This window comes from Bombus vancouverensis, chromosome 5, assembly GCF_051014615.1.
Source record: "Bombus vancouverensis nearcticus chromosome 5, iyBomVanc1_principal, whole genome shotgun sequence".
NCBI lineage: Eukaryota > Metazoa > Arthropoda > Insecta > Hymenoptera > Apidae > Bombus > Bombus vancouverensis.
In genome coordinates this window covers 13,372,809-13,661,166 of record NC_134915.1, presented here as the reverse complement: position 1 = coordinate 13,661,166, position 288,358 = coordinate 13,372,809, and the positions used below count along the sequence as shown (strand labels likewise).

General features: G+C 35.9%; 2 protein-coding genes across 8 annotated transcripts; one reads left to right on the top strand and one right to left on the bottom strand.

Annotated features, from left to right (window-relative positions):
- The first annotated feature begins 126,164 nt into the window (after window positions 1-126,164).
- On the top strand, window positions 126,165-128,818 carry Tip60 (Histone acetyltransferase Tip60). The gene is made up of 5 exons (XM_033332939.2): window positions 126,165-126,290; window positions 126,395-126,452; window positions 126,864-126,932; window positions 127,014-128,094; window positions 128,232-128,818. Exons 1-5 carry the CDS (start codon window positions 126,246-126,248, stop codon window positions 128,338-128,340), a joined length of 1,362 nt encoding a protein of 453 aa, XP_033188830.1. The 5' UTR covers window positions 126,165-126,245; the 3' UTR covers window positions 128,341-128,818.
- Window positions 128,819-129,567: 749 nt separating this feature from the next.
- rsh (Rap GTPase activating protein radish) lies at window positions 129,568-285,459 on the bottom strand. 7 transcript variants are annotated; one of them, XM_076618472.1, is made up of 23 exons: window positions 285,399-285,434; window positions 183,558-183,615; window positions 180,308-180,444; window positions 179,518-179,955; window positions 177,820-178,042; window positions 176,721-177,123; window positions 175,836-175,977; window positions 174,722-174,899; window positions 174,074-174,278; window positions 173,830-173,941; window positions 154,738-154,840; window positions 152,834-153,006; window positions 147,617-148,049; window positions 145,135-145,531; window positions 143,792-144,026; window positions 143,227-143,398; window positions 142,872-143,111; window positions 142,481-142,636; window positions 140,450-140,607; window positions 139,683-139,792; window positions 137,577-138,101; window positions 137,266-137,382; window positions 129,568-136,744 (listed from the first exon to the last, which is right to left on the bottom strand). In XM_076618472.1, exons 2-23 carry the CDS (start codon window positions 183,590-183,592, stop codon window positions 136,733-136,735), a joined length of 4,704 nt encoding a protein of 1,567 aa, XP_076474587.1. In that variant the 5' UTR covers window positions 183,593-183,615; window positions 285,399-285,434; the 3' UTR covers window positions 129,568-136,732. The 7 variants fall into 7 exon arrangements, with proteins under 7 accessions (XP_076474587.1, XP_076474588.1, XP_033188822.1 ...); XM_076618473.1 differs by having other exon boundaries at window positions 129,568-130,578; XM_033332931.2 differs by lacking the exon at window positions 183,558-183,615 and adding an exon at window positions 236,020-236,104 and having other exon boundaries at window positions 129,568-137,382; window positions 285,399-285,454.
- Window positions 285,460-288,358: the final 2,899 nt, after the last annotated feature.

The following is a 288,358-nucleotide window of genomic DNA, read 5'->3' as shown; positions in this document are numbered from 1 at the left end:
ATTGTGGCCACACTTGCCCGGCGTGGAAGTCGACTATACCTTTGCATATTATTAAAATGACGATGATTGTCATTTTTCTCCCCTTGTCCCTCCGCGACCTCCCATTCCATCACCACCACCTCCTCCACCTTCTCCTTCTCCTCTTCGAGTCTTTTCTTCCACCTTGGTCCCGGTCTTGTCTCGTCCTTTCCCCGCTGACTCGACCACCAACACTCGTACCACGGAACGCCCGTTCGTTCTCCACGTTTTCTAGTCGAAAACAGAGACCAACAGACGCATCCGTACTTTGCTTACTTCCTCTGGTCAATTCCCTTGCAAAGTATTAGACGTGCATAAGTATGTATAGCATGTATAGTAAATAAATTTGTGGACAAGGCAGATAAATTTAAGATGTTTGGATGGAAATAAGTTGATGTCTCTCTCAACTTGAGGATCTCAAAATGACGTCTCAGGGAGGATTTAATTTTGATTTTGTGGTAGAGCTATTAATGGAATCTAATCAATTGACGGGAAATTAATTTTTTAAATATTGTGTTTGTGTTTAGATGTTCCATTTGCGATTAGGTATTTTATTTTAAGTATTTGCGATTGGAGAATTATTTGGTACGCAGTTCTGTTTATTCCAAATATGTTTATCAATTTTTTGTAAAAAGAATTATCGGAAGATTATTCTATTACGTTTTGTAATTATTATTATCTCTACTCAAACAATAGAATCATTTTATACAATGTTTATAATCACAGTTATCAATTCAGACGTAGCTTAACATTCAAAAAACTCTATAATATGAAGTTTCCCAAGAAGCTCTCCATTTGCCCGCTCTTAATTCCCTTCGAATTACAATCACGATTGTAACACCATATCGAAGTGATCCCAGCTACGTGCCACAGATTCACACCCACCAAGTGGAATGCTAGGCAAAAGGCGGTAGAATCGAGCGTCTCGTACGTCAAGTTTATCGCGTTTGGAAAATCGTGCTACGGTATTTCCCGTACGGAATTTCCCTGCGTGATCCTGCTCACGTGTTACGCATCGATAGTCTCCTAAGTACTCTGTGTCTCCTCTCTACATCCTAGTTTCGTGAAAATCGTGCGTCTTGAGGATCGTTTTAAAATTCGCCATCACCCTTTTCTAACGGCGAGCCCAGGATATTATTGGGATCTGGACTGTGGTTCGTGGCACGATCGAAACCGCGAGAAGAGGCTCTACGTTCCGGGTAACGTACGAGGTGATCTTTCACGATCGATCTTCACGAACACACACGTATGTGTAGCGGGGCACACGGTGTGCCCCGGTCGACACGGTGCTCCCTCTTTCTCTCTTTCTTTTTCCATCCCTTTCTCTCTATCTCGTCTTATGTACGCTCTGATATTCAAATCGCAGCAGAGCGCGCTAAGCCTGCTCTCAACTGTACGAGATCCGGAGACGTGGCTCTTCCAAAATCGTATAGGGAGATAAAAATTTGTCATCGTCGCGATTCGTTGGCTACTACGTCTGGGAATGGTAAGCAAAAGTCTCTGGACAGAAGATAGACTTTTTATTTTATATTTTGAAAATCATAGCTTAAAGAATCTGTGACGAATATATCTTGTAGGATCTGATTGCTTCACAATCGGACAAAAGAATGTTTAAAACGATTTTTGCATCGTTGAATTTTGCACAAACGTATAAAGATTCTCAGTTTCATGATGGTTCAAAATCTGTAATCTTCCGGAAAATCTTGGAAAATCCTGAAGTAATTCCAAGATTAGCGGCTTAAATAACGTACTCGGAAGTACAGAAAACGTTAGTATTGCCTTTAGATAAACGATTGAAATTTCCTGAAAGTATCCATTTGCGACTATCAGCGCTTCAGAGATTGCATTAAAATAAGCCAGGTTTAAAGTATATGGTTGAAACGTTTCGAACTGACCTATTGCAGAAGCTGGCCATTAAGCTGTGTCTATTGCAAAAGCTATATATAGTGATCGATAAAAACTACCAAGGAAGCCATATGCCATCATCTTTTTTATAATGCGAGATTAAGATTCCAGAGTGAGCCGATCGTCAGCTTTCTAAAGATTGTATTAAAACGAGGCAGATTTAAAGATTTCAAGCCGAACCAGCTCCACATTGTCATCCTGTCGCAACGTGTGATTAAAATTTCTGTGACACACTTATTCTGTTAATGATTTGGACATTGTATTAAAATGAGACGAATTTTAAATTCGTCGCACGTTTCTGACTGGTCCAGTCCAAAAGTCGCATATTATTATCTCTTTTATAATGTGTAATTAATGTTCTATTTATATAATTCTCAAGAAAGGAAAATTGTAGTTCGCTCTAACCAATTGTGCTTCTTTAGTATAAAACTAATTTAGTAGCTCACTTGATATAAAATCATTTATGTAGTTTCCCTAGTTGAAATCTAACTCTTGCAATATCCTTACGCTTTAAACTAAAATTTTTCCTACATATAGATCTCATTTCATTTTCCTTGTTATCAACTCCTTCTCGATAAAACATTAAACCACTCCACCTTATTTAAAAGACCATCGTCAAACAGCTGTCAGCATCGATATTAGATTTCTACCTGCCTAACACGTCGAGATTTCCCTTGCTCGTTGAAAACCACGTACAAACACCTTCGTGCACCTCGAGAACTAAATCGTCCTCGAGACGAAGGGGGCGGTTTTCTTCTCGTACGCGCGCATAAATTTGCATCTTTCACGAAACAGGTAAAAACTTCGTGTCTAACCTACGAGCAGGCAAGGGTGTTTTGAAAGAAAAAAAAAAAAAAGAAAAAGAAAGGAAGGTAGTTAGTCCAGGCGAGAAATGTCGGTCAACCGGGGCGCGACGTTTCGTCGTCGTCGAGTGAGGCTGCTTAAAAATTCGGACAATACTTCCCCGGGCTGTGGGCTCCATTTAAATGTATGTATTCATACGCTCTCGTGTATTGCTTTGACGAGAGGTGTGGTCAAAATTATTCAAACTGACCCGGACTCTTTTTTCCTTTCGGTCTGGGACACTTTCTAGCGGAGCGGTGTGCTCGCTGCACCCACGTATACTCCTCCCCCCTCCGCCCTCTGTTCCCTTCTCCATCGGGTGGTTTCACCGTCCCCGTCTCGATCGTTTCGTTCTTTCGTCGTCGATTCTCTTCCTCTTCTCTTTTACTTTTGTCCCTGCCTCGTCGCTTTTGCTTCGCGTTGCCTCGATTCTCTCTTCTAGCCATTGTCCCATCACGCGGTGTCGAATTTGAGATAGCGATTGCTCTTCGATTATTTTCCCGGCCGATGATCTCATCACTTTGCGATCCACGTGGTGGAATAGCGATTTTGAGGACACCGTGTGTGGTACTTAGTTGGTTATTAGATTAGACAGATAAGCGGAGCAGAGAAGGTAACGCGTTGATTAAGCTTTCGACCAGGTTGCTTTTTCAACAGCAGTTTTCACAATCGTTAGAATATTAGGATTTATATAATATAGCTTTAAACAATCTGGTTATGTATCATTTTTTTCTTACGTATACTCAGAATATACAGACAAAACTCGATTCGGATAATTTGAGACACCTTATACATTCTATATATTTTTTCACATTTACATTTGCCGAAGATGCATACACACCCACGGTGTACGCTTTAATATTACAATTATATTACACCCTACCACGAATTAAAGATTGTCTAAATACTATTGAGCAGTCTATTGTACACAGTTTTAGTAAAATTCAATATCTACATAAAATTCTAGCGTACTAAACATAGATTCAAAAAATTCTGGTATATTAAATATAAAAATTGTAATATTACTTTAATTTGTCATAAAAATAACGTTTAGTTAAGTATATGTATCTTCCGCTAATTGTCAGCCATCTATAATTATCTATATCAAAATTTCAAAGAAAATCCATGTTATTCTCGGTCATAGATGGTCAACTTCGACACTTTTGTTCCAAGATCCTAAGAGACTTCCACTACGATTCTCCCTATCGGTTACCTAAAAAATTCAGTGTCAGAGGTTCCTGGCGGCGTTTAAGAAGGAAACTTCGCGGTAAACATCGGCGTGTTTGTCCTGGCCGGCGGACAAAGGTAGAGAGGGGATCTTGAATACGATGGAAAAAGAGGGAAACGTCGGGGTGGTTGGTTAGCGTGGCCAATCGATCAGCATTGGTGGTTTTTGCGCTACCCATATGTCATAGTCGTCCGGGTCAGGAACATGCCGCAGCATCGTGAGGCCAGCTTGGTTCGTGTCCATTCATGATATGTGGCTGGAAATTTCGTTCAGTGGCCGAAAATCACATTCATCGTGGCTTTCCAGCTTCCACCCTCCGTTGAGACTCGTTTAAGATTCAAATCAGGAGAGGTATCTCTTCCACCGTCATCCAGAGTAATTGAATTCTGAGAAAACGTTGCGATTCTTTGAGAAAGTATCGTTTACGAGTTCTGCTAAAATACGGGTCAATAAAAAGTGTTAAAATTTATTTTTGATACGATGGTCTATAGATTAATTAATAATCATTAGAATAAAGCTTATCAACGAACACTATCAAACTTTGTTCCAGTGATAATGTATCTATCACAAGTACAGCAGTCTTTACCTACTTAAAACATATTCAAACAAATTCAAAATAACTACATATTAATATTGTGTTACTATATCTTATGCCAGATCAGATAATTAATAATACACCAACTCTTTAACGTTGTCAATGTATAAATATCAATATAAACATCAATAATGTTACTCCTCGTAAATCAAACGAAACGAAATAAAGCAAAAAAGCCGCTCTCACAAAACAATCCCTGAAGAAACTACATAAAATCATCATACAATCGTTTAAAACAATTCCAAAACAAATTTCACAATCATCTCATCAGCATACACCTCCCACCGCCTCCAAACTCGCCTCACCGACTCTCCAACCGTTACGCCGATCCCCGTCGCGTCGTTATATCGTGAGATTGCCAACGCTTAGAAGGCGCGTACCCAGAAATTTACAGCCGATCGTCGGCGTCGTTCCACCGATTAACGCCGATTTCCAGTTACCAAGTGAGAAATTCAGGTAGTAAATAATGTAAGTGCCAGAAGAATAGAAACGCAACTATTTTTTTATCGGCATTTTTTTTACAGGAACGAAATAGTGTAAGGGATTTCGTCCGTGACATTTCAGATCTTTAGTTATCATATTCGTTACCACTTGTAAAGCTGACTTTAGTTTAATACCATTATTTACAAAGCGATTGTCTTTAACAGCGAAACTTCTCTGAATTACTTTATTATACGCGAATTTTCATCAAGATTCATACTTTTGTGGAAATAATTAAGAAAATAGGACCTAAAACAAAGGTGTGTTTCACCTATTAAATATTATAACAGGTATTATATTTTGGATATTTTGTACATTTTCGTGTATCATGTACAATCTATGAATTTTTGCATCTTTAAATTCTCCATAAATTCAAAAAAATTTGCAGACTGGAAATAAGGAATATTGACGAGCTTCTATTCTGCAAACTGCAATTGTATAAACTGCTTGTACCCCGTCAAGTTCAGATCAATCTGATGTACATAACATTACTTAAAATTACAAGGTTATCAAAAGGAATATCAAGATGGAGAACAAAGTCAAATGAAACAGAAGTCCGACTGGTCCAGACCGAAAGTTCCTCGCTTCCCTCGAAAGCAACTCCGTGGCCGATCGATCGGCAATCGTGTCCGATATATCGAGTCCTACAAACGACGTCTATAAAAGGTCCCCCCTTTTCCATCCGTCACGGCCCCTCGTTCCTTCTCTTCTCCTCTGTAACTCTTTCTCTGGATCTGTTCACCGTTCCGCGGGCCTCTTAGGCCGCATTCGCACGATCCTCGATGCCGGGCCACCTTCGGCACGACCTCTCTCTCTCTCGATGCACCTACGGTGAAGGTTTTTCGCTTGTGTCGTAGGTGGTCGGGCACGACGTTGGTGCCGAGCTGCCTTCGTCGGGAATCGTCGGTGCATTAGAGCTATCGTTGGATATGTATACGCGCGAGAGAGACCTAACATATACGCGGCCGACCGCTGGACGACGGTCACTACTCATCGCCGTGCGCCGGGAGCCGAAAGTTCATCGGAACGGTTAACCGGCACAGCACGGTACGGCTAGGCACTAGGCACGCTTTAGATTTGCGATTTTCAACCAGTGTGCGACGCAGCGGCACACTAGCGTGCTGTAAGTATTTTTCAGATATGCAATACCTGAATATTTACTAAGGAACACCTATCTCATTTTCCCTAAATTTTCAAGTAAAGATGATTGTCCGGCGTAAGTGTCCTGTCTGAGATGAACCAAAGACAGTAGATTTTCTAGCGTGTGGCAAAATCTTAGTAATCAATTTATGTGTGTTAATTTCGTGCGCCACAGAATTTTTGTAATCAGTTTATGATACAGAAAAGATTAAATCTTATTCTTCTTTGCGATATTCTCGTTCCTCTTCTTCTATCCTTTCGGTTTCTGTACTCTTGCTACGTGTCACAGTATCCTGTTTCCTAGTTAGAGGAAGATTAAGACGGAACTAAAATTAGAATGGTCACAACAGTATATAGCACTAATATTTCCGGAAAACACAAATCGGATGAAGAATATAAGCAATAGGTAGAATCAAGAATAGCCGATTAAAATGACCCCTAACGGGTGTTTAAATGGGATTGAATTCTCAGAGTTTATGGACAAAGTTTGTCATCGATTCAATTGGATACATTCCATTTGGGTAAATTGCGTGTACAATTTCAAACATTGTAATCTCTTCGCTTAATCTTCGATAAATATACCTCGACGTAACCACTTCAGTTACATTTTTATCATACAGGTAGGAACAAGAAATCGTGACAGTACTTACACCACATCGCGCAAACCGATTCAGATATCCGCATAAATACATGCATTCAATGGCAACAGCTTGCTGTAATTATGGTTCGCCTTGAGAACCTGTTTTAACTAATCTTCTCCAACCTGTTAAATTCTTCAAACGCATAAATTCCAGATCAAATCACCAATGTTCTACCAATGTCTTGTTCAACATCCAAATAGTTGGAGTATCCCAAAGTTCAAAGTCTTTCTAATAAAGTCTACAGAAGAATTTTATCCAGAATTGGATATTTGGCTGATATAGAGAAACTATCATTATTTTTTAAATGTAGTTATATAATTTTTTAAACACATATAAATTATTATTTCTCTGACTGTCAAATAAAACTTCAATTCTAACAAAACCTTATATATAACGCGTAAAACATGCTTGAAGACGTCTGCTTGAAGAATCTTAAAATTTGTCAACTGGATGTCGCGTAAACGCAACATTGAACCTGAGTATGTTAAATTTCGCCAGAAATTTAACGATCTACCATTACCACAATATAATCACAGTCTCCTCAACCTATAACTCTCTCCCGTTCTTCTTCTCGATCTCTTGCGGCACTGCTCTCCTCTTATCCTCGTTCTTAGAGGAACCGACCAGCTCAGCTGGGTGACTCTTTGACTCCTGAACGACCAACTGTATAGGTCGGCCGAGTTCTAGTTTTAAAGGACATGCACGTAAGTACATACATCTATACATACATAAACTTGTGTATGTATATAGATATCTGAGCCCTGTGAACTAAGTGGCACGAGGATATTTGTAGGTGAAAACACGTTTCTGGTTCAGAGACGTTTTAACCCTTCGTCGTGAGCGCGTTCTGCTCGTCCCTCTCGATGTCAGCTCGAGCGAGATCAAGCGTGCGTGGGACGACCATGGAAGCTGATCCGAAATGCTCGTAGTACGCGAGTCTTGGAAATGACTTACGACTGACTGACGTGCCCCTTGTTCCGATGCGTTCGATGGTAGGTGTCAATGGGCGAATTGTAACGCGATTTCGCATCAACGATACATGGCCTTCTATCTTCGCCTTAAGCGCTTTTTCAACTTGCGAGTTATTGCCTCTGTCTTTGATTGTATGTACTCCTTGGAATTCTTGTGCACTTTTAAGATACGTCGAGATATTTATCTGTTAGAATTGTTCTTGATATTATATGAAATGTTCACTTTATTTTAGATTTTTCACTTGGATCGTATACAGGTTGTACGAGATGTTGCGTAGAATTGTTGAAAATGTTGATTCATACACTGGTTTTGTGTATTTTCTAGTTGAAATAATATTAGACTTCTGTGATATCGTGTTTATAATTATCGATATTTATGGAATTAGAATCGTTTAATAAATTAGTTTAAAATATTTACGGTGCGAAAATCATGTTCAGTTAGAATGTTTGAACATTGTGGTAAACAGGATACAATTTGCTTACTTGATTGGAGCAATCTAATTAGATGTGATCGTAATGACATGTGGTTGATTACTTTTCGTTTGTCTAAACTGTATACTCGTTATTGAGTGCTCAAATTATACAGATGTAATAATATTTGCTACACATAATATGATATTATAATATCACGAGAATTAGTTCAAAAACAAAATAAAAACATAAATTTATTAATTGGCGGAATCTTATTGTCTTATCTTAATTGTCTAACAAATGATTTGTTATTAAACTATGAAGCTATAAAATAAATCTCCAAAGAATTTCTGATTATTGAAAACATTTCTATGTCTATAATAACAAAATTAATCAAGTACTGTAAAGAGTGCCAAAATAACACAAAAATCATTTTCATCGATGTCTATATAATGTTATAATAATACGTGGAAGAACCACATTTTGAAGAAATCACAAATATTCAAAATTCCATTCAAGCAAATAGCGGTGCATATGCTAACCAAATACTACTTTGCCATACAGTATCCATAGCATCGAAGCAGGTCAATTAAACCCGCCGCGATACGGCAACAGGCTCGTCAATTAGTCACGTGTGACCACGAGTCGAATCGAGCAAATTTCCCATTCGACGGATCGCCGTTCGAACAACATTTAATAAGGAAGCATCCCGTGAAAGCAACGGGTGCTAGTTCACGAGGCATTAGTCAATTAAATCTACCGATGGACTGATTAGCCGGCGTGCACGCGGAATAGACCAGAGGGTCATTATAGCCGCACGGTGTCCCGATGCCAGAAGCCAAAAGTTCATGACACGGCGCTTCCATGGACGATCTATGCGACAGTATGTATATACACATACAGGGTGTCCCGTAACTGACAGTATAATATGGAAATATATGATTTGCGAAATATGAAAAAATAAGTCAGAGACACGAAATAAAATTATTATTATCTATTTTTAAGAATGTTGATTTTGTATATCTGAACTTAACTAACATCTCTACATACATATGTATATACATATGTATATTGACGAATTGAAGACAGACAATTAGAAAGAAATTAGCAAAGATAAATTTATACATGATATGCACATACACGATCGTATTCATTACGCGTTTACATACCAATTAATTAGGTTCAAGTATATTGAATCTCAAGTATATTGAATCTCGCATCACTGTAGTATCTTCAGACGACTATAAAAGGTTGCTACTACAAAAATGAGATATGGAATCTGACAGAAAAAACGTTGCACTGCAAAAGAATGTGATGTAAGTGCGAATACTTTGTGCAGTCGCTTTAAAGTGTCAAAATGCCGGGAAAACTTTCAAATTTAAAACGAATTTACAATCCAGTGCAAAGATGCCAAATTAATTCTACGCCTAACGGAATCACCCTTGCCCTGATTGTGTCACCACTTGCAAGACACCTTGTATAGCGCAAGCGAGTCAACACAGCCACATAGTGTATCTCTCTACCGTTCTCCAGGCCGGATCGTTTCTTCAACGTCCGTGGTCTTTCGCGCGCGCATCCAGAGAGCCGGTGGCTCTTCGCCTCTCGGCGACGTCGTCGTACAGACCGACCGAGTTCGAGTTTTAAAAGACGGGCGACACAACACACGAGAGTCGTGAGTCGAGCACAAACGCTCTGGCACCGCGCGAGTTCTCCACGAGCTCCCCGATATATAGGGCAACCGTAGAGTCTCACGGTTTCTGCGAGCTATTCATCTGCATACTCTCCTCCGCTGCCACCGTCGCCGCTCCCTTCGTCCTCCACCTCCGCGCCCGGCACATGCTTTTTCTTCCTTCTCCGCTCTCCTTCCTATTGCCAAGCGCCTACCCTATCTCCACGCGAAATTTATCGGATTAATTGTTACCGCGACATGCGTCACGTTCCATGGTCCTTCTTTTTCCTTCTCTTACCTCATTCGCGGTTCTAACGTGCCCTCTTGGCGAGCGTCGAGAGTAACACGGCTGCTGGAAGTGGAGACTAGAGGAATTTCGCTGATTGGTTGATTGGTTGGTTTTCTGTGCTTCTTTTTTTATATATGTTAGGGGTGTGATATTTGTGGATGGTTCGAGGAAGGATGGAAATTCATAGGTGCTTCATATTGGGGTAGGTGAGCATTTCAATCGAATATTGAACATAAAGATTTTTTGAAGTTATCTATTTGCTTTTTAAGAGTTTGGCGAATTAGAAGGTCGAGAGATTGCTTCGGTTGTTTTCGGAGAACAATTCTTTTTAATTTCCTTGTGCACAGTCTGGAAGAAGAAGAGCCGAGCTTATGGTTTGGTAATGAGAGAAGGTTTTTAAAGGGGTGAATGATTTTTCAAATTGTTGAAGTGTTACTATGTCATAGTATATGACACGATGAGAAGGTTGTTGAAAATTTATGTCACCAATATGCATCTCAACTACCATCACTTTCCATCCCCATATAAAACAGCATACTCCTTCAAAAATCAAAAAGCAAATCCAAAACCAATCTCGAAGACCACAAACAGAAATCATCAAAATACCGAAAGATTCTCTCTTTCTCATCTTTTCTTCTAATTCGCAATCGTTGGCAATCGGCGTTATCGCAACGAAAGAGAGAGCCGCGAGGCAGAATTCGTTGTCGGCGAGGCGTGCAGAGAGGAAGAGGAGAGGATCGGTGGCGGTGTAGAAGGCTTAACCGACGGAATAATAGAAGTAGGAAGCGAAACGTAAAGGCGGCGGCGGCGGTGACGGCAGTGCCGGGAAAAATCGGCAAAGCACATTACACGAAATCACAATGTTTAATGAAAATTGCGGGGGACGCGTTACACGAGGTCGATTCATTGTCCTGGCCGATAGCCGTGCGACGATCGAGAAGAGTCACCGCCTCGTGTAGCCACGGCTGTCGGCCGAATCGTGACGCGGCGCAGCGGTATTCAGATTGCGCTCTTAGCGGTTTTGCCGATTTTTTTCGCCGCGACAAAAGAGGGATTTCTGTAACCACTGGTCAGGCGACCACCGCTTCTGAGACGACAACCAGTGGATCTTTGTAAAAATTCGTGCAATTGTCTTTCTGGACTATCTTCAGAGACGACTACTCGTGGTCCCCTGTTCATGTTCTCATCTTCTCTGTCTCGTTGCTTTGAAAGTGTGGCTGTTTGCTGTTTGTTTAAAATATATAAAAATTCCAAAACATTTCATCAATCAGAGAAATATCATACAATAATAATCGATATATCGAAAATGAAAATGAAACGAATGATATCTAAATCTAAGATTTCACTTCTTAATTTACTCCACTAACAAATCTATGATTAAATCATAAAACAATTAACATCTTTATCTTCCGGAATCTGTTGAATCTTACTCATGGATTCCGTAAATATGATTACAGTTTACAATAGGATTGTTCCTCGAAATAAATCATAAAATAATAAACATCTTCATCTTTTTCACATAAAATAATTATAATCTTGAACAATGTTACCCATTCCTAGCTCTTAAGGACGATACATAACAACGACGTAATAATATCAATGAAAAATAAAGCAGGAAAACGAGAAGGAAGAGGAGACAAGGAAGGAGGTGACAAGTGCAGGTTAAGATTCACGAATCGCGAGTGAGTCACGCATTCCGCACGATCGACAATGGCCGTTCGGTTTTGGAATGTCTATCTCGCATTCTCTCCATCAATTCTCGAAGCACATCTCTAACCCAAGCATTCGAGTATCGACAATTGGTGTAATGTCGGTCATTTGTAAACCATCACCCAAACACGCTACCGATACTCTCTATCGCTCTCTCCCCTCTTACAAATATTCACTGAAAAGTTAATAGAAAATCGTCGAACCGTTCTGTTCTTCGTCGAAAGAACCGTTTCATTTCGTCCGGCTTCTGTTCCACTTGGCCATAAAAGATTCTACAGCCAAGTTACTATGGCTCTCACATGTGAGAAGCCGCGATGCCTATCGAAGACGGTGCACTGTATCCTCGCAGCGAGTTTCGATCGTTACCGAAACGAGATCGTTATCGCGACACGGATGCGCGATACATCAACGCGGAGTCGGTGATTTCTGCGCCACGTTCAAGGATGCGACTCGTAGCAAATTCTACGCCGAATACACCGGCTGCTGGCCGCTTATCGCCGCTGATATCGTTACAATTTTTCACGCCTTTATCGCGGCCTGATTAGTCCCTGTGACCGCCCCACAAGCGAGATATATGGTGGCTCGAAAATTTGCTTTCGCACGTTGAAAATCATCTTCTTCCTATTTCTTTTAGCATTCAGTCACTTTCCACTATTTCTTTAAAGGTATAGTCATCGATATTTAAAACCTTCTATTGCCAGACAGAGTCATAAATTCTTGTATTCTCTATAATAATTCTCAAACATCATCGAACGACGTTTAATCAAACGTTCGGATCTTTACTTTTTCAAATACTTCCCGTTTGACGAAATACCCATCGTCGCCTAAAACATTTCTTAAGAAATTAGAATAATTCTCCAACATCATCGACCAACACCCAACGAGAGCTTCGCGTCTTTACATCCTCCAAATTCTTTCATCTTAGGAAATTCTTATCGACGCTTAAAAAATTCATCGAATATCATCGACCAACGATCAATCGAAGCTCCCCTGAATCTCGCACCTTCTTCTACTTCGTGAAATTTCTATCCTTGGCAAAACAATTCTACGAAAGCGACGTCAGTTCCTTAGTCGGACGTCGGACGAGGCGCAGTCGGTTCGGTTACAGCGGTCGGACATATCTCGCGGAATTGCGACGGCGGATCGAGGCAGCGGCGCGCGGACTGGCTGCTGCCCGATCCCTAAGCGAAGTGAAAGTTAGATGTGTGGGCACGGGATGCGCACGAATTCATTTTTTCGGCCTCACCGTGTGCACTTTTTTCCAGCGTCGCGGCATCAGTTCCCATGTATACCGACCTAGCCTATATGGCCGGCGCGCGATATCTTCCCGCACAAACACATACATATTAAGACACACGGACGATCGTGTTGGCCACTCTCTCTTTCTTTCTCTTTCTCTATCCTCCGGTACCGATCCTCTCGCGTCTTCTCTTCCTCTTCTTCTTCGCGCTTATACACGTATATATGTTGAGCGTATCGACGCGTCTCTCCTCTCTCGCATACCGCCTTCCATTTCTAGCCGGCGACGTAGAAGAGCAACTTGTACAGCTAGTACTCCCGTGGCCTGGCTCTAGCCGTGACTTATCGGCTCTGTGCACCTTAGACGTGTCCCTAGGCCGGAGTATCGATTCCGCGTCGTCCGGAATCGACCGGCGCTACCTAGCTCTCGTGGGATCCGCGGATGCGATCTTGGGCGGCACGCGGCTTCTTTGACTTTCTCGATGAGAATTATCGTTTCAATTTGGATCACATCTTTTATTTTCGATACCTTTCTTCGAATACTTTACTTTGCATTAGTAACGAGAGATCTCGGAGACTTCGAGTATACCAAATTTGCTACAAATCTGACGATCTCCTTACGTATAGGTCAGCCGTATTGGATTTGTTATTCCATTTTCAATAATTTTAATGTTTTTTAAAGAGTTTGAGGTATAATTACTGTGGTATTACGACTGAAATAAATTTAATTTATATGAATTATGAATTATGAAGAATTTTACGTTTCTAAACGTAAATCTTTCAAATTCTTTCACGAATTATTGTGTACTGACACGTACATTTTATTATCAGAAAAATAAAAAACAATGATCTTCGTTCTGCTTCCATAAATTCATCTCTAAGAACGTTTATTGAAAGATGTTTCCTGTGGTCAGTATACCGCACATCGAGTTTGAATCGAAATGGATCATAGTAGCAGCAGTATTCCATCGAACTATTGTTCGATCGTGTCGTCCCAGTGTATTCTGGGTGACGCGAAATCGTGGCTCGTTATCGAGCGTGCGATCGAGATCGCTCGTTGGAAATCTTTGGGACCGAAATTTCTTGCTCCAGATCGCAGCGTCTAGCGTACGATGTATACCAGCGAATCCTGGTCAGAAGAATGCACGACCTTTCTAATCGATGTAGGCAATCCGTCTTTTCCCCTTTCGTGTATGCCTAGTATATCTTCTCTCGGTGTTTTTTCGGTTGCTTCTCTCCCGGTTCGCACAGAGATCTCAGCCGATTCCTGCGCGATTAAAATCTTCTAATACCATCGTTTCGTTGTTGCCTTGAATCGCGCTTGCTTTCTTTTTCCGTTAATATGATCAAGGAACGGTTAACCGAGATCTATGGGGTCAGCTGGCTTCTTAAGATGGAAAGTTCTGCTTTATATGTAATATATTACTGCCCATCGATTGTTGGTGACTCTATGAAAAGACTTGATTTCCTAATTTGTCATATTTTGTGACGAATAAGAGCATGTACCCCATTGTACGTTTCTTATAATTAATTATTCTCGTTATTTCAGATTAATAAGAATTCAGAATATTGAGAAGAAAAGGAAGAATTAAAGAATTCTTCAAATAGAACTGTTACAGAACCTGCATTCGTAATTAACATCCATTTTAAGTTTTTAAAATTGTCTAGACTGAACGATGTCTTCAACCTTCTCTGAATGTTTCATTTGTGTTCCCAGAAACTTTCATAATGCTTTTTCCAAAATTGAACTCATATAAGAAATCACACGAATATTCTGATTATTTATGATGGATATTTTTGTTATTAATCTTCTCGATATTGAACACATAATTTATAAAAAATTTCTATTCTTCAATGTGATTGACATTTAACAATTTTATTTGCACCTAACCAAATACAACAGAGAATACCTACCATTACAAAATATTAGAAAACAGATGCAAAGTTGACTTAAAGTCAGACTGAGATCCTGCTGAGTTAGACTCGACACCATTTTCATGGTGAGACAGCATACTTGGTACGATATGGTTATTCAAAAACGTAAGAGGAAACTAGTTTTCAAACACGAATCTGTCGTCCGTAATCAACATTGTGATACAGCCGAGCAAATTACGCGATCACCGTATCCAATATTGCGTTTCTAACTCACAGTTATCAGTTGCTTGCACTTAAAGGCTGTAACCACACGGCCGTTGAATCTGACTGGTGGCGACGCGAAATCGATGAACGTCGACAGCCTCGTGGGATCGAGATCGCGTGAATCGAAATTTTCTACGGTGCCTTCGACGAACGAACTGACTTTTAGTTCACATTTCACACATTCATCGCTAAGATAAATCTAGACATGCTTGCTTAAGTGTACGATATACGTTGAACCTTTTTTAAGGAAATATTACGAAACAGATTGATTACAATGATATAAGTATACCTGGACACTCGTAAAACTTTTTATAGATTATACATTTATATTAATATCATGAAATTTTATTAACACTTGTTTCTTATAAAGCATTGCGAACTTCTATAAACAATTACAATTTCCAAGTTCATGTAACTACGTGAGGAAAAATAGGAAGGAATCGTGTGTAGATATAATAAAGGTCGAAATATAAAAATGGACAAGTGTTAGTTCGTCAAAAATAGTGCCAAAATAGCAATTTTTGTGGATGGAAGCTGACCATGACAATGTTCATCCTTCCTCAGATAAGAAGACGATCATTTGTTACGTTTCAGGCGAGGCCATTGTTTCGGTTCGCGGATCGATAGGTTTCTCATCCCTTTGTACATTATTGTTTTCGTCAATCCCGGCCGTGTGAAAGAACGCTGCGACACATCTCGATTTCTCGGCATATAACCTCTTTTCATGGCGCGTTGTTGCGTCCCAAAACTGCTTATCTATCCTGATACTCCGCGCACCAACCTCAGGGTGAATGACATGTGTTGGTTGAAGAAGAAAGATGTCGTAAAAAGTGCAATTTCTGGAAGTAGATGTCAAATACATCGAACTGACAACTCGAGATCTCGTAAAGTACATGGGAAATTACCAATGAAGATATAATTACAGTAGAATTTCATTTATCTGACTTTATTGAAAGGAAATTTTATTTAATGTTTAACGATTAACTGAATTTTTTAGTTGAATTCAGTTATCTGAATGTGACTTTCTGTTACATGAACGAAGAATAATACGTAGTAAGGAAAATTGGTCAGTTCTTGTTATATAAACTATTTGTCCCCCGACGATATATACATATACATATATTTATAGCCTAATGAAACAAAAGAGCGTAGTGTAAAAGGAAGATAATGGAGATCAGCAACATCTTTATATTTGCACATTATATTTGCTATATCATTTACATAGCATTGAATTAGATTCGAGTACAATAAATTTTGCATCGTTTGATAGTACTTCCATATGGTTATGAAAATTTGTCACTTTAAAAATGAAATGCACAGAACCTGATAAAAATACGCTTGGAAATTAACAGTATGTGCAAATATTTTTTGCAGCTATTGTATTTAATAAAAAAGTAATTATTAGTTTTTGATAATTACTAAAATTTTTTTATAATTGTAAAAGTTTTTCTAAACTAAACTAATAAGTAATTCTAAAAGTTTTTAATAATTACTGTAATTATTAAAAGTAATTATTACTGTGTAAATATTACTGTGTCTCATGCCGCATTGTCCTCGATTTTAACATCCATCCTCGTGTGTTCCTCTACTCAACTCTCCTCCTGATATCAAGACAAACTACATCAAAAAAGAAAAGAAAAAGAGTCATTGTTCCTAGCCTGTTACCATTCTTCCCTTCTACTCCCTTCTACTCCCTTCTACTATCAGTCTCCACATTTACCTTATTATCCGGCGATCGCGAACCTTTCTGTTGCTCGTTATCACGGGCCTATTAAATTTTTCTACCTGCTCGTCGAGGACGGTTTCGCCGAATAATAAAGTACTTATTCGTTTCGATCCGTGTATCGAGAGGGCTGTAATACGTTATCATAGGACGACGAAGAGGATCCTCTTGGTGAAGGCGCGCGTGCACACGCGTATACGTCGTCGAATAAGCGGCTCGACTCGAAGCCAATCAGTCCGCGTAATGGAGATCGATAGCCGTAAGTCGTTTCCTCGCGATATACGCGGCTGGTCTGTCGAATAATGCTCGACACGAGTACAAACTCACAAGACGTGCCTTCGTCTTCCGTTGCTTTCGCTTTTTTCCTTTTTTTTTTTTTTTTGTTTCAAGGCTTTTTTCGTATGTTATTTCTCGTATATAGATGATTGGTGAAATGATATTCCAGAGAAATATCAGAATGTTAGATTGTGGAGATATGGGTTACGAGGCGAGGATCATGGTGTTCTATTGTGGTAGTTTGGGGTTTGGGAAAGTGTAAGCGATGTTATTTTTTGGTTTGGTATTTTCATGGGCAGTTTAGTTGGTGGAGGGTTGAGAGAAATTTTGTGGTTTGTTGGAGATGGGAAGATTCGCGTATGAGGGGAATAGGTTTTTTTTAGCCCTGTTATGGTACTTCGAGTACTTTTGATTCGATTTGATTGATTGTGTTTTTCTTTTGTTAGGATAAAAATCTTTTAAGATGAGAAAAATATAAGGAATTAAGTGATGGAATTAATTATGTACGAATTATAATTAATATTTTCATATTATATAAACAAATATATTAGAGAATTTTGTTTCGTTTTTCTCTAATTACAAGTTATTTTGTAGTGAAATAAAAGTACTAGTAAACAATATTCTAAACAAATGGGGCATAAATAATTTTCAAAATTTTACGAATCAAAGAAGAACTAGTTAATAGTTATAACTTCAAATAAAATTTCAAATTTCTATGGAAGAGTTTCACGGTGCACGTGCAAGGATGTGATGACGGTATCACAAGGACAGAGAGACCACGTTCCCCTGGCCGTTGTCCCGTTGACGTCCACGTTATCGTTGGGTAAACTGAAACTAAAAGACGGACGAACGAACGGACGTTGCGGAGATGAAATGCTGGCACTGTCCACTGTGCCCCACCTGTGCCCTTATCTGTACAAACAGCTCGTATCCCGTCGGCTCTAAAGAGACACACGGGTCACTCGACTGTTTCTCTCCTTTTTTCCGGTGTCGTCATGTAGCCGGGACACATTCAACTGAAATATCAAGCAGATATGAAAAAGGCCAAGTCCTTTTTTTACCTCTTTACAAAACGAGATTAAATTGTTTTAATTGCGTTTGAAAGCACGTTGTAAGTAGATATGAATTTTATTTGTGGTAGTCAAATAGCTAATGGAGATAATAAAAAATAGAAATGATTTTTAGAGCGAATAAATGTTTGTAAAAAGGAATTGCGCGAAATTTAGAAAATTATAAAACTTAGAACACACACATTCACACACCCATACGCATGAGATACAGAAAATTTTATTATTTAAGAATTTTACTATTATTTATATATAGATATTATTAGTTATAATAAAATAAAAAAAATAAAAAATGTATAAAAATATATATCTATCTTTGTTATACACATGTATGTTATTGTCTTTCATTGGCTGTATATTTCACCTGTTTCTCTGAATTATTATCTTACATTATTTTATTCTATCTTTTAATTTATTTTTCGACGATTATGTTTCATGCATTCTCTATTGTAATATTACAAAAATTAATTTAAATAAGCAAAATCAAATTTCTATTAAGCTACCAGTATCGAATCTGTAAGACTGATGATAGTGATATTTAAATATTGGTTTCACGAAGGCTAAGGAATCAGTTGCTGAAAAGAAATGACACTGCGATGCAAACTAGTGGCTTAATTTAAAAGGCAACGTGTTGGTTTGTTTGAAATATTCTTCAAACATGTCATTCGTGATATTGCCAAGCATTATATCGTTGCTTTGAATGGAAAATAGAGTCGGACGGGGATGTACCGAGGTTGTAACATGTTACATGTTTGATTTAAGATAGTTTTGCAATGTCTACATGTATGGTTGGAGCTCGTGTTTGCTTACGATATTTTCTTTGCGTCAGACGCTAAGGTCAGCTCTATGGAAAATGTTGGGGCGGTTTGTCCATACACAGTGTATGTTAAACTGTGGAAAAATCGAAATTAATTATGCAGCCTCTCAATAGTTTTCAGGCATCCAAGATTATTTGTTATGTTTGACATGTAACAATTCACGAAGAAATTATTTCCATAGACCAACAGATGTAATAGAATTAGACATAGCTTTAATTACTCATTAGAAAACGATTATAGAAATTACTCTTACGCTTACTTTAATCGACCACTTATTACAATGCAATATTTTATGCGTCCACTCGATAAAATACAAAATTTGTAACACCATTTTTATTAACACTTTACATAACGTTTCATGACAAATTCAATTGATTTGACAATTTTTAAATATATTACATACGTACCTAAACTATGCGATACGCCTCTTTCTATATTTTAAAAAATAGATATACAAAATATATACGTTTCCCGAAAATGCAAAATAAAAAACGCATTGTCCTAATCAAACGGAACAAACAAACCACCCAAAGGAAAAATTCCACGTATCTAAGTTTCATTCCGCTACTTGTATTTTGAAAAAACATGCATTTGCATGAACATGCGTGTTACAAACCATAACATTAAATGTATCCAGAGCTATTAAACTCGCTTAAAAAAATGCGTCATTTTCACATTCTTCGTCTGTCTGTCTGTTTCACAAAGGATCGCATGTGCGGATGATTAGAAATCGTTTTCACAGATGCGTTTTCGTGTCGCGATGCTTGAGTTCGTGTTACGTGTAAAAGCGAGCCGAGCTGCATAATAGAATGACGGACTCACAATGTGCCTCGTCTACGATTTACAAGGGCTGGCGAGGAGAGTGTTAAGTGAAAGTCAAGTAAAATCGCTGACCACGATGCTCTCCGACCCTCCATTTGTCTCGACGCAACGCTGAAAGCCCCGCGTATCGCGCAACGAAATTTACGAAATGTATTATACCTGTGCACGCGGGTAACGCCCGACATCAATGTTACGTACCTACCTATTTCTCACTGAGTTTTTAGTCGATTTATGAAAGTGGGAACAACGAACAGTATCTTTGATACAGCCATGGAATTTTCTTTACGATTTACACGTGTTTGATAAATTAGATGAGGGCGAGTGGGTGGAATAAACAAATATTAGGGATTTCTTGATATTCAGGTTATGTTTTAGAGATGGAAAAATGTTTTATGATTGGCACATCAAATGTTAGTTTGCTTCAATATGAAATTTCACTTGTAATACTTTTGAGCAATTTATAGCATCATCTTTTGTTTTTCAACATTGTTCATGGATTTGGTTGATACTTTCTTTGTCGTTGTTCTTTCCACGTACATTTTACGATTTTATGAAATTTGAAGAAATTGAAATACTTATAATATTACAATGAAACATTGCGCTTGATCTTTAATAGATTAATTTTAGTGGTTCGAGTTACATTTAGTTATACATTAAAAATTTCTATATAATACTGATATTAATACAGACGAAATTTATAACTTAAACTATACTGTGTGTACTAAAAAAATAGTAAGAAGAAATTAATGAGAATGAAAAGAGATAATAACTATTTACAGAATAATTATAACAAAATCGAATTATAAATCCAAATAATTATTTCAAGCTATCTAATATTTATCAATTTAATGTAATAAAATACAGTGATATGTCAAAATATCGTTTTATCTAATTATCAAACATTTCTTAAATTTTACGAAGTAGGTATCATAAATTAAATTTTACTTCCTCAAACGTAACACTTCGTCCCTAAAGCTTATTCTCTTCCTTCCTCTTACTCTTACCACTAAAACTCCATATAAAAATAATTAGAAAGTCAAAGAGACAAAATGACCAGGTCCACCAAATCCACGATCTCACGTATCCTCGACGAACATTGTACTGACTTCAGCCAGTTTCTCACGTGGATGTTTGGCAAGAGATCGTTTTTCTCGTTCATCCCTTTGAGGAAAGAAACTAATCCGCGGGATCGCACGCGCGATTTCCCACTTCCTCCATCGTCTGCCTTGATTTCTTTCTTCCGCTGGGTGGTCCACTCTTTTACGATTCTAATCCCGAAAGGCATTATCCGCGCCACGACTGTCCCCGGGACTTAAAGGCCCGTATTGTCCTGGACCCAATGTAAAAATCCACCCTCGGACGCCTCTTCTTACTATGGCCTAGACCCGACACGTCGAGGTTTTCCTGCGCGTGAGCAGGCACGTTACAACCGTGAAACGATCCGTGATTTGTCATGGATAGCCTTGTCCACGACTGTCTTGTCACGTGTCCTAGGAAATTGTTAAAATGTATTTCTAGGATCGATGGATCGTTTCGTAGATACGTATGGACACCATATTACCGCTTCTTTTCGACGTACAATTGGAAATCTCCGCGCGTCTGATGGATTTGTTTGAGTGTCTTTGTTGAAGTTGTATGAGTGCAATTGACAAATATGTCCATCGTCGATTGAATCCTTTGGATTTACATGTACAGAATTAAAAAATTGTCTAAGGATCATTATCACATAAATATTCTATTAGAAATTCCATTATTACTAAAATAATGTTAGAAAATCATATTCATGAAGAATATAGACACGAGGATTAACGATATTATATAGCCAATAGTAATTTTCATAAAACAAACGCACAAAATACTTAATCAATTTTAACTTTATTCGTTAGTAAAGATATGCTAAAATATAATAGTTTCAATAAAAGATACACTTGAAGAATATATTAAACATGGCAATTTTATGGACCATTTCCGCTATACCATATATATATAACTACTTCTACAGGACTTCTTCACCTAATCATAAATCGATCACGAGGAAATCCATTATCAGAATCGATATCGATTCAGGAATTTCCGGTAGCGTGTTTCATATTCTCTCTGGTTAATCGACTGTGGACACGTTGGCCTGTCAAAAAAGAAAAGAAAAAAAAAGAAAAAATCAGACGAAGCCAGAAGAATCGTGAAGTTCCCATGAACCTAACTGTTCCATAGCCCTAATATTTGAGCAGATCTCTGGTTTCAATCGAAAATCAACAACGCTAGCAGCAACAAGAGAACCGAAGAAAAAAGGAGACAGAGAAGTCTCGTTTCGATCGACGATTTTCAGTTTCACCCTGAAAAGAGACGACAAGAAAAGAAAGGGAGAAAGAAAATGAAGAAAAAAAATCATGCGCCCTAACGGTTCCAGTGTGAAAGACGATCGAACAACGGAGGGGCGAAGGTAAAATGGCCGATCTGGTCCACACAGAGAGAACGAACGCCGGTTAATAACGGAATTATTGATGAATGAAAAATAATTAAATTAAAATTTAAAATATACATATAGAAGAATATAGAGATTCATATGACGTTCGGACACTTACACATGATAGAAATCTTTAAAAACATTTATATTGTGTGTATTTTGCAAGACATTTTGAAATTTCAATTGATGCAGCTATCATGACCATCGGATTGTGGATTTCTATGTATTTATGGAAAATTGGAAGATGCAAAATTGCACAAAATACGTATGTAATAACATTCAAAAAGATATAAAATATCCAGTACTCGTTATAATATTGAATAGAGAACAAGTATCTCTATCTGAATTATATTTCTTTAGTTGTGTTCCAAATGAGTATAAAAATATAAGTTTACGTAAAAATCCGCAGCATAATGATAAATATACAATACTTTTACAAATCATTATACTCATTATTACAGCAAAGAAAGTCTTTATTTACGTATCTCGTATTAAATTCGTAAAATCTTCATGTGAAAAATTACGAATTGATTACTTCGACTACTCTTGCGGTCCTAACATTGGAGAAAAAACTCTTTCATCTTTTCTTGTTTCGATACATCTTCTGGTGCCCATTCTCTTTCCTCTCGTACTTATTTCCGCTTATCTTTACGATATTTGCGTGCATTATCTGGCGGCGTGTACACACGACCCAGGATTCCAGTCTGCTTAGAGGGCGAAGCCGCGGTTTCGTTTGCCAACGACGAGAGAAGTTCGTTAGGGGCCTCTTTTTCTTTCTGTTTATCCATGTCAGAGGAATTAGTTCGGTCAGCAAAGAAATTGCCTCCTCTGCATAGAGAAGCTCCTCTTCGAACCAGGAACAGTCTTTGACCCCCTTCTTCGTTCTTCTTCCGGCAAAGAGAGAAGAGCAGAGGGTGTCGAGGTGAAAAATAACGTCTTCTTCACCCTCCTGCTTCAACCACCCCTCGACTCGCGCCGATTCCTCGCTGTTACGAGGACGTTACGTCGGTAATTAGCATAGTCATCCACAGGTGGTTGATCGTGAAATATATCGTCGAGGTGTATCTATGTATACAGACAGGAAGAGAAAGAAGCTGGTTACGATGAAACGAAAGTTGAAAGAGAGACAAAAAGTCTGACGCGCAGGGTGAATCTGCCGTGGAATAATAAGGACTAAGGGGATCCCGTGGTGGATAATCGACGCTAAGGACGCTGGCTTAAAGACGTCTTCGCCGAATAATTCGCTGTCTAGTTCACTTTTATGAATATTCCGCTGGATTTTATTCCGTTTCATCTGTTTCTTTTTTGTCCCTTTAGAAGTAATACGATGAGTTACAGAGAATTTTGAGAATGACTTATTCGTGTTTTCTACTTCGTAAAAATGTCATCTTTTTAATTCTATGAGCCAGTGAAGCTTCGATAAATTTATTTCTTCCTCTGACACGGTTTTATAATTTCAAAAAATACGTATTCGATAAAACAGACTTCGCAATCTTCACTATGATTCTTCTTTTCATTTCGTCGATATGAACGAAAGATCCGTATCAAATATTTTTAAAAGAACTACATTGTAACAAAATTGTATTAAAGTCAGCAATCGATATATTGATATAATGCCTTACAAGTTCTTTCGAATGATATTCTGCCCAGGAGTGCTGGATTCAAAAAATTCGCGCACGTTGACCTCACGTTGACTCGTCCTGATAAGATAAACGATGAACCGTCGGCACGAAAGGAGTAAACCGTAAGTAATCAGAAAAGGAGAGAGTAACGGGTGTAGGGTACGAGGGAAAAACGCTGTTTTTTTCGGGAATAAAGAACGGGAATAAAGTCTGGACGATGCGCGCACTTCGTTTGAAGTTAATCGGGACGTGGGATCAGTCTGCACTGGACAGCCCTCATGCGTCTCTCTCGCTCTCTTCCTATTGAAAAACCGTTATCTGATAGGATGCTTTGTTTTAAAGTGGACCCGTTCATTGTCGAAGGCACGGACTTGCCTCCGCTTCGACGAACGGAGACGCGTTTCCCTCTATAAAATTTCCTTTATATTTCTTTTTTTTTTTGTCTTTAATTTCACCGGATATCGGAGTTGAATATGCGGCTGTTACGTCGAGTACTTTCAGAATGGAGCGACAATGTAATTTATTGAACGAGGCTTAATGATAAGTGGGTTTACTTTGTTTGTGGCGTGAATATTTTCGGCTCGCAATTTTATTCACTTCTGAGATTGTGGTTTTTCGTTTATGGAGGTTGGAGCCAGGTATTTTGAGTTTTTAAGTATATGTTGTAATATTAATATTATGTTTTATATTGTTAATTATATGTTGTAGTATGTCGAAAGAGATAAATCAGACGCTAGTGATGATCATTATATAAATGAAACAAACTTCATATAATAATTTGATCTACATCAAGTATTAGATTTTATGTTCATTTTTGGTCATTTTCGCGTTCATTCGCTATGTAAAACGTTAAACAACATTATCAAATATCGAGAACAAAGTCTCACTTTTTCTCAACAGCTTCCAAAAAACAACGAAGTCTTCAAACGCACTAAAAGCAATTCTCGCAAGGCAAGAACTTCTTGAGCTCATTCCCATTCGCTACAACCATTCCCCTACATTCCTGTGTACGTCTAAACTTTGTGACCCTAATTTCCCATACTACTAACAAACATCCTTCGTAACTATCAATCTACATGTCGGAATCTACACAAATAAAGGGAAAAGAGACGAAAATCCTTCACAAAACTCATCGTTTACTAAAAATCCAAATCTAAGTACCCTTGAAACATGACTAACCGTAATTAAAAAAATAATTAACATTAAAAACACATCTTGCAATCAAGACGTGCGAAGACACCAACTAATAGTAAAAAAAACTAGGAAAATATACCTGAATCAGAATAAAAGAACAAAAGTTTACAAAATTCGCCACTCGTTCAACCATCCTCGAGAAGTGATTTGAGTCAGACCTACTTAATTAAGCGTTAAACGTAAGTAATTAATAGCAAAAACACATTCCGCAAACAAGGACGCAAAAACGTCAACTATGGTAGAAAATGGCTTATGCACGACGAATCGAACAGCGATACGCGGGATCTATGGCGCGTAAATCAACGAAAATCCCAGGTCTGGGCTGTTAGACGGACGTTTTTGCGTGCAACGGTAACGAGGCGGTGTCAGGAGGAGGCACGCGGCGGCCAAGCCGGGCCAGTTTCTCACAGACCCATCGGGGACTTTCTCTGTATAGACGAGAGCTGGATTTTTCTGCCGAGTATTCGTATAGGTCGTGGCACGGGGTCAGGAATGCCCTTAATAAAGTAATCACACCGCGAGTATCCGCGAGACGAGGCGCTCGTTACGCAGAATAATACCACTTTCCACGAAGGTGGGAGCTCGGACCTTTGCTTGCGCGTTTACCAATCTATGCGCGTCCTTCTTCCGTTTTAATTTTCTTTCTTTGTAACTTTTTGCAGAGAAAGGACATGCTTACAGGATAATGTTGTTTGGTAATAATATTTTACGAGTTTTGTATTTTTTATCGTGAATCTTTTATTATCTTTTACGAACGTTAAAAAGAGTCATAATGTATGCAGCGGTCGTAAACGAGGATTATATCACTATTGTGGGATTCTGGCGTTCGTGGAGGTTATGTTCCATTGGAATTACTTTTGATAATGCTACATTACATATTATTGGTTCATTTTTATCTTGAAAAGAGGACTTTTTTGTATTAGGAAAATAATAAGAAACTGAGAAGAAATTAATATTTGTAAATTTCGGATCAAAGCTTTATGTATTTATATATTTACAAAAAAGACGATATTGTATCTTCAAAAGAAAATTGTTCAGTTTCCCATTTAACAGTCAAAGATCATTGTATCGCCCATCTGCAAAGCTCGATAAATCCATCGTCTATTGGAAATACATCGCGTATGACCACGTGTCACCCATCTCCATTACGTGCAGCAGTAACCAGCATCTCAATAAGAAGATCACGAACGTTACGCCCTAAAGAAGTGAAAAGAACAAAATGATACACGTTGTTCACAAGTAGTTGGTTAATTAGGAAAATAAAGAATATAGCTGGTACACCTTGATAGGTGTCATTGAAAGCGTTGAAGTGACGTTCAAGTCTGTTGACTATTAACATTAATGAAACGAAGTGTGTATAGCCTTATACCGAGCCTTCTTGGTGGCTGAAGACGGAACGAGCGAAGATCTACGATAAGAGACGCGCTAAAGCGGCACACGTTGTTGCTACCTGTGCGCGCGATGGTAAAGAAGGAGAATTGTGTTCCGGTCACTCACGGCCTTTTCGAAACTGTTAGGTTTCCCAGCTGCTTTCTCGCTTATAATACGCTCGCCGATTGGATAACTCGCGCGCTCCATCAGCCGGCCTCCGCTCTTTTTTCGTCGCGCATCGGGCTAGAAAATGTCAATGTTGTCGCACACAATCAAACAACTCGACGTTGCGTCGTGAACGCGGCGATCACGCGATTCTGATAATAGCGCTTGTTAGCGAGTAATTAAATCGATATCCTATCTATTCTCTGTCGTGGCTGGCGATTCAACGCGTAAATTGGTTTGGGATTCTAAGAAAAATTTTATTGGAAATTTGCCATTTTTGGTATTGGAGTGAATAAGGTGTTCTTACTGTAATAATTTTTGTTGAATTTGTTGAATTTAATAATCTTTTTAGTAATAATTATTCTGCTTGAAGGTATTTGAAATTTGGAAGATACGTGTGTTATTTGGCAGAGGTAGTTTTGAGAACAAAGATAAAATTAGGAAGATAACTATGTGATTACCATTTGTCATTAAGAATTAATTTCTGTTTTTAAATAAAGCGAAGTTTTCGTAAAAAATATTTAGAGTAATTACCTTTATCTGATCTTGGTAAAATTTCTTCGTGAAAAAGTAGTATTCTTACTGAATATTTTTCAACATTTGTTATAGATAAAAGTATTAATAAGAATAAGAAGAAGAATCATAATCATAAAGAGATATTTTTAAAAACTGTAAAATAATAGTTTAGAATTCTTGAAAGTTTATCTTAAAATTTTATTTGGTAGCCTTATTATTTACCATGTGGGAAAGAATTATTTGGACGTTCAGTATGTTAACAGAAAGACTAGATTTACTACTTAACTAATTTGACATGATTTCCTCCTTTTCACCACTGGTTGATTTCAATACAATTTTTTAACGAAGCATTCCTGATCACCGACATATGGGAACATCTCTGCTTCCATTGATTCAAACAACACGCTCTTCAGACATTGCCCCATTAAAATTCATACGGCCCGAGTAATTACATAATTATATCTTAAGGTTACATTATATTTCCTTCAGACATGTGAATCTTTGAAAGCTGCAATAATCAGGCAAAACATCTCTCTATCTCGAGAACATCAAAACACAAACGCTGTAAGTTATATTTTACAGCAGTATTGTTAAGAAAATAAAAAGAAGAACCATTGAATACAACAAAATACATATTTCTTTTTCAAATCATTTTCTTTTCCTCTATGTCAAATATTCAAATTTATTGCACAATTTACCGTTAGTATTTAATCGAAACTCATAATTATACTCTAACGCAGTGCTTTATTCAAGTTTGAAAAACTTGTTGAAATGTGTGTTCTAAGTTCTATTTTCTTCCATTTTTTAAAATTATTCGTGTCATTACTTCCTTAATTCGAAACACTAGAAATTTTCCAAATCCTAATTTATGAAAAATCTATGCGGAAATTACGAAACATTTAGTGCAAGTATATATCTCGCAGAAATCATAGAAGTATTTAAATAGTCAATTATATATTAATAAGCCACAGCATTCAGTGGGATCATAGTTAACGCTTATTATATGTTCCAGATAGTTATTCATACTGTATAACAGTATTTTTCCAAATATATGTTCGCAGCAAAAATTTTCAACTTCTATATACATTTTTAAATTGATTTCGAACTTTATCGATATAATCGCGACAATCGCGTCTCATTACTTAAAAGCAGGTTATATCCCGTATCTGGTAAAAAATACACGTCGTCAATTTTCCTTAGACTCTTGGTGGATTAATTGCGTTCGTTTCATCCTCTCTAGAAACTGTGATTAAAATATTCAAATTATTCGTATCCCCGCCACCGTATTGTCTTTTATCCTTTATCATACGAACATAAAGGAGGCCAATGTAGCTTTGTTTCGCAACAAAGTCGCAGGATCTCGCGCGGGCAGCTCGCGACGTCTTCGCTGGTGCCTGGGGCTCTCTCGTCGATCGGAAAGGTTTTCACGGTGGTCCCCGCGCGGTCGTTCGCGTGGAATCGGTCGGTGGCGCGCTCAGAGGTCGCCTGGTGAAATGGCCGCGGACGGTTGGTCTCCTCCGCACTCTTCGGGTCCTCCTCGGTCGCGGAGGCACACAGGAGGCGGCAGGAGGATGTGAGGGCGTGAGACTCCTTGAGTGTGGGAGAGTACAAGGCGCATTGTGGAAGTCGGAACGCCGACACCGCCGTCTAGCTGCCGTATAACGCGAGTCCTCGTTGCAAAGAAGACCCCTCTCTCTCTCTCTCTCTCTCTCTTTCTCTCTTCCTCTTTTACTCTAACTAAACTCTACATCAACATGAGAGGCCGTGTGTACCGGGATATACCCGTGTTCGAGGAGCACAGAGTCTTCGTTTCTCGTGTGAACTGACCACCATGGGTCACGTACCTATTATCATTTCCCGCTGCCTAAGCGGAGGAAAGAATGAAATCTAGATCGCCGGAAGCCGCTCATAATTAACGCGCCGCGAACGAGACGAAAGAGGTAACGTGGAACTATGGCGTGCGCAGTCCACGCTGGTTGCACGTCCACGAGGAGTACAGGTCGCGGAGATAGGAGGAAATAGAGTAAGAGCTATGGTTGTTTTGATAGAGTAAGAAAGGTAGAGGAGGGAGGAGAGGTTGGGAAGGAGGCAAGAGGAAGAAGATATTCGCACGTGGACCCTGGCTGGCTTCCTCCTCGTCGTTCAAGCCAGCCCGTTAACGCCGCTCTTAATGAACGCTCAATAACCAGAATCTTCTCTTAGGTCGCGCTCGAAGTTCGACTACAAAGCCGTTTAATTATAGCCTGGATAATCAGCAGGATTTTTATTTCCGGCTATTCGGGTAAAATACTTGGGAAAAGGATTTTGAAATTTTTGGTGGTCAAGTGGTAATACGGAAGGGAATTTTTGCTTGAAAAATTTTGACTTGTAAGTGTTTCTTCTACGCGACGAAGGGGAACTTTCTTTTGCACGACATACATGTTGCAAGAATTGAAAGTTTTAGCGTAGGTTTCAGTCTATTTATGAATACATTTTATGTGTTATTGAGAATATGGCTGGTATTTCTATTATATTATAGTAACAAAAGATGCATAATTATATGTTGAAATACACTCAACAGTGTGTTGGAACATTCAACATATACCAAAGAAATTTTTGATTAAAAAATATATAAAAATAAGATACTCTTTCAAATCCTATTTACAATTTCATATCCATATAAGTGTCAAACCGAGTCCAACACACCTCAGATCGCAAATCCATTGGCAAATCAAGAAAGAATCCCAAAATGTAACCGTTCATAGTATGTAAAGGGTTACGTGGTCATAGATTCGACGGGTATTTTGACGAATTCGGTGTCGTCGAGTCGTGCAGCTGTTGTTTTGTTGCGCAAGTAAGCGGACGGACAGAGCTGCCTGCAGGGGATTGTCATGGGGGTGTCGGACGACGCGTCGTCGGTCCGTCTGTCCGTCTCCTCCGTTTGCTGAAAGGGTTCCTGTTATGCTTCGGATTCACGCATGTGGAACTGAAAGCCGTCCATGCTGCATTCCCATTATATCACCTACCACCTTGGTCCACCCCCTCGAATACATATGGCCTTTCGGGCTGCATGGGGGCACGTCATCTTGCAGCTTGCGCAATGATTGGGAGGATATTCCCTTCTTTCGTCTGTTTCTCTCTGTTTTGCTCGTTTGGGACACACGTTCACGCGTTTGAAATCCATTAAGTCATGGAACGAGAGTCGTCGCTCTTTCTGGTTATGGAGATTTAAGGGTGGATTAAGAATGACGATTCAGTTTTGGTGATTCTGAACTACATACGTGATGAGAATGTTGGTTAGAAGATAGTGGAGATTCGTTTGTTTCTTTGGTTTTTAATACCTCGTGCGAAGGAGAAATGATTCTTGGTGTTGGTTTAGGAAGAAAAGGGGCGGATTGTGTAATTGGATAAGTAATATAATTGAATTTTGTGCGTGTGTGTTACATGTTTGATTTATGGTTAAGTGTGATTTGAATGTGTAAATGATCGGGAAGGAACTAAAGTTCATACATATATTGGTTGGTCTTATCAGAATTATTTAAATATCGTAATTTCAGATAAAAATAAAGCCAGAAGTAAAAGACTTCACTACCAACAAAAAGTTCAAATTGCCAGTAAATTCTTCAAAATTGTAACTTCTATACACAGAAAAATATACTTTTACCCAACACAGCTGCTCATACCCGATAAAATAATTCTCGTAAGAAATCAATGTCCAACCATCCCCAAAAATACGATCGCATCACTAATCGATCAGTGTACGGTATTGAGCGCGTGGTTTTTCGCGATTCAGCGGAAAAAATACATTTGTCAGAGCGTTCACAGAAACCGGAGGATCTTTATCTCCCGTGAGATTAATTACTTCGCGAGTCGTGGGCGAATAATTAATTAATGTCGGGAATAATGAAATGGACCGTCTTTGTTTTTCCGCTGACCCGGCGTCGGAACACGAGTAACCAAAGGGCTTATGTTGACCCTCGAGCTGACCGTCGAGCTGCGAGGATTAAAGCGAATTTACATTTTCACGCTGTGAATATGCGTGTAACGAATGTAAAAGTTTCAACTATTTGAATTTTCTAGATTTCTTTCTTCTGGATTTTAAATCTATATAAGAATTTTTTAATTTGAACTATCGAAATTTTGAACTTTAAAAGCTTTATAAATTGTTAGAATCTTTGAAGCTCATATTCATAGCTAAATATTATATATTTAGCAGACGTATTCAGTATCAATATATATCAATATATTATCAATTATTCTTATTTATTTGTTATATATTAGGTTTGAAATCATGCACAATAAATGGGAAAATGAAAGCTGCAATATAATATTTATACCAATTCAGTAGTTGAATTCATTTCGCTAGATTTCAAAACGTCAGTGACTGAGTTAGTAAGTTTTAGCCCTAAGCGATTTTATTTTACATAGAAGATGATTTAGTTTCTTTATTTGAAGTTCAAATTGTATAGCTATCTCTGCTAAACTTACAGACTAGAAAACTTCAAGAAATTTGTACTTGACAAAACTAATCAAACGATCAGTACAACTTCCACTGTGAATGAACACAAATATTTCTATCGAGTGTCAAAAGCCACTTCCATAAATTTACTTTTACGCTTAAAGTACTACGACATCCACCTGTTCTTCTCGACACCCTGCAACATCGTTACTATTTCTTTTCTTCTCCTTTTTTCAAACACCATTGTCGTTATTTTTTTCTTTCCACACGAACATCATACGGCACGTTGATTCTATTGTCGCGTTCGTTCGAACGAAGAATTCTCGGTATCGAATTCGACAAAAACGTTGCACCGTGAGAGACACGAGATCTTTCATCCCGTAGGAGCATCCTGTGCCTATCGTAGTCGGTTACCAGAGTCGGCCGTTTTTTTCTCATGCTGTTTGCAAAGGGTTACGTTACGTTAGTGGGGCATCTCGGGTCCTATGCTAAACAGGGGCGAGAAAAAAATATTAATAGCCATCCAGCCTCCGGGTTTTTTTCCCTGCGCCCATCCATGGCACCCATGGTCCTTTCTTCGTGCTGCTGGCCTAGAGTTACCCCTATAAGCGGCCCTTGTGCGGTAAGATATAGCCGTGATAGCGAGCCAGAGGCTTTTCGCCCCGAGGGATAACGAATTTCTACTGTCTGTCTGTGGGACTGACTTACAAATGAACAATCATGCGAAATATCGTAATTTTGCGTGGTTACGGATGAAAGAATCTTAATTTGAACGATGGAGGTTGGAAGATTGCGAAAGGGTTTGTGTTGTTAAATTGTTTCACGTTTTTGAAGAAGCGTATAGACATATTTATTGATTTGGAATGAGATGGAAATTTGACTTATTTTTGTTCAGTTGGGCATCCATCGAGGGCTAATTGATGTAACTTTTATTTTATTAAATAACATTATATTATTTGTTTAAATGGATCGAAATTAAATTACGTTATTAAGTAATATAATTTACGTAGAGTATCGTATAATTTGATTTGATCCAAAAAAAGAGAAGCCTTGTCGTGGACATTATTATCCATCGTTTATGGTTATTGCTCGTTGTTATAATCTAAACGTAGGCTTTAAAGCGCTTGTTTTAGTCATCAAATCACTTATTTTATAAAGAGTTCTATTACTCATACTTTGCATAAAATGTAATTTCTGATCGTTAAATTGAATAACGAACCACTGTGTCCACATCCTGAAATCTGCATGGACCACAGATTTTCCGTTCTTTCATAGACCCGCAGGGTGAGCTTAACGTATCATTACAACGAAGGTCAACGCCACCACCGCGTGGTAATTTGACTAAGCCAAACGAGCCGGGCATTCACGATCGCACACGTTTTCACGAGGGTTTTCCTGTCTCTTTTATTGCGTAAAATCAATCGATCGCTATGACTAGAATCGTCCTAGCCTTCACATATGGTCAAACGGTCAAAAAAGAGGGTGGCCCGGAAAAATGACCAAATAGACGTGACTGTGCTGCGTGAAAAAGTCACCACTCTCAATGGGATATTTGCACCCATTGCGTACACTCTGTTGTCAAAATCGTGAGTTTTTTCTGTGGAAATTGTATATCCTCTGATTAGATAAAAAAAAGGAGGAGGAGTAGAAAGTGGGGGAAAAAGATGAATGAGAAATGGGATTGGAAATATTGGTGAATATGTTCTTTGACGCTTTGATATTAATTTATGCTAATAAAAGTGTTTTTTTTTTTGTGAAATAAGTTATTGAAAATAAATGTTACTAATACAATAGATCACAAATTTCAATTTTTATGAATGTAATTAAAGTAACGAAACCTAAATAGAGATTTACGTTCTAAATTTTCAATAAACAATATTTTATTGTAACAAAGATATTTTAGAATTTCTCGAGTATCCATACTGAGTTAGTCTGTGAATTTTTATGCATTGAAATGAGACAAAAGAACGTACGTAATATGCAAAGATATGCGTGTAAAATATCCAAAGTACAGTACTCGCTATAATGTTTGATAGATTAAACAAATCTCCGCTTATGTTTCATTTATTTGTTCGTATTCATAAAAATACGAATTTGGACGAATATTTACGATCTAATAATCAATTATATGTACATTAGATGCTTGTCGATCTGCCCACAAATTTTGATACCAAATCAAGCCTTTAATTTCAACGTAGCTGGCACTTTAAAAAAGACGGTGCAAAAATTGAAAATTTAGACTATCGACGATCTTTGTCCGTGTAATCCATTTCAACGAATAAAGAAAATGTCAGAAAAGATTTCATGAAAATTTCAGAGTTCCAGAAAATTCCAGAGCGGCGAACGATCTCGCACGAACAACTCGGTTGTAACGAGAACTCTTTGCATCGATTCTGCAAGCTTCATTCTTCCAGGGCGTCTCTTTGAGAAGGGCGCGTATAAATCTTGCCAGCAAACACAGCTACAGCCACGGTCTCGAATTTCACGTGAGTAATTTTATAACCGTAAATCGACCTTTCAACGATCTTTCGCGAAGCGAGACAACGAGGCAAGAAGCATGAAAGCTGCGAGCTTAGAAAAACGAAAGAAATCCTCCAGGAAAAAACGAAGAACTAAAACTGAGAAAACACTTCCTCTTTCTGTCTCATCTCTCTTATATCTTCTCCTTTTTATGCATACAAAATTGGTATAAAAACTCGTGTGTATAAATCGTGCGCAAAAACGAGGTTAGAAGCGGTCGGGCCCTTAATTTAGTTAATTTAGATTTTATCCGTTAGACGACAGAAGAAAAAAGAACACCGTACGATTCTTTATTCCGAAAGAAGGAAAAAAAATAGAAAGGAAAAGAAGAGAATAAGAGAAGAGCTGGTTGCGTCGTATGAAACTCACGAAGGGGTTAAAAACACCCCAATGGACCAGTATTATTATATACTTATTTAAGACCCTGCCTCTACGGTCCCCGAACGGGACGCTTTTTTCCACGATGGCCCGCATTATTTTTTTCTCTCCTCCCGTTGTCTCTATCTTCATCCCTCCGCTTCGGTTACTACCCCTTGCCCTGTTTCGTATCTCCCCACCCTTCTTCTCTATCGCACCCAGGTTTTCTAATCTTTTTTTATATACCACCGCTTTATTATAATCAGTGTGAAATGATAACCGATCGAGATACATCACGGTTATGGTGTCTTCTGCGTTGTTTTTCTTATTGCAAAAACTAAGTTTTCATGGTATGTATGTATGCGTAGATACGTAAGGTTGTATATGTGTATGCATTAGTTTGGTGTAAGAAAAAAAGTCGCAGAGGCTGGCGGTGGTTAAAGGGTAAAAAATTTACGGTTTTAAAATCACGCGAGAAATTATTATGCCCGGCACCACTATCCCCCTTTTTCACGCAAGATTCGTTAACTTTTTACCACCACTCACCCTTATCGTTAATCGTACCTTCTTCATTTTTTATTTTCAAACATTACATTCGTCTCCGCTCTTCTTAATCTTCCTTCATTTTTCAAAATTTTCCCTCTACTGCCAAACCGTTTCAGCTTTCTGAACAGAGAGAATAATCCCTCTCTTTAAGTTGTCCCGCAAATTCTCACGTCGAAAAAACTTAACCCAAACTGAAAAGGAGGAGATAGAAAAAAAAACAAGAAAGTATGACGCGACAGAATCTGCAGAAAATCCTCTTCCTCGTATCTTTTTTACAAAACCTTGGTATATACGTGACTTAACGCAACGGAAGAGGGGTAGCGTGCCGGGGGGTGACTTTCGGTGGACATGTGCAATTTGACCTGTTGACCTCCGTGGCGCGGCGCTAGGGGCGAAATGTATTTGGGGTAAAAATAATACAATTTACACATAATAGGGGAGAAACGGGGCAGCGTATTCAAATGACGCGCGCACGTGGACCAGTGGGAGAAGATGCACCGTTAAGAAGAGCGGGGATCACCAGGGGGTTGATGAACAATGGACATCGTTCGATCGATCGATACCAGTTCGACTTCGATCGCTCATAAATACGAAACAAACGCAATTTCGTCTCGTCCACTGTGTTTTCCCTCTCGTAGTTGTTTTTTCTGTGGTTTCTACGTCGTCAAAGTGCTTCTCTAGTTAAGGGTGAAAAAAAAAAAAAAAGAAGAGACGTCGACGGATTTCTCACGATATTCTCTCAGCTGGCCCCGCGTAAAAAATCGCCGACTGAAATCTGTGGATTCTCGGGGAATTTTTCAGCGGGAAAAAATGCCCGAGTCCGCGATTTCCCACGGGCAAGCAGTTTTTTCTCCGCAAAATTCCTTGACACTCTGCTTCGCGATCAACGGAGCAGGATGACGGATGGCGTCGATACCTCGATGATCGAGAGGTTCGTTTTTTCTTTCCTCTTGGAGATAATTGGGAAATTGGTATGGTGAATCATTCTTATTGAAGCAATTGGAATTTCCATACAGACATTGTTTTGTAGCACGTCGAACATTATACAATGACAAGCAAATTGTAGTTGTAACAAATTTTCATTTTTGTTGATTTCGTGACTGAAATAAAGTATTTTAATACGTTAAAAAAGCGTATAACTTGATAAATTCCGAAATACAAGCGTTTTATTTTCTAAATATAACGATAACATTTTTAATCAAGTCATGACAAATTTTAATCGTTGTCAACAGAAAGCTTCAAAGGGACGATTGACCTAACTAACCTAGTAATAAAATAGGTAATTGTAAAAAGAATAGAACATAATGTTTTGATCCCTGCAGCAGAGAGTTAAGGTTAATTAGCATAAACAGATATTGCGCTACATCGAAGATAAAAGTGCGTAGCACGAGCTGCGACCTGACATCGTAATTTCTGGCTACAGGGAAAAGGTTGTACGATCGCCACTTGCCATATCGAAAGACCTGTAATTTCCAACGCGAAATATTCGTGCACGTACGTCTGCGTGAGGTTCCATGAAATAATTGGCCGTAAGCAGGGTTAAAAATCATAGTTTTTGATGTACTTGTGAAAACGGGCACACGATGAGTTTGACTGACTGGTGTATATAATTTTAAGTCACTTCGTGTCCAAATGATTGTTGTAGAAGAAATTGTTTAGAATATTAATTTATAACGGTTAATCGAACTTTCTAGTGATAATTATTAGTAAAACTTGTGTACAATTTTCTACGAAAATAAACAACATAATTAATAAGATACAGATATTACATGATAACAAAAAGTGATATAAAGTAAAGGGTATAGTCAAATGATCGTTATACTACTTACATACGTGTAAAAGTTTTTGACATATGTAAAACACGTTTGAAATCATCAAAAAACCACAAACGTTAAAAATAACCAAGGAACGAGATTACATTACAATTGAAAAACGACAAAAAGTTTTTCGAAACTCCTGCATAGTCTACATCTACTTGATCATAAAATACACCGATATTATACAGAAGATGTATTTACTACAGTAGAGATTCATTTATTCGTACCACGTTTATTTGATTGAACTTCTATTACGTAAAGTGATAATTAAGTAGAAGCAAAAACCTTATGAATGTAGTTCCACTCTTTATTCAATACGTAGATAATCCTTGAACAAAGCAAATTTTCAATGAACTTCCTAAAACATCTACACACGTCCAAACTACGTTATGTAACAAGTAAAATTGTACAAAATAGCTCTCTACTCGGCACTATTCTTGAAGCGAGGATAAATCGGTTCTCCAAAAGCCAAGAATCTCGAAAAGCAGCCGTTCTTCGCGCCATAGATCCACCGTGTAATGGCTCGTGCTGCCGAGTACGTTGCTATTTCTGTCCCCCTAGGTCCTAGGGCCTAGAGAAAGGGGGGTATCCGCGTCTAACGTTGGAAAATCCTAACATCCCTCAAGACTTACCCCTCTTCCCCCTTTTGCTCGCTCCTTATCGAGTGCTTACCCCCGGCGTCGTGTTGCTCACAAGGCGAATCCGCCCATTCGTTCTGACTCATCTGCCGTGTTCGTGGGCGTGAAAGAGACAGCAAAACACATCCGTGCCGCTAAATCCTAGCGGCGACGAAGATGTTACGTCGAACCGTTAGCCTTCTCCGGTGAAATTGTCGCGCCTACGCTGCCTTCCGTTTCCTTCGACGGCTGCATCGTGTTTGAGGAATCGGCCGGCTCTTCCTATTGTTCCACTCGCGTCAACCACAAGCTACGTAGTTACTGGGTTTTGGATCTTTTAACCCATTATTTACATGCTTCCCATTTGGAAGGTTTACAAGGAGTTTGTATTTTTGGTAACATTGTGTTTGGTTATTTATAATAATATATTCGTTTAACTGGAAACGGTGGAGTATCTCGAGAAGGATTTAAGTTATCAAAAAATTGTTCTTGTTCGATTGTTTCGAAGATCATATCTTTCCACGTCATTGTTTTATTTTATTAGAAGGAAGCAGAAAAGACAATCCTAGATCCAGAGTTTTAATGGAATAGAGATGTTAGGATCAATGAAAGGTAAACGCTAATGAAGGAAATTACGAGAAAGGAGGAAAAAAGAAAAAATATTCAATTTTTGAACGAGAAAACCATGATTATGTTAACAGCAACGAGCTAATATAGTTAATTCGATATTGTAAAGAATGAAGAAATAACGGAATATATTAATTAGAAGGAGGAAAATGGCTAATTAAAGAAGAGGAAGTAAAAGTGATCGTGGTGAAATAAAAGGAAGATAGGAAGAAGAGTAGTTAATTAATTGCAGATCAGGGAAATGGAAAATAAAAGAAACGATGGACTGTAGAGAATAAGCGAAGACAAGAGAGGAGTAATTGTGGTGAAGATAGACTAAAAAGAAAATAATTAACTGACAGCGTGGAAGGAGGACATATCGATTAAAGAAAAACGGAAAAGAAAAAAGTGAGAGTCAAACGTGAAACGAAAGGAACAACGATCGATGAATATTGATAATGTAGATTATTTCATACAACCACTGTATTATTAAAGTAAACTCATATAAATATTATTTTACTTATATTATATTTACAAATTAACTATTCTTCTAAATTTTCATTTCTCTATTATCTTCGAACAATTTCTATTTTACATCTAATGATAACACATTTCTTAAGCTATTAATAAAATTAATAAGGATTAATTAATTCAAGATTTATTTACGTTCAAAGATTCTTAATGTTTTTGATATTGTTGGAAATAACAGACAATCCAAATATTGATTATGACAGATTTTATATAAGTAATTCTCAAATCTATCTATAATTTTAGCGATTTAATCAGACAAGTAAGTGATATAAAATATTCAAATTACATTATTAAAACAATTCGTCTGCACAGATTTGACTATCCTTAGTGAATAATAGTTACATTAACTACCTAAATAATTAACAAAAATGTGTCAATATTTAAAGGAATTCAATTTCATAGACCGATCTGTTTCTACTGTATCTGTTCTACTTCTACTTTAGATGAAATAAGATGGGATTAATATTTGATACTTAATATTTAAATTAATTTTTAATATTTAACAATTCTAGCAGTCACATATACGTATATCAGTTCTATAATCATACATATATCAGTTCTATAATACCTAGACCACTAACTGAACTATTAACTGAACCAGCTTTATTTCTATCCCAAATGAAATGCCAATCTTCTGCGTTCTCTAGCTATTTAAAGGATGCACCATAGCATTCTTCGATTACTTTGCTTGCTTAAATCGTTCTGTTAATAATTAGATATCTATTCGTTACTAACAAGTAAAACTTTGTTCCTTAATTTTATCCGTTATCTGTTATCAGAATAAAATTTTGCTCAATACTGCCCCCAAGCAACAGACAAACTACGTCTAAATAAATCAAGAAATTTACCATGCACTAAACAACCCCCTTTCACCTATAACAATCAACTTGATCGTCTAACATCAGCGGTTGCATCGGGACACCCGTTATCACGGTTACGTGCGCACACGTGCTTAGGTGTATCGCACGCGAATCCGATCTTCGATAATAAGCGAACCGTTTGCCAACGATAGAAAGCTGCATCGTTACGTGTATCGGCCCCCATGCATGCATGACTCTAAATACACACGAGAACCAGGGATGTAGCGCGTACGTAGCATCGTCGTCGCGCACGTAGGAACGATATTTATTGCCTCAGGCCTGGAAACAATTCATTATTCCCCGGTCGATGGTAATTAGTATAGTGGAAAGGGCGCTCGAAAGTCACGTCTGTCTACGTTTTCGACTGTCTTGCGTTCCGGGGGTAATTTCCAAAGAGAGAACTACTAAAGGGTGAGGGAAAAAGGGATTTCCCTGAAATCTGGCGAAGAAACACAGGCACATAGTTCTGATTTCAAGTATGGTTCAGTACTTTCACATTTGTTTCGAGTGAATTATTATTGAAACGAGCCTCTGTTCGAATGAATTTTTATTCCGATAAGGGATTGTTCGAATGAACCTTTGTTCCAATAAAATATTGTTCAAACGTATCTTTATTCGAATAAAGCAGCGTTTCATTTTCGTCGAATAATTCCATTTATTTGAAATTTTATTCGAATAATTCATTTAATTCTAGTTGCATGACATGGATGTTCTAGTAAATAATAATACGCGATGCGATGAAACGATATGGATGGATGATAAATGCTCAATTGAGGTTTTGCGGCCAATATATTATTATTATTACGGTCGTACGTAATTAGAATAAATCCTTGTCGAAAGCTTGCTTGATGGTATATGGTCGGTTTAGTGGAGAATGAATATCTTTACATGAGCTTGAGGAGTTGTTGCAGTGATAAAATAGTTGCGCATTTATTATATTAAAATATAAGCTACTAAAGAGATAATGTACTAGGGATTAAAGACTAAACCTAAACCATACTTTTTTTATAAAAAAAGAATACCTAATTACAAAAGTCAGGACATACCGTAAAAATGTTTTGGTATTTCCACTGTTAAACATCCCGATCCATTAAATCTCACTCATCCATTTATCCAGAAATCTTCATCGTTGTCAAACGAAGTATCATCGAAGTTCCTCGTGATCCGTGATCGCATGCTATTTAGTCCACGATTCGGTACCATGCACGAGGCTCGATTTCGACCAAAGACCAAGCTTAGCTGGCATTCTCTGCTTACGTTTTTCGCGTTGTTCCGAAGGTCTGGAGGTATTGACCGGTGGCCCTCTTGGTACAGCTCGGTACCAAGGCCCCTGTAAGGCGTACCAGGTATATGGCCATCCGTGCTGGCTGGCACCAACTATCGAACAAACTGACCAGTAGTCACGATATCCTGACGAAAGTTAAGCCCTTACACCACCTGTTCTCGATTGTCTTTCAGTCGTTGGGATTTTTAATACCCGTCACTGGCCGATAATCGTTTGTCACCATTTAGCTTGTCAAGCCGATTTCGAATAGAATTTTCCACCAGTAAATCCAATAATTCTTTCAACTTTGACACTTTCATTGTGAAATGGAATAACTGTGAAGTACGCATCGATGTTGATTTAGTTATGCATTTTAGTGCGTTCGTAATTATAATTGTTCAACTTTTTAATGCTATAATTATACGAGATAAATTTAAATGAACGAGATGGTAATGTGGTTTGCGATGTTAAGAGAGTTTTTGTACACCCTATAAAAAGGCAATTTTTACTGTAAAATTAACGCGATCTGTTCTAAGAAAAGAAAGAACGGTTGCGTTATTTCTGTACATTTTAAAAAATAAATACGTATGTACGTCATTCTATTTGGTTTATATTTATGGATATACGTATTTGCAATGAACCGATAATTGTTGACGACAAGATATACAATCTTAATGTTTTAATATAATTTCTTTATTTCTGTCCCCAAAACATTAATCGTTAAACAGATAACGTCTCGCAAAAATATATATACTTCTTTATACCCTTGAAATTGAAACAAAATATTCATCGCAGATTGTATTCTATTTCTTGTTCTTTCGTGTAATATATTTAATAATACTACAATAATATTTTTAATGTATGCCATAACTGTCTAAAGCTCTAACAAAATCGATTAAAAACCACGAGAAATTCAAAGAGAAATAAACCAACCTCTAAACATCCTCCATCCTCGAAGAACAATTTTTCCATTCTCAAAATCGCAGCACAATTCACGCGTACGTGTTGCGCGTGATCTGACCCACGAGAGATCTTCCTCGATCTGACCCATTCATCCCGAACGAACCTTAACAGAGACAGAAACCATTAAAGAAAGGAGAGAGCGTAGAGACAAGAAGGCGACAGTTGCGCGAGAAGGGGCGCAACGCTCCTTCTCCGATGGCATCGTTGGTAAAAGGGTTCGTAAAAAAATGATCGGCCAGGATCTAAGATATAAAAAAAGATTTGTCCCCCCATAGAGAGACGGTATCCTTTCCTGAGGGTAAGAGAACGCACGGTGATCATCGACGACGGGGGACGACGGTTTTTGCAGCTGGGCCCCGTCCTGAATTACCAACGAAAAGGATTCGGGGGTCCATTCTTCTGACCTGGACGAATAAACTCGAAAGGACCTGCGTCCATGCAGGAGATGCATCTGACCTGCTTTTGCTTCTTCTTCCTGCGCCACTCTTGCCCTCGATTCACGCGACCCAGACCCTTTTTCGTTCCTCCACTTATCGCTTCTTCCACCCATCGAATCCGCTGCCCTTTACGAACAGATTCTCTTCGTCCTTCTTTCGCTTTCTCGACATGTATCCCTTTGTGTATGTGAATCTTTTTTCTTCCGGGGACATTATTGGGCCTATGATGTACTTCTGATCTGGTCTACGCTTCTTCTTTATTGGGACGATGGTTGATGATACTTACGTGATTGATGGATGGTCAGGTTTTGGAATTAATTTCTGGGGGTTTTTTTTATTGTCGATTTTTAACAGGTTAGGGCGGAGGTTATACCATTTATCGTGTAGCGAAATTTTTGATGCTTGCTATAAAAGTGTGCTTTTTAGGGTGTTAGGTTGTAATATGTGAAATGAAGTACTTTTAATAGTTGATTCTTGATTGAATTCTAATTCAAATTGGAAAAGGTGCTGTCAGTTTTCCTCTATTAAAGAACAAAAATACAAAGTCGGAATTCTTTTCTTCCTTACATCTGATGCATTGTTTTATGAAGCTTATAATAAAAGATACGTAATCGTAATATATTTTGAAGTATCTTTCTTCAACTGAGGCATAGTTTTCTCCGGCTTGTTTCCAGTATCTAGTTATTCAATAGGACTTTGAAAAGTCTGCAGCTAATTGCGATATTAAATCACAATATTAAAACATTCATCCATCAAATTAAAATATTAAATTGCATAGACGATAAACAATATGACTATTACATCGGGACATATTCATCTACCTAACGCATATGACTGCTAAATCAAAACATGACCATTCGATTAATGCATACAGCTATTACACCAAAATTGGCAACGATCGAGATTTCTATCAAAAACAAGTACATAAATCTATATTAACAACGCTTGTGCCTAACAAAACCTAAGCAAAGATATTTCTTGCAAAAAGCCACCAGCTCGACAATACTATCGTCCCATGCAAAATTTACCTCGTCGAAAATCCTTCATTTCCAAACAATCTCTCAAGCATTATCACACGCTACCCCATTCATTGCCACGGCAAAATCAGCGGCAAACAAGCAGCCTCGCTTTATCACGCACCACTTTACGTTCCTCCGAGCTCTCGTTTCTGCCCGCTTCGAACGACGAATGTTTAACCGCCTTATCAGCTAGGCACCGTGAAGCTCCTGGAACCAGATCAATCCGGTAACCAGAGAAAATCATAAGTTCCTTTCCAACAAGCTATCGAGAGGCTGACAAGAATCTTTTAATCAAATGCGGATAAAAGGCACGGATACTCGTTCAAATCGACAAGGAAGGGGAATACGAACGTGCCTGGTCATAAATATTCGGCTACTTTCGTATATTCATAGTAACTACGTATATGGGAATTTTTGTCGAATTGTGAACTTCAAAAAATTTAATGGCAAATTGATAACTCAATTGAAAGTAGTACCTGCTATGTTCTTGTAAAATTATCGCTATAAATTAAAATTAGTTATTATGAAATATAAATGTCTTATCGACATTTGTTTCTTCACATCGATTCGTCGTATCAAATATTTTTTTTAGTAACTTTTTATACGCGAGAATTATCGTGATGCTTACGCTTCTTATTAGATTACAATATTAAATTGTTACGAAAAATAAATAAATGCTCAGGTACTTCGGAATAGTTTCGTACTTTCTTATTGCATTCTTTGTATCATTATTATACCGTATACACATTAAAGATCAATTTTACTGTATCAAATATTTTTTGTTATTTCTTTATAGTACTTTACGCATACGCAATGATTTTATATTCATGCGTAATAAGAGATTTTTGATACGATAAAATTCTATTTTTTATGACGTTACAGATATTCTTTTAACAACAATAATACGTAAATACAAATTTCTAGCACATCCCTAGTTTTTCTTTTCTAGTATAAGTTTGCTTTTTGGTATTTATGGGAACGGTTAACGTCCTCCCTCGGGATCCGTGTCCTAACGCGCGCGATCAGCCGGCGGGACAAAGCGTCCGACAGGATTATGTCACACGGTCTGGCACGTTGGTCTATGTCTGGAAACAGGATTCGTTTTTCGTGCCTCGACGAAGATCGTGAATGATCGCAAATTGCTCGGACAATTTTCTACGGAGGATGATCGATCTGCTGTTCGAAGGCATACGCGGCCACATCGGATGGGATTACGCGAAAGGAACACAGATTTCGTGGGTCCCTTCCAGCACGTTGCCACGGAAAACGTGGCTTTTACGTCTCGTGATACTCTTTGAAATATATGATACTCCTTATAAAATTCCGCCTAGTATGAAAAAGGTAGATCAAACGTTGGACATTTCACGTTGCGACGTAATAATTTAAAATAAATAACTAATAATTCAAAATAAGTGGCTTATTAAACAAAGTACAGTTGTTTACAGTAAAATTGCCTTCAGAAATAGAATTGACATATCTGAACGTGAGCTGCTATTATGTGAACGAATTAATTATATGGACAAATTAAATGGAGATCTACTGTATCATAGTAGCATGTATCATAGTATGGTAGTGTAGTATCAGGATGATTTAAAATTCTATTTAAAATTAGACCATCGTGAAGCATGGAATCTCCCAAAATCGAGTCAGAAGTCTGAGTTGGAAGCCAAACCGAAGCAGGCTAATTGCACACCGTCGTTACGATTACGCCGACGAGTCTAATCAGCCGTCTTAGCGTCAAAGATCCTATTCTTATCTTCGTCTCGAGGTTGTCACGGCGATTCGGGTCTCGCCACAGCGACACCGAACTGTCAGCTTGCAAACACCTGGCTCAAACACGTGAATCACACATCTCTTTACGCCTTATATTGTCGTCATCGACTGTAATCGACTCGTAACACGAATATCATACGAAATTCGTTCGAACGATTCGGCGAATTCTAAACCTTGGTCCGGAATTTTTTCGTCCGTGGTCATGCAGAAGGTGGCGTCGCCGCGGCGAGAGGGAGCAAACAATTGTACAAATACCGCCGTATTTCATGATAACACATGTACAAACAGCCTTACGTAAAGCTGGCAATTACGATAAAACTGGACGGACGAGAAAAAACACGGAGCGAGCGCACTTTTCGTGTACACAAGACCGCGGATCGGTGTTCTTAAGTCGGTGGCGGCGGGACAAGGGCGAACTGCGGCGACGCACGTGCGTCTCCGCTTTTGGGTCATCGCTTGCGGGATAACGAGAATTTTCCTCTGTTAACCGATTTTTATTGGGAAAAAAAGAATTTTATCCCTGTTACGTTTTTTCGGTCATTTCTGACTCGACTTTTCTGACATCAGAAATATCTTCAGCTTGGGTGACGTACTAGAAACGGTTATGCATTAGTATATCATAATTTCTCGTGTGAATTTTATGTTAAGTTCATCTTCTGAAAACATTGCAGATACTTTTTGTTTGCTAACTGTGATGCAAGATCGAAATATTAAAATTCAAGAATTTTAGCAGGATTAAATAGGATTAAATAGATCGCGGATGTTTATGCATTTATGGGAAACGAAAAAATTATATATTTGTAGAATGCGCATGATGTACAAGAATACGTCGAATATCTAGTAAAGGACTCGTAATTATAATATTTAGTGGGTGAAGGAAACTTTTATTTGCGTTTCATTTGTTTAATGACGCTCGTAAATGGTATATGACAAACATCCGCAATCTAATAATGAAAAAAATTAGAGGAAAAGGAATAATAAATGAGAAATAGATAGATAAAGACGATCCCTGTTAGACTATCTGTTTCGGTAGTGTAGAAGAGTTCATACACGAGGTTGCCTACGTACAGGTGCTAACGGAAGCTTCCAAATAAATCGAATAAATTCGATCGACGTAAAGTAACTATGAACTCATTCTTATAGTATTACATTCGAATCTATTAAATCGATCAATTCTGTCATAGTTATTATTCGAATATTTTAATAGAAATTCATTGATTCACTAAATTTTGATTCTCCCTTTCTCCAGAAAATCAAAATTACGTTCTTAAAGATGAAGTCATTGGAAAACACACATAATACAGCTACCATTAAATAGTAAAATTCTTCTTCCCAAGATCGGGTAAAGTACTTAGTAATTTTCCGAAAACTCATCTACTTGCCTTAAGTCGTCCATAAAATTAAAAAGCTAAAATCACTATTACACCAAATTGCCAAATATAATTGTCGTTGCTCATCTAAAACCTTTCCTAAGACCGTCGAGCAATTATATTATAAAACCAGCCACTACGACCTTCCCTCGACAGAACAAAACGAACAAATCGTCGTTCTCATCGCACTCACTCCTTATAAAGTTCTTTAGCCCAGCAAGACTCCGGAAACGTAGCCGTGCGCGCTCTAGCGGTGGCCGCGGTAAGCTTGACTACGATACGGTCGAAGGGCATGCGCCGCAGCCGTACGTCAGGGAACTGCCGTATCGATCGTGGCGAAGGGCGGCGAAGGGCGAAGGAAACTAAAACGGGCGTGCGTGTCCCGGGTTTGCACATGTGTGAACGGGCCCCGGGAGCCAAGGATCCTGTGGCTAGGCAACCCAACTTACACGAGATTACGCGGAGCCAATAGCGTCGCAGGAGCGGCCGTCAAAGGCATATCGCAATGCGTGGTATGAGCCGAGTCTCTAAAAGGGGATTAGAGCTCCTCGTATTCCAGGATATGCGCGTATACACACACATATATATATGTATTAGAGGCTGGTTGCTTCTCTTCTTCTCACACACAGTTATACGTGATCCCCGGTTGCACGCATATGTACGCGGCTGGATATCGTGGCCCAGGTACATATGCGGACGAGGAGTAAATATATAAAACGTGGGTGTGGAGGTAACATCCGCGTAAGCGGTGCAGGAAGTCTTTGCCGCTACGGGGAATGGATTCTCGAAGACGCGATCGCGGTGCAAGAAGGACGGACTCCCCCGACGAAAGATACGTTTTTCCGAGGACATAAAGCGAGGATCTGTAATGTCGCTCCAGCTACACGATACGACTATTAAGATCCCGGTGTGCTTTCCTTTGGGAGAGGTATTAATGCCATGTCGACGGATCTTTCAACGTATTTGGTGCATCTAAACCAGGGTGCAAGGGTGAGCCGCTTTCTTCACGGAGTCGCTATTTAGGCGAATCGTAACTCTGATTTTGACGATATCGAAAGATCTTGTTGAGGGAAAAACTGGACGAACAAGTGAAAAGCGAATTTTGTCGGACTTTGTAGCTTTATTAACTTCAGTTTCGATATATGATAAAGATATGTGTCGTCTCTTACGATGACCGTCGTCATTTATATCTTGACAAGTACTTTATTGAATTGTTTCAAATAATTTTCATAAGCCCTTAAAGTGTTCAATTTTATTCAATATGTAGTAGAATATAGCGCAGAGTATATGAATTGTTAAAATTGTCATACTTTTCATCTTTTCAGTAAAACATATTTATATGATATATTCCGAATTACAAAAGTGAATATTCTATATATATGATATCAATTCGTTAGCCAGGAATTATACATGCTCCCTTCATAACAAGCTTCCTTCGAACAATCTCCTATCTCACATCGCAAGAACTCATCTCTGTCAGTAAAAACGATAAAACCGATTACTCTGCCACCGATTATCGGAAAACTGGCGGTATGCTGATGAGGTGGGGCGGTACGAACGTCAGCTGGGAATTTATCGTGGGGCTACGGGGGCTGAGTTTCTTTAAATAAGCATCCGGTGTCGGTGGGCGATCGCGGGAAAACTTGGCCGGCGAAGTTCGGCCGCGCGAAAGTTCGCTCGTCGAACGAAACTCCGCGGCGTGAAATAGGGGCGGTTTTCAAAGTCGTCGACTTTCACCGTCGCCAATTATCCCGGCACTTTCGATTTTTCCGCCGGTTCGTAAACTCCCCGGGCCGCTTAATTTGAATAAATTTCTAAGCGAACAAGCTGCTGCCCCTACCCTCTCGTCTGCCTCGTCCTACTTCCGCTTACCGCTACCTCTTACCCCCTCTACACAGTCTGCCTGTACCCCTTTCTCACCCCTTACCCCTCCCTCTTTCTCTTTCTTCATCCTACGAAGCATTTCTCTCTCGGCGTGCCGCCGTAAATCGCGAGTTCACTTTCCACACTTTTCACCTAGTTGGCGCGACGCCAGCTCGCTGAAAGAGGACGCGAAAAAAAGAGGGAGAAGGAGGAACAGGAAGAAGCTGGCCCGAGGAACTTTGCTTTCGCGAAACTTCCCCTTTAAGACGGTGACGAGATTTCGCTCGCGGAGACTGGCTTACCCTCCAATTATTCCTGATTTCTCCTTTATTCTTAGCCCGGAACCGCAAAGACAAATTCCACAGGAATACGATAAATAAACGTCGCCCGATGGAAAATTAATTTTCGCGGGACACGGAGGTGAGTAATTTGCTAGTTTTGTTTGAAGCGCAGTTGGCAGAATAAATATGGCTGTAGAATGATCGTGGATGATGCTGGCGACTGTTATTTGAAATATTCAGAAACAAGATTAAACAGCTTCATTTTTTTTTAATTTAAGTTTCCTCTTTTATTTTAAATTTCTCAATGTTAGCATCAAATTAATTTGATTTCCTTTCTTAATTTTAATATCAAAGCACATGATTAGTATTTATTATTTTGAATCCCTCGGAAATTAATCAATGGGTGGAATCAATTTAACAATGGTTGTTTTATTTCATCGATAGCTAATTTTCAAATATTTAAAACGATACAAATAGCAATTACCTCGGTATTCCTCGTTCTGATAATTCTGTTACTAATTTCTATAATCGCCCAGTATTTCATCTAGGTATTTGCGTTTAACGACTTGAAGATAATACGAGATATAAGGAAGAATATTCTTCGAAACAGCTTCATCAGAAGTTTGGCCCCTTGCTAAAACTTTCCGAAACAAGATACACTCGTTAGTTCGTTGAAGAAAGAGAAGTAGGCTACCTACTAGCTACCTGGACATCAAAATTATCGAGGACACGTGCGGACAAAGGTGAAAGGGGGTAGGTCAGCGTGATGTCCAGTTCGTCGAGTGCAGGACCTGCGCGTTTGCTTCGTACTCGGATCATATGGCAGAGAGTGGAAGCCGATTGGAGCAGCCAGTTTCGTCGGGGCGGGTTCTAAGCCGGTTTAGGGGCAGTTTACGCGCGGAACCACCCTCCTTCTTCTGACCATGGAGGTCTGACCCAGGGTCAGGTGTCTTCTTCGAATCCGATTTCGTCGTAACGCGTTTGACGCGTGGCACACGCGTGCTGTCAGGTGACAGCGGTTGTCTTCTTCATGAAGATGATTTGGTTTGAATTTTAGGCGAAGTTCCGTGGAGCAGGTTTAGGTTACTATATTAGTAGAAAATAGGAACTCGTTGAAGATCAGATTCTCGTTTAGAAATAGGGTCGTTTGTTAAAATTTTACAACTATTTATTGTAACTTAAAAAATTGTCGAGTAGATTTAGGTAGAATAATAAGATAAGCTGAAATTTGTTGTGGAATACGCTTTGATTTAGAAGTAGATTCGTCTGATCTAATTTTAGTTCCTGTGGGGTAGCTTTAAGGTAAAATAGCAAGATATTAAAATGAGGGAACTTGCGTGTGGTTGTGGAATCGATTTCCATTTAGAAGTAGAATGAATTTTTTAAATTATAGTATCATTATGCACATTAACTACAGATTTTGGATTCTACGTAGATGTTAATCTTGCCCGCAACGAAGAAACAGTCGAATCTTATTAAGCAGATATATTCTTTCCTCTTTCAATTAAGAGCTTAATGTTGCATCGACTCCACGATCATTAGTTTCATTACGTACCTTTTTTTCTTTTTTGCTTCTACTTTCAGCAGTTTTATTTTACGAGGTAAGTATGAAAAGTTAATGTAGTAGAAATGAAAGAACTACTTATCAGTTGAACGTCATAGAAGACGATATGTATCGTTACGAGTAATCCTTCTAGCAGTTAGAAGCACGCAATAAATATACTTCGACTTGGGAATCAAGCTAATGTGTTTCTCATTTCCGAGCGTGAGAATTAAGAGAATTAATTTCCTTACCTGAGCAGAACTTTAAACAAAAGTCTAAAGCGTAAGACTAGACTGATCTATTATGCAGCTTAGTTTCCAGAACACAGCTTTAAAAGACTAACTACCCTTCGTCATAAACTTTCACCCCGTTTCTTCTTTCACTGTGTTTTACTCTGCTAGAAACAGTCTCCATAATTTATTGACCCCTTCACCTAGACGTATTCTTACCTCTTTTACCTCCTTCTATACCCTCGTTCATAAGTATCAGGGTACTTATAAAGAATTAGGTAAACTTCAGTAGATGATCATTTCAGATAATCATTAAGAAATTATTCAGATCACATAAGGATTATTATTTCATTTGAAATATTGTTTCTACTATACGAACTCAGACAATAAAAAATTTATTAAAATGGGCTGTTTCATTTGAAATAAACTTGCCAAACTAAGTAGAATTAAATAAAATTTCTTTTTCGTCTACAACGTTCGCCACGTTTCTCCGTAACTGGCTAATCCAATATCAACATTGATGTCATTCAGTTTTCTACAGTTTGCTTATTGCGCTTTCGAAGTAATTAATAGTTAACAATGCTTGTATATAGGACTATATTAGTAATTATCGATATTTCTCCACTTTTGTGAATTAAACATTACTTAAAGTTAAACATGGTCACTTCTTTCAATCCAAAATTCAAAATTTACAAACGAACCAAAAGATACATGAAAAATATCGATGCAGAACGGGGAAATGAGTGGAATTGTTTCGTCGTAGCGTGGAGGCAGATGATGAAGGCTCACGCATCCCGGAAAAACGACAACGATTTTCCCAGGCGGAGAGCAGGGCAGGCCGGGCGAAGAGGGTGGTCGTGTGACACACGAGCCACCCCTGCGAATGGCCGAGCGGAGCCCGGCCGCCAAACAATCGATATATGCGTTCAAAATGGCCGCCAGAAACGCCACCCACCCTACTATATCCCTCTACATCCCAACCCACGTAACCACCACGTCCTCACCCCACCACCTTACCCACACCCTCATGCTCTTTCTACATCCCTCTCACGTATGCCCCCGAAGCTCTTTAACTTCAGGACCCAGCCACTGACTGCCAACCAGGCAATACCACTCTTGCTCACCCTCTTTGTCTTTCCACCCTCTTTTACCTCCTCCTCGTTTTTACCACTTTTCCTCTTCTTCTCCTTCTTCTTTTCTTTATTTCATTGTCCTCTGTCGTTTAGTCTTTGGTCATCGCATTAGGATCGTGCAAAATTCCCAGGCTTTTTTTGTTTTTAGCAAAATTGAGAGACGTAATGGAATTTTATGTACGTATTACCATTGCTCAGTCTCTTCGTCTTTCGCCATCTTCTGTCTCCTCCTCGTTCGACCACTCTTTTTCCTCTCTGTTTCTTTTCTGTTTTTCTTTGCTGTCTGTCGTATAGTCCATGGACATCGAATTAAAACTTTCAAACTTTCTTAAGTCTTTAAAAAATTGCTAAAGACGTATGAATGAATCGTATATATATAGATACTTAATAGAAAACTGTCGGGCCGTTACGCGCCTATTATTTTATTAATTTTATATCTATGTTCCTCTTGTTTAGATTATGGAGTTCGTACTACTTTGGCACAGATCGTATGATAAGTAAGTTACAGGGATAAAAGGTGATAAGTAGATTGCGAATTTGAATACATTTGTGGAAAATTTGAGACTATCAAAGTGCATGCACGTACTATATAAAATTACATAAAATATCTGAATTAAGTTATACAAAATTGTTGAATACTTCAAAGACTTCTGAAACAACGTTTCTATGGAAACTTCGAAGAAACTGTAGATAATATCTTGGTTGAAAAATAACACCAACTTTCTACCATCTATCCCGTCGAAACCGCGAAATTTATTGGCACGCTGTGTGCATCGTGTTCGCGAGGGATGCAATGCCAAGGGTAAACACGCGCGAGCGATAATTTTCTTTTCTCGCTGAGAGTCGAGAATGGTGGTCGTAGAGTGGTGGCGTGTGCACGCGGGTCTGAAATCGAGGGTGCGTTTCGTATATGGGGGAACGTATGGGAGATCCCCGCGCGCGAAAATTCACCGGAAATCGGACTAAAGCGCATCCCACACAAACGCTGCCGGATCGAGAGATTACTGGCGCAAGTTGATCACGAGAACTGCTGCGGAATGCCAATCTGAATGAGTATGTTTCTCGAATATAGGAAGAGATGCGGCATTTTTAAAAAAACCAAGTGTAGGTGGTATTATAAATGATCTTCGCGTTTTATATTGTTGCGATCTTTAAAATAACAAATACGAAGGCTATGAGGATGGAGGATGTAGATGAATTACATTTTCCGTGTTTTATAGAATACTAGAATTTTTTAATTAAATACGCTGTTCAATATGAAATATTAAAATTGTCTTTTTATTAGTTATCCCCTTGAACATTTTAAAAATATTGATTGGCGTAACGTCACGTATGTATCTGACGTATTGGTTGCGTTCTAGGAACACAGTAATTTCTATGAGATCTACCGATTGGCACGTAACATGGGCGAGAGACAATGAATATGTTAATCACCTATAAATCAATCCCAAACGACCTAAATCTCACTAAAGCATTTCAAACCTTCCACCAAAAGAAACCACCAGAATTTCACCCCCTCCCCTTCTAAATAGAACCTGGTCCAAAAATAACTCGAACCAATCATCCTAATGGATTTTTCGGGGTTCATGACCGCGAAGGGAAGAAATCATAAAAAGCTGAATCCCGTTTCCCGGTTACCAGCGCGAAAACTGTTCTCCCAGAATCCTACTCATCGCGATTCTCTAGAGCGGAAGAAGAAATAGTAGAAGAAGAAGAGGAAGAAGAAAAAGGAGACGACGAAACGATGAACCATTACACAGGAACGAAAGAGAACGAAGACTACGACAAACAGACGAGAAACGAGTTGGTATAGGAGCGAGGAAGACGGCACGCGACGGGTTTATTAAAATATAATGGCGTTATCAGGCGGGAGAACGAAGGGAGAGGCGTCAGCTTTAAGAGGGAAGTTTTCTTAAGTGTTCTTAATTAGAAGGGACCTGTTGCTTCGGAAAAAACCGGGTCACGGCCGTAGACACGCTGACGACGCCCCTCCACCCCCTTTTCTGTTCCTCCTACGCGACGCCCCCTCAGACGCTCGCAGACTCGGCCGCCGCTCCAGACTCGTAAGAGTCATTATTTTCTTCTTATTCTCCTTCCTGTTCGCGCCTCAACCCACCCCCTTACTCGTTTCCGTGGCCCCGTTTTCTTCGCGGTTTCACTAGGTTCAATCCCTAGTCGGTCGCTTCCGCTCTTCCTTTTTCTTCTTTCTCTTCTTCTACCACTGTTGCTGGCTTTATTCCGGTGCTCGTCTACTTGTTATCCCTCAGGTACTAGGAATACTTCGTGGAATATTTAGCAAGTTACACTTCTTTGCGTCGCGGCTCAGCGTCGTTGTTTCAAGGAGTGCAATCGGTGGTAAGGGCGCTTTTGATATACGACGGAGATATCGAATTAAATTAATGTCGAGAATTAACGTGGTCTTAAAATTAGTGTAACTTCATAAAAATAAAACCATGACTATGTACAGTCAGCCACAGAAATCTTCGTATGCAGTCAGACGTAACGATAACCACCATCTGAACCATCTCGCGTCTTATTGTATCAATACCTTTCATCATAAACCTTTTATCAAGATACAAAGCGAAACATCGAGACGTTAAACCATTCTAATTCCTTGTCCCTCGATGTTTCACCCGGAGACTATCCGTCGAAGAAGCTTTTCTCAAGATCAAGGGGGACGTATCGCAGTGAATACACAGTAAAATCTGTCAGAGGGGGCGAAAACGCGGATCGAAGGTTTCCGTGCATCTGCCAGTGTCGTTTCCGCTCTAGTTTCGCGAGTATCGAAGACGAAACGATATCACACACATACACGCACACACGAAATAAAAGGAAGAAAAAAAAAAGAAAACAGAATGCAAATTCCTTTCCATTCTTTCGTTTTCCTCTTGTCGACCCCAATGGCAACGCGGCGACGGTTATTCGTCGCTGAGAGGGCGCGAAACGTGTCCTCGACCGGCTGAGAAGAAGGGTGGGAAGAACGTGAACCTTCCGTCGAATATAAATTTGAATATCGATGCCCATTGAATCCGATCGAAGGGTTCGGCAGAAGTCTCCTTTCACGGTCGAAAGGGTTGCGATTTGAATATTCTTCGTAAGGGGTAACTAGATGGGGTTTATGTCCTTCGAAGGGTTGACAGCAGCTCTCACTCTCCCCTCTTTCCTTCCTCCTCTTTTTTTTCTTTTCTCTTCCATTTTTTTCTATTTGTATACTTCGCGAGCTGCATTGTGCACGCGAGTAAAAACCCAACACCCAGCCACCAGCCCCGGGGCCATTCCGTTCCATTATTAAAGTAATCAGCGGCATTGTGACGGGTGTTCGGTTTTGACTAATACATTAGTGAGGCGGGACACGATCGACACAGGTAACCGTTTTCCAAGCGAAATCGAACGTCGAACGAACGGTTTTCACGTTCCATAGGGGATTCAGCTCCTACCTGACCCAATTTTTACTGTTGGATTTTTTCAGCATGCAGTAGCGGATTTGATGCTGTTGGTATCGCTATTTAAACATTGTCTTCGTTGATTTTTCTTCTTCCCAGAGATTCCTCTTCAGTATTTTTGCCGTGGAGTATCGCGATTGTTTGAGGATTTTCTGAATGAGGCAGCTTCGAGAGATTGGAAATGGTGAGCATTTGTTTTAGGCATTGTTTGATTGAAGTGGTTCAGAAAAATAAGAATTTTTAGGAAACTATAGAAAGTAAATACAGATACAGGTAGAAAATAAATTTCTATAACATCAGAATTTACAATTCGTCAACGAAATTACATCAAATAAACGTAGAATATTAACAAGCATTTCACTCAAACAAACACAAACACACACATAAATATAAAATAGGAACTGAAGTAAAACCAAAAATTGTAAATATACAACTTTAACATTTACAATAATACGCACAATCAGTGAACGATAAAAATCCCAAACTCAAAATCACTCCATCACATTCCATTCTAGCGTCAAATCGAGTCAGACTTGCACGCAACCCCAAGCAGCAAAAGCGCAACCACGGAATCCCTCCATCACCATCATCAACTACACTTCGCCACTCGAACATAGACTGCGAAAAATTCCAACCATTGAACAAAACTACCCAACTCTCTCTCGATGAAATCACCATCAGGGTCTGTGACGCGATTCGAATCACTCGATTCCAGGTTCGTCGCGCATGCAAATGAAACGACCTCTACTTGGCTTATCTGTCAATAAGATCGCAGCTCGAGGTACCCCGTTAAAGAGGACTTTAAACCGTGGCAATCGTATTAACTCGTTTCGAGGGACACTTCTTTTGATTCTCGCCGTCCATCCTCGCGACAGATGTGGAAAATCGCGACCTCCTGACCGGTGGAACCCGGTACACCTATTGGAAACCAGGTCGACCCTTGTTCCTGTCTTTTTTCATCAAACGTTCATCGTTTTTCTATGCTTTTTTCACACTATTCTATACACGTGTAGGACTTAGTTAAGACGTCAGAGAAACGAACAATACGGCCAGCCATGCGTGGCTGGGCTTCGCACCTTTGGCTCCGCGCGTACAATTTGATTTTTATCTTGGAGAGCACTCGATGGGTGCCGCGATTTCGAGATAGCCTGCATCGTTTCGAGAGCTCTTCGGGACACTCGTTCCTTTTCAATTTGGGCCCCGACGATGTTCGTCACACTCCACGAATGCGCAGTTCGCTGAAACTTGTAATATCGGGACTGTATCCGCGGGTTTTAGGCGCCCAGGTAGAGCTCGGTTGGGTCACGTTGGGAAACATTTGATTAGCACGAGTTTGACGAGACTGAGGTTTAATAAAGTTACTCGGTCAAATCTTTTTTGGGATATCGTTGTCCGTATCTGCTGGTTGACGAAGATTTTGTTTAATTTTGGAATTATCGAGCTCGAAGGAAGTTTTGCTAATATTAAGACTGTCAATCAGACTTGATTGATGACTGTCAAACTGATGGTTCTTGGAATTTTGTTGTTGCATTAATCAAGACATACAGGTGCCTTCGGTAAAATTAAAGTTGAGTTTTGTTAAGATAAAATTATGATTACTTGCAATCAGCAACCAAAAACATCATACATACTGTAAAAAGAATTGTTTTATTAAAGTAAAATTAATATAAAATACTAGAAAATTTCCCTGCAACATTAGCACGTGAGTGTATATTAGAGGCTGATAGTTCTACCGCTAAATTCTAGTGTAAAATGCATAGTAAATAGTAAAATACATTACTGCCATGTGTCTTTTAATATATAATTTACGTTGATGGTCTGTTGATTGTACAAAGCTGTAGCAAGTACTGTTTCCAATTACTAATTCATCGTTAATTTCAACACCGTGAACAAATAAATAAATCCATCAAAGTATCCTGATACCTACATACTACTATAATAATCGATGTTAAATGACAGAATATAATAAGTACGATAGAAATACAAGATACTCTCGCTTTTCAACTCCAAACACGAATACAAACGAAATATCAGAAAATCAATTTCCAAACGTTAATTTCAATCATCTGTCCCTGATTGTTTCAAGCCTGTCTCAAGCCAATCGACGAGTCAATCTGCAGTCCCGATCTAACGTCGTGAAAAGCCGATTCGATCCGCGCTATTACAAAAACCTATCGAACGCATCAGCTCCAGCCGTGTCCTCGAAACCTTGAAATCCTCCAAACCCAATTCTATTCGTCACCGTGTTCGCAAACCGTGTCCCCTCTCTATAACATTCTCTCGTTAATCCTCGATAATTACCCATCGATCGAACCATCTCGATTCCACCTCCCATTCACGATTTTCTTCAGGGCGGTTTCATTCCATGAAAGCAACGCAAGAGCAGAGAATCGAATCAGATATTTTGCGCTCGGTAACTAGAAAGTTCTCTTTTGGTTTTCGTTCGATCATTAATAATCGTCGAACGAACCGTCAGATTCGCCGTATGAAAATCACATCACGATAAGCAATAGTTGTCACACGGAGACTGCCTGAAGGTATTTCAACCTTTTGCCCATTCATAATGACGCGATCGTGAAATCGAGGATTCAGGTAGCCACGATGCTTCGTGCGTACACGTTCTCCATGCGTTTATTGGAGGGCCCCACCTGGGCCCTGTGCATGTGCACGCATACAACGATACGCTAGTATCAGGGTAGGAGACGCACATGGGACCCCATAGAATATGCATGTGTTTTGTATTCAGGAATATGTTAACCCTTTCGCTTAGTCTTTCGATTGGCACCACCGAGGCAACACCTCGCTGCCAACCAAGATGCCTCTTATTTCATTTTGAGTTCTGGTTCTTCGTCGGTTTCGTAATTTTCTTCTTGTTTCTTGGAGATTTTTGTGACGATTATTTTTGTGGCGATAGTAGTAGTGCAGGTGGATGGTGGCTCTGCAGCTTCTTCTGCGGAGGGTTGTTCGAGGTAGGTGAATTATTGATTGTTTTTAACGTGTTCTATGTTAACCATCGTTTCTTGTGATTTACGTCGTGATTAATCGATCAGTTGATTTTCGGAAGAGGTGGGAATTCTTGGGAACGAATAGTGCAATGAAGTATTGTGGTATGAGAGTTACAAAGATTTAGCAACGAATAATTATTAAAAATAGATGGTGATATGTTAATAAGATATAATTCCACAGAATAAATGTGGGATTATCGTTAAAATGATCAAAAATTAAAATTGACTCTGGAAACTAATTAACTGAAGGTTTAATTAATTATCTTGAGAAATGAATAAACTTTAAAGTGAATGTTAAGGACGATACTTAAACTCAAGAGAAATTGTTGATAAACGTAGAAGAATTTGGTACATATTTTAGCAAATATTTTACAGAATTAATTTTAAACGATATCAAAACTATTTTTATCAGTATATAATAGTAAAATCATCGAATTTTATAGATGTATCCAATATTGCAAGAAACTTCATTTTGTTATACGAGGTGTTTACGTGCTTCAAATAGAAATGAGGAAAATTACAGTCTCGTTTTTGAACAAAGTAAAAAGGTGAATTTAAAAACAATCTTGAGAAAACTTTAAACTAAACAAAAAAGAAGAGATTAAAGTTTTCTGACAGGGTGAACGTTCCTGTTTTCGAAGTAATCTTTAAACCCTGCCGCCGAATCTGGCGATGCACAAAATAGATCAATTTTCCAACTACAAAATACAACTGTTTGCAGACACTTGCACAGAACTTGTCGTTAATAATAATTAAGCTCGTACCATACACAGATAGTAATTCGTATCCTTTTATTTATTTGATTTATCCATTCGAGTTGTTGAACGGAGCAATGTATATGATAATTTGAAACAATAGTACATATCTCTAAACTTCTAAATTTAAATTATTTCATCTATAAAAAGTAATATCTACATACCCTTATTTTACAACGAAGCGCCCTTTTATAGGTTCTACATTTTATTTTCGCAGTATCAAATCTTTATCGTCATATGAGAGTATCACTAAAGGATAAATTTTATATACTTGAACTTAATTAATTAATACGTACATAAACGTTATAATAACTACAACGATGTCATCAAACATTAACAACACATAAGACCACAGAGGATTAATGAAATATTTTCCTATCTATCCTACTGTTTCATAAAATCCAATCGTTGCGTCCAATTTTGATTTTTATTATAATCACAGTACCATAAAAAAAAGCTTCTTCCTTTTTTCTCCTTCTTCTTTGTGGCTTTTTTCTTTCCATTTTAACACGATATATTTCCGACGGGAAACATTTCCACGGCGGACATTCGGATCGCTTTTATACGCGCCGAAGAATCGGAATAATGCAAAAGTAATATCAGGCTCGAAGCATCATGTAATGGCTGCCTTAAAATATGATCGACAGGAAAAATGGAGCGATAAACTTCTCATTGAGTCATCCGTCGTTAAGGAATGCTCGAATGCTCTAGTTTCGCCTGTTTTATCCCGTCATGCAGGCGACGGGAATAAAACTATTTGTCGCTCATTCGCAGCCATATAAGATCCTTCATCGGAAGATGAAGTTTATCGCTGTTCGAATATCGGCTCGGTCTATCTTTTTATCAAATTGTTTATCATACGTGGAAAAATATTTTCGTGGAAGAATTTTCGGTGGTTCGTCCCATAAATCAAAGCGTATCTCGTAACTTAAATTCTGTTTTTTGACACGTTGTGTAAGGAGATAGGTGTTCGACCGTGTCACGGGGAGACACGTTCGCGGTATAACGCGTCAATATAGTTTATGGTAGAGTCACAGCATGTAACAATAGGATATATAGTCAATTGTTCGTTCTATTACTCGCGAGTATTTTTTATTTTCAATAAAATTTGTAAATTTAGGTATTGATTTCATCTTTACATTGATTTTTTACCATTGCAGCAATTTGTTACCGAAGGATAAATTAAATTGAGAAAATGTGAGACGGATGAAGGTTAATTCGCGGTAATTGAAGTAATGAGATTGTCGAGTATTTAGATAATCGTGAAATAAATATAAAAATACGAAGAAAATTATATGATACATTGAATTTTCATCTTATAATTCGTAAAAACTACGTTTATATTTATGTCAAAGTAAAAAAAAAAAAAAAAAAGAATAAAACAGCCTTTGATAAACGTAAGCTTATTCTATGAGAAAGTTTTTAATTTTACAATGATAAAAGAAATATGATGCAGAATAAACTAGCAAAAGAAATATTTGACAAATAAATCCCAAAGTGGAAAACAATGAATGCAAGGTTTTGCATTTTGCTGATCTTTCATCAAAACATATAAAGTGAAAAAATATAATTGGAAACGAACTTTATACGCTATGGTTACAAATAAATATATAAAATACCGGTATACAAATCTTTTACGAATATCTTTTCTTTTAAGAGAATAAATTTTTCTCAACAAAAGAGGAACGAGAAAGGGAAACGCCGTTCAAAAAAGAATGGAATATTGTTTCACCCTCGACATTCAGGAATATGTAAGGTTAGTCGTTTTCTGCGATGTGAAAATGGCTCGCAGCCATTTTGTAAAGGTCACCCTTCGATACCACCCCTGCAGCAGGCCAGCCACCAACCCCTGAACTGGAATCGGTTCAATTACCCCGAAATGGCGTGGTTCACTGACTTCTTCGACGACTTCCCGCTGCGAAACGGTTGACCGCTGGTCACTCTTTGCTTGACCGTGAATAATTCGATTCTACACCGGATGTAGTAGCCATTGAAGAGGAATGGAGCGTGTGCGATATTGAATTTGACGTTAAACACGCGCCTCCCTTGAAAACTTACTTTCACCTGTCACATTTTTTTTTTTTTTTTTTTGGTAAAAGTCAAGAATTTTTACGCAGGACAGTTGTAGATTTTTTTAAAAATCTGTTTCGATATGTTTTATTCAAATGCTTCGTTTTGATTAGTTTTATTTGGAAATTAGTAAATTAACAGTTTAACAATTTATTTATATTTTTATATCATAACGAGGAATTGTAATTGTAATTTAATTGTCTAATAGAGAAGTGTATCTTTTGAAACGAGGGTGATCTTAATTATTCAAATATTTTACAAATTCCCAAATCATTATAAACATAATTAAAGAAACAGAATCTAACCAGAAACCCTTCATTTACTGTTTATTTTTACTTTTTATTTAATTATGCACATACTAAATTTTCAAGAAACCTCTGAACATCAATTTTTATCAACAAAGATCAAAGAAACTCATAGACACCTCATCGTTAAATAACCTTCGTCACATTGAAATTACGCAATATTACAAACTCAAACAAGCTTCCAAAAAAATTCCAAGCAATTGCAACCCTCCCGAAAAGGGTAGGCCAGTGCACGCAATATTTACTAATACCTGCGGCAATGAAGAGGGTAGGAAAGTGGAAAATAAACGATTAAAAATCGACAGTGAAGCAATCGTGGTCCTGTGCGACCCGTCGATAAATCATCGCCTAATACTCTCTCCAGGGCGCGTGCCGTAGAAAAGGAGTGACCGGACATTATCGTTCAGGTCAATTCGCCGAGGAAAACGGAGGAGAAGTGGAATTTCCGGTTTTGCGTCTGGTGGCCAATCCGGCGGAGGTCAGCGGGTCCCCTGACCCAGGTCGAGGGTCAGCCCAAACAATCTTTCCTCGGGGTCAGCCCACCGCGTTTACGCCACTGATTTATGGCCTGCCTTCATTCTACATATTTTTCTGGTGGTTTTCGCGGTCGAAAAACGACCGTATTCCATCAACTTTCGCGACGGAGACTAATTGTCAGTGACTGATTTGTTAGGAGTGTGATTCTTCCCGCATATTTTTTGGTTGAAAGAGTTTTCTAGTGATTTTTCTACACAGGAATTGTAATGCAGTTTTAATTGGAAACAAAGTGTGGTGAAGCGTAGAAGGAAGTGCTGTAGTTGATAAGTTGATAGTTAGGATTTTTCGTCCCTTGACGTTTCACAAATTGGTGGAGTGTTTTTAGAAGTTTTGTATTTTCACTGATACTTAAAGATATTTAAAGGGAGTATTTTTAAATTATGTGTTTTCCAGAACTTATAAAGCAGGAATATTAATTTGTTGCTACGATTTCAAAGTTAGAAATCAATAATTATTATAAATAAATTACTTATCGAAATAATAATATAGTTGTAGCAATATCGATACAGTCGATACAATAATACAATTGCAAAATACAGTAATATTGTGATTCGCGAATAAAACAAAATTCAAGAGACATCCATATTTAAACAAAAAGATAAAGAACACAAATTTCTAATAACTTTCAAATGTCATCTTCTAGAATACGTAAGTAATAACGATATGAAAAATCATTGAAATACAATCTGAACTTAACATAACGAATAAATCACTCTATGATTAATATTCCTTCGCCTTTTCTTGCTACTAAACAATTCGACATTTCCAACACTCTTGTCTTAATAAAAACCAAACGAAATCAAACAATCTTCATGCACCTCAATCGAAAGAAAACTTAAAAAAGCAGAAAATCCAGCGTTTCTACGTGTCTCTGAAACTCTTGTCCCGGAAAGCCGCGAGAGTATTCGCCAGTGGCAAAGAAGAGAGCGGAAAACAGCGGCGGGCAGAGAGTGCCAGCGGCGGTGGGAAAGAGAGATAGAGATTTCCAAGGAGCGGCGATGGTAAACGCAAATTGGCGCAAATTGGCGCAGGACGTAAAGCTGCATAAGACGGTAAGCCAGTGGCAAGCAATCGTGAGGACGAGTCAGCCAGGATCCAAGAGAACCGGAAGAAGACCGAGAGAAGAGATACATTCAGAAAGAGAAAGAGAAAGGCAAATAGGTAGAACAGCGTGTTAGAGCAAAGAGAAAGGAGAATAGAGGAGCGAAGGGATGGAGAATTGTGGAGAAAGCGGGCTAGAGAGGCAGGATTCGACAAAAGGGTACGGTGCTGAGGAGGCAAGAGGAAACTGGAGGATAGGAAGAGGTGGTATAGAGGAGAGGGAAGAGATCGTTAGGCATGTTACGTCTTGCATCCTGCCAGGACGATGGAACAGCCGGCAGACTCTATCGTGTACCGTTGCACGTACACCGTGCCCCTTCTGTTCGTTTCGTTGCATGTACGCGCGAGGACGCGCGAGTACGCCGGGACTGCTTTTGGCAAGCCCATCCCACGAGCCCGTCTTTCGAAAACCACCCCCTCGTGGATAGCGAGGGCGACGAACTGACGCTACGCCCGTGCAACATGGCTCGCCATCGTCCGTGAAATGGCTACGTAGACGTCAACTTTATTTGGATTAAAACCAGCTGCTTTTAACCTGTTGACTAGGTCATTTGATAATTAAGAAGTTTCATCATTGAAGAATTTGTCCGGAATGAAGAGACAGTTTTAATGTCTGGATTTATTTATTGGAAGGAAAAGAAAGGTGCAGGCTCTATATTTCATTTAAAATTTTCGCATCAAGTAACGCAGGTTACGGTTGTAAATATTATAGCTGATCACGAATTTATAGCACTTTCGAAAAAATACTTGATTTTTAGTAAGTTTTTATAATTTATATTTCAGTTCGTTATTATCATCGAGGGACAGAGGTGTTTCTTTATCGCGGCCCCTGAAATTATAGAATGAAAAGTTAATAGAGACAAATCAATTCTAGTTAGGTCGATTCTAGTCCTTGAAAATATGAATATGCCATCATTTATTTCTAATGGAAATGATAGGATTCGTTAAAAAATAGGAGATGCGCAGAGAAGGAAATGGTTATATCTGAAAGATTAGAAACTTGATCCTACTATGGTTCTTGAATTTTTATCCCTCAGTTTCAAATGTCTAACTTATTGGAAATTTAAAACAACAAATTCTTCAGGTCGTGAATAACGTGGTTTAATTTTCGACCAATTTTCTATCGAATTTTTAATAAAACCACACAGCTTTAATTAATTGCTTAACATGGATATATCTCGCAGAAGTCAGCAAAAGTAGAATCGACGTATAGGTCGATCCCTTTCCTAGATATTCTCGGGAAGGTAAGTTCGAAACTGCTTCGTCGGGTAGTCCTTATTGACTGGCAAGGAAGCGGGGGAAGGGGATTCTTGGGAGCGCGATGGGGTTGCTTAGGCAACTTCAAATTAATTTCAAACATAGGGAGAAACAATACTTAATGCCGTAGAGGGCGGTCGGGTCTCGAGTAGCGGAGCATCCCATAATAATTATTTTCCAATGAAAACTCAAATTGTCGGTGGGATTGGGGCTCAGTAGCTACCCCCATCGCGTCAGGGGAAAACTTTGCTTTGGGATGTCTGCTAGGGATGTCAAGATGACATCGAGACCATTGGATGCGACTCCGGAATGAATAAACGTTTCTGATACATATAATAAGAGACAAAATGTCTGGAAGTTTGACAACCCGAAGAACCTTCGAAACTATTCTCCATTAATTCAATTTGCTTTTAGTAAGATGACACGATAAGATTATTCTTCTCGACAGTTTTGCTCCGAGATATTATTTTGGGAGTTTGTTTTTTAACAATATGATTGTTGTATAGATGAATCGTTCTAATTTATACAATCTTCTCTCTTTCATAATAGAAACGACTAAAAAAAACGAATTAGAACACTAAAAACTTCCATATCAGTTTTTACGCGTAATTTGAAGAAAATTCTATTACATACTCGCAATATAATATTTCTATCTTACCAATCTCTGGAGAAATTTCTCTGTTTGAAGATGAACCTGCCATTCGACGATACATTTCCACAATAAATCTCATGTTACTAAAAATTTCTATAGCAGCTATAGCAAGTAGCTTGAAGAAGATTCCTCCACACATTTCTGATATAATATTCTCATCTTACCAAATCTTGAAGACACTTTTCTTTTTTGACAATAGGAAAAGCTTGATACATGTATTCACTATTAAATTATATATCCTACTGAAGGATTAATTTGCATAACAAACTTTATCCGAAAACTAATTGATACGATAAATCACATTTTGTAATAATTCGTTTTCGATAAATAATAAATCATTTTTATAATAAATCTAATCCTATTCTCCAACTTATAAACTCCAGAAAAGAGAATCTCCACCCTCAAAACTCTGCAACCGATCCATAGCCTCTTCGTTCTGAAAGTGAACAAGAAAGTCCCGAGCACCGTCTATAGATGCGCGAATTAAAAGCAACCTTGTCGCAAGATCCACTTAACGCCGAATTGCTCTCTCTTCCCGGTAACTTCCTCTACGAATCAGCGACCAAATCGTACAAACGTGTCCCAAAGAACGCGTCGGTCGTCGCACGGCAAAATGCGGAAATGTTGTCGACGGTTTTCGAAGGCGGAGACGAGCGATACGTTTCGCTCGCTCGCTCGCTCGCTCGCCGGAGCAAGGAGACACGGGCGGCGTTAATGGAATTCGATCCGGACCAGGCGGTTTTCGGGACCTCGTCTTACCACCCTGAATACGGAGAAACGCGAAACGCCTCGCGGAGAGATCGTGTAATTACGAGGAGAAGGCTCAAAGATGCTGCCGTTGCAGTCTGCTGCTCCGCCTCGCTGGTTGAAGCCGTTCTCGCGCCCTGAGGACACGTTACGTGCACGCTTAATCGCCCCGCTTTATTCGACGATGTACTCACGAGAAATAAGAGCGGAGAGATCGCGCTCTCAAGTTCATGAAGACACATTGAAACATTTGCCAGCCGCAGAATTTACGTCACTAAGCCTTGTTGATAAACCATATTTCGTGGCTACTTGAGAATTTAAAATATAACTCGAACTGATTGATTACTCACCTAATTCAATCAATCTATATCGATCTTCCTATAACAGGAACGTAACAATCTTTGGTTAAGAACTTCCTTCTGTTCTCACCCCCCTTTGTAGACCAAACCCCATCTGCTCATCAATCTTCAACAATTACAGAAACCTTACCTTCACCTACTGGACAGTCTTTAGCATCCGCCTTCCATCCATAGCTTCTCTATGGATTCTTTATGGATTCTCTCTAAAAAAACATGTGCCTTTCGAGCTTTAGACGCCCCGAACCTCCATCGCCTAGGCGATGCGTAACACTACGCGACAAGGCGCGGCAAAAGAAATCTCAGATGTAAAGTTCGTTAACATTTGGTAAAATAGACGATAGCCTATCTGTTGTGAAAATATTCTCAAGTATATACACAAGCTGAGAATATTCTCCGTACAATTTGAGTAATTATCGTAGAGAACTCTGTGTCAAATGGGCAGATATCTTGCCGCCTATTCGAGAGTAAAGATCTTGGAATCTACGCTGAAGCGGCTATGCGACCTGAAAATATTCTCGAGGATAACTGTCGTACAAAACTCTGAAATGGATATCTACCTGCAGCATTCGCTGCTCGCGAGTTGCAGTGTGGACGCAGCATTACGTATGCGTGAGGAGATCCCGTAGCCGTAGGATATCAGGATCCCTGGTCGTCTGGAGCGGCAACACGCCGCCGATCCCCTCTTGGCAAGCCCAGAAGGTTACCATGACGACGAAATGCGTGACGTAACCACCCACCAGCGGGCCCGCTGAAACAAATGAAGGCACGTCCTCCTTCGTATACCACCCCCTTTCCACCTGACTCCCTTCCAGAGGCTGTCCCGCTCTTTGCCTTCGCGATTCCCAGCCTCCACTTGCGGCATCACACCGCGAGCAAGTGGTCCAGAACGTGGGACGTAGTAGTATATAGAGGTAAAAGAGAGGAGGTGAAAGAGGAGGAGGTGGAGGAAAGAGGATGCGCGCTAAAGGAGAGGATGCTGGCAGGCAAAATTACAAGGACCCAGCCAGGTTCTCCGGGAAACTTGCCTATGAAGTCCTCGTTGCGGGGAATATGCAGCCAGTACCGGCGTCTGAGCAAGTTTCTATTTTACGAGATCTGTTTCTCCGGGGCACAAAGAGGATCCGTGGAATTTCGTTGTGCCACGAGGATCGAGGCTTTCTCGGGGCTCGATGCTGAGAAGGGAGAAACGAGCAAATGTTAGAACGAAAAATAGATTTGTAATTGTATGCATGTATGTTGATCCTTTTATTATCCGAGATTTGGATGTTTTTTTGGTAGATTATGATGGTCGTGGTTAATGATTAACGATCCATGTTGTGAATTTGTTACGTTTAATTGTTTGCTAAGAAACACTTCTGTTTCACGACGATGGAAACGAAATAGAAAGAAAAATACGTAATACACGAGGAATTGGTGTGTATGAGATGACTATAATCGAAATAACAGGGTTAAACATGAACCAAAAACATCTTGCAAAGAACACCTGTATTCTTTATTTGTCTTTAGTAATTTCAAATACGAGAAGTCCGAAGTTTCTCAATTTTAGATCACGATTTTAGAATTATAAAATGTTTCACAAAATCTGATGATTTTCTCTACGTGTAATACTACGCGTGACAGCCACGCGGTTACAAATTTAGGGTTAGAAGAATGAAGAATTATAAGGATACTGCTCCCATCTGAATCTAATTATAGAATAACAAACAAATTCTATATTATTCGTACATATCCTTGACTTATTTTCCACATAACAATCACAATTAAACTCTCATCAGCATCAGCTTTTGATAGCCATATCCCATCTCAACACATTCCAATAAATTAGACCGGGAAACCTACAATCCTAAGGAAATCTATATGGAAAAAACGTTAAGAAAAAGGGAGGTTCGTCTTCATGCATGAACAGACCCCCTCGATAAATACGGTACAGTGTCCTATAAAACCAAGAACTTTCCAAAGCTAAGTCGAACCATAGAAGACGAGGGTGGTTCATAGATACAACGTTCCAGTTTCTTTGATAGAAGCCACCCCTTCGATAGCCAGGTTGTTCATCCCCGCGACGAGAGATTCAATTCGGTGCTCGCAACACGCCTCGATTCTCACGGCTTCTTTTTATGATTCCCGGCATTCTCTTTGCCGCTCGGCTTTTCCCACTTTCCTTCCGGCGGACTTCCATTCCGGTTCGCCGGGGAATACGTAACGAAAGGGCGCGTGGTCGAAATTCGAATCAGCGAGCCCCGGGCCACGGAAATGGCTGTCGCTATGGAAAGGTTTCTCTGATTTCCATGGGTCGAAACTTTTGCTTAAATCTTTTTCCCTTTTCGTCGAAGCTCGTTGCTCTTAGAACCAGCCGCCTCTAATGTTTCTACCCCTCTATTTTTCAAAAGCTTTAAGACACTTTCCTTATAAATTTCCACTCTTCCTTATAAATTTTAAATTGTATGCATTGTTTAACGAAATTATTTTTATATTCGTAGCGTATGTTTTTTCTATACAAGTAAGGTTCTCACGTTAATAAATAAGCCCCAAGACTTTTAAGACGGGAGGGATGTGGAGGAGGTTGCGAATCTCGTTCTGCAGATGAAGTTTAAGGGGAAAGATATTTTACGATGAATTTATCTTGGATAAATTATAGACGTTGCTTAAGATGGTTATACAAATTGCTACGAGCAAATTTTAATTATCCGATACATATTGATGTTAACGTTTATTAAAAGTGGGGAAGATACACGAGCAAAAGATACGTAAGAGTAAAAAGTTGACAAATGAAAATATTTTAAGGAAACATTATTATATAGTACTTGTAAAGAAATTGTTAAATTCTTTAACACAAATGGAATCATTTTTGGATACTTTTAATTTCACCTCATTATCTAAAAGTGAAGTGTAAATTAAGTTAAAAAATTATAGGTTATGGTCCTGATACGATTCCTCTACATGAATTCGTTACATTTTCTAAATGATTTCTCTTTCTCGACAAAGATTTAGTATTCCAAATATGTTCGAAATTTGCACGATTTCATTCTAGGAATTGTCGATTTTCTTCACATATAAAGGAACATAAAGAAGAATTGAAGAATTGAAGTTTTGTGGATGTATGGGGCTTAGTCAAGACTAATCTTAATCCTTCGTCGAGCTTATATTGCTGGGAAGATTGAATAGAAACAGCGGGGGTGGTACGCTCGTAAAGCATATTGAGAAACTTTTTTTTATCGTTGCCTGTATCACAAAACACTGGTTTTATTAAATTGTATATGGGAAGGGAAGGAATGTTAGGAAGGAGTGTTACATCACGGTGTCGCAAGTTGCCTTTTGACGTTGTAATTAGCGATGATTAATGAAGGCTAAAGATATTAAGGGTGGTTCGAAACAGATTCTGAGAAACTGGAAATAACATGACACTTCTATTTCTACTATATAAAATGTTATTTCAGTTTTGTGTATCGAGAAGAATTTGTTTGACAGTAGAGATAATTTTAATTGTTATCCGGTAATTATTTAAATTATACTACAGGTATAATTGTAATTATTACGCGAAAGAAAATGGTAATAAATTTTCTAACATCTTATGTATGATATTGTAAGAAAAATTAGTGATTAAAATTGTTATTTACAACCATACTATATCGTATCCTTACTATACGTGCGTGTCACGCTAGAAACTGAGATCCGAAGTCAACGAAGTCGTGGTCACCGTCGTCGTCGAGTGTCAAAAAGGGTTGGGGGAAGAACAGGTTCGTGGTCGATAGGTAGAATCGGATTACGTATCGAATCGAACCCTTTCAATTCCAATTAATTGTGAAATAATTAGCAGAGTCGAGCGTGCACGATGTAACACGATGGCAGAGGAAGAGAAAGAGAGAGAGAGTCGATGCACCGGAGGGTAGGAGCAACGAGAAGGGTGGAACAAAGGGTGACACGGAACGTTTGTCCCGGACGTCACCGGTTCGCCGGTATTATCCTCTCAAATTGGTTATTTTCGGTAAATACCGTTTTGAAAAGCCAATAACGCTGTTTCCCCATTGTGAGATCTCACCCCGCTAGCCTCGATATATTTACGATTTTACCCCCTTCGCGACTCTTCACAGGGGTGTTCCCAAAGGTGAAACCGACAAAAGTAATCCTGAAAACGGCACAGGTGATGCCGCTGCTTTTCACTGGGAAAAAAAATATCGACGACTCCCCGTGGAACGTAAGGTAGCAGGGAAAAATCGTGCCAGGTAGAAAACTACCCTTTTCGTGATTGATGGTGGTTTCGCAGATAAAGTAGATTTGCTGATATAGTAAAGTTACTTGTTTTAAGTCTTAAACTTCAACGTCTCAAAATTCGATCTTGAATTTTACGGGATAATTAAATTTGTTGCGTATTATGACGAGATATCAATTAGTTTTTAATATAATATCCAATGAACGAGAAAATATCTCTCATAAAACATTGCTTTTCTAGAAATATACGAAAAATGTTAAATCTTCTTTGGAATTTTCTTTCATAGATACGATGTTAAAAAACAGAATTTGATAATATAAGTTGATTGAAAAAATTGCAAGTAGAATGTTGTGTTAACGCAACGTTGGATCCTAAACAACCCCCGATTTTTTCGTGGCAATCGAATGAGTTCGCGTTGTCAAATTCGATGTATATTGAGAAAAGAGAGAGAGAGAGAGAGAGAGAGAGGGAGATGCTGAAGAGCAGGTCGAAAGTGCGGAAGCCAATTTTTCGAGTGGAGGGTGCCGACGAGAACGAGACTGGGTACAGATAAAGGGATGCTCTTGCTGCGTTGACGAGCAGCGAAGTCAGGTTCTGTCGCTGACGGCGACTTTCTCATTGGGTGTTCACAAGTGGTTATAGCGTGTTTCAGGAACTGTTTTTGTATTCAGGGAAATTGGACTTGGGGTTGGGGAGGTGGAAAGTTGAAAATGTTTGCAGTTTCCGAGGGTCGATAGGTTGGAGGTTGGAAATATGTGTTTAATTGTGAGACAATGGCTGTTGTCAAATGTGGTGGATTGGTTAATTTTCCAAATTAAAAAATAAAAAAGATTATTTGAAGGAATTTGATAAATTATAAAAGTTGATTAAAATTATTTTATGAATTGCTAGGGGTGAGTTTTACTTATCTGACAGAAATTCGTACAAATTTTGTATAGGTATACGAACTATACAAAATTAAATTTTTAAATTCATTGTGTTTTTTTTTTTTACTTCAAAATATACTATCCAAATAATTTACGAATAAAGAAGATGCATTCTTCGAACAATCCTTTAAATTCTATGAATGACACAATCAGTTAAAGACTTCATCCATATGATCACCCTCTTTCAACAACCAAACTTGCAAACACTGACAAGATTAAATCCAGTGCAATCTTAATCCGCGTCCCACTAAACTCATTAAAATCTCACGACTCTCCCGCGAGACGTGGTCGGAAAGGAAGTCGACGGCCGTGGAAGAAAATGCAAGAAACGTCTAAAAGCGAGAAAGAGAAAGAAAGAGTGAGAACGAAAGAGTGGCACGTGAAATTGTGCACGCCGACGCGGCACGAAACGCGCGACGACGACGACGCCGAGATGGAAGAGGAGGTGACGCGGGGTGATGTGAAAGCAAACAGACGATAGACGTAGAAAGAGAGGAAGCGAGAGGGCGCGAGAAAAGTGAGAACGAAGAGAAAGAGGGCTCAAGGTAAACCTCCCCCGGGGCGTCGGCCTTGAACTACATTTTTAATTGCGACTTCCTCGCGCTCTTCGCCCTGCTGTTCCTCCAGACGATAAAAACAAAGGAGAAACAGTTTTCTGTCGGCGGTGCCGCGCCGCCAACCACCAGCCCACCCCCTTATTCCTTTCGCCCCGTTAACCCCCTCCAGAGGCAGCGTTACCAACGGGGGCCAACTTCCAACCACCCCCCTCTTTTCTCTCTTCCGTATCCGCCAGCACCCGCTCCACCTCTTCTCTAACTCCTACTCCTACAACTTCCTCTCCTCCGACTGCAACCTCCACCCCTTTTCTCCGTGCAACAAGTAGCGCGTTCATTTAAGACGTGTCGGCGTTCTTTTGTTCGTTTTAAAAAGGCAAAGCACCGACGAAGTTCCTCTTTAAGGGGGTTGGAACTGTCTCCAACCACCACGTTCGCGAAATCTGTCCGTGAGATGAAATTGCGAGGCAGAGACACGTTACGAGTTGTTCTGTCGCCTTCGCAAGATGGTTAGTTAGATAGGATGTGAACGAGGGGTTGACGGAAGTTTTCTGGATTTCCATTGAATTTTCCATTTGGTGGATTTGGGTAATTGGTGCTTTGCAGCTGGTAAGGATAATTCGTTGTTGATATTGCTAGTTTGGAGTGTTGTGGTCGTTGAGATTCGAGGGGTGGTTTGTTAGTTTCGTTCGAAACGATGGTGTACAGCGGTGGAACTAAGAGTGGATGATTGATTGTAAATGTTCAATTGGAGAAACGTCAAATGGGATAGTATGGTGGATAATAGATCGCAGTGCGGTTAAAGAAGCTGATTCTTGTAAAATAAAAAAATATAAAGAGATTATATAATCTTAAATTACGATGTATACAAGATATGTACGTATAGACGATTCGATACATTTCTTTAACTATTTAATAAAATTTTGCTTGAATAAATTGTTATCCTTTGCTCGTTCATTCGTTCATTAGTCAATTGAAATTCTTTCTTCTTTGATATTACTTACATATGGCATTCGTGAGTCGTTATTTGCATGAAATCCGTAATTCTTCTAACTCCTCAATATCCCCATCCTCTTCCCCTGCCAATAGACCAAACCTCTAATATACTATCTCTTCTCAAATTTCATTCACGAATGTATCAAAATTTACGGACTACCCTACCTATCCTAGAACTTTGATTTTACAATGCCTAAGCATTCAAGTCTTCCAAAAGGTATCTTTCACGCTCCAAAATAGGAAGCTTGGAAGACAGCAGCAGGCAACCTGACCTTTCTCATCGGATGACATATGGTTGCCTCGCTAGCTATATCCGCCTAGTTAGCGCACACACGGTGTTACGGAGACGCATATACAAACTTCGCGTGGAAAAGGATGCGAGGAAGGTCCCAGCATCCCATTCAGCCCCATTCAATGGACCATCTCGCTTCGTTAACCAGTCTGTCGCATTTTTTATCCATCACCTATACGCATATATATATACATAGATACGGAGCCAACCCTTTTTCTCGCAATTTGAATACATTGTACCCCCGGCCGACATACATATGTATATCCGACCGATACTTTCGGTTCTTCTGATTCACCCTCTCTCCCCTTCACAGGGTGCCCAGGAAATTATTGTACAGAATATACGTAATAAGTTGAAAATGTAGAACAAAATTTTGCCATACGACGCATGGCTTTCGAAGAAATCGAGTTTGAACATCTGTTAAGTATATTTGAACTTTTGTCGAATTCCAGACTCGAGAAGAGTGAATAATTAATTGGACGTTACTGTACGCGCGAAAATGAGTCGGCAATGTGGAATACATTTTTTTCATAGGACATTTTGTTTACGCGAAAATAATTTGAAAATAAAATAATAAATATAATAAATATAAAATAATAGTAATAAAATAATTTGAAAATTTATTATGCGCGGATTTTTTAAGTTCTTTAATTCTTAATTAACGCATTCGCTGCGAGATGTAATTGGTGAAATGGACAACTATTATAATTAAATGTAATTGCAGAGAATGTGTTAGGTACGTTGAAACTCTATTTTCTTAAAAGCCAGTCCTCAAGCGGACAAGTTTTGCCCTACATTTTTCACTTATTTTCGCATGTAAAATTATAATATTTCTTCAGAAGGAAAGAAAATAGATTTAGATTTCAAGTATACTTGAAGAACCTTTACCTCGATTTCCTCAGAGATGTAACGTTATATAAAAATAGTTATACTTTATGTAAATTTTCGACTTGCCTTTTACAGAGAAAGTATTACAGAATTGCTTCTTTGCCGATTACATGATGATTGTTGGGACACCCTGTATATTCCTAGGTACCCCTAGTTTCATCTCAGTCTGTTTCATTCGTTCTTCCACGTCGATTCCCTCGCACGCGTATCGCAGTTTCTACCTGGCTAACCCGACGGGGGGTTTTGTGTCGTAGCTTGACCGAGTTTCTCGTCTCTGCTTTCTCTGCTCCTTTCTTTCTACCTTCCTCCCCTACACACAACGTCCAATAAACGTGGTCCCCACGTACGGGCCGATTCTTCGACAATGCTTCTGATTTTGATTTATATGACACGAACGACAGCTTCGAATCACCGAAGGGTGCACTGCCACGGAAATTATAAATTCATGTCCCCCACCCCTTAAACGCGAGCTGGCGTTTCGCTTCGGGTGATTTGCGTTCCGCGATCCAACGCGTGTCTTCTTCATCCCCCTAACGTGATTCTGTACGTGAACTAGGTTCAACGTTCATTCACTCTGTTTTGCCTTTTACAAGCCTTTGTCCCATCTGTTGATCGATCGTGACGCTGCGTGGATTCGCAAAATGTGTGTATATGGTCCTTGAAATACGTGAATGGGAAATGCGAGGGTTCGATGCGCTGCTTTGGTTTGCTGGGAGAGCGAATAAAACCGATACGAGAGAATGTGCAGTTAGAGGATTTGGATTAGCCCGTTTTCGATTACGGTGACTTGTTGATGACTTGACTGTAGCTTTCGTTTTTAAAACCAAAACTCCCTCATTTTCTCAGGTGTTCTGGAAAAGCTCACATTTGTCGACCTAGCAGATTCTTGATTTCCGACTCTATCGTAATTTATAAATCCTATTTAATACAGGAAACTCCTTTACTAGCCCCTGTTACAAAGAAAAAAGATCCTTAATCCTCTCGCTGTCAATTCGAAAAATTCAAAAGCGCTTCTCCTTAACGATTCTCCAGCTGCAATTTATATTAATTAATAAATAATTCACCTGAAGGGTACAATTTTCTCCTTAGTTTGCATGTAGTAGCTTCATCGTTGATGATTCGGTGGTTAGTGGTGCAACATTCGGGGAGCTGGTTCGCGCCAAAGGGAGGCGACCCGACGGGGGCGTAAACGGAGGTGGGTTTCGCATGATCGGGAAACGGAACGCAGAAACGCGCTTCGAAATTAACCGCGTGCATAATTCTACACGTCGACTCGACGTCACTAGATCCGATTTGGCCTGATTTGTCCCTATAGACAGGGAACTTACGTGGATGTAATCCCAACTCGGAAGCCTGTCCTTCGTCTCATCTCGATACTTCGTGGGTCGCTGTCTCTCCGCGCGGATGCTACTCCATCAATAACTGATACTCGTCTCGTAGCTAAGGATCCTGAGTGCTTCATAGTACCCTCCTGACACACATAAGCGGAAACAGCCGCACCTAACCGTTCCAACGCGAGATTCTGCGCCCCGGATGCACTTTGTGCCGCTACTCTACTCCACTACGTGGGCTAATTTTCATGATAGTCGCTCTGGATAGAGAGGATTTGCGACGGGATCGAGATAGAACGATTTTCGTGTCGCGGTAGAGAACTTCGCAATGCGACTGATATTTTCGTTGCTCAAGTAATTAGTAGGTATTGCGTAATTTGTATATTTTTGAGGGGGGGGGGGGGAGGATTTTAATTTCGGAACTTTGTATTACGATTTCGTGGTACTTTTTCTTTTTCAGTTGCATCTTTTACTGATATATGTTTTGAAACTTTTTGGGATGAGTCGGTTTAATTCTTGAAGATTAATGGAATAATTAAGGATTCGAAAGCAAACGTAATTAAAAAAAAATAGGGTAAAGGATAGTTTAGATATTATAAAATATGATTGTAATATCATACAATGGCATACATATAGTGTAAATGTATAATACTATGTATTGTATTTAGTATAATAGTAATTATACGTAGGTATAAAATCATAGAATGTATATTGGATAAGACAAGTAAAATGTGCAGTTCGATTTATTCTACACATCCGACTTATTCAACCACTAGCTCCTTCCAATCATACGTTTAAAGATTTCACATGGACAACACACAATCCTGCCACGTGTCACCACGCATTTCAGTCTTCACGTGCATTCTTAGAAACCCTCCTCTCTTGCAGCCGATATTCTCACACAGATATTCCATCTTTTCCACTTTGCGCCCAAGCACTCGTCAGCCTTGCTACATCCACAAGTTACTCAATTACATATCACAGTATTTGTTTCTTGAGAAACGATCTGACATGACGAAATCACGATAATTTATACTCAAATTGCACGTTTGTTATTTATCGATAAGAGTGAAGAAATACAATTTAAATTATAATCTGCAAGCTTTATAAATTATAATTTCCGCTTCATGTAAAGAAACTCATCGTAGATTACATTTAACCTGACACAGACAGTTTAAGAATCATTTCACAATACATATTCTAATACACAGAACAGCAAACCATTTAAAAAGGTTTCAATCTTCTCCAATGCCTCTTCAATTCAATAATTCACGAAATCAATCGCACCGATTGATCGTATTCTTCCACTCGAAAAGAAATTTATTTCGAATGGTAATAATTGAAGTCTCGTTGAGGAACCGCGGCGGGTTCGATATTACACAAATATTTAATACACCTTCGAAAGCTGTATTAAGGAATTTCAGAAGCTTGTTCTCAAGAAGAACCATCCTGATTTCCAGACTGGTAACGTCACGTAACGAATCTCGAAATAGGAAAAGGGCCAGAGGATCCGTGGTTGAAGGGTGTCGCAGCTCTCACGGCTTTCCGACGGCTGTCGTAGCGAAAGGGTTACATGAAAACTCCTCGTCTCGACGACAAAGGGGGTCTTATCTCGAATTTCTAAAGTCCTACCTTCCTGTCTCTCGCAACGCTCGACGTTCCTTCACCCCTTAGCTACCTCGGCCCTTTTCATCCCCGCGCAAACCTTTCACGGGAGGATTCCTCGCTTGAGATATCGTTCGTTATTAGCGGTGTTTCATACGGTACAGCGGTGTATCCTGATATTTTTTTCTCTCCTTTCTCACAGAGGTATGCTGTCTTTTAAAGGATCGCAACGTGAAGAAGAACGGTAATGCGAAACGCCAGGGGAGTTCGCGATGCAAGAAAAAATCGCTTGGGGTGAAGATGCTGGTTAATGAGTTCGAATGTAAGTAATTTCAACATGATCTGTTCCTTTGTGAAGAAGGATATTAATTTCAGAGATTGAGTTGAGCAGAGTTGAGTGGATTATCTTATAATGATTTGAGTTATTTGATTAATTTATTATGGTCACATCTTGGGTGTAAATAGCTATGATGAATATACAGTGGCTAGAAAAAGTATGTACACATACTCCTCTTTCGCAATAAAGCACTTTTTACCATATTCTACATTTCATTTTCACAGTATCAAAATTTTATAGTTATATGAAGTTATATGATTTATAGAAGAATTACTTTACAAAAAAAATCACTTGTACTTTGAAATTATTCTATTCAAGTGTGAGATTGTATAAATAAATAGAATTTATTAGTTTCTACCATCGTCTAGAAAAAGATACAGCAAGACAGTGCCAAATGCATACCGAGGTACATACATTTTTATGTAAATTAATAATCCATATAGTATGTACTTTATATGGTTTGATATCATTCAGCGTCTCTGAATGAAATCTTAAAATCGTTTAACATACTTACAATTGATACAAAGTTTCTTGTAAACGAAAAAGTATTAAGTTTAGAAATTATTTTCTGGCATAAAATGTATCTAAAATAATTGAAATCAGGTTTTCTCTTCATTCTCTATTTTACTCAAAATATTTCATGATCCACCGCTAATATATCGCAGCATTAGATACAATCATCTCTAAACAACATCTACATATACAAACATCCCGATAACAGCGATGCTTACTTATCATTTGCACGAAGTATACGATAAACACTCCCTTCCCACCAAGAATTTAAAGACAGCCGCAAGATGGAAATAGGGGAAAAGGAGAATCACGTCTCGCGTGAAATTCAGTGCACGTAATAAATTCACGGAGAAAGTTGTCGCAGTAAAAGTAAAAGAGCGGAATGGGGTAGGAGGGGCTTGGAAGGAGTAACCACGTGCTAAGAGTCGCTGAACGAACGAACGGGTCCGCTTAAATAACGCGTCGTGGCGCACTGGATCCCGGTGAATAGCGCGAAGTAGTTAGAAAAATGTCTTACTTAAGAGAGAAAGTTCGTCGACCGGGGATCGTTGCGACGACGACGACGACGACGACGACGACGACCCTGGCCCAGAAACAAAGGCGGGAAGAAGAAGCTTGTGAATAATTCAAGTGCGCGCGAAATGAGGAAAGAGTTCGCCGTTGAAAAGTTTTCTCGAGGAATTTTACGCGGCCTGCTTTTCTTTGATCGCCGTGCGCGCCCTTGAAAACTCTTCGCAGGAAGCCGTCTCTTAATTGAACTGCCGCCCCCTCGAAGGCCTTTAAAGACGTTCCCTCGTTACCTATCTCGAATCGATTCTCATCGACGTCGCACAAGTAATTTGTACCTTTGAAACACGATAAAAAACGTTTTAATTTTCTTCGCCGTATAATTTGATACGCACAGTGAACCTTAAGATTCGACTACCACTGTTCAAGAGATTATTATTGCTTTATACATTCGTTTATAATAACGTGACTCGATCGATTGTTTTTTTAATTCTATTCCAGTTGGTATATGTATTCTAGTTAGTAGAAATTTATTCATACAATGTGGTATAAGCGATAAAGTACATAATAGCGAAATATGTTTATTAAATTAAAAGAAATTAAAAATAGTAAAAAGATTCCACTGCTTTCGTTGTATTCATAAAAACATCAATTTCCATGAATAGCCTCAGTCTGGTAATAAACACTTACAAATAATCTATATATGAATCATCTAAACCAAAATACTTGACATTAAATACCAATAATATTTAATACTTACAATAAATTTCTATGCTCCATTTTCTTAGTCATGTGTCGTCTACAAAAATATAAAACTGCATAAAAATTCGTGATCTACTTATCATTTCTATGATAACTAGTAATAACTTCTAGTGAAACTATTTCACTTCAACTAAATCAACACCGAACTTCTCTCTTTCTTACGCGACACTACATCAAACACGAGAAGCAGAGCATTCGCCAAGACCTACCTCAAGAACTCGCTCGAAAGGGAGGAAAGGGTTTAGAGCTCGACGACGTCGGCGTAACCGTAAAATTCACGGTTCACAGGGGGGAGGGGACTCGTGTCTGGTTATGTTAGTCGAAGGGAAAGGTAACGGCCGAGAAAAGGCCCGGTGGAGAGGAGAGGGACAACACGGGGTCCCTAAAAACAAAAGGCAACGCGGGGGCAAATTATGGATTCAAACGGCCGTCTTTTGTCTTTTCATGTTTATTTCTTTGTTTTACCGTCGTCGGCATTGTTTCAGCGGAGCGACAGAAAGCCAAAGGGGTTGCATTGGGGGGGTGGAAGGTCAGGCTTTGCCTTTGTGGGAACTACGGGTAGCTTTGTTATTCCTCCAGCTTTTTTCTCTGTCCGCGAGCCTCTCCTCTCTTTCTTCCTCTTGTTTCACCGGCTGACCCGTGCCGCTGTTTTTCCTTTCCCTTCTTTCTTTTCTCATGTTTCTCCCTTTTTCTTCACCCTTTTGTATTCTTGAAACGCGCGTCGTGCGTCGTGGCAACTGACAGCAGCGGCGGAGTTCGATCGCTCGTTCATGGACCTCGGGAGGTCGTACCGGCTGCTCTCCGTGAAACGTTTCGCTATTATTCGCTGCAATTGCGATCGCTTCTCGTTAGTCCAATGAGACCGTTTTTTGGAACCGCTGCAAGCCCGTTCTGTTCGATGTCTTCTTTGCTTTTGTACGAATCATGATGGGTTGTTACCTATTGGTTTATTACGTTTACTACACATTGAATTTGTGTCACGTATGCTGCATGCTGGTTTCACATAACCTTTGTAGAAGATCTTGTTATTTCTATAGTGGAAATATTTCTATATCGATTTTAATTTTATCGAACATGTGCACTTTAGAGACACATAGGCCTTTTATCATATAAAATGATACAATTTTTGTCCCTGTTAGTTTCACGTCAAAGAGCAAGTATAATGATGCGATGAATGATAAATTAGGCAACTAGAAAATTATTTAATACAATTATTTAGTCTTATAATGTAGCATCAAGTAGTCTTGCAAAAGTAGTGGTACCATTTATTGAGCGCGTATATGATATATTATACTAATACATAATTTAAGTATAATGTATCTTTAATATTGCAAATTACCGAGATCTATTACAGACCTCTCATTCTCCCTTACAATTTACTACACACCTAAAATATATTCTTACTTGAAAGAATAAATTTTCACATACGAATTTCTCTACTTCTCTTACAGTTTACCATACGCTTGAAAACTGATTTAAAACCCACGACTCTTTTCATTTCTGTTATATTCAATCTCTGCGAATCCCGTCATATATTTCAAACTACTACGAGAAATTCCTCAATGTACACACAATATGCTCATCCTCTCGATCAAGTCGCAAGTAGGCCAACTAAAATTCCACGTAAATCGAGACGATCGAAACCGAATGAATTTTGCATGGATTCTCGACTACTTCGAGGATGCTGAACGATCGTCCGCGAAAACGATAGCTGGACGGTTATTTCGAGTCGATTAAATGACTCGATTACTCGACGGACTGTCGTCCTCTATGCCCTTAGGTTGCAAGCATGAATCTTTTACTGGAACAGAACGTGGAACGTCGAAACGAAAGGGATGGAAAGGAAACATCTTACTGTGCACGAAATTTGCACGCGCAAACGACCCACCTCATAGTGGTAAACTGACAACGAACGTGACGTCGTTTAAAGATTCACGAGAATCGACGAACCTTTGGACCGGAAGAATCGGGAAAATTCTCGGGATTTTCGACAGGGAAGAAATGTCATTTTCGGCCACCGCCAGGACGAAGACCTTTATCGAGACGAAGATTAATTTTCGATCGTCCAAAGATCCTCAGATAGCCACGTAAAATTTGTTAGACGTTATAAAGGAGTCATTAGTTTGTGAAATTTATGGACAGTTTTAAAAAGGTCACAAATTTGTCAAATTTGTGGGTAGACATAAGTTATTAAGGAGTCAGCGATTTATGAAATTTCTCAAATTTATTGGAGAATAATGTGAAATTTACGAAGAGGTTGGGAATTTGTGAAATATATGAGAAGATTATGAAGAAATCATAAAACTTGTTAACAATTGTTATAAATTTCATGCTTCTTATATCGAAAATAACTGACATAATAAGTCCAGTACGTCGTTACAATGCACAAGGGAGTCATCAAAGTTTTGAAGCTATTTCTCTTTCTTTTTTTTTTTTTTAATTTTCGGGTAAAATTACTCTCGCCCAAGTCACATAATAATTTAACAAGAACGATCATTAAAACAGCTTTAAAGTTTCGTCCGAAGGAGATTCCCTAATTCACTTTAAACTTCAAAAATATCGACAGCAACTCGTTCCCTGTTCGACAAGAATTCTGAAGAAGAGAAAGCAGCTTTCCAGTGAAATTACATCGATTAATCTCCCAGAAAATCTCACTCCTTATTTACCAAGGCGAGCGCGACATAATAGACAGCAGGAGCGAAGAATGCGGAACGAGCTGGTTACTTGATCCAAGAACCTTTGAATTAATCGAGGGAGGCTCAAATAGAGCAATAATTGAATGTTCATAGCACTATTAAGCCGCCAACTAGAATCTCAATTACCATATATCCTTCCCCCCCCCCATCCCACAAAAAACACATTATACATCAATCAAATAATTATACATCACAATAAAATAATAACTATACATCATATCTATAAAAATACCCAAAATTTATCAATTTCTATGTATAATAGTTCATCTGGCATGGCATATTATTAAGGAACAATGTGTTTCTCTAAACAATATATATTCATTGCAGAAAAGAAAACAGTAGGAACATAGTATACTCCTGTTTTATAAATATAGAGCCAGCATATTTAATATGTAGAGAATGTAAAGAATATTTGATCATTAGAAATTTCGCTTCTATAATTGCAAGTGGAATGTGTCATACGTTGTCAGACAAATAGCAAATTGTCTTTGGCTGTACAAACCATAGGCGTTCGAGTGTGTATAGCCATTATTTAACTAATTTAATTTATTACTACACCATATCATAGAATAACCTCGTATTTTCATACACAGATAATTCATTCGACTAGAATATCATTGAAAATGATATTGAAATGACATTGACGATAATGATTTAGGATTACCTATTGATTACCTATGTATTCATTCTAAATTTTGGAGTACTATATCATCCAATTTGCGGATAAACAGTTTATCGAAATAACGAAGACGCAAAGACAGAATATCGAGGCCTACTAATATAATAAATAATCGATTGTTTGATTACTTTTATGATCGCTGCGGAATATATACTTGCACCAAATATTTTGTAGCTTCTATGTACATTTACAGAATTGTCTTAAACTTTACTTACATAATCACTACGGTGCTCGTGAAATTCCAAAATGTTTCATTAATAGATTATCTTCATAAAAAATTTCTACTGGTATTCGAATACTTTTTTAAGCAACTCTATTTTTCACTGATAGCGTACATCAAACAATTAATCAGTCCCATTCCTCTTTTCTCATCCTCGCCAAACAGCTACCTTGTGTCTCGACCGGAGTCGTTCCATCGCTCGAACAATCTCTATTCCGCGCGACTCAACGCGGTAACGCCGTCGGAAACGAGACGTCTCTGTGCTCCTCGTTCTACCGCCTCTCGCCAACCCACCCCCGTTGGTGAAACGAGGTCCGTGAAAAACCAGACGCCGCCGCTTACTTTCGAAATTTCCTTGCACGCTGGTCAGGCACACGACCTTCTCTCTCTCGGTCGTCGAGGGATCGTCGACGAGGGTTGAAGGGACACGTTCGGGGGTAGGGACGCGGTACATAGAAAAGGACACTCTCAGTTGAACGAACAGTGGATAAAAAGAGATAGACTGGGAGGTAGAACAGGAATGGGTGATGCGAAGGGTGGCAGAGCGGGTTGGCGCGGCGCGGCGGTCGGCAAGGACCACGAGATCAATATGTATGTTGGGGGATGTGGACCACGTGGGTCGGGGGTGGCCAGCAACTGCCGGCTGCTGATTGGCCAACGGCCACCCCATGGCCACGCCCACTCCCACACACGCTGTCTTAAAGCCTCGACGAAGCGGCAGCCACCCTATATACCTTGGTGAACAGCCACCGCAAAAGCAGAGGGACGCTGGGGGTGGCTGGATGCACGATGCCAACACTCTCTACCCCGCTAACACTGTTACCGAATTCGGTGGAATCATCGAAAATTGAAAACCGGCTTGGCTTGTCCTTTCCTTTTCTCTTTCTAGTTATCGACAAATTTTCTGGGAAACTACCCTCCTCCCACGCTTCCCCTTTTTGAGTCTATAGCGGTGTAATCTGATTAAACGGATACTGAAGTGTAGGTAGAATGGTTGAAATTTTGGAGAGTAGTAGGGAACAGGTTTTTAGAGGATAACAGGTGAACGAGAGACCAATGGATAGTATGAAATACTGGTTTCGCGAGCGGCCAAGCTTGTTTCATCGTGGCAGCTTTCTCGTCTGATTTACATTCGCGCTGACTCGGGCGTCATGATCGAGTCGAGGGGTGTACGGGAGAACAGGTTACGGAATGATGGATAACTTTATATGTATACGTGATAATGAGGAGAAAGTTTGTAGAGATTTGTGGGTGCATTTTGAAGTTTTACTTGTCGTGATTTTTTGTGTCTCCTATGTAAAATTCTTTTAAATAATACTGAAAGAACAAATGAAAGTTTAAAAGCCAGTTTTATAAATCACAAGTTATTTAACCGTTCTACTTATTGTCAAATTGTGAACGAGATAATTATATTTTTCAAATTGTAACTTTTACACTTGTAACTTTAATATCATTAGATGGTAAATTATTGTGTAAAAAGAATGGGTATCTATCTTTTTGGATTATATTTATCTTGTGCATACGCTATGCGATATATAAAGATTCCTTTTATCATACAGCTCATGAAACCGCTAGGAAACAATATCCATATATAAGAATGTTAGTCGCGAGATATATATAAGTGATAGCTACAAGTATAATACACACGATACAATACATAATGATAAGTACGATACATAAGACCCAAGTTTTAAAAATTATGGGATGAGACACTCATTGAAACTTAGAATCTTCTATAACAAATTATCATATACAGCACAAATTTGAAAACGACAACGAAATATTTAAATAAAAAAAATTAACTCTAAAGTTACATACTCACCTTTCAATCGAATCGTACAATAATGGAAGTCGTGCAATAATGGATAAAATTATTTCATGAAATCGTTTAAACATGAGATAAGTCGTTCTCTCGCTTTGGAGAAGTCGAGAAAATTGAATATCATTTCCCATGGTGTAACCGCGAAATTAAAGAAGCGAAGTCTCATTACACCAATCAACATTCGATAAAACGATTTCATCGATCGATCGATCGATCGAGGTTCGTCAAGCGTGCACGACACACCAATGGATTTAATTAGCCGTATAGATCTGGAAACGCAAGCGGGACGAGAATGGCTAACGACGTTATCCGACCCTTCTGACGATCGTCGATAAACGGGAATCACCTCTGACTAATTCTCTTCTCGACCCCTCGTCTGCGTAGATTCGAAAAGAAATCGGAAATTGCGTGTTTGACGGATACGAAAAATACCTTTAAAAGTCAGATTCATCGAATGATCATTTTAAATGAATTTTAATCGATGGAACAGTTTCTTAAGACAGACTTTGTATTCGTTTTAGCTACATCGACACGTACAGAAATAAAACATTTAAAACAACATGAAAGTTAAACGTTTAAATAATTTGATGTAATAATTCTTCCCTTCAAAAACATATAGAAAATAATTCAACTCATTCGAAAATCTCAACTTTCCTCAATTTTGAAATGCCAGAAAATGTTCCACATATATTTACACAAGATGTCACAACGTTTTCATTTCACACATAATTAGAAATAACTATTTATTATCAAAATTAACACACATCCAACAAAACTCAAATGAAACTCATTCCTCAACCTTAACATTTTTAAATCTTGAAACTGTAAAGCACATTTTAGATAAAACATCACAAGCACACTTTGATTTTATAAACAATTATAAATTACGATTTATCATCAAACTCGCTAATTCCTATATTCTCTACACTTACTGATTCTCTAAATCCGAATAACATAACAAAATCAGAGAAAATTCCCAATTAATTCACCCCAGTGTCGCATGTTCCTCCATCTGCTACAACCCCTCCGTCAATTAATCCCCAAAATACTTCCATCTCGTCGATCCTCGACGTTCAACCACCTCAAAATACCATTACGAGGACACCAAGAGTTCTACTACCCTGCTGAAATTTTGAAAATTCTATGTTTCTTCTCGCGAAAGGAAACAGAAACGGCCCGATTAAATCCGCAGGTACCGAGTTGCTGAGCAACAAGACGGCTGAAAGTTTCATCCGTTGTTTCCGCCCAATTCTGTCTCCGATTCGTTCTCCCCCTTGTTCCAGCGGCCGACGCTCGTAAAATATTCAAGCCCCATGGACGTCGCGCGAGATTTCAGCGCGACGCGACGCGGCTCACGCCGCAATAACAGCCCAGGGATCACGGTCTGCCGCGAACGGTTGTCCGTGTTCTATTAAAATGGCACCGATAGCTTCGCTAATTAGTCGATGAGGTGCCACTTAAACACGACGTAGTAATTACAGCAAGTCGCGGGGCGATGTCGACGCGAATGCGGCGGATAAATCGTTCATCCGGCGCGGCGGATAAATTGTTCATCCGTCGCGGCGTCCCGACGCCGATCGCTTCTTTACCCCCTCGAACGCTAGCCGTTTTGTCGAATATTCGTTGTATCCTGATCGAATATTTTGATCGAAGATTCGTTAATTGGATTGTACTATGAAATTGAATTTTTTTTATTTTTTATTTACGTATTGACCTATTCAAACTCTGTTCTCTTATTTTTCTGTTTCTTTTTATTAAGTTCTTCTTCATACATGTAATTTTCTTAAGTGATTGTTGTCTGTATCGTCATTGAACGTTTTGATCGAGGACTGGTTGAGATATCAGGTAGTGAAATTAATTTTTTTATTTATGTATCCGTCTCGCATGCTCATCTTTCTTCTCTGTTTCCTATTAATTTCTTCTTTTATCTGTATGATTTCTTCAAATATTCATCGAAGTATTTTTATCGGGGATTCGTTGATGGCTTGGTTGTGAAATTACTCTTTTTTCTTTGTTTTTATTCACAATCACACATACACATATGTGTATATCGATCCATTTCTTTTCTACTTGTACTACTTCTTTGGACGAATATTTATTCCACTTTGATTAAACGTCTTGGCCTCGTCTTCCCTAGTTAGCAGGTTAGCGGATGAGATGAAAACAAACCCCATAGGCATGCCTTGGCTTATGCCCTTATAATGGAAAATGGGGCCCTGGCGATTCTCGATTATCGCGGGTACTTGCGGCAATGATAGCCGTTTCATAATTAAACGCACTATTCCCGTGAATATATAATGTGTGTGTCATGTCCCATGAAACATATTAATTGATAGAATCACGTTGAAACTGAAGCGATGCGCTTGCTTCTAATAAGCCGCTTACGATCTTGCGTTTGATTCGTGTCTTGTAACTTGCTTCAATATTTTTCTGGAAGAATAATCTATTAATTGGAGCCTTTCTCGGACGAAGAATGTGTTTCGAACAAGAAAAAAGATTTAGAATTTGGTAGTTTCTATTTTCTCGTTTGCTTAAAGAAGAAACGAGTATTACTGCTTGTTCGATTTTTTAAGATTGCGGATGTTGGATGCCGTAATTTAATTGATGTATTAGTTGTCTAACAATGAGATTAGTAGAAGAGAATTATTAGATTGTTGTGATAAAACAGCTGAGAGAAAATATGATTAAATGTGATGTACCTCGTACGTAAATGTGATTGATATCATTGTAAATTCTCCTGTTCTCTCGTTCACATATAGCTCAAAAAATATTTGATATAAGAAGACTGTACCATAATCATACTATTACCAGAATATAAATGCATATCGATCAATACACGCTTCTCATACGTATACTAAAACATTTTGAAGTTGTCAGTATTTATTATACACGTAAACATATGTATTTATCAATATATTTCATGCGATTAACATTCTTACTAGAATAAAATAAAACAAATGTGTAAAAAATGAAGGAATGCCAAACTTAAACTTCTTCGAGTCCCAATTTCTTGCAAGAATCATCCTACCAGAATCGGATGAATAAATTTGCTATGAGATATTTTTCGCGGCGTGTACGCTTTTGTTTTAGGTCCGTGGGCGCTTTATCCTGCGGAATAAAACGAGTACAAACTGTCAGCGGCAAAACGGCGCGCGACAGGGAACGTCAAACTTTACGATAATGCGGTTTTCCCGTGGAAAGCGAGTTTTCCGGACGTGAGAGGAGGAGAAAGAGGAGAAGGGGCGGGTGGAAAGGTTAGGGAGGAAAACTAAAAGTACCCACTAGCCGAGTCGGCGCGACGAAAGAAGAGTTCGCGTGTTTCCCTCTCCACTTCTTCCACTCACCCCCTCCCCCTTTTTTACTCCTCCAACCCCTCTGCGCGACACTTGCCGAAGTTTTCATTCATAATTAGAGGGAAAAAAGGGGTAAAAGTGGGTCAGCTGGCGCGCGACAACGGAACCACCACTTGTAGCGACGATAAGAAAACAAAGCCATCCGCGAAATCGTTCGCTCAACTTCCCCTGTTACGATTAAGCACCCATTTCATTCGTATTTCTTATTATTTTTTCTTTCCTTCCACGAATATTATTCGTAATTTTTACTCATTTCTTTATATGTTTCGTATTATTTTATTAAGATTTCTTCTATTTTGCTTTCGTTTATTTTATTAAGATTTCGTTTTCTGACTATTTCCTTTGGGTTTATCGTCGATTTAATTGCGGGAAAATCAACCCCGTCACATCTGTAAGATTAATTAATGTTTATAGTAGTTTCTTTCCTTTCGTAGCTTTTTATCTTCGTTCTTTGCTCTCTTCCTTCCTTTGCCAATTTTACGTTGCTCTTCTGCACCCTTTTCCCCTCCCCTATCGTTCCTTTTCTTCCTTTAATGTGTTAAATGTGCACCATCAATGCAAAGTAATCGTTAATTTACTACTCTGTTATTAAGTAGATCACAGTCTTTAACCTAATACTGACTGCAATTACGTCCCAATAGATAATTAATATTATGAATAACTTCGTATAGCCGAAACCATTTGATCCATTTGTAACGCAAGAAAATGATAAAACGCTGCAAGCAAATAACATGACATCTCACGAAGAAGAAACTCCGACACATCTTTTGCCGCTTGAAAACCGACTGTTTCATCCACTTATCCCTCAAAGCGTCCAAAACACACAGTTCCAAAGAAGCAATCACTTCAAAACCATCGCACGAGCAATCCAAAAACAACAGCAACTATTAAACAAAGCGCCTAACACAGGAGAACAAGTCAATCCAGTAAAAGGCACTCTAGCAAAAACGGTCCAAGACGACCCAGAAAACAATGCAATTTAGCATCTGGTAACGGGGCCAGCGAGGCTGAAGAGTTGGCCGTGGAGAAGCCGTCCCAAGGAAGGTAGGAAAAAGGCGGTCGCGGAGGAAGTCGTTCCGTGAACTTAAAGCATCGTGGAAAGAGCAAGAGCTTGCTCGAAGGAGGGCCAAGATGGTTGAAGAGATGTTCAGCGGAGCGGCGGCGTTTTCATTCATAATTAGAGAAAAAACAGAGGTGGCAGGCGTGCAAAAGGGAAGGCACGCCTCGAAATAAGACGGTGAAACAAGGGAGAGAGACAAAGGTTGAACGAAGAAGGAGAACCAACTCTCGTAGTACGCTCTCTCGTAGTAGAAAGAAAGAGTCAATGAAGAAAGTGGCGAGCCACCGTTACTGGTAGTGGGGGTGCTCAATGAATAAGAGGGTAAGAGAGGAAGAATGGTGGCGAAGACGATGGTGGAACGAGGAAAAACGACAGAAGCTGAAGGAAGTTGGGGATGGAACGGGGTGAGTGGAGGCGCGCGCCGGAAGCTGGAACGGGGAAACCGAGTTGCGGGGAATCTTAAAGACTTTCGCCATTCTGTTAATTTTCTTCTTAAAGTGGGTTAAATTATTTTATGACTTCCGCCCTTCTCCGTCTCCTTTATGCTCCTTTTCTCTCTTCGGATGGGAGGGAGGGGGGTACTGCGAGGCACCCCTGAATCTAATCCAGCGCGCCTCTCCGGCGCGTTCGCGGCATCGTGAAAAGCGTAATTCTCTCTTTGTCTCGTTTTCTCCTCCAACCATCTACGCCTTTTCCTTCAACTTTGGTCGCGCTCTTTCTTCAGCGAACGACTTCAGCCACCCTTTTCTTTCCAGACTTCTCTATGCAACTGGAAGTATCAGCCACGTCTTTTCTTACGCTTTCCTAGCACCCTTTCTCGCTCGACTCTTCGCCAACTGTACAGAAAGTTTCCACGTCTTCCGTGCCCTGACCCGAACCTCTCGACCTCGACACTCTTACCGTCAGCTGATCATTTCATTTTCCACAACCGCCTTCGATAACGGCCCGCTCGTTAATTTCATTCAACCCAGCATTTTATCGTCGCTCTCAGACAATTGTGTAGTTCTCTTCGTTGGTTCTTTAGGGGAGATTTTGTGGATGCTGGATGATGTTAACGCGAGACGTGTGAGAATGTCTCAGGAATTTTTAAGAGGTACAATTCTCTTAGCAGATTTTATTTTTCCTTTGAGATTATTTGTGACTTGTTCGCTCTGAGAATGGAAAGAGATGAGATTCGCCAGATATGTATTTGACTTTTCTGATTCTTAGAAGACTTTATCGAAATTTTAAGAATTTTGTTGTCATCTAACGATAAGTATCTAAAAATACGATGAATGTAAAAATTCAGGTTCCAAACTATATAAAAAATGACTTTACTTCAAAATGTATAAGGCAAAAGGATGTAATAGATCACCTCATAAATTTTAAAAGAAATTTCTATTATGTACAGTAGAAATTCAGAAGTCTGTACAAAAATCAAATGTTAGTTACTTCTAATAAAACTTTACTAACATCGCATGAACACAAATAACACAGCAAAACATCCAAATTAATTACTTTCTTAAAATTTCACTAATTATTTACCTATTAATTCTTAGTAATATCAATATTGTCATATTGTTGAATACAATTCTACTAATATTGCATCAGCCTATATAATGACATTATAGCACAAATAAATAGCATCAAAATATTTGAATTATTTACTCTTTTTAAAAAACCTGAAAAACACATCAATTTTATATGTATTTTAATTGGAAGCGTAACGCGAAGATCCCTCGTTTCCGTTCTAAACGGGACGATCGTCGAAGGAGAGCTTCTGGTATTTCCGCCTCCGAGAAACTTACCCGATGTTGCAAACTTTATAAAGTTTCGCCATTTACTCGAGCAAAAACGAGGAAACTGGCGCGAGCAAACAAAATCATGGTTCGAAAAGTACTCTCCGACCTTCGACATCTTTCCAGAGTTTAACGGACGCGATTATTACTTTACACCGCAGCTCTTACTTTTCACTCTCAACGTTGTTCGTTTCCAAACAATTTTACACGGACGTCTCTACCTTAAATTCAACGTTTCGCACTGGAGCAACCTCTTTCTTCTCAATTTTCCTGAATCTCTACGTTTCCAGCACATTTAAGCTTCTTTCACAATTGTTTATTTAGTAAAATATTAGATCGAACAAAAAATTCTTTTAAATCTGGCAATATTTTTTGATTTAACATAGTTACACATTATCATCGCATTTAAATTAATAACTTAAATTTCTATTAATTGTTCTGGACATTTACATTTGTCATAGCTGCCTATTTAGTAAAATATGAAGTGAAAAACAAACTGAAGTCAAAATAAAAACTTTTGCATAAAATTTTACATAAAATTTGATTATGATTCCTCTCTTATATTTCGCTCATAATTACGTATTTAATAAAATGTAAAATTAGTGAAAAATTTTAAAAATGTGAATTAATGTGAATTATATGTGTACTATTCCAATATTGTATATTCCTATACTGATTCAATTTAACAATCCAGTTATTGTTATGATATTTTCAATGATTATCACGCGAATTCAATATTACAAAATAAGCAGAATCTAGAACATTTTAATTATCGATTTATTTCGACAAAACATAGAAAGATAGTGCTTTCCTGCAACCGTTGCCAAAATATATCAAGACATTCTTCCGTAGCTTCGACCGACGACAATCTTGACGGAAATAAAATTTACGGTCAAAGAACAGAACCATGGAAACCTGCTGGAACCCTGAAATCGCGGTACTCCTACTTCCGGCAAGTAATTATTCTTTCTCGACGCGTCGCCGGTGATAAACAAGCCACCTGTAAGTCGCGTCTCCGGATGCAGACGGGCGAACGCATCGGGGACGAGAATAAAACAAGACATTGGCCAAGAGGAGATTGTCGAGGAAGAATTATCGACCCCATCTCTCCATCTAAAAGTCAAATAGAAATCTAGAAAAACCGGAATCAATCAATAAAGTTTTTATTTCTCTCCTATTTACGTAAATTCGTTCAGTTTAAGCGTTCATTCGGTCGTTTTAAACCAGATCGTGTTTTTTTTTTATTATTATTAGAAGATTCATTAATCCTTTCGAGGTAAAAGTAAATTATAGAAAAACTGTCAGATCGTCGTAATTTTTCTGGTATTATTCGTTTTTATATTATATTACAGATATATACCATGTTATACTCTGCTTTGAAAATTATGCTTAACCTTCTCTTTCAAATTTACGATAGAATAGTTTTATCCTCGTTGTTTCAACAATGTGAAGAATAACAAAGAATACAGAGTTGCGTCAACGCACGCTGGCTAGAGAAAGTGAACGCTAGTTCACATTTTCCATTAAGAGAACCATCAAACAGCTATTAACCCTAATCCCTCTTTTCAAAAGTCAAACAAAACACCACAAAAATCGCGAATAATCAACGAACTTCTCAAGCGAATCTACATCTACGTAAATTCATCCAGCTTAACAACAACCATTAAAGTCTCCGCCAAAGAACAATCTCATCCCTATTGTCTGAACGTGAAGGGCAAACAAGAAAAAGAAAGAAGAGAAAACTAGAAAGCTCCATCGATGGACACTGGCTAGAGAAAGTGAGTGCTGGTTCACCCTTTTCTCTACGAGAAGAGGTCTACACGGCATACGTAGACGCCGATACAAAGACAGACACAGGGGTGGGCCACGATCGGTCGAGACCCTGCGCCGGCCAATGGCGTTTCACCCCCGTGGTGAGGGTGGGTTGCCATGGTAACCCCTCGCCATACACGTACGTGTACGTAAAGGCACACCGTATACGTGTACGCGTGACGCTCAACTCTCGGGCTTCGCCAGGCCGAGGGGGATGACTACAGGGGAGGGAGAGGGTGAGAGGCGAAACCAGGGGAGGCTGGGCCGGTTAGAGGAGGGTGGCGGTGTGGTGTGGTGGCGAAGGTGAGGTTGAGTGAACGGCGCGGGGGAAGCGAAGAAGAAGAGTAGGAGGAGGAGTAGGAGGAGGAGGAGAGACGGGATACCTCTTCCACCCTTGGACAAGCCCAATCGATCGAGGTGTGCTTCGGCCGGACGAAACTCACCCTCTGTCAGCCCGCCCTCCGATCTAGCTTGCCTCGTACCACCGTTACCATCGGCACCACCGCCACCATCGCCACCACACCACCATCTACCTCTCTCCTCTACCCTCGAAAGCAACGGTGCCTGTTATTTGAATGGGGAGAGAGCGAAGAGAGAGGCGAAGAGGGGTGGCGGACTGGCGACGGTGGTCGGGGGTTGAATGTGACAGAGTGCCACCCCCGAGGGCCTCTCCCGTTGAAAGTGCGGCGAGCAGAGTCTTCTCTCTGTCTCTCCGTGTCTCTCTAGTTATCTCTCTTCCACATTCTGTCCTTTGCTCTCTATTCTGCACGGCATTCTGTTCCTTCCCTTCCGTTCCTATCTCTCGCACACTGTCTCTCCTGTGTCCAACCCCCACACCTGCTCCGCTTGGCGCTGCCTCCTGGCTCGACTGCGTAGGGTGGCTCGCAGGGGCTGCGGAGGCACGGCGGGGGTGGCGTGGACAGAAATCAATATAAGACGGGCCTCCACGTATTCCTGCCCTCTCGCTCATACCCTCCCAGTCTCCCTTATGTTTGTCTCCCCAGCTGTACACCCGTCCTTTTCGCACCCTCCTCGAACTTCAACTGCGTTCCTCGTTCGTCGAACCGAGGGGACCCCTCGGTCTCGTCTCTGTCCCGCTCTCTATCTGGGTTTCACCGGCCGCCCTCACCCCTCCCCCTGCCCTCCATCCCTCATCCACTCTGCCACACCACCGTTCCCTCGAGGGTGGACTAACACACACACGCGCGAGCAGAAACATACATACGTGCACGTGCAAACACGTAGCGAGGAACGCGAGCGCACGCTCTGGCAAACCAAGCATTTCTGTACAGGGTGTGTTTCGACATGTAACGGGTGGCTCTACAATGCAGGAAGAATTCTTGAGAATTCACTTACCATTAAGAAATAAACGCGTGTGAGAAATGAAATCTTCTAGTTGAGAAACAAAAAGAGTGTAAGAATAAATGGATAAACGAATTTGAAAGAGGACGAGAATATGTTCGTTAGTTGGATACTTTTCAGATTGATCTATAAGACGTAAGAGTTGACCAATTATGTAGCGTGGCGTGCGACTTTCACCGGTTGCCGAGATACGCGGCAAGTTGTGGATGAAAAGTTCCCGCGTCGATGAAACTCTCTCCATAAATTCAGGAAAGAAAAAGGAGCAGCGAAGCCTCGGTAGAAAACGAAGAAGCGTAAGAATAAGGACAAGAATAAGACAGAAAGAGAGAGAGGGAGAGAGAGAGAGAGAGTTACGTGAAAGTAGGGGCAAAGGAGAAAGCGATCTGAAAAATCTGAATTACAAATCTCCCGTCTCGCTTCCGCTGCTGAATTAACTTTCGCTTTCCTTAACCTCGCAGAAAAGTGCTTAAGGATCTGTAGGATCGTGAGGACACGCGAACTTTCTGGACACCCGTTTCGTCGCGGTATATAGGATCGATAGAAGGACAGCAAACGTGTGGGGAGAGTGGAGTTCGTATCCTGCGGATAAGGGAACGGCATCCATAAATTACGACGCAACTCTGCAGGGTAAAAGTCCTGTACAAGAGACCTCCTATGTACGGCTGAGGTCTCTTCCAGCCTCCCTTTTCGTTTCTTCGTTCTCTTCTCCCTCTCCTCTTCTGATCTCCTTTACGACCAAAGCCCCGCGAGGGTAGGCGTGCTGTGGAACTATAAATTTTATCGTTAAGTTGTTTAGAATCGCGGCCCCGTGAACCATTCCACTATCCATGGAATACCATCCCCATTCTCCACGTGGCCACGTCCCTTGACGGCCCTGAACCGGGGGTTCTTGATTTCCAGCATTCACTTTCTACCAATTTCTCGGCACCGGATACGGGGCGCGTGACTGCAACGACAGGGAAATCGTATCTCTGCGAACGCCATTCAAACACCGCAGTGATCTAGCGATCGGAGAATTGGTACGGAGTTTCTTTGATGGAGCAGCGGAGAACGTGTATGACAGGGTTCAGGTGTGTAGAGGTCTCGGTTAGGTTTATATAGGTGGATATTTAGGGTTTGTTGAAGAAGATTGATGTTTGGTGGTTTTACGAGGGAAGAAGATGAAAATGGTAGAGGTTTTTGGATATTATTTGTGAGAAAGGAAAAAGAGGAGTATTTCTGCCCTCATGATTAAAGTCAAAATTTAGTAATTTTGAAATAAGAGGAAGATGGAGATGGTTATTATCGGGAAGAAACAGAGTCTGGTGTTATTTATACGATTAAATGTAAAGTTTGACGATTTTCAAAATATTCTGTGTATTTTTGCGTCTTTAAATTCCGCGTAAAAATTCTGATCGCAGGGAATTGCAACTTAAAAAAATCCTACAAATCATTTGGTTTTCTATACAGCTTTTAAAACAATCGACTCGTAGCAGTAAAAATTTTCTGAAAACAACATCACCAGCAATAAAGCACAACCCCATTTTCACCGTCAACTTCTAACTCATGTCCATTTGCTTCGGACTCCCAGTCACCCACAGTCTCACCTTGAATCAAACCTCCTTATCAATTTTTATCCTTAAATCTTTGAAACCAATCCATCGAACCAATAAAAAAAAAAGAAGAAAAAAAGAAAAGAACGTTTCACGTGGCACGCAAGGCAAAAAGAAACAAAGAAGCTTCCGTCGTCATCGTCCTCGGAGGGTAGCACGTAAACCTAAGTGGGGTTAGGAGGGGGGATGGTCTGACAGGGTGGTATCGAGGGGACTGGTGAGGGTTTGGTCGAAAACGTGGGTGGTGGCCGGGCTTCGGCCCGTCAGGGGGGAAAATAGGAGCGGGTGAAAGGGTGGCTAAAGGGGGTGGAGGGGGTGGATTCGATTCCTCGAAAAACTGTACGTTTTTCTCGCCGATAGAATGGCCGGGACGTCACCTGAATACATTATGTGTTTTCCACCCCTGGGGCTAGGATATTGAAATTTTTAATATCGAAGGGTGGCGGCCGAGGGGGTTGGTCGGGCGACGGACGAGGGCGGATGGATGGAGAGCAGTCGAACGTCTATGGCTTCACGAAGCATCCCTCATGTAGCCACCCTCCCACGGCGATCCCTTATTTTGCCGTCGATATAGCCGCTGCGTATGCACGTGTATGTGTGTATGTATATTTACACGGCTACTGTACAGCACGCGTATCTGTGGATTTGTGTTTGTGTTTATGTTCGCGTGTGAGTAAACGGCGACCGGGTATATGCACGAGGAACTCCGCGGAAGTTGTTGCATTATCGTTAGCCGTTACTTCTTCCAGAGGACGAGATCGATAGCTGGTTGCTTTTAATTACGGTGGAGTTTTGCTTAGGTTTAGGTGTTTCATGGTTAATTGATTGAGAATTTATAAACCTTAGGATAGAGTATTTTCGTGTTACAGTTAAATCTCTGTATGGAGATCGGAGCTCAAACTGAAGGAATGAAATGAAAATTCTTCCATTTTTCAGGAATTTTATATAGGCTTGTTACTATTTACTATTTTTACTATTTCTCTGCATTTATGATTAGTTGTTAAATAATTGCTATCCTGTCTTATCACATATAATTATAGCGTCGTAGACACATAAATATTTATATTATCCTGTTGTATCTATAATTATTATGCGACAAGTTCTTTAATATCAATCATTTCCTGCATAGATAAATAAGATACGTAGATTATATTGATATTATTATTTTCAATAAATTTAGACTTTATAAGTACATGAAAAAATTTGTCTTCCTTAAATAAAATTTATTGTATCCTATTAAAATTTTGCACCATGTTTTACGAGAAGTAAGGTATTTGTATTTCTTATTCGATAATTAGAATGGATTAGACTCTTGGGCAACGAATACTTCGTTGACGTTCATCGATAGAATGGTTGACAACAGGAAAATGTGGAGAAAACGGAAACAAAGGATGTCTGTGTCTTTTCCTGTTCAATGGTTTTCGACTCGTTCGATGGTTAAAGAGGGTCTAAAGAATCCTTCGCTTTGAGATCTGTGCTATTCAGTCTTTGATCAGCTTTCTTTGCAACTTGAAAAGCTCATTTCGTACTTGTTGCTGCTTTTGAATTGCATTTCTTAATGGCGACATGGGAATAAATTCAAAGTAGGGAGGTCCATGTAATTTCAAAGACGAGATAAAGAAAAACCAAGCCAAGTAAACGAAAGGAACAATGCGATGAATAGTTTCTTTGATCATTCTTTATCGTGTCCGCTGCCTTTGCATTGAGAAAACATTTATATATTACGATAGAAAATAAGAGATCGATTTGATAAATAATTGTTTACTGATTAACTCGTGTAAGTGAATTTATCAATTGAAATATATTTTAAAATGAACACGTATAACGACCATTCAATGCATAAAATATTTGCAAAATTCTAAGTTCTCAAACGTGTCAGTGATAATAAGAGTTGACTAAGTCATATATATTTCGTTTCGAGATATTTAAAGTTTAACGACGCAATGATTCAATCCAAAGATTCAATTTCTACTATTCTGCAAAAATGGTTTCAGATTATTGTAGTGTAAATGGACGCAATGCAAAATAAACGATAAACTCACTTTTCTTTTTTTTTAGATTCTTTACTTTGGCCACTTTTATAATTGCCGGTACAAATATTTATATGATTTCAAAATGTTGAACAGATTCAGAACACATAATTTCAACCAGTGTTATAATTTCATTTCTGTCCTAAATAGAGTTGAGATTGAGACATTCATGAATTAAAATTTCTGCTTTCAGACTCTCAGAATAGCATGGTATTCGTGGGTAACTGACATTTGACTGATACCATAATTATAAAAGTGGCGAGTTCGAAACAGTTAGATGGTGAAAAATAGGGACGATAAAACGCTGATCTCAATTCGAAGTTCGACAATACGAGCATAATCAAGGGAATTTTTCGCATAATGGAACGTAATATTATCAATTATCACTGATCGCCACGTAATTAATATAACCAGCGCGAGAGTCGTAACTAGTTTCGAATAGCGGAACCCATACTGAGAGAGAAAGTTCAAAGAGGAAGTTTCTATGCTTTAATTTCAATTAATTTTTTCATTTATAAAGCTTATGCTAAAATTTTCTATATGTATCAGAATATTTCAAACGAGATTTATGAACTCAAAATAAAAATAAGAAATAAGATATAATAATGTGATTCACTAACACATATGTAATATACCGCACAATTCACTGTAATTGCCTTTTCCAAGAGTTCCAAAGTTTTCGAGATGTCTATTAGAATTTGAAAAAATGTAGAAGTTCTTTCTAATCAATAAATAGATATTGTTATCATTTATCAGATATTCAATAGATATTATTATCAAATTTGATTAGAAAAAATTTCACATTTCAAAACACATAGAAATGAGAAATATATACTTGAATGCTCCCAATAAAAGCAATAATAACCATAATTGTGTGACAAACCATTCTTAGTATGGCGCCATACAAAAGAAAGTAAGTACATGCAATTAACGATAAAGTCATGGATGCTCCGGCGTCTCTCTTTCTGCGAGAAGAGCAGTGGCTTTTCACGATGATTTACCAACATGAAAACAAGAATCAAAGGAAAAGAAGAACGATGCCCTTCGCTTCAATAAGGCCATCCACTTTTATTCGTCCGAGAGTTCCATTACAAGCCTGTAAAGTGGCGTGCGTACTTGCCGGTGAGATTACATCGGCCCTTTGTTGAACTGGATCCGTCATTTAATTCAATTTTCCTGTTCCGGCTCTGCACATATATTAAAGCATCTGTTTCCATCAGTGAAGAACGTAACGAAGAAAGTAGCGATTGAGAGGGAAACGACATTTTGACGCTTGCCACTTCAGAATCGGTGCCAGTTGGATCAAACGCCGACTCGCCCTACTCGCTCTAAAATTATTTCCGCAGATGGAATAGTTGAATTATACCATCTATAATCCTCGACGATGGTTAGCGGATTTCATGGTTAATAAAGTCTCTCAGCATTCTCTGCTTTAAAACATTTATTATGCAACAAATATAGAAAAATCAAGTACGAAACGCAGCTTGAGAATATCGATGAAAAGATACGATTGTTATTTTTCAAATATTTGTTTCAAGTACCTGGAACCATTATTCTCTCAAATTGTTCGCAAAATACTTTTAATTGTTTTTATGTAAAACGAAGAAAGAAGAAGATTAACGTTGCATTCCTAGCTGCATATAAAGAATTTTATTGAAACGTAGTACAAAGTTGAACAAAGATATCAAAGAGCTTGTAGAATTTCTATATTCATACTTCATATATGAGAAATTTTCAATGACATAAACTATACAATTTTCTTTTTCGAATTTGTATTTTCTTGCTACCATTTACAATTTCATCAAAAAACAATTATAATATGTCAGTTCTAAAAACATGCACATTTTATTATCCCCTAATTTCATCGCTATTATATAATATACATTTCAGTTTCCAAAATAAAACCCTAATAATGTACATAATCCATAAATCTCAAGAAAAACCTCGATATACCCCAAAAAGCCAAAGGACAAATATATATGTATATATATCGAAAGTAGGTCATGCGACAGAAGCGCTTCGCGGTCAAACGACACCGATCTTCGAAAGCTGTCCGATCCTGAAAATCGTAGATCCAGTTTCGACTCGAAACCGTGGGCAGGTGATGGCGTACGACAATACCGCGATACAAAATAGCAGGCCTACAAGATCGTTGAAACGTACTTTCGACCGCGACCCATATATTTCAGTCACCATTTCATCCTCATACCTGAGCCACCATATATAGCAGACACTTTGATAATTTGGACTTTTCTGACCGGTATACAGTGCGACCCTATGGCCTCGAAGGACCCTTTTCCTCCGACCAGGGCAAAGGACTTATGGGCGCGTGCTATGGGTGCCCCTCTCAAGGTCTCGGGGCGCGACCAGCATGGTCTGAAAGGGTCATCCCTTGACCCTGGGCGTGCTGCCCAGCCCTAACCCCCCACGGCGGTCAAAACAGGCGGAAACATGGCCTGACCCTCGTATATCACCGTTCTGGTTCTGCTGACCACGCGTACTGGACGCGCCACCACGGTCACGCGTCCGCCAATTAAAAGTAAATTCGTTTCGTCTCGTGGACCAGACTCGCTCGCGCGAATTATTGGATGGGGAAGGGTGGCTGGGTTCGGCGGGCATCGAGGAAGGGATGAAATATCACGGGACACGATTAAGGCGTGAATTATTTATTGCGGGATGAGTCGCGTCTGTGTTGGACTTGCTTGTCTATTGGTGGACACAGGAGGTAAAAGCAAAGGTGGGGTGATTTTTTCTAATAAATTGGGGGTGGTGTGTTTGAGGATATTAATATTTGAGATACCGCAGGTCAGAATGGTGTTATGTGGAATTAGATTTGGGGATTTGTGGAAAATGTGGTAAGATGGGTTCTTCTGGATGACAAACTTCTTGGATCTATTTGTGTTTGAGAAATTGATACTGATAGATAAGAAGTTAATTTTATATTTATAGTTACGATGTTATATTTCTTATTTGAAATTTGATCCTCATTTTATCTATTTTATTGTAATTTTGTTCATGTAATTATTAATAATGTGATTAGTAGATAATAAATAATAGGAAAGTTAATATAAACACGTTATTAAAAATAATATTAATACAGTATAGTAGTAATGTTGAAGGTAATGGTAATATGTATTAAATATAAATAATATGTGATAGATATAAAATACCGTGCGTCTTATGCTACATGAACTAAAAATACGGATAATAATAAAAATACATTAAAACGCATATACTATCTCAACCATGATCATCCCAACACATTCAAAAGAAACATCGTACCTGTAGAACAAAGACTATAACAAATATCAATTCCTCTAATACTCTCTCCTCCTTTCTATTATTTCCAATGAAACTAATATCGTGGCAGCGGGTTAGTTCGGCGCATTCTTTTTACTATTCGGCGCATTTTCATCCGGAAATCGACAAAAAACATTTCGCGGTGGAGGTTTTATATGCTTCCACGGTATCGTACAAAGTAATCGATGTTATACTCACCGAGTGGAAAGTGCGTTTCGCATTCGGCCGCATTGACGAGGCATAAAACCGCAGTAGAAAATTCCGACCGTGCTCGTATAACGGCGTCGACATACATACACACGTGCTTCAACGTTGTTCTTTCCCTTCTCTCTTTTTCTCGCCGTTTCCACGTCGTGCAATACCCGAAAAACCGGAGGAATTTTTATTCGCGAACCGACACGACGTTGACCTAACTTCGGTCGAGCTACTTATCGCGCCAGCTCCACTTTGTCTTGAGTGAAATCCAAGGTAATTCGAGATCAAGCTGCATAATTCATGGCCTCTACGAACGTTCTTTAGAGGTAAGAACCGAAAAAAAATTTGATTCTGGTAAACGGTCCCGTTTGCGGTTATTTTTTGGACGTTGGCGAGAAATGTTTTTATACCGTATTGCTCATACTGAAATTCAAACGACTATATCTTCCTTATTTTCTCTCTTTCTTTCTATTTGGTTTATAAGTTGATTTTAGTTACTTGATATTTAATAACAAAATTCTGTGATTCAGAATATAGATACTTTTTAATTATTTTGAGTAGGTTTATTGAAATCGGCGATGAAAATGGAATTTTTTTTACGATATAAGTGATTATTGTATGGTCATATAATATTGATATGGTTATATATATATATTCTTCTATTTTATTCGTAAAAACTTTTTGTTGTAATTGTAAATAATCAAGTTATATTCTGAAGAAATGTGCCAGAGTATATAACTATTATCACATAGATTAAACAATCTTTGATTCATAAAATATTCTTGGAGAAATGCTGCATAGAATGTTATATTTACGTACAATTTGCTAACAAATTAGTCATATACGTATAATCAGAATAACTCTCTCCGTGCTAAATCTGTTTGAACCGTAGTCACGATTGTACTTGATATTCACCCTCAAACGGGAGGGAAATATTAAATTAGCTTGATGAAATCAACTCAAAGCATTTATATATTATGTATATAATATAGATAATATATTATGTATTTAGTATATTTGACAACGTTTATACTTTTCATTCTAAGCAACAATGATATTAATTCATGCTATTTCGTATAAGAAACATTTTATAACAACAATAAAGTTCATTATAAATCATTTAGAAATCAAGATATTAAATGTTTTACGATATTAATAATAATATCGAAGCAATCTATATTCAAAAATATATACTTACTATAGATCACATTTCGCTCTCAAAGAATATCGCAAGATCAGGATATACCTACCTCGCATGCAATTAACTTATATTTATTCAACCAATATTTACTCGATATACCTACGCGCCATATTTACCTAACTAAAATCACAAACTTAAACTTCCTAACGTGATATATTGAGAATGTATTAATATACGTATTTATATTACTAATATTAATTATACATCAAAATTCTAATACCAATACTATTCCCTTGTACTATCGCTTTCTCAAAAACCCCAAAACCCATCATATCCATAGAAAACTATTCTGCTTCCACTCATCCAGCAAACTAACTTCCAATCAATTTCCTGTAACTTCGAAACCTCTCTAACAAGAAAAACTGAAAATCCCAACAGCAAAGCCAACCCAACCTAACTCTTGCGGGTCTCACGTTCCCCGTCTTTCACCTGGTGGCTTCGTGCGTCGCGATTATTTGGTTCGCGAACGCGACCTGTCCCGGGGGTTGAGCGTCGTCGTCGTCTTCTTGGGGTACGACGTTCGCCGGCTCTGCTCAGTGTGCTCGTTACAGCGCCTCCACTCTGCAAGATTCAATATTCTAACCAAAATCCCCGGGGCTAAGGGTGGGCGGTGCAGGGCAAAAGTTTCCAGGCGTGGAGCCGCGTGAACCGCACACGGAGCATCCGGACGGGTCTAAAGTTTCCCGCTTCGTCGACGTGTGCCTCCCGTCGTCCTCGTCCTCTCATCGTTTCGCCGACGGTAAACTCGCAGTCCACACACGAGGTACGCGGAGGCAGCAGAAGGAGACGAGGGGAGGGACGAGCGAGCGAGCGAGTTACTTGACGGACTCGACGTTTCTGACGTCGTACAGTTACCGCCAAGAATCCGGAGCCTGGTGAATTTCCCGGCTCGAGAGCAAGGAATTCGAAGGGCTGAGAAACGACGACGACGACGCCGACCACCACCACGCGATCCTACGATATCGAGAATTTTATTTGCCCAAGGAAAGAGATTCCAAGGGGTGGGAAGCGAGGTACGACGCGGTGAAAACCTGCAATTGGATTTGTTTTTGACTAACGACGCGTGACGCTCTGTTTGCGGTAAAAAGGTCGTTTTTAGTATATTTGAGTTATTATTGTTGGATCGAAGGGCTGAGTAATTTTTATTGGGTTGCTTCGGTTTCATGGTACATATTTTTGTTTTATATAAGATGAAATTTTGAATCATAATGAGAAAGTACTTGTGTTACACACATTCATGTAAAATAGTGTATACCAACTGGGTAAAATATTATACGTGAATATTGTCAACCCGATAATCTTGGATACTCTATTATAATTTACACATCAAATATTATTTCTTCAACTTAACCTTTCATATTGAACATCCACACATGACGATTCTACATTAATAGGTCACGACATCGACTTCCAAATATTCCCACGTGAGACTGATAAGACTACCTAGTACAACAAACACCTGTATATTTAAATATACCAAATAAACCAATACTGTGTATTTAAATATACTATATATAAACAACTATAATTAAGCATTGAGACTATATACGTACATACGTATATGTATATTCTTAAACGTTCCGTAATCAAAATAACCACTATTTCTCTACAAATATCCTATACGATTTTTTCAATTTTGAAACTGCTGTCTCTAATTTTTCTGTATATAACATATTTTGTCAGTTATTTTTTCAATTGCATCCAAAAAGCTCGTAGCTCAACGATCGTAAGAAAGTTTCGAGGTACGCAGGCATGTAAAGTCGCGATAAAATCTTCTCCTGCCATCCTCTCTCTAAAGCGCACATGCCCACATCTATTTTACCCGAGTTGGCCAACCTGCCCCATCCCCAGGACCAATCGAAGTCTGCCGCTTTATCGGGAAAACCGAGGGTGTTCTTCGGGCAGACGGAACTGCCCCTGCGTTCCGGTGGCTTTATCGCTGAAAATAGGGGTGGTTTTTGAAGGGGGTGGCCGTCGATTTTGCGCGGACTGTACCCTCCACAGAGCATACAGAGCGGCCTCCATACAGAAGAAAAGGCCTCCGGCTATGGCCTTCCATCTTATCCCTCTTTCAACCCCCTTCTTCTGCCTTCAACCACCCTCTCCTCGTGTCTACATCGTTCCCATGCTTCGACGATGTTCGTCCGTCTATCTTCGCGTGTTTGCGCGTGCACGCCACGCGATACGGATAATGGAATGTATCGATGATGCAAGTTGTGCATTCTATGGTGGAAAGAGGCAAAGTTTCGACGAGGTTGGCTGGAAGGGGAGGTTTACGGAAAATGGGGTGAAACGATTTATAGGCGCGTTAGTTTGATATTTGGATTCCCTTTGATGTAAGTTTGTAGTTCGTTTGATTGTAGGAATGAAATTGGATGGTTAGAATATGGAAGATTGGGGAAAAGCGAATTGCAGATATTTTGGGCTGAAGAAATTTGTGTCATGACTTGTAATTATGTAATCATAGATTATGGGTTTATGTTTGGGATAAATAAAACATTGATGTTGTAATAAAAATAAAAATTTCGTTAAAAGTTATGTATTATGAAGAAATGTAATACAGAATTGCTATGCAAGCATTAATGATAAAATTCAGTTTAATGGTTGGGTTAGGTAAAGATAAATCTGGCTAAATCATACGAATTTAACTCTGCCAATTAATAACCAAACTCATTATAAAATATTATAGTAAATAGTTGACGAGTTCTTGGTGCAGAATAGCAAGAGAAATTTCATCTCCCACACCGATGATCAAAGGCATATTTCCAACGATATACTGCAGAATATACTGTAGAATTTCATTTTGAAACATGGTACACTCTCCACGAAGAACTTCAAATTGTAATAAAACAGAATTACGCATTTTCAGCTTCTACTAAACAATTCTAATCGACAATAATGCGTTCTAGAACAATCAGTACTCCTAAATCTCTCTCTCCTCTAAACCATAAAAATTACGATTCCTCCCTTACCCTCTACCTCGTTAAACAAAATTCCATCGTTCAACCGTCACACGTAGCGCGATAAGCCTATTCGTAATTCAGCATCGACACCATCGCATTATTCTCAGCGCGGTGACACCTTTTCTCCATCCTGGGCGCTATAGCCGTGAAGGGTGGCGATAGACAGAGAGAAAACTATCCCCGGCGCATCGGATTTAACGTTGAACGCGGCTCTAATGAGGTGCGCCGCGTTCACGATCCTTTTCTCCCCAAGTTGTTCGTCGTTCCTTTCGCCAGGTAGGCACAGCGGATTTTTAATGGGGCACCGCGGCGTGCTCTCCTTTTTTTCTCCCTCTCCCTCTCCTCGTCCGTGTTCCAGTGGCGTTCGACAGCAACCCCTTCGACCGATGGTTACCTGAGAATCCGTGGTGCAGGCAGATACATAGGTAACGGCCCCCGGGGGTAAAAAGCAACGAGAGGAAAACTGTCCGCGTAGCGAGATTGAAATTCAAATGAGACCGCGAGGATATTCTAATTCCGTGCGGCAACCCCTTTTTTGCATATCGGGACCCACGCAGCTGCCATCCCGGGGACCCAAATTATATACATCTTTTTTCCTCCTTTCTCTTTCCCTTTTTAGGTTCCCTCCCGAAAGAACGTTTCTCTTATATTTTCTTTCCTTTTTTTTTTTATTTTCGTTTCGGTATACTCACCTTTGTCGCTCATGTTGCACGCGGCGGTGTTCAGAGCGTTTTTCCCGCTTGCGCCGCCGCGCGTGATCCGCAACAATTGAGAATCGACAGTATTCAAATCCGAAGGCGACGGTAGCTAGCTACCTAAGCCCCCAGGCTTACCGGCTGCCTTCCGCGGATCCGATCGATTTTATGTTGCGGAAAGACGGAACGGGAAAAGAGGGAACACGCCTGGTCCGATACTTGCCGATTATCGCCAGGATATACACCCACGTTCAGAAGTAACAGGACACTTATGAAAATTTAAGTAAGCCTGAAAGACTGGGAAATTAGCGAAACGCTTAAGAATGATTATTTCGTCTGGAACTTTAGGCTATAAATCATAAGTTCAATATCATAATAATAATTCTCTTCTTCTCTATCTATGTACATCGGTTACGTGTTTCGTGGTTGCCATTTTCATCAATTCCAATACATGTCTACATTATAACCGTATTTCTTGCTATTTGGTTTCTCTTCGTACACGATACAGATGATTTTACAATATACATTCAGATCTTGTATAGACTTCTTGGAGTATGCTATAAAACTTAGGTTTAGATTAGAAAACTTTATTTTTGAAAATGGATCTTTAAATTTCCGTTCGATTGAAACGCGAATCTGATATTTGCTTCGTGAAAATCCGTAAAATTTCTAGTACATCGTTCGCAGCGTTTAATACTTCCATGAAAACGTGTCAAATACGACGCAAATACATACATCGATCACAAAATTTATCAGAATAAATCAGTTTCGAATAAAAGAATATGAAAATTTTCATAATTCGTAATTTCACAATATTGTTTAAATTTTTCACGTACTAAAAATAAAGCGACGTGAATGTTGATCGAAGATCCACGTTTGGTTGCCTTGAAAAGTCGCTCGTTACAGCTAAATGAAATGATGGCGTGGCAACACATTGTTCAGTGGCTCGTTGCAACTCAAGCGGACGAGAAGATTTATACCGCTGAAGAAAATTTGCCCCGATAAAGTGTTTCCGTGTGCTGTGCTCATGGCGAACGCTTATCGTCTCGTTATTCCGGATTTTGCAGCGAAAGTTAGGCAAGTGAAAGGGAACCGTTTTCATTCATAAATATAACGTTCTTTGACAGATTGATTGTATCTACTTCTCTCGATTCTTATCGATTGATAATTCTCTTCCATTATTTGATCTTGTATTTGAAAATTATCCTGTATTTATATTGGAGAAAAACTTAAATAACTCAAGTAGTCGTATTTAATTCAAAGTATTAAATGCACAGTTTGAGAAAGATATTATTCACTGGGTTATTAATTGGAAAATGTAGAAAGAAAATTTAATAATTTTTTGATAAAGCATATAGAGTAAACGATTCTTCAATGTTTAAATAAATCAACGTCTCATGTGGATACAGAGTAAAATATATTATCTGAACTTGATATATGCCATCAATATTCTCAATTATTCACTAAAGTATCAATAAAATATTCATGTACGTTGTTGAACAGGTTTTCAACTGCACAGTAAATTGATAATAATGAAATAAATTATCTGTTTTTGTGAAATTATCATAACACGCTCCAAGATGTTATGTCTGCATAGTAAATGATAATAAACACAATAGAACTATGTACGACGCATTTTACGGTGTAAAATACCTGAGGTATGATATGATAATATGCATGTAATACGTAAACACCACATGATAAAAAATTCTATTTTATATACACAAAACGCACAAGTAAAATAAATAATACATTTTTATTTCACACTTATATTATAAACATTATATTACTTATACGGTCTAATATTTACCTCACAATTTTATGTAGACCCATCCCAATTATCTACTGCTTAATATTCAATGTTTATCCACTGTTAAAGTAAATGAAAGAACAAAAATAAACCGCCTTCCTTTCACATTCATATTATAAACGCTGTACTTCCTACATAACTTTCTCAAAAAAAAGAGAACAGAAAGATACAAGAAGATAAATCAAAAAAATTACGAAAAGAGACGTGCAAACACGATGGTACATAATCGCGGCGAGTATCCCGCGGCACCGAGCATTTTCAATTTTCATAAACGGCCGGAATAATCCCGATAAAAATCCTGTGCAGGTGAAATTCCACGGGACGGTTCGGTGAAAGTCAGTGTGACTTGATGCGCCGCCTACGTGTCCGGGGAGAGAAAAGAACCTTAGATCCAGGACTCAGCGGTAGGAGGCCAGGAGAACGAAGAAAAAGAGAGAAGAAGGAAAGTGCAAACGGCCTAAGGGGGCCGCCGCTTTGCATAATCAAATCCTGCGATGATGTAGCAGAATGCGAAGTACCCCGTCGTCACTGGTGCGCCGAAAAAGGGGCTGAGAATCCCGCGGGCACGCGAGTACTTCGAAAAATGCAGCCTCGTGTTCCCTTCGCAGCCTTCGTTGCCTTTCGGTTCGGTCATAAGGCCGTAGCACCCCTTACCAGACATCCAGCCCTTGCAGAATTCCCGAAGTAACCCGGAAACATCTACTCGTTTTGCGACAGAGACACCACGAATTCTTGTTCCGCAGGGCTGACGTGGAAAGAATGGTGAGTCTTCGTTGGTGGCTGATCGAACGCGAAGAGTCGACTGGTAGATTTTTTTTCGCCTTTGGCGCCTTTTTGGAACATTGTTCATTATATATATGCAGGTGATTAAGTTTCGATGATCTTTTATTGCAAATGGCTATTTTTGGGTAATTGTTTGTTGCAAATGATCGAATCTTGGGGGTTTGATATCTCTAGTGTATCATTAGGGTTCATAAGCACGTAAATACTTGGTTTAATTTGGGGTGGTATTTGATTTGGTTATAGAATTATCGACAGGAAGATTCAGAATGATTTTATATTTTATTAGAACTTGAGAATATCAGGGAATTGTAAGGATATTGTGGTAGAATTTATTTTTGTATTTTTAAAAGTTAGTATGCAATAAGAGAATTGGTGTCTATGAATTAATTTTGCTATTTAACCAGTACATATTTAATTGCACGTACGATACAATAAAATATATACTATATAAAATATAATAAAAATTCCTACAATCTTTAGAGAGAAATTTTTGGAGAGTTTAAAGGCTTGATTTTGTTACAGAAACTGATGGTGGAGGAAGCATGGCGAAGTTGAGGAACTAAGTCTGGGTTTAACGAAGAGTGATGTTAGGTGTCTTGTAAGTTGTGCGATGGGGTATGTCGGTGAATTTTATGCTTTATATTTCCTTTGAAATTGGTGTACCATGCAAAATAGTTGTAGCTACCAAATTTTGAATTTGAAACATACTGTTGAAATATATTGCCATTTTGAAATAATTACGTATTTTATAGTATCCAAAAATTTGAAACGGAAGCTTTAACTTAGAATTGTGTAATTTTAGTACTCAGATCTTCATTTCTGAAAAAGTAATGGTCAATTTGAGGAAAATTAATTTAAGGAAGAATTTTATATTTCATAAAAGCGAATCACAATATGCATATATAAAAATATACAATCTAAAATCTTAATTGACACCGTATCTTAGTCGTTAACCTATCCATCCCCAATAAGAAAAAAAAGATCAACCTGCTCCTGAGAAAGTAAAAACTTCTAAAGGCCAGCAGGCACGTCCGCCGGCATTTGGAAAAGCTTCGGTGTATCAAGACGGAAAAAAACCCCGTGGAATTCCGCAAGAGGCGCGAGGAAATAGGGTGGCTGGCTCGCAGAGTTGGCACGTACCCCCTCGTCAAAATGGACGGGCTAAGCCCGTATAAGTCTAACGGGATTTTCGATCGTGGGCGGGCAGGGTGAGTGCAGGCCGCGGTTCGGTGGTGGCTGTATGTAGGGGAGGAAGGTGTGCGGGGGTTGAACGCGATGGTAAGGGCACTGTGGAAGGGGGTGGCTGGGAGTCCTTCAAGATGGCGGCTATAAGGGATGGTTTAGGGCGCGTGAGGGTTGCGGGTGAGGCAATATATCAGAGCTAGAGGGAGCGAGAGGAAGAGAGATCCTTGTGGAGGGTTGCTTCACCCCCGATGATGGCCGTTACCACCCGCTTCGCTGGTCCTTTCCTCTTCTCTCTCTTCTTCATCTTCCGACCCGTCTTATCCTTCCTTTTTCCTTTCTCTTTCCTCGTTTCACGTCCGCGTATCGCCTTTTCTGCCTTTGCTCACCCTCGATCAAGACCATCCCCCCCTCCTCTTCTCTTAACTCGTCCCGGTGGAGCCCTCGGGTCCGTTCACGAAAGTATAAACGTCAGAGGAGAGTGATGGAAATGGACGAGACGAGGGGGAAGAACGGACGATCGGGAAATAGTGGAAAATCGAATGGTTGAAGGGTGGAAAGTACGAGAAGGCGGGGATGAGGGACGACGACAATTCGTTGCTTCCAGGGATTGAAGGCTTTTCGTTCAGCCGGTCTTTCTCTCTTTACCTTTGCCGCGCTGATATCAGGGGCCGATGGAAATATGCCAGCCGGAAGTCGTCGAAACCGGTAGCCGCCGATGCTTGTTGATGGATTCGTGTAAACGTTCCGAAAGGGCTCTCCTCTATCTCCTCGATGAAGGGAAATGCGATCGACGATGCGTTTTGTTTCGGAGGTTCGTGGAAATGGCGGTAGTAGGGAATGATGGAATATGGTTGAAAGGAGCTTTATGATTGCTTTAGGAGGAATTAGTTACGTGAACTAGGAAATTGACAATTAACCCTTTTATATATAACATGCAAATGTATGGATGGTTATTGCTAGATTAGGGATACTCATGGAATTTCATATTTTTATGAATGTAATTAAAGAAACCTATATAGATATTTATTTCATGCAATATGTATTATAATATATATTTTACTTTAGATATTGTTGAATTATTAAATGAGTAATCTAAATATTTCCAGAGAACGCAAATTTCTTAAATATAATTTCTTAAATGTAAAAATCTTACAAATAACGTTGAAAACAGAAATTTCTTATTGAATCTGAAACAGATCTGTTAGGTTATAACATATAAAATGCCCAATTCTGAATGATTCATATTTCACTAGATCCTAAAAGGAATGAAGATATTTATCATTTATAAATATGTGAAAAAGGGAAATCTCATGATACATTAATACATTGACGAAGATAAAACTATTTATTTAAAAAAGAGACTTTAAAAATTGATATAACAAAACCTTCGACTTAACGTATCCACCCCCCTGAATCGTTAAAAATATGGCTACCATCAAATTCGTATAGATGCACAATAAGGACACGATGCTGCAAACGTTAATCAAAGGGACATATCGAAACCCAAACATTCGGCGTAAATGTTCGAAACCGCGCGATTTCCAGCGGGCAGAATAATCGTCACGTACAAGTACGTCGTAAATCCAGGCGTACCAAAAGCGGGCTAAGTGTCGCGGTCGGTTAAAAGGCATTATGATAAATTCACGAGGAATTTATCGCGCGGTCGGTATCACGAAGGACCAACCTCGAAAACGATAAAGATGAAGGCAAAGAAAGCAGAGGGAGGAGAAATAGGCTAGAGGAACAAGTTAAAACGAAGATAGGGAAAGAAACGAACACGCTTATAAAGATTTCAGCTCGCATCCAGTCGCCCCTCGCGACGTATCCAGCAAAGAGGAGCGGTAATGAGCTTCAAATTCCTTCCCCTTGGCGTGTACTTTAACCGCGTTTCGCTGCGTTTTTCCGCGGCACGGAGCAGAGAGGTGGAATTCCTAAAAGAAATCAAATCCAGAAAGTAAATGAAAAAAGTAGAAGACAAGATGAAAATAAAGTAAAAGAGAATCAAGAGAATAGCGGTCTGGAAGGGCGTGACAATGGCCGACTCGTTAATCGACGTCGGGATGGAAAACGGGCCGAGGAAATCGCGTATCTCAAAGCGGTGCGAGAACGCGGCAAGAAATTTCCCCGATAAAGGGGAAGAAAAACGAGCGGGGACGAAATCTCGTGGAACGGAATCGCCGGCTTTTTCACCTGCCGATCGTTCCACCCACCTTCCACTGAGGTCCTCGAGAAGCTCGTTTTCATCCCTTCCCTTATAGCTCGAGTGTTTTCGACCACGCCAAATCTCCGGGAAATTCTAAGTGAACGAAGAAGAAAAAAGAAAAAGAGGAGAAAACGTAGAGTGTAGAGAAAGAACCGTAGCAAGAGAAGAATCGTAATCGGTGATCTCTGGTGATCCAGAGAAAGAGAGAGAGAGAGAGGAAGCATGAGAAATTATCGAAGAGGAACGAAGAGGAGCGAAGTCTTCGAAGCATAAAAGAAACGGGAGGACCTCGTTTTTATTTCTTCGTCGTATTCCGAATAAACGGGACGGAGAACGGTATAAGTAGACGAGTGATCGAGAAAGATGAAAGAAGGAAGAGAGTCAGAGAGAAACAGAAATGGTTGGAAAAAGATGGGAAAAGGGAACGGGACGAATGAAAAGCTTCAAGCTTGCGGTAAACATCGAGCGTGTAATTCGCTCTTTAAAGAACACTTGGACGATAATTAAGCCGGCATGGGGGCACGCTGCAGCCTGGTGATAAGGGGCGAAAGAAACGCTGGTGCAACGAGGATGGAAACTCAGATCGAAAGAAGACAGAGGAAGGGTGCAGCGGAGGGTGCAGAGGAGAAGTGAAGAGAGGGCGAAACGACGGGTTCCAGGCACCGTTGAAAAGATCTTTTTCCGTTTATTTTTCGTGACCATGGCTCGGAAAGACACGTGGTCTGATTTTAATTAGCACCGGGCTGCACTCACGGCACAGCGCGCGCGCACCCACGGATGTAGAAAGAGAGAGAGAGAGGAAGAGAGGGAGAGAGAATCCTCCGGGCTTAGAATTTACCTGTCCCCAGAACTCCGTTCGGTTTCCTTTCCTCTTGGCTACCCCCTCGCTAAATCCGCAAAATACTCCCCGCTACGTTTCTTTGGCCATGTTCTCGCGCTCGGTCAAGAGGGTTAATCCGGCAGCGAAATTCTCGGTTCTTTCTAGCCAAGAGAGACGACAGCGGTTTTGATAAACGTTAATTCGCGGTGTTATGTCACGAGGATCGGGAAAACTACGTCGAGGATATACAATTTTTGGCAGTTGCTAGGCTGAGCAGACTTTTGTGTTCGAATTTCAATGAAAAAGTGAAATACTTTCTATAACATTCAATAAGAAAAATGTTTCCTACTAAGCCTTTATCTTTACCTTTTTAATTATATTCATAAAAATATGAATTTTAAATATCCGCGATCTAGTTATTAATGATCCAAAATGCATTTTTCATATGTCTTTTTTTTAGAGAATATATATTACGATTAAATTTAAGATCAATTTTGAAAATAAATAAGCAAGTGATCAGATACTTTCGGACAATAGTATACCCTTTTACCTGTTCATATCACTCTCATAAAACTTTCTCTTAACTAGAGTACTGAGAATAATAGTAGTCAGTCGATTGCCATTTTTCATAAAATAGCGTTCTGTGATTATTGTCATAAAAAATTTATTATATTTTTTGAATCATAAAAATGTATCGCGTCAAAGAGTGAACATTTCTAAACCGTAGTGTACATAAATGAAATATAACGAAAACTACATTATTGTTAACTAAAATCCATTACCTATTCCATTTAGTCAAATCAGTTTCCATATATTACATCATAAATCATCATAGTAGATCATCACCATCCTTTCAGAATCACCTCCAATCCCCAACTCCTACAACTTCCCTACACAACACCCACCCTCCCAACAAAAAAACTCAAATTTCCCCCAGTTAACTTTACGTACAGGTAAATGTGAAACTCCGCCACATTAGCAAAGCCTGGCGAACAGAGATCGACACGTTATTCAGAATCGAATAACGAGTATCAACGAGAGCAAATTGCGTGTCCGTCTCCTCTTTCTTTCTCCCAGCTTCTACCCTCTCTGTCAGGTAAAAAAAAAAAAAGAAAACAAAAGGGTGACGATTCCCGGTGGCTTTTCTTCCCCCATTCGGTGAGCAGGGGGTGGGCGCGATGCTAGGGGTTGAATCGTCGCGCTCACCGACGTTTTATACGTCGTCGGGTTTCATGCGACGGCGGTAATTTTTTTATTAGCTTGAAAACCACTCGACTCGTCGTCGTCGTCGTCGTCGTCAACGTCGTCGTTGGCGTCGCCGTGGTCGTCGTTGGTGATCGTTGTGCCGCTGTTAGTCGGCGAGACTCGCCTTCCAAACAGGGTTGGAAAAAAAATCATCCAACTTCGTCTTTCCAAGTAGACACTCGTTTTCCTCTCTTTTTTTAATCTTCGTTGCACCCTACCATGAGCGTCCCTTCGCCCTTCACAGCCACCCCCTTCGCCGTGGATCGTCGAACGGTGAAAAGAAGCACGCGTTCATTTGCCTTATTAAGTAGTTTTGCAGGAATTAAAAGCGTGTCGCTTTGTCGTAGTTCGCCCTCTCCATTGTTCCGTTCTCGTGGACTCGTTCCGTTCGTTTGTTTCTGGCAAGAAGTGCCGACGAAAAACCTTGAAAAAGTTCCCGCCGGGTCAGCCACTTTTCCCGGGACACGGTGAGCCCTGCGTTTTAAGAGTTGCGAATGACCAACCTCATTTACGGCGGCTTCTTTGCCTTCGAACACCCGGTCTCCGGGTAATGCACGACTCTCTTGTTTTGACGTTATTGATCACTGCTTGAATGGGTTAGGGTGGCTTTTTGTTAGGTTGTTTTAAGACGCTAGCTTTATAGAAGTGGATATGTATAAGTCTTTGGTAGAACACTTCTTTCTTGATACAGATTTCGTAGATTATACATTATATGTTTACAGATGTAGATTTAATTAATTTTTGAGGTGTTTTTCTTTCTTAGCTGTTTTGTTTCATTCTTTATATCTAATCAAAGATAATCTGATATGATGAAAATAATTTCAATCGATAATATAATCGATAGCATAAATTCAATATATAAATTCAATAAATATTATATTCACTAAATGATATAAAATATTTATTCAAGTGTTATTAAATGTTACAGCAACAAATAATGAAATTTGTAATAATCTGTTATATCGAATAGGAAAAAGATATATCGAATACTACATCATTAATACGTTATGTTAGGTGACATAAAGAAGTTCTGTTCCTTTCTGGTTTAATACTATACTTTCTTCTTGCATGGCGGCAGAACTCGTTTTCCATGAAAAATCAGCACCTTTGAACCTGACCCATATAATTTTTAACGCGCGTGCCGACTTCAACTTAGGTGAAATTGAAATACTTTTGCCGACAGGTGACGGTATTAAGAACTTAAGACTTCGAACAACCCCTTTCCGGTTCTACTGGTGCTTAGAAACTCTTACAGCGCAATAAACTTGTTTCGTGTACACGCGCTGTTCATTATAATGAATCGTGGAAACGCGTGCGCGGGAAGTACCATATTCTTTCATCGTCACTAAAGTATTTGTCTGAAAACGTGTTAGAAAAGACTGATAACCACTTGTTCTTAAAGAAAAATGAGATATATTTAATTCTGTAATAACTCACGAACAAGAAGAATACTAATATTATTTATATATTATAGTAGTAGTCTTAGTTTTTAATATAGTAATTATCCGTTCCATAATATATTAATTAATATATTAAAATTATATATGTATATAATTTCATAATATATTTATATATTTCAGTTGCAATTAAATTCTCTTTATATTATATAATGAAATTATTATATTAAAGTTATAAATAATTATATAATTAATATCAAGTTTCATACAATATTTTTCATTCAAATTTCACCTTTTCTGACATTACGATTACCATCTTAAAATAGCCATTTTGTAGCTTTATAAATGTACATTATAAATGTATATTTTCAAAGATTTGAATGATTTTCTCCAAAATATATTTGACTCACCTTTTGTACTATATCCTCTTTGATGTGTCTTCTATTTTGATTTCTTTGATAGAAATGTCATATACTTTAGTCGTCGGTAATACCAGCGTCAATACTTGTTGCATAAAGAAGTAATTTAGAATCACACGATATGGAAAATGAGAAACTTGTTGCGCGTGGAATTTTCATTTTAACTCAATTGGAAGGTAACAAGATGTCTCTAATTTCGTCTCTCAAGCTTTTTTTAAATTAAAACAACTTTAATATACCATTTATTTAAGTTTCCTTGATAAAATTAATTTACTCTTCGTAAGAAAAAATTATCAAACGAAGCAAATGCATAGTAATCGAACGTTCCACCTACTTATGTGTCAAATAATTACGCGGAAACGTAATGTTCGTCAAAGGAAACCCTCGCCCCGGTTCGATTTAAGGTAAAGGCTGACAGGAGAATTTGTACAAAGAACAATTTTTACCGTCGATCACGACATATCGTCCTATCAGGACGACAGGCACAGAAGCCACCCTCCAGTTGGCTCTTAGTATTAATGCAAAGGAAGCCCTTGCCTCCCTGGCTCGCAATCACCGACATAAATAAATCGACCTCCCCGTCTATTTCTCTCCCCATCGCGTCGGCCCAGAATCCCTGTACTCGATCAGACATCGAAATACGTCCGCATAAAAAGGAGAAGAAGAACCGATCGAGGAGAGGACCGATTGTTCCACTCGTGTAGATCGGATCTGTCGTTAAGCCACGCTTACTCTCTGCCAATCCCACGGACGATCTGTAATCAGAACGACGTTCGCGATTTATTTCAGACGATTTTATCGCTGATACAACGTCACGCAATATGCTCAACCGTTATTAACCATTGAGGATCGAATCTTGGAACTTTAACGATGATTTTAGGCATATAGAAACTATTTTGTTGGGGTATATGAAATTTGATTTATACTTAATAATTGCTTCTTTAAATGTATCATATTTGTATTTAAATTATTCAGAGACGAATTTATCGAAAGTAGGAAAAGATAATTATTTCTTATTTCACATTGTTAGTTGTATTTACGCAGGATATATTTATAAATATTAAATGAGACACTCGATTCAAGGCATCGTATAATTAACCACTTGAGGCAAGTATTTATCAAAGTCAGAAGAAGAGAATTACATACTTCTCATTTCTAATTCAGTCGCAGAAAGTATTTTAAAATGCTCGAAGAAAATGATATTCAGATTTTCTATACACTTATACCTTTTATCATTTTTTAATTATACTTGAATTAAATAATGATAAATGTCCTAATTTCTACGTGATTCGATATAGCTTCAAATAAATTTAAAACGATAATGTCTATGTTTCACTTTCAAATTTATGAAACTAAAATGAAACTAAAAATGATTCCGTAATAACATTTCATTTTTAACATTTACATAACTATAAACATCATGAAATGAACGTTGCTGTGATCATTAAGTAGTTAAATCCTCACATTAATTCTTCTAATTTCGCGGTGGCCACAAGTTGCTCTTTAGGGTTGAACGGTTCGCAAGAAAAAAAGAGTATAGAGCGTCTTAAGTGAAAACGAAAGCGTCTTTAGAATCGACTTCGCGCGCAGCAGCGATAATTCATCGAAAGAAACCGGGGCCGAAGTAACTAAGATAAATTTTTGTCCAATGGCGGTTTCACTGCAGGAAGGAGAAACTGGCAAGTTGCAGAGGCGAACGTTCACGATGAACACTTAAACAGCAGCTTCCATCGTTAGTCTACGAGCCATTAAGTAAATTATGCAAGTCCTGCCTCCGGAGTCCTTGGACCGGTGCAAGAGTAAACTTTGACCGTCGTCGTTGAATCGAGGCCGATCAAATTGTTTTTCATCTCCTTAATCCTCCTCCCACCACTAGGAACACTCTTTCAAACTTATATTACCGCGCTTTCGACTTTCCGGGGGAAGTGTGTCTAGTGGTACTCGATTCGATCGAACAAGATCGCAACGAATAAGAAAGAGACACGATGGAATTGTTTCTCGTTACGAGAGTTTGTTGCGGAGAGATAGATATGAAATGTTAACTTGTTGCTTGATGATCTTAAGCTATATTTCAGATCTTGATATAGATCTTGATAGGTAGCAGCGTGATTTGGTAGTTTGTGGTAGATGGTTTAGGGGTTGGGAAACATTGGATTTGTTGAAGTGTATGACGATTTAAGAGAATTTTGTTTACGTTGTAATATTAATTGTACCGATTACGAATAAAGCGTTTTGTGTATAATATTAATTATGTTATATGTTCACCGTAATTTATTACGCTCGTCATGTTAGATCTGAATTATTATTCGTGTCACGTGAATAAGGCAACAGGTTGTGAAACATATAAAAAAAGGTTAAAACCGTTACGAAGGTTATGTAGTTCTTAACATCACGTAGATATTATATTCTTTTTTAACCTTTCACGTTCCCAAAACCTGCTAACATTCAAACACTCTAAAATGATCCTTTCATAGAATTAACAACCGTTCCATCGAATAAAATACGAGCAATCCAGCTTTTACTCATCGCAGAAAGCAATTTTTCCGCTTGATCCTTTGATCCCAATTTCCATACCGTGGTCAATCCACCGGTTCGGATCTACAGCGGATTATCAGCAACCGACCGTCAAGCACGGTCACAAGAGGGTCGTTACCGTGGCAGCCTCGCGACTTAACTCCCGGCAATTAATCTCCCCGCGCTAATTATTTAGCCGGTTAGCAGGAGTTCCGTGCGGCCGAACGTAGTTCCGTTATCAGATGTAGTAGGGGTTCGTTCGAGAGGGATCGCGAATAAGTCGGTGCAGGAGGATGAGGTGGAAACTACAAGGGAGGATGGAAGCTCGACGTGGGACGTCGCGGGGGTGATACGGGAAGAGAGGTAGCGCGCGGTTGAGGTTCAGTCGTGCTCAGGAGGATACACGAGGGGTTGAGGCTCGCGCAAGAGTAAATTGATTAGAATTAAAGGGTTGGCTGGCAGGTGCTGCTGCCGGGTTACTACGGACCATAAGAGAGAGAGGTCGACTCATGCGACGAGAGGGTGAGAGAAGCAGAGCTGAGGAACCATAGAGAACATAGGAACAGAGAGATACGAGGGAGGAAGGGAGCTAGGGTACAACGGTGACCACAGCCTCGACGCTGATTGGTCGAGTCAAGTTTGTGGCAAGATGGCTGGCTGGTACTGGTGGTGCTGCTGCTGCTGCTTCTCTCTGCCGTTCTCTTCTTCTGTCTCGCTCTCTAACCCTCTCCCACCCTCTCTTCCATCGTACTAGGCAGCAGCCCGTACTCCAGTTTCTTCTCCAGTTCACCTCAACCTCCTCCTGTGTGCCTCGTCCTCAGGCTTCTCTCTTCCCATCGTACTAGGTTCCCTTCTACGGCGGTCTCTAAGATGCTTTATCTATGTGCCAAATAGATGTATGTACGTGTACACGCCTGTTCGAAACAATGCCGGGCGTGCAACCACCCCCGAGCTGCTACCAGCCACCCTTTCTGCGAGCACTACACTACCAGCGGGTCTCTCTGCCTCTTACCTCTACCATCGTTCCACACCCGCCTCCTGGCCCCTGTCCTTTTCCTCCTTGCCCTATCATCCCTTGCGTGCTCTCTCGCCTCAACCCTTACCACCCACATCCACCTCTTTTCTCTCGCCCAACCAACCACCCACCCCTGCGTCGACATCGTCACCATTTCTGCCAACGTTCTCCGGGTCCTCCCGATCCTCCCCTCCTATCCACATCGCTTTCGTGTCCCTCGTCATCGTCATCTTCGTTCCTTCCTGCCGTACCCTTGCTCCCTCCCTCTGTGTCTTCCTTTCTCTTCTCGTTTCTCTGTTAGCGTCGCGTCCTATTTCCATCCCGCTGTTTCCACCCCTCGGCCACGATGTTCGGCCCGCGCTCGGCCCCCAGCCATCCGCGAATGCGAGAATACCGAGCCGGCCTCAAAGAGAATGCGATAATACGAAGAACTTCGACTAATGAGTTAATAGTTGGTGCCTCACGTTATACCGTCACACCGCGGGTACTTTATTCAACGTCGCCCCGAGCAACGAGATTATAACGCGGGGGCGGTTGTGAAATACACGTACAGTTTGCTTTCAATGTTTTAAGCGTGTATACAGTGTACATGTGTATATATATGTTGAATATGTTAGTGTCCATGAACACATAGGTGAAAGGTATAGATACATTGTTAAGAAATGTAAGTAGAGCCACGGATAATCGGAGAAAATCGTGTCAGCGAGTTTTCACTTTCGTCAACCCGGTGTCGGTCACCTTTTTGCCGCCACGTTAATTGACCCCCGTTCCACCGTCGCTGAATTTTATCTCCGTTGTCGGGAAATTCGTTTCCAGAGAGGCAGGGGTTGATATTAAAATCGTGGTAAGGGAGCTCAGATACCCGGCGAGGATTACCTATTATCGAATCGACGACGAACGTGTTTTATTGGGAAATGGGAATGATTTAACAAAGATCCCGGCGCATGTCGCGATTAAAGTTGTAGGTTGGATTCTGGTCGATTGGTTCTACATGTATGTTGATTGGATGCTGGTTACTCGAGATGTTTTTCGTGCTTCATATTTCTTTTTTATTAATATTGTTCGCATTTTCTTTTTATTGGACATTTAAAATTTCAATGGAAATTTCTACATGAATACGTATGTATACATATGTTATATATGTATTTGTATACACACACACACACACATGGATGCACATTATCTGTATTCATACAAGTACATAATTGGCACTTGTACTACGTTATTCCTAAAATGAAAATAATAATGTACCTAATTTCAATAATTCGTTATATCAAACTACTATCTTGTTTCTTTATCTCAAATAAAATTTGCCGCTACCTAATTTAAGATAATTGAATGTAGCCGGTACGCAAACACTAATAAATAAACACATCTATCCTGTACTGTGTCCAAAGAAGATAAAAAATAGCTAAGCGAAAAAAAGAAGAATACGAAAAGGTGAAATATAAGATATAAACATTAGAAAAATAAGAAGAAACGAAAGTGAAGTTTCTCTAGAAAAAACTTCCACGAAGCTAATCGAAAAGTCGGCGTCGCGTATAGCATTCCGTAAACGAGTTAATCATTGGCAGTTCGTGATCGAGGGAATTTAAAAACAAGCGACTCACGGGCAATAGGCCCGGCTGGTCTAAGAGAGAGAGAGAGATCGTTCTCGAATTTACATTTCTAACCGCGGCTAAGAAACGGCACGTTATGGAGATTGCGAAGGTAAACTGCGCGATATCAGCATATCAAACGGCCTCTTTGAGCAGGCTCTCGGCGGGCGAGCGTGTCGGCGACAGCCGCGGGGCGCTTTTTAAAACGCGCGGCCCGCAGAAAACTCTCGGGCTGGTTTCGAGTGTGTGCACACCCGTGTCGTGTCGTGTCGTGTCGTGCCGTGTCGTGTCGATTCGTCGTTGCCGTCAAGCCACGTGTCGAGGATAAAAAGAGCCGAGCCGTCAGCGCGAGAAAAGTGCAACCAATAATTTTATTTTCCGCGATAAAGCACGGGCTCTCATCGCGGCGACGTTCCAGGGTGGCACGACTGTGGAAAGGAGGCGGTGGGTCGCGTATCTTTAGTAAGTAAACAGAGCGCCTTATGAATTTTAAGCAGCGCGACGAGGAAAGTACGTCGACCTTCTTCTTCTTCTTCTTATCTGACCTTCTTCCTCCTATCTCTGCCTCCTCTTTCGACATCGTTTCATGTTCTCATTCAACTTCTTCGTCATCTCCCTCCTCTCCCTTTGTCGTGGTTTTCAATAATTTAATGAGAACGAGTAAAGGCAGATAAGTAAGCTGTAAAGATACGTATATGAAAAACTAGTGATTCGGAGAGGTGTGAAATATTTAATAAAAGTGGAAAGTTAGAGAAATTCAATGTAAATTTAATATTTGCCTTTGTTTCGAAGTATATGGTTAAATAATTTAAATAACATTCTAATGTTTGCGCTTATGCCAAAGCTGGATAATTCTAATGCAAGGTTAGACATTTCGAAAACCTTTGAACTCTATCAAAAACTATGTCTAATATTCATGAAACAATAGTTTCATCTACTTTGGGAAAGAATGGATTTTGCAAGAAAAAGGTGATTCTAGATATTGAAGCCATGTCTATACCGAATAGAAGTCTAAAAACAACATATGTTACAATATTAGATTATTCATCCTAATTCCTTGATGCAAAACCAATAGAAAATATCTGATCTATAATAAAGTATATATAAGTTTAAAAAGAAACATTGAAGATACTATGCAATTTTTCTACAGCCATAAAGAAAATCATATTTTCTTAATTTTGACGAAAACGATCAAAGGTAACTATTAGAAAAACTAGTTTATTAGATTTATTAAAAACTAATTTATTAGATACGATAAGTGCGTGTCGGTTTTATCTTCGTTTAATCTTCGAGCGGGACAACAGCTAGTCTCTGGCGAACTACGCGTATACAGACTGCGTGCAGACACGATTAACGAGACTAGAGAAGCAGAGAACTCTGTCCCCTTTGAGGTGAACGCGCGGTTTGCTCTAGGAGGGTGAAACCATGCGTATGCGAAAAAGTTTCCCGCGAAGAGGTCAGTCGTTACGCGGGTCGCCACCGCGAACCAAGAGTTCGCGTAGGCTAAAGATGGTGGATGTCGTTCCTCATTTATGACAGCATTTCGACGTCTTTGAGCGAGACACTGCTTCTCGTTTTAGCAATGCTCGATATAGTTTTCACGGGGTCGACGAACCTTTCTCAAAAATGTCGAAGAATTTAGTTACATGGAGATCAATTCTTTCTTTCTTTTTTTAAAGTTAAAACAAATAAATATATAAATACTCAGAATTAAATTCCACTAGAATATAGCTTTTCCATAGACATCGCAATCATTCGAACATACCAAAAATAAATACGGAATGAACAATCCTCGAACTCCACTTCTACGAAACTATTCTCACAAAAAACCCAATAATTGAATTTCCTAGTCCAATAACTATCCTCGATTTAATAAAAATATATAAAAATAAAACTTTTCCAATCAAAGAAAAAAAGTCAGTCTCCCAGGAAATGATGCATCGTATCGCAACACGAAACACAAAATATCGGATATCGTGCGGGAGACGAGTTTCCAAGGAAGCATGTCGACTCTCTCCCCGGTGGATTTTCCGTGAGAGTGGGCGGTCATGCGGCGTTGTTTTGATATTGATCTCCGGATACAACACCGTCTAAGCATTCTAATGGCAAGGGACGAGGATTCTGCGCGCTGCATGGCGCACGTGTTTCTAATGATTTTAGTGGTACCGAGGTCTACCTACAGGCAATGTATAGTTATAGTCGGCTACGAACACGTATTACATCCGCTCCGCCGGGGCACCGTGTAATATGTCGGAATTGCGGAAAGGGGTAACGCGGCCTGGAAGGCGGAGAAGGCCCGCGAGGACGGTCTTGCGGGATTCTTAATGGCAAAAGGCCTCCGAGGTAACACTACGGCTATTAAACGCAGACCCTGCTACTCTACCTCTTCTCTCTCTCTTTCCCTCTCTCTCTCACTCTCTCTCTCTCTCTCTCTCTTTCTTCTTTCTTACCGCTAACGATATATCCTTCTTTCTCTTTCAAGTTACCTACGTCGTGTATATCGAGGGTAGTTTTTCAGTTCCGTGGCGTGCATTGGAATGCAATGGAATATGTCATTTATCCGTACAGATGGTAGAGTGTTTTGATGGATGATGAGGTATCGTGTGGCACCTTTGGTTTTTGAGGTCGTGGTAGAAAAATGGAACGGGTTATGAGTATTTGATGAACGAGGAATGACAATAAATTGCAGATGTTACTTCGATAATTTATATTATAGTTTGAACACTCTTGCGATTTTGTTAATCATCGAAAAGAAGTTTTGTCACATCATAACCACGTTATAATTTTGACACGTATTTTCCACTTATCATGTTCTCTCCAAATATATCTAAGAATTTCTAGGAATAATTAACAAACACAGTAGCCGTAAAATCATACGTCATAACTATCAGTTACTAGCGATATCGATAATAAAATGTAAATAATACTGACAGTATAATAAACGCTGTTATCAGAAATCATAGCTCTAATAATAATTACCGTTGCCTATAACTATCGTAATTACTCTATACAGTGCAATTAATTCCAATTTATGTACCTTATTTTCTCAATCGCCCCATGTTTCAAGCTTCATTATGCTCTTAATCGACCATCGATCAATTGTTAACAATAATTAATACACATTAGAATAGGCTATGAAACTTGTAAGGAAACGAACCAAGAGGAAAGATACACGGATACTGGAAGATCGCGAACGCAAGGATAAGTAACGAAAATGTAAAGCCCGGATGAACCGCGCTCATCCCCTTTGGCGTCGGCGTTTGACGCGACCGCTGAAATTTTTACTTCGTTCGATTTGGTCTTTCGGGGATTCCCCGCCCTCTGATTGGTGGACTTTGGCCACGCCCTGCATATAAGGGTGGCTTGCTCGCCGGAGCACTATCAACCCTTATGTATGCCCGATGTGAGTACACTTATGTGTACGGGGTACATATATGTAACCGGTGCAGATTTCGCGCGTACATATATGTATCCAGGGTGAAGTACATAGGCGTAGGAACGTGTGTACACCCCTGGGGTGGGGCTCTCGCAGGACTGCTGCGGGAGGCAGCCGACGGTGAACACTCGATACGACACGGTCGATCGAACCAGTCGTAATTTTAGTATGAAACTGTTATCTAAAAATGAACGACTCAACGACACTCGCTATTCTTTTCGCGAAACTCTCACGGGACTCGAGAGACGTGGGAGTGGGATAACTGGAATCGAAGGTTCTAATACTTTTTGTCGATACTTGAAACAAGAGGAGTATATAGATATAAAGGGTGAAGTTAAATTAGAAGTTATATTTTTGATGTATAGAATATTTCACAAAGATTAGATAAAAATTTTGGTATATACGTATCGCTTAGATATATATATACCTCCGCTCCAAAGTCTCAGGACATTTTTTACTTTTAATAAAATTTTAATATTTGATTTTAAATTACACGCACGTTTGAATAAAATTATTATTATATTATGACGTCGTTATGTATATGTCAGTATGTCAGTAATATATACGTTTTCTTTTTATCAAAAAAATATTATTTCTTGATGTTTTTGTTGTGTGCTTAATTTTCTTTTTTTGCTCAATTTTGAAACTGATCTACTGAGTGTCTTGAGAATTGCGAATGGTAATGTACCTGTGTAGTTTGTGCTTTAGATAATGTACCTTAGAGTTTCTATTTTAGATATACAGTATGTTTCAACGAGATGTGATTGGATGGAAATTTAAATATAAATTGATTATAGATAAGATGCTGATACTCGGTTTTGGAAAAATGTATACATATAAGGACGTTGTTGAATTAGAAGTTATAATTTAAGTATCCAGGATGTTTCAAGGAATTTGAAGAAAAATTTGGATTATGAATTTTTTAATAATTAAGGTATATTAATTTATCATTTTTGACATATGAAAAAAGAATATAATCACCGACCATTTTTATGTATTAAGAATTTTCTTTTAAAAAAGAAGGCAATAAAATGGTTATAATATAAAAATTCTGTAATTCCTTAACACTACATATTGGAACAACGAGTGAGAGTCTATTTGAAACCCGATTAGCCTCACAGACGTCGACTTTATTGCCCGTAATTAGTCGGTATAAATAACGTCATCGAAATAAAGGTGGTGGCTTGGTAAGTAACATCGGAAATTTCAACGATGTTTCAAGTATGACTTCGCATTAGTGGCCGGATACACGGAAAGGGTATTTACGTAATCTCGCGGGCGCTGGATTGTTTTGTGCGCTGAATTGAATAGAATAAGATGTCACTTCACCAGGGAAGAGAATATTTTCATGCTGGGAATATTTTATACGAAATTTATGCCTCAGAGGGATAGACAGAGAACGTGGGAAGGAACTTACCGTGTCTACGTATAGATATTACTATTTTACAGCGGACGGAGTAGAATAAGATGTCACCTCAAATTGTCTCGAGTGACTAAAATAGCTTTACGTTACAAACCTTAAAAGCAACGACGAAGACGCCAGCCGAAAGAGACTCGTATGAAATACACGCGCGAAACGGTGCGGCGTTACTCTAAATTCACCTGTTTCCAAATGATATGCATTTCAGAATTAATTGCGTGCAAGTGCGAGCATCTTTCGTGATGTATCGTTGTAACCCCGCTACTCACCTCCGTATCTTCCTTTGAATTATTCTTACTTAATTACGTCGCATATGCACCTCGACGACCCATCATATTATTAAAGGGGATTTTATTTGATGTCACTCACGAGTACGAGTTTCCATTATACTTCCCTTTTACCTCCCTCTCAGATATTAATAAATTATACTTTACACCCCTTAGTTTTCGTATCTAATTTTGAATTTGTCAAAACTTGAGGTATTTACATTTTGGATATAAATTTAATATGACATCTTTGTTGGAATAGCAAAAGAGTATAAGAGTCAAATTTTTGTCAAAACAGACTACGCTAATATATTCTACATTGCTGTCTGTGCTACATTATGGTATTATTAGAAGTGTTTTTTCTGAAAAATTAATAATTTATATTATAATTTATATTAATATCTACTATAATTTTACATAGTGATACGTGTATAATAATTATATAATAATTTCTTTATTATTGTATACACTATTATATCGTGTTACTATTTTAATGAAAAGTAATGAAATAAATAGAGCGACTAATTTTGTAGTGCTTTGAGTTTAGAACGAATTTCGCGGGCATCATAAATATTTCGATATTCGACGGAGATATTTCGATTGAAATGTTTCGATAGTGCGGGAAATGATTTGAACTTAGTTCTTCTTATGTGCGAAGCCGATGGAGGAGCGCTCGCGCTAGTGTCGTGAGTACTTCAAAACAAAATCGTATTCGGTAGAAAGTTTCTTCAATTGTGATTAAAATGATTGAAGAACACGACGAGCGCGAAACAATATGCGACTCAGTGGTAAATATTACGATCTACTAAACACGATAACGTTAATATTTTCTTAGTGTGAAGTCGGTAATTACGAATATTTGAATGTTATAAGGTCTTAACCTTACTTTCAGAATTCATTGGTGGAAGGCTGTCGTTTACCAGTCAGAATGCACGGGACGGATGATTGGCGTGAGTAAAATATCTATTTGTATTCTTGTTCTTTAGTCATATGATGATCTGTTTTGAGAAAATCGTGATCTTTTTCTCTAAATCATGTATGACGTTTTATACAATAAAGATCATTTAGAAAGCGTGTCATTGGTTCGCATTATTGAACCATTTCATAGACACATGGATATTTCTATTGATTAATGTCGTTAAAATCATATCCCGAATATAAGAAATGTATTTAATAAAATATTGGCGTTCATTTACCATACATTATGTTTATTTCAACTTTTAGGTTATGTTTAGGTATCTCAGACAGTAACAGATTGTGTACATTCGGTCTTTTATTGTTTCTTCAGGAGTGCATTATGTCTCCATTTATTTAGGTGTAATAATGAGAGTTTATCAAAACTGTCCTTTTGTCATCCACAGCTCTTGCTGAAATCATCAGTGTTAAAGACGTACATGGTGTCAAGTGTTATTATGTTCACTATGTAGATTGTAAGTATAACGGGAATTAAGAAGAGAGCTGTTGTATGTATGTACGTAGACAACCATTTAACTAAATGTGCAATATTTTAGTCAATAAACGATTAGATGAATGGGTTACGGAAGATTGTTTGGACACCCGGAAGGTCCAATACCCTCGTCGAGATGGAACCACACCAGGAACTGGTGCAGCAACCCCCAAAAAACAAGCACCCAGTAGGCCTCCTAGTCCTAGCAGCCTTAGTAACGAACCAGTTAATGGTTCTGCAGTTTTACAAGCTGCATTACAAAAAAAAATGTCTAGAAAGAGAAAGGCAACATTTATAGAAAATGAGGATTCTCAGGATGGCCCACCACAGACACCTGGCCCAAGGCCAACTGGATCATTGGTTGCGCATCACCACGATGATATAGTTACTAGAATGAAAAATGTAGAACTAATAGAACTAGGTCGTCACAGAATAAGACCCTGGTATTTTAGCCCTTATCCACAAGAAATGGTAAACCTACCATGTATATATATCTGTGAATTCTGCCTGAAGTATAGAAAAAGTCGAAAATGTCTGGAGCGACATTTAGCAAAATGTAATTTGAGACATCCGCCTGGTAATGAGATATATAGAAAAGGCTCAATATCATTTTTCGAGATTGACGGCCGAAAGAACAAAAATTATGCACAAAATCTTTGTCTACTAGCAAAATTATTTTTGGATCATAAAACGCTTTACTATGATACGGATCCTTTCTTGTTTTATGTAATGACAGATTTTGACAGTAGAGGATTCCATATAGTTGGTTATTTCTCAAAAGAGAAAGAATCGACTGAGGATCATAACGTAGCTTGCATTCTTACACTACCACCCTATCAAAGAAGGGGCTATGGAAAATTACTGATAGAATTCTCATACGAGCTATCCAAATTCGAAGGTAAAACAGGTTCACCCGAAAAACCTTTGTCAGATTTGGGATTGCTGTCTTATAGAAGTTACTGGGCACACACCATATTGGATATTCTGTTGAATATAAAGCCATTAGTAGAAAATGAGAAGCCTCAGATTACGATAAGTGAAATATGTGAGCTGACCTCGATTAAGAAAGAAGATGTGATATCGACGCTTCAGAACTTGAATCTCATTAATTACTACAAAGGACAATATATTGTTACATTGAATAGGTAATTGGCTAAATAGTCAATGCGTCGTTAGGAAAAAAAAAACGGGTCGTGCAGACCGTTTGTATAGATATTTCGCTTCTTTGCAAATACAGAGGATTTCTTCCAATATGTCACTGACAAAACATGTTTATTCACAGGGAGATTATCGAGCAACACGCAGCTGCAATGGAAAAGAGGCAAATCAGGATAGATCCTAAGTGTCTTCATTGGACACCAAAAGACTGGAGTGTTAGGGCAAAATGGTGAAGTGACATTCAAAATCGACAATAATATTGTGTTAATTCATCTCTAAGTGATTTTCAGAATCCCCTGAAAGCGTGACCATTGTATCATTTATTCAGTGTAGATACAAAAACTGTATATAACATACCCGACCATAATGGTCTGTGTTTTTTAATAAGACTGTCAAGCTTTGCACGTGACTGCAATGATTAAAAATGACAAAATGAAAACGAAAAAGAACACAGAAGTAATAATAATTTTTACGTTTGCATGCGTATCACGGTTACGCAGTATACCGAACAACCATGTTTACCGAATATTTTATGTGATAAGAAAAAAGTATCTGTTAAATAATGTACTGGCTTACATCTAGAGTCAGAAGCAATGTTTTAATATGGTGACTAGGATTTTTTAAAACATTTGCATACATATTTGCGAATCAACGACTTGTACAGGGATATAAATCGGTCTTGTAGAATTGTAAATAAATCTGTTTTTATAATGTGCACCTCATTCACTGCTAAAATACGAAAGCGATATCTAGTTTTAAAACAAAAGAATATATATATGTAATTATAGTATTTCGAAGCTTCAAGTAAAGCGACGAAGCTCGCGTATGTGACCATATTGAAACTCAGTGAAACTGATTGGTACAATGCAAAAGTTGTATGCATACGAATATTCGCACAATTGTGCACACACCTTTAAAACAAGTATTAGGCGATATTCAAATTTGCGTGTGCTCGTATTACGGACGGATGGTAATCGATAATCTGTCGTTAAGAAAACAAATAAATAAATAAATGAAAAATAATAGGAAAGGTGGGAGAAAAATAGAGATCCATTTAAAGAAATCGGATTCATTCATAATCGCATCGCATTGAACAAAAACACACGAGTTTTCATTCCTCATTGTATTATAAACGGCTGTGTTTGATCAAGTTGAAAACGCTCGAGCGTAAATTATCCGTCTGAATCCGATTCGAGATTATTCTACCAAAACGAAGAGTTACCTATGAACTGCGAAATAAAAAGTATTTTTCTCTGAAAGTGTGTATTTTTGATAGCGTCGATCGATGCCATTAGTTAGAGCAGGTGAAACGAAAGAAAAGTAGAAAAAGGAAGTATGTTCCAATTTTTTCACTTTACAATCTCTTTCATTTCCACCTTCTCATCTTTCTATAATTATTCCACAATTAACACAGATACACAGAATCGCAAGAAGGTGTAAATAAGAAAACACACACCAGGTACAATTTTTAAATACAGCATCTTTTTTATGTATATATATATTTTTTTTATATTCAACAGTAACATCACAGTAGCTTCATATACAATAAACTTTTTTATCATAATTTCAGTTGCCTTTGTATTCGTAACACCACGCGACAACGTGACACACAGCGAGTCCCGAACATTCGCCAATTTACAAAAATTTGCTAATAGGTTTTTCGCGCATTGTCAGCAATAGGATGGAAAAAAAAAAGGAGAGGAATCTTGTGAACGTTAATGTGCACGATGTATGTCTACGTATTACAACACGCATATAACTAGGCGAACAGTACGAATTTAGGACCGCAAATATTATTCGGATCCTCGTGTGTGTATGTGTGTGTGTGTACGCGCGTACGCGCGCTCGTGTGTGTATGTATTTTTCATATATTCTCGAAAAGATACATGATTGATTACCTTTTTTCTCTTCCACACGAGAATACGAAGTATATCCGCAAATAAACGCGAACACAGCGATACGTCTGGATACGACGAATTGCGGGTATGCAGAGGACAGGAATCCGAATGATATTGCTGACTCGCCCACGAAGCAGTATTATAATATTCGAGCCTAGCGAACAAACGAAAACCGTTCCCGGTGATTGTTAGAAACGAATAAAATGACGAATTTGCGTCGAAGCGATCGGAGCCTCTTACGATATATTAAAATACCGACTCGACTTTCTATAGATATATTATATCTTATCCGAACGATAAACGCATAATACCGATCATAAACGCATGACGAAACTCCTTTTTTTTTTTTTCATTGTTTCTTCTTCACATTCATGAAACACACACATATATAATAATATATATATATATATATAATTACACGCATACATAAAACACGCATACCGAATCATTATCAGTGTCTGTTGATTGTATTCGTGTTCCGCAGACACAACGAGAGTATCCGGGTACTTGAGAAACACTTGATGAACATTAGGCGAGGACTCGGATACCCCGAGAACGCTATTTTTACTGGACCTGTAAAATTGTGAGTATTACAATTTAAAAAAGAGAGGAAGAAAATATGAGTTTGAATAATACCTACTCGACGAATATGTAACACGATTGGAATATTGAAATAAAGAAATGAGAAACTATGAATTGGTTGTCGGTGTTTCTTGGTTTGGTCGATCAATTGATTAGTGTAATCCTTTCGCTACAAATGCTTTATGTACGTATACCACCAGTTATTAAATTGTAAATGAAGATAAATTTTTCGTTTGAAAATATTATGATTATATGATTATTATAGATAGAGAAATCTGTAAAGCACATTACTCTATGCACTCATAAATGAAAATTCTTTTAATAGAGTTTCTTTCAGGAATAAGCCATTTTAATTCTTTGACTTTTATACTAAAAGTGATTTCAATTTTGAAATTACAGTAGCGAAAGGATTAAATAGTTACTTCGAGATCGAAGTCATGTAATTTGAATATTTGTTAGGATGATTATAATTTTAAAATGTTGGGATATTTAATATTTGATATTTAGTGACTTTTTTGGAAAGTAAAGATCTCTAAACAGACGGATAGGTATTTAAATTATTCTTTTGAGGATATTTTCGTGTACTCGAGCACTCGGTTAATCTTCGTTCGACTCAGTGTTCAGGACCAGTGATCGTATATAGATGTAGAAATTGGCGGATAGATTTATAACAACAATAACAACAACAACAATGACAATGAGAGTCCGATGTCGACGAGAGTCGTCGATAAAAATGGACAGTGAATATCTTTTAACAGTGATTAGCGTTAGAACGATGACAATGAGAACATTGATAGTGGTCGGGAAATACTTAACCCTTTTGCACTTTCGTGTATTGTAAATATTGCAACTCTTTGTTTATACGTATGTACGGGAAAAGATAGATTGAATCGTTAAACGAAAGCATTAAAATTTAATTAACCCTGTGTAATCCATTATTTAATTATCTAGTGATATTTACGTATGTTCTATATGTTTCTTTTTTCTAAATAACATTTAACAAAATTCAAAATTCAACAAAATAGAAACGGAGTATGTAACGTTTCGATATGATTGTATTTTATAGTATCAAATTGTATACTTCTCAACCTTGTTCTTGATACATCTCATTGTCGTAAAAGACTTTTAATTTTTCTTGAATTTCTGGTAGTGATTAAATATAATCCACGAGTAACAAGAATTTCCAAGAGAAGATATCTTCGATATAAAAGTTCTTCTCGCAGAATATACAATACGATTTAAAATTCGTAGATATAAATTCTACAACAACTTAATGCGGCTTCAAAAATCTATTAAATCGGTTGGCTTTTTTACTTTCTTATATTAAATTATAGTTAATTTGAAAACAAGTTATTCTTAAAGATATTTATCTCGAAACAACATTTTCTATAACTTAGGATAGATAACTTCGAGTAGAAGCTGATACAACATTCTCACCTCCCGCAAAATAAATTCAAATGAGAAACAAAATATATCACTGCTAGTGAAACTGGCGGAACTGTATGCAATTGCAACAGAATTTCCTTTCGAGTCTTAAAAAATGTCATAAAATTGATATGTATAATATAAAAACACAGTCTTACATCTGGAAATCTGTGATTTCCATTCCATCTTGATGCGAAGTCTTGTTCAAGTGCAAAAGGGATAAAATATCACCGCGTCGCGGCATGCAGTCCTTGTTACGATATATTCTCGCGTAAGGATACTCGATAAGCGTTGTATCATTACAAACAACAACCATCTTCGTTGTCGATTACGCGCCTCGTAATCGAGAATTCTTCAAGATACTTGAAATTCAAATTCAAAGTGCGACATATTCGATACTCGCCGCGATCTGGCCACGTAGCGGTTCTTGGTATCTTTGTCACACGATAATTCTCGTCTTTCTGTGTTGCATTAATCGTGCATGTGTGTGTATGTGTTACGTGTGCGCGTGTGTGTACGCCATATATGTATATATATTATATATATTTATATACGAATATATATATATAGTTTTTCCTTCATTCATACTTTGTATTTTTTTCTCTTTTGTCCAAGATAATCCTCTCTTCCCTTTTGCTTCTCTCTTTTTGTATTTTTTTTTTTTTTTTGTATGAATACATCTACAGTTGAACAGTAGTTGGCAATGGCTGGACAGAATCGCTTTCGATGAAAATACTTTTGTTTTTGCTAATCAGTTCCTCTTCGTCTATCGAGCCTGTTACGAGGTATCCTGTTTCGTTCCCATTTTTGTTGCCGTTTCTGGTCTTCCTAATTTTCTGGTCTCGCCTCTCTTTTCTGCCTTTATCTCGCGGTTTGCATCGGAACAACGCAACTGGACTGTCATCGAGCGCGGGTAAACTATTCGCTTTGTACATCAGTGCACGCATATCGGATCGCAGAAATTGTGGGCATACGGAAGCGTAATCTTACCGCTGACTCGCTGTAATTTTCCTTACCTAGATAGATAGTGTCCAATTTTTTAAACAATAAACTACTTAATTTTATAAGTTTATTTGTCGTAAGAATATGATATAAATAATAGTGGATTTCAAGGTAAATTTGTATCTGGCTAAAATGAGAAAATTTCTAGTTTTAAAAAGTTTCGTTCTTTACTTTAAATTCGATAAGAAGAACTGGAAAAGGAATATATTAAATTGTAAGCGTAAAAGTGTTCCATATAAAATATCGTGAACGTTTAGACCGCTTTTTCGCGAGTCTGCGTCAATTACGCCCCGAGGTTTCCATCACATCGTGACAAATGAGCCCTCTGGTGTTTCTCAAACCACCAGAAGCAATTAATGAATCATTGCTGCGATCAATTACGCTCCGATCACACACTAAAACATCTACGCTTACACACACATATGCCACAGAATCTCCAACGACACGCAGTCCACGGTTCTTTCACAAATGTTTCTGCAAATATTCTCTTCAACAACAATTTCTTATATTTCTTATCTATATAATCCAACTCAATACGTTAAATGAAATTTCTCAAATTTCTATATTTTTCGTGGACATAACGTGTCGCAGAAAGTCCGCCATAGTTCGCACTTACGAAGATGAACGACAACGTGAGAGCACAGTGACGTTTAGAAGTTTAGACGATGATCTTGTCATAATTTACACGAAATCTCGAAATATGTGACACATTACTATACGCTATCATATACATTACTAACACGCTATCTATGGAATGTTTTCTTTAACGTTCGTTTCATTAACAATGATCTGTGAATCGCGTTATTCCACGTAATGAACAAAGAACTATGAATCACAAATTGTTGCACTTTTCTTGAACGTCGAGTATGGCTTAACATGCAGCGTTCCAATTGTATCGACCAGCGACGCACTGCAAGTCTCGTATTATATACATATATGTATAACGTTTCACGTATATCGACCAGCGATTAATTGTATATCACGTAGTAGAACGTTTACGACTATCAGTGATAAATCACGGATCAAGCAGTATCACACAGCTGCCCGAGATTTATGCTAAATTACGGTACATAGGTATTATTCATTTATAGCGACATTTATAGTAGTATTACATTTATTTGGCAAACGGAGCGCTTACGTGACGCTACGTTATTCCAGATCATCGCTAAACTCACAATAATCCGTATTTTCGATGAATAACGTATTTTGTCTGATTAATTTGTTATGTTGCCGCGAATTGACAAATCTATAACTTCGCAAAAGAAGTCTGCGGTTTTAATTGTTATTTAAATTTAGTAGAAAGCGATGATTTGTTTCATTTATAATTAGTAAGAAAATATAAATAACGTAAAATTATCTGAACAGTTCAGTTTAATAAGATCACATATCAGAGCATTTTCGTTCTTCTTACACCTTATGTTACGTAATTAATTTTTTCTACCTGTTTTTCAGCGACCGATCGAAAAGAAAGGAATTCATCAGTTTCAAACTTCCTTTGCATTTTTATATTTCCATATAACATTTTTGTTTTCGTAACTGTCGGAAAGAATTTAATGACGTCCAATAGATAGCACGTTAATTTTTACGGCCAAGATCGCGAAATCTAATTGCCGCGATCAAATGTAAACGCGCGAATCGCGACAGATCATCGTCCAGGGATCGTCCACGGATCATCCATACGATTTTCTTTAAAAACGTTCACGTTTACGAGACGTGTTTCTTTACGTACATATATGTATCTTTTTTTTCTCGTTTTTTCATTCTTTTCTTTATTTAGCTTGTTTTACAGCTATACGTACGGTTTGCATATTTAGTTAGTTTATTTTAATTATTAACACTCTCTTTCACATATACATACATACATACACACACACATACGCACACACATACACACAGTCTGTCTCACGACTCTGCTCGTACACTGCACGTCACATATGGTATTTGTACCTTCTTGTTTTCTCTAGTATTCTGTAAAAATATTACAAAGGGCCATCTTTCTACCACGTGTTAGATCGAATAATTCAAATCCATATCGAATCCATATCCACATTTCATTATGTCATTTTAAATGTACCATATTTTATGTGATTACAGTGTCGAGGGTGCGTCGATTTGTATTCTACAAGCGATAGTCTCGTTTCACCTGCGAGACGACGCGAAGAAAAGATCTACTTTCGTCCAGCCGCTTGCCTGAACAATAAGACACTTAACAGTTGGACGATCCCCATATCTGGGAATCGATGAATGTTTTTTTTGCACCTTTTTCCCTTTTTATTTTTCCTTTTTTTTTTTTGTTAGTTTTCTTTTGTTCTTTTTCTCCGTCTCTTAAACAATTGTGTCTCGACGTTACATTTGCGTATAACAAACAGAATACACACGAGGGAGGGATCGAAAACGGCATTAAATCGTCGACGAGTGTGTAAAAAATATCTCTTCTTCTTGGAACCTACGAGAGAAGTTGCGTCGAGGACAATCGAGAAGCGAGAGCGAAAGCGAAACGGGGACAGAGTCAGGGGGACGAAAATCAGCCTCTTCCGCGTGTATTATAAAACCACGCGTTTGTTTCTTCTTTTTCTTCGTGTTCATGTGTGTATGTGTACTCTCCTTTTTTCTCTTTTTTTTCCTCTTTTCGATTTTTCTCGTGAAAATGCAGTCAATGGAACTTGGGAACCAGGCCAGGCTAAATTATCGAACGATTTTTGTTTACGAAAAAATGACTGATGATGGGATCTTTTATTATCACATACTGTGCGAGAGCTATAAATTAATGGACACACCAAATTTTATTCCTTGGTTTGTATATACTAAAAGAAATTTTGCTTTTACATCGATATTTAGAATAAAGAAAAAAAGAAAAGAGAAATCTTTGTCAAGACAATCGTTTATTTTTATATTTCTTTCCTTCCTAGCCTGTTCCTGTGAATTTTAGAATATCTGCCTTAGAGTATTGAAGATACAAAAACTACGATAGAAAACAGAACAGACTTCGAATACTTTTGCTGTTTCAGTTTGCTCCTTATTCTTCATTTCCATTTATATTTCACACTCAACATCAACGTCATATTTATTTATGTATTTATCTTTTTCTTGTTGTTATTACTATTATTATTTCTCTTATAATTATTTATTAGTATTATTGTTATCATTAATGTCATTCTTAATACGTACATATATACACACACATGTTTATGCATGTATACATACAATTAAATTCACTCAAGCTTACCAAATAATTAATCGTTACGTTTATATAATGTATATCGTATTATCAATAGCGTTTCTCTGTCTTCGAGTTTTCTTTTTGGTTTGTATTTTTCTTTTTATGATACAGATTGTCATAATCGGCATGGTATTGCCGTCTTTCTTTCAACCTCTGGCGCTTTCCCTTCTTTTTGAAGAATCTTTCTTCTTTCTATTTTATTCTGTTTTCTTTTTCATTTGAAACAATGTCGTCACCAAGTTACTTTCAACGTCCTTCATTTTGTCTTATTCTTATACAATATGAAATTTGTGCATTTTCCCTTGCTTCCCGTTGATTGATAATGACTGAAACTAGGAGTCCATCTTCTCGTTTAATCAACGAACTTTCACAATCCATTTTCTCATCCCTTTTTCTCTCATCTTAAGCTTCCTTTGCGTAGTATCGAAGCCTATTACTTTCCTGACGATTTTTCCAGGAAAATAATTACTTCCCTTCCTATTGTATAGATCGTGCATTTCAATCTTCTTCCTAGAACAAGATGTTTCTTTCTAAAACAAGATTTTGTAATAGAAAAGCGATCGTAAATCTGTCACAACTTAGATTCACTACTTTTCACATTATTCAATTTTTCCAATTTTTGAAATTATTTCCATCGATTAACATCTACACTTTCTATGCGTGATTTTGATCATGTTAATAGTTGACTATTCGATGAAACAATTTCGAGAATCTCCCAGAAAAATAATTAACTGTCGCAGATAATTTATTGTTGTTTTTAACGCATGTTAATCATTGAATTTTTTCTCGCTTTTAATTAAGGAACAGTTCTACGAGTAACTAGCAAAGTTCATGATCGACACAATTCTTGACTAAAATCTTGGAAAGATCACCCTCATTTATTGGCGAACTACTATTTAGAGTTTACTCTCCTCAGGTACGAGTTGTTATTTCCATTTTTATAAGGGTGAAGGTTAAGGGTTGCTTGGAATTGGTACACAATGTGCAATAGTCTTTTACATGCCACAGTCGAAACTCTCCTGATTTTGCACCTTTTTCTGGTAAGCTTCCAAATAGCTGTCGACGTTCCTGTAGATGCCAGAGTTTGCTTGGTACATCAGAGTTTCCAGGATTCTCTCGTTTCTGATTGCTTTGGATGGCAAGACAATCTGAAAGATCCGTTGAAGAAATTAGTTTTATTGTTATATTTTATTAATGTGGATTTGTTAAATTACTTATAAAGAGAGACTTAAAAATAGTTGTTAGTTTGAATTTTTTCTTATAGTACCATGTTCGATAGCTTGCTCAAGATTCTCTCGTATTACATTGTGAAAGAGTTAAAAACATTTTCTATGAGACTTACCCTAATAAGTTCTTGAGGCGTTATTCTATACAACTTCAAGTCTCTACTGAGCCTCTCCATAATACACTTGAACTCAACTTTCGGGTCTACTTTGGTCGATTTCCTGTCTTTAATCCTATTCTTCGCCCACTCGAGCATCGCCTCGAATTTCTTAATTTCGCCAACTTCCAGACCTCTGCACATGATCATTTGAACCATAGACTCACTTAATGTGAGAAAATCAGGATTCTGGAACAACTGGTACGCTCTGGTCTCGATGAACGCGAGGATCATATTAACTAGCTCCGAGGCAGACGTGTAACGCCAGCAGTAGTTTTCCAACGCGCACAGCATCACGCAGACAATTTCAATTCGTAAAAATTGTTTCGCGTGATGGAAACACGCCTGTAGAAGCTCTGGCAGATCATAGTGCTCCGCTGCACAGATCAGGCCTGGTATGTTGCTGCATGTCAGTGGACAAGAACCTGTCTGTAGGTAGTTGAGCAGAATCTTGAACGTCTTCGGGTCGAATTCGATGATATTGAACTATATGATAAAAAAAAAAAAAAAATTAGCGATATATGGAGATGTTTGCCTTTTATTTGGAGCAACTTTTATCGTTTAGTCTATCATGTAGTTTAAAAAAGTTATTTGTGCAAGCTGTTCCATTCTAATCTCCAGAGACAAATATCTTGAGAAATATGGAATGTATTGTTTACTTCTACCTCTTGTTACTTTACAGTGAATGAAAATATAGATTCTAATCTTTTTTGCACTATTAAGCTAATTTCTCCTCCTCTATCAACTCATCCTATTATTATACCTACTCTTCTCTATTAAGTTTGATGAATTTATCTTCTAAAAAAATTCCAATTTCTTCTTCCATTTAATTTTCACAATATTTCTGCTTCAGAAGCACCAATCACAGGCTTATCATAGCATTGTTAAACATGTACTTGTAATATCAAAGAATACCGATAACATTAATATCAAATTAATGAAAAAAGTTCCTTCCAAATCTCATTATATAATATATCTGTACATACCAGAAGTAAACTGTTATAATTAACACTATTAGAAGCTTAAAATCTTATCCTTTAAAATGATTTTTGTCTCATTTCGATACGATTTCCCGTTTCGAAGATATGCTCGTTCAGAGTAAAGCGTAATTTCCAGTATTTCGCTATTGCTATCTTATTCGCATACTCGGTTCTTTCACTCGCACGCCTTCGCTGACCTACCGCACATGTGGCACGTGCGAATGGTCAGTGACGGACGCTGAGTCACAGCTTTTTTTACGCCACTACTACTACTACTACTACTACTATTACTACTACTCGCGACATACGTAATTCTTGGAAAAAAGTGGGTCACGACGTTTCTAAGAATTTCAATCGCCATTCAGCTTTCTGCACGTTCTATACGCAATACTTTGAAGCCTCGCACCTCATAAACGGATTGAGACATCGAATTAAAACAAATTGTGGATTACAGGGCGTATCTTTCTCTGTCTTTAGAGTGATTTCATTTAAAAATCTTGTAGCTTTTTTTTTCTTTTCGTTTTTAATTTTTTAACGTTAAAGTACATTTTAAGTATGTAACTTCTTTTCTATTTGTTTCTCTTGAGTGTTGTATGGAATGTGTGTTACATGTGTGGTAGGTGTTAAAAGACAGTCTTGTAAATATTAATTGGTGAATGTTGATACTGATATATAGAGTGTAAGAGGATGAGCATCTTGTTATTAACATTGAATAAATAAAATATACGGAGGAAGAAAAAATAAATTGAAAATAAATTGGACGATTGGAATATAATGATAACAATTGACATTGGTGTAACGTGTGGTTGGTTTCTTTACCTGTTGAAGAAATTCTGTATCAAATATAATGTGTAAATAAATCATTAACTTGAAGAAACAAGAGAAGAATGGAATAATAAAGTTAGATACAGAAGTTTTACGATAAAATAGGAAATGTTATTGAAAATATAATAAATTAACATTTGCCAGGAATAAAAATAAGCATACTGTGTTATAACCGTGAATAGTGTATTTTTCAGTGTTTAAATATATCAGTAATAGAACATCATTAATAATAATATTGTTACTACGAATTAATTAAATTTACCTCCGTTTGTGCCAATTTTGCTCTATCAACTTTCTGCGCATCCGCACATACGCTGAGTCTGGGTACCGCCAACTGTTGAGCTGCCTTCTCCTTTTCCTTCGCTTCTTTATCTAAAATTTTAAATTGAAAATTTACAATGAATCACAGAAACAAAAATTCTTACATACACGTATTCAAATCCAATATTTCTACGCATCCGATATACATATCTAATACTTCTATATCTATTAACAATTAATTTTACCGTGTATATTATTGATGGAAGAAATGTAACGACATAATTAAACAGTTAAGACTCTACCTGTCTTATAGAAACATGTATTACCTTGTATCTTAGATTAAACAAGTCTTTGAGCCAATATAATTAATTAATATAAAATTTACTTAAATTAGGTATTTATAATATTTAATATCTATACAGACATTCAAATATTAGAATCATAATAAATATTTCTCAAACGCGCTATCCTATACACAAACTTTTTAAATATACAACAAAAGCATATATCAAAATAATTCTTCGTTGACATCACATCATCCTGAATAGGCTAAATTGACTTCCGTATCTTCCTTCACCTACATGCCTGAAATCGTTGTTTAGTCTCTCGAAATATGCATAAAATTTAGTACCTGATAATAACTTTTACAACTTCGCCAATTACGTTTTCCGTTAACAATATCTTTCTTACAGTTAGTCTTTCCAAACGTATAAAACCATAAACGAAGCACGATATTTAGTCGTCTAACAGAGTCAATAATATACGTACTGCTGCAATCCTGCGAACTAGCCCAACGTTTCCGATCCTCGCTTTGCAGCGTGTTTCCGCTTCCGTGTTTCTTAATGCTCCGTCCCCAGCCTGCCGTGATCGTGCCGAGCCTCGAGAACGCTCGCTTCATCATCGGTGACGAGGGCACGCTTTTAGGTCTAAACAAGTCAGAGCCAGTATCTCACAGAAACCGCAGAGCGGCACCTCAGGGTACGGAGAGGAAATTCTTCTCGAAGAAGAATCTTTGATCAAGGAGAGAGGACAGCAGGGAAAGTAGAAAGGAAGATTGAAATCGATAAAAAGGAAATCGGTGATGACGGATTTTTCAAGTAGATCTTACAGTTCTTGAATGCATCGAATAATAGCAATAAGGAAAAAAACGAACAATACGAGACAACGACGAAAGCTCGTCTCCTTCGTTCGCAAAATCGGAAAAATTGGAAACGTGAATGCGAATATAGAAATACCGAAGTAAAGGCGAGATAATCAGAGCTTGCTGTTACAGTTACTCGAGGAGAAAAATTGTTCACGAGACACGACGACTTAAGTTCACTGCATGCCGATAGCCAAATTACCAAATCGAATAGAATTCGGAAACAAAGTGTCAGTGTTTAGATTGGAAAAAAAAGGAACCGAGAATTCGATAGAAGACATACAGAGCAGCCGCAAGAACACAGGAAGATATAAAATAAAGGAAAAAATAAGGGAAAAATCGATACGTCGATCTCGACCGAAGCTGATAAGATAGATATAATAATAATTAGCGTGACTGGTGTGATACTTCGAGTTACTCTTGCAGTGCTTTTGTTTTTTTTTTTTTTGTTCTTTATTCTTTTATCGATTGGTTTCGAATAGTAAAACATACTACACAGTTAATCATTCAAATACAATAGAAAGATATAGCGAATAAGAAAGTGAATAATACTCATAATCAACATGCGGTGCTGTGTGTATGTTCTGTAGGTGTACGTGTTCATGTGTGTGTATGTGAGGATAGGAGACATGGAAGTGCCGTAAAAAATACACATAATTACGATTAAATATGTACGATATATAATATATAATATATAGATATGTATATATACTATCATTCGACAACGACACCAAAGGCAAGTTCAATCTCTCACCGTTAATCTCCCGGCTTTTTTAATCGCTAAATAAATCCAGTTATATCGTTTATGCATCTTGTTTCGCTTCATTTGTATTAACCCATTTTACGGACTAATTATGCAATTAATTGGACTGAAAAATGAAATTTTTTGAAACTAAGAACGATTACATTTAGATTGGCACACATTTGTTCTCGTGCAAGTAATAAGTGCTTTTTAACTGAAAAGACAAGTTCTTTAGGTTGATATTCGAAGATTCCAGGAAATAAACTTTATAAATCCATTTTTCTTTCTTTTTTTTAGATTTTTGTGATTCATTCAGAAAGGAACTTAATATAAAGATGGTCGATGAATTCACAAGATTTGCTTTATTTTAAATGTGCGAGTTCTGCTTTAAAAATTCGCCTTTAAGCAAGACACAAAAATGTGAATCATACTTACATCATGTTCTTCTCCTGCAATCTTCGTTTCAGATTTTTAATTACTACAGCTACAAAAAGGATTCTAATTAAAGAGATACGGGAGAAGATAATATTTTAAATATTTTTAACACGGAAAGGAAGTTGCGAATAAAATACTGACGAACAATAAAATAAGCCATTATTTTGATTCACAAAATACAATATAGACGGTTATAAACGAAACATCGTATTAATATTAAGAATAATAAAATAAAAAATATTAATAATAAAATGAAAAAAGTTACTATTACAATCACACAAAAATAAACTATTACAATCGTTTTATCATTAGCGAAGAATGGGTTAATACATCATATATTGCGTGGATTATATCATGAAATCACTCAAACAATGATAGATTTTATTTATGTTTTTTGATTCACGTATTGAATATAAACTGGACTCTTGAAGATAAAAAATGCATAATCCTGATTAACAGAAATAATTCACAAGATACGAACCTTGGACTTTCGACATCAGGAACTTGAAGGAAGTTAGAACTTCGTGGCTTCTGTGGGCTCAACAAGGTTGGTACCGGTCTGGCAAGTAATTCAGCAACCGGCACTTGTGGACTTCCGAAACCCGCTTGAATACCATACAACATCTCTTGGAATACTCTAAAGAAATCAAATAAGTTAGTAATTTTTACTTCTTACCAATGTCAATTTGTTCATAGTTCAATTTTTTGTTGCTGGATTTGTTTAACGAAATTAATAATTATTATAATACTATATTAAAGATATTTTTAACAAAATTAACGTTCACTTCCATCAAGATTGAAGCACGATTGCATTCTTTATTCTTTATTTTCTGAATTACCCGAAAACGTAAATCAATTTTTTGACTAATCACCTGCTCCTAACTGCCAAAATCGCTCTGACGCCAAAGAATCGGACTTTCTGCTTCTGTGGTCCATGTACCAGGAAACAAACATCAAACAGGTTCGTATTTAACGTGGTATTCTCTTCATTGTTCAAAAATACTTTAGTGAAGTCTTTGGCAAGTTGATCGTGATCTTCGAATTGATCTCTGACAGAATCCAAAAGTGGGGAAGATGGTCTCATATGGCCAATTGGTCTCCATGAACCGCGTCTAAAGTATTAAATTTCGTTCTCATTGATTCGTTTATTCTTTTTAAATACAATAAAATATTTTAATTAAAATATAATTAATTTCTTTGTGGTCGTTGTCGTTCATGTTCGTTCACCTGTATGGTTTCGGAATCTGCCCGGTTTCTGCATGATTAGCCAAGTTGGCCACGATATCTTCCAACATCTGAGTTCTCGTTCTTTCTTGCATCTTCGCGAATTTTGGTGCAGAATAACTTGCTCGCTCTCCGTTCACAATTTTCGTCAATAACCACTCGCGGAACATGGGACCTGTTGCATCGAGAGATCGTTAAATTTGCTTTTACATCTCACCGATAACTTTCTTCAAAGTAGTAAGAGCTAGTTTTATTTCCAAGTTACTACCTTGCGTTTTAGATGGTTCATTTTGAAATCAAACTATTCCTTTTCTAATCTTTTCCCGATTCTCTTCTTTCCTTTTAAAATAATTCTTGCATTTTTCACAACAATACAAATGTTCTCTAATAAACTTTGAATATATTTTCAAATTAATAACAGAATTTTAATCAATTTTCTAGTTGAATAATAAAAAGTCTTTCATTTTTTAGACTCTGATTACAAGTTATATAACAAACAAATGTTGAATTTAAGCTCACAGTGTGTCCAATTAGAATATTTAAAGATTCATATATTATGTATTATTACCCTTTTTAAAAACATTTTGTTCCCAAAGATAGGGTTTGTATGCTCCAACCTCGTCCCTAGTGGCAACCGATACTTCATATCTGGTGACTTTCCTTTTTATTCGTGGACTAACTCGAACTAGAATGAACGTGTAGAGAAAATGGGACTTCATACAGGCTGGATTAAACGGAGTCTTGTCTGCTTCCAAGAACACGACACACACTATGTCGTTACCGATGTGTCGTTTTTTTTGTACCTAAACAATACAATCTCTTTTAATATAATTATAATATAAGTAACTATTAGCCTGTAATTATCATTATTCATACAATCAAAGTTCATGAAAACAGCATTGTTTGAACTAATTCTTTTTAATTAACTTTCAATTAACTCTTTTTTCTAACAATAATATGTTATTTTATTTCTGAAAAATTAAAAATTCCTATTTACTTTTGAAGTTGAATTTTGAATATTTCTGTTGTTTATGATTGCTTTCATAGTAATAAGTATTAACTGCACATAGTTTAATATCATGTCAAATAATATAATATTGATATATACGTAATGTTATATACAGAAATTGTATCATATACATCATGAATCACATATTATACATAGTTCTAAATTGATAATTACGTCAATAAGTCAATAATAAATAGATAAATAAATAATTAATAAATAATTAATAAATAAATAATTAATAAATAATTAATAAATAAATAATAAATAAATAAATAGGTCAATAATTAAACAATGAATAATTCTCAATTTGAGGACTTGAAACTGAGAATTTCATTCAACCAAAATTCTGAATGCTATCTGCCTTTATTGAATTGGAATTATAATCCTTGCTATGCGTGTAACGCGATATGTGTTACAAAGCCGAGTTTAATTAGTCTTCAATGTACCTAATATCTATTGTTACTTATGATTGTCCTCCATCTATATGGAAAATTAGTTATTACGCCACAGTAATATTTGCGAACTCTATCATCAGAGTATTCTTGTAGTTTTCTTACAATCTTATACGCGGTTAAAAAATTGTCTAAAAGTTGAAAGAATTGAAAATTGTTTTACTTACCAAATACTATAAAAGTCATTATATTTTGCATAGTTTATATGTTTTCTCATATTATTACATTTTATGCGATTTTACATTTTCAAATCTTCCGAATAATAATAACTAAGCAGTCCAATAATAACTAATAAATAGTAAAATAATGTATAATAAAATTTAGAGCCAAGACATTCCGATTAATTTATTAGACTTCAAATTAGCTATTTAATTCAGGCAAGATAAGAAAAGATTGATTAAAACGCTGTCGGTGGTAAACGTGTCAACAACGACAAAAAATTTATTTTACCCTTTGCACGTCGTGCTTCTCATTAGGTAGGAATGTGGACACGTGGTACATGATCTCGATGCCTCGCCAATTCGTGTACACAGAGTACAATCCAGTCAGGTCGTGAATCGTATCCAAGCCGCCCTTGTACTTATCGAAACCCTTCAGACGAATTTTATCACCGAGAATTTGTAGAAATTCGTCGAAAAGCGGCGAATTCTGGTGATTGTCCAATATCTCCTCCTCGGTACGCTGGTCCTCTTGAACGTACAGTACGCCGACTTTCAACTCCGATTTTATGAACACCTGATCCAGCTTCAGCAGCTCATCCTGAGTGTCAGGTAATTGACCTAACGTTAATGGCGGATTCACGTTCACCTCTTTGCCTAAGCTGCGGACCACTTCCTCGCGATTGTACCTGTGAGAAATGAGAAACTCGTGAATGTTCGTTTTACGAGAAGAATGGTCTTTAATTGAATTCTACCGACATTTAACTCTTTCGTTACGTGAAGTTAAGAGTCGAAAGCGGTTTTTGGAATATAGACGGGAAGTTGCTTTACTAAAATTTAGAGATTCTAAACGGTGACAAGCATAATAAATACAGGGAATGTTCTTCTTATACCAAATTTAATTTAGTGCGACTACTTTTAGTCCGTCTTACTTGCAATTATTATTCGAAATTAAAGTTTCAAAGCTGTTCTACTTTTCTATAATATTTTAAGGGAAAAGAAGTTTATTTTTGTATTTTATATCATGAATAAAAATGACTTCAGTTTACACAGAATGTATATCGCTTTTAGCAAATGATTTTTAAAAGTGTACATGTACTCTTCGTAGAGATAGAGTTAAGTGCTATTTACACTACAAACAACATTTCGCGGTTTTCGCGCTGGGTCAAATGTAATATATCTTAAAAATCTTCAAGAGTATAGTGTTATATGTAATTCATGTATGCGCAATTGAATTAAAAGCGTAGAATAATATTTTTTTGCTCGAGTTTGATTTTGCGAGAAAATATATTTGTGAAAATAGGATTTGTCGAAGGACATTATAATGCTTATTGTTTCTATATATAACACTTACGCGACTTTTATGAGTTATTAAACTGAAGAAGCATAAAGGAGAATTTTATCAAGCGTACTTTATTTTATCCGGCTACCTAAAAATCTATTTTCATGAAAATTAAACCTTGCATGATCAAATTTTATTTTACACTTTCAATCTATTTTCAGGAATCACCTTTCACCCACATATATAATACTTTCGGTCTTACCCTGTATGCATATATTTTATAAATATGAAAATATTTAAATAAATCTGAAATGTTTTCAAAAACATCGTGACAAAAATATTTTTTATAACTTTATAATTATTTTTTTATATTATTATAATCACGTCAGATATGAAGTGAAGAGAAAATAAAAGAAAAATGGAAGAAGCGAAAACAATTAAAATTTGTTAATATTATTCAATTGTTTATAATTTTAGTGAAAGAATGGGATTATGTTTCTGATCAATCAAATAGCGTAGTTACGATAAATTTTGATAAAAGAAGGATTTGTCCAAGTCGAAGCTTGTGTATTCTATTAGTTTGTTATTTCTACGTAGCTCGAAGAGTAGAATTAATTTCACCTTGATTCTACCATGTAGTTTAACCTAATTAGGCGGTATTAAAGGCTCCTGTGAGAGTTAGGATATTACTATTGCTTACTTACACTGTTTAGTCTCTAAACTGTGCCACTGGATACGTCTATATTACGCTTGTAAGCAAAATGTTTGACTTGTACTACTTGTTTGATGCCTAATTCCCGTTATAGAACTTTCCAAACTGTCTCATTTCTACTTCATTTAATATTCCTCTTGCAGTTGGGATTTTCAAGAGGTTCCAATTAATTCTACAGTTACATTGACAATTTTTTGTGAAATATTTAATCGATATTTATGATGTTTCAGATTGTCCTATCCATTTACTTTTCAAGATATTATTTAAAAAGACTTCTAGATCCTTATAATCTTTCTTATATCAATGATCTATTCGGTTACACTAGTCCACGATAAATCAAACCACTTACATATTCCATTTTAACAATGATATTTAACTTATCTTTTTTTCAAATTTTAATAATTTATAATCCATGTCATTATATTACTGTGGTTACCGTTTCTCCATATAATTTACTTTTTAAACTTTCCATTTTATTTTATATATTTTCAGTGTTTTATCCAACACTGCATCTGTTAACAATTAAAAAATATGACATATTTGCAATTTTTATCGTATTTGTAATAACACATTGCGCTTTGTTTCAACTTATCATGGCCCTTCTAGCTCATTTCTTCAGGATAAACCTGAAACCAGTGCTTCGAATGACTTTTAAAAACAGGAATTTCGAAACCCGAAAAACCACAAATATGTCATGTAAATATCGCCAAAAATTAAAAATCTAAAACTACGCAAACTATTCGCAAATGCTTCCAAAAAATACAAAATATCGCCAAATACCTGTCAGCAAATACACAGCTCGCAGGAATTAGCCCGTGTACAGTGTAACTGATGGCTCTGACGAGAATTCTGAATTGATCCCGGCTATTCAATGTTTCCTGCTTGATACTTAGTATCACCGGGCCAAGATCTTCGTCGTTGGCAAAATAATTCCAATGTTCAGTTCCGTAGAAATATTTTTCATAGGTTTCTTGTTCGACAGAGGTCAGCTCGAATCCTTGATTCTTTTCCCATTGTTCCTCGATCGTAGTCTTCTTCCTGGGCACTTCGTCGGTATCCGACTCTTGTTGAACCTCAGCCAATTCAGTGTCAGTCGCTTCTCCGCTCTCGCTCTCGTCCCAGATCGTGTCAGAAGTGATTTGCTGTCTAGAGCACTCGATCCAGTAGCCAGGTGTAGGTACCAGATTGTGAGGGAACTCGTTGCAGAACTCATCTATGGAAATATTTAATATTCTACTTAATGACGTGATTTAGTTTGAGCCGAAGGGGTTTGTAAAGTGGTTGAATCCGTTTGGGGATTTTTAGGATTAAATTGGGATTAACTTAATTGCCTTTTTATTACATGACGAGTAAACTAAATACTGTGGGGGGGATAATCATTTTTAGAAATGTATATATTAATTTTATGAATAATATTATATGGATCTTGGTAAATTGTAATGTTAATTTTAGGAATGACAAAATATTGATAATATCTAGAATGATATAATAATATTCATAACAATTTTTGCAATAATTTCTTAGATTAAAGTATCATTTCACGTCGTAGAAAATTAATCCAAAGTAAATTTCTCTTTGATAACAAAAATTTCAATCAATCTCAACGTCGTCAGCGTAACTTTCTTCAAGATCTCAAGTAAACCGAAAACCATTCCAGCAGCACGCAAGTATGATACTTCACACGCTTCGAAATCCATTTTCTCCGCAAATTTCATTTCTCAATATTATTATCAGTTCAGTTTGTTGCCCTCCTTTTTTGAGACAACACTCGAAACGCGGCAGAAATTTCAGTGAATTCAACCTCTTTTTACAGTCGATCTGCTTACTGTGATCTATACTATCTATCTATAGTGATGTATAAAATTTGAATGCTCGAAGCTCTAAAGCTCAACCTTAATCGAGTTTTTAGCATTGACATCAAATAGGGTTCAAACTTTCGACAGTTTGAAGTGGACGTTTCGAGTCTCAGTTGCAGATATTTTTTGAGTTGCACGTAAAGAAATGAATAATAATTCCGTGGTAATTTATAGAATAAGAAATGTCGTTTGAGGCTTACTTTTCCAGTTACAATTTAATTTCACGAAAATTCGCCTCGATTTCATTCATGCTTCCTGTTTCTCACTCTAACAATGTAGTTAATAGATTCTACTATACTACGTTTCTACTATAAAGGTAAATTGTTTATAACTGAAAAATATGCTTCAAGTATTTTATACACAGCTTATAAATATCGCTAACTTTTCTAATCTGAACACCCTAACTCCCTTCTAAACACCTCATACTTATTCGTACACTACTCAAAACAAGTAGACAATTTAGTACAAAAATCTAAGAAAAATCTAAAATTAGAAGATAGTATCCCTTTTCCGACTAATATATCCATATTCTTTTCAATGATAGTACGCAAATAAATCTTTATTAAAGTATCACACAAATAAAACGTCGATTCGTATTAAGCCTATAGAAACTTTTCCATCCATCACGAAGCAACAGCTTCATCGATCTAAACGATCTCCCCCTCTTTCAGAACATTTTTCCAAACCACGTGGAAACGCGAGTAGGAAAATGGAGGCCAGGAAATCATTAAAGGAAGCAATCCGATCCGTCCTTCTTACAGTCGAATCCGACCTATATCGAACCTTCGCTACTGGGGCTGACCTGTTTCAGGGATTTCTCCTTCCACGTGCAACGTCGACTATCCGTCCACTTAGACACGTATCATCGATAACGCGTTTTCCCCTTCGTAACAGCCAGCTTCTCGTTCTTCGATTCGCCCTTTTTCCTTCCCATTCTCTCTCTCTCTCTCTCTCTCTCTTTATCTTTCTCTCTTATTTTTTCCTATAGAACGTCGACGATACCGCGGTCGACTCACTGTAAGGTAGAACACCAAACTGTTTATAGACAGGCTTGGTATTCGAACTTAAAGTGAACCGGCCCCGGTGCATCCCCGTCTTCTGGTCGTCTTACCACTCCTTTAATCTCAGCTTTCTCTCAGCAGGAACTAATGGTCTGTAGTGCTTCGTAAATTCGATCGTCGATACTTGAGAGGGGACGGGGGGATAGCACGTTCCAGTTTTTCACTCCTTCTGATGCTGCTCCTCTTGCCGCTTCTTCTTCGTTCGTTTCTTACGGTTACAGGATCGCGAGATCCCCTTCGAAGTGATAAAATAACGATCGAGGGTTGATTCCTGCGAAAACTCTCGGTTTCTTTCGATCGAAGATGAGTTTAGGCGGAAAGGTTCGGCGAGCTTCTTTCGCTGGTTTTTTGAAGAATGAAGGTAGTGTTATCACGATGTCGAATGAAATTTTTGATGGATCGAGGCTGTTTGTATGTGAGGAAGCTTTTTCTGGCGGCAAATATCGATTGAAAATTTTCTCTTGTTTGTAACTTTGTATTTGCCGCGTTCTTCTTTTTAATCTTACAATCTCCGGGTTTATGTGTATCTTATATGTTTGTTGTATTTGTAGGTGTTTTAGCAATTGCAGAGGACAGAGTGAAATTGAGATATAGAAACGCTCCTGATACTTATGAAATTATATAGAATATTTATACCTTAGTCCAGTACGTTTGAAAATCTTATTACTTGTATCAAAAATAGTAATGTTACGAATAAGATGAGATAGAAATTGGAAACTCTTTGTAGAAATATGTCTCGGTTGAATCTTATTTCATAATATTTCTTATATTTTACTTTTATTATTATATTATTTTACTTATCCTTCAGAATCTTCCTTTTTTTTTTATCGAAAACAGTAACGTTGAAAACGAGATGCAACGAAACTCCAAATCTTTTTATATCTCGTGTTAAATTACTCGTAATATTTTCATTTTACTTGGGTGCCCTTTAAAATCTACATCTACCGAAAATAGCAATGTTGAAAATGAGACGAAGCGAAAACTCCAATGCTTTTATACCTCGTGTGAATATTATTTTTAATAAAACTAGACAAATTTACCTATACTGTCTCATACATGTTTTAATTACATCATTAATGTTACATCGATTTTTTTGGCTTTTTAGTAAATTCTATAATAGTAGAACTGTTGTTACGTTGTTGTTAATAGAAATTCCGTATAAACATTTATTTGACCTTTTGCATTCGATACGATTCGTCGAATGATTCGTGCAAAATGAATGTTTGTTACTGCAAGGGAATATTTTTAACGTAGCATCTGCATGGATTTAAGTGAACTTTATTAATTTTGTGCATGAACGGTGCTGCGGTTGTCATTTTCTTTCAGTGTATCAAATTAAATAACGATTGAGTTATATATACGAGAATAAATTTGTAAAATATTTACTGTGTTGTGTAAACGTATAGAATATTAAATTATTCATAATTTTGTCAAATTATAGTAGTATCCCTTTTATTAAGCTTCCCAAAAGCGAAAGACAATCGTTGATGAAACGGATTCGCCATTTTCGTTGCATTTTGTTGTACACTTAATTACATTGGGCCATATGTTATGGAATATATCAAACATTATTATTCAACCGTTGAAAGATGCAAATTATACACTATTGTCATGTTACAATGGGTATTTTTATGCATGAAATATATTGAAATTGCAAATTTTTTGAAACGAAATTCCATTCTCGTTCTTTGTAAGCGTTGATTGAAATTGCTGAAAGATTGAAGATTTTCAGGAATTGAGTAAAAATTTCTTTTTTAAATTCCTTACCAATTATTGTGTAAATCTAATAACAAATATAATATATACTGGTACCATGTGAAATGTATTGATTGTATATTTAGATTGCGATAAATTTTATTTGAAATAAACTTTGGAATTACATATTTTAGTAAATGCTAGCAGGTTTGAAATTAAATTTGAAAATTTTCAGATCGTGTATAATTAAATTATACGTAAACAATAACTTTTTAAGCAACTTCAAGTGGAATTATATTTACCATTATCAAATATTTTCTACCGAACTAAAGCTGAACAATATCTCTACTTTTGTCAATTAGTAAATAACACGATTGTTTCTCTCACGACGACAAACATGTCCCTTGAAATAACAAATAACTTGAATATGTGAAACACGTTCGTTGAATTAAGAGGCTCAATATTGCAAAACATGTTTATTTGTTTAAATGATTCGAGGATGCAAAACATGTATATTCGTCCCACGTTCCTTCAAATATGTCGAGATATATTCCAGTACCATTAAATAGAAATATGTTTACTACTGTGATAAGGTTTTAATATGATTTTTGTGCCTTTTATAAATTAATCTCTTTGATAGAAAATTTTTCTTTTCGCAATCAACCTCTCTTCATTAAAACAGCTACGAAACATATTAAATTTATGAAATATCTTTCTCGATGATTCCATGATCTATCCATCGTAAGAAACTTCAATTTTTAACATATTTTTTAACACTACAGTCTAAAAAGTAAACTTTTTATAAATCGAATCCGAATGTTTACTCAACCAAAGTTCTATAAAATAACAAGACACTGTAACTGCACCGATATCTAACCATAATTCCTTCTCTTTCTTCAATTCTTGTTACATTACAGTCGATTCATGAATATTTATTATCTTTCGTCTATCTCTTACAATGTTATTGAGATTTTATTAAATTTAAAAATCAGTTCAATCAAGGAAACGCGATTTGTGACAAGTCTTTAATTAAAAAGGCTTATAGAAATAAATATTTACAGTCCAAGATATGGTATTCGCCAAAGCTGACGAATTAATTTGTCTTTTCTAGTTAACATCGTAAGAAAGTCGACGAAAATAAGTGGAGAGGAAGGAAAGAGATCGCCAACTTGTACCAGCGTGCATATGTATGAGTCGATGCTACAGGTGGTTTCCCTTGTCTTGGATTATGCGCTTTTGCATACAAGCTGGTGGCTTCGTTCGCTGTTAGATATCGAAATCGACCGTCTCGAATTAAAACGAGATGCTTAACACCTTATTTCTTGCTTAACACCTTATACCGTGGAACATTGTATGTAGAAGATTCATAAATTAATGAACCGTACCTGAGCAAGCTTGCGGTGGTAAGGGGAAGATTAAGGTTGTCGATGATTTTCTTCGGGCAACTGCGCAGCCTAAACTTTGTGGTTTGAAGCTGCGCAACTGCTGCATGAAGTCCGAGCACTCCATCAGCGCCACGTCAGCGAAGTGAAGATCGCAAAGTATTTGGTTCTTGAACCTACGGAACAGAAGAAATTGATGATCCTTCGCGTCGTTTGGGTAAGTGTACCACACAGAACACAGTTTTTGATTAATGAACGTCGAACATGCTGCATAACGAGCTGATGGAACATCTTTTCCTCATTTCCAATATCATCCTTCGCTTTACCTGTTTATGCATATAATATTTGTTCAAGCTGATTTTTAACGAAATCTTGTTTGGAGATTGAAAGTCGTTCGTTACTCAATGATTTTCAAATGAACAAATTCTGTTTTCTTTTGCAATTTTGCTAAGGATCTTTGGGTTTTTATGATTTATATGTAGACTACAGATATTCACGCTGGCTAACAGTCGGCGAATTTTTATAAATATGATTTAAAAGTCGAAACCTCGACAGAAATATTTTATCCGGGTTATGTATACGTTTCCTACATTTTTGAAGCTTTGACATTTTTTATTGATTGCTGGGTCGAACGTTTCGAAGAAAAAGCTGTAAATTTTCGAATTTTCATATCAAATGTAGAAACGTGTCACTTGCTATTTCATTCTCATATTGTTTGATATTTTTGTCTCTATATGGAGTCATAACTTTTTATTCCTGCGCTGATTAAATAGCGGAAAACTATTGAAACTTATCCTGTTATTGTACAATTAAACAATTTCTCATGACGTATCAAAAGTATGAAAAAATTATTATTAACACTTGTTATTTTTCGTCTCAATCTTATACTACATTTTTTATTACTATATGTTGCGTTACTATATTGACGATATATCGGCTGGTAAACTATTTGTTTCAGTATCTCAACTAAATTGTATATATTTATAGGTCGATGTGTAATAAAAATAACTGTTCTTCCCTCGGGGCGTATGGTAAAACGAACACTATACATCTTTTCATTCTATAAATTTAATAGCTTCTGCAGCTATATACTTTGATATTACTTCACGTTCAACGATATAATATTCACAATTCATTCACGTTCTCTGTTGTCGTATTAAACCATTCCGAATATTTTAATACTAATACATACATTATATTTATTACAATTAAACGATAAAAAGATATGATAAAAATTTATTATCATATAGATTTATTTCTTTATATTATTACTACATATTTCTTATTTCTTTCAGGTGGTAGAATATCTTCAATTATTCTATCCTATATGCAATAAAAACGTATACGATACGATTTTCGTTCTATGGATCGATTCCCCGATCCAGTTCACCAGAAATGCGGCGATGCATTTCGAGAATCACGATCGTTCCAATTCCGATCGACCGAATCGTATTTCCAACGATATGACGTTTTTCCACGTCATGTGGAAATGCGTTTTACGATGAAAAATCCGCAGTGAAGCGATCCCGAGGTCTTTTAAACCTAGACCAACCGCTAGAAAATAGACAACCTGAATCCAAGTGTTTTTATTAGAAAAATTGATATACGAAACACCTGCAAAATAAAAATTACCTTTCCATATAAACTTAAAATAACAATCGCGATCTATATAATGGTATACTACGTACAACGACGATTTTTACAATTTTAGGATTCTCAGGCAATTGTTGCGATACAATTTTAATTTACAATTTTTAAATTACTAAACAACTACTAAAAAAGGAAGAGACGGATAATAAATTCATAGCTTAATTTCTGCATTGACGTGATAAGCAACATGGAAGTGTTAATTATATGTTCGTCTACATTTTTATAATTTTCTTCGTGTATTAACATTTTCTACTCACCGCCTAGCCCGTTTCTGGTTGGGTCCCGTGAGATTCAGGCCACAGCTATTACATTTTAGGCATTCCTCATGGTAGTGATTGTTGTCGTACAGCGGCGACGGTTCTTGAAACAATAAAAACAATACTTAGTTGATTTAACCCTTCGGCAATTATTCTATAGACAATTTTACACTCTATTGTATTTAGTATATATGATCTTTTATTTATCATGATATTAGATTGATTTAATAAATATGACAGAAAAATTTATATTTATTAGATCAATTTAGTTTTAACATGTAGAAAACAATGAGATAACAAAGAGATCAATTGTTTAAAGTTGATACGATTTTACTAATTACAATTATGTGAACTGATTAAATGGAATAAAATTATTCTGATTAAATAGAGAAATTAAACAATTTAGTATACCTAGACAAAAGCACCAGGAAAAGATAGGACTTGCAAGTGAATTTTCTTATAAATACTAAGACTAGAGAAAGAAGTTTCTCGCCGGAGATTCAGGAAGAGAGAAAGTTAATAACGTGAATTGAGATGAAAAGAAATTAAGTAGAGCGACCTGCTGTTTAAAATTCACCAAATATCTCCAATCATTTTGATTTAAGTCTTTTCAGCTAAAACTTCCTTCGTCGATAACGTAACTCCCTAAGAAATTATTCCACTGAAAGAAAAAAGTTTATAAAATTAATGAAACCTTCCGCGAAACGAATTTCCAATGATTAGTCCAAAATCAATAGAACCAGCACCGTTTACAATTTTTTAGAACTGTTAGAGTAGTTAAATTTCGCTCACGACTTTCTGGAATTTGTTAGATTTTTATAATTTATAATTTATTCAAATTTTCTCAACAAAATTGTCCTATAGTTCACTTATGAGGAAGGAAATTTACTATTTCGTTCTATTTTTTTTATTGTTATTATAGTACAAAAACAATAATACTTTGATTTCGAAAATGTTTCTACAAAGTATAATATTTTATATACAGTAAAGTGTAATGCTATTTCCATAAAATAATATTCTCAAAGTATTACGGATCATTTATTAAAAATGAAACAGCTTGGAAAATCAATACTTTTTAGACATTTCAAATGTTTATCGAATTTTTTAAAATTAAATTACGTGGCATTCAAAAGAGTAACATAAACAGTATTAATGCTATAAAAGATGGATATAATATAAATGGTATTGATATAAGATTTTTGTTCTAACTTTTTAAGAAGACGCCTAGGAATTTATGTTTGTTCAATGTTTATATAATATGTTTACATTTTATGTAATATTTTTGTACAATTTCTTAATTTTACTCGTGAGACGTTCACATCCTTTCATGGAAAGAAACTGGAATATTCTGCATAAGTATTATAGTTTTTATCTCCATTGTAGCGATAGCAGTAAAAGCCGACATTAGCAAGTAGTATAGCCCAATATTTCATCCCCCGACTTCACCGATTTTACATATGTATGTCCTATCTACATACAATTCTTTTCTAGTTTCTTGCACTTATTTTAACAAACAATTACTGTTAGATATTGTTTTGTTCAGTCATATTCAATTGCTTTTTTTGGTTTATTAAATTTATCATGAATTATTTTTCAATAAAGCCATGGTGAAAGCTGAATAATCGATCACTTCAGATAGAATTTTCAAAGGCAGAAATAATTCACGTGTTTTATTCAAAATATTGTACATGATAAAATAATATTATATTACAAAGAAAAACGGCAATTATTTAGTATTTCACACTCTGAACCTACTATACACACTGATACTTGCATACATCTTTAAATATGATTTTAAAGATTATATTTTTTAAAAAATTGTGATTGTTCAGTTTGTTCGTCTCTCATTAGTCTATATACGCTTATAATAAAATAACATATTATAATTGTAATTATATCGAATTCATAACTCTAATTTACTCGATATTGTATAACATACAATCGACTGTGAATTAATCTAATCACTGTACCGCGGATGTTTATACGATATTTTCAATGTTTCCCAACATATTTTATGAAACGGAACCTACATAAAAACTTTTCTTTCACGTACCAAACATCACAAAAAGTATCCTACTTTGTCCATCTCAAATATTTATATTAAATATTACGCATTCTGCGAATTGTTGCAATTTTAAATTTCCCAAAAGCGCATGAACATCCTCAGTCTAGTTATCACAAAAGTTGAAATTACATTAACGAAACAAAAATTACATAAATCTGAAGCTTTAGCGTAAAACTTAGTAGTCGCAAGATATCTTGGAAGTTCTTTCTTTTTTTTCGTGCCCTAAATCGCCTTCTTTCTTCTATTTTTCCTCGTGTTTTATACTTAACGACCACTCGCCAAGGGTGTGGCCTCTCTTTCTTTCGTGCCGCTGCCGTGGGGACCATAAAGAATTCCAGCGCGTGCCAAGCGTGGAATGTTGATATCGCCGGGTAGAAGGAAGGCGCCGCGGCGCCGGCGTCGAGACGCGTTTGTCGTGACCGACTCTCTGAAGTCTAATTGCACGCACGCACGCGTGCAGGTTATCACGCGAGTAAATTCAGACGTTTCATACTTCTCAGTGCGAATCTTTGACAGGCCAATGACCGGAAATTTACATTTTTATTATGCCACTTTGGTAATTTCGAATGCTGCGCGACTGATAAGTAGCTGGATGTGATTTAGACGACAAAGGGATTCGCTAAGCTTTTGAAAGAGCTTTTCGCCGCTGAGTAACGGAAATGCGAGGTACTTAGTGGGATGGATTAGACGCGAGAAGTGGATTAATTGGAATCGGTTTAATACTATTTTCTTTCCTCACTCTTGGAAATTCGAATAATTGCGCCAAATGTAAGAAATTTAGACGAAAGGGTAGTTTCGAGAGTTTTGCATTCGTGCGAAACAAATTCTTTTCTTTTTAGATCGCAGCCTTTGTATACGTGTACGACGCGATAAGGATGATGGATTTCTAATGAGGCAAAGTTTTACATTTTTATTACATTATACCGTAATTTGGAACAGCGTAAGAGATAAGAAGCTTGGATGAATTAAGGAAGCTCGTTTTCAGCTTTCTTAGAAATGTGAGTAGTTGGGCAGATTACGAGAAGTTTTCACGAACTATAGAGTAATAAACAAGCAGATAGAAAGTAATTAGAAATACGAAGATTATAAATATTTGTGATATAAGACATAAAAATTCTACAATTAGAATATACAACAATTTTTTGGAAAATACTTGTACGTATATATATCTATAGGTAAAGTGAAAGCGAAATTAGTTTATCAGGTTATTAAATAATATCATTGTTAATTAATCAACTATTAACAATTTAAAGGTATGAATAAAACGCAAAGTATTATAAAACGTGGCATAACAAGCAGAAACTCAATTTTAACCGATTATAATGATATAATAAGAGCATTTCCTTCTTATCGTTGAAACAAAAAGATACGTTTTATAAGATATGATATGATCATTTTTAATTGGACGCAGAAGGAGCATAGCTTAAATGGAACAGATCTATCATTTTAATTGGCAGTACTTACATAACAGCGTATAAAAATACTCACAAATGGTACTTACATGTAATGTAACAAACGTCAAATGAAATGAAAAATTTCATTAAAACGGATCGTACCGCTCGTCCATAAAAACAATTATATCGCACAAAGTATCAGCATACATTTCATAAGAAAACATACACAAATTATGCAAATTACGGTATCTGTTCAACGTGATATCACGATCAATTTCCCAATAATCCAATTATATCATCGACGAGAAGAAATCGCGCGAAACGGGAAACGTTTGCCCCGAACTGGAAGAAGTGCGCTAGCTGGGACAGGAAATTGTTGATGCAGAGCTCCCGAGAAGCTCGAGTCTAATCTCCAAGTTTAATCGATACGACTATTAGAACAAAATGAAGTATCCCACGAGCTTGTCTCTTCGTCTCTTCGTACGCCTACAATCTCGTATCTTCGTAGAAACACGAAATACACGCCACACACCACTACATTATCAACACTGTAGCTGGTTGAAGGGTTAACGCTCTCCTAAACAGGAAGTGAACTTTACGTGCTGATTCGCGACGCGATAAACGAGATAAAGTTCGGAACTTGTAAAAGGCGCGCGATAAAGCCCGATTAATTAAGATTCCCGCCAGGGATAATAAAGCGTAATTCAACGAAAGATCCGTGGGGAGACGAGCCAGGACAATTTTAATATTGCTGTTGCAAAATTATTCGCGTCCTTTCGTTTATGGATCTCAGGGCAACGCGTTGCGGTATTTATTAGTTTGCCGCGTTTATTAGTTTGCCGGAATAGAGGGAAGAAGGTGAAGTAAATGTAAGAGAAAGATTAATATAAGTGGAACGTTATAGGAACATATACGTTTCATTTTTAGGATTATAGTGAACATACAGTCACCATAATATTTGAGCTGATTCCGGTAGTATTGTGAAAGAATGTTTTGTGTAAAAATTTATTTATGGTAAATGTAAGTACACGTGGAAAATGATAAAAATATTTTTGTTCAATTTTCTTAAATAATACAGTGCAAATATAGTGCAGGCAAATGATATACTTGTTGTTATGTACATTGTATCGTAAAAACTAAAGCATTCAAATGAGCGTTTCGTATGTTATAATCAAATAATATTCATGCATTCACAAGTGACAATTTTAAGGATTCTTTTATTCATGTCTGTAGACGACAGACCTATGCAATAAATTTCTTTTCAATTACCACGGTACCGAAGCCTCTTGTTCTAGAAAATGTTCTACAAAAATCTGTTAACAGCGAGCTACAAGTTACAGAGAAATTGCGACGTGGACAAGGCTTGGTCGCGATTCTTCGTGCAGAATGGCAAACGAGAAAATGGAGAAAAAGAAGTTACGAGGCAAAAGCACGCGCGTCACCGCGGTAAGCCCGGTTTATCGGCGCTTTAACCTCCGCTTCTCTCCTCGTGCGAGCCAACAAGCATCCGGCTTATCTGGCTCGGTCGTCTAAAAGCGGGATCTCTGTCGTGGCTCGTAAAGAAAAGAAAGTAAAAAGGGAAAAAGTATCGAGGGATCGCGATCGGCGTGAAAAGGGAAACGGCTAGATTTTCCCTCGTATTGGTGAAATTCGGCTGAAAGCAAGGGACAATTAGAATATTCGTGGAAGGTGATTACGCGCGAATTCGCATGATTTGTACAGCGTACTCTTGATGGGAAAAATATAGTCAGTAATAAAAATATTTAAAAAATATAGTCGTACAATTAGCTAGGCTCGATAGTATACGAGTTTTTAATATCAAAATATAATAGAAATAGAAGTAGAAATAGAAATCTGACAAGATAAACTGCTTACGCTTTGTCAAAAGTGCATATACGTCAACTGAGAGCTAATTCTTCTTTTCCAGTTGTAGGTTAATTTTTATCTGATAGGGTTGTCTATCGTCCCTGAATATTGCACGATGGTGACATCTAAACTGTAAAAATACCTGTATTTCTGACTCAGTTGATGATATTGATATGATAAGATCAAAAATTATTTGAGAGATTGGGAAATATTTACTCATATATAAAATAACAAATTATTACTTTGATAATTGTGTATTTAAATGATTTGTATATTCAAATAAATAGCTCATGGTTATTGCAAAATGAATTTACTGTAATAAAATGATATATTATTTAAATAACCATTCCATAAATATTTCATTTATGTAATGCTTGTTTGGTTACACAACCGAGGCAAGCAAATGATCGTTATAAAACCATTACGTAATTGAAACTTAAAGTTTACAACAATAGGGAATTAATCATTCGAACTTATGAAAAAAATAATACGTAATGAAATAATTTAAAATGACCAAAGAAACTTATCAAACTTCTATGTATCCAAATTATTCCTATAAGTAACTTAAAGAATAAATAACTTATATAACAAGATAATGAAAAATTTCTAGAAGTCTCATAAATTAATAATTTCCATAAATAACTTAAACAGCACATAATTAAGATAATGAAGTAATTAAAATTTTTTAACAGCCTATCAAACTAGTTATCAGTAATCTTTAATTTATCCGCACATTCTTCTCGTGTTTCCTGAATTTTGCCTACGTTCCTCTGGTTTACAGAACTCTTCAAAATCTCACTTTCTACTAAATTTCGTTCACCATCCAAACTCTTACTGTGTCGATTTTTAACTTCTCTCTATTTCCACTAGGTTATCATCATGCAATAGCATTATTTCTATACGTAGAATGCACGTGACAAATCAACCAAGAGAATTCAATTTGTAACATCGAAATGCAATTGTTAATATTTAATACATCCTGTCATATTACGTCTCTATGTCAACTATATGTATATTACGGTCATTTTCAACAAACCATATCATGTGACTTATAATTGTAAACTATTTGGTTAATCATCAGCAGAAACTTTATTAACCCTATTTGCTGAACATTTTTAATTTTGCTATTAGAACAATTTCGCTTATCTGCGGTTCAAATAACATTTCGACAGAAGATGCACGCCTCTGATAATTCTGATAAATTGATATGAATTTTCTCCGAAACTATAACTACAACTTCCAAAGAAACTGCCCCTGTGAAATAAACTTAATTAGATGTTATCAACTTCATAAATATAGCAAGTTAAGAATTTTTATAGGCCTCTGCTATAAATATTCCTTATCGATTGCTTCAAGTATGTAATTCTCGCCGAACACTCTGTAAATTTAGTCCTAACAAATGTCAGGAATTTTTCTTCAAATTCGCCGAAACTCCTTCCATCATTTTTCCTTCTGATCTTCGTTTCTTCTATCTTCCCACGACCTTTCGAACTTCCTATCTCGTAAGCTGTTCCTCGAATTTCGTTTGAAACTTTCCTCCAAAAAATTCTCCTCGGCTCGGTCTCTTCTTCTTCTTTTTTTTTTTTTTAAATTCCTCCCCCTAAGACTACTAAATTCCTCTACTTCGAGCATGCCTCTACGATTCCACTGCTCGATTCTCTTTTCTCAACTCAACTTCGAAGACCCTCTCTCCTCTATCTTCTAAACCATACCATCCCTCGCTATTTCGTTCCTTAAGTACGGTCACTCCCTCGCACACCGACGTACACATACAGTTTTAAGTAACCCATCTAACTCGTCGAACGAACGCACGCACTTCCTCCAGCTTTATTCTTCAAATATCACGTAGGAACCATACTGAATTATCGATTAATAGAGCGTAGAATTTTATGCAAATTCATATTCCATTATAGCAAGTATTACAAAAAGTACTATAATTTGGGTATTTTATGTCTTTCCGTATTACGTGCATTCTGCGCTATAATTTTACACTTTCAAGTTTCTCGTAGACGCGTAAAAATCTACAGTCTGCTGATTAACGATGCTGATTAAAAATAGGAAAGGTCGAAGATTACTATGTTAGGTGAGTATAATTGAAATTATAAATCTGATTCACGGTAACAAACGGTTCTTTTACACGTACACAATGACATATATAGAATGATTAAAATGTAGGTCATTCCTTTATCTGTATTTTCTTCATTGCCGAAGAAGAATCAAAGATTAAAAAATTAAAGAATTGAAAATACGAGTGTCTATAGACGTAATTTAATAATAACAATGAAACGATGAAAGGCTGGAATATCTAGATACATTACGATTTCATTATGGTTTCGAAAGGACGATGGACACTTGTCAAGGCCATGAATCTCGAGAAACAAGCCTTTATAGAGCTCTACCAAGGCGCAAATTGCGTCTCGAAGAATAAGGAAACCCTATTACTTTCTGCTCTAGGGAAAACGTGTTAAGAGCGCAAGCCAGCGGAGAATAGAGTTCTTGGGGTCGTACCGCAACAGGTTTCGAATTTTTCCATCAGAACAGAAAGAAAACTAGAATGGTCAACGTCGTTGAAATATTTAGGCTTTAGAAGAATTAACTTGGGAAGATCGAAAGTTAACAAAGACCCTAAAAATTAATTTTCGCGATTCTTCGATCATATGGAATTATACGCCGTACAATTCGATTCAGTGACTCAAGAAAATTAGAATTGTGTAATCTTAATGATTTATTAACTGTATTATACACATATTAATTAAAATATATTATACTATATAATAACTATGTAATTATATTCTACTGTATTAATTAAGTGAAATAGGACTGTTACATTATATTAATTACATTTTTGCATTGACTATGCAAAGTATTCAGAATGACCTAAAATTAATAGTTTTAAGACATAAGCATCTTAATATTTCTTCGTAGTGCAGTTCAAAGAGAAGATACAATTTCGCATTTAAAATGCACCAACGCACGAATATGCATAAAATTAATATAAATACACAGCCCATTCTGAATTATTTAATTTTGTGGACACTTAAAAAATTCGGTATTTCAAGCACAAATCACTTATCGTTACAAAATAATTCATAACGTGAAACTTAACTTTCATTACAATATAATGCAACAGTAGAAATGATCTTCGTTAGAGTTAGTAAATTGTCTTCCATTTTATTTTCTAGATGAAGAAAAAATGCATGAAATTTGTAGCAATCTTAAAGAAAAATAAAGAAGGGGAACAAAGAGCTTAGTAATTAAAACGTTTCTAATGATGATCAGACGATCGATCGATCGTGGGCGAATTGAGTTGGCGTGTTAGATAGGAATTAGTAATGAATGCGGCTGCGTTGTCGGGAATTAATGACGAAAGACAATCGAGGCTAGACGGACTGAATTTATCGAAACTAATGAAATTCCTGGAATCGCGGGACGCTGGCGATTACGGTCACGTCCTGTTAAAATGATAATTATTTCTCAGGCAGTTATTACGGCTAGAATTCCTTGACGATTCTCGCGAACGAAAGAAGAAAAGGGAGAAAAGAAGAAATCGTCCACCACGAAGTCACTTATTGCCAATCATCGAATCGATGGAAACGATATTCGTCTGTTCATCGAGATTTTGCTTCACAATTCATATCTTTTAATTCTTTCTTCAAAGTTTTACAAATTCTCTTTGAGTTTTGTAATAATCGTTATATTACTCTTATGGCGCAAATACAAATTTTTAAATGACGAGTAAAAGGAATGAAAGTTTAATTGAAGAAATATTTCGAATTTTAATCTAAATTGATTTTCCATGACAACATATGAAATAACTTTGAATTTTATAGGCGAAATTAAAAGCTTACCGGTAAAAATAAAAACACGTTAAATATAAAATTTTCGGATGCAAGATTCATCGATAACCGGATGAAAATTCAATAATTAACAGTTTGTAATAACTCAGTATCGATACCGATCAACTTCACTTTAGTTACTCTATTTCGAAAACTTCTTGCTCGATCAAGAAGTTTCATTTTCGTGTTTCATATCGATGCTATACTTTTATTCAATAAAGCCTAGCTACACTTTTCATCTTGTAATTTCATAAGTTGCAAAAGTTCTCTACAAGCCGATTTTCACACCCCTTTCAATGTTATACAATTACTTCTTTTCGAAAGATACTGTATCAAGATATTGCATGTTCGAAAAATGAAAGAGAAATTCATTTTTGAACATATCGATTTCACAAAGTGATATCCATATGTCCCTTTTATTCTGAACGTGGATAACGAGCCTCATTTTATGGGATAACGAATTTCATTTGTCTTCATTCATAGGAGTTTCTGCACAATTTTTTGTGCAATTTGGAGGCATATTACGTTTCGCGGATAAAAAATTATTTTTCTGCTTAAAAATATGTTGTTTCGTTTTTGCTTATTTCTAATTTACAATGTTTTAGGATACAGGATATAGGAAATAGGTTTAACGAAAAAGGAAATAAGGTGTAGGATATGGAATATAGAGTAGGATACACGGGGTGTAGGATATGGTCCAATAAATATTGGGCACAAGATGTGGGAAAAGGCATATGGAAAATGTGCTGTAGGATAAGGATATGGAAATATGAAATATAAAATATGAAATGGACATACACGCTGTTGAAATTAGAATGAAAGACACTAGAAAGGGCTAGAGATACGAAATGTGGAGTACAGAATGTAAAGAGTATATGAAGACGATTAATTGTGGGGTACATGATATAAGATGTGGGATGTAAGATATAGGATATGGAAGATGGGATAGGATTCGCCAAGCAAGACTGCGGTTAGTTGCACACCTACTTATCAAGGATTCTAACTCAATTTTCTAGAAAACGGAGCTCTGCATGAAAAAGTTTTATTCTATATTTTTTACTTACTTTTATATGAGAAATTTCCTTCTTTCCGGTTGTATCACGATTACAGAAACACTCTGTAGAAATATTCCCATAATCATGGTATCGATCAACTTATGTGAACAGAGGCAGAACTTCATGTCTTTCAGTAGTAAAACTCGATACATTACGCGACCATTTCATTCTCACCATCCTCTCAGGAAACTTCCGTTTAAATTACAATAAACATCAATATCGTACATAACCACTATACTTTGATCACGTATATTCCGAGTAATCAATACATCATGTATTTGTGATAACTTCCATTCGTAAATTCTATAAAGATGAACCGCCACCGAAGTAGTAAAAGTCAACGTCGGCAAGTAGTAGGACTCAATATTTTAGTCGTCGACCTATGCATCTTGCCATTTATCATTATTCGAAGGATTACGATTAATTCAATTAAAAAGGAAATTTTCCATCATATGCAATCATCCATTAGGAGTATTAGTTTCCAAGAATTCCAGGATTATTCAGATTATATTATAAAAGATAAATACAGTAGTTACGAAAAGACTTCAATAGAGCTGTAGTTTGATCTCGAATTTTTTAATTAGATTATTGGTTAAAAAAAAAAGAATAACGATATTGAATCATTTCTAACAAATACACGAGATATTATTTAAAACTAACAATCACACGACATTTAGTGCTTCGTATTTTATATTTTTCTTCTACTTGTTGAATTCTTACTTTAATCAGAGCAAATCGTACAATAACATTGAACTTTCCAACTCTATAAAATCGCCTAATCGCAAAACATCTTCCAATCTACCTTCGAAATTAATCTAAATCTTAAACAAACGTGTCAAAGTACACACACGAAGAAACTCGCAAGTCCATCCACCCTTCGGTCGATTAACATTTTTCGATTAAAAGCCCATCAAGCTGGCGTGACAAGCAGCAGGAGGAAGAGGTTAGATTAGGGAATAATACGATCAGGCCGTTCGATTGAATTTCCATTCGTCGGGCGCAATTTCTCTTCCTTCGTCCATCGCGGTCCATCGTCTTCCATCTAATGCTGCCATTGTACTCCGCCAGTCTACTACAAATGGTCCAGAGAAGGAAACGAACCGACCGATCGACCTGCTAGCTCTGCGACTTTTTCTTTCTTTTTCCCATTTTTTCCTCTAACTTTTTTCCTCGATATCATATTCTTGTTCTTCTACCTCTTTCGATTTGTATCTTTCTCCTGTTTCATCGTTAAATGTTGATAAGTGACATATCGTAAGCTTGTCTGACAATTTAAAACTTATGTTACGAGATGTGGCAATTAGATTTGGATGTTTATGCAAATTCATGTTTTTATGGAGACATATGAAGAAATGGAATTTAAATATGGATTTGTTTTGCTCTCTAAATTTTACAATACATTTTACAATACAATAGGATTTCTAGTAACCAGCGATACAACCAGATGGGAAATAATTCTACGTAAAAGAAAAAATTGAAGACGTAAAATAAATTTTGTTTATGTGACTCATCGTTTCCGAGAAAATCGAGACTGAAAAATTGCAAAGTATACTTAAACTTTGCCAATTAACTGAATAGAAACAAATAATCGTCAGAAGGTTAAACTGCAGGTGAAAATAAGTCGAAAATGTAGGATAAATATTTTTCTCAAGATGTTTTGTTTTCGAGAAAAATAAATTTCAAAATGTACCACGTGTGTGCTGTAGACCAGTTCTTAAACTAAACACATTCAAACTTTATTTGCTTGAAAATGAGGCCTTAAATGGGAAAACTTTATTTCACATTTTTTCGCATGTAGCGCAACCTCCTGTTGATTGTTCACTCATAGTACATAGCCAAGTTTAAATATACTTGACAAATTCTCAGAATCGAATCTCTCGGAAATGAAGCGTTATACGAAAAAATGTTATTCTATGTCTTCGACTTCTCTAACGTAGAATCATCCCGTGCCCGATTATACCACCAGCATACCCTGTGTGTTTTTCCATAGATCAACATAAGTCAACAAACTAGGTCCAAGCATATTAAATTTCGTGTCATTTAGCGTTGTCATATGATCGCAAGAATTCGATATTATGAAAATAAAATATATAACCTGGTAGAGAAAACGCTTCACTGGAAAACAAGGGCACGTGCAAATGCCTTTCGTAGTCGCAGTACATACAAAAATAATGTCGTTCAACTTTTCAATACAAATACGTCGCTGTATGACAGCACCTTTATAACTCACACGTGAAAGGTCACAGTTGGAAAATAACAGTGCAATTTTCTGCAAAACATATTTTCATGAATATATGTATATAAAGAAATGATATCTACAATTTTTCGGCCTTATGGCCGTCACTTGTTAAAACACAACACTTTCTTTCCCCTATTCTTCCATCGAGGGCCAGAAAAATAAAACCGAGGAGAAGTATAATACAAAAGAAAGAAATTGTCTATCGCATGAAAGGAAGAGGAACGATGGGATTGGCTGAAGAGTGAGAACGGCGGATGAGAGTATGTTTCACCTTATTATTCTGAGCTTCAACACGAGAATGCGGAAGCAAACCCTAACGCAATTTCGAAATGGAGCCGCGAACTATCGGAGGATTGCATTAGTCTGCGGCTCGTGAATTAAGGCCAATTCCTTTTTTTCCCTCTTCCTTTCCTTCTTTCTCGTGTTCTTTCTATTTGGTGCGTGGAATGGAATGGAAGATCGACGATGGACCAAGAGGAGAGGTTGGCTTCGAGACAAGAGTGTCACGAGGAATAACGATGAACCGCTGTGATAATGGAAGTGCGCTGGATGCGCCACGTGGAGAGTCAGCCCGTGTTTATTCGATAAGAAAACGTTTGTTAAAAGGTAGCGTGAAGGGTGAATTCTTTGTGTGGATCCGATTGATGGATTTTCGGAAATTGACTTTTCGTGGATTAACGAGATAAATCTACACATATTAAATATATAATGTCCACATAAATCTACATATACCCGTTAAACATAAAATAATATGGTACAAAAACGTTAGCTCGTAAAATAAATCCTTTTAACACGTATATTAACTCGTATATTATTCAAATGCAACACAATTTATTCCCTTTGACCTTAATTAAGGAGAAAGAAGAGAAAAATATCATTTGGAAATTTACAATGAATCTCGCAAATTATAATTTAAAAAATTCATATCGTACAATACAAGGTTCAAGGCAAAATGGTTCAAATTGTACGTCAATCTGTGATTTGTATGAAAATAAAATGTACAAGCGTGAACAAGCATTTTGATTTACATCGGCAGGTTTATATATGATTTATAACTTCACGATATTGTTAATAAGATGTTAATAAGATTATCAAGATTATATTTAATTCAGTATTTTTCCTTTTTTTAGATGAATATGAATCCTTGAAATCTTAAACTCTTTTTAATACTAATTTTAGACGCCGCTAAAATCTCTAATTGCATTTGAAGTTATCCTCAAAATTTCTCAAACATAAAAAAGAAATACGATCGACGATCTTCGAAACGAGCCATCAACCAAAGTGGACCATCCTTGAAGTTAGCAAACCAGCAGACAAATATTTCCATTTGTTACAAAGTGAGAGATTCTACGTCTCTGACAATTGTCCAACGTTCCCAGCGAGATCCAGCGCGGTAATTAAATTCACGAAGGTAGAAACTCATTGTCAAAGCCCTATAGAAAGGAATACAACGAAGCGGTAGCCGACGAACTTTCGTCGAAAGCGTTTCGTAGCAAGAATTTCTTGTTCGACGATAATCACAGGGGAGCCGTATTCACGGAACGGAATGAAAACTCGAGGTTGGCGCAACAGGGAGCGCCAGAAGAAGCGTTGTAACGACTTCCGGCCCGGAGTTATTCCGACTTCTTCTTCTTCTTTTCACGTAATGAACGGCCTTCTGGCTGGCGACGACGCGAATCGCATGAAACTTACATTTTCGTTGCAAATTTCGCGTGAAACGTCTTCTCGTTCTCGTTAACGAACAGAAGTTTCTTTTGTCATTGCTATGAATAAAGGGGCGATGGTAAATACAAACGGTTATTGTAACAACAACTCGTGACGATTTAATGAAACGAAAGATCGCTGGAATATTTTATAGATTGGTGGTTAATCGATAAGTAGTTTAGGGATGGCAGAGTGGGCATTTAAAAGGAGAAATTGGGTAAAGGAATTTTCTTTGTGAAAGGATTGAACGATGGAGATGAGTGTGCAATGAAAGGAAGACAATTTATGTAGAAGTTAAGATAAAAGTTAGCATTCGTGTAGAGATTTAATAATGTGGAATGGTGACTGTTTCTTTGCAATTCAATGACATGAAAAATCGCACAAATGTTTGAAAGAATCGCGTAAAGGATGGTATAATGAAATTCCTTTAGGTAGGTAATTATAATTTTGTATAGAAATTCTGTTAATAATGAGAATTCGCATAGAGATTAATCGAAATTTTTGTACAAATAACTTAGAATTTACATGTGTAAATTTTATATGTAATAGAATCAATTTATTGCCATGATTCTACGTAAAATAGAATTTATTTACTTCTATAATTTTATAAAATAGAATTATTTATACCTATATGAAGTTCCGTTAAGAAATAGAAGTCAAGTGTTTGAATATCTTTTGAAACCCATTAAGAAGAATGTAGCTGTTGAAGCTTCCTTTCTCCGATACGTTTCAAAATGTTGTTAAATCCCAAGATTAATATAAAATTGGAAATTGAAAATTAGAAATCGTGTTTATTTCTCATAAATCCTTAAGCAAGGATATTTCCTTGAATATGCAATTTTACTGGAAGTTTTATCAGAATCTCTGGTTAAATGCATTTCTCGCAGACGAAGATTAAAAACCTGACGAGAAACGAGTCCGGCATCGCAATTAGAAATTCCCTCGAATTTAATCAAAGCTGAGCGTGAACGAAACATCGCGAGATTCATGGAAACGTCCTGTCAACGCTGATCACAAAATTTCCATAAAAGTCGCGTTGCGAAAGCTGTTCCACGCCACTCATAATGCATACGGACGCACGCGTTGTGTTTTCAACACGCGGGAGGAAGCCTCTGACGTGGCTCCAACAATGAAAGCATTCTAACGAGCGGCGTTTCTCCGCTCCGCTAATCACGGGACTCGTAAAACCGTGCTACGAAAATACTCGCCGCTCTTTTAACGGCCGCGCGAAACGCATTTCTCCCGCACGTTTTACCACCGATATAAATATTCGATCGACATTTCTATGTAAACTACTTGACAAAGGAAAAAGAAACGAAAGACTAAGATTGGAATAAAAATATATGTTATAGTCATTAGTCTATAATACTTCAGACGATTTACAATGGCTACGAAAAGCATTTGTACACCGTTGTATTTGTTGAAGCATTTAGGTACTAATTAATTAGGTAATTAATAAGGTCCACGTAATATATAATGTGTAAAAATACCTTTTACAGCCACTGTACTTTTTTTTTTAACTGTACGTCAATAATATATGAATGTTATTGAAATGTATGAATATTAATTTCCATTCCAAATTAGTGGTCAAAAGCAATATTATAATACCTTCTCGTCGAATCGACATATAAACACACACTTATTCGACGTAGGTATAGTTTTGATAGAAACCACTATTTTATACAGTAATTTAATTACAGCGACACAATTATGAATTTTGTGTTGACAAATAACGAATACATTTTATATTATTACTTATCACTGTAACGTGACAAATCTGATTTTAGAAGGACTAAATATTCAATGAAATATTGGTGTTTGCAATAGTGATAGAATTTACAAAAGATAGGACAAAGATGAAATTAGCAAGTAACGATAAAATTTTTCAATTAAAATAATAGAATACTCTTAGAAAAGTATCTAGTTCCTAAGATATAGATTGGACTTCTCTTGCATACTAAGTTACCAATATTTAAAGATTTTTATGAGAACGTGTAAATACATTGATGAATTGCTTATATACGAGCGAGTAATTATTAGTAATTAAAATTTATTATTTGATAATCTTATAGGAAGATGGTAAGTATTGCTTTTAGCCATTTGTTTCTCCTTAATTTATATAGTTTAGTAACATTCATGTACTGTTAGTACAAATTGACTAAATTAGGAGAATTAGTGCACGAGAAATGGATGTGATTAATTTAACCTTTGCGCTGCAGAATTCGGCTATAGTTCTAGTATCGCTGAAATTTATTATTCTTTAACATGGAATTTGACAAAAATCTACTCTAAAAAATGTCCGGATAAAACGTGTCTATACTAATTTTATTATACATGATCATTACAGTTATACGTAATAGAATATTACATATAGTTTGTCATGATTATTAAACTTTGTCGAATTTCCTTGTTGGTCATGGACAACTCCCTCATTTTTAAATCCTTAGTTTATAAACAATGAATAAGATTAAAAATAGGTTCTTCTTTAGGTTTCCAACATTATCATAACATTATCATTGTTATATATAGTTTTTTTTGTATCGACAGAATATATAATTGAAATTCCATGGTGATTAGATCAAACTGTGATACCTAAAACAGGTGAGTACATCGTTGAGTCGTGCGTTTAATTGTACTACTGTTTGTGATAGATTTCTTAAAGAGACAGTTAAGACACGTTTTCTTCCAATTTGTCCAAATACTTATAAGCATTAGTATATACACCGATGCAAATAGGAAAAAAGCAAAAATATCTTGGGAATTAATCAATTTTTTCCTATCCTCCAGAATCAATTCTTTTAAAAAATACTTTAACGAATGAACTACGCAGCATAAAAGTTAAAGAACAGCGAAGATATAGTAAATAATATGATATATACATCGTGTCCAATGACACGACGAGTGATCCTACCTCCGACGGAGCGTCAACTCGACGAAAAGCGGCAACCTCATCCCGTCGCTGGCCAAACGGAATCCTCTTTCACTATGACGAGTCCTTTTTCCCATCACACTCGTTGCACACCTTGTCTTCGCGTCACATGTCACACGAGTACACCGCGAACGCAAGCAAACATCGAACGCGCGCACCACTGACCAGAGAATCTGCTTTTAACCATCGAACAGTCCTTCGAAATTATTTCTATCCCCCCCAAAAACGTATTTAAAGGAACCAAATGCCATATGTAAGTACGCTAGCCGGCTTTTAAGTGTTCGTGATACGCGATATCCGCCACACACCGCCACAAGTGGTTGCGTCCTGTCACTAGTCAGGTACTGGGTCAGTTGAAATTAGCTTTGCCAAGGACAACGGTATCCAGGGCAAGTCCTGCGATTGGACGCGCTTCTAAGGGATCTGATCAGTCGATCGATCCCTCGAAAGATTCCTCGATCATCGTTTGAAGGGCACCACCCATCCTTCTAATGGAAAATCGAAGCTCTCGTCCGGTCAGTAGAACAGCTGGATCCTCCGACAAAATTAGATCTTTTCTAATAGGAATGCAATTTTATTCACGTCGGAATAGACTCGTCGTTAAAGTAAACACAGCGTATAGATGAACAGGTGATCCCTTGAGAGGAGCTTGTCAACACACGATGCTTTTTAGTGAAAACACAGCTTCGTGTCTAGATAATTCAGCAAAATCTCGATCATTCTTGATCCATCCTTTTCCTTGATGTTAGTTTGATGGCACAGAAGATGTTGATCCTTCGAAGGCGTATAAGGATGTTGAATTATTCGATCGTCGATCTGGACAACAAGCCGATCCACGATCACTATGTCCGGTTGGATTGCATGGTTACAAGGGTCACAGAGCTTTTTGCATGCCGTTGATACGACGATGGTGTTTGAGCGTCCAGGACACTAGGATGAAACCAGGAAACACGTCTCGACGCGAGAAGTACACGCACACGCTCGACAAGCAGCAGCTCATCGAGGCTGGTTTCCTCTTCGGCTGGTTGTCGACTGTCATGCACCCAGTGTCACTCCATTGGAACTAGAGTAGCTGGCACCACGCTTGCGTCCACGGAGACGCTGCACGGCGTCGCGACGCCGGCTGGACACGGCGAACGCCGCGCCGTTGCTAAGGCGCATGCTGCCGCTCGATTCCGCTTTACAGAGATATATCGAAGGCGCGAAATTCGAGCGGATTTTTTGGCGCTAGTGGATGATTTCGTGAATCTTCTGCGGGTCTTTCGTGAACCTTATAAGCGCTATGGGTTCCGAACATTGGGATAGAGTTGCGAGGAAAACTGATGGACGTTGAAGCTCCAGATGTGGAGATGAGAAAGGAGATTTAGATTTGAATTTTGATAGCACCTTTGTGAATTTGCCGATCGATTGAGATTTGAGAGGATTCTTAATATATGTGTGATTAGTCATTTCACCGAGCAATACTAAAGCAGAATAATAGTATTTAAGTCGAATTGATAAATTATTTTGGAAATCTTTTATCGCTAATATGGATATATTTTGATATTGCAATGAAATTGACGTAGAAAGTAGGATAATTAATATATTTTTAATTAAATTGATGTCATACATAATTAAAGGTTTAGCAAAATCTTCAAATTATTTAATTTAAGTCCTAAATAAATACGCTTGATCGACAGAAATAAATATGAAAATAAAGAATTTATGATATATAAATAAAGTAACGATTTCATTAGAAACAACAAATATTATGATAAAATAATTGTACATTTTCGTTTGTAATAAGTGGTACCTTTTAAAGGACGTTTGCGTCTGACAATGTACAAACGATACTACTTAACGCGGAGCGGGAGATTTGAAATAATATTGGCCAACAGAAACCATTTATTATCACTCTATTATATATGATTTATATAGAGAAATATTTTTCGTATTTCAGGATACAAGTTTCAAGTTTCCTTCTCACGTGTTGCAATTTACCCAATTATGAAATTTATGACTCACCAGTCTGGGTACTGCTATCGAAAAAGGTGTTCGATGTCTCGACAGACATCGTAGCGAATGTTCCGTCAGTGATTTGAGTCGAACTGTCTCTTCGTCCTTGATATCTTTGAACCTAATAAAAATCAAGAATATGTATTAGCAGGCAAGAATTATTATCCAACAATAATTAAATCAAAGCAATTCTTCAATTTCCAAACAAAAAAGAAACTTTAGTATTTTGCTAATTAATTAATAAAAAACTAACCATTTTTTCGCTCTGAGAGCTCTGTCTTCTAAAATTTCGACATCTTATTGTTTCTTCTGTGGTACTCTGTCGTCGAAAGCCACGAGCAATAAATATCTCGTCTGTTGTCGACTGCCTTCTAGCTATTGGAGCATGTGGTATACCTCCCGGTGCACGAGCACAAGGACTCGGGTCTCTCGAAGAACAAGAGGAGCTATCTGGCGACCTACAACGTAAAATTTTTATTCGTACTAAATTTATATTAAAAACATAGACAAATCACAAAACTTTAATTTATATTTGAAGATATAAGATGTAAATATTCGACTTAATTGCATAAGAAAAACCACAGGAAAAAATAAGACATGGAACAATTGAAAAATATAAAAGAAATTTTTTCTATTCAATTGTATTATTCTAACTTGGAAAAAGAGATAAATTAAGAAGACAAAAATACATTTATATACATTAAATTAAGTCTGGTATTCAAAGTATCATATCAAACTGAAAACAAAAAAAAAAGCAGTGTAGTATTTTATCTTCACAAAAATGTAGCAAAGTTTCCAATGACGCATTTTAAATTCCGTTGCTAATTGTAATTCCTAATCTGTTCTCTATCGATAGAGTCGCATTACTAGCAGCCACCGAGAATCGATAAAATGCAGGTACCTGGGCGGCGACCGACCAGCCATAGACATTGACTGCCTTGTCAACTGAGATCTCTCTCTGATAGGACTGATATCCCTTTTATCGACAGCCCGGTCTGGACTCAGATGGCTCCTCGAGTCCCGACGCCGAGGATATGAAGCAGAATCCGGACTTAACGAATCTTTACGAGCTCTCCGACCTTCAAACATTCCCCATAAAATTCTCTCGTATTATTAATCCTCATACAATTTTACACTATATTGTATTTTACATTATGTTAAAGGAAAGAATAAATTGAAGAAATAATGGAAGGAAGAAAGATGAAGAAGATCGAGATTTTTCGAATAATACGATAGGAACAAGATAAACATGGAAGTTATCGACAGCAGGAAGTGGAGGAAAGACGATATGATTTTTACAACCCTGCTGTGAAGTTTTATGTTTCAATTTTGCTCTCATTTTAACAAACACTATATTTACAAATATAAAATATAAATACACATAACAGAATTCAATCTTCATAATATTTTCGGCCTTCGTCATTAATATTCGAATATTACATTTTAAGCATTATTTAGCTTTTCTTTTTTATTTAGAAATATGAACGTTAAACACGTAAAATATATTTCTCTATCAACTACGATATTTATGTTAATATATTAAAAACTAATCAACTACAGTATCTATCTTAATATACCAAGGAGTAGTAAACTCGTTACCTAACATAATTCATTGCAAAGAAATGTATAGTACAACACATTGTGGTGGTCGAATATTAATGCGAGTCACTGTACGTGCGATCTTGAAACCTAATTAAACAGATTTGAGAAAGGATTTGTTATGTTTTAGGAAAATGTTGAACAGAAACTTGAAACGAGAAATCATGCATATAAAGAAGAATTTGTTCATACTTATTTGAAACTTGAGATATTTTGTAAAAGTACAGTTAGGTCGAGAATTATTGGAAGAATGCAGCAGGGTTAAATGATACATCGTGCACAAAGAGAGAGATACAGGTAGTGTTAAAAGACTGTAATTAGGACATAGATACGTGTATTTATATTTAAAGTTACATTGATAGTTTCATTTGCGAAGGATGAAAGTGGTCGATAATGGTTGATGTTAATGATTGTACCTCCTTCGTCAGTATCCGGTGACAGAGTTGGCTGACTTCCGCGACGATGCCGTGCGGGTGGCATCGACTCGTCTATAGCAGCCGATTGTCGTATTAATCTTGACGCCTTGTTTGGGGAAAGCTCCTTCCCCTTCTGATAGCACTGTAACAGATCGATAATTTAATAATAGAATGTTTCAATATCTAGTTTCTATTTCTACTTTGCAGACGCAGTTAGACAACTAGACGTGTCTGCTATTATTTCATTTAACGTGACGTATCATTTAATACGGATACGTCTGTCAGAGAAGGAAGATTGAAACATAATTTTGTTTTGAGGTTTCTGACAGCATTGAACATATTTCATACGTTATTATGTTGTGCATGCGACAGGATTAATAAATGCATACTCTATTATTAGGTAGTAACATATGAAATGTTCGACTTTGAACGACCTGTGAATTCTATCGAATTTTATCTTTAGTTTGCAATTTCTAACAGTATTATCCATATTTGACACGTCATTATTTCATATAGAAGATTGGATTACTAAATAATTAAATAAATAGTAAATAAACCAAGGATATTAAGTTGTAATGTACGTAATATCCAATTTTTAAACATCCAAAAATTTTACTGAACTATAGAGAAGATATATTTATACATAATAATGTTAAAAGATACAATTCTAAATTATTAAAGACAAAATTATCAGACCTAAAATAATACATAAAGATACATATCTAAAGATAAATATATTTATTAAAAGGAGAAGGAGTTAAAAATATGGCACAACAAAAACGGATATTTGATTTCTGTGTTACGACTTAATAAAAATATTCTAAATTTCAGAAATTTTTCTTAAACTTCCTTCCTACGTGTTAACGAAACTTTTCTATACCTCACCTGAGTAGTGGAGTCTCTTCTAGTGCTAAGCAAAGGATGCGTTGGCGTGTTAACATTTGGCGAACCGACAGGGCTGGAGCTACCGGAAGTGGAAGTTCCGGGAAGCGGAAGGTTACTACCAACTGTCGGTGAAACGCTTGGCGGTGTCACTGATGACATCACGATAGTGGGAGGTGTGATTGATGAGTCGAGAGTTAGATTTCTGCTCTCTGTGGCGTTCTTTGGATCTAAGGTTGACGTGGTTAACGCAACCGACGTGGTCGTTATTGTAGCGATCGTTGACGAGACTGTTGTGGTAGTGGTCGACGTTTTCGACTCAGTACTAGATGTCACGGGTGTCTTGCCTTCGATGCTGCTCGATCGGTCGCTTTTATCCATGGAATTGCGCGCTTCCAAGTGTTCCCTGATTATAAAACGTTACTTTATTAGATTTATGAAATTTGTGTGTTTAAGTTTCATTTAGATTAGTCAAATTATTGGAATTGAAATAATTTAGATTCATCAACAATAATTCTTCAATCCATAAAAATATTCGTGTAAATTACTTCACTCGAAATTTCTTGTAAATAATTTGACTTTTAATGGATACCAAAATGGAAAGTGGATACCTAGTTGTTCAGACTAATCGCGCTATTTAAATTAAATTGAATTTATTTGAATTTATGAATAAAGACTTCAGTCCAAGTTCACTCGATTCATATAAATACTGCATATTATAAAAAGACTAGAATACATTACAATTACATGCGATAGGATAATAGAATATATCTTTGTATTATAAGATAAAAAAATACTCTAAGAATTTGTCTTGCAATTTTCTTGTTAATAATGAACTTTCAGTTCCTCAGGCAAACTACAGTTACATAATAATTATTTTCAGAATAATATATATCTAAAATCAACCTGACTCAAGTACATAACATGTCAGTAGCATTCAAAGCTAACCGTTTCCTTTACTCTACAGGAGATTATTCGGAATCAGCAACAAGGTAATTAAATTCCCTCCTCCAGAATTGCCCCCATCAGAGACAAGTTCGCGTATACGCGTCACAATCGAAACCAGAGAGTCGAATGCGAATGTTAGGTGGACGTCATGTACCTGACAGCATTGCTGGCTGCGCTGTCAGTGCTGGAAGCGCTCGGTCTTTGATCGCTTCTATAATATTTCGTGGGCATCATGCCACTACTACTGTCCACCGATTGCTGTGATTGCTGCGACTGCCTGCGTCTATGACGACTGCAAGTATGCTTTCGCTCTCCTTGGCTTTTGGTTCTTCCACTCTCACCGGAACCGCGTCGAGAACCTCTCGGATCACTGGAGCCTGAAAAATATTTGAATTATTCGACTATTAAAAGAGTTTTCAAAATTAAATAGCTTTATCGTGGATTTTATATTGGGTAAAATTTTATGTTTTGAAACAATCTGCTATAAAGATTTTAATATTATAAGAACTCTATTGTTTTCATTTATTAATGAATTGAAAAACTATTATTTTATTATACATCATTTATTTATACCAGCGCAATTGCACACATTTGGTATTCGAATTAATATTATCAGTGAAATGTTGGGAATAAAAATTCACAAATTATTAGTACTAATAAATTCTCTTGTATAATAGGATCAGCAAAACGAATAAAGTTTCACGAATAACTTATACAAATTAAAAGTTCGACATCTCTATTTGATCAGTGGAACCAACAAATTAAACGATAAGTCAATTCAGTAATGTATTATCTTAGCAAATTATTTGGTAAAGAATCGTACATCAGTAATTAATTGCATCAAGCTAATACTTTTTCCCTTTTTGTAGCGATAGAGATTATAATTGATTTCATAATATTAAATTGATATTATATATCATTATGGAAATAGTACGCGCGTATCAAATAATCGCGTGATTGAGCAATAACCAATACTTTGGGATCAGTATTTGGTTATTCTATTAATGCACACAACATGATCCGCGAAATTGGGTTATTCATAATATTGATAACGTACGATTTTAGACGCATCAACTTTCAACGTTACATAATCAATTTATATAACGGCAACCTAATCCTATATAGTGTATAATGTATAACTATCACCTTAATGTCTATTTATTTATAATAATATTCTCTTTTCAAATTGTCAACATCTCCTCCATCTGTTCAACATCCTTTGTACAATTGATTCGATGTTACGAGTTAGTGAGATTGTACAAGTCGCTAGAACTGATAAATTCTTATATACAAAAGTAGAAGACTGACGATAAAACAAACAGAATTTCATAAATCAATTTTACCTTACTTGTATACATTCTTACATCCTAATCGAAGTAAAATTGTAAATTCATATAATACATTCGTTCTGTCGAACCTATATGGCGTTATAAAACAGATTGGGATCTCGCTCTTTCGAATTCAATAGAATACGAAATTCAGAAATATCGCTCGATCAGAATTAAAGTTACACGATAAAAATAAACAAAGGAACGAACAAAATTAATTTCACGAAAAATCCGTGGTTTTCGTAGTTACTACATTGCGGATATTCATGAACATTCAAATTTTTCTGAATATAATTACATGGAAACTAGGTAAAAATTTGTCTTATCCGCTAAACGTTATAATAAGTATTCCATTTGAAATATTTGATATATTTCTGCGTATTATATGCATTGTAAATTTTACATCTCCAAATTTTCTATAAACGTTTGACAATCTACAATCTAATAATAGGACTCGAAATATAAGGACTCGAGACTTGGTCGGTATGGTAAAGTGAATATTACGGAACATTCGTCCAACTAACCTCGATAAGTAGGCGAAATAACCGTAGGAGGTGGTTGCGCCTGTGGAGTCTCTTTCTTCCCCCACAGCCTGGCAATATCGTTCTTAAGTTCGCTGATCGTCGAATCTTTCCTCGATTTCGTCGACGCCTGGCTTCTAATCCCGCTATCGACTGAGCTTTCGCGTCTCTTGCGCAGTCTTTCCAAATGGCTTGCATCCGTGGTCGTCTGCCTGGACCACGGTAAAGATTTCGCGATATCGGCCAATGTTTCGCGACGATACAATTTATTTCCACGTTCGCTCTTTGCGGAAGCGCCACCGCCGCTCCATTCCCGCAAAATGTCCGTCAACTGCGCCAAGCTGGATCTTCGACGACGCTGATTCGTCGTGGAGGATTCCTGTGGCTCATTCGGCGGCGATATGGACGTGATCTGTGTCGCTGAGTCGCGTCTCCCGGTTCCTGAACGATGACAAATAAATATATAAGGTATTTGTATTTTATGTTTATTTATTTATTTATTTATTTTTTTTTTTAAAGTACGATGATGAATGTATGTTCTTTTTTTTTTAGGGAAAGAAAGAATTGTGATGCGAAGTTTGCTATAGAGAATTTTTTGGATCTAACGACGCAAACGGCGGGTTTTAATGTTATCGATTTCTCACATTTTTATTTTAAGGAATTTTAAGGAATGAAATTACTTTTCAAAAAAAAAAAAAAATCCATAAATCCATCTTCGAAAATAACAAACGTAATACGTTACTTAAGAGAACATTAACTTAAGATGACTTGTGACAGCGGGACGAATACCCACCAAGACGTTGCCTCAAAGTAGATTCCTCCACCTGTTCCCGCACTAGATCGTCCCAGCCGTTTCCTCCTTGCCATACCAGACCAACCTGATGGCTCAGGATCGGTAGGTTACACACGAAACAGATCGCTGTCATGGTCCTGAAATCGAAATGTCACGTATAAGCGCTGATATTTCGTCGGGAGTAGGCGGAATTAACTGAATGTGAAAGGGTGCAACGTTTCAACGATAGAGTTTTACGTGAATCCAGGCCATGCCAACAGAGCGTTTGTGAAGTGACACTCGATCGAGATCGTGGTTTTCTTCGCTACCCTCTACGTGGATCTTTCTAGGATCATTTTCATGCTTGAAAAGTCGCGAGACGCTGTCTCTATCGACCAGAAAAGGAGAACGAAACGAAGATGAAGCGTAATCGAGTTCACTTTTCGAGCAAGCTACTGCGTTCACGATACTACTGAAAGTTCTCGCAGAAGGTTGATGGAATTTACATCGATAAGGGTTCCTTTTGTTTTTTCCTTGATATTGGAATTTTTTTCATTGATTTTTAGACTAATGATTCGAACAGTAGAAATTTAGAATGTTGATAACGTGTTTAATGTTTCATTTGTATATTTCAATTTCTGCATTTGACGAAACAGTCTGCGTTTTTTACATTTTGAATGTAATTAGTTGTTTGGGTTGAATACTACGATCTTAAGATAGAATATTATTCGGATTTTATGTAAATTAAATTTCAAACATTTTAAATAAAATACGATACACCACAAAATCGGGGGACCATTAAATTTTGTCCGAAAAATTATCGATCTTTCAACTGTTGTAGCTTCGTGAAAAAAAGCTCTTGAAACAGCACACACACGAGGTCGTTTCAAGAGGCGAAGTTTTTACTTTCACATCCCTGCATCGAAGTTTTTCAAAGAAGTTATATCAGAAAACGGATAGGAAAACTGAAGATCCGTTTTTCTTTTTTAAACTTTACAGACTCAAATGGATCTACGGAGTTGAAGCAATTTTTCCGTCTTTCATTTTAGAAACATAAAAACATTATTGCAACGAACAAATTAAAATAAACTACAAACATAATCATTCGTTTCGCAGAAAATTTACAATTCTGAAAATTCCTAAAATTAGAATATTCATCTTTAATCTCCATCAACTTCCTGCTCGACCGACTCTTACTTACTGATCAACAAATAATACTTCTACGATACTTGTCACGTGGTAACTTACAGCAACGTTATAAACATAAAGCGAAAAATCCGAGTAGGAGCGCGTCTGAAAGCAGATTTAATCAGCGGGACACGCTCCTGCTCGTTTCTTTTGGAAAATACTCCCGGTTTACGGATGTGCCACGAAAACGGTCGCTAAATGGAGCAACGCTCCAACAATATGGAGGTACAATGACGCAAATGTGTAACTACAGAGCTGGCGTTCACGCAGCCAGCGTCATACCAAAAGCGTGGATGCAGCGGAAACCAGATATATCGTAGACGTTTTATGCACATGTGTACTCTTGTATCTAGTCCGTGCACAGGAACAAATTTTTAAGCAGATAAAGAACAATTCATAATGGTACAATAAGTTGAAAATATGTAATATGTTTTTGAGGAAAATCGTGTTGAAAATGGCGAGAATAGACAGTAGCTAATGGTTACTGAGTATGGTTCAATTTGCAGTTCTAACTAAGAAAAAAAGATATATTCATTTCAAAAATCGTATTACAATGATCTATTTTATCTTATATTTATATATTGTAGTTAATTTATGAAAGTTTACAGTGATCGTAAGAAGAAGATTTGAAGGCTTAAAAAGTTACCAAAATGATCGAAAATAAAAAGAGGAGTTCGTTATTACTGATAGAAAGTATTTTAGTCATTGGAGATATCGTAATCCTTCTAATTTAATGTGACGTTTGCAGAGGAAATTCGTAACATGGAAATTTATACCTTCATAGATTTGTTTTATTCTCTAGATCCTCTTGCAGATACAATTGAACTAATATTATTGATGAAATTTTAATAATCACGGATTACAAATGATTAGTATTAATAAATCTCTTCGTGTAACAGCAACAAGATTTCTAATAAAGCAAATGTAGCTTTTCAAGTAAGTTATTATAGTTGGAAGTAATCTGATTTTCTGGTAATTTTGATGGAGTTACAAAAAGATGTATAATCCATGAATTGTCACTGATATCGTTAATCGGAAAATTATACAAAAGAACTCTAGCAATTTTGAACGTTTGTTATCGTATGAATACGTTCAAGTGGATATTGAACTATTTCGAGACGGAGATTGAATTTTTCTATTTGCGCTCTTAGTTTAATAGAATTGAAAGAATCTTTGGACAGCAAAGAAAACACTGCTTTTACGTCAAAGTTTTCTGTTTTATAGAATTCTGGAGTTGAGCACATTTTGCTATTGTTCTCTTTTAACTTGCACCAAAGCTTGCCATAACCATTCTGTGAGCATTCTATAAGCCCGCTAAAGTAAGTACGTTATCGGATTTAGAAAATGTTGCACGATCTCCATGCAAACGGGATATTCTCTCAAGCATTTTATACAATTCCCAAGAATATTCTACCGATATTTTATCGAGTTTTCCTTTTTTTGAGCAATTATATAAAATAATATTAAACAACTAGCGATACCAGTAATAATATTAATAAATTGACTAGTTACAACTTCTTTCCTACGATTTTACAATTTCTTTGTCGGAGAAAAAAATCAGACGATCTATAATTTATAAAATTTCGTTTATTTCATTGCCGAAACTGTCATTGATATGGAAGAGAATTTTTCAATGCTAAGAACCTTCGATTTGTAAAATTTCATGCCTCGGACAAAGTGCATTTTACTCAGAACCATTCACGAAAGAATAATCTTTGAAATGAATTTTTTAAGTGAAAATAACAACATAGGTCAGACTGAATCATATTTTTATGCGATGCAAGTCTAAAACGTTAGACACAACTTTCGTCTAAAATACAGTTTACAGATTTTCCCCTTAATTGTACCTGGAAAAAATCATTCTATCTGTACCGCATCCTGTGCACGATTATTAAAATACTATACAGAAGAAAAGGAAATGAAAGAGAAAGATAGAGAAAGATAGAGAAAGAGCGAAATATATAAAATATAGGCGCGTGTCTGCCCTCGTATCGATCAGCGTATTAATAAAACTGTCAGAAAACGATTCTCAAAAACGAGAACAAATCTGTATTAAATTCTGTATCTGGTCTGACGATTCGACCTGTAATGTCGAAGTCTGGGGTTCTGCAACGACATCGCATGGCAAGGATCTGGCCGACCTGCAAAAGATACATACACACAAAAATAGTTTTTCTTCTCCTCTTTCCACGAAGTCCTTCGAAACCTACAATGGAAATATGGTTGTACAGAAGTAATGAGTCTCCACGACACCTCGTGTCCCACGTAAACCACGTCACTCGCATCGATAAATAGCCTGTTTATTTGGAAAACCTACTTTCTAAAATAAATAGCCTGTTTGTTTCGAAAACCTGTTCCATTACCATCGATGGAACAGCCACAGATAATGGACGAATAACATGGTATTTGTATTAGTAAATAAAATGCTAAGAAATTGCTACCTTTGTATAATACAGTTATGGTACTTCAATTGCATACAATTCTATCAAACTCTCTTTGTTACAGATTTATGTAAAGCTTCTTATTTTCGCAATTGTTAAGAATATTATCTATTTTGTTTGAGGATAATCTAATAGAAATAATCGATGATCCTAATTCTAACATAATAAACGACTCATAATGTGCATTCCCCTCCATCGTTTTTTATCAAATAATACAAAGACAAAATTTCTCCCAAAATTATAAAACGCAATCTACTACTACTATCGTTATATGCTTATGCTAAGTATCTTGCAACTTTTATACACATTCTGAAATTGGCTTCAAAGACCAATTTTATCACGATAGTCCTGTTCTTGATAATTTCAAGATATTTTATGTAGCGTAGGTATACGATATAAGTAGACATAAAAGTTTCTTATGGTAAATGTTCGAGTATTTTAACCACTGTAAGTAACGTTTCTTTAATATCATTGAAAATGTAACACTTAGAAGCAGACCAACCTATTACAGAATTTAATATCATATTGTTAAACAAAGACCTCGAAAGGATTAAAGCAAGTGATTCATAACAACTGGCTGACACGGCAGTGTAAATCTCCTTAGGCCAAACCCTCTATTAATCTTTCGAATTTATAATTTACTCAGAACGTTCATAATTCAGCAAGCAGTGACGCAAGGGTGTCGTGTAATATTCTCATGGAGTGAAGAGAAAGGACGATTTATGTAACCTTGGGGTTTCGTCGTGGGACTTTCTACCCAAGGTCAACGGAACTTTGAAATGAATACGAATTCCACTGCATGCTTAGTCTCGTCTACCCTCGCCACTGCAAACCAAAAAACTTTAAGGATTTATGAAAATATAGCGGACACCGTGCCATGTGAATTTCTCAACCACGTCAAAGTTTCTAACTCGAAGTTATTCGTTGCTTTGCGTTATCCTTCCATCAATCCTTTTCTCAGTTTTTTAGCCAGCCACTGGTTTTCCATATTAATGCCACAATCTGTTTGGTGTGTAAAGTGTTCCATAAAAAATTCATGAGTTTCAAATTTGCGTTAGGATAAGAGTGTTGGAAATATTTTATTAAGAATAATACTTTTTTCAGAGAGATCCTTTTGTTTGAAGGATTTGCAATACGAATTCCTGTAGTATAATCTTTCTCATGTATGTATTTGATGAAGAACACGTAGTATAATAATTGAATTATTATTAACGATTGTAATAATACGATAAAATTTTGTTAAAAATAATCGAGGTGTTGTCGATGATAAAAATATTCGATACATAGATTTTGCTTTGGTTTCACGCGGTAGAAAGGGCTTTAATATTTTTGAAAAATCTTCCTTTGTCCTTTTTACATTTCCCTGGAACTTAAGAAATTTCCTGACGACAAAGAATAGGATTCGATGAAAAATAGTCCGAAGAATCAATAATAAAAGTAAGATACTTTTGTATTTCCTAATTTTATGTTTGATATTGCAACGTGCTCTACAATTTACCTAAGGAACCCATCCTATTTTAAAAGAGTATTGTGTAATATCTGCAACGAACTTTTAACGAAATAAGGTTAATTATCATAATTATAAAGCAAGATTCGTTGTTTCTGTGATTGAAACAAGTTCCACGATAATTGCTAACATACTTGTTAAACTCAAACAGACTGAAATTAGAATCTGTTTATCCCGTCTTTGCGAAATGTGAATGTTGATAGCAATCGAAAAAATTGATTTATTCGTTCCAGCATAAAAAAAAGCATCATCGGAGGCTGTTGTACTGGAAAGGCTTTGGAGCAGGAAGGTAGAATAACTTCTAGACAAGATGCACCCTACCAAGCTGGCTATAAATCACTGGCTCTCGAGCCACAGTTAAAAATAGTCCTCGAGACAAGACAAAAGGCGATGTTTTGCTTGTAATATAGGGGTTTGTAGTACTTTGCTTTTCAAAGTGTATCAGGCAGGCAAAACATTAAATATGTAAAACACAGCATAAAAATAATTTGATGCTAGTTTGTTCTTACAAAGAGTAGTTTGTAAAATAAATCAGAAGACAGTTAGATTTAATTTTCGTACGAATTTTAAACATATTCTTCAAATTGTTAAAAATACAAATTAATAAAACGTAGAAAACATTTTTTTTTTAATTATACAAAATTATACTGCAATTCATTATGTTATATGTATTTATTCTACGTGGCAACATAAAGGTTAAGCATTTTTTAGTAATAGCATTTGTCTAATGCTTCATCTCTCATTTTACTTATCTTATAGTTTATTGTTTGAAATAATATGAACTTCAACAGGAACAATATGAATAAGAACAATGTGATTTATTTAATAAAGTATTCTAGATATTATTAGGACATTCAAATATTCTATAAACTGTTCTATAAACTGTATACAAATTATTATTAATTGTTATCCTTTCTTAAAGCTGTACCGCAGCTTTATTATTTCAAAAGTAAAATTAATTAATACGTACGATCATCTTCTCGTCTATAAAGAAGATTATAATTAAAATAATTCACAACCTTCAGTAATTCAAACTTGGATCCTTGCCGCTTAATTTTTATTCCTGTGAATATATTTAAGCTACGATCCCATTTACAAGAGATATCAACTTTTACATTGAAACAACGACTTGTTTCAGAAGCTAGTAGTCGTTAAAAATTATCTTAGACACAGGAAATGCAAACTAAATAGTAACAACAGATGGAACGAAACACTAATGTAATCCCAAACTTCCAATTCACATCATAATACAGCCAACAACTTGCAACAATTCCATCCAAGATCCCACTAAGAGTATTCAACATGCCTCTTTTGTAAACCGACCGTGTAACACATTTACAAACTTTCTTATTCAAACCAATGTTTCAGGGCAAAGTTTTCCAGTAACGTTTAATTTGCAAAATTTATCTTACAAGTTATCTGAATTTTCCTACATAATAATTTAATGACAGGTAGTGATAATTTCTTGACAAGTAACAGATTGCAGAAATCCGTGCTATGTAAATAATTCTCGCAGTTTTACAATATTTATTACATTATACCCTGCAGAGTTTGGAAATTTCCAGAAGCGTTAGTCGCTACTGCGAAAATTTATTTGAAATTCCCGAGAACCAATTATCAAATTATACTCAGGAAACTGCTTTAATCTACCCCTCGGATTCTGCTTCCTTTTCCCACCCCTTTTGTTGATGACCGGTCGAATTAGCATACGACCGGATTTAAAATTGCCCTACTCACGATTCTCCCTTAAGAGAATCCGCGTGGTCGGCTCCCTTTACGGATCATCGTTTCATATTCCAACCTACGCCGGCCTTGGTAAACGCAATTAACGCGTGAACGTAATTCAGTTAGTCTGAAATCAGTTAAAAATCAATCTCGTTGGAAGAATGCGCTCGAGCGTGCGCACGAACCTCGAAATTTCGCATCGTTCAATATCGTCGTTCATTTTCTATGTTTACATCGATGATATTTAAGTCAGACGTGGGATTATAGGATGTGGGCTGATCGGACACAGATTTGAAAGTTTTTTTAAATAGCTTTTGCATAGCTTTGTAGGGGCTTTTTAAAAGTACCGAATTACGTCAACCTTTCGAAGATTTAATAAAATAAATAAATGTTGGCAAATGAATATTAAGATGTAAATGCACACAATATTAAACAAAGGTAATAATGAAAACGATCTGTCCACCTATTTTAAAGATAATGTTAAAGCCGCGACTTACATAGCGTATGTATTACAACTTTCGAACACTAAAATTCTACTAAATACAGATAATAAAAAAGATACAAGAAGATATACAAAAATATGCAAAATAAGGTACTTACTGTCATACGATATTTAATACACAAAAGAATTTTTATAGAAATTCCACTTCTTTAATTATATTTCCAAAATTATATAATCGTGTAAAAATCCATTAGTCTGTATACAATAATTCAACTAAAAAATTTTTAATTCGCAACTTGCGAAATTTTGCTCGAATTATACGAACTGGTAGGCAGGAAGCTGTAAACAGCTTTTTAATAAACACGACACGGATTGCAATAATTTGGCCGTGATATGACATCGTATAGCGGTTTGCATTAACAGCTGGTGGAACGTCCACGTGTCAGACGATGAATATATTCGACATTTCACGGCACGACATTAATTCTGCTGCTGATGCTCGTCCATTCGTTGAACATTACACAAACGCGTTGTTTGGTATCGAACGATCGATCGCTACGGTCGAGCTACAATTTTTTAAACCACGTATCTCTTTCAATTGACAAATAAACGACAAGTGATGAACTCGAGCGATTGCCTAATTTGTCATGATTCTGTCATCCTACACTGATTGTATTATCGTCATCCAACATTGATTATATTGTCTAGTCTGAGAGGTGTCAATTAGTTTTCGATCAGATTTTATACTTAGAATACTTTAGAATTACTATACTTTTCTTTTATCAGAATTAACGAGAGAAAAGTTTTCTCTATGTTTTCTTACGTCGAATATCTGTGTGTATTTTTTACAAGAATTATGTGCTTAATTCTTTTTCTGTTAGAATAAGACATACCTTTGAAGCTTTGATTTTTCTTATAATTATACGATTGGTATGGTTAACGATCAAAAAATGTTAAACATGGAAGCTTCTAAAAGTGACCTCAGAAAACGAGAATCTATTTCTTCGAGGTAGTGAAAATTTGTTTCCCGACGCGACGGACACTACGTGATTGCATTTTTGTAGAAATAAACGATATTTCCGCGGAACCGTTACAGCAGGATATTTTCTCTCTGCTAAATTGCAAGACTTGTTTGCATCTCCGCTGACTAGCTCCACGGCTTAATAAAATCCATCCTCGAAAGTAATCTGGAAAGTGTCTCGTCTAACATCGTTCGAAAAAACTCATCTACAGAGATAGATAGATCAAGAGAGAACGAAAACAGCACGCAGTTTCTGGTATTTTCAGACGGATCCTCGCGAGTTTCTTTCGAGGTCAGACTGACGATCGAATAGATGAAATTAACCCCTTCGCGCGCAAGAAACTGGGTAACGTACAGTAAAACATCCGAGTGAGTGAGCTTTATTTTACGGGAAAAAGTGTATCTTGAACGTGCAACTTTGAAGAAAAGAGTTTCGTACAGATTCGTTTGTTCTTAAAAAAAGATTAGATTAAACTTCCTCGATGTTTCCTCAATGGAAAATTATGAATCGTGCTATTTTATTAATCATTTACATTTATTTATTATTAATTATGTTCTAGTATTTTATATGAATGTTGCAATCTCATTTGAAATTTTTCCTGCCATGATAATTACCTTCGTCAAAGTTTTCTCCCAATTTCGAAATTTAAGAATATTTGTAAATCTCTCCACAAAAGTTTATCAACGAGACATTATGAATCTTTGTATTTTTGGAATTATTTCCATGCATTTTATCATCTAAGAAATGAAGCTTTAGAGATGCCAAACTTGTCAATTCATCAACGTTGTTAGAAAATTTCTTGTTCAAGTGTTTTCGTTTCTTTTGCGTAACATTTTATGAATTTTTGATCATATCTATCGAAACAATAGTCGATGTGGACAAAGCTGGTGAGCCACAAGTGGCTCTTAAATCCGAGGGACAAAGCTAATAAAACATTTTCGAAATTATTTTACGGCCTACTTTATTTTTACGACCGGCCATCATTTTCGACAAATAAGGACACAAGTAGCCGACCATTTTATTCATCGAGTCATTACCATAAAAAGTAGCAAGGTAATTCCAGCAGACTTCTGTCTTCGAATTATCAAACTTCCTCCCGAATTAATCCTTTGAGGATATCTTTTCTCAATAACCACGCTGTGTTTTATCGAATATTCTCTAATAATAAATTCACCTATTCGATTCATGTAGTCAACGAACTCGAATTTCACACTCTTTTCTCGAAAACATTTTTCCATAGGACATTCTTATCTATTTTATTGAAATTTCCGTTCGATGTAGAATACCTTTTCATTTAAGTGTATCATCTTACATAAAGTATCTTGTATACTAGTATGTGACAGTACTATTCAGAGAAGATTGATTGTATTCTAAGAGGAGATCTAAATGACCGTGAAAATGAATCTGTCCGTGCGGTTACTCTCAATGGAACTCCTTCGAGAATCGTGGAGCATGTTGTTGTATAATTTCATTCTACCGCACATTCCAGCAAAGTACGTTAAATTGTTTACTAGCTAGACGCGTGTGCTGTGAGGTTTCAGATAGTTACGAAATAAGACCAGATGAATTTGCCGCAATTGCATAAGCGTTCGCAGGTGTAGGCGAAGAACAATGAAATCCATGGATTCGAAGGAATTCTGATGGACGACGAACGCCAACTCTGTCGCAAAATCTCTATTAATGTCGGAATTATTTCGTCGACTTGCTCGTAAGATAATTAAGCTTGACAAGTTGGTGCGAATATAGACAAATAATTTAAAATAAAAGTTAATGAACATACTTGTATAATATCTGCTTATACAATTTGCAAATTTCTTTTATTATTAAATCGTCACTAATTCATATTTATATGAATATAATTCAAAAATGGAACTTAAGTAGAATATTGTTCTACCTATTAAACATTGCCATCTTCAAATTTCTCTTAAATACATAAAAATCCGCAGTCTAGTTATTACATATATATGTTAGATGTAAATAGAAAGTAAATTAATACATTTTATAATATTTACAGATTGGTATTGTTACAAATTGTTTATTATACATAATACAAAATTAGTTGTGAATATGTTATAGTAAACACAATGGAAATTAATTTCCACAAAGAATAAAGTGAACTTTTTCCGAATTAATAACTATATAATAACATTTGTATAGAAGGAAATGTAATTATTTATTAAAAAAAAAATTGTCTCCTGTGAGTATGTTCTTATATGAAAAAATTATTGTTTCTTTTGTTAGAATATTAACAAGCTTCCAAAGTAAAATGCTGCGATAGAATGTTATTGTCTCTGGTACATTTGTCCGAAAATTTTAGCGGGCGGCGAATATTCAGGTGATTCCATTCGCCGTGACGTCAATTGACACGAAGCGGATTAACCAATCAGCTGGCAGTGTTCCACTTCCAGTACACTCAATAAATTTTCATTTACGTGTGTGCACTACTGCTCACTCTATCGAAAATCTACTGAAAATCCACGAAAATCCGCTCGTTTCTCTGTAATACGTCGCTATATCAACATCCAGCCACGCCATATAGTACTAAAGGATATCTTTATGTATCAGTATCGTGATGAGTTACTTTGATTAGCCTTGTTTCCAAGTCACAGTACCACCAGAAAATTCAAACATGTAAAAAGCATAATAATAAGCGATAAATGCTTTCCAGCCTCTCGTTTCGATGCGTTATTGACGTTTCCATTGTTCGAAACGAGTACAATGAAAAATACGATATACAAAATTCTCTGATGCGATTTTAATAAAGGAGAAATATGAAATAGTTCATTTTCAATGTAAGTTAATTGACGTTAATGTTAAGATGTTTTTAGGAAAAAATGTCCTATTCCCTTATTGGCCTCATATTTGAACAGTAAAATAAATTTCTATGTAACAAAATAAGAATTTCTTGTTTAATAAGTTAAAGTGATTGATTTTCTTTAAGATTAAGGATTTGCAAATTTTCTAGCGGAACAAAACAATCTATCCACCTTTCTGAGGAAACCTGCACTCTAAGTAGATTAAGACCGTATCGGATTAGACGCTGGCCTTTGTCACGTTGTTCCCTTTAAGCTTGATTTATCTTTATACTTTTTATCCTTTCATTGTTTGAAATAAATATAAAACACATTAATTTGCAAATAAGGTAACAAGTGAAAGATGAATATGCTGTTCCTTGCAAGCTCGTTATTTAATTATTCAAATTTTCATTAAACGTACTAGCTATTGTTATGAGTTATATCGTATTATTCACGGAATTTGTGAATCAATTTTTGATTATATTTAAATCCTTTGTGAAATAACGGAACGTTGTCAATAAATAAAATTGGACGAAACAAAAATAGATAAAAATTTTAGGTATTGGAATTTTCATTCCAAATAACATACATACACTGGTTATGACATTTAATTGTACGACATTTCCTACAATATTGGTAAATTAATTTTTAATTGAATGGACAATAAAATTTATTACGAGATGTTGAATACGTCGATAAATAAAAGTGGAAGCCACGATATCGTGGAAATATTTTAGGTCACGCCCCGATTAATGATTTGGTAGATGTTTAAATATACTTGTTTCATAACAGTAAATATTTTTTACTACTTACTTTGACTACCTCAATGAAAATAATTTTTATTGTTTTTAGTCTCTTAAAAACATAATTTCCATTTCTTATTTCCTTCCTTTCTCCCATTTTGACTTTAAAATCTTATAGCTACTATCATAAAATATCCAATACGACCGCATAGCATATATAATCAGTGTATTGTACATAATCAACCATAATCCGTCTATAAATTTACCTATATGATGAACAAACATATTAAGCGAACTAAATTAATTCGAAATTCGTTCGAATCTATCAGTTTCTAATAACTAACTTTAATTGAGATACTTCTATCTCTAATAACAAGAGTTGATAAAATATATTACGTAATTTCACATAATATAGACAAATATAATATAACACAGTCAAACTTGTATTGCACGATCCACAAATTTAATGATGTTTGATTATTTTACACAGTTAATAGCAACCAAAAATCAATAATCATCTATCAATTACATACAAAACCGACCGACCTATAGGTCAGGCTAAAACGAAAAATCAATCCCTTCCCTTTAAATAATCCACGAGCAAGCAAAAAACAACATATCCAGAAACTTTGATGTAATGTGAAAAGTAGAAAGAAACAAAACGTAGAAGAAGAAAATGAAGAATAATGTAAAAAGGGAGAATCACACGCATCGTTGGTCTAAAGCCGAACAATAGCGAAGAACAGGGTATTCCCATAGCAACGAGGGTTGTGCGTTGTGTTATAGGCCGAGGAAACAGAAGGGAGGCTGGAAACTGGCAGCTGAAGTCTAGAGTGACGGAAAGAGAAAGGAAGAAAACGAGGGTTTCTCGGAATTCCCTAGAGCGGAAGGAACGCTAATATCGTTTTCCTTCTTCCTACCGGTGAATTTATGTCTATGGATCACAGCAAAAAGGGGGAAGAAAAACAGGGAAAAAAACAAGAAAGAAAAAGGAAGGTAAAGAAAGAAATGGAGTAGAACGAGCGGGTTAAACGAAAGTGCCATGGGTAACAGTGGGATCGAGTATGTTGCAACTAAGTTTGAATTTATCTATCAAATTTTTAATTACTCGTAAATACTTTAAAAACCTTTTGCTATTTTTTACTATGAGAGGTATCGATATAAATATGTATTTCATACATTTTTTTTTACAAATAGGATCCTTTTTTATAAACGGATTCTTTAGAAATCCTTTATTTTTTTTAGAGAGAGGTTTACACTATTTAGAAAACTCCTAACAAAATTTTACCTCGTTTAATGTTTCATATTAAAAAGCACATATACTCCGTTGCGAATGAAACGACTGATACATAATGAAAAAGCTAAAGAATAAGAGCAGCGAATAGCATTTAATTTATACGAAATATCAGTAGGTATCCTAATGCTTATAGTACAGTGTATTTTCATTTCTACAAAGATGATTCCTGTGTGATCGATGCGTATAAATATTTTGAGTTTAATCGTTAAAATGTCACGAATTGAAACTATCGTATTGAAATTTAACTGGAATTCAATGGTACCTATATTGAACGTGATCCCATTGTTAGTCGCCGAACGTTCGCGGAATACGTTTCGAGAATAATTTATCGACGAGATCTGTGGCTGACGAAGATCGCCATAGATAGAAAAATGGCACTAATGCCTGTTGGAATCTTGGCTCTATCATTGCGTTTACGGTGCAAATAGGATGTTGAATATCAACGGAATTCAGGCTTTATTATTATCCCGCGAAACGTATAAAGTGCTCAAAGACATTGGTAGCCTGGCGAGGTTCGCGAGTACAGAATGAAGGTATTATTGGATGCGGTGTGAGACGAAATGGAGAGGAATTGGTGGAAGGAATGGGGGCAGAGGAAATTGAAAATATACAAGAGGTTCTTATGCAAGGGTTGAGCACGTTGTGCTGTGATCAAAGATCGTTCTGCGCAAGTGAATAAACAGGGGAGAAGCTATTTAAGGCAGATTAAGGATTTATTTTTGGCTACTCTTTTCGTCGTCTGACAATTTAAATGCGTATACTTGCATGTACAATACTTGACCGTAGCGTATGGAATCTCGTTTGTTCGAGTGAAATTGCGCAAACTTGATTTATTATAGAAATACACGAACTGACGATGAAATATTCCACTATATTTATTTCCCGGTGTTGCCGAAAAAATGCGCATAATTTCTTTGCAACGCATATACATCCTCATATAGCACTTGTGAAGAAATATGGTTATGGAAATGTACTCTTCCTTGAACCATTCATTTTCCACCTCTGCTATTTCTTTTTTTTTTTCTAATTGCAATCAGAAAAGAGATACGAGTTGTTTCAGTTACATAAATCACTTTTTGTATGGTGTGACAAATCGTAAGCAAGAATTTCTGGAAAATCAAATCTCTCCATGCAGAATTAAACGAACAATATACGATTTTGTTGTCAGACGTACACGAAATTCGTAATTAATATTCAAATGGTAGAACATTTCAACGCTGATATAGATGTATGGCTACTTTTAAGTATGAATTTACGCTTCATCATTACGATGCTGCAATTCTTGTTGAAATGAAACAAAATTCGGTTGAAAGTTCGTTTTATATGTGCTTCGAGATATTTCAATTAAATTCAGATACCAAAGTGAGTGTGTTTCGAAATTGTTTTCTTTTTTTATACAAACAATTGACCAGATATTTACATAATGACGTGAATCTGAATAAATAAATATGTATTGTCTTCTTTACATATTTTTGCTTATTTTGGTCACAACTAAACTGCGAATTTGTATGCAATTTCATACTTTTATTAACGTAACTAACCAGGAGCAGAACTAACACGAAGATTTATTTCTCCCATTACGTGTTTTAACAGCCGGATACTTCACTTCGAATAATTTCTATATTTTTGTATATTACGTACATTCTTGCAACTTTAAATTTCCCATACATGCATAAAAATCCGCAGTCCAGTTGTGACCAACTTTTTGTAATCTTTATTATAAATTACTTTAACAAAAATTCCAATGGCCTATGTTTGAATAAAAATTTTTTCTTATTTATACCCATAAAACATCCTGACAAAGTTTAACTGGAAAATGTCGGAACACTGTATTTTCAAACGTTATTCGTTTCTCCTCGTTGTTCGGAACAGAAATTTTCGTTTTCATGAACAAGCCGTGGCAAGTTTTCGAGGATCGTACGTTACGCGTCAACGAGTACCATAGTAAGACTGTAAAGAGGAATTTCCATCAATCGGATAAAGGAAGAACAGCCCGATGAACGAGGTTTCCGGTTCGAATTTGAAAGTCAAATTTGGCAGCAGGTGAATGGCGATGAAAGCAACCTCTGTTAAATGATAACGTGCGAGGCCGGTCGAGCTTTCACTCGTATAAAGAATCGGCCGAAATCGTTTTCCCTTTGTGACTATTTAATTAAAACCAATGTAATATCCTTTGGCGGATAAACTATGCATGAAATGTTTCTCGTTTGGAAAAGAGAAAAGAAAAAGAAGAAAGAGAGACTGATAAGTCAGTCTTCAAGGTAAACAATAAAAATTTGGTGGTTTCGTGGAATTTGTTTATTAAAGTGTACGCACTGGGCAAAAATTGGATGATAATGGAATGATGGAATGGATCGATATTCGAAAATAAATAATGATAATATAACATGGGTTGGAATATTCGATTGGCTATTATGAAAGAGATCAAAGAGAAATATGGTAATTTTGGTATATGTGGTCTCTAATTAAGTTGGTGAGTATTCTGATGATTAAATTGAAAATGTTTATGCGAAATTTTATTTACAAATTCATTATGCAAATTTACCTATTCGATAGTGTCTTTCGCTTATTGAATACCGTAGTGAACATAATTTGTATAATAATATAATATGTTATATTATTATATAATATTTTTTATGTAGTCAGTTATAATAATTTTATTTAGTTTTTCTTTAATTTAGATATCCTGACAAATTATGTTGCACTTTTGCACCTATAATTTTAGCTCAAAGTATATAATTATATAAATTTACCTGATTAAAATAAGTGGATTTGTTTGCCAAAAATCAATCGAGGCTTGAATCCCAGATGGAGCTAATATTCGACGCGAAACGAAGAGGCAGTTATCAAACGATCTAAGCGTAAATCAAATTTCATCATCGGAGCTTTCGTGTATCTAGTTCAGAGGGGGCAAAATGAAAGAAAAGAGAAAAGAGCGGGAAAGCAGTTGAAACTGTCAGGAATGAAAAAGCTTCTCTCGAAATTGTGTCACGTGGAAGGGAATCGTGGAAAAAAAGAGAGCAAAAACGGGAACAGGGAAAAATAAGTACAAGAATTCGATTCCAAAGGTGACTGACGACGCGACTAACTTCCGCACGTGCTGCGCCAGCGGAACTTTGAACAGAGTCACTTAACGCGCCCTCCATCCGGATAGCTTTTTGTCAGTTTGTTTTGGCAGGATATCTGAAAATTGGAGACGAGTAAAGAATCCGTAAACGAAACCAAAAATTGTTACTCATTAAAAGAGTAAATATATCGATATATATATACTCTACTTTATACATGTACAAGCATTTCCTTCTTACAAAAAAGATGCATTTATAAATAAATATGTCATGAATTTAGATAGTAATTTCTTTTACGTTAAATTAGCCTGGATATACTAATGACTATTTGTCATGAGCAGTGTCATTATTGTTCCTAACCACAATCAATGTAAGTGTAATAATGAGAAAAGGGAGTAAGCGAAGCTAGTGGAAGAAAAAAATTGCAAACATCCAAACTAAAATATCTATGTTGGTGATTTTTTTACATTTTTAAATAAATTCTATCGTAGATTTCTATTTTCTAGTATGATTCAAACATAATGATTCTAACATGATGATCCTAGTACATTATTCCATCAATATATAATATTCATTTAACCCGGTAGAATTTTTGACAAGTTTCTTTGGTAATGCTCTAAGTGTTGACAGGTCTTGTCAATAAAAACTTTTACTAATTAAACAATCCTTTTGTTGTCTAGTCCTCAGATATGAGAAATATTGGATTTAGGTAAGACAATGCTCGAGTGGCTGCTCGAGATTAAAAATTGACTAGTCATTTATTTGCTGAAAGCTGCATATAATACGTATTGTCATATGCAAATAGGAGACTTTGCAATTTTATCCGCAACATTTACAAGGGATTTAGGTTTTTTTTACTAAATCAATATTGCGACGGAAGTTTAATGGATTTTTATATCTGATGACCCAGAAGCTTTTCGTGGATTTCGAAGGGAATATGAATGTAGTTTTTCGATACCTTTTTCACGTATAAACGTTCTCCACAAGTGTTTTTGAATTATCGGTGATTTATAGGTTCCGCCTATTATTTTTGTTGTGCTCACGGAGAAACTCATTAAGATAAACTACGTATAAAGAAGGAAATGAAGGAATATGGATGAAAACGATTGGAAATGTTTTACAGAATTTTAATTGACAAAAGCCCAATTATATTCTGTTATAATTTATAATCTAATTATATTTCACAGATATTTTGAAGTTTATATAAAATCAAAGCTGTTTATATATACGAAAGCTAACATGTTGCTATCAAAGCTCGGAAACGCTATAATTCGATTCCCAATATACTCCCACGAAAGAATTTTCATTTCACGTTCATCAGATTCCATCCATTTCCACGCTCTCCGAAAAATAGCCCATAAAACACTGTAGCTGGTTTTCGATCGTGAAAAAATTTTTCCGCGTTTTACGTTGCCATACTCGAGCAAAAAAGCCTGCCAGTTGTTCCGATAAATCGAAATGTCTCGTATTTTCCGATTCTTTCGTTCCAATTTACTCTCAAACGATCATCGAACCTGACAAAATTACTAAGACCGTAAAAATTAATAAATTACATTTATTTTTGCACCTTCGAATTTCCCATCGATGCATAATAATCCGCAGATCAATAATACGACGAAAAGTAATATGGAAGAACGATTTGCCGATAAATACTTCAAATGTCGTTTTGGTGAAACGGATATGCGACGAGAGGACAACATAAAACCATGATTCAACAAATACTGTCACAATAGTTTTTCATTTTTTTTTCCATTGGCATCGCGCGTTTCGAGAAACTTTCATCTGGTTTTTTTCTCATCGTAGCCAACGTCGGCAGATGATCGTGTTTACGGAACAGCTTTCTGCAAAATATAGTTATTTTTCAAATCGAAGAATTTGACTTTTACAATCAGCCTGCAGCGTAGGCGAAACATTCTCTGACGGGAAAACGAATTACGATTTAATCGTTAGATTTGTTCACATCGATCATTCTGTCGTTCCTTTCGAGCGTAAAATATTGTTTCTCTTGTTGGTTCTTAATATGAAATCGATCTGGAATCGTAAATCTATAGACTTCCGAGTGGAAAAATTCTGTGCGATTCGTGGGGAAAAGTATCCTTTGTGAGAATTTAAAGCTCCGAATTAAATTGGGAAAATTCAATTTCATTTGTGTTTGGTTGAATGGAAGAAAATTTATGTTACGTCAATACGTCGTAGATATTGATATGTATGAGTAATAGAAACGTTATTAAAAATCAAGCTTTGTCTATTGCTCGAAAGAATCTTTGTAGAGCAAACTTTGTTGAAATTGGCGAAAGGACAATAACCGAAAATCAAGCGTTCGGCATTTTTAACTTAACAATTAGAAAAATGTTGATAAAGCGAGAAAATTGAAAAATACAACACTGCAAATATGTACAAAGTGCACAAAATTTACAAAAGAATACGATACAAACTATATTTTTGATATATCTATAAAAATATTATGAATCAATCGTTTTATAATAATCAGTTCGATAATTCTTAGAGTAAATCAACTTTCGGGTATTCATTTTCAATCAACACGCGAATATATTACAAAAATTGAGGACAAATACGGTAAGACACAATGTTCACCGTGAAACGGAGAAATGTGACGTACAATGATCGAATCATTTTATACCTCGATATCACTTCCATTGACGTTCGTGTTGCGAGTCCCCGGCTATTATTTGCGAGAGAAAAGCGCATCGAAAACGAATACAAACAGCGTTACTACGTTGAAATCTGCTGGCTCGAGGAAAGTACTCGAGTAGTTTTCCTGTGCACATTTTTTTCGAGAGAGAATTTCATGAAAAACAGAAAAAAAGAACTGGACCGAAAATTCGTTTGGTTCTTGAAGCTCTATTGAATTTTTAAAAAATGAAGAAGGTAAGAATATATAATTTTTTATGTTTATCGTGACGTATAAAGTTGACAGAAATGACTAACGAGGGTTAGCTAAAACCTGCTTTAAACTGTATCACACGCAAAAAAAAAGAAAAAAATGATGGATTGTGTAAGTAAAAAAGATAATAATAAAACATGAGATTATTAATAATAATCTGAGATTGATTGTTCTAAGTAAAATTTTATGCGCATTTTATCAATTCCATCGTAATAAATTTTATAACGAGACATAGAATATATTAGATTTTATTTTTCTAATTTTACTAAATTTTTTAACGTAGAGTAGAATACTGCATTATCCAAACATTCTACATGTTATCTGACTACCATATTTCGTTTGTTACTTTAGTCTAAAGTTACCTAGAGTTTTCTGTGCAATGGTACCAAAGGGAAAACTTATGATATTAACTGTTAAAACGTGCCCAGAGATACTCTATGAACTAGAAAATACTAAGTATAATACATTTATCATGCAACATAAATGTCGCAAAAATGTAGCGACTTTGAATGATAAATTGTAATTTGTAAAAAAAATTTGAAACAATAAAATTACTTAAAAAAAAAGAAGTTGTTGGATATCTGAAAATTAACAATGGACGATTTTATTTGAAAAATATATACATCTGCAAAATATGAAATTTAAACAACTTCAAATTTACGGTATGTACGAAACGTTAAAACGTATCGTTAATAAACAATGAATTATTTGAAAATTAAATTACAATACGTGGTCATGAATATAATATTATTACTGCGTTTCATTATATTATACATACAAGAATCAATAACTAATAATTTATTAGAAAATCACTCCAAATTAGTATGGATCGTAATTTATTACGTCGAATTAAAACATCAAGGTTCGATGAAATAACTGAAACGAAATTAATTTGCAGAATTGTTTTACGCTCGTGTACGTGTATACGCATTATAGAAATTATTGATAACCTACGTTCTCAAAGTGTTAAATATAAAAATAAAGAAGGAATAAATATTACAGGAAATATTCAGTTCTCGAGAAGATCTTAATTTACTTAACATGAATTTTTTATTCAGACATTTTACAAGTAATTTATCAAAAAATATTATGAAGTAGGAAAATAGGCACATAGACGATTAAGAATTCTAAAAAATGTATTTTATAATAAATCATTTAAATCGGCAAAAATGCATCATTACATGTAAATCTATAAAATTCCTATGAAAAGAAAATCTATAAAATTTCTCTGAAGTTGATTACTTTAGTCATTTTTACGAAGAGAAGAAAAGTATTTCTATTAATTTAAAAAAGCAATTTATACGCAAGAACAGTTTCACTAACATAATCGTTTCATTAAACAACTTCTCTAAGTATTCAGAATATTCTTTGTCCAAGTCTCGCTGATCTTGTCTGTCCTTTTTTCCACAAAAGCTTCGACCACCTGGAATACCGAGCTACTTTCGGAAAGTGATCATAAAGAAGTACCATCGGAGAAACGCTATAAAAGCTCGAGTAACTATTAAATCCAATTCTGCCGGTTTATCGCGTCATCACGTCGAAAGGACAATTTGTACAAGAGCTACTGTCTTTCGGTTCAACGACAGAATAAACTGACTTATGAAACTGCGCGAAAAAGATAAAGAAAGAATAAAGTTCTTTCAACTGGCTTCATCGAAGATCAGACACGGACCAGATATAAAATTCTATTAACACGCTGCTAAATTGTATCTTTATGAAAGGTAATAATGCTGCGTAATAAAGCTTGGATTCTCTGCGGAGTGAAAACCACAGATAAAAGAAGTATAAATATAACAGAGGAAACTGAATGTTTGGAGAATGAGTTTGTTAAAGAAGTTCGTAAGATCAATTTCAACTTTGTGTGCAGGATAGTGCTGCGAGTGAATCGTGAAATAGTAACTGGTTAAAGAAAATACTGACTGAAAGGAAAATTGTGAAAGAAATCATGTATTTTTGTGTAAATTTCTATTTTTGTTATGCGGTTGTTGTGGTTATATTAAATATGGTTTTTGTTATGTTTGCAAGACAATCCAGCTAACTTGAATATTTGAAACGTAAAAGCTCGTTCATTAAAAATTCTTCAATCCTTTAAATAAAATCCTTTAAATAAAAAAATAAAAAAGTGTTAAAATTCGAGGAGTCATTTTTCATTCAAGAATTATAGTTTCTTTAAAAAGAAATTCCTGTAAATTACTATTACGATACAATTTTTTAGTACATGTAGAAAATTTTAAGACCGTTCGATATTTTTTGTTTAGTTTAATTTAAAGAACCCAGTTCGAGATTCAAGTAAATTTTAAGAAAATATGCTTATCGTTAAACTTTTAAACAAAAGTTCCACGATAATGAAGAGAAATTACTATTTGAACTCACCATAAAAATCCTGTATCAATTTCACTTCGAATTTTTGAGAATCGAAGAAGTGATTTTACAAATAAATTCGATTCGTGAACACAACAGAATTCTCCGGAAATTCTCTCCTAGAATTCCAACCAGACTCTAAATCTTTCCTTTATTTCTCCTACAAAGCATCAAGCAACACTGACACATCACTAAGAAAACATACGTTTTGCACTCTCGCTGGAGTAGCTTCCTACATTTCATCTCACTATACAGGGTGTCCAGTGATCGCGGTACAATCGACAAAATAATAAACTTTTTCATAAAATGCTTCGTTTCATAGGAATGTTAAATTAGAACCTTCATCAAGCACACGTGTACCAGATTAATTCTCAACTAAACATATTTAAACTTTATTTTCCTAAATCTGAAGCCTTAAATTACGATATATTACTTAATTACGATATATTTACTTTATATTCACCGTTATTTTAGTCTATCATTTTCACTTACTTTCGTACGTAGAATAACCTTCTAGTAATTATTTTCTCCTACTCATAGCCCGCTGGATAATCAAATTCACGTACAAATATTAATCAAATCAAGTATTAATCAAATGTTAAAACTCTATTTTCCCGGAAACGGAGCGTCGTATGACAAAATTTCATTCTACGTTGTCGATATATTTTTCCACGCTTAGACATCGCCCTTATTCTCTCGATTGTACCGCGATTACTGGTACACCCCCTATAATGCACACGTCTTCCAGGCATCCTTCAATTCATACGAAAGCCAGACACACGAGACTTCCGAACGTCCTCGTCTAGGAAACAGGGAAAAAGAAAGCAAAGAAGGAACACGATTCTCGGTTGGAAACGCGCATCGAATACGTTCGTCCTTAATCAGGCCACGAAATGAAAGTGGTTTCAGTGAATGGCCGATGAAGAAGGAAAAGAGGCGGAGCATGTTGCAGTAGGAATGAACGAATACAATAAGGAAGAAGAGATCGTGGATGGTAAGTCCTAGTTCCCAGTGGTCACCTTTCAAACCAGGACAAACTGTCATTGCCTCGTGCACCTTAGACTCGCGTTAATTTAAGAAATTACCGTACACGGTCCGCTCAAATCCTGGCTATTTCCATCCATTAAGTTGTTTCTTCTGGGACTAGTGAAAAACGAGATTATGGAAATATTACGTGATACCATGTGGGAGTTCGCGTGACCGAGTTTTACTCTCGTTATGCGTATTGTATTGTTATGCGGGAATTGCGGACGTTTAAAGGAAGATTAAGCCTTTAAATGTGAAAAAATAGTTGTTATCAATTTTAGTTTTTTTTTTTTTGGACCCAACTGATTGACTTTTCTGTTTAATTTATGAGAAAAATAGATTTCAAATTAGCTATCGAATAATATAAAGAAATCCTACATTTATCTTTCCCATTTCACAGCAAGTAAGATTAACGCGCACAAGCATGGTTTCCTGTAGACATTTTTCAAAGGCTAGCGGAGCGGAATAAAATGCTAAAGAGAACCTGAACATATTCATACGACGTCTATACATTTACATACCTATTTAGAAACTTTAAAGTGGTGTTTCTGGAAAGAACGTGGTAGTTCGAATTGCTAATTGACGATGGCAGCAGTCAAAGCACTAAGCATTATGTTTTGATATCGAGATTTTTCACGAGAAAGGAATTAGAATTTTATATTTATGCTTGTTGCACGAACATCGTCAAACTTCGTGTTGGAAAGCATCGAGTTCATGGATCGTTTGTTAACGTAAAATCAAAAACTCGTTTACGTAGAACCTCGTTCCAAATCGTGCAACTAACTAAGTTATAATGACTCTCCCCTTCGCCAATACTCAAAAAGTTCTAGTTCACGAGATATTTTTAATGGCGCTAAATGTTTTTTCAACGAGTGCTACGCGTCAGTTTTTTTTCCAATTTACGTGCAAATTTCTTTCGACCTCGCGTTTCAGGCCCCGTTTTCTCCGTGGAAGACGTAAATAAAAACTTACATTCCGCGTAAAACATGGCTAAAGAAATACAGGCTGTTCCAGCGATAATGGAACAATTAGCAAGGGGCGATTTTACGTGAAAAGATGAACCGAAAGTATAGAACAAGATCTTTTTATACGGTGCTTCGTTTTAATTCTAATTCGACAAAATCGAATCTGAAATTTTTTCATTATATGTGAATTGATCATTTATTTTGAGGACGACGATTTAATCTTTCACTTTTGATTTATTTTTTCTCGCGAAATGAATAAAAAGTAAAACGACATGAAGAAGAATGGTTGATTATAATAATATAAATACTTTAGTTTCTTCAAAACTTGTAATATCGTAAGATCTGGTGGTAGGTGGAAGAAAAAGTAATGAAAAAATGTGTTAAAAAAGTTCTTGACGTTCTGTGCCATCAGGATGTTGAAAAACAAAATTCAATAACGCGAATGGATTGAAACGAATTTATAAATAAAACTGTTGCGTTAATACAACGTTAGCACTTAATGGTCTATTAAATTTTACAAAGGATGTAATAAGCAACGAAGTCTATGAACTTCGCGTACAAGCTTTCGACTCCACGATTAAATGAAACTGTATCGAGGAGCACTCGTTAGCAAGTTGTTAGCTATGTTAAACTTGCTGGATCGAGTATTCCGCTGCATTAATTCCTATCTCGATTACGAACGTTCCGCTGCCCTGTATCACGACGTTAATTTAATTGAAGTAATTAAGAAAGAACATATTAAAGCAATCGTTTGATTTCTAGAATTTGCCCTGGAATCTTCGAATCTTCTTTGGAACTTCGATCTCTTCGTACAATATTTTTCAATTTAGGTATAATAAAATTTAATTTCAGAAATTCGTTGTTAGAAAAGTTGAAAAGTCTGCTCGATAAGTGGCAACGAATCACCATACATTACATACATTATACAATAAAATGCTAATTCTATAGAAATATCACGTTTATATAAAAATATCATTTACGTTAAACATAAAACATGTTGAGGTTGAATGATAGAGGAACGAGTAGATGAATTTGTAATGGAAAAATATATTGAAATAAGTATAGGTATAAGTACAGGTATAGTACATGCTGATCCAGATCCTCACGCTTACAGTGTTACAATACAATAGAAGAAGGTATGATAGAGAGCACGTTCATATATTTATAGCAAAAGACATTACCAAACAGTTAACCTTGGTGTGTAGCTCTAGCTAAAGGCTACGAGAAACAGCAATAGGAATCTACTTATAATAACTCTTTTGTTTCTAGATCTTGTAATCCAAAACAAAATTTATATTCAAGACCACAATAATATGGACCTCTCCTTATTTTGAATTTTTTCACTAAATTCTGTTCTCTTCGTAACAATTGTCTCCAGGTCACGGATATATAGAAGCAAAGGTGTAGAGTTCTTCTTGAAGAAATTACTTCAACAAAATAAAAAAAAAACATTTTTTACATTTTACTCTGAACTTTCCGAATAATCTGATGTGTACTAATGGCCGTAAGTTTTCAGTTTTATTGAAGTTACATAAACTCATAAATTTACCATCAAATTATGGGTAAGACATTGAGAAACATACTGGTGCCTCGATATAAATATTTCGAACTTAGGCCACATGATAATCCGATAAATATTTCGTCAGAAATCATCAACTCGCAATGCAATAAACGCGACAAACGAAATACGTTTAATTGAAATCCTCTCATCGATCAAACTGATAACGAGCATCCTTTTAAAACTTTCCCGCGCGAGTTATTCAAAGGGAAATGAATTATTCATAAAAGCTTTTCGAGTAAAAATGGAAAATATATCGTCGTACGTTCCTTGTTTTCGTTCAATAAAACGAGAACTAAGTAGTAAAGGGATAAAGTCAACGTTAAGTGAAACAAATATCCATTTAGATTTCATTTCTTTGATCGAATTCGCAGAAATATAAATTTAAATAAACATCCGCAGTCTGCCAATAATTAAACAGAGATTTTTCAGTCGCCAAATATTACAAATATACTTTGATTTCGATATTTTATATGTTATATAACGTATAACGCGGTTTGTACGTGTTTATATCTTTTGATCTTCCATAATCGCATAAATATTCAAAGTGTAAATATAAATATTTCTACACTTATTCTACACTTTATACGTAGATAGTATATATTAAAAACACAACAAATATGTCTGTTTCTTTCATTTAAATACTTCAATTAATTCTAATATCGCCTGTCACGGGTGACCCCCATCGCGTCACAAGCAGATTTAAGTGTTAAACTCGAAATCTATCTGGGAATAAAGTTGTGAATAAAGCAGAAATTAATTGAAACTCGAGCTTCCTCGGGAAGAGCGGTTGACGTAAAGCCAGAAGATTGGTTGGATCTTGGATAGAGATTCTCAGATTCCGTGCTAGCACTGTCCTCTTGTGATTAATGCGAGTGCTATTTCATATTAATTTACCGTGGCGTAATGGCGTACCGTTGACCTAGAATGCGTTTAGGAACTCTGCTGTGATCAAAGGAGATTGTTCGCGTAGCGACATCTCGAAATTTCCAAATGCACGTAGAAACTTGGCAAAGACGCGTGGATTAATTTTTCATCCGTACGAAACGGAAGATCTGCAGGATGTGTGCGTGTATGTGTGCAAAACTCTAAGCATTGGTTCGTCTATGAATCCATGTACATAATTTGACACAAAAATAGAAATACAGATTTGAAATAAATTAGAAAGGAATTTTATGCCGGACGAAGGAGGATTGGAAATGAAATTATTGAGCTGTACTACTTGAAATAAGAGGAAACGATTGATTTCATGAAGGTTTAAAAATAATTTAATGAGTTTTTTATTATTATTGCATTTTTTTGTACGTGTATTAGGGAGTTTCTGTATTATATTTTTCATGCTCCGCTATAATTAGTTTTTCTGGCTAATATAACAACAGTATCGTAGGATTATTTCAAGCTGTTGCGATAAAAGGACATGAAAGCAAGGAAGAGAAATACATGAGAGATTTATTTGGTGATCCTCGCGCACCTTTAATGAGACAACCCAATACAGTCAAATCGTTCGTAATATCCTCGATCGCTTGATATTATGACGAGCAATATTTAGAATTTTTAAGAAGATAAAGAAACACATGTCTAGCTGGAAAATCAACATAACATGTGATTGATTGCAGTCTATTTTTATTGAACTTTGAGACTGTCTTCCTGTAAGATAATAAAAAACGTGACTCACCGGCCGTTTCGTTTATATCAAAATATTAAGTATTCATTGTATCTCAAACAACGCATAATTACATTATAACGTTAAATATTACAATATTGAACAACGTTAAATCACCATAAGCGGAACTATTACCATAACCAACCGACCAAAATTATCCAAAAAGGTAATTCATCTGACAATAGATCAATGGAGAGGAACAACCTCGTGGTCTCTTGCGCAGCATCAGCGTGGCCGTGTAAATTTACCCGGAAGTTCGTTATCGGAGCGATGGTAAAGAGAGCACGACCAACTAATGCGAGTGTCAATGGAGGTAAATACGGTGGCCTTACCATACCGCGTACTACTAATACGCGGGTTGCATTATGTACACACTTGTACTGGTATATTGTGTACCAATAACGCAGATCATATTATTATACGCGCTTCGCCCATTGATCAACCGATAGCACATCAATCGAGACAATGAAGATAATACGGTGGCCATAGCGTACCTCGTGAACTTCCGGCTACGTACATTGCCACTAGAACATGAAGATTGATCCAGAGACACGTAGCAGAAATCAACTGAACCACAGTTCCGCGTGTATGCGCCTCGTGTTTCCGACGACCCAACGTCAGACGTCGGCTGTTAATTATTTCGTCGCGAACCATCCACGCGGCAACCGCGATAAAGATAATCGGTATCGTGAATGGTCTATTTGGTCTGCTATTACTGGAAATTCGACGTTCTCCGCAAGAATAATTAATGCTAGATAGATGTTCGTGTAATTTTATGTTTAAATAGTTATTTGTTTTATATAGAAATACATTTTGATTGTACTTGTTGATGATCATGCTCTTTAATTAAACATTTGCTTAATCGGTTAAAAATTATAAAATTTTTTAGTGGAATTGTCTTTCTATCGTCCAATCTCCGTAGATCAAGAATAGAAAGGATTAAATTTCCCACAATCTAATTGTTACTATTATTACAATGCCAAACACACCATTTTTTATATCCTAATATCTACGAACCATTATTACGAAAGATTTAATAATAGTTCTGCAAATAATCTTTGTAGTAGAAAATAAACAATTTGTGTTATTTTCTACTCTACTATTAAGATATCTGATTACTGATAAATGATGAAGTGATATGAGTAGGTATAGTACATGTACTCCCAACTACCAGACACACGTCATTATCAATGTCACCTCACATGACATATTGATGAGGCCAGGGCTTCAGTGGTCACGAAACGTTATGATAGAATTCCCAGCAGATAAAGCTCGAAAGCTTCGGACGATTGTAAAACCTAAAATTCTTAAATATTTACTTCGCTTTTCTTCTTACTAAATAAAATGCTAGATATTTACAAGATTCATTATCTATTATATAATAGATATCATGCTTTAACATCAAGAAATAATTCTGGACAGAGAAATTCACGAAGGTTTCGTTAATTCCATGTCGACTATCTGTAGTTCTAATGCAGTATCCCATGTAATGTAATTCCCATGTATTCCATGTAATAATGTAATGTTGCTGTAGTTGGGAGAAAAACGATCTTAAGAATCGAGGCAAGAGTAGAAGAAAGATCACGATAAAAGGGATCATTTACTATTTGAAATCGAGATCATAGCTTGAAGTAGCTAGTTGCTTTCTACTGAATAATTGATGATTAGAAGAATTGTAGCTTCAAGCAAGGTACTAGACGTCACAGTTTTTTTCCACAAGAGAATATGCTCATATCGTATAAAAAAAACTAAAGAAAAATATTATACGTGTGACTCAGTTGCAATAAAATATTAAATAACAACGAACTGATTTTTCATTCGATAAAAAATAGAAATAGACCGGCGGTATTTATGTTAGATACTAAAATAGTAATTAACCAATGTAAAGATTCAGAAAATCTTTTAAAATAAAATGATAGCAAATGTAATTTTACCAACTTTTCTCGTGTCTATTTTTATTTCTTTATGTTAGAGCATTTTTAGACATTTTGTTTAACGCACAAAATAGCTCTCTTTGCGAGAAGGAACATAACAATCTTCCAGAAGAAGAACTTTGTTTTCGTTAGTCCAGAAAATCCCCTTAGTCCCATTTAAATAGTCTCAACTTGTAATTCTTTGGTCAAAGAAATCATTACCAATGCCGTGAATTCTTCCACGAAACGTAATCCCGTCTGAGAATCGAGATTCTATTCAATCGTAACGCAATTGAAAAAGTTTTTTGTAATTGTTGAATGCAACTGAAAGAAGATCGACTCAAGTTCTCTTATTTTCCACTGACCATACTCAATTTATTTCATTGCTTCGGAGCAAAATCCGTTGAAAACATACATTTTTCTACCTCCGCTTTCATTTGTTCTCTAAAATTGATTTTCGTTTTAAACGGGGCGCTCGCAGAAGAAGGTTCTTTAACGAGCTAACAACTTGTCATTTACATGCATACGATGGAACTATTTTCTAAATTAAAAACAGATAATTATCGAAAATAAATCACATCGGTTCGATTTGAATTATATCCGATTACAAAAAACAAATTGATACATTTTATTTCTTGTAAATATGGACATAAAAATATATAGTATAAATATAACCACATACTAAAGATCCTGTGAGATTCTATGAATAAAATAATACGTCTAAAACCCAGATAACTCGAATGTCGAGCTAACTTCCCTGATTATCAGTGTTAATTAAAAAATAATCTGGAAAGTAACTTCGAGGTCGATGTTATACTCTGGAAATTTCATGAATAGCCGAAAGACATAAACTAAAAGTCGAAGGGCAGTCTTGACACCTGTTTAATAATTCTATCCTTTACGGAAACACGTGTATTCTACATCCAATTTTAATTTCATTCTATATCCTTTACAGAAACACGTGTATTCGATATCGCTTGAATTATACAAAAAAAAAAAAAAAAAAAATACTGTTCAGTTGATATACTTTAACGAAACATGTGGATATGTCTGTTTAAACAGCTCTATTTAAACTCGGTGATTTTATGCGTTCCATCAATTTCTATCCCTTAAAATGATACTCGCGTTTGACCCAGCTTCCCCTAATGGTTTTAAGGTATGTCTACACTCAGGACGTTTCCCTAGTGAATAGCATAATATCAGAAACCGACATACGTTTCGTTCAAGGCGAAACATTGACCTCACGTGGCTTATCTCGTTCTTCCTTCTTCCTTCAAATATAAATAAATAAAAGAAACATTTTACATTTCTTATCTTATGTTCGTATTTAATCGATGTGTATCAAACTCATGAATATAATCATGGAAATTAGGATATTCAAATTCATAATTTATACAATATTGCCTGATGCCGCAAAATTTTTAAACAACGCACAAATTTACTATATATTAAACGTTTAAATGTATTTAAATGTATTTACATATAATTCTCAAGAAGATATTAATTATTAACACATACAGTTGGATAATAAAAGAAAGAAAAGTGACTGAAAATTATCGAGTATTCTCGTGTTCTAAGGATATAAAAAAAGTTATATAGGGAGCTATAAGACAGATTTATAAGCAACTATATATACCATACATACGTAGTATAAACAAAAGAACAAAGAACTCTTCCGACAGTCAATTTCTATCGATGCTCACACTCAATTAGGCTGGACGACCGCTCAAACCGAACGTTCGCATTTTCCAAGCCACTTTCCTTGATTACTGCCAACGACACGAGGCTCGAATAATTCACCAGCTCGATTACACGCCGCGATACCGTTCGAAGAGCTCGTTGGCCATGACCGTAACGCGTATAAAAGCACAAAGTGTGTTTCCGCTTCGACGATCGTTCGTACCGGATGTTTATTGCAAGCCTCGTTTGCTCTCCGAAGGGATACGAAACGCACGAGAACGAAGGAGTCGTTTCTGTGTCCCCTTTGATTAACATTCAACGACATTGCGGTCCTCACCGCAGTTTCCTTTGACTCTTCAAGAATTTTCTAATATGTCACACTCGTTCGTTCCTTTCGTACAAAGCGAAAACAAGTAACAAAGTATTTAAGTAACGAAGTAAATAGTATGTAACAAAGTATCTGAACGATTAGCATGGAGAATTTTTATGTCTTTATCATATTCACAAGCTTGTATACTATGCAGGTGTAATACAATATAATTTGATAATGTGTATTGCATAATATTGTAATGTAAAATGTTGTTTGATATAAGATGTATTATTACAAAGTATTCATTATATTACTTTTCACGTTGTATACAATTTTTATATAGGATATAATATGTATATACGATATTTTGTAACATTGTAATTATATACGTACACAACAATTTTGTATCGCGACATTAAAATATAATTTCTATTATTAGGTTGTCCGAAAAGTTTCTTTTGTTTCATAAGATGATAATAGATGAACAACAATTTCTGTTTTACATTATTTTATTGAATCAGGCATGATCTATTTCGTTATATTTCTATTATCATGTTCGTGCATAATTCAATAAACTAATATAAAACAAAAAACATTGTGCGTTTATTATTTCCTTATAAAACGAAAGAAATTTTTCGGACAACCTAAGATATAATTTCTCGACAAATTTTCAACCAAAAAATGAAAATATTAAGAAGAAAAATAATGCTTCTACTTTGATCATTCTGTTATCGCTATTCGTATTTCCTTTAATCTCCATAAATCACGATGATTAGATCAGCTCATTTTTATGATAGTTCGGATACCGTAATGTCTCGCCAAAAGCCAAAAGTCCTCTTTCCTAATATATTCCATTTAGTCTGTCAATTGGTGATCGAGATTTCATAAATGGTAATTTCATGCGCTTGTTGAACATGCACGAACTCACAAATCTCTTTGTCCGGTATGCAAGCAAAGCGCAACACGTGGCCACGGTCGATGACGAGAAGCGTCTCGTTTTGGAAAAAAATACGTGATCAAGCTTGACGATCGCGTATTACAGCGTACAGATTCGTTTTATTGAAAACGCCGATGACAAAAATGGACGTCACCGATGACAAAATCGTCGCATCGGAAAGTCAATGTGAAAATATGGGAAAAAGAACGTAGGACGTGACGAATTGTGTTTTCAGTGTTTTCAATCGCAAGTTTTGACACATTCGGGCAGTAGAAAATATTGTACCTCGGATAAAGGTCAATGCAATGTTTATATTGTTTACGAAGTTTTAATATTTGTCCTTTTTCATTTTCGTCCGAACTTTAATAAATGATATTCATTAAGACTATTAATATTTTGGCGTTTAATTGAGATAGAAATCAATTCGTCGTTTTAGACGATTTTAATGATACTGAGGTACTTTACAAGGTGATTTTTCATTAAAATTATTTATATACATATATAGGAAAATAAAGAAAAATTCTATCTGAGAAGTCTACGTAAAATTTCATGACTGTAATTTCTTCTTTTACTTCATAGATCAATTCCTTTCGAATATACTTCAATTCTTAGTCCAATTTCAAGTATTTCCTCAAAAACAACGCTATAAAGAATACAACGTACGCACAAATATATTATACAATAGAAACAACGCTATCCATGAAACACCTTGCATCGTTCGTTCAAAAAGCACAAATCGTATGATAACAATTTGTATCGCAATTTAGAATATTTTTAAAACGATACCAGAGGCGATACGAACGTTCGTTCTCGATTAGAAATCAGACATTTTATACGAAATTATTGATATTTTCCAAATTCTGCATACTCTTATCGAGAAACCAGCTGATCCGTATCCTTCGAATAAGTTTCTTTCAATTTCAACGATACTTTCAAAAGTCACAAAGAATACAGAGAAACACCTTGCACCGTTCGGTTTCTGTTAAATACTGCAGCTTTCCCGTGAAATCGATCGTCCTCTGAAACGTTCGTTTCGTTTCCAAAAACAGAACCGCAAAAGCTACAGCTGCAGGCGACATGAGAAAAGATTTCTGCGGGAGAAGCACGAGCTGTAAACGTCAGCTTGTTCTGCTTGCTCGTGACCACGAAGCTGAGAGCTTTTACCGACGAGCTTTTTCAACGTCCGTTAGCTCGAAGACACGAGCTGCTCTCTGCGAACTCGAACGAGATCCAGGAAGCTCGACGAGCATGTAAACTTTTAGCGGTTACGCGCACGAACGCGCGACCAGCGTTTGGCAGAATGCTCGGGAAATTTATGGAGTGGATACCGAGCAGTGAAGCTTTGTGAGTATTTCTCTACGTGTTAAATGTATTTTAAGGATTTTGAAAAGTAATTCATGGTGAAATCAGGTAGAACAATGTCGTTTATTAATGTGGTTATTATCGTCTCTAAGATCATTAAGTATTCTCAGTTGCTTCATTCGTCGAATATTTCTTCAAAGATTTCTACTTTTAAGAATCTTTCGATTGGAAAAGATGTGGGCTATTTTTTATAAAAGGATAATAGAAATCAAAGGAATAAACTAACAAAAACAATGAGAATCGAAACTAAAAATAAAAGAACTACTAGAATATCTATCTTTTTTTCCATATCTATCCTAATTCTATCCTTTTAACCAAACTGCGAATTTTTTATAAATTTGTGAGAAATTAGAAGATGCAAAAATGTGTATAACGCATATTATACATATTTACACATTATACCAGAGCGTAGTGCTCGTTATAATATTTAATAAAGAAAGCAAATGTTTACCAAAGTCTAATTACCTTAACTATAATTATAAAAATATGAATTTTTGCACAAACATTTAATTAATAATTATCCAGAAGGAAACCTTGTACTGAGCAAGATTCTAACTTCACAATCGTAGCTTATTAAGTCGTTACCACGGCAATGATCAAAGCTACAAAAGTTTCCAACGTTCTATCTTTAAAATGTAATTTCAACTTGTATAACCGTGTTTCCTTTGAGTTCGCGTTTCAAACCTGCATAGAAACATACCGCGAATATTCGAAATTCATCCAACGGTTAATCGACGCTGGCATGAATCGATCGTTTGATATCAGATAGCAATATATGACAGAGAGGCGAACAATAATTCGCGTTATGGATGCCAGTTGTATTTGAAATTTTGCTAGACGATGTGCAATTAATAAATAGAAGGGGAGGAAATGATCCGTGGAAACGTGTTGCGTTACATCAGAAATAATATTTGCAATTAGATATTGCATTAACGAAGCTCGCAATTGATAATTCTACCAACAGGCCGCTATCATAATGCGCGTAAATAATTGTATTTTGACGAAATGTACCTGCCCTGTTATTTGCCGTTTGCTTGTGTTTGCCGAGTGAAATGACGCGGTGTGTAAGTTACTCATTTATTTGCTCGAAAATTGATCGGGGAACTATATATTAAATTTATGAATTTGTATGAAAAATTGTGTAAGAGCCATCGTAACAATTAATTCGAACGTTCCATAGCTACGTAGTATTCAAAGATTAGAACACGAAAATTTATTGCGGAACTATCTATTAAAACTATAAAACTATATTAAAAATTATTTAACTTACGACTAAAACTTCCAATGCAATTTATTCAATTCGTCATTTTGTCTCGAGGTCCCTTTTTCCGGACAATTTTAAAATTTCTAAATTTACTAACACTTTTATTCGGTAAATTATTGTAGAAGAATAATCTGACGTTGGTTAAAACGTTAGTCAAGTTACTTACGGCTCAACGATAAAGTTAAATATTAGAGAACTACCAATTTTTTCAAGCCACACAAACCTGACTCATTTCTTTATTATTGCCAAGCAGAACCCAACCACCTGTGACATGTGCAACGTTAAAAATTTCATCGAGCACGTTCTACCACTCTGTCGCAAATATAAAGCTAAAATAACGCAATACGATTTTTCATGAAATTTTCGGAATTCTTCCTAATAAAAGAATAAAGCTACCGTAAGAAAACGTTATCTTTTCTGAAAAATGTTAACCTTTACCACGTGTTGAAATGTAATACAAAATATAATTCCATGCTTCACGCGTGTACTCGGTATATACATTATATCTTATACACTGATAATATAAAATAATTATTAATAGCCTTTACGATCCTCGAATTTTTACGCTTCAATCTTATTGTCATGTTAACAAATAAACAAAATGTTTGTAATGTTTCAAGAAGGTAATTAACTTAAAATTTAAACAAGAGATCATACATACCAATAAAAATTCTTTTAAATTTTATAATATAATTATAATAATTATATTATATAATAAAATATAATAATATAATAATTGAATTTTGAATTTTAAATAACAGAATTCAAAATAAAAGAACAGATTGCAAATCCAAGAAAAGATTAAAAAAGAAGAAGAAAATCAACACCGTCCAATAAATGCACGGTTGAGTGATTCCAGCGATGCAAATCGATTAAGCGTTAATTACATAGTGTCCATCGCGTTCGTGCACGTTGCGTTGGCGTTCACGTCGTTCCCACGCACGCATAATCCGATCATGGTGAACGCTAACGCAGCTCTGTACCCAATTTCGATGTCCCATTTCCATTTTCGAAACGGGAATCATCGCATCTTGCCAACCGCTTCACGGCGTTTCAAACCGCTAGCAACTTTCCATTGTTTCAACCCGGCCATTTGTCCCGTACAAAGAACCGATTTTATCGTACACGAATATTATTTATTCACGAAACAAAGATTACTTTTACCCTGGAAACGTGTTTCGTAATTTGTGACGGTGCTTTTCGCGATTTTACCCGCCAGAACGAGTCACGAAGTCACGAGTTAATGGATCTCGTTTTTCACCGCTTTTGTTCGCGTTACTCTGCACCGTATGCATGACAAATTTTAATTGGAGATGTTGTCGCTGTGAGAAATTATAGTTTCGTGTTTGCTTTGGGTTTCTACGTTGTACGCGAGTTTGTAGCGTGGCAGATGTCGTGCAAGTACATGCGAATTAGATACATTGAGGAATAGGGATGTTTGATAACAGATGATCAATATTGTGATAAGGGCTGATTGTTGTTCGGTTATCGTATCTGATCGTTGTTTTTACGGAAACGAGAATTTTGAGCGATCGTTCATTACCACCAGGCAAAATCGAGCTTCGAGAAGTGGAATTTTACGGATGCATTGAGAAACCTAACCCTTGATAAGCTAGTGATTGTTTTGTGAAAAAATGTAACATCATCTCTATTGTACAGTGTCATATATCCTAGTCAACCATAATCAAGCTGACCTCCTCTAACATTAGATATATACCACTTATATACGCACACGACTTACAAAGTAATTAAATAATTTTCAATTCATAATATTGTAATTTATACATTTTCTTCATATAAGATCCATTAATCGTATTCTAAATTTATTTATTTATTGCAGGCTATATATATAACAAATAGATAGTGGCATCGCATTTTTATTACTATGAAAATGAAAATATTATTTTTAATTATTTGCTGATCGCTATATTATATTAATTCATCGTTTCATAAATACATGTTCACGATTTTATAAAACACGAATGCATATGAATAAACGCGAACAAATAACTGTTCCAGACACGAGATGTACGAATCTGAAACGAAATCATTTATGATCTGTCTTTTCATCGAAAAATTCTTATCGTAACTTCCGAAGCCATCGCATCAAAAATAATATCCGGATGCTTTTTAACAGCGATATACAGGATACAACGTCATATAATATTACAAAAACGTTTTACACTTTGTCCCCATTGGTTGACACAACCACAAGCGACCAAGTGTGTAATAAATCCGCTTCATGTGGCTTTACGCGTAACTCTCTGCGGCTAAGACTTTTTAAAGCGATTTTCCAGGATACTCGCGATTTGAGAATATGCTAGTTACGTTGAACGAGAAAACCCAATAAACGCCTGCTAGTGCCAAAGAATACTTAAACGGACCTGGTATCGCTGGTTCGTCCGAGGAAACCATATTTTCCACGTTTCCACGTTCGTTGTCGATTATATCGTCAACCAAAGCGATCGCCACGAGCCAATTAAGTTTATACGACCGGCAACTCGTTTACCGAGGTAACCGTGGACGCGCTAGCAGAGAAACACACACGTGAAAATTGATTTACTTCCTAGCTTGCGTCGACTCGTGTTGATACGGAAAACGAAGTCATAGTCGTGGATTATGGAGCGAGTTACGATGGTCAATTATGTTGATTCACTGAGATTCAGTTCTCATAGATAGGATTTCGTTTCAGAAATAACGGCATGAGGTTAATTTTAGTTAAGTACTGATATGATTTTGTTTCGTTATTAATATTGTCGTTTGATAAATATTTTTGCAATGGTTTAGTATATTTGTAAATGAAATAATTGAAATTTTATCGATTTTTTTTCGTTAGATAGTAATTTTTTAATATTATTAGGTGTTAAGGTAAGTTATAGAATTTGTATAAAATTTGTATAAAGTAACTATAGAACATGTAGACGGTTGTTTTTATTCAGTTCCTATCTATAAATATATTATAGTACGACGTAGTAATTAATAAATTCAAATTAATTTGAAAATTTCTACACAAAATTACTACTACCGTTATTATTGTTCAATTTTTTATTGTAACAAACTATATCTTCTAATTTTGTATCCCGATAAAGTAGTCGAAAAATATGGGATACGGGTGTTCATAGGTACAGTAACAAAATAATTATAAAATACGTAAAATTCTCTTCCTATTTGATTTTTCTTTATAAAGTACAATCGATAAGCCAAAATGAATTTCAGAAATTAAGCGGCTCAATGTTGGAATCAGGGTAATTTAAACTTCATAGCGGTATTACATTTAGCTTGGCTTCCTAAAATGCATGAAAATCCCCCAAAAAGATAGAACTAATTACACGAACGTACTGTCGAACAATTTATACGAACATACATATGAACGATACTGCTACAGTGAATAAAAGCATCAGGAAACTATATCGATCGACAGGTACCTACTCTGGCAACTCTGTACACTTTATGTACTTCGTCATCAATCCTGCCAATTATCATCATTGATATCCAATATAACACAACGTGGCTTGGTGTAACTACAATAGGAACATGATTAAGCTAAGCAATCGAATCTATGGCTAAAACAAATCACTGAATATCAAAGAAGAACTGATTGAAATCGCATTTGTTGATTAAGTTAACCTTTTTTTTTTAAATATCTCCATTGTTTAATTTTTTGAAACATTTAATGCTGATAAGTACATTTTATAGAAATTCTTATATTTATATTACATCGTGTAACTCCAATCACTGTTAGAAAGAAATAAGAGTTATAATGCAACAAGCAACATATAAAAATGAAATCTTTATCCTGTACACACTGAGGTAAGAACCAAAAATTAAACTACTAACTTGTGTATATTACAGATTTGAAACAAACATCAAATAGAATTCACTGTAAAAGGACATTCTTCTCGTTCTTTGCTTACCCCTAACTTTTTTCTCTTTTAATTTCAACTATAATTCAGAACAAAATAAGAACACTTAACAGTACATGATAGAGTACGTGACCATAAATTACGTTAGATCGCTTCGACAATGCACCATATAACACATTATACGCCCATAAACACGCGTGTACACGCGTATCAGTAAGGTAATTTCATCGAATAGTCTCTTATGTCACGGCATAATTAGATCTGCGTTGAAATTGATCGGCTGTTTTTGCGGACATAGTTAAATGCATCGATGGCCGCCATGGAGACCATAAACAATTATATACTCGCTATTCTATTCTTTGAACACTGTTACCAGCGTCACCGTGAATATCGAACTTCCAGACGACATTGTTTATCGAATATAATGGATGAATGCTTTTACATTCAAACCAATCCATTTACGAACTCAGTCAATTTCAGTTCCACGCGATTCGATTCCTTACCTATACGGCTCAATGATTTCCATTGATCGCCAGTATAACCAAGTTGTTGCGATAAGTTTGCGATTTCAGAATCGTAATTCAATATATCTAGCCAGAACATTATTATTGGACTGATTATTATTATGCAAATTTATATTTTTATGAACATAATTAAAGAAATAGAAATTAAACATACATATTCGTTTAATGCATTAAAAATTATAATAAGTATCGTAGTTAGTTGTTGGGTTTTATATATTTTTGTATATCATTAATCATCATCAATTATGCGTTCACACCGATATCTTTAAATTCCGCGTAAACGTATAAAAATCTGCGGTCTAATTGTTATAACGATAATTTGACACAACACGCTAAATTACGATTTAATGCAATTTGATGTTCTCTAAATATGAAACGTTATGCATGTGCTCGCAATTATTATTCAAACTTTATTTATTTCTTTTGCTAATTGAATATTCCATATTGAAAACTTGGTAAGGACGTCTCGAAGCTGAACAATTAGCGAGATATTTAATATTGATTCAGCTCGTTAATTAATTAATTAATTACGAAAAACTAAATCTGTTTGGAACTTATGAAGTAACCAAGTGAAAAGTCGGGATCAGCCGAAACTGAATTTCATTTTAAAGTGATAAATCGAATATTAAACGATAAACAAATGTCGATGTAAGGATCCAAGATTTATTTCGGAATGGACGACGTATAAAATACGGGACGTAGAAGATAATTTAGCTGTCGACGAAAGTTTCGACGATATCGAGTAAGTGGAGCACAAAATTTCCGAGGAAAAATATCGTCAGAATATTCACACGAACGAATATAAAAGTTTCTATCTCAGCTATTTCGTTTCCTTGGTATGTGTCGACAAAATTTATATTAAATTACTGTTTCTTGAGAAGACAACAAACAAAAGAATCTTGAGAAGATAAACAAAATCTTTTTAATGACTCGTGGAAACCAGATCCGATTTGAATCTGTTTACGCATAAACATTATACATATACAAGCTCATAAAAATGATAGAAACCTTGTTTTGTATAATATATTCATAAAAGGTACATATTTACAACTACAAGGGGAAAGTATGAATTTTAGATGTGAGATTTTAGATTGAAGGAAAATATTTTCTCTATCTATTACGTAGAATATTCATTTAAATAGCTTAAACGTATTTAAAAGTTACAATTAAAAAGATAAAAATTATTTCTTTGATTTTAGGTATTTCATTACTAATAACATTACTATAACATCATACGTATAGTAAAGTATATTGTATCTTGATTTTCATAATAAACATTTTAAAACCGAAGTACCAAAGATAATGAAACATTTATCGATTTATTCTTTCATTGTCCTCTATTTACAAACGACAAAAAAGAAATTTAAAAACTGTTCCATTGAAATTAAATTCGCCATTCAGCCGTTCAATATTAGCTCCAATAAACTGATGTCTCATCGATTTCATGTCGATGTCCTTTATTGATGATTATATCGATGAACCATTTAAAATTGAATATTACAACTCGTGTACATGTTAACATTTCAATGCACAGGTATATTTTATTCATATTCTGGATTCAACTGCTCTTTAACCATAGATACTGAAAAGTATAACTGAAATTAAACGAGTAATCTGTCCCTCTGTCTATCTTTGTTTGTTTCCATGTTACCCATTATGTGTATTTTATGACAATAAATTGCGATTCTCATTGTGTTCGAACAAATATTAATGCTTCACTTGAAATTTCTGTATAAAGGGGCTCGTGTTTCCGTTCGCGGGATTCTTTCCGCCGATATAGAATATTTTCCCGGCAATTCATTGTATTATATAATTGTATGTAATGGATATTACAATTTGTAATTGGTATTTGATTTGTAGAAATATCGTGTATCAACGAATTTCATTATTTGCAAACTAGAAATTTCTTAGGGGCTTTCAATTTCCTGGGGCTTTTGCATGCAATTGAATATTACTACAATAGCAACAAGTTCGATAATGAAACGGATTTGTCGAATTACAAATCGGCTGATTAAATTGTAAAATTATAAAAGACAATCCCATAATCCATAACTTGTAATATTTCGATTCTTTGATATATATTATTAATTACTAAATTACTTCGAAACTGATATTACATTATATGTATGATTATTCTCAAACTTCTGTAAAGTGTCTTTAAAAATATGAGTCTGCATAAGAATTCGTCGTCTACCCATCGTTTTAATTCGCTTTTCAAATAACTGGAAACACGTTAAGGATCGACCATTCTAACATTAAATATCCTTATCAAAACCAATCTCATTTGCCTAATTGATATCCTTCATCGTTTCTTGTTTCCATTATAATATAAAGCGATGCGATTAATCAGGTTATACCAACCAATTATTATCTGCAGTCAAAGGTCCTCAGGCAGAAATAATACAATCTAATATCCACCTTTCTCTCGCACAGAACACAATCGCCCGAATCTCCATAATTTGACGAACAATTCGACCAAACAATTCGGCCAAACAATCCGCGTAAGCACAAAAGCTAGTGAGTTAGTTTCTGAACACCATATCTGAACACCATCAAAGGCATGGCGAGTTGCCTTTGAATTTACAACATGATGGGGGTGAGTCAAGTTATGGCTAAGGCATGTCGACTTGCGGAAAATCCCTCGTACCACGATCAAGCTCAACTTCCGGCCGCTCCTAATTGACTTCCAACACGTGGAGACGTTCGTGCCACGCGAAGGCCAGTTTCTGGCCGCATTAACTGACCCACTCTTCCATTTCGATCCGGGTTAACGAGTGCTCGGCTAGCGAATGTTCAACAGTTAGCTCGTATATCACGAATCGTGCTAACTTTATTGTGAAAACGAAGCCACGTGAAAAGTGATTTGATCATGAATCGAATCGGGGATTAACTTCGTGTGGCAAAGATATCGAAGTAAATTTGCGTTACAGTAATTAAAGAGAACGCAAGGAACACGGGACAGGTCTATTCTTGTCGATATTTTAATTTCGATGTTACTGTGAAATTTTGTGAATAGTCAATCGACATTTTTGAAATCTTTATTAGGCTGGAAGAATATATGGATACCTAATTTCATAGTCAAGTAGGAGGGCAGTTCTACGAATATCATTAAACTTGAACGTTGTTTACCTTGTCCTTCTCCTGTGGTCTTTGAATATTGAAAATATTGTTAGTATAAAAGTTGTACAATTCATGAATAGATTTATGAGCGAGACTTCTTTGTGAGTAGAGATGTATTTATGTAAATTAATTTTTTCTTTCTAAACATTAAGCGAATCGTAAGGTAAATGTATCTTAATACTACTGTACTGAAAATTCATTACTTTATTCATAAAATGTATTCTTTAGAAGAAGGTAGATGAGAGAATATTCATCTTTAATATTTTTTTTTATAGTGAGTTACGGTTTAGGACGTGATAGGCAAAAATTATTATCAACGACAACTCGTTCATTAGTGGTTTCACGTACTCTAAAACCACCAAACCGCTTCCTGAGGATCACCAAACCGAACGCGGTTATTGGTATTTTACACGCGTTATACTGCGTTAATATTATCCAATATTACATGGTTTATAAATCGCACAAGATAATATAATGGTAAAAAAGTAATACTACCAGGCCTTCGTTCTACGATCCAAAATGTTTCCATTCTTTCTTTTTTCAATATTTATTGATCATGTTGTTTTATTATTTTCAAGATACAATTAGAATCTCTAAAACATTTTATTGGCGTTTTATTGGATTTAACGTAAATATACAGTGTTAAAAGTTGTATGAATAATTAATTAAAGCAGTAAAGCGATTTTTCTTACTTTTCTTGTATGGATAAATAAATAATGGGCTTTTAAAGATAATTGCCTTTTACAGCTCTTAAAAGTAAAGTGCAGCTCGAGTGAAAGTCATTTCTCTTTATTGCATATATCTACAGGAAACATTAAACTCTTCGCCATAAAAGTATTCGATAGAGAATGATAGAACACGAAATCTAAAGCAACAGTTTTAAATTTCTAAATTAAAGTGCCGGATTTATCATAATAAAGTGGAATTTCAATTAATATAATATCTTAAACGTTTAAAACGAATGAACGTGTACTAGGATCGTATGTAGTTGAAAAAATTCTAACAATAATGTATTTATAATACTCCATTTTATACAAAATCGTATTTTTATAGATACAACTAACATGAATACAAGTGAGGGTCGAGTATTGATTTATTTCACTCTCTAATTACTATATATAATGAGAAATTTACATTGGTAACTTTATATATATATATATGTATATATTTTATCATATGCAATCTAATAATAAATAATAATGATTACTAATATCAATAACGTAATAATAATAAAATGCTTCTTATAAAAAGTTGATATTACCAGAATTATCTTTGATAGTTTAGAAGCTGATGTACACACGCGACGCACATGTATAAATATAATCGTTCTCAGACTTCTGTAACATTTCAAAGTCCATTTTGTCAGAATACTCGAAACTTTCTATAGATCACTCGAGGCAAATTCACGGAGAACACGCGTGGGTATCATTGAACTTCATTACAAAGTTCTCGTCACTCTGCTAATCTCTCAAAGAAGTCGATTCCGTCGGATCAGCTTTAGAATTCGAGATGCTTACACTCGTAGAAGCTATTAGGCGCCTGAATCGATCCTGCTAACATCTATATTCAAGAACATCCTTCCACGACCGCGTTTCGCCCATGAAAGTCCTATAAAAGGATTATTGAAAATCATCTATTCATGATTTCCTGCCTCACGCCATTAATCTTTATATTGGGAGTTGCCACTGTTATACGCCATTTCGTGAATTATATGTAGAAATGCCAGAGGAAAATACCGTTGGACCAACGTGGAAATATTTTTTAGAATAATTTTCTTGTCTACGTTTTAACTCCCGCCATTTAGAAATGCCAGGAAATATTATGTTTTTCGAATAGCAAAGCTGATATTCGTATCACACCAGTGCGATTTTCATTCGAAATAAAAGTACGAAATGAAAGCCTGGAATAAAAAGTATACCATGTTTTATCTAAATTGTTATATTTATTTTGAAAGCAACTTACGCATTTGCAAAAAAAATAACGTTATTTATATCGCGAACAAATAAAGAACTTTTACCTAATTGTTCTAATTCAACCAATATTCTTCAATGAGATAATGATACCCAAGCATTCTTATCAGCTACATATATTTATTATCTACATATCTATTCTTAAAATACGATATATCTCCAAATAAAGTGATATATTATTTGAGCAATAGTGCTCTCCAACATTTCATTGAAACAATTCTGAAGCGTTTGCGTGATCTTATGTACGATTAGCTTATATATATTTTGAAAATTAAATTTATACAGGGAAAAGTCTCGTATGGAAGTTCCGTGCCATATTCGCGATTCAGTTTTTGAAACACGTACGTCGCATATTTTAGAACGTTCTTGGTAATCCTTTATGCTAGCGCAGTCGCATATGACCTTTTATATTTTATAAACACGAGATTACTTCAATGGACAAACCAAGTGAAATGGGATTTGCGAACGTAATAACAAAACCTGTTTCACCAAGTATCTATTATGATTATTATTCAGCAGGGAATCATGTAAATTTAAATGAAATATACAACGATGAATAATCAGACAACGAAGTATCGGCTGAACTTTTTAAACCACTTTCAAGTAACTGATTTGTTACTTAAAACTTATATTTATAATCTGTCACATAATCCATCGGAATAATACTGTAGAAACTCGGCCTGTTATTTGAAATAATATAGTTTATATAACCGCAACCTAACCCCAATATGCAAATCTTTACACACATCCTACGCCTAACGTATCAACGTCTAAATCCAATGAGACTAGGATTCGCCAAATAACATTCTCAATTATTACGTACGAAAAGCTTATCGAATCCTACTCAATAAAGCTATCTCCATTCCTGACTTAACGAGTTACAAGAATCCTCGTTTCATTCCCGGTATCAAATGTCTCTAACCCTGTTGATCCAGCGAAGCGAGATAATTGAGATTTCGAGATCAACGAATCTAATCGAGTCAATCGCTTAGATCTCAAGTTGTACACCGTTTCAAGCGCTTCTCTCGTTTCTTCAAATTTAATTCGAGGAAGGAACGAATCAGCGAACGAGCGACACAGGTTCGTTGTTTTAGTTTTAATCAAACCGGATCGTTTAATGAACGACTGCAGGCTCAAAGGATTCAAAGCATCGCCAGAAGCTAGAGCATTATGGAGCAAAAGATAATTCTCATCGAATAAAGGAAGAGGATAAAATCCGAAACGAGCGATGTTTCGTTGCTGAAAATCGCTTGGAATGCGGGGTTTTTTTCTAAAGCTTCCTCTGTTGTTTCCTAATTTCCTCTGTTTGCTGGCGACGATGAATCGGATAAATGTCAGAGACGGCAGTATTAAGCCGTTTTTACGTTCAGGATAATTAATTTTACTTTGTGTTCCTATCGTTTTTCGGCATCAGGTGTCTTGTTCTTTCATCCTCCACTTTTCAAAGTAATAAATATGCAATTTATGAGCAGAATGTATGACAAGGGACTATAACATTACTGAGACATATGAACTCGCATACATAAACATATCGTAAGCAAATAGAATGTATATCGGAAGCCATTAAGAAAGGAATTAAGAATAAATAATAATATACGAACTCGTACGTGAAATCAAATTGATCAGTTACGGTTCTGGAAACGTTTTTTGATCTGTATACCAGAATATATATGACTATTGTCCCTTTAACTAATCTTTCAGAAATCAACTTTTTTTAATCTGGATGGAGTCGATTAGTTTAACTATAAATACAATAACGACCGTTTCTTTAAAATTGGATAAAGTTTTATTAACCTCTCGAGAAGATAGAAACTTTATCTTGATAACTTACAAACTTATTAGTAGATTTATTATTATATATCTTTTATACGCTTTTATCAATTTTTTCATTTGAAAAATGTTTTACGACAGCGAATAATTGTAAATTTCAAATAAAATTCTAATGAAATAATGCTCGTTATCGTCGTTTCCCTGTGCATTTTAATTTATCAAGTTGATCAGCGTCGTGGCTTCTGAGCAACTCATATTTCAAGCAAATAGTACGTCGCCGATATGGCGCATGTACAATAAAGGAACGCTGGTCGGATGACGCGACCGCAAAACTTTTAAACTCGATGCGACGCGCGTTGAACGTTCGATCAAATATCGGCAAATATTTCAATTAGTTGTACGGACGCCGATATCCGATATCGACTTGGTGGAAACGGTTATTATGGCTTCGTAAATTTTACAACAAATGGGATAGTTCGCCGCGAGTTTTCGCCCACGACCATATTGCAAACTTACCGAAGAGTGGATGCGCGTATAATTCAATTACAATCCGGAAATACGTGAGCTCTCCAACGAAACGTAATATGAATGTTACAGCGTATACATTTTAGAAACCAGAATATTCTAAGCGTTACACATGAGAGACGCGAAAACCTACGATTTACATTGCAAAACATTTATTGAAAAAGAAACTTTTAGATGAAACTTTCAAAATAAATATTACATATAGTGTACATATATACATAGTACGTATTGAAAAGAGGAATTGTGTATTCAACTATAGATAATTCTGCGTATACTCTATCACACGATGTATGTTCAATCTTTAGAATCCTAACGCTAGAAAATTACTCGGAACTGAAAGTATCAACGTTTGCTCGAAGCGACGACGATGATACGAGAGCTTGTTTCGTGGAATCTGAATAATTTCCTAGCGGATCGTACAAAGTACATAAACTACGTTTCAATCACCTTTGTGATAATCCAGCACACGTACGCACGCGTTCGTTATCTTCGCTTTTGGTATCGCGAATCGACGAACAGGATCGAGGAACAGAACAGAAATTCCTTTTGAGACTATTCAGATGCGTGTAATTCGTGCTGTGAAATTTATGCGTGCATCCGGGGCGTAAGGCACACAAGATGTTAGGAATTAGGTCGACGTGTGTTTCGATGAACCGCGGTTCTGCGTTAATTAGCCACGTCTGCTTCAATTCGTGGGGCGATTTAGCCGCGATCAGAAAACAAAGTTCAACATAAAAATTTCATTCACCTACGAGTGAATGGTGGATTATCGTTGTTTAAATAAATAATTGTTTGATTTTTGAAGATGAGAATCGTTTGAAAAACGTCAAATAAATTGCTAAACCTTTTAGCTAACTGAAATTAGTCGATTTTTGGATGAAAAAAGTTTCAATTAACATAAAGTGGTAATATCGCGAATAAAATGTTCATTTACTTAAAGTAGTCACTATTTTTTTTTTTTTTTTTAATTTTAACGGGAGCACATCTTACATATCTATATTTTTTCTAATATCTTTCGATAAAATTCTGCTGACATTTATTTTAATATTCTTAGATTCCACAAAAATCATTGAAATTTTTACAAAACGCTTTCTTCTTTCTTCAACGCAACATAATTGGCATGTTTTCGAGATCTTTCCTGTCGGACATTTTTTCTTTTCTCCGTCACGGAAGAACAATAGAGACAGGAAGAGAACGCTGAATTGGAAGCTATCAATTAAAAGCTGGCCGCTTGCCGAACAGTTGTCGATAACTGAAAAGATTCGATTTCGACAACCAGAAACAGATCCATGTCTGTGATTTTCGCAATTCGACGGCGCGAGGTATCGATTATACATAAAAAAACGTCACGGTGAATACCCGTATGGATATCCGAATATTCGTTTGACAAGACAAGGTTTTCATCTTTCGAAGATATTTGCATCGCTGTCCAAGATATGGTATAGTTGCTAACATTGGGTAAATGATGCGACGATTTAATTATCAATATAATAATAATTATTTCCGTTTTGATTTATAAAAGTTGTCTATTTATAATAAAATACAAAAAAAAACCTGACGCGTACGTTTTATTCTATTTATGAGACAACACATCCCCTTCAGATTCATCTTTGAAGTACTGTCTGTTATTTTCAGCTCGATTTACTCATGATCCTCTCCTGTTAAGTTTATCAAGAGCTTTACGTATCTTTTTCACCACTGGCTGTGTTATTTGGGTTTTCCATTTTCCATGCCATTCGTCCCTTTTTACTTCACATACGTGTCGCCTTAAAGAATTTCACCGACACGAACGTCAAAATTCCGTGGCTTTCGCGAAAAAGGACTATTACGACTTCGACATAGTAAATTTTATCTTTTGCTATATTCGTTCTCCGCCATGAAACTAATTTTTAGGTAACAAAAATTACGTTTAATTAAAAAATTGGAAATTTAGGAAGTCTTTTAATACTTAATGCTTCATAATACTTTTTAATTAATTTTTTGATTAATTAAATAAATTTCTAGGAAGCAACATCTCTTAAATATTTGTCAAATTCATGCACACTTTCTGATAAATTAACTCAAAATTGGCCGATATCAACGATCTAGATTTAAATATTAGACTTTCCACAAGACCCAGAACTTTTAAAACTTCGTGAACCTTAATCCATCACGCGATTTGGCAATCAAAAAATGTCCCTGAAATCTGTACATGCGACAAATCGCTTTCAACACACTTCCAGCTAATTTAGAACAGTGTAATTTTTAGTTACTTTTTACTAATATCTATGATATGATATCGATATCAATAAATTGTTTTTTATATAACGCGATTAGATTACCGATTAGATTAGATTAGATTATCATTCCAAATATTATTTTCTATCGCATCCCATCAAATCGATATCTAAATTTCAGAAAGAAACTCGCGAAATAGAATATCGACATCTCAGCATATTCCCAAACAGAACTACAATATCGAGAATTTGGATCCCACGACGGCTTCAATTTCCAACCTGAACACGAACATGCACAGCATCAAATCGCGCTTCAATTAAAAAAGGAAAAAAAAAAGAAAACATGTTCCTCGCAACGCTATTCGAACCTTCGCTCATACGACACTTTTACCTAGTAGCTAAAACGAACGATAAGGGGACGCAATAAAAACGAGAATGTCGGTCAACAGGCGTTCCAGCTAAAAGGAACACGGATAAGCCATTCTAGGGTTGAAAGAGCGGCATGAAGAGTGTACACTCGCGTGAACACACGCTTCCTAGCAACGGAGCAACAACCGAACAGTCACGTGTGGGTGGCCGACAAAGACCGCCCAGCTTAGCTGGCACAAAGAAAATTTTAACAGTCTGTCGATTACATGTAGGTACGCGTCGATACTGTGCCTTTGTCTCTTCGCCAGCTAGCAACGTAGACGTCGATTCAGCAGCACGTGAAATCTCGTTAATCGTTGACGCGTGTCGCGCCTCGTCGTTGAATAAGCCAACACGTTTCGCGCCAAGGTTTTACAGCTAGCAAGCTTTTAAACAGAAGAAGAGAATCGAGTAGAACCTCGACGTTTTTGGAACGCAAGAAGCAAGCACGACCCTCTGAAGCCTTCGCTCAGACAATGGATTGATTATATGGCTGAGAAAGACTGACGGTAGAATTGTCAGGCGAGATGAAAGACGACAGGAGCGTGGATATCTATAGAGTAGACGAAATCGTGCCGAATTTTATAAATGATAGTACTATAAATGAGAAATGGTAGGGATGTAGATGAGTTATGTGGTCGTAGAAGGAATTGGAGGTAGGAACGAAGTTGCAACGCGAGTTTCAGATGGGAACGATCGAAGACTGCAAGATTTAACTCCTCTGTTGTTCGAATTGTGCTAAATAAGTCTTGTTTGGAATAAGCGAGTGAATAAGTGATTACCAGATTGCAGATTTTTATGTATTTGTGAAAAATTTGTCGGAAATGTAGAAATGCATGAAATACACATAATATGTAAAATATTATTACGTATGATCCATTTTTTTACAACTATCTGAAACCTAGATATTATTGTTAGGTTTAGTCTTTTGCTCAGAGAGTCAGAAATTACAATAGGTCTAGAAATTAGTTTATGATCGTGGAATCACACGTTTGCGGACTAGACAAATTACTAGGGCTGTGTATCCTCAATATTTAGTCACATGTCGTAAATCCGTAACCCAGAGTACCTATTAGTACCTATTAGTGAGCAGAATTCTTTCTCGGTGGAAGCTCGACTCCTCACTAACATTGAACCAACTTGGTGGATGCTCGAGAATTAGACGATTTATACGAGAGGGTAAAACCGTCATTAATTCACCGTAAACGTCTAGATCCGGTTACTTAATGTAATTTGTTTTTTTTTTTTTTTCTACAATGGAAGTTTCATAAGTTTTCGCATAGTTTAAGGTAGAACAAAGTAAAACATTTGTATACCTCATCGAGAGGTTGATCCTTTAAGAAGGATTTTTTATAGTCGACACACCACCGTGCAAAAAACATCAATATTCGCACGTGATTTTCACTAACACGAGCAGTAACGATACAATCCACACAAGCACTAGCAACATAACTTTCCACGCGACTGAAATACGATTCAAGAAGCAAGAAGCTGCGTCGTGTAAAACGCACACAATGTTAACAAAGATATATCGTTCTACGGAAAAAAAAACCTGTGAGAAGAAAGTAACAAACCGAGAGAGAACTTCTTTATACATCAATCGGGACGGTTCTTGCTGGAGAGTTTAGGACAATTTTTACGTGTCGTACGTGCAACAAGTTACGACCGTCATTTGTCTGAAAATAGTTCCGCTAACATAAAAAGAAACAACGAAAGGAATATTTTTACATTGCAGAAGAGGTAAACAACAAATATTCTACGCGTGGTAACGAGCAAAAGAATCACCGTAGAGAGAAAGATAAAATGGATTTAATCGATGGAAGTAACAGTAAGACAATTTCGAAGAATATAGGCGGCGAGAAAACTACATAATGGAATTATTTCGCATAAAAGAATCGTAACGCAAAAGAACAACTGTGGAATTGCTGGAAACAGTAAATTCTGCATAAACGAAGATGCTATAAAGTTCTTACAATTAGAATGAGCCAGGCGGTAATACGAAAGAGGGTAATAACTGAACTGACAATAAAATCAATCTGACGGTAAAATCCTCTCAAATGGATAATTCTTGGGGTTATAATAGGCACTAGGAACGAACAAACGAGTAATGGAACATTCTTATCAATTTATAACCTCGTAGGAAGATGTAAAACAAGACTATGAAACCGTGATAGAAATCGTTATGAAGAAATGTTATTTTCCATTGAGATCTAATTTTATAGTTTGTACAATTCTAACAATTCACCTGGAACTTAAAACTCTTGACTCGTTTGCGTTTAAACGTCATCGAAATTTTAAGATGTCGCAGAAATTTATCAGAACATGACCAACATACTTGAAAACATAATAAGAAGACAACGCTTGATCAAAACTGACGATTTCCACCTGTGTTTACAATGTTCAACGAACACCGGAAATAAAATAATTCTTGGTCCCCCGAAGGAAAATTTCAATCGAGATAAATCCAGTTTTTCGCGAGCTGCAGCGAATTCCTTGTTCCGTATCTTCCAGTCAACCTAGTCGCGATGTTTTGCCAGTAAATCCGAGTGGAAGTAAACAGAGAAGAGAAGAGAAGGTAAGAAATTCGAAGAGGGACGAGAATGTTGGAATAAAAGTGAAACGAGAGGCATTTCTTCATCGAAGGTTTTGCTGTTTCGTAGCGACGTGAACAAACGAACCTCTTGCTTTTTGATTAATGTCTCCGAGGAGACGAACAGATGAGAAAAAAGTGTCGTCGTGTTCTATGAAAGCTGCTCGGCAGCAAAAACATGGAAAATAATGGAGGAACAGGTGAAGATACGGGCTTGCAGATTGATGAGTGTTATGTTGAATAATGTTTCGAACAGACGCGTCGAAATGATGCGATTTGTTGGAAAATCTCCTAGCGTTCGCAACTAAATTGTTATTGTAATAGTGTTTATTGTATCAGATAACAGAGAGAATGTGTTAAATTATATATGAATGAAGCTTTAATCGAAATCTAGAATGAAATATAAATACGTATCGAAGACTAAACTGTATATAAATAAAGCTATATTAACACATATTCAATTTTTTATTGTTCATTATTAGATCAGTGGCACGTACACGTACACACTTGTACATGAAATAAACAGTCAGCAACGAGCTAATATCGTTTGATTAAAAATTCGCGAACGATAAATATAATTCGCGTTTGTAATTAAAATGTCACGAGGATGAATATTTATGTGGATTTAACTTGGAAAGTGCGGAGACTGGTTGAATTCTCGTTGAATCGTAGATAATAATAGTATATAGAAGAGAGATCTTTCCTAGCGTCACGGTAATTTATCATAGCTGGAAAATAAAAGTATTTATCCACTCTAATCTGAACATTCGACAAAATAAATGAGAAACGAGGTATAATCTGGAAATAATGAATTGAACTCGAAGATGGTAAGATTAATCAACGTTTCGTGTTGGAATAGCTAAAACAGGCAATCACCTTACTACAACATCGCTTTATATGGATTCAGCTTCGAAACTGTTATTATAAATTCATCAAAAGATCTCCCAATTTACTCGAATTCATAAATAAATAAGACGGTAATATGAATTTCTATGTACGTCAATTTATTATGAATACACGATAACGCGATATTCGATGAAGGATTTAAATGGCTAAAATGAAATCAAGTCGAAAATGAATATTATTTAAAGAAAAGTGTCTGTATAAAAACGCTAATTCGAAATGGAGGAAAGAGGTTTCCACGTCTATAGTTTTCAGATAAAATCGTTGAACAAATGTTTTATCAATTACTACGAACAAATATCGGAAATTATATTGTACCAGTTACACATATGTTCGAAGTTTGAATAAATATTATTCGCTATTATCTTCTACATTATCGGAAACTCTATCGACTAGACATCTTCGGAAAAATATTCATTTCCGCCCAGGATGCAGGGATTACGCGAACCTTCTGCAAATTTCCATCAAAACAAATACTTTGTTACCGCACTAACAGTTTTTAGTAATATTAATCTAGAAATATTCACGATAATGAAATAATTATAATTGTAGTATTTAGTACGTGCAGATTACGCGAATCTTTTATAAAATTGTGGTTCGATTATTTATTAACAGTTTCAATCATAAGTTATAAAAGTTCCAGGGAAATTTTCAGAAAAATTACAGTTATACTGTTTCATACTACGATACAGAGGAGAATAATATTTGAAAAATTAAAAATATGAAATATAAAAATGGTTCTATAGAAAAATGTTCTATAGAAAAAAGTTTGTGCATTTTTTAGACTTCGTTAATATCGGTTAAATTAAACTAATTTTTCAGTTAATTAACAGAACTCTCATCTTCTGACTGCTACGCTTAATGAGATTTTATTCCATTATTATGAACCTCGCTCAGTTAGATCTTCGTTAAAAACTAGATGAACGTAAAAAAGACAAAACCAGGCCCATGCAATTACAGCGATTGTACTGTTTTAATAAATTCTAATAACAACACAGTACAACTACATAGAAACAGGATAAAATCGAGAGCAGATTGATTAAACGATTCAATCATTACGATGTTAAGAAGTATTTAACCCCGTTTTAATGGACTTGTAAACTAACTCTTAGATTAATTAATTGCACCTACGATTTACTTTTACGGTATCTCAAAGCGTAAACAATTCGATATCATATGTTTTATACTAAAAACATCAATAACGTAATTTTTAATTCATATCAAATTATTTCATAGTTACACAATATTGTATCATAAAAATGTTCTTAATCTTCGATTAATACAATTCGCCTTTTCTTTTCCGTCACAATAATAGCCAATCGATTATTAAGAGTCAATAAACATCAACTTGACTATACTGCGACAAACATATACTACTGATTGTTGGAAGAAGAGCAATTTAACGAGAAAACTGAAACAAACCTTGTCTTTCTTCTTATACGTATACCCACCATCTTCGTTAACAAAGTAATCTATTTACACAACCATTCTTGTTTACACACACGTACATACGATACAAATAATGCATAGTCGTGTGTTTCTATGTGCAAATATTGAATATTATCAGATTGATGGAAAAATATCGTCCTTCTTATTCTTTAAAAGGAACAAAATTAAAAGTATCGACGCACTATCTCTTGTCTGAAATAATACCTTTACACATTGAATTGATACATTGATATCAAATACTTACGTCCTTCAATGTCATTATAAATAAAGAAGTAGCGTATTTTTTTCAAAATACTCAATAATTTTGTTGAAGGAAATTTGAAATACGCTTACTAAACTGTTTTCATACAACAAGATGGTGCATAGAAATGAAGGAAATTGCTAAACTAATTTAATTAGAAAATATGTAATATGAATGTCTATTAAAGTTTGTAATTAATTGCAAGGTTCCATTAAAATTTCATATTAATTGTAACGTTCGATTGAACCATTACATTTCATTTCCTCAATGATATTGTCGAACATTATCAAACTCAACCTAATATACGCTATCTCAACCTTCTCGAAACGCAATCTCTCCAACTCCAATCCTCTATCATTTTTCCCAATTTTCCTGCTCTCGTATTCAATTAGCTCTGTAATAATTAACGAAAACACAATAACATCGCGTATGAATTATTTCACTGGCACTACGAGGCATTTTATCAAAACAATTCAAATTTATTAATTAGGAATGCAAATAGTCACGGCAGAAGTAAATCCTCTAGCGTATCCCCGCAGCTCGTCAATAATTTACACGGATGTTATCTTGTCGATCGTCAAAGCTCGTCGGCAGGAACATCTGCATACCGTGCAATTAATAGTTCCGCCCGATTATGGTAAACTGCGGCCTATACGTGATTCGCGAACCAAATTAGTGGAACATTACTGCTAACGGTTACATTCCGTGCATCTTTATTCGGACAATAAGGGACAACACAGGAATATTGTTATCGTGGATAATCGAAGCTGCTTTTGATATATTATCATAATGAATTGCTGGAGAAATTAAATAATCGAACGTGATAAAAATAAGAAAAATTTGAAATTATCGAGTTTCTAGCTCTTTTATAATGTAAGAAAAATTTAAACAAGTAGCAATCATTTTTTCTAGACAAACTTCTTCGATATATTCTATGTATATATGTAAATTACAAAAAATGTTATAAATTAAACGGTGTTAAATGTTATAGGTAGTTTGAAGATTAATTAAAAAATTATAAGAAAGATACGAAATATGAAAAGAATGGTAATTGATTTCAGGCTGTAGTACAAGAGAAGAATAGAATACTCAATTTCAAAATGTCCACCATCCCTGTCAATAAATAAATACGAGACTGAAAATAGTGTAGAAAATCAAATTCGTTAGTCAACGAAGTTCATTTCGATTTTATATCGTTTATTTTATTATATTATTTCAGTGAATCGATCATCGACACTGTTCCTTTTCGAAAATTTTCCACACGTAAAAAGTTAGTAACATGAAGTAACATAAAGCATAAAATGGGACATATATAAAAACATCAAAAATTTTGTAACACCTTAGAAAATGAAAATTGATAAACAGGACGCTTTATTAAGTGTACAAATCAATCGGATGCCTTTATATACAATTCGTCGTAACTCTGTTCTAAATTTAAAAATTTCTCTTATCATTGTAAGAATTCAATTTAAGTATTTAAATTATACTTTTGTTGATTATATTTTGTGTTATTCTACACCGCTGACTATCTGGAAGATTGAAAGCTATTTTGCTTTTGATAATATGTTTAATTGCGTAAATAACCGCCTAATTACAAATTACATGTGATGAAGGCACCGAATCAACTTGTACATTTAATAATTAAGCAAAACAGTTATGTTTCCAGCGAGTGTCGTTGCCGTACTTAGTAATTAAAAGAATAAGGTGTGCATCAAAAGTTTCATATTTTCATGATGCAGATATACACAGTCATTATACGATTATATCCTAACATAGCTGTTTCAATTAGTACTCGAAAGGAGTATAATTACTGTTGGATACAGTTTATACTCAGGGAGCTGAAATTGTAACAGCTATTAAGACACGTGTAAGAAAGGCGTTTTGCTTGTGGTAATATCGATATAGTGACATGAAAAGGAAGTACATCAAGATTTCGTAGGGATATAATTAGTAGTCGCGATGTAGTTATCGATTAATTTACTCACAAGGTAAGTTACCCAGATGTTAAATTAGTTTTGAAGAAAAAAGACGGTCGAAGAAAAATGGTGTCAAAGTCCGTCATAAGCAGCTCTGAAAAATGAATATAAATAATTTTCTGTTTATTTCCAAAGTTCTTTCGTACACACACAAATAAAACAGTTAAAACGGAAACAAGAAACATCAATGTAGCATATGAGATCGATAACGGATGATTAAAAATTTGTTAAATATTGTGATGGGGACATTAGTGATTTGAATGAAAAGTTTAACGCGCAAGCTCGAAACAAAATTTAGTGTATTAATGTATAGCTTAACATCCAACGAAATATTGAATTTTATCATCTTATGGAAATTCTTCATAAAATTCTTAATATTATCAATTGTCTATTAGAATAATTTTAATACACAAAACATTGAAACTATTAAAATTTTTTTATTAATTTTATAAATGTATACTTTACATTCTCGCGTATTAATGCTTTCGTCGATACTTCATGTTACTATTTGAAAAATATTTTTATTAATACTTCAATATTTTACATTTCCCGTTATTAATATTCTATAATTCCTACGTCACTACGCTATTCAGAGAACCTACGATTCGACACAGAGAATAGCAGAAAATGGCTTTTTCAAAAGTTACACGATCCCACAAAGTTACACTATTAAAGGAAACAAGATGAAATCGTGAGTAAAACTACGATCCCTTTAAAGTCGGGCAAAGGTAAAAGGCACACGTTTGAACGCCGTTCAGAAAAGATTTCCCTCCGATACTACCACTTTACCTTGACACGTGCTTTGCATTCGTCGTCTCCGTGTCTACGATCGATGAACCTCCGATTCGAGACGTACGAAAACGTCGACGAAAACTAGATTCGCCACGGAACGTGACGTGTCCCGGCCATGATTTTTCCCTCGCTTGAAATTTCCCTGAAATTTCGGCACGTAACCTAATAATCGAACTTCGCTCCATAGAGACTACGAAAGCGAGTTTGCGACGAAAGCGTGAAACGACGACGTTTAAACGTCGAACAGGGATCGAACTTGGTTCCCAGTCTTTGTAATAGAATTATTATTGCGGAGTTACCCTTTTCTGCAGGGGTAAAAATAATAAGAGAGAAAGGAGGAGAAAGTTCGAAAGGGTCTTACACTTTGAAATTCGTGTTTTATTTGATTGATTTGGAAGTTTAGTTTCATGGAAGTATGAAGAATAGGGTGAGAGAAAATGATATGATTGGATTGATCTGTTGGATTTGCAATGTAGAAAAATTCAATCTAAATAATCTCCTTTCCTTTTGATAAGAGTTTGACGCTTTACAGAAAGAGCTTGGAAATAAAACTAATTGCATGACTCATTCACGTATCAAATTTTCCTTATAAACGTGTATTTAACTTACTATCTTACAACAAAACATCAAACGACTTCAACAATTTCATAATTTGCCTGAATCCAATATCCCCAATAATTAGACGAAGTATATAGTATCGATATAATTTCGTTTCTTCGTCCTTTCTTTCTCGCATATCTTTCTTAAATGAAAGCGACCCTTAAAATTAAATAAACTTGAATAAGTCAAACTCAGGATAGATCGCTCCGACATTACACATTCTCATCTTATCAAAAAAAAAAAAACAGAACCTGGTACTCCGGTAAATATTGCAACACCGATAACACCATCGAACAACTACATTGTTACTGGACTAAAATTCGAGAAGGCAAGACGTAACTTAGAGATACTCAACAATATACAATCAGTTCTAACTGATAGAACATAATGTAAAAAAGCTCCAAAGTTTCTAGAAGAAATGTACTTTTTTCACCGTCTATAGAAGCATACAAACCGTATCAACTTGCTAGCTAACAAATAATTAAATAATTACTTAATAAATAACTAAGATAGCTGTGCCAAGAGAGCTAAGCATGTAAATATTATTTAACATTTATATATATTGAATACACGTAATCACTACTGCCTCACCAGCTAATGTAGCGATAAACAAGAAATATAACAGAACTTAAATAACATATTCAAATATAAAACTAAGCAAATGGATTATATACTAAGCTTTCCTTAGAACCATGTATCCACTTCATCATCTTCCAATGAAACCAAACAGCCTGAAACCTTCCACAATTACCCAAACTCCGATGATTAAATTCCAACCGGTCCTTCGCCATCTCCGCAAACATCTCCTCCAATCAACGCAATTGTGAGAACCAAATATATTCAGACAATAGACCCCTGTCTTATGCCTAAGGAAATAATCTGCAAGACATACACAAGCCGCGGAAACGAATCGAAACAGGTCACACAAAGAGCCGAAAAAGGGACAGCTAACGATCGAAGGAACGCTCTGTCAGCCCCTCGTTGTCCAGGGACTTAAGCTCCATCGATTTCGCATGGGGGTTGCGTTGGCCCGCGATATTAGCCCCATGGCATGAAGTACGCGTGGCTTTTTCAACGGGATTTTACACAGAAAGGAGAAAGTATGGCCAAGAATAAAAGGGAAGCCATGGGCGACGAGATTGAAGGCGAGGAAAGATAAATAGGCGGCCGGAATGGCGTATTGGTGTTATGAAACGGGAAATCGCGACGAAAAGGGAGGAGCAGCGCACGTCGAAATCATGGTATCACGGGATTTCATTGGAAAATAAGGGGACAGAGTGTGACGTGACTTCGGATCTCGTTTGACAAGCTGGCTTGTCGGACCAACTCTGATTTTAGGGTAGTTTGGTCGAATTTTAGTTGCAGAAGGTCCACCAGTGTGCTTTTTCGCGATAATGTAACAAACCTGGATATTATGTAAATATTTGATTATTTGGAAAATTCGTGGACCACAATGGTGCAAAGATTCTACAATCGAAATTTAATGTATTTTTTACAAATTGCAATTTTTCCATCTCAGCTATAATGGCCATCGTCATTTCTTCAATGAGAATATCAATACATTGATTACAAAATATGTTTCCAATAATTCTTTGGAGACTACTTCATACGTAGTTTCATAAGAATCAATGATTTATATTTGAAATTTCTGTGTTGATATTACTGCGATTTCTTCGGTGTCTCATCTTGGAAATGGATTTATCGAACCCAATACGTTACGTCTTTCCCTTTCTTCTTTATCTTATAGTACACATTTTTATCAAAATCTTTTATTAACACGAACCTTACCACAGCCGGTCAAATGACTGGTTTCAAAATTCAATTAACATGGTACGTTCGTTACTATTTCTTTTGTTCATTTAACTTCATGTAAATTCTTACGTTAATCAATTTCTCAATTTTGTTGATATAAGAAATTACATAAAGTTAGATGGACAAAAGAAATAACAAGGAATATAGAATTTTAAATTAAATTTGAAAATCCAAATTTCTTTTTCAAATACAAATCCTAATTCATTTAATCCATAGACATTCTTTTGTAGACGATTCTCATAGCCACATTCACATTCTAGATGCTTGTCTCTACTGCGGAGACCACGATAGATGTATAACAGATGCCGTGACGTGGATGGGAAAGCAGTTGCACGAACGATGAACAAGAGACGTTGCTGGAGAACACACAAGCTTTGTCTAATTCCTATGAATCCCTCTGTAATCTATGAATTCTGCTGTAGGTTTACAGCACGCGCGGCACGAGCATGTAAAACATTGATTTAGACGAGCTTTGCGTCAGCAACAAGCATTCGTAGCTTCTCTAAAATGTGAAAATAACAGCTGAAAGTTTAAAAAAGGGTAGACGGAATTAAGATAATATTTTATAATATTTTACTCGTCCGAAAATCACAAATTTTTCCACATATTTAAAAAATCTGAAGATTAATATACTCTTTTACTTGTATTTAAATTACTGTTTTAAGCTTAGCTTTTAAGGTTTCTTTTACAAATATCTAAAAAGTATGTAGGAAGGAATTACCACACAGAAGGAAGAAAGATACGATTAAAAACGATTCAAAGGATATATTACGGATAATTTCAAATAATTATGCTATCGCTTTATATTTAATCCTTTGACAACGTAATAAAATAACGATGAATTGAAAACGAACGATTTAGAAAATTATTTCCTTCTCGTCGAGATTTCTTACGTGTTTCTAGAAATCTGCACTTGCACTTATTTACTCGTGTACGTTCACAATTGCACGTTTATAAGAATAAAAGTATTTGTCGGCAAGAAAGAGATTAAGATAATCGATACAACGAAATCGGGACAAGTTATATATGTCATAACTTAATATCTGGAAAGAAACTTGCAGCCAAACGTCATATTGATCGGTTTGATGCTCGAATTTCAGCGAGCTGACCGAGAACTGATTTCCAAGATCGGCATAGTTCCCGTGGCCCGCAAAATCTGGAATCGTGTCTGACGCGTCCGGGTCAGAATCAACAGTTTGCTCTATCGATTAGTCGCCACTCGCCGTGGCTTACGAAAAAGAGCGGAAGCGTAACCTTACTGACAACAGCAGGGAATCTTGGTGGAATCTAGGTTTCCACGTGTCGAGGGGGGCACGTTCTCGTTTCCAAGACAAACAATACTCGAAGACGCTCGATAAATGAAACGAAGAATAAATAAAAGTATTATATAAGAGCGCGATACCTCATCGTTCGTAAAATATTGTATTTCTGCTAGATTTAATGCATTCTTATATATATATATATATATATATATATATATATATATATATATATATATATTATATCGCGGTATAATTAAGAGTACAATCAGATAACGGGTGATTTTACACGAAAAAAAAAGTCGAAGATATGATATAAAATTTTATTATTGGAGGTATGGTTTTCGAGAATTTATTGATTTTATAAATTTATGAGTTATTTTTTATTTTATGAACATTAAAGAGAAAGAGATTTCGTTGATTTTATTAATTATTTTCGATTTGCATTTTTAAATACAAACAAATGCACTTGGTTTCATTAATTCTTCTTGACTTCGCAATCTTGAGCAAAAATATAGATCTTGTTCGGTTCTTATTTAAAAATCTCAGAGAAAAGTAAAAATTAATTTTATGAATGATTTTTTATTTTGAAACCATAAAAAATTTGATTGAATTTACGAATCAATCATTTTACGTGGAGCCTCAAAGAAGAATAAAGTTAGTTACTTATCCACGACGTAATGTAACAGCATTTAATCGAAGCCGAGATCTCTTCAACCAACGACATTACTTTTATATCTGTCGACAATTTATTTTTATTTCTCTCGATATCACGTCGATATTAAATTCATCTTCAACTAACCTCGTCCTAATTTCATTAATCCGATATTTACCCATGACCGAGACTTTTATTTACATTAATACTTTTACGTCGCCCTCTCCAATATCGATTTCTCGATATTTTGTTGTCATCGATTGTAGTTCACCTACGTATTTAATTAAAAAATATTTTATCGTATCTTTGCCTCGGTTCATCTTTTCAACGCGGAAAGGTGATATGAAACATCGATCGTGCTGCATTCAGAAAAAGGAAAACAACTTACGTATTCGTATCGAATTTTTTAAATTCGAAGAACGTTTAAACGAAAGTTTAGTTTAGTTGGAAAAGCTAACACGAACCGATGTACGCAATTCTAGTTTTGTGACCTACTTTTCCATCGGTTATTTGTCAAAACTTGTTCAACCATGTGCATTTTATATTTACTACGTTCTAATAAATCTCGGTAGAAACAAATATTACGTGCTAACACAAACATTGTACGCAAAGTTGCAACAAGGGACTAGCGATCGTATGAATTATTACGTCATGGAGCCAGCTATTTGACGCGTTCGATATTCGATGGTTTTATCGTTTGAATACTTACATATATAAATGCATTTCTTTTCTGTGGAAAAAGTTTCATTCTATGATAAATTTCATATTTATAGATATTCACAAGCAATACATTTTACGTAACATTATACATATGTATATCAATAGAGAAAAGGAAACAAAGCCAAGGTATGCTTCTGATAAATATTTCTTTTATTCTGAAATAATGGAGAAAGAAAAATTATACATGACACACTTATATTTTAAGTAAACGTGAAGTATTCAAATTACTGGATACAGTGCTTACGTTACGTTTTATACATTTGTCGTCAAAATCTTCATAAATTATTTGCAGACATTTTGCAACATAATATTTCAGTCTTACCTTTATCTATAAAACTGAACAGAGTAAAATTTGTATGGGAAACCTCAAAATACTTTGTGTACACAAAAGCTTTATTAATTTCACAGTTCAATATCTCTCGATTCTATTGGTTGGAAAAAGAAGCTTTCCATCGATAGGAGAAAAGGGATCATGGGTCCTGGTTGCCAGTTTAATTTGAAAATCGGAGATAGTGGTAGGGAAAACAGCAATTTCCGTAGCTGTATTCCCAGCCAAAAAGGAGGGTGCAAATCGGCAAGCCGTGACTGAATCAATTATCCGTCTCTGATCTTCCAATCCCTTCTGGTCCCATTTTTACACGCAGTTGAATTCAACGGATCGGTTCGTTTTCACCTTTCTTTCATCCTACGCTTATACCTCATTTCGTTTCTCTGTTTCCTGTTTACGAAAATTCGGATAAATGAATATCTCGAATTGGGTCAAAAAATGGGTGAATTTTGAATCACCCGATACGATGATTTATTTCAACGAGCTACGAGAAGATTGAAATGGTCTTTTGGATAATTATAGTGGAACGTGGTGGATTTTGGTGATTTATTTTAATTGCCGTAACGACAAGTGGAGAGGGAATTTTATTCGCTGGAAAATATCTTGACCAAGTTAAGGATACTTGATGAAGAACTGTGGAAATAATAGGTTTTGCGCTGCGAATTAATTGTTTTACTATTCTAATTGCTTTTTTAATTAATTTTTAATTCATTAGTGATCTTTAAACTGATTGAATTATATACATCTTCGTTATCGGATGACGAAATTAGAGAAATTGTCATATTAGGTATGGTTGATATAAGTAACTATAATTATATAATAACTAATCGTAAGAATTGACATAATAATATATAATTAACTTGTGAATCAGTTTTCTCTGAAAATTTTATTCGTAATTTCTCTGTTCAATTTTACGTTGAAGTTTTTCTGAAAACATAAAAATCTTAGCTCTTTTAAACCACAAATGCGATCGAGACATGAAAGTTCAAGGATCATAACAGAGGTTAATCAAACCAAGGGAGGGATCGTTCCAAATATCGTTCGATCGGCGTTCAGAATTTATGAAAATCATCAGTGTTACCACGTTTCGCAGTTCGTTACCGAAAAGCTCGCCTAAATAGGGTACATCGGAGCAACCGATGCGACGGGTAAATTCACTGGAAACTTCAGAAGTTACGAGGTAGGGAAAGGAGGCCAGCCAGTGGCTTTACGAGAGCACCGCAACCGCTGTGACGATGCTGTCCGCAACAGAGGGACCAGACGCGGACGGTTCGAAAATTTGAGAAGCCCCAACAGGACTCTGTTGAGTACGAAGAAATTGAAACTTCCTCGAGAGAGTTCGACATTGCATGTCCGTCTATCTCGTCCTCTTCTCTCTCTCTCTCTCTTTCTCTCTCAGTCTTTGCATTTGCTCAAGGATCCTTCTGAAGGAACTTCATTTTGTACAAACTTTCTTTACGATAAGGTCACATTTGATAAAGGAAAACATAGAAGGATTATTCGGTAAAAATACAAGAATTAAACATATTTGCCACAGTTTGATCATTTAATGCTAAAAATATATTTTTGTCCATAAGTATTACGATATATCCTGGTTTTAACAAGACCTAAATTTTCGAGGAAACGATTAATCGATCAAAATTTTGCAAAGTTCGACTTAAGATAATGATTTGAGAATTTATAGAAATTATTCGTGAAAGTTACAAGAGGAACATGATAAATTAAGAATTATCCTATAACTATTAATATCGCTAAAAAGATTCGATTGCTTGGTAGACCTTTAACTTTGCAAACCTCAGAAATTTTTTTAGAATACAGATTTTTTTGTATATTCAGAGATCCAACGTAATTCAATTACAATTTTTTATATTTCTATTTCACAACTGCAATTTCGCTCTTTCTCAATTACCGACGACGTTGAATCAAAGTATCACTTTCAATTAAAAACCAACATCCCCTACGAATATTTCTCTTTACTTTCACATGACAACTAACCAACATTCAAAACAAGCATCGCCACGTTATTCTTCTCCCTTTCGAAAACATTCCAACGTAAGAGTGTCAATCTCTACATAAATAGAAAAAAAAGGATCTGTTTTTTGTAGGTTAACGACCTTTGTTTCTTTTTCTCTTTTCTCAACAAACCTTTTCCTTCTCTTTGTTTTCTTTCTTTTTTGTTGATGTTGTATTTATAACAGCGAGCAATTTATCGAACTTAGCAAGTTGCTTGTAATAAACAAAATAACTGAAATAGTTGAATTGGAACGGCATACGATAGATGTAAATACTAAAAAAAAATAAAGGACGATTTTTTGTCAATTAGTTAGATATATATCAGTATAGGTCAACCTTATAAACCAAGAAATCGAATCGAATTGCACCTCATCATCATGAAACGAGAAAGTTCCGAATAAATCCTGCGAACAAAGGATTTCCATGGAAACCGTATGATAATTAACGAACATGCTTCTCATTAGTACACAGTCACCTGATATCGTTAACCGGATACGAATCCAGCGCGATGCTGATTCTGCATTTATTAGATTTCTACTAAATATTCGTTATTGAAGCACGAGCAAATTTTATCTGGAATTTCGGTTCATGTAATACGATAAAAAAGAGCAACTGTTTTCGAAGAATTTCAATTAAAAAAAACGAACACGATTGAATGCTGTACAAAAAATAAACGATACAAAATACATTCATTTAACGTTTTTTTTAATAACTTTGTGCGTAGGTGAAAAGTTAATAATAATAATAATAATAAATAAAAGTTATTAATCCAGTGAGTTTTTAATCAAATTACAGTCGATGCAAAATTCGTTGTAAAACAATATATCATTTTAAAGTACACCAAATTGTAGGAATGTAGAATTAAAAAAGTATATGTCTTATTACTAACTTCTTTTACAGAATTGGAATTTATAATTTGTTGACACCATAAAAAGGTAGTAAACATTGCTCTTAGTCATTAACTAGAAATTCAGGAAATTTAATACAGCGTTACCACGATTTTAAGGAAATATTTACATACTTGTGAGCAATAATGTAAAAAATATAGTATATTTCTAAGTAATTAGAGGACATCTAAAACCCATTAATTAAATCATTTTTACGTCTGTTTCAATGAACTTTAAGGACCCGAGTGAGATGTTAAGTTAGAATAACACGAGCATACAAATGGTTATTTCAAACAGTAAAATATTATTGATATCGAGTATGATTTTATTAAGCAAGAAATTTATTATTTCACTATTTAAAAAAGTAATCATAATGAACGACGGTAAAAAAAATAGACGTTCCGAATATTTTTCGAAGCACGTCAAGAAATTATGTAGCATTCTCTTCGTTTTCCAACTGTTATTATCAAACAACTCTCCCAATGTATATTTTACTCGTAATTTATTCAGAATGTTGTGAGTCTTGGCCGAGCGCAATCAAGAATCTGTTTTCGAAACGACGACGTTGTTAAAGTAATATATTTTAGGCGACAACGGCATTTTTTAGCATTTAAATTTGTTTTAATTAAATAAAATCACAGTCATTTCGATATTCAATTAATGACCAATTTTTTTTTTTTGGATCTATCCATTAAAAGAAAGCATTCCTGATTTTGTTAAGTTTATAATTAAATTCATAAAATGTAAAATTTTTATACGTTTCATTTTTATTACTTCAATTTTTATTTTCTAAAGGATTCGGTTACAGCTATCTTTGTTATTGGTTAGACTCTGAAGAGAAAATTACATTTTTCCTTCTACGGTTCTTTTTATTAAAACTCAATTTAAATCTCGATTAGATTTCCAAGGTTTCTGATTAAACATCCCTCGAGTCTAGATATCTAGACTCAACCTGAGAATCAACCAAACCATGGAAATACGGTATTACACAGTCATTTAAAAAAATGTTAGTTTGCAATATTCGCTGAATATAATCAAGCAATCAAAGGCAAATTTTTCGGAATCTGAGAAGTAGCGATCTATACATGTAACAGAATTTTATCTACCGATCGAATATATGCAAATACGATTTCTACCTATATACGTACTTCCAAATTCTAAAAACTGAATATAAACTTTTAATCCTTTCAGTGTTAAAATCAAAAGGAGATAACTCCATTAAAATCTCAAAGGATAGCGATAAATATAAATAGAATTCCACTTATTCGCTGAATATACAACACAGTTCCATTTATCGACAAACAAACCAATTTCACAGTACTAACAAATGAAATCTAACTATATCTACATCTTTTATGTATAACATAATACATCGAACTTAAAATCCACGTTATACAAGACTATAACTAAATCAACTAAAAACTATAATAAACTAAACTAAACTAAATAACCAAATAAAATAACTTAGAATACGATGTTATAGTACCTATGAAATATTATTTTATCCCACCGACAATTACTGTTACCTCTGCTTCATTTGACGATAATCATCATCCTTTTTTCGAAGATCTTAGTCGATAGCCCTATAATTTCCGGCGTTATCGACGTCCTGTCACGAACAGACATCGAACAACCGATATCTCGTTGGAAACAGGCTTTTGCACAAATAAAAGGTGTGCCAAATACACGATGGTAAGTGAAAACGGCGTGGTATTCTTCCAACTTGTTGCTCGATTCTTTCTCTCGTTGATTTAAGCGGTTACTCGAGAACGCAGCCACCGACAAATAGAATGCTTTTCTCCAATAAAATGTCTTTCACAACACGTTTGAAGGATGAAAGGAAAAGTACGATCGGTTACATTAGTTTGTACGGAGCTTTAAAGTTCAGAAGCTTTAACTGCGTCAATTAATCCTACGTTGGGTCACAGAAATATTCGTACACTTTCAGTTGTCGGCTTCGAACGACTGATATTATGTCACGATACTACTTTCAAAATTCCTCAAGCTTCTTTTCCTGTGATTTACATTTGAAAAATATTGTTGAAGAAAGTTGAAATATATTAGACAGGTGAAAAAACATTTGAAGATGCAAGAGCATATTTCTGTTCTCATAGAAAAAAAAACAAAATACGGACAACAGCTTTCTCGTCGAATTCGAAACAGGGATTTTTGTATCTTTAACTTTCACCATGTACAAACGAAGAAATTTTATTTTTGAAAATTAAATCCCACGTTCTGACAAAAATAATTTTTGAACCGTGAAATCGAAGATGTATACTAACGCAAGAACTACAAGATATGCTTTATGAATAACACTACAGAAATGACTTTGAAAATAAACAACATATGGTCCATTCATTTTCTTAATTGAACGTTGCTTTGCGCGTTGCATTTGACTTCAAATTACTTCAGCTTTCATGTAACATTTTCTCGATTAATTTGTCTTTGCACCGTGGTGAACGCTTTATTATTATTTTGAAAGTTGATTAATTTGGGAGAACGTTTCATAGCAACATGGAGTTTCCAATTCCATTAAAAAATCTTTCTCTGTCGAAGGTTATATAGCTTCAAAATATCTCTCGCTGTGCTTTATAGAATTTTTAAAAACTCCCACGATTCCAACATATGAAAATAAAATTAATGAATCTTTAAACCAGCAGCGTATCAAACTTGAATAACGTAAAAAGTAAACAAATATAGTATACTCTGTAATCTTTTTCCTGTTGTTAATATATAGAACGTACTGTAATCTCTCTATAGAGGTATAAAATGTTTCGATAAAAAAGAAGCAACAGGAAAAAGCACCGGAACCATGGAAAATTTTAACGAACAATGTTTTCATCTCGTATTTATTCTTCATAATTATAACCCAACAAAATCCACATGGAGCGCCGTGTATCGTGAAAATTATTCAGAAACACAGAACGCAAAATTTCGAATTCAGTCGAGTAAACGCGCCATTTTCGACCGAGTCAACGATTCTCAAAAACGACAATACATATCGATTACAGAGACTGGACGTCAAATATTTAATTGCTGTAATGAAAGTTCGTTCGCGTAGAAATTTTTTCCCCGAAACTGCCCGAATCGACGTTCGAACTTGTTTCTAATTGAAAGCAAACAATGCGACGCGTTGTGATCTAAAACGATGGAAAAAGCGAAAATAAGCATTTTCACTCGCCTTCTTCTACTATATCCCTTTTTCAATTTTGAAAGTAAAATTAGTTAAAATCTTCTTTTTAATTTTCTTGGTATAAATTGAAGACTGCAGAAAGAAGATATAGTAAGGTCATTTTTGTTGATTTTCTAGCTTCAATTCTATTCAAAGGGTAGAAGAGAACTTTCTACATTCCTAATATTTATAGTTGGGGGGAAGAATTGTTAAACTTTCATGGACGGCCGTTGTACGCACAACGAAATTTTGCTCATAAATCTCTGTGAAACGAATTTCTCTTCCAAAAACTTCTTGCAAACCTTTATATAGAAATTTATAATATATATCATGACATATATTACATATTAATGTATATGGTAAAAGTTTCAAGAAGTATCCTAGACATTCTTCGCATCTTTTTGCGAATAACAAAAATTGAACATCGATATAAACGACCTAGTTCATCCATGGAACGTATGAGAATATGTTTATCCATGGAGGATCTTTTTAAAGTATTTTAAACCTGAAGATACAAACCTTTCAGACACAGTTCATAAATCTATAAAATATCACGATGTTTTCTGAATGTATTTTGAAATGTTCAAGAAAGTGGCAAAAATACATATGTTAGATAATATCAAAGCCAAATAAAAGGCAAAAACTAACAATAGAAAATTCCTTGGCAATATATTGAATTATAATACTGTTCCTCTGTAAAACATGAAAAATGTAACCTACCACGTTCCTCCTCCGCGATCTTCGATTGAAAGCAAAAGATTGCATAATAATATACAGCTTCGTTTTAAACGTTGTCAAATTAACGAATTCCTTTCGAAATTGTTATTCACAAGTTGTTTGAAAATTCTCCGTTTGCGTAACTCGCGATACTCCAAGAGAATTTCCTCTTGAAAAGGGAAGGGGGAAACCTTCCAAAGGAACACAAAAAGCCCACTCAATTTTGAAAGGATTTGCCTTAAAGAAAGAAACAGCAGTTTCCAATATGTTAAAAACAACTCGTTTCTATTTTTCTTTCTTGCTTTCGCTTCTTTTTCCTCTTTTTTAATAAAAAAGGGGAGTGTAGGATACGCCTAAGGGACACGGAAACCTTGGAGTATCCATCAGGGAATTTTTTAAAAACTGGAGAAGAGTAGTTACGTCATTTGGAAGGGCAATTCCTTGTAACGAAAAGGGGAAGCTTCGAAAACCTTAAGGGAACTTCCTTTCGGGGAGGAGAAAACTGAAATTTTTCAAGGGTAGCTACTTTTGTCTCCGTGGAATTATGTAAATTACAAAGTCTTCAGTTAAGAAGGATACGTGTACCACAATCGTTAATTTAAAATTTCTTCTCTTAAATTTTTGTATTTTCCCATATATTGTTTACATTATAAACATACGTTTTTGATACGTGTTACAAGATGCAGTAGAAAAACATATTCACGTAAGGATTTTATTGCGGGTATTCGAATACCTTTGTCTGTCACTATAGATATATAGGTATTATAAATATCGAATTTATGTATCGTATTACAAAAGAAATATCAGCGTGAAGCTCTTATATTTAGAATGCATTATTGAAAGGTATCAAAGAAAAGAAACATTACGATTATGCAAACAAACCGGGTCAAAATTTAAAAGTAAAATATCTACGAACTCGAATGTATAATAATGAAATATTAAACATTTTCCTACTGAAATCTACAATTTAAATTATCTGAAAGCCTAGTCAATTTTCAGATGAGCTTGTCGCTTCCACAATGTTTATCCATTACTCGATCGACCTGCAGTATGCGATATTCTGTTACAAAAATATTATGTATTACCTGAGGGACTTTTTTCATTAATACTTTTATTTCATTTAATATTTTTCTCTATGTTCCTTTAATATATAAAATAAAGAATAGGTGATTAAATAATACTCAATATCTAATGATAATAATATTCATTAATGGTATTAATGATAATTAGACCGTGGATTTTCATGCATTTATGACAAATTTTAATTCGTAAATATATACAAAATACATGTAACATACAAAATCATAAAGAGTATTCAAATTGAAGTATTTCTTACAATATTCGATGGGTAAGATAGATCCTTATGTAGGTTACATTTCCTTAGTTACGTTAATAAGAATATGAAATAAAAATCTGTAGTCTAATGGTAATATTGGAAGCGATTTTGCTGATCGATATTAAGTTACTATCAATTTATCTACTGTTAGAAATCGTAAAACTTTTCCCGAGTTTTAAACAAACCTTTTAAACGATCCAATAATATTTAATATTCCTTCAATCCTCAAATAAACAATACCATGCACGATACTATCCAACAAATTTATCAGCCACAAGTTTCATAATGTTCCTGGAAATAAATTCACGCTCACATAACAATTCGCTGTATTTTGCCTCGAGCATAACAGGTGTATCGAAAAATATGCAAACAAATGTCAGTATTTCTCTGGTGAGACAGCATGGCCCTCGTTTCTCATCTTATCGTCTCCAAAGTGGAAAAAAAATATACGTGCATGAACACCAACACTCGTAATAATATAATCTTTGATATGATAATTTACCGAGCGATTTCCATGTTCTATGTTGGTTCTATTTCGATTAAATTCCACTCGATGAGAAAGACATACGCGAATGATTCGAATGTCTTCTAAAGATCTATTCACGTGAATGAATCGTCCTATTTTTCATGTAGATTAAATGTTCAAATCCCTGCAAGCACGTACACGTTGGAATATCACAATGGAATCGTATGCCTGACGCTTTACAAGGCTCTTTATAAAAAAACCAAGCTCCGTGAGGTTGTACGGAACAGAATATCCAACGTTGGCATTTTGTAGAATATAATATGTATGATGTATGATAGAACTTTTTGTAAGCGAGTAAAAACGATTAAATATTGGAAAAGGGAGATTAATTTGAAAAATAGAAGTAAAAGATAATTGTTTTAAAGAATAAAATGTATTTTGGTAAAGGGACGAAACAGAAAAAGAGAGAAGAAAAGAATCTACGATCCAAGGTTATTAGCGAACTTGTAACTGATATTTTACCTATTAGATGCATATTTTATACGTCAGCATAGTAACGTTGGAAGAATACCTTTTCGATGCAAAATGTAATATGGAGATACAAAATGTAACAAAATAAAATAAAAAACATAATAGGAAAATAAAAGGGTCTAAATTATGCAGTCCTCAAACGAAACTTCAACCGACTGATTGTAACACTAACAACTAAAACGCGGATTTTTATACAAATTCGTACTTTTATAAATATAATGTAAAAGCTTTCTTTTACTTATTAAATATTATAACAAATGTCCTTCTATAAGCTTCCCATAAATCCATCGAAAACCACAATCTACTGATAACTATATCTCTAAAAGTAATTAAGATATCAAAAACCAATTAATTATTATAAAATGCAAATACCATATTCCTCTATCGATCGATTCTTGTGCTACAAACAATTTACTGGGGTACGAACAGGGCAATTAAAAATATCTTGGTAAGCTGCCGAAGGAATTTGAGGAAAAGAAACTCTTTCAAGCGGTGGTTTTCCTTTGAACATGAAGAAACCACCACGATCTTTCTCTCGTCTTCTATCCTTCTCTCGTCAAACGTTCGTTCTCCTCCTTTCGACAGACCTCATTACGCAGGGGTTGAAACGTTCCGGTTTTTTAAAAAAGGGATTAAAAGGCTCAATCTGAAAGAAAGGAAAACGCGTAGCCGCTGGTCTACCAGTTGGAAAACAGTTTCTGAGTATGCCACTAAAACTAAGTGTTTCCTCCGCAGACGAATCGTTGAATAATTAAGCGAAGAACGCTTTGTTGTGGATCGCTAGGATCAGACTTGGAAAGCGCTTTCAGCGACCGTGTTTCTGTCTCGCACTGAATAATAACGATGAGTAGATTGCGTATATTTATGCAAGTTCATATTTCTATGAATATCATTAAATTAAAAAGATGGAACTAGATTGACAACTGTTTCATTTATTAACTATTATAACGAGTATTACATCGTTGATATATTTATATATTTCTTCTTATTTATTTTGTATTTTTGTGCTTTGCCCGTAAATGCATAAAAATCCGCAGTCCAGTGACGGATAAACTAATATTTCTGCCAATCCGTAAATATTACATATTACAAAGTACCCGAATAAAAACGAAAACAGAGAACAGTAAAATGAAAAGTGAGAAAAACTTTTGGAAAAATTGTCGATAACGCTGGAGAGAAACGAAAATACTTGGCAATGGAAGATGAAAATAATTGGCTGGCGATGCAATAACGCGATGAAAATCGAAAAAAAGAAGCTGGCTAAACGAGTGGAATGAAAGCGGTGTGAACGCTTGCTCCTTCACGGAGAAATAGTTCTCCTGTAAACTGAAATTATTGAACACGCGTCTGCTCGTTTCGCGGCGTAAATAAATACGAGAAGTTCGAAGAAGGAATATTCCATTCTAAACCGATACAACCTGTTTCTCAAACGTCCTACGTGCAAACAGACCCGATAGTAAGTCAGGTTAACGTATTACGCAAAAGAAAATAAACCTCTCCTGTCTCTTTTCATTCTACTCTTGATTTCTCACTTCTTTTTGCCTTGTTTGAGTAGGTAAATATCAAGATGAGAAATACCAGAGAACTTAATAGACCATTTCATGCAGGTTTTAACGAAACGAAACAAAAAGGATGCTTGAAAGCTCGTTAGAATATTGTATGTCGTCGTGCGTAAAAAGTCTCTTAAATTTCTGCCATCTTCCACGTGTCTCGTATGCTAATCCTTTTTCCAGCGAGAGATGAAAGTAGAGGTAAAGGTTGAAATAAAAGAATCGCAATAAAAGGCAAAGGATATTCTCTTTATTCATGACAGTGCTTTTTTTCAGAGACCTTATGTATTCCACTCTTTCCAGATATAAGTATTTAAACTCGTTTATGTAAAGCAACATTAAATAATGTCTTTCAATAGAATTGAGTATCGTCAGGAATTAAAGAGGATACTCAGGATGTCAAACGTAGCAGGATAATTTAAATTTTATCAAAAAAAAAAAAAAAAAATTGTAGTCGAGAGTATAATCCAAACACATAGGAAAATAACAAACTTTATTGAAAAAAGATTATTATAGAGTTCGTAAAATTAAACATTTTTGTATTATTTCCAATGTAATAGAATTAACTACTTTTATTAAAATTATAATTATCAAATTATATCGTGTAAAAATGACTAATGTCGGATTTTTCTTTTGTACAATTACCAAATATTGTACGTCTAACATACTTTTAATAAAATGAATGTTAATTGTTACTCGAATTATATCTTTCATGTTAATAATAATAAAATCTACGTCTTCTTTCTCAAGCAATCTCAATTTAAAAAGCTAAATCAGAAACGCCAGAACTCTTTAACTACGTATTCTTAATCGTTATAAATGTACAAATCTTCGCTCCTTCTATTGTCAGTACCCAACTCAAGAAACACGAATCAAACACGATTGGTCAGCATAAAAGAAAAGTCACCAAACGAAGAAGAAATCGTGTCACCAAGTCCATCCGAGTGCTATTACAAACACAGCTGAAAGTTCTTATTGCGCTATCACAAAGCAAAAGCAAACTGGATAATCATCAAAATGGCTAGTCGGCAAAGAAAGCTCATTCGTTACAAAGGGATTGTTTTTTCCACGCAATTCGATGATTATATTGTTTCAAAGGTTTCGACACTGACCAATAAAATTCTTGGCCAGTCACCGAACGAAGCAAAATCACCGATGAATGAAACGACTTTCGCCGCGTCTATAGTGAGGCGAAATGAACAAACATTTCGCTTCTCGACGACAAAATGTGAAAAGCCAGTGGCCAGGGAAACAAAGTTCAATAAAGGGTACAAAATGGAAGCGCTGGAGAAACGAGAGAGGTTGAAAAAGTACGGTGCAGAGGAACAATGGCATTGAGGAACAATTCATCCGTCAAATGAAACGGCAAGGGTGCCAAGGAGAATTTAATCAAGTAAATTTTGTTTAAGATTCCTCGAAACGTGGCGTTTGTGCTTGTAATGGCTAAGGGAAGACGTTTATAGAAATTCATCATAATGGAGTTTATTAATCTTTTGCATCCCTTATTTTCTTTTTTTTTCTGTTTTATTAAAGGAATGCTTATCTAAAACACACGTATACTACGCTTGATATGGGGACGATAGTGAAGAAAATCGATGTAGAATTAACACGCGAGTTCAAAGGATTAAGTGATCAATATGGTGTCATACAACACGATTACATTAAACTAATTGTTACATAATTAATCAATAATCGATATTACTTGTTTCTGACATTAATCCGTAACTCAGAAGCTGTAATTAATCTTCGTCTAAAGGGCAGTACATTTTTATCAAACGGCTGTCACACCTAACTACATACGTTCTCATACCACTTACAACTAATCGTTCAATCTTCCTTCGTCAGATCACGAATGGTAAAGACTACAGGGCCTTTTATTACACTTTTAAAAATATTTTTCCCGGAAATGAAGTTAAAAGCTAAAATACACGAGACCTATTTATACGTGTTTGGCGTAGTATCGATATATTACTTTCTCGTATAATAGAAATTAAAATAACGAAGAGATAAACTGAAATATAGACATTCCGAAGTTTATAAAGTGACATTCAAGTAATAAAACTTTTTGAAAAGATTGAAACGTTTATGGTAGTGTGGTGAACTTTCTTCTTGAATCATAGAATTTTCTTTACGTCTCTGATTTTTCTTTATCGAGCTTGCGTAAAAATTATTTTATATATTTTGATGCATTATCTGTACATTGATAAAACAACATCTGAAATATTTTACTTACATTTCTCGATAATACTCTATATTCTATATTCTGTGTATTTTATAAAAACTTTTATGTACGTTTAGTTTTTAATGAGCCAATAAAATGGATGAAAGGCAAAGTATGGGAAGAAAGAAAGAAAGTAAAATAAAATGCGGTAAGGTAGCGAGTAAAGTAGGATATCGGGAGTTTATATTAATTAGTCTTACTAGTGAAAGTTTAAGGTTTTGAATCTTCCTCTGCGGGGAGTTTCTATGTTGAAGAAGCGATGTAAACTTCGCATGAATTCCATGGAAGTTTGGCACCGGAGACAGAGTTTAATATTCATGAACACGGCGTATGCAAAAGTTTTAATTCGACAGTTAACTTCTCGGTAAATCCTTCCTCGACTTTTTGAGAGACGTATTGTCTTTGCCGACTTATATTTAAAACGGTAGAAAAGTGCAGATTGTTAAGAAGTTTTGCAACGTTCTTCGTTTCAATGTGTCATACGTTGATGTACTGCTTCGAGTTTTAATTCTTATCGAAGTAACTTCGAATCGTGTACAGATGTCTAATATTTAATGGCAAGACGTTTACAGAATTGAAACCACTTTCTCATATTTTGATATTTTATTTAAAAGTTACAAAATATATACGATATAAAATTCGTAAAATATACACGAATTTGTATATTTAGAAACTAGAACTACTAACGGTATTGTAAAAGTTTTAGAAACTTTGTATAATTGAGAATGTCCTACAAAATTTCATAACGCACGCACAGTTCAAAATACACGAGAAATGGCTCGATCTTTCGTTTATGTACCATTATCTGACGGCGAATTAGGTCCTGAGCTTTACAGATAATGTTTTGCCACGTTGTCGTGTCGTAAACAGTTTTAGAGAGAAAACTTTGACAAGGTCATTGGGCTAATCCTCAAGCACAGTACCTACCATAAGAAAGAACTCCCCTCAACCTGCACGAACAGTTCTCCGTTTCATTAAATGGCGTGTTCACGCGTTACTCGCATTGATCTAACACCGCAATTTTCCACGTCCTTTCATCAAACCGGGGAAACAATAGTAACCATGATGAATCGGACGACATATCTCGACGTTCGCGTGATTAATTTCGAAGAACGAAAATGTTGAAGAAAACCAGAGATTTTAGTTATACTGAACTTCGAGTATTTAGGTCGAGATTATTTTCTATGTTTTTTTTGTTTAACTATGCTTAGATTAATTTGCGCAATTTTAAATAAGTAAATAATTTTGTTCAAACCTTAATTTTTCATACATATATCGAAACAAATATCTTTTTATAGTTGGTAGAAACATTTTATTTACTCGATGCACATACTTTTCTAAATAACGAACGGTGAGCTGAATGAGCCATTGAGAATTGAAAGTTATATTACAACTTTATTTTTTACGTTGACTTTGGAATTCACTGTTATTCGTGCCATTTTTTGGATTCGTGAAAGAAATCATCTGTTTCTTAAAAATTGAACATCAATTGTGTTATCTACGTAATGAAATTGAAAAATTTACCAACAGTGGAGTCGATCACTTTGGTTTTCAGGATACTCACATAATGTCTAACCTTACTGTCTGGATAATAATACAAGTCCCTATACATGTAATTTAGCAGAGATTCGTTTATCGCTCGACATAAAACGTATCCAGGATCGACGAACCATCGATACTGTACAATATGACATGAAACATCACGTCGACAACCATAGCGGTAGCACGACAACCAGTCAGCGATTCCCATTACAAGCCGGTTAAAGCCATTACTGGGTCGAGGTTCCGGAAGGAAAACACGCACCGGGTAAAAATAGAGTAAACGATGGGTAGCGAGGCGAAGGCGGATGTAAAATGAAGGAAGGGATGAAAGAAGGAAACGGGAAGAAACTGGAGTCGATATTCGTTAGGGTGACCTGCAATGAAGCAGCAGCGGAAGAGTCGCTGGTTTTGCTCGCGAACGGTGCATCAATCAGTTGAGGAACGACCAAGAGAAATCCATCGAAAAAGATGTGAAAAAAATGAAGGGAAGACACGACGCGGTTGCAATGATACGTAAAAGAGAAAAGAAAAAGGAAAGGATACTCGGAAGAAATCTGATGACAGATCTTTTAGAATGAAAAAAAGTTAGGAATTTTAATATTTATGGAACGAAGTGGAATGCAGTGTCGAACTTAAAATATAAATTTAAATGTATATACTTATTAAAATACATGAATTAATGGTAAATTGATGATAACTAGCACAGAATATAATAAAAAGATTAAATTGATTTTTTGAAAATCGATATGAATTAACAGATCTGTATGAAAGACAAGAAGAGGGATAAAACAATAGATTTATGCGTTCTTTGTCTTCCATACATTAAATTTTGCAAAATTATGAATCATATAATTTCATTTATAAAACTAAAAGAGGACTTAAATCCTTAAAACCTCTCCAGTGCAAACGTATGTATCACGTAACCATACAACTCCATCTCATTTTGTCTAATGAAATTTCTTCCTGGCTTTTATTCTTAGATTATGGTTTGGCCTAGTTGCCTCTGCGTATATAAATATAATTTTTCTTCTAGACATGAAATGGCTGTTAGCAGTTTTCGGCTACAATTACAGTTACAGCTAGTTGCAGCTAATTTATCATATTTTCAAAATGAAAAGCTTTTGGGAACACAATATTATTAATCTTTCGCAAGAAAAATTTCATATAGTTTAATTTAATGGTATATAACAGTAAATTTATGTTCAATGTGTAATTTAATATATAATTAACGTTTAATTTAAAATAAAGTACAAGCACAGGTTGACCAGAGAGACATTGACTCGCTGTATAAATGAAATCTAAAAGAAATTCTTGTTTCCAACGATCAAATCAAATGCATTAATTCATCACAGATAATTGTCAGAACAACATTTATTTAATTACCATTTCATCATCCCATAACAATACTACAACCATTTAACCGATCACATAGAATTTCATTTTATTTCGAAGGAATCGAAACTACTTTTATCTCGAACACTGCATCTCTCTACGATCGATAACCGATGTCCTATAAATTTTATGAAAAGATACAAATATCTCTAAAGCAGCCACAAAATAAACCATCAACTGAACGAAAATGAAACGAAGAACAAAAGAACACTGACAAACGTCCAAAAAGAAGAAGAAAAGAAAAATCTACGCTTTCAAATTTTCTATAAATGCATAAAAGTTCGCAATCTATATTAAATAAATATCGTAATATTTAATACACGAAACAAATCCCATTTTTTCGATCCCATTTTTCAGTTATATTCATAAAAATATGAAACTGCATAAAAATCCACAATTTATTTATCGTTACCATTGTATAGGGTTCTATCAGCAATATCCAACTGCCATTTCACTACCTTGCCATATTTTCAACAGGTACCAAAGGAAAATCGAACTAAAAGAAAAAACAAAGACAGAAAGCATATATATCTCCCGCAGAGAGACACGAACGAGAAAACCACGGAGAAGAGTAGCATAGAGAGGGTGGAAAGTGGATGGGAGCCGCGTCTGTCCAGGGATGATCCCGGCTGTGTCTATTTATACGGGCCAGGGGACCAGCGCAGCTACCTGTTGGCTGGCTGTGCATAGTGGGTAGCAGGGCGCGTTTCACTTCTCTGTATTGTACGATGCTATACAGTATACTACGGACGATAGGCAGGCTAGCTGGGCGCAACAGGGAATGCCTGTATAGCTGCGCGCGTATACAGTATACACATATACAGTATACATACGCAGCAGGCGAAAGCGGATCGACGACGGGTAAAGCTAAAACTGGGTCAGCGGCTGGAGGAAAGTAGGTCGACTCAGAACGCCATGATAAAGCTTGGTCGCCGGTAGACGCGCGGTGTTCTCTTATGGGGGTGCGTCTTACTCACTGAAAATCCATTGCACTTGCGCACACGTCGATCTCGGTTGATTGACGGCTTATTTTATGTTGAAGAAAGTATTATGAGAAGCTTCAGTGAAATGATGGAATGAAATTTTGAATAAATTATCGGTTATTCGAAACACAGTGGAAAGTGAATTAATGGAGTGCCCGAAATGACAAATTTGTAATTTTTTATAAAAAGACTTTATGCTAGGTATGGATTGCTATTAATTTAGATACTTATATACTACAGTCTGAATTATTATTTATTTCAAAAGGTTATATAGTTTAGTCATTTAACATGCTACAGCTTCACTTTTTTTTTTTCTTGACAAATTAAGTGTAACATATTAAATCAAACGGATACATCATTTTGCAGTTAGAATCTCTTCACGCAATTTTCCCGAAACTGTATTTTCAGGAACGACGGCAATTTTTTAAAATTATAGTTACTAATTAGTGAATAATGCGAAACAATCAAATGTAATCATTTACATTTACAGTTAATCCAAGTCAAAGTGAATTTTCCAGTTAATTAAGACTAAAAGCAATCAAGCTCCCAGTTGGTTAAAATTAGGAACAATTTAGATTTCAATTAATCGAAGTCCAGTTTACCAACTTGTACTCAACTTTCCTTAGTAAATCTTCGCGTAACTACCACAGTATTGTACAAAATAATATTCTCTAACTATCCTAACCACTAGTTATTGCTTTTCTAATGATCAAAATGTTCTAAAGCGACCGGAATCGTTTACTCAACGTTGATTTTCCCAGAGACAAATCTTCCACGGAACGCTATTCGCAGACTTTTTACCAACTGATTTCTGCCCTGGGGTGACATTTTCCCGTATGAGGTTCCATTCTCTGTTATTAAACAAGATTCTTTGGCATGGAACGTCACAGGAAACAGTTACAGTTTAATAAGCTTCTCGTGATTTATTAGTCAAACGCTAATCATACGTTTAAAAGTTATACTAAGCTTTAACTGCGAGGGCTTTGATCGGTTAAAAAACGTTAAAGCACAGTCTTTATGAAATATAAATTATATTTTTAAGTGTGTTTGAAGTACGCCTCGTATAAATCAGAAGTTCCATATATTGTAACCTAATTGTGCAATTCATGAATTTAACAATTCATTTCAATAATTTGCGGGTCAAAGATTCAATTCAAAGTAACCTATTAACCCATTTGCTTAAAATCTGGATAAAGGAATTAACTTAAATTGTGAAATCAATTTACAATATACCTAATTTACAACTACCTAATTTACTTGTTTCATTTTATTACAGAGCATAACACAGTTCCCTCGTTTCTTCCCCTACGTTCACCCCTGCTGTACCGATAATCGTTTAAAAATCACCCTATATAATCGTGCATATTTAATCAACCGACCAGAGGCTGGTCGATGTTGCAGCACGACGCCTATTTTAAGATTAATTCTCCGCCGATGAAAATACGCGTGAAGGACGCGTCACGGCCTTTCATCGTTCTAATAAAACGAGACCGGTTCGTTTTTGCCTCGAACAGCTCCTGCACGGATCACCGATGTTTTCTCAACTTCCAGCCGCTGTTACGTGAACAGCCGTGAATAATCATCGAAACAATGCACCCTCTCGAGCGAATGACATCCAGGAAAGAGAAAGAAAGAAAGGATGAAAGATGAGGAGAAAAGTTACGATTCTGTGGTAGATAACGGGTGGAGAAATCGAATTATTAATTAATTATCGAATTACCGATTTCTATAAATTGAAATTCATTGTCCATGCAGAATTTATAAGATGATTAGTAGTTGGCGGATATTAATGAAATTTGTATTTTTATGAACAAACTTAAACGAATCGAATCTAACAAAGATTTGTTTCACCTTGTACGTGCTACGATTACTTTGCTTTAGATATCGTGTATATATATTTCTGCATATTATGCGCGATAATGATGACCATATTATCAAGTAATACGCTTCTTGATACGATCCAGATACAAAATTAAGCGAATATTTTACATGTTACAGTTTAATGCATTTAAAGTTAATATAATAATGCCGATACTAACTACGCAACTATATCGATATTAACCTGATGACGTTCGTGCGCTGTTAGGTTGGTGTCAACCTTAAAATTCATCGAGAACGGGCCGAGCAGCTTGGAAGGCGCGTTAGTTGCAAAATCGATACGCATTCACCGGCTGTGTTTCGTTGCGAGTGGGTTTTATGTCTACATACACCCTAACTTTGCGACATTGAATGTAAAAATAGATGTGGGGCGTATATGCAAAATTCTGGCGTGAATATCGTTAGGAGGGGAAAAATCTGAAGATGGATTATTTGGGGGCTGGGAGGTGGAAAAGTTGCGTTGCGGAATAAAGGTCGTAGAAATGAGAAAATACTAGGGTGTCCTTTTAATCTTCAGGGAATAAGTTTATATACAACATGTATAAAGTATCGGGTATTATTCGAATAAATCCTTTTTTGCATTAAAAATAACAAGTCAAAGTTTGTTCTGCTAATAGCAATAATAATCTTATAATATCAAGTAAAATGTTCATATTTGTAATTTTAATTCCTTATTCATTTATTCGTCGTCTGCTTTACAATTCTATTTATTCTTCTTTTCGAAGCTCGACCTGTTGGAAAATACCAAGTGGGTGTTAGAAATTAATCAAAATGTTTAACGCAGGATAATTTGGTAAGTGCACATCGAAATGCTCTTCATCGAACTTTCGAATCGCAAAATGAATAATTGAAACTGCTCCGTAAATACGCTTGCACAGAAGTGCAGAATCTTAAATAATTTGATAGGTAAAGTTTTCCGTTCAACGGCGAGGAATTTATTAAGACCGTAAAATGCTTGATGAAAGGGAAGTAAGGCGAACAACGAAGCATGGAACTTCAAATTGCAATTTATTATTTATCGTGAAAAGCTTTCGATTTACGATACGATTTCGTATCTTCAATTTATGTGCATCATGATTTCTGCATTTATGGTAAAATAATTCTCTAAGAAGTTGCTAAAGAAAAGGCTCTGATAGAATAAAGCACAGTGATGGACAAAACAAAGTTTCGAATAATACCAGCTTTGTATATTATTGATATAATATCGGTATCATATATGAATATCAGTAATCTTTACATATTTTTGTATCATGTTAGTAATAGTCATCTATTTTATAATATATTATCAGTCATAAGTATTGCGATACATATATATTCGTTACCTTTATTGGAAAACTATATCAAATTTTATTTTACAAACAAAATAGTAAATTCAAAATAAAATAAATAGAAAATAAACACAATGGAAAACATTAAAATTTTTCTATCAGAAAATAACCCAATATAATAAGAAAAAGAAAATACATATATGTATATATGTCATATTTGCTGATAGAAAAATTATGTATATATATATGACTGGTAATGTATATTAGCTTGTTCAGAAAGTTTAGAGCATTTTTTATAACTGCTATGCCCTGTATTAGATCTTACTATATTTGAACCAATTTTATTATTATGTAAATGATAAAGACAACTAAAAAGAAGTATTTCAGAATTGGTTAGAAACTTATAATGGAGGCACCAATGGAAATTCTATTTTATTCACTGAATGTAGTATAATCGTACTACATTTATTCTGATCTTCACAAATCTTATTCAATTGTAAAATATTGTATATTTTAGAGATTCATGAATGCTACTCGAAGTATAATTCGGTACCAAAAAAGACGAAAACTTTTCAAAGGTGGTTATATCATAGTCATTCAAAAATACATACGTGTAAATTATTCATATACTGTGAATTCTATGAGAACACATTATTTTGAAATCTTTCACAGATATCGCTATGAACTTTCTGAACAGTGTAATATTACATCTAATTAATCTTGTCAAACAAATCTCTGGTTCGTGAAACCAGTGGTTTCCAGTGAAACCAGGGTGGTAATGTTATTTCGCATGACTTACTTTTAGAAGACGACATGGAACAGGAAAGAAATTTCACACAGACAGTTGCGGCAGTGTAATGTGTACTTCACTCATTATTTCCACTGCAAATATACTGAGAAGAAAAGAATATTGCACAAAAGCTTGCTTGGAACAAAGTTCGAATTCAGCCTCGGACGCGTTACTGCGCAGCGCAGTTTCTGGCGTCTCAGTGGTGCCAACCTAAAATCGATGGACGAACAACGCTAAGGGCGCTCGATTCAAACGTATTAATGTACAAGCTTACCGAAGTATTCAATTACCTGCAGACGCTTTTTGAGAACGTATTATTTGTATTATACAAAATGTTTTGAAATTTTATTAGCAGTCGGCTATTATGATTATATTGATAAAGTTTGAAACAATATATGTAGAAATTACAAAATATTTAGTACAATTATACAATAGTAATTGTACTTAATATATTAAAATATACATAGTAATGTCACAGGAGATTACAAAAGTATAAGAAAATATAAAAGTATAACAATTATATATCATTTTATCTATTATTTATCCATTATATCATCCACTGCATTTACAAAAAGTATCTTGTAACTTTTACATATATTTTAAGACTGGTTTCAAATTTTTTAATTTCGACAGGTTTGGTTCCAGCTGATTTCAAGTTCTAAGCTCATCTAAGCTCATATTTCTCTAAATCCTTATATTCTATATCCACATAGTAATCTCAGTAGCAATTTCATCCATTTTGATAGGTTTTCAACCAAAAAATTCTAAGCTAACATCTATATAAATTTTAACTCGCATAAATCTTTCTAGTAGTGCATATCCTTTATTCACATATATGTACAATTGTATAACAAAAGATCAACGTTACGAGACCTTCTATCCAACTGAAACAGGCGAAAATCTGTGGTTTAACGAACTTTCGACTCCATGCATCGTATAGACATAGTACATTCACGATTCAGCGACTGTCGATTCGCTGAAGTCGTTCGATATTGTATTTAGCCGAGACAACGGACTAGTCTCCAAGTGTTCGAACACGGGAATGAGAGACCGGAAGTAGCGAAGGAGTGGAAGACTCGACAGGTTGGAGAGTTGGCAGAGCCTACACAATGCGACTATTGTACGCGCAACTCCATTACAGCAAATGTTCTCCTTCGTTGTTACATGGAAACAGAAAATGAAGGCAAGAAGGGAATGAAAAATTCAGGAAAGACTATAAGTGTTACTATCATGCAAAGAAATTCGCTATAGCCCTTGGATGATGCTTAGATACGTGTCGATCTACACAAATTGTTAGATTGTATTATAAGTAAACATTGTATTTCCACACTAACTTTAATTATCGTTTAAAAGTATTACAAAATAATTTCACCTGAAACGTATCCTTTTCCCTATCAAATATAACTTTCCCCATTTACTTGGCAACTTATCAATTCTTAATACGAAATAATTAGATATCTTATTTTGGTAAAAGTAAGTAAAAACCCTAAAATGGTAGCCAAAATCCGAATCTTTTGTACTCTAATGTTCCAAATAAAATTATAATGCTTAAACGTTTCGATAATTTCCTAATGATTTCTCAAGTTTGCATAAATTCCGAGATGCGTGTAGAAACGACAATTTTATAGAAATGAGGAACATGTTCCCCACAAGTAGAAATTATGAAATAGCGAGTGGATCAGGTTTCGATTTGTGCAAATCGAATCTATTCGACAACATTTTTCAACTAACGTATGACGCAAACGATGCCCTCGATACTAAAAGTCGTGCGACATACGCATTTCACGAAGCTTGCAAAGTAATCCGATCGTATGGACATCGATGTGAAACGTTGCCGTGCCGTTTCGACGATTACATTTTACGTAGTGGTACTTGACCCTATTGAGAAAACTGAGAATTCGGGAATCCTCCCTCGAGATGACTGAAGAACTCCCAAATGAAACTTCTTTTCAATGGTAACGTAGAAATTGTACATTACAGTGTCCAATATTGTTAAAATAAACTTGAAGCTTTGAAATTAAAAGCTGTTAATAAATAATTCAAGTAATAATTTTTAAATATTTTTGAAGATAGTGTAGGGAGGGATAGACAGGAATAACAGAGATTATTTCATTTATTAATGATATAATATTAGCGAATTGACAAATAATAAATGCTAAATTATAAACTATTGTTGTATGAAAACGACTTCTCTATAATATCACAATTTTAAGTTAAACAGAACAACAAACTTGTAAATCCACTTGCAGAACTGCTCTTATTTTATTATCAAACTTGTTCCTGTTATACGCTTAGAACTTTGTTGATAGTATTAGTTCAATTGTCCGAAAGCCGAAAGTTGAGTTGGGAAATTAATCAAGAGTCAGGATTAAAACTGAGACCCAAAAATTAGGAATAACAGCATTGAATAGAAGTACAATAGTTGTATCGTTATTCTTCAATATAGTTTCATTATTTCATTTAACATTCCGTGAAACAAAACTCTTTGCAACCCAAGATTTACATATTGTACATTACCTCTGAATATTAAAAGCGAAGTTCAGCATGAAATTTCATTTGAGTTTTCAAATCTAATACACGAAATATTCAACACGACTTTTCTGAAAATAACAAACGCACGTTCAAACAAAAAAGAAACCCTTTAAAGAAGCAAATAAGGGTACGAATGTAGGAGATTATTAATATAAACATTTTATATTTCGTAATACATCAGTCGTATCAAACTCCTTAAAGCCTCTGTTTTCGTGATGGTTGTTCAAGCAGTGACCTCCCTTTCTTCGAGTTTCTGTAATATACGTATGAAAAAGTCGACGTGTCATCCTCACTTATGTTCGTTGGAGGATTTTGAAAAATAAATAGAAGGTATCGTAGCATCGTATGATCGATCGTCACCAAGATCTCACGGGGATAGTATTCCCGTAAGTAAGTTCAATTTTTCCAGGCTTATAATAGCCGGCATCGGTCATAATTTACAAGAATCCCATTGCGAAGGAAAAGACTCTCTCTATATGCGATCTACGCTGCGATCGAATTTAGAAACAGAAGAATTCTGTGAAATAGTTTGTGGAAATTTCGATAAAAGGCTTGTGAATGAAGAAAGAAGAAATTAATGTCTTACTTACGACAGAAATCTTATTCATTGTACCTTGTGTAAAATATACACGCTTATCAGAAAGAATTCGAAACAAGAACTCTTCAATTAAATTTGATAGAATGGAAACTGTGCTAAATTTTTTAATTAATGTTTTAGATATAAACGAACAGTGGAACATTGCTAATGGCTTTCGATGTTGAAGCAACGTTGAAACGAACTTAGGATTGGATCCTAACCAATTGTTTTATTTTACATTTTACAAATCAAACTCTACCTGGCCCAAGCTATCTAAGTGATAACACATATATTCAAAAATGTAAAAACGCGTATATATAAAATAAGTTCTGTATTTCACGATCTGTGTCACAAAATTTCCAATTATAAATTATGTTCTATCAAGCAAATATAGAACGTAACAAATTTCCAAGTAAAGTCCAACCGGTTAATTAGCTCCCACGCGGCCACCATTCGCTCCGCTCTATAACAAACTCGATTGAATCGAATGTGGCTGGCCCCGTGACAAACTGTTTCGCGGCCAGCCACGGAGTCATGCGGAAAATTTTCGCGAGGAAGCCGTCAAAGCGTCCCAGCCAATTCGATACAGCGATTAGAACGCAAATTCATTTCCGCGGCGCGTTATCGAAAACCGATATTTCCTTCTCTTTATGCGGCGACGCTGTGGATTCTTTGCCGATGCGATCTACTCTAAGCCAACGACGTCTCTCCACTACGTTACGTAAAATTTATAGACAACATCTATTTCCATAGAATTTCTTCGTTCCATTTTCGTACAGAGAAGAGCAATTATTTGTAGTACGATGTTGTTCCAATTTTAATCAAGTTTCAGTACGAAAATGCGAGAAAGATTTTAACACATGTGATGCTACCAAAGTAGGGGAAACTGGTACAGGAACTGTACAGCGGAGTAAAATTATGTACATTACGCTTATCTCCAACCAATTAAAGAAAATCGTTCGTCATTTGGCAATCACTTCAGAAGAATATTATAAAACGTGTACACTACAGTGAATTATTATGTTCGACGATTTTCAAAATTATAGTGTATTGTAATATTTTGATGATTAGTAGATAAATTATCGTATCAATACTGTTACGAAAAATATAAAGAAATTATTTACAAGATGCTTGCTATGCGAAGGTAAAAGGATTCTAATATCTTCAGTAAACTCGCAACTTATCAAAAATCTGAAATATCTCACGAAATATTGATCCTTTCAATAATGTAATATTCAAACACTATTTTACGCAGAATACTTGGAAGAATCAATCGATGTACAAAAAATATGCAATTTCGCGTTTAAGAGAAGAGGTATTTTTAATTTGCAGATACACATCGTTGTAATTATGAAATTAGCGGTGAGATCATTCAATTTTTTTCCATTCGATTTTTAATCAAACTCGATTGCAAATTATATTTATTGATTTATACTTATTTGATATTTTATTCTTCAAAACTTGTTCAGAAATAATGCAAAATAATAATAGAAAGTGTTGCGAATGTGAAGTAATTATATAGGAAGCATTAGCGCTACAGGCTATTAATCCTAATTTTCAGAAGACATTAATCGTAAATAAAGGCGAACACCCTTTTCTCGCGTGCGCCACTTCATTGCAGATCGAAACAATTCCCTTGTTAACCTGTATCTGATTTGCGTGCATTTCCATATAAGTGCATAGTTTTGTTTCGTTGAATTGGAATCAGTTGGAGAAGAACACTGGTGTGAATATGCATTACTTCTAATAATATAAATTTATAGAATGTCCTGTTACCAAATTTTACTCGTGTATTTATAATTTTATTTAGAGGTTTCCATAAATCACAGATAATTAAAATGTAGGATAAATGAAGAATTTTAGATAGATGATCATAAATAACAATGTATACTGCATCGAAGACTAATTAATAGAAATTTAGATTAAATCGATTTGATTTTTTTTTCTTTCAAAAAAAAAAATAAAAAAAACAACGCTCGACAGAAATTTTCGGGCAACCTGATACGTTAATATCTGATCCAACGCATTTAATGTGAAAGTTTCGATAAAACTCTGAAATCGAAGCTCAGAAGTTAATTAGAAAAGTAATCTACCCTGTTTCAATAATTATTCAGCGAAAGTTTTATCAGTAATGCAATATATAATACATGTAACTCGAAGCGTGTTACACGAAAGTATATTCAAAAATACATTCTGACCAGCCAAGTTGCAAATATGGGACATCTATCAGATTACATCCTTTAATTTCCTGTCGTGTACATTGTGTTTCGCTCAGTTAGGCATTAGCTTGGCGCGCAAACATTTGTGTTACAAATTTAAATAGTAATTAATCGGAGTGGTTTTTATTTGAAGAAAAATAAAACTGGCTGAAATTTATTGAAAATATAAATTTAAACGTACAGATAAAATCGATTCAGTGACTTGATTTCAAATAAACTTCATATAAAAATTCTTAGATTTCGTCATAAAAAAAAATGTCAAAAAATGACTAAAATGATACCAAATCGCTTACTCGTTTAATTTCGTTTATTACTTATGCGTAGTTCATTTGTTTCGTAATTTAACTTCATTGTTGAAAACTAATATCAAACAAGAGAACACACTCTTTCCCACTAAAAAAAATTAAAGATAAATTAAATAAACGCTCAAAGAAACAAATATCAAACAGTTCACAGTTGCTGTCCTGTGTAAAATTAATCTCAAAAGGTCGTAACCATAAAGAACATAGACGCAAAAACACACAAAATGGACAATTTCATTGGGGAAATTTGCAACAACGCGTATATCTTCCGTTATCTCTTCGCAATAGATCGTTACAAAAATAATTTCACAGAAATCAGACTCGTTATATCAACTTCACAGAGGAAACATTTCTCGTTAACTTCTTTGATATCATAAAATCCGGAGAAATGGCAATGTCATGAAATTTCATCGTAAATATCAAAGGACCGGAGTGAAAAAGCTACAAAGAACGGACGAATTCAGCGAAAATTCATTACTCGGGGCCATAATCTTGTACAGAAGCGTAAGTCTTCCGATATCGGAGTAGAAGTTCCAGTGAATCCTGGTCTTTGTCGAGAAAGAGTGCTCTCGCGTGTTCGTTGATTGGCGTATCGGTAAAAAATCGGTTCCAATCGCCTTTTTCCGTTTCATCGATGAGATTTCCTCTTTCACAGGAAGCTCGTGCACGATCGAACAACGTCCGCGATCTCGATGGTCCTCGGGGATGTTATTAGCAGATTTTATTAGCCATCGATGGCAACAAACTGCTGATTGCCTTTACTGACGACGATCCATTCACGTACAAGGCGGTTTTGGTCCTGATAATTTAACAAAGAAATTTTTCCAACAAAAGCTCATTGGTATCAAACGAAGAATTTACCGATATAAAAGAGAATTGATATTAAAAATTTGTATTATCTTCTCGTAGAAGGCGGATATCATTTTGTATCTTTTAAATAGCACATTATATTTTCCTTGTCATATTCTGAATAATGCGCTATTTAAAAAACATATAGAACGACTCTTGTTTCTTATGAAAAAAATAATACTTCGCAAAATTAATTCGTTTTTACGTCGGCAAATTTTTCATTTGACAGGATATTTTCAATGGGCTCGTTGGGAAAATCTTTTATTCAAACCGCCTCGTATAATATTGTGCTCCACGATAAATTTCCAGGACGAAATTAATATCGCAATCGTGGAATCGTAAAATTGACGAATTTAATTATTTGTAGCAATTATTTGCAGAAATGAACATTTTTATTCGTAGAATTATTTGGAAAGCTAATTATTAAAAATGCAGATTATACGGAGAATGGAGATTTTAGAGACGAATAATTTTTACAAGTCGAAAGTCATCCAGGTGAATAAATTACGTGCCGAGTTGGCAATCCGAATTTTATTCATGAAAAAATTTTGCAACGATGCGCAGATCTGAATTCGTTATAGCAACGTGTAACGTTTGGATAATTCTAATCTAAATGTAATCTTTAATCATACGCCGTATGAATTTGAATAATTAAATTCTACTTTAAATAATTACAAATATAATATTCCTTCCAATGTCATAATAAATGTAAATCGCGTGTCCAATTACAATGCAATTTATCCCGTACCTTTAATCAACGTCACAGATAATCTTATAAGAGATATGTCTTATTCCATCCTTCTGACAAATCAGTGAAAATACTCGTTTCTTCGGTGGATCATTTTACCATCACATCCATAACCTTACGTACCGAGTGCTCGAGCAAAGAACCCCGTGGACATGTTTTCTCTCTCTCAACAGGTGGTAGTCGATTGGAAAGAAACAGAAACAACGTCAGGATTCCCCGGAGATTGAGACAGTAACTATGGCTTATCGATAGTGCGACGATATATCAACCGATGATAAGTTTGATCACGATGGACGAATCAGATATAGGAATTATATACTTTTAACGTTCGCGAAACTTTATCTTCATTAATGGAAAAGAAAAGAGAGGACTATTAGGAGAAAACTCCGTTTTGACGAAGAAAGGGAAAAACAGTGAAATTCTTTCTGATTTCAAATTTTTCAAATTGTTAAGGCGTTGCCAAGCGTTAATTTTAAACCGGCTTCGTCACGCGGACGCGATTTCTCTATATCCGAGTTTTAGATTTTTATACGCATTTTTACTATATTTCGTTTTAGATTTATTCGTAGGCAGAAGAACTGATTTTCTAGGATTAACGAAGAATCCGTAGTTTCTCCTGCACCTCAAAAGCAACTGACGCATTATGAGCTCGTGAAAACTCGGGCTTTAGCTGATGCGAGAAAGCGATGGGTATTGTTTTGGATTTTCCCTAACTTGGATGACGTGTACGTCGCTCCGATACCTCGAAGTAGAGGTATCAATATTCAAGAGATCAATTAATTCGTTGTTGTTCATCGGCAACCAGAAATAGGGTTTTGTGTATCTTGCGCATCAATTAGTGCCAACGGAATGTTACAATGTTTCGTATAACGCGCATGATACGAATATTCATAAAAGGTATCTACGAGTCTACGAATATTTTCGTGAATCTATTTGTGCGTGACATATAATCGATCGCGCGTTTACGATAAAAGAAAAAGAAGTTCGAGGATGAAATTTTCACTTGGCGCACTCCGTGTCGAAATCTATTTACAAACAGTTAAAACCACCTTACGTCCACCTACGTCAGGAAAGGACAATCTCAGAGATAAATGTATCTCCGGGCTGTTTAAACAGAAACTGTTTCCGTTTCTCCTGAAGAAAACAACGGTGAGATGCAAGTAGTTTAATCAATAAATACGGAGGCGGAATGAAGTGGAACAGTTTGAAACGCAGGGAACGAGCCCTGAGGATGTGATTACACATCCAGCCAGACGTGTCGTTGCTACGCGTGATAAGCCCGATGAATAAACGTCTGATCTTAATTATAATGAGCTGGAAATTTCGGCGGCCGATAACGTTCGTCGCATCGCAGCGGCTAATCAGAAATTCAAAGGTTGAATCACCTCCGAAACCGGATAACGAAAACGCTGACGAAGCTCATTATATACCTAGTGATACCGTTAGAGAATCGCGAAACGGATTTGCATCGTGACCGCTGCGCTGCATCGTTATCTTTACATCTACGATCGTAGAATGTCGCGTTCATAACTGAGATGGATTTGATCTATGGTTAAGTTAGATTAGGTTCAGCTTGCGTTCAATCCAAATTGGAAATAACGAAATGAAACATCGTTTGTAAATATTTACGTTGAATTATTTGCCTTACGTTAGTTTTCGTGGAAGTTGGAGGGGAGAGATGGTAATGGATTTTGTTTACAGAAATAGTAAATAAGTAAGTATGGTAGTAGAAATGGAGAATTAATAGGTCGTGGAGAGGATATGCTAATTGACGTTTTACGTGAAATAATTGCGTTGAGATGTCTACGGAGTATTAGAGATGCGAGTATTAGCAAGTAACATGTCATTTGAACAAGCATACATTTTAGTGACGTAGAAATAAGAATCGAAGCATCGCTGATACACCTTTAAATTCTCATTCTAGCACTAATTAATTTAATAAACGAATACAGTAAGAATGATTTGTTGCAAAGTTTTCAAAAAAAAAAGATAATAATTCGTAAAAATCCACGATTATAAAAAACGTGCAGAATAAAAAAATAAATTCTCAAAATTTAAAATATTCTATACATGAATCGTTTCCTCTCAATCGCAGAAGAAGCGAAGAACTGAAAGCTGGATGAAGATAGCACTCTTTTCTTGAAAGGTGGAAGAACAAAAATTTTGGTTGAACAAATGTGATCAAATCGTGGACAAACGAGTGGCATTTTTTTTTTTTGTAAAAATTCGCATTGGGGGTGCCATTTTCGCCCGGCTAGAATCGAAACGTGTGAAAGATATGAGGCTACATAAAAATAGTAACACATAATCGATGGCTTGTGCCCATAAATATGGTTCTCGTGTAAAACGGTGTTTTCTTAACTTCCAGCAAAGTTTCCCCCGAACTTAAACTCTTCTACGCAATTTTCCTGAATTTTATAGGGCACACCTTACCAAGTTAAGTGCCCTTAATGGATGCAATAGTAAGCACTTTACAATCCAACAATTTTGTAGCACATAACGTTTCTGTTTACGACTTTTCCATCCAGTAAAAAGAAAATTGAATTGCTCGTGCTACAATTAATTTTCAAATTGAAGAACAACAGTAGAACGCACGTCAAACAGCGTGTAAAAAATTTAATCGAATAGTAATTAGTACGAAACGATCGAGACAAAGTAATTTCGATGTTAGTTGGCGTGCAATTAAGTAGGTTGCTTAAAAATTTAATTAAACGAGACACTTCGACTAACTATAAATTAAACACGCTGCCTCATTCACTTTGTTAAAGCCAAGCCTGGATAATTACACAAAATCCTTCCCTTTCGCACGACTTTCGTTGCAATTAACCCAGATGAAACAAATCTTGGTTGTGAAGTACAAGTATTTTTCTCACACAGTTTTTAATCGCCTTCGTGCGTGGAATATACCGAACGCTGAAGAAATAAAAGTGGAAAAATCCAAAGGTGGATTTGTAGTAATCAAAAACTGAACAAAGGCTAACCCTTAACTATATAGCATTTATCGCTGAGGCATGGCTGAAGTTTCGTTTTATTAACAATCTAACGAGAAATTCCAGTGAGCAAAGAAATCATAAAGGTGTAAATCAAGACTTAAATGATTTATGATTCATGTTACGTTTTTATGGTTTAGGAAATATTATAAATTTTGTGTAACAATTAATTGGGAATATCGTTTCATGGAAAATAACATTGGACGATTTTAACAATTTTAAAAAATTCAACTCTGTATATTTTATAAGAAATATGAAAAAGTCTCAAGAAAAACTCATCACAGAATATGAATACCAAAAGTGTAGAAAAGATGTAATTTACATTCAAGACCTAGAAAGAGTTTAATTTTCACAAAGCTCGTGTGCAAATGTTGAGTTACACAATGCATGTGCAAGATTAAAATGTATGGCATTTCCTCTTTGATTAGAACTAACAAATATGTAGAAGAATAGAAGCAATATGAAAACCTATTTTCAGGATATTCATTCTTTTCATAAGTTCGAAGTTAAATAGCCTATTACGAAAGTTTCTTTCATTTCAAGAGAATTTTTACTATATCCATGAGAAGTAACATAAGAGAAACTGAATTTCAAATTGTATCGCATTTTCCTGGAATTTTAATAAGAATTTATCTACTGTGAAAATATTTCTGTAACTTAATAAGCTTAAATTAATTAGTTACAATGTATATTTCATTGAACATACTGCAGTTGAAAACAAATAAAATAAACGTGCTGCTATATACATTATTCAAGTTCCAATTGTAAAGTTCCGGCCAATGGAAAGTATGAAATTGGTAGAATTTAATATACCACGAATTTCACGAAATCTTTAATCGTTATTAAATATTCACTGATAGAATATTAATCGTATAAGAAAACACAACATTCCTATTGCTTTATATTACGTGAAACGCGCATCTGTGAAAATTCATATTCATGTACAGAATATGAGATTTACAAAATTTTTAAACCTTTCATACAAAATTCAAAATTGAATCTACACATTCTAACAAAATGTCGCGTTTATATTGAAAAAGAAAAAGAGAAAAAGAGGAAAGTTCGGGAAAAAAGTTCCTACCTTTCAAAAGTGGAGACCGTTTCAAAACTGTATCGTGTTGTTAGTTTCGAATTTAATCGATCGAGTGATATCGCGTTTCCCAACCGCGGCATCAACGTTCTTGCCGGTAAAAGCATCTCGTGTTCTCTCTAACTAATTGAATCTGCCGCGTTTTCCTCGATAAAACACGCGTCTGTCCCATCTCACGAATCATCGCCACGTGTACGCTCCCGAATTCTCAAATTTCGACGACGAACAAAAGAGAAAAAAAAAATTGGAAAGTTTCGAACACGAAATAGAGGTAAACTGAAAGTGGAACGAAGATTTATCGTAACTTCTTACGTCTATCGTACTGCAGATACAATTGCAAAATAAAACGCAACGCAGATTGCTTCAAACTATACTTGAGAATGTGTGAAAAGAATTTATATGGTTTAAAAATTTACAATTTATGTTTTTAAATCTTACAAATATACATATAAGGTTTTTATACTTATTTTTGCACATAATTTTGTATACGTAATTTTTTTTAAATAACTGATTTGCTACATATATCAGTCGTTAATATAATATTGAAAACATTGTCCAAATGCATGAATTCGAGATGAAAAAAGAATTATGAAAATGCATGAAAAGATATATCTTATAAGTAAAATTTGTTCTCATTTTAATATCATCTTTTTGCAAACATTAGATAATAGAATATTAAGGGAACAAAAATAGGATGATGGACAAAATTATCACCTATATGCATATATTCTACGAATGAAACAGATGACCCTAAATTATCAGAGTTAATCGACGAACAGATCTAGATATCAATTAACTCCAATTAGTTGAATTAGCATCGAAGACTAATTAAGGACCACTGGAACAGGTTATTCCGCGTCGCGTTATTAATTAAATCATGTCACGTGGAACGAATGTTTTGCTACTAGAAAATGAAATTGCTTGATCGGTTCGCAATCAATTGGATTCGATAAATTGAATAAACAAATTGTTGTATATGTAGAAGCCTGGAATAGATTTGTTGGTGATATAATTATATCATTTTCCAATATAAACGAACGGTATTAGCGTAAAGAAAAATAACATTAGAATAAAATTGGAATGAAAAGAGTATGATATCGTAAAATTGGATTAATTACCTATAAAATCTAAGAATTATAGACAAACATTGTCCCTAAGATTTTTTTTAAAAGGCAATCTTCTTTATAACAAAGAATCGAAAACATTAAATAGAAATTCAAATCACGACTTCAAAATACACTCACACGAATCGCCCAAGCTAATTAGCCTTAAAGATGTACCATACCATCAAACAGATGTGCAATACCATCAAACAGATTTATATTCAAAGGAGTTACCAAGGTCGATCATTCGATCCAGCGATAATAATTAAATGCTTCATCTTGATGCAGATTAAAGCTTTCACGCTTCAACGTTTAGCACGAATTTCCATCGACTATGTAAATTCGTATCTTCGTACAAATTTCCTGCTCTTATTTGCTTTCATTGCTATCGTAAGCTAGATGAAAAAGAAGAAACAGAGTTAATAAATAATTTCTTCCAATGAGGTCATCCATGATTGAAATGGCTTTCAAGAGGAATTAAGAGAAAAATCGTTATATACCACGGGGGAGAGGAGCAAGAATTAAAATCTCATTCGATTTTTTAACGAAACAAAACTTCAATATCGTCTGGTAGAAGAGAAGTGCTTATTTAATTTTGTACCGATCACAATATGATAAAGTTATTGAGCAAGCAGATATCGAGAGGAGCGTCTGAAGAGGTAAGATTATGTTAACGTGAAGGAAGAATTATCTGTGCCTCGATCAAAAGGATCCATTCAGAGGCTCGATGAATTCATCTTCGCAATTGTAACGCGTTTATTTTGTATTTGCAACTTCAAAAATAATACAACTCGTAAGGCAAAGGTACAAATTACGCGGACCTTACGAATTCTCTTATTCCTAACCTATCAAAAAATAACATTGGATTTTTCGTATTTTAATCGCGAAAGATACTTACATCCATGTATTGGGTTGACAACTCAGTGATTGCGGATTTTGTCAATACCACCTAATGACAAAATCCGCAATCATTTAGTTACCAACCCAATATATGTTCAACAGCCGTAAACATTGGTATAAAAATTGCCACGATCATTTCCTACGAAGTCTACAGATTGAAAGAGAAAGCTGAGCAAAAAATAAAACGAATATTCCACATTAAAGCACTAAGTGGAAAAGCAAAGCAATAAAGGGATTAATAGCTAACAGTTGCGAAGTTACAACACGAGTCGGTTGGAAAGTGAAAAAGACGAGGTGTACAATCTGGCTGGTTATTCGATTTCAACATGGTTGCTCCTTTTTTTCGATACTTTGACCATCGTTAATTAACGGTACCATGGGAGATCGTTAAGTGAATTACTGGCAGAAATGCGATTTAACGACGATAGTATCGGGTTCTCAACAGAAATTAACGATCGACCAATGAACGTGGGAGATGATTCTTAACGACGTGTCGACGATGAAATCGACTACGGGAAAGAATCTCGGACGAAGGAAATCTCATTTCGATCGCATTTCATCGCGTTTCTGCTTAATTTCTGGTCGCTTCAGCAGTTTTCAAACACGATGATGTAGCAATCGGCTGAAAACAGAAAGAATCCAATACTACGAGGATAGAAAATTTAGAGATCCAACACGAAAGGAACACGATGTAATAATTTTAGAAAAGAATTTTAAGGAAAATAATCTTACTTAAATCATTTGCTATTAAATTGTTATTGTTACCAAAGATTAAATTTGATAGTAAACAGCAAACATTATTAAACCTTTAATCTTATATGAGAGATTCAAGATAATGATATAAATCATTAAACCTTTAATTTGATATTGATAATTGAAAACCGATAAGGATAAAGATAAATTTTGATAAAAAAAAATCTGTATGTTTCCAAATATTAAAATACGTCAGTATACATATTCAGGAGAATTTGGAAATTCGTATGGAGATTTTCGAAACAAATACAAACCTCGAATATCGTTTCCTTGTGAGAATTACGCTTATAGCACCGTTTTCCACTGAATTCCTCGATTAAAACGATCTTAAACGGTAGCACCATCCGATTTTTATTATTAAAGCGAGTAAGAGTATTTCTATGTGCATGTAGAATCGAACAAGGTGTAACCAGGTGGCGCGTTAATTAGAACGAGCTCTACTTTGAATCTCAAACGACGATGTGTATCATTAACGATATACCTTTTAATGCTTGCACGATTTGTTTCAATTGTTCGTTGAAGAAGCCAATTAACGACGAGTGTTACAACACCAGGCAACATCTCCTTTCTTTCTATCGAGAAATAGAAATTCAGATAAAATTTTAACAATTGATATCGTTGGTAATACGTGAATCGTTGATAAAGAAATAATTATTTTCTTAATCATTCATTCTAAATTCTTCGTTATTTTATTATACTATCAAAGAATTAAGAATCGTCTTGGTTTTTTCCAGTGAAATAAGTGGAGCAGACAGAATCAAGCAATAATGGTCACAGTATCTTTAAGTGACCGTGACCGTAGTAAATGCTTCGAAAAATTCTTCCGATTCTTCTTAGAAAAACTGTCGCTAAAAACAGATGGTCTGATACCTTCAATTCGAAGAAACAGATTTTTATAAATATAATTAAAAGGGATAGAACCTAAGTAGAAATTTGTTTCGCCTGCTAAGTTTTCTACCAAGTGTTATACTTTGAATATTTTATATATTCTTGCATATTATGTAGATTCTATATATTTTTACGCGTTTAAATTTCTTCTAAATACAGAAAAATCCGCAGTATAGTAATCGTTATATCATCAGGAAGAAGAAGAAACCTATGAATCTACTAATCACACTCCATGTCAAAATTACCCTAATTATACGGTAGATAAAGTCGTCGACGTGGATTCATACGACTCTCTTAGTTTTCATCTCGCAGAGTTGCTTTTATCGGGCCGGATTTAAAACAGATTTCGTTCGCGGAAAAGAGGCGAAAAGCGATCGATCGACGTACGGAAGAAGCCGCGGCAAAAGGAGATCTGGCAAATTACCATATGCATTCGAGGTCTCCAATCACAGGCTACGTGATTACTCCGGAAGGAAAAAGTTCCATTCCGTGGTTGCCCGCGAAATTGCTCGATCGGAATCCTCTCCACAATTTTTCCGACATGCACAATTTCAACGACTCAGACATATTCTAATTTTCGCGAACGTATTCGTTTCAATAATCCTGTTCAGACGAGCCAAATCGCTTAAAGTCAACCTTATGTTCATAGTAAGCATTTGTATTTGATATTCTTCGCACGAATTTCTCTATTCCGATGCAATAATTCGTTTCTCAATTAGTAAATTATCAAGATTTAATAAGAAAAGTCTCGTTTAATGAGAACTGCCTCGTACAACTTTTCATCTCTTTCTCTATGCTAAATTCAAATATTGGCTACATTTTTCAATTTATGAAATAAATGTCGTTTCCTAACAACAAAACCTAGGCCTGTGATACGATAGAGTTGTAATAATGAAGTGACCTCAAATGAGACAGTGTATTACATTCGTGGTGCAAGTCAACTCAATTGAATTAAGCAGCTATTCACTTCCAGACATTAAATTGAAGTAGGGAAATTGTGATAAGAAATCATATGCACGCATATCAGGAAACAATTATAATAGTATTTCAAAACATGATAAATCAAATTTGATGTGACGAAACAACATGTAATGAGATGAAGAAATTAAGAAAAATTGGTATCGACCAGTTCAGCTTCTGAAAGACTCGTGTAATCTTGTCACACGAATATGAATATGAAGCAAAAATTCCAAAATGTTCATCCTTTGTATCTTACTGATCCGCTGTGACAGGGAATGTCTCACCAAAGAAACTAAGACAAGTATCTAGCAAATTATTCCTTGAATACTTGAATGAACAAGGAACCAACAGGTTTTCCTCCACCTTTCTTCTTCTCCGCCAACGCGTCGAACTTAAGGACTCGACCGATCGATCGAAAAACTTTGACCCAGTTACGTGTTTCACCCTCCGGAACAATGAGTGAAAAAGTCGGCCTGAACGTCGACCCTGCCACCGTCTACTAGGAATCCTGCATTGTTTAACACTGAGGAGGAACGAAACGAAGTCACAGAAACGAAAGCAACGACGAAACAGTGGCGAAATATGTTCAGAATCAAAGCGTGTTCTCGACCGCTTTTCAGCGAACAATAGACCTACTCATGGAGCACGGGCACCTGTTTACGATACCTGCGTACGACGTAACTTTGCTCTCACAAGTTGAATTTAGCTCGTCCCACCAGATAGAAAGCGCTGCACCCTATATTCGGAGTTTATGTGGGCTGGCCTGAGAGTAAGAGCAAAACTGGAGGCTATTAGTTTGATTTCTGACTACATTATAGAGGTGGAAAGAAATGGTGAAACGCGTTGTTGATAGAATCTGTGATGTGAGCATAAGATTCTTTTTATTTCACCTATTTCTTATTCCTTTTTTATCCGCTTAATGCGCATGTTTATGATATGTGGGAACATGAATTATTTCTGATTTATTTGATTATTTTAGCCATTGATCTTTATAGATTTTAGCTACGATATTTTACAAACTAAAATATCTATGTATCTTCTAAAAAATATATTATACTATACCTACTTGCATTGTTGATTGTCTTTTACTGTAAAGGAAATTTATTTTCATCGCTTCTATTAATAAATCGAGGAGAAATTTACGTTTTAAGAAATTAATTCAAATAATTTTAATTGAAGACTATTAAATATCTGATGGCATTATAAAGGTGGAAGAGGCTGCTGAAACCTATTGCTACTCGCTGTATTAATAAAATTTAGGATGTGATTCTACGATCTTTTTCTATTTAACCTACTTTCATTTTTTTTTTTTAATTGAAATAATTTTAATTGAAGGCTACATCAGTTCGATTTCTGTCGACGTTACGAAAATGGAAGAGGCTAGTGAAGCCTATTGACGATCAAATTTAGCGTGTAATTATACGATCTTATTATTTTATCTATGTTTATTTCCTCTCTATCTTCTTCCTTTCTAAAAACGAATTTAATTGAGATCTATTGCTTCTAACGTGAATTTTTTACTGAGAACTCTGTTATGTCTGATCGTCGACACGATCCTGAAATGTCCTAAATGAGAAATTCACTCCCTTGATTTCTCTTGAAAAGGATAGAATATATTGGTTATAACTTTGACGGGGCACGTTATTGTCACACATATACACACATAAAGTAGTATTTGTGCACAGTTGTTTGTTGTGGTTTACATCCATAAAAAAAGGGCAGGGGACGGTTAGTGCTGTCAGGACAACACACGATTCACGTGTACGCAACACCTTGGCAAAAAGTAGTTTCCAGGCACAGAAGTGTGTGTGGAAACACTTTTCGAGGCTCAATTCAAAAAATATTTGTATTTCATATCGCTAGAGAATAATTTCCAGTATTAATACAATTTCATATAACTCTGAGATAAGAATTTTCATATTAAAAAATTGGTAATTTATGATAAGATTGTAAGAAGTAACTTTTTATAGTATTAATTCTATGTAGTGACGATGTATTTCTTTTTTGAAGCTGATAATTTGTTTATGATTCTTGTGTATAATTTATTTTATTCCGGATTAATTCTAATTGGATAAATTTGAAATTGCAAAATTAAATTTTATACTTAATCAAAATTAATTTGGATAATATTAGTAAATAATACTTTTAGATTATAGTTAAATTAAAAAGCAATATTTTTGAGTGACATTTGCACTAAAAAGCAACATTTTTGGACGACAATATTTCATGAAACTGACTCGTTTATATCGTCATCTCTCTGAAATTTTTATTCCGAGTACTTGTTAATTCACTAGAAATACGATACAGCTATTTGATGACATTAAAATCAGCTTCTATTCGATCATTTAAATAAAAGTTGTAATGAAACTATACTTAGGTTAACTGAAAGGTTAGGGAAGTAGAAAGTTTTTCAACGCACGAATAGGCACGAAGTAGGAATGAACGAACAACATGGCAATTTCATTTGCTCAAACGCGATGCATGTATAAGCAAACGCTTTTCACCCTAAATTTTCTTTATCGATTTATTATTGCGCTTCGACAATTTTCCTAGGACGTTCAAGTTCGATTTTATTTAGTTTTATAATATTTTGAATTACCGTGCGGTCGAGATGTTTCAATAAAGAAAATTTTTAAGATGAAAGTTAAAATAAAATAAAGCAAAAATTAGAAAAATACTTAAATACTTAAATAAATAAGGAAAACAATTTAAAAAAATATAAACTTATTGAAAAACTTACATTTAAATAACATTCTTCTCAGATCCAATTATGTATTTTGAAACAAAAGTCTTGAATCACACTACGATAGACTTTCACATTTTTTATCATTGAACGATACCCGCTACAACTTCTCTAAGAGCGGAACCCTCTTGAAATATATCATTAGTAAAAGTCTATAAGTTACAAGTTACGAGTTATTAATATTAATAGAGTCTCCATTATATAAAATGAAGTAACGAAGTAAATCATTCATTCGACTATCCGGTTTGACGTAAATTTGCAAAATTATGAAAGAGAAATATAACCTTCATCTTGTCACTTGCCAATTCACTAACATTGTTAGTTCGTAATCTATCGCGCAAGAGGGCTCAGCGATCACTTATTCTCCTCCAATATGACATCATAACTAGTCCTGTCGTGTCAAGTCCTGACCTGAAGTGCTCCAGCCATTATAAATATTATCATAATTTCGCTCTCAAATAACACGTGGCATTAAGTGTTTCAATAATCTTCTATTATATAATCTACGAATCCAAGTTTCAGTTGTTTATTGAAATATTTTGCAAGTGTTTCAATAATATTCAATTAATTTAGAACCTATAGTTATAACCTATAAACTCAAATGTCTCTAAATTGTTTATTGAAATATCCCACAACCTCGTCGTACAAAACACGCATTTCACCGTACAAAATAATATTTAACGCAACAAAATCTCAACGCAAACACAAAAAAACGACATGCTACATGTAAATAGTTACATACATATTAGGTATATCATGTTACTTCTCACAATCTTAATCAACACAAAAATAACACGAACGTGATCTTCACCTGTGTGGATTCTACGTTTCAAGCAATTTGAAACCTCGAAGACAATTGTATACAAACAGTTCTTGAATCGAACCGCGAATGTCATGGTCGAGAAATCTCGTGGAAGACGAGGGCTGGGCACACGAGGCAGTGTTTGCATTTTGTATTGTGCAAAAGCAAACAAAGGATCAAACGGTGACACTGTCGTTTATAATCTCGTTCTGCTAACCGCATTTCCTCGGATCGTTTAAAAACAGCTACGGGAATGGTTGGTAAAGCATCGTTTCCCGATATCGTCGAAAGAACTGTTCCATGTTGGAGGACCTTAATTTCGAATAATTGCGGAAATTCTCCTCCGTTCGCTGAAAAATTCGTTTTCGATTAAACGTGCCGCGTTCCGCGTTCCGCGTTTCGCACGCGCGAAAACTCTTTGAAAGCACTTCTCTCTGAAAACGTTCTCGGTATGGATTAATTTTGAAAAATTGTGAAAAAGTGGTGAAATACAGAAAAGTTAAATTGAAGAATTTTTCATATGGATGGATTCGGCTTGGCTGGCAAAGATTTTTTGAATTTACAAGTCTTCAGGTATGACGCACATATTTTTTATTTATTTTTGTATTTTTGTGTTTGTACGATATACGCTGTTATTAAAAATTTGGGATTATTTATCTTACAAGAGGCGAATTTAGATTGTCAAAGGGAAATTTTAATAATAAAGGGACCCAAATTTTTAGTAGAAAAATAGTGCATGTGTTTGGACTTTTAATATTTTAAATTGTCAAGTAATTAAGTTGCGATAATATTTAAGATTGACAATGAGAAACACATATAAGTTAAAAATGGATTTAGCGATGGAGAGATTTACTCTCTCAATGTATTCCTCTCTTTTCTTTGATTAACAATTAATGTCAGTTAATTTGTTACAAAATTAATAGCAACAGCTTATAAAATGTATTGCATTCTATGTGATTACGTTCAGTTGTTTATATTATATTAAAAGTTCGATTAATTTTATTTCTCGTATAAATCTCAATAAATCATGGATCTTTTCTCGTTCCGGGAGATAATAAATGTATTACGATCGATATAAAGTTATAATCTCGGCTATCGGGTGCTTATAAAAAGAGAAAGTGCTTCCGTATCATTAGCCGGTTACTCGAAATGATTTAATAATAGCACGAAGGGAATCGATCAAAACGTGAACCTACAGAAGTTTCACTACGATGCTACTATGTAATGTATAAGAAAAATTACATCGTTTAAATCTCCGACGAAATATATATTTTTTCAGAGGTAAAAATATCTTTTATCAAATTATGTGGTTGATTTGCCAGAAGAGTAACGGTACTACGTAAAGTAAATTCTTCAAGAGATTAATTTAAAATAGAAAATAATTTTACAATCTAGTTAATATTCTTTGAATTGTATGTTCTTGTAAAACTTTCTGTTTAGATACATTACAATAAAATATTGTTTATACATATCTCCTCCATATACTTTACGTCATTCTTGTTTAATATCTATAGCATTTTCTCGTATTATTGTCAGTCAGTATAGTTATTACATAATTGAATTGAAATAAATTATATTTTTATAATTTATCTAATTAAAGAAATACAGAAATTTTAAAAGGCGTTCACTCTTTTATCAAACTGACGATATAGTGGAAATAAAGCTTCATCTATTCTTCAAAATAAAGAGGACATGCGGTTAAAATGCAATTTTTGGCTAGTTTCTCAAGATACATCCGAAAAATTTTAAATAAGATCCATTCGAGATCTTCAAAATTTTGCACGATGTAGGTTTTAGCAATATCAAGAAAAAAAGAAGACCAAGAATAGTCGAATAGCGAAGGAATTAATCCTGATTCCGTGGCCCATGGTTTATCCATGCGGTTTAACGTGATTTCACCCCCGTCGTTCCACGAGATCCTCCGCGGAAACATTCAGAAAAACGTACGACGAAGTGTGAAGAGCCGCGCCGCTGAATCAACTCTTAAACCGATCTACCACTCGGTGAATAATTCGATCCTTAATCGAGGAAATCGGACGATTAACTATTTTAAGAACGCTTCACATGCATCCTTCCAAGGATAAGAACTTTTGAAATTTATTCATCGTCAAATATTTGCTATGTCTCACGACTGGAATTTTCTTAAAGATTTCTCGAAAAATTCTCAAAGTCCTCTGATTATCTTTAGCAAAAACTGTGGTAATATGTAATATCAGCGACTTAAAAGAATTTGTAATAGTTATGAATTACAGAAATCTTACAATTGTTATTATGAATCAAGAGATTTGGAAATTTCTTTAAATAATTATCAAGAAATGTATAAGAAGTCGAAAGTATATTATCAGTAATTTAATAAAAAGTTCAAAGAATGTTTATTAATAATGTGCAATTTAATTTCGATTCAGAAAATTCTTTGTTATCTCTGGTAATCTTTGCAAAAGCAATAACAGGAAAGAATAACAGGAAAAAAGAATTTAATTACGGATCAAAGAAATCTTGCACTTGTTATGACCGAAACAATCTTAAAGAATCCTTTGGTTACCAACAACTATATAATTTCACGTTATTATGTATATTCCAAAGAAGACTTATTTACAGTTCGAAGAACCTTGTAGTTGACAAGAATGTGCAATTTAAATATGGGTCAAAGAAATCTTACAATTGTTGTGACCCACGATATTTTAATGAACTCTTTAGTTATCGTGTATATAGATAAGTATACATATAATTCTACATTATTATACACCAAAGAAAATACATATCTAGTCCAAAGAATCTTCCACTTATCAATAATATATAAATTCACGTATTGTGTAATACATAACTTTACGTTTTATATAATCTGCAACTGTTATCTTACCCGTAATACGAAAGAAAAAAAAAGGTGGAGGAAAAAGACCGTGGATGAATCTGTTAATATCACGTACCCAGTGAGTCCGGTTTAAGAGTGGACGAAGGACACGGCACAGAAAGACAGAGAGAGAATGTGTGATCAGCCAGGGTGAAGGAGATTTACTCACGATTATGTTGCACGTTTCGTTGATGCGGCAGGACTGTCGTCGAGGGTGGAAAAGCACGTCGGACCGGTCGCGAATGAGGCTCTCTCCTCTCCCGACGCGCATCGCGCAGACGTGCCTCTCCAACCCCCTCTGCATTTACGTGTACACACGATAAACGCGGCGAGTAGAAGGAAGATCGCTCAGCGGTTTTCTCGGGGCTGATATAGCGGGACAGAACAACCGAAGGAACGTCAAGGGATCGTATCGCGAATATACTTGATCAAACATACACGTGCAACTCCGCGAAATATTCTCGAGCGCAGAAAAAGCGCAAAAGACCTGCCAGCTTGAATACTCAATTTTCTTTTTTAACTCGTTTAGGGTTTAATATTATGACTCGACGGTGGATGATTTTACTTTTTAAGTTTTTACTTATGAATACAACTAAATAAAGTGGAATTTAAGGAGAAAGTTGTTTCGTGAAAAGGATAGATCCTAGTTTGAGCGATGGTGGAGGATAGGTGAATCTTCTTTTTTTCTTTTTTTGCTGACTGACTAGAGTTGAATGGAAATTCATATTCTTGTAAATATAATTCAAAGGATATATTATATTATGTTATAAATTTTGCAAACGTGAAGTTATTTTAAATGCAGGATGAAAGGCAAAAAATGTCCCAGTTTACAAGTTTATTTTTCAAATGAAAATAATCATTCTGAACATTGGAGTGGAACTTGTGTTTTAATACAGAATGTAATAAAGATTATTTGTTGGAATTTACGTACAAACGAATACTTCAAATTTTCAAATAAAAATTTGCAAGATGATATTTCCAATGAAATCATCACTTTATACAGTGAGATATATAATATCATTACATATTATTGGGTACAGAATATATATAATATATAAATAGAATAGTTAAATCTAATAATTGAAATAGTAATATAACTTTAAAAGTATATATTGTAGAACATTAAAGAAAGTTAATTTTTTAAGAATCTTTAATAACAGACTGTTCAATTTATATCGCTTAACTATTAGAGAAAGGATTAAGACAGTTTTTAAATCATAATATTCTTATTAAATATTACAATCTTATTAGGTAAAATAATGGCAATTTCATTCCAGGAAATAGTTCATTTCTAAAGTCAATTTCCACAGATATTTCAAGATTGATAATTCTTAAAGCTTGTTGTCACCCTTCTATTTAATTCTGAATAATTATGATATCCAATGAATTCCAAAAAGTTACTCGAAACTAGAATTTGATAAATCCAGATACTATACCCAAAACAAGGTAACATGACATACTACATGTATAAGATGGCGTGTAACATCTTGCGCGGCAACGCGACGTAGAGAAATACGTGCGATGGAAGAACATTTCCGCAGATTTGCTGCTCAATGTTCAAGGGAATTGTAGTGAAATTTGGGCGAGTGACCGTGAGGAATGGGAACGCAGGTTTTAAAGGGCGTTTCCGCTTTAAGAATCCTTTCGGGGAACTCCTGAAAAATATAAAGCAGAATTCGGGTTACTTCGTTGCGCGCGCGAAGAAAGCAACGTTTATTATCCGGTCGATTTTTATGGCAAACGGTTTATGCGTTGAAAGTACCGTACGTTTCCTATCTATAGTTTCCTGGCTACATTTTTCCCGAAATTTCTTTCGGGACAGCGTCAAAACAATTGAAAGATCGTAATAAGATTCGTGAAAAATATGCGTGTCTTTTGAGAATAAATCGTTTCCTACTGTACAATTATTTTTCTATGAGAATAAAATTGATAAATATCTTTATGAGAATGAAGATTTCGGAAGAGTTTCAAAACAAAATATTGGAAGATCGTAGTAAGATTCGTGAAAGAGAAGCATATTTCTTGGGGATGTTCTTCTCTTTTGTTTCGCGCTTTGCTATACTTTCTGATAATTCGGTTGAAAAATGTTTCAACAATAAATAATTCTTTTTACTAAATATACATGGCGTTAAAAGATGTACTCAATAAAAGCTTGATTTGTAATAAAACCTTGATGAAACGTAACAATCTACTTCCTTTATTTCTGTAAACGAAGGGGAAAGTTATAGGAGTTCGAGAACTTTCATGTTGAATGTGTTGATTCGTAAAGGGAAGAAAAATCAATGAACCTGTCAATTATTCAGCCGGTTGCAATAAAAAGAAACATCGTGATCGTGGGATACTACTGGATGTTTTTATTCTTACTTCTTCTCCGAAATAACATCACTAAGTCTTCCCTTTTACGTGGGTACCCGGTCCGATTTTACCGCTCTACTCAAGACTCCTAACACACTGGCTTTTCCCAAAATTTATTTTTTCACCTGACAAATACATACAGTTTAATTTAGAAACAGGATAGAATATAGAAAAAGATCTGCATTTTTTAAATCAAGAATTTTCTTTAAAAATGTATATTGTTTATTTCATAAATATCATTGTATTTGTTATAACTTGAGAAAATTAATAGCACTCTATGAGCAAGGAAAATTAGTTAAGAGCCTGCTTGATAATCACAATTTTTGTTAAAGATTAATTACTTTCTACACAAAAAGAATATTTTTATTCTAATTACACATAATTTACGTGTAATAATTGCATATATAGATATAATAATTATACATCTATTATACAATTATGTAAAATTACATATAAACGTTTATACGATAAAACTATAGAAAAAGGACTTTTACATTAATTTCGCTGATTTTTGTGTATGTTATAAGAAGGGTCCTGAGTAAAATGCACTTTGTCCGAGGCCTGTGATAATCAAAAGTTACGAGAGAAAGAAAATTAAATATGTTACGTTACATTTGGTCTAATATAAGTTGTTTTTCTTATACGATATTGACCTTATTCTAGACAATAATTCAGTGTTTACATTTATTATTTCCAACCTTTGTTTCTGCGTGTGGACTCTAATAATCTCAGTGTGATGTTGTTATTCGTTCTTAGTGTATCTTCAGATTTTCA

Bases quoted from the DNA above. Each gene is read 5' to 3' on its own strand.
- Tip60 (XM_033332939.2), top strand. From the start codon at position 126,246: ATGATTGAAGAACACGACGAGCGCGAAACAATATGCGACTCAGTG. The intron at 126,291-126,394 runs GTAAATATTACG...CCTTACTTTCAG, and splicing joins AAACAATATGCGACTCAGTG to AATTCATTGGTGGAAGGCTG. The intron at 126,453-126,863 runs GTGAGTAAAATA...TGTCATCCACAG, and splicing joins GCACGGGACGGATGATTGGC to CTCTTGCTGAAATCATCAGT.
- rsh (XM_033332926.2), bottom strand. From the start codon at position 183,592: ATGTCGTTGCAGAACCCCAGACTTCGACATTACAG. The intron at 143,112-143,226 runs GTGAACGAACAT...TTAATACTTTAG, and splicing joins CAGATTCCGAAACCATACAG to ACGCGGTTCATGGAGACCAA. The intron at 139,793-140,449 runs GTACGTATATTA...TTAAAATTTTAG, and splicing joins TAGTTCGCAGGATTGCAGCA to ATAAAGAAGCGAAGGAAAAG.